This window comes from Podarcis erhardii, assembly GCF_964252035.2.
Source record: "Podarcis erhardii genome assembly, chromosome: 13".
Classification (NCBI taxonomy): domain Eukaryota; kingdom Metazoa; phylum Chordata; class Lepidosauria; order Squamata; family Lacertidae; genus Podarcis; species Podarcis erhardii.
The window spans coordinates 27918295-28159917 of record NC_138502.1 but is presented as its reverse complement, the minus strand read 5'-3'; the positions used below and the strand labels follow the sequence as shown (position 1 = coordinate 28159917).

The 241623-nt window shown below is 46.6% G+C and overlaps 3 protein-coding genes across 7 annotated transcripts; 1 reads left to right on the top strand and 2 right to left on the bottom strand.

Annotated features, from left to right (window-relative positions):
- The first annotated feature begins 2615 nt into the window (after positions 1–2615).
- GJD3 (gap junction protein delta 3) lies at positions 2616–8885 on the top strand. 2 transcript variants are annotated; one of them, XM_081838188.1, is made up of 2 exons: positions 2616–2750; positions 7704–8885. In XM_081838188.1, exon 2 carries the CDS (start codon positions 7709–7711, stop codon positions 8624–8626), a length of 918 nt encoding a protein of 305 aa, XP_081694314.1. In that variant the 5' UTR covers positions 2616–2750; positions 7704–7708; the 3' UTR covers positions 8627–8885. The 2 variants fall into 2 exon arrangements, with proteins under 2 accessions (XP_081694314.1, XP_081694315.1); XM_081838189.1 differs by having other exon boundaries at positions 2619–2750; positions 7707–8885.
- Positions 8886–19564: 10679 nt separating this feature from the next.
- On the bottom strand, positions 19565–206440 carry RARA (retinoic acid receptor alpha). Of its 3 annotated transcripts, XM_081838030.1 has the most exons (10): positions 206267–206440; positions 206023–206095; positions 129812–130302; positions 36057–36205; positions 33367–33508; positions 28340–28500; positions 26314–26490; positions 24608–24812; positions 21840–21998; positions 19565–20958 (listed from the first exon to the last, which is right to left on the bottom strand). In XM_081838030.1, the coding sequence occupies exons 3-10, from the start codon at positions 129987–129989 to the stop codon at positions 20744–20746; spliced, it is 1386 nt and encodes a 461-aa protein (XP_081694156.1). In that variant the 5' UTR covers positions 129990–130302; positions 206023–206095; positions 206267–206440; the 3' UTR covers positions 19565–20743. The 3 variants fall into 3 exon arrangements, with proteins under 3 accessions (XP_081694156.1, XP_081694155.1, XP_081694157.1); XM_081838029.1 differs by lacking the exons at positions 206023–206095; positions 206267–206440 and adding an exon at positions 177185–177434; XM_081838031.1 differs by lacking the exons at positions 129812–130302; positions 206023–206095; positions 206267–206440 and adding an exon at positions 74827–76353.
- A 12020-nt stretch (positions 206441–218460) lies between these two features.
- Positions 218461–236278, bottom strand: CDC6 (cell division cycle 6). Of its 2 annotated transcripts, none has more exons than XM_081837921.1 (12): positions 236154–236278; positions 233976–234161; positions 232711–232971; positions 231664–231863; positions 230560–230735; positions 229741–229847; positions 228536–228675; positions 227475–227575; positions 224456–224520; positions 223199–223416; positions 222084–222224; positions 218461–219590 (listed from the first exon to the last, which is right to left on the bottom strand). In XM_081837921.1, exons 2-12 carry the CDS (start codon positions 234151–234153, stop codon positions 219504–219506), a joined length of 1674 nt encoding a protein of 557 aa, XP_081694047.1. In that variant the 5' UTR covers positions 234154–234161; positions 236154–236278; the 3' UTR covers positions 218461–219503. The 2 variants fall into 2 exon arrangements, with proteins under 2 accessions (XP_081694047.1, XP_081694046.1); XM_081837920.1 differs by having other exon boundaries at positions 236116–236199.
- Between the last annotated feature and the right edge of the window lie 5345 nt (positions 236279–241623).

The following is a 241623-nucleotide window of genomic DNA, read 5'->3' as shown; positions in this document are numbered from 1 at the left end:
TAAGTGTAACATAAATAAAAGTGTTTTGTTCAAACTGCTGGAAATGTTAGGCCATAAAAAGTGGTGTTTTTTTACTGTCTGTGGTAGAGTTGCTCGTGAGCCAACAAATACTGGAAAAAGATATAAAATGGAAACGTTACTGTACAATTCGACTCTAGAGATGATAGTTCTCTAACTTTTAATAGGCATGCCAGATATTAGTGACAAATGCAAAAATCACAGGGTGTCTCAAGGAAAAGCAATGTATTTAGAAATAATTGAACACTTTTATTTTTGTAATACCAACAAACAAGTTGAATAGCCATGTGAACAAACTTGCTTTTATTTGATGTACTGTGATGGGCGGTTAAAATTAAACCAATCAATAGTTCTCCAAATTTTCCCTCTCTGTGTGGCTGGCTGAAACAGTAAAATGTATTTGAAGTGCACATTTCCTTACTCTTATCTGCAGTGATTTTATTATTAAGTATGGCATCTTCCTAGAGGTCCTAGAATAGAAAGAGAAAGAGGAGTGCTTTGAATAAGGTCTTCATTGGTGGGAAAGATCACAGTGCGGAGGAAATGGTGTGGGATACACAAAACCTGCCACTCCAGAACTATTATCTGTAGGTGAATTCCATGCTCCACTGTCAAGCAATAGCCTTGCCATTCGCATCTCCTTTAAGCAGTTGCTTCCCAAATGTCTGATAGACACGCTTCACATTTTTCACTCTCAAAAAATTAATCCTTTGAGGGGAACGTTAGATGTTGACTTACACTGAGTCAGGCCATTTGTTCCTCTTGTCTACACCTGTCTATCCATGACACTCCAGAACTTCACAACAATCTCGCCCAGTCCTTTCTGGAGGTTCTGGCAACTGAAGCTGGGATCTTGTAGATGCAAAAACAAATGCTCCGCCACTGAGCTGCACGTCTTTCATACCTCTCATGAAAGAGGTATCCTGTTTGCAGGACAGTCTTTCTGCCCCTCTCCTGCCCATGTATAAATTGCACATGTAAGCATGTCTCCTGAATAGAAGCAAGCTAGCTCAGAGCAGGGACACAGCAGGCAACTCTTGATGGTACAAAGCTCTACAGTCTGCGCTGGGACTGATTGATTGTACCCAACGCTACAAATCGGCACAGTTACTACCAGTGCTTTTTTTTTCCTACTCAAGGGTACGCAGTACCGGCGCCTTTTTTTTCCTAGAAAAAAAGTACAGTGGTACCTCGGGTTAAGAACTTAATTCGTTCTAGAGGTCTGTTCTTAACCTGAAATCATTCTTAACCTGAGGTACCACTTTAGCTAATGGGGCCTCCCGCTGCTGCCATGTGATTTCTGTTCTCAACCTGAGGTAAAGTTCTTAACCCGAGGTACTATTTCTGGGTTAGCGGAGTCTGTAACCTGAGGTACCACTGTATGGGTTACTACCCACCTTCTGTGGAAGCAAGTTGGAAGGAACAAGGGCACAGCAAGGAAGTATGCAGAGACACAGCAAGGAGCCTCGCTTCACATGCAAATATTAATGTACATTGTTCACAGCACGTAGTCCAGGAATAATGGGGCTGGAATATGTCTCCATTGGGAATAGGGGAAGGAAAAGCTCTTGCTCTTCTCTTGTGTGGGTGCCTTTGGGGAAAGAGGCAGGGCCTGCACTTTTACTGTAGATATACTTTGATTTCTCTTCAGCTTACGTGGATATTTCACCATTTTAAAGTGTATGGCTGCAGAGTGCTGATGCTTTCTGACAAGGCCAGTTGGTGTGGCCCCCTTGCCCTCTGCCCAGCGCCAAACATCAAAATGACATTCCAGGGCCCCGTATCAGTTAGACCAAAGTGTTTATTGGAAAGCAGTCAAGTGTCGAAAGAGCTGTCAGATTTTCCACTGGGGTGGGGATGGAGATGGGGGACTCTGCACAGACTCAGCCAACACTTTATACTCTCATGTGCTGTGCTATTTAAAGGCTGTTACTACCAAAAAAAAAAAAAAAAAAAAGCCTAGTGGATGAGTCTGTCTGAGCTCTGAAATCAACGTACAGAACTGGAAGTTGAGGATGTGCTCCGTGTGTTGTTGTTAATTTTATATACTGTCCTATACCCGCAGGTCTCATGATGGTTCGCAGCATAAAATCACAATACTGTACTGTATAGAAACACAAACTGGGTTGCCTCAGCTACTCTGGGCGCCTTCCAACAATTTATAAAACTACAGCAAAGCATCAAACATTAAAGGCTTCCCTATACAGGGCTGCCTTCAGATGTATTCTAAAACTCAGGTCGTCGTTTATTTCTTTGACTTCTGACAGGAGGGAGTTCCACAGGGTGGGTGCCACTGCCAAGAAGGTCCTCTGCCTGGTTCCCCATAGCTCTGACAGGGAACATTTTAGCTGTTCAGTTGAACTGTAAACTGGGATTATTATATTGATAAATTTGAAACCTTTTGTGGGTGTGTCACATGACTGCAGGCCTCCCCCTTGTCCCTTACGCCTGAACCACTGCCTTTGCCCCAGCTTCTCCTCAGAGAGCCAGTTGGGTTGGACATGCCTCTCCCCCCCCCCTCGAGCCCTGGGAGGGGGGTCCTGGCACAGAAGTAGGCAGGGCAGGCCTGTCGCTTTAAAAGCTTCCCAGCTGAGCCACAGGGGGAAGCCCTGCCTCTCCCTCCCTCTGTCCCTATGCCCCTCTCCTAGGCAGAGCTGAAGCCAGCCCAGTCCAGGGAGGAGAGCAGAGCGAGGGGATGCCAGCTAAGCTGCCTTAGAAGAGCAGGAGGAGAGGTAGGCACCATTACAGATGGCAGGAGGAGGTGCCTCTGGGCCTTGCAGGAGGAGTGGGGACCCAAATATGAGGGAGACGGCTGGCAGGAGGGACAACCTGTTGAAAATGCACCTACCTAAAAGTCAGGGGTGGATTTGCATGGTGTTTATTTTTTATTTTAATAGTCTTTATTGAAAAATAAAAAGTACATAATTACAGGTGCACAGAGTAAGTTAAGAAGGAGGAGAAGATGTATGTTAAATTATGCCTATGCTTGGAAGAAGAGTGGGGAGCTGCGATGGAGAGTCTGTAGGCAGTGCACTGCCTTGGGGCAAGGAGCATCTCTCCACCTGGACTGTGACCCTCCATGCGCTCACCTGGGCGCACAGGTGTTGAGGGCCGCCCTGTTACTAGGCCTGTGGCCCCTTCTGAATCTTTCTCCCTGACAGAGATTATCGGAGGCACAGATAAGGAAAGCAAAGGAGACCTGGGGGGAAGGGCCATAGCTCAGGGACGGAACACCTGCCTTGCAGGTAGAAGGTCCCAAGAAGTCCAGTCCCTGCATTTCCAGGAAGGGCTGCAAGAGAGTCCTGCCTGGAACCTTGGAGAGCAGCTGCTGGTCAGTGTGGGCAGAACTGAATCAGGTGGACTTGGCTGTAAGGCAGTTTGCTAGCTTCCAATCCCATTCTGCTGCCCACACAATGGATTTCAGGCAATTGTTTATTCCATGGCCTCAGGGGAGCTTCCCTTGCCCTGTTCTGCAGCCTCTGGCATTGGCGGGGTAGACAAATAAGGGACCAGGGAACTATCCAGAGGAAGGGAACATTTGGGGCTGGGGCTGGAGAGACTGGAACCCTCTGGGGATGTTAGCCTCTAGGAGACTGAGCGCTGCATGGGGAAAGGGGCTAGCTAAATAGGAAAATATGTGCTGTGCAAATGAGTAAGAATCAGTGTGTATAATGACCACCACCTTCATATAAGTTTACGCACTTCATTAAATGAGGTTTCTGATGGAAACCCCTAATAAACAAAAACAAAACCCCGTAGCTTTTCTGTTGTTGTTTTTTGCTGTATAATTTTTTATTACATTTTCCAACATTTTCACAATCTCATGGAATTATTACATTGTTTCATAAGTTGACTTCCCAACTCCACGGCGTTTTTACTCAGATCTTTTCTACTGCATTATATGTCTACCTATCACAAAAAAAGTTTCTGTTATTTTATAATTTTTTCTAACGCTGCTTTTATCTTGAACCCTGCCCGCGATTTCATTTGACTAAAGTATTTTTTTTCAAATAGTCCATAAGAGGCCTCCATTCTTTGCCTTTCTGTTTTTTTATTTTAATATAAAAAAACAGTAAATATTTAATTATTCCAGAATTTCTAATAAGAGTGTTTTTGCTTAAGAAGATAAGGCAGCTTGTGACTTTACATGAATGTGCAATGAATGCTTGGATCTAAATGTAGCTTAGCTGTATCATGATATATCCACTAGGCCTGCCAGCCAACGTAAGATTTTAAAGCTGCCATCCTATACACAGTCAGCTGACAGTGAGTCCTGCAGAACTAAGGGGGACTTCTTTCTGCATAAGCAGTCAACTGCTAGCTGACTAATCATTTGCCTTACAGGGCAAACTGACACTTGTCTCCTTAGTGAAAATAATAGTGTGGATTTGATGAAACGTACTTCCATGTACAGGTGTGATTGCAGCCTTAATGAATCGGTAGTTAAAGTCAGAATAAACTGCCCTTTTCTAGCCCCACAGAAGGGCATCCTTCATAGTATGCAATAATATGCAATTTAATGAACAAAAGAAGGAATGGTGTGTGCCTTTAATACAGCATACCTTCATCCGTTTAAGAATTTTGGATGTGGAACATCTCCTATTAGAGCAGGCATAGGTAAACTCGGCCCTCCAGATGTTTGGGGACTACAACTCCCATCATCCCTAGCTAACAGGACAGGTGGTCAGAGATGATGGGAATTGTAGTCTCAAAACATCTGGAGGGCCGAGTTTGCCTATGCCTGTATTAGAGTAACAAAGCAGAGCAACAGGCCTTTAAAATTTTAGTAGGGTGAGATGCTTAAGATCAAGGTTTAAATATACGGTATATATATATGTGCATATATGTGTGCTGACTGCCACCCTCTTTTTCTGGTCAGTGATTTTGATTGCAAGAAAGGAAACTCTAGTCGGTACCTGCCTGCCTGCCTGATTTCTCTCTCCCACCTCCCGGGTTCTTCCCCTTCCCGGTTTATGACCTAGTTTATCTTCGCAACAAGGATGCCAATGATAGCTCAGTCGCTAGAGCAGGGGTCAGCAACCTTTTTCAGCCGTGGGCTGGTCCATTGTCCCTCAGACCATGTGGGGGGCCAGACTATATTTTGAAAATAAAAATTAAAAAATGCATGAATTCCTATGCCCCACAAATAACCCAGAGATGCATTTTAAATAAAAGGACACATTCTACTCATGTAAAAACACGCTGATTGCCAGACCATCCACGGGGCGGATTGAGAAGGCAATTGGACCGCATCCGGCCCCTGGGCCTTAGGTTGCCGACCCCTGCGCTAGAACATCTTAATCTCAGGGTTGTGGGTTCAAGACCCAGCTTGGGCAAAATTGTCTTGCATCGGAGGGGTTGGATGAGATGATCCCTCCTCCCATGGCCCCTTCCAACTCTACAGTTCTATAGGCCAGACTCAGACACAGTGACTTGGTCCAAGGTCCCTCAGTGAGTTTCGTGGCTAAATAGGGATTTGAATATAGGTCTTGGAGCCATCTTAATAAAATGTTGGGATTATTTGTTGTTGTTGTAGTGGAGGATGTAAAATTGGCACTGGGAAAGGGAGCGGTTTGTGCAGCCTGCGCCACTAAGTATTCGTATCAGTGGTGGGTTTTAATCTGCAACAAGGATTTTTAATTGACTAGTACTGATTTTAAATTAGTAAAGTTGCAGCCTTGGTTCTGTAAAGTATTATGGGGTGTTGGGGGGGGAATCAAGAGAAGGAAGGTGGTAGGAATCTAGAATGCATTTCTTATTTCTATCAAGGAAGGGGAGAGAGATTTGCAAGAGAATGTTCACCTTCCCTCTCCCTTTAAAAACAAGACAACAGCTGACAATTCAACACATGGAGCTTTCTTGATCATTGCATCTCAGTGCTGGGGAAGAGCATAGATCTGTTGAGTTTCAGCTTGTCAAATAGCTATTAAAAAACCAGCAGTGCAACCAGAAAGTGGCAACTTTCTCTTCCCCTACACACACACACACACACACACTCACACTCACACTCGCTCGCTCACATACACACTTCCCCCATCCATGCAACTATGGCATTTCCCCTATTTCCAAAACAGATTAATTAATAAAATAGATGCTGTACTGTACTTAGTCCTGTATCAGCCGTTCCCAAACGGTGTGCCAAGATCACTGTTGCATCTCTGGTGTTTGTTTGTTAGGTGGCAGTGCATAATTTCCCTGCTGCACTACAACAGATCATGTGCTATGCAGAGACACACCAGAGTCACCTGCTTTCAGAGGAGGCTGCCTGTTTTATCTCTGAATGAGTTACTGTTCCTGGTATGTCTCATTCCAAACAGGTGGCATACTCACGCAGAGACACAATCTTCCAAGTGCGGTGCAATTTTTACATGATTTTAAAAGCAAGTCATCCCAGGTGCAAGAGTTTAGTTCTGAAGTTAAGGGTCCTTAAGTTATTAGGCATTTGACAAATATTGCAAGATAGTATATTCTTTTTCTTTAAGGCCTGTGTCTTTCTTCCCAATCCCCAGCGGAAAGGCCCTTCCCCGGCTGGTATACCAATCTGTCGCCCTAGAGGTCTGCGCACTCCAGCTGGCCTGGGCCAGTTTGAGCTGTCTGGTTTTATCTTCTCCCCTCTCCAGATAACTTGGCAACAGACATAAAACATCCACCAGCAACCCCCCAAGCTCTCTCGGTGTTGCCAAGGTCATACCCCTTTCACAGAATTAAAATAGCCTTGCTTTGATACATGGGGGCAGGGAGACCTCTCCAGTATAGATGCTCTGCACTTGCTGATTGAGGCTCAGTGCGCCATAGGAATAGAAGTCACCATGGGGACAGCCTTGTGCTGAGTCAAACCACTGCTCCATCTACCATGGTAATTGTTGGACTCGAACTCCCATCGGTCCCAGAGATCATGGCCAGCAGTCAGGGGTGATGGAAGCTGTAGTCTGCCAACACCCAGAGGACCACAGTTTTGGTCTGCACAGACTGGCAGCAGCTCTCCAGGATTTCAGACAGTGGTCCAGTCTGGATATGTTCGGGATTGTGCACGGGGCTTTATGCAAGCCAAACAGATGCTCTGGATAGCTCAGTCAGTTGCAGTGTGGTACTGATAACACCAAGGTTGCAGGTTTGATCCTCTATCTGAAACCCTGGAGACCTGTTTGCAGTCAGCGTCAACAGTCCTGAGCCAGATGGACCGATGATTTGGAGTTTTTTTAAAGAGAGGTTGAATGGCTATCTCTCAGGGATTCTTTAGTTGTTATTTCTGCATTGCAGAGGGTTTTACTAGATGATCAAAGCTTCCAATCATTGGCCTGTCTAGCTTAGTACTGTTTCGTTGACTGCAAACAGGTTTCAGACAGAGGGGACAGCCTTATATTATACAGAGATGTTGGGGGATGAACCTGCAACCTTTTGCATGCAAAGCAGATGTTCTACCACTGAGCTATGGACCAACCTTCCAGGTTCTTCCCCAACCTTGTTCTTTCCCTACCTTGTTCCAGCAGCTGCCCATTGTCAGCCAGGCTTCCCAATCTTCCCCCACTTAGTGGCTGGCCTTTAAAAGTGAATGCTTTCGTCCCCTCCCCAGGCTCATGGAGTAGCTACATGTGTCAACCCTTAGCAAGATCGCCAGTCCTGGGAAGGATCTCCAGTGAAGCTGACCTCTCGATTTATTTCCCTTCCTCCCCTCCCTGCTGCAGCAGCCATGGGTGAGTGGGGGTTCTTGAGCTCCCTTCTGGACGCGGTGCAGGAGCACTCTCCCATGGTGGGCCGCTTCTGGCTGGTGGTGATGCTCATCTTCCGCATCCTGATCCTGGCCACGGTGGGCAGCGACGTCTTCGACGACGAGCAGGAGGAGTTTGAGTGCAACACGCGGCAGGTTGGCTGCAAGCAGATCTGCTACGACTTGGCCTTCCCCATCTCCCACTACCGCTTCTGGGTCTTCCACATTGTGGTGCTCTCCGCCCCGGCGGTCCTCTTTGTCATCTACTCCATGCACCAGACCACGAAGATCAACCAGAAGGAGATGGAAACGGGAGAGGAGGAAGCCAGCCGGGCGGGGGGAAAGGCGCCCGCAAAATTCGGGCCTCAGCCCAGCCAGCGCAGCCAAAACATCAAGACCTTCTACATTGTCAACGTGGTGGTGAGGATCTTGGCTGAGATGGGATTCCTGGTCGGACAATGGATGTTGTACGGCTTCCAGGTGGGGTATCAGTACATCTGCAAGCATCACCTGTGCCCTCACCTCATCGACTGCTTTGTCTCTCGGCCAACCGAGAAGACCATCTTCATCCAGTTCTACTTCATGGTGGGGCTGGTTTCAGCCTTGCTCAGCTTGGTGGAGCTGGCCCACCTCTTGTTCAAGAACCGCTGCAGGAGGCGCCGCACGATTGCCCCACCCACCACTGCCTCTTACGAACAGCAGGACAACTGGTCCAATCAGAAGCAAGAGAAGAAATCGCAGCACTTCCTGGCCCCGGCAGAGGGAGGAGCCAATGGGATGCCTTCTCATGGTGTGATTCCCAGTCACTATGAGCCCAAGGCTCACTTCCACCATAAGAGTTCCACAAAGAGCAGCCGGTCCTCTCGCTCTTCTTCTGCCAGAGCTGACTTGACCGTGTGAGGCCAGGGAGCTCCCTCTCTCCTCTGCCTCGCTGATTGTTCCCTGGATGAGCTGGACTCCTCCAGCTGGAATAATCACACCCATGAACTGTGTTTGCAGCCTGGCCCAAATTAATAGCACAGACCTGATATCGGATCATCTGTTCTAGCTTGTAAAGGAGACCTGCTGCAATCCTTGGGGATTTGTGCTTTGCTTTCATGTATGTTTCGGGGAATTGGGGTGGTCTGGGCTGGCATCTTTCATTTATACAGTGGACGCTCGGGTTCATTTATACAGGGGACGCTCGAGGCACGTTCACAACCCACAGCGCCACGTCTGCGCATGCGTGGGCTGTGATTTGGAGCTTCTGTGCATGCGCAAAGCACGATCTAGTGTTTCTGTGCATGCGCGACCGCCAAAAACTGGAAGTAACCCATTCCGGTACTTCCAGGTTTCGGCGTGTCCATAACCCCAAAAAACACCACCTGAAGCATCTGTTACCCAAGGTATGACTGTAGTGTGTTCCAAAGGATGCATGGGCTTGAAACCCCTAAGAAATGAGTCAGGAAGCTACACGTATTGGAAGGAGTGGAAGTGGGGAGACAATGACTTTTCCGACAATGAACAAAACTCTTGTCCAGATGAGCAACTCCTGCTTGAATGGGCCAAAGATTTGGCAGCAAACCTGACTATACAGAAGTGTGATGTCAGATGCAATTGGGGGTGCTGTTGGGCTTGGACCGATTGTTGGCGGGGAGATTGCAATAAAAGGTGATTCCTTTTTCTTGTTAAGAAAACCATCGAGCCACTGTGTGTTCTGAAAGAGAGAAAAGAACTCGGTTTTAGTTGGCTGAAAACAATTAGATGAATGCCAGGTCCATTGATTTGGCTGGGATGCAGCTCTTGAGGCCAGGAGGGTCTGTAAATCTCTTTGTAGGAGGAATTGATCCGTTCAGGAGAATGTCCCTAGGGCATTCTGTTGAAGCAAGAGGTGGGATAGCTGGCATTTTTACAGTCGCTCACACAGGGTAGGGATGTTATGCCTTCCAGGAAAGAGGCAGTCATCAGGTGGTGGGTTCTTTGCTGTGCCAGAGTGAAAGGTGGGACAGTCATGTAAGAACCATACCTGCATAGATTGTGCTTCCGTCTTCCAGGAGCTTGCCAGTGTCTTTAGCATTAAATAACTTTCCATCCCATTTGGCCAGGCAGAATGAGCTATCCCAACAGAACCAGACATCAGAAAGACAGAAAAGTGTGGTCTAAAATTGGGGGTGGGGAACCTCAGGCCCTCCAAGTCTCTCTGCCTGGCCCTTGAGTTTCTTCCCAGGCCACACCTGCTCCCCAGCCACATCCCTCATTGGCCCTGATTCACACCCTCCTTGGGTGTGTGTTTTTTGCCTGGCTGGAACGTGTCCTTGATCTCTGTTAATGCCTCTTGCTTGCCTGGGCAGAGGTTAGAGAGGCATGGTGTACAAAAGCTTTTACCTTTACCTTTACCTAGCAGGCTTTCATATAAAGCATAGCTGTCAACGTTTCCCTTTTTTAAGGGAAATTCCCTTATTCTGAATAGGATTCCTCGCAAGAAAAGGGAAAAGTTGACAGCTATGACATAAACTGTTAACATTACCAGAAGTAAGTATGGCTCCCACCAGACAGGGAGGTGTCCCTGGAGCCAAAACCCTTGGGTGTGTTGCATCAAAACCCTCTCCCTGCCCGGAAATATTTTTATCCAGACTATTTTTAACATTTCCCATGGCAAATGTTCCTCCTCCTCCTCCTCCTCCTCCTCTCTTGGGACCATATTCCCCTGTCCAGTTGTTTTTGAAATAGAGAGAATTCCCCCTTATAACAGTAACTCCACCACTGGAGATTCAATATAGTTTCTTCTGTCTGAGACCCAAGCCTCAGCCTGTGCAGTCTCCAGGAACTTGGGATCGCTGAGCACCCCAGGAAGCCTCTCTGAAGCCTTTAAACTCTCAGGTGTATGAAGGCATCAAGCTTGTCTTAGAGCTTAGTTTGCTGCTGTCCTTTGGGCGAGCAATCCACTGCCTCTTTAAAAAACAAAAAAACTAAAAACCCCACGAAATGATGTGGATGAGTGAAGGAAGAGAGAAAATTTCAATTCACTTCGTATTTAGACCTGAATCTTGTGAACAAAAACATTTTTGTGGATTTTGCCATGCAGTTCTCTAGCCAAGTAAGCTGTGCAAAACTGCATATACTAGGGTAAAGTGTGCTTAAAAATGCATATAACTGTGAAAACAACACACACAACAACACTGTATTAGTGGGGATTACTTTGCAATAATGTGTATATTGTACACATTAGGAGAAGTTTGAATCTTCATGAGGACTTTAAAAAATGCAAACCTGTGAGGAAATGTAGAGAAGTGGACACAAAACTGGGAAAATAAAGAATCGGAGGGAAACCAGAATGATAAAGATCCATCAGTTCCTAGATGAGGATCGTGTAGAGGGGCCTAACCTTATCAGGATGCTTCTTGGAAATGCATTAATAAAACAAGCCCAGGGCAGCAAAAACTTGCATGACCAAAACTACAGTTAAAAATAAAACAAAGAAGTATTTAAAGCATTTTAAAACTGGAAGAAAAAAAAACACAGCTGAAAACGTTAAAATGCTCAAAACAAATGTAAGACCAGATGCAATCAAATGGCGTGTCCGCGTGGGCCCAACTGAAACAGAAATGTTTTCATCAGGTGTCGAAAAGGAGGCAGTGACAGCACCTGAGGAGAAAGCCCTATGGGGAGCCATGCTGCACTTGCTCAGAGGCTGCAGTGTCTTACGGCCTGCTCTTGGGATGTCTGAGTCCTTGCAAATATTAAGCCCTAGCTGACTGATGAGGGGAAAGAGCTGTCTGTTGCAGGATAGCTAGGTAAAAGTAAAGGACCCCGGGAAGGTTAATTCCAGTCAAAGGTGACTGTGGGATACAGCGCTCACTTTCAGACCAAGGGAGCCGGCGTTTGTCCACAGACAGCTTTCAGGGTTGTGTGGCCAGCATGACTAAACTGCTTCTGGCACAACAGAACACCGTGATGGAAAACAGAGCGCACAGAAACGCCGTTTACCTTCCCACCGCAATGGTACCTATTTATCTACTTGCACTGGTGTGCTTTCGAACTGCTAGGTTGGCAGGGACAGAGCAATGGGAGCTCACCACTATTGTGGGGATTTGAACCACCAACCTTCCAGTCGGCAGGCACAAGAAGCTCAGTGGTTTAGACCATAACACCACCCACGTACCTTTTTTAGTTGCAGGATAACTTCATATGGCACCTATCACTGTTAAGTGGATTGTTTCTACCCATTAACGGGATGCATTGCAAATGGTTGCAAAGTTGACATAGTCTCTTGGATATAAACCTTGGATCTTGTAGCTTGTTTCACTGTTTCGGCAGGCGAAAGGATGAGTTGGAGCGCTTGCAGACCAAGAGATTGGGTGGCTCTGAATCTCAAGCGGCAAAGGGAGCAGCTTAGTTTCTCTAGTAAGAAATCATTCCTCTTCTTTCTCTCTCTCCTTACACTTTGGGCTCTGCTCAGATGGGATCTGCCCAGGGGCTTGCAGTGGCGTCCACTCTAGTGTGGTGGGGGAGAGGCTGGTGGCCTGGGGCCAAGAATACTTGTTATCACCTGCTTCCTGCTGCGGATGGGATGGGACCCTGGCCACAGAGGTGGCTGGAAAAAAGAGGAGAGAAAGAAAAACAAAAACAGGGAGGGATGTGGAGCCTCTTCCCATTCTCCTTCCACCTCTCCCGATTAACCCCTTCTTTCTTGCCCTCGAGGCTTTGTGTAGACACAGGGGTCTATTGGCAAATTCAGAAGCTCAGGGTACCTTCGTGAAAGTCTTGCCACGGCCTCTCACTGCCACGTCCCTTCTCAAATTATACAATCCTATAAGATAATATGGTAATCTTATAATACAGTAATAATAATCAGGGATGTATTGCAGCTATCTGTATCCATGTGTGCCTTTCAGCTAGATCTATTTTCCATGCACATAGACGGGCAAATGATTTGGACTGCATCTTTTGTGGTTCATAGAATCGTGGAATTGTAGAGTTGGAAGGGACCCCAGGGTCATCTAGTCCAACCCCCTGCAATGCAAGAATCTCAACTAAAGCATCCATGATAGATGACCATTTGGTCTCTGCTTAAAAATCTCCAAGGAAGGAGAGTCCACCTCCTCCCAAAACAGTTCTTTCCACTGTCAGACAACTCTTACAATCAGACAGTTTCTCCTGATGTTTAGTCGCAATCTTGAGTAGTGTTTACCATGAAGTTCCATTGTACTTAACAGAACTTGCCCCCGTTTTTTTGGTGTGTTTTTTTAAAACAGAAACACTGTGTGTTTTCAGTTTTGCTAAATGCCTCGCGTGGGCCGCAGTGGCTAAAATGCTTCCCTTTTGCACTGATTGGGCAGTTCTAGGATGTGGAAGATAAGGACCTTTCTGTGGAAGGAGCAAGGCATCTTCGACCTCCCCACAACCCCAGACCACTAAACCACTGACTATACCTTCAAGGCACATTTGAAGCACATTCTTTCCCTCACAAATTCTGGGCATTGTAGTCCCCCCCCCCCCGTTACCATTCTCAGAAAACCCCTAACAGGGCCCATAATTCCTTAAGGCTGGAGGGGGGATGCATTTTGAATGTGCTTTAGTGGTATAGCATGCACACCCCCCAAGAGAAAATGTGATTTGCAGATGAAATTAGGGGTGATTTTGCAACCCGAGGTGTGATAAGTTTCTTTATGGATTTGTGTCAGACCAGTCTTCTTTCCTTTTCGGCCTACGTGCTCCCTCAGTGGTCTGTCCTAGGACCTGTCTTTTTACCTCTCAGTCCCATTTACTTAAACACATATCCCTGATTGCTCTGAACGTAAGACTATAAGAAGAGCTGTAAGTGTATGTTGAGGTTTCTTAATTGATGCTGCCATCATCCTTTGATCAGACCATGTCATCCCAGTTCCCTGCCTCGTTGTCCTGTCTTGTTTTTTACTTGCACTACCTTCTGGTATCTGTTTCTCAGTCTATTGCCTACTTCTCATCCTTCTTTCAGCCTCATTGCCTCTGAGCATCTTGTCCCTTCGACCCCAACTGACACTTTCCCCTTCCCTCATAGGAAATGTGGTGATTACCCCTCTTTTATTACCCTCATTGCAAATGCATGGTTTGCAGCTGGCCCTCTGCTGACACCTGGTGGCCAGAACTGAAAGTTTCTGCCTCAAAGAAAGCCTTTCCTACTACTTGGTAAGGGGTGATTGCATGCACACAAATGGCAGTGTATCTTAAATGCACTTCACGTGTCTGCTTCAAAAAACAACAACACACAACTAACTTCCAACGAGTAGTGTGTGAAAGACCAACAAGAAGGAAGCTTAGTGGCGCAAGTAGCATCTCCAAAAACGAATTGTGGTAGCAGAATGTCAAAAGACTCTGCACTTTCAACTGTGGGGAGGGCTGTAGTTTAGTGATAGAGCATCCGCTTTGCAGGCAGAAGATCCTGGGTTCGATCCCCAGGATCTCTAGGTAGGGCTGGGAATGCTGCCCCCCACCTCCCAAAAATTGGAAAGCTGCTGTCAGTCATGGTGGACAGGGTGGACAATCTAAGAGCTTGCTGTGCATTGCTAGACCAGTACAGACTGCCTGAAAATAAGTTTATAACACAATCATTTAGTCTTCCAGATGTTGTGGCCTGCAACTCCCAGCTAGTGTAGCTGATCCCGAGGAAGCCCTTGATTCAAATCTCATCCCAGTCACCACTTTTGTAGATTGCTTTGCACCTTTCAGGATGTTTATGAAAATCCAGGTCATAAGTTAATGTGTTTGTCCTTTAAAGTGCCCCTGAGCTCTTCTGCTCTTCTGCTGCCTTCTGGTGAGGCTGTGAAGGGCTTCTTGATCTCTTCTCCTTACTAATGGGATCAATCTGCTCAGCGTCCTTACAGCCAGATCCTATTAGCCAGGGTGAACAGTGTCAGCTCTGGTCCTCTATAACTTCATGAACCACCTCACCTTTTCCAAGGTGAACACAATCCTCATCCTGTCCCCTCTTTCTAGACAACCTCCACCCCACAGGCTTTTCATTCCTCTCCAGTGGTGAAGACCTCTGAAGTGGCAGAGTATCCTACTTTGCAAATCTGTTTGAAGAAGTCCTCTATTTCAAAGGGCAAAGAACTCTTAAGAAGGGAGAGCAGGCGCTGTACCAACTTGTACCTGGGCAGCAGACTGAGCTGGCGAACAGGCCACCTGGTTGCAGTCTTCCCGGTGATGGCAAGAGTTGTATCGGACTGCCTTTCCAAGGGTGAGGAAGCTGTAGCCTTCTGTATACCGTTGCCGCACGATAACCACCCTCATCCTCGATTGTGGTCTGTGCTGGCCAAGGCTGATGGAAGCTGGAGACCAGCAGCACCTAGCGGGGTGCCCAAACTTTTTTCAGAGAGGGCCAGGTTTGATGAAGTGAACATGTGTGAGGGCCGACCAAAGTTGTTGAGCTTTATTTGTTTAGCTTTTTTTACAATTTTACCCCAAAGTTGTTGAGCTTTCTTAGAATTGATGTTTACCTCAAAGTTGTTTAGCTTTTTTTTAGGATTTAATCCCTAATTCTTTTAGGATTTTACCCCAGGACATATACTGCCACAGGGGCCGGATTAAATCAACGGGCAGGCCGGATTAGGCCCCCGAAACAGACTTTGGACATGCCTGATCTAGTGCCACAGCTCTACCACCCCTGACTTATTTACAGTAATTATTACAAAAAATTACATCTGTACATAACAATACTCACAGATCCTTTAATGCAAATTTGTGTCCTCCTTTCTTGGCAATGCATAATCAGCTACGCTCCACCCTTACTCATCCCACTTTTCCTTTTTGCCTCATTCTAACTGGATTCGTCCCATCCAGCCCTTTTGCTTAGGCTCCTCTGTCTCGATCGGCCTCCCTCTTCCTCACCTGTCAAGCCACCTGTTGCTCTTAAAGGTCCACTTCGCCTTGAGCCATCACTGCTCTGCTCTTCCTTCTTTGCTCAATGCTCCACTTGGGGGCAGAATTCGCTTTAGGCAAATAGGTGCCACTGCAGAGGAAAGCTTCCATAGGATCACAGGGCAGCAGTCAGTCAGTTTGTAATGCAACAGTGAGGAGTTGTGTCAAGGAACACTAGTCAGGATGCTTTCGGGCTGTTATCTATTTTGGGATGGGATTCAATCACATACTGGCAGATTCAGGTTGTGTTGTGCACTTACTTACACATGATCTGGTGCTCTCCTGCAGCGAAATCTGCTTCTTCCCTTAACGAGATGCACTGGAAAGCAGCAATTCCTTGATGCATTGGCTAACCTCCCCGCAAAGTGATCTGCATGCTGGTTAACTAGCTGGCTAACCTCCTTGCAAGCTTTGTGCAAACAATTTGGGATGAATGCTTAATTAAAAACTCGGCTGGCAGTGAAGTGACCCAGTGTCTAGTATTTGGGGCTGGATGTGTGTAAAGCAGAGTGGGACATCAGCATTCTCAGGTGGACCTAATGCAATTCCCAGGGGGCTGGGACACAGAACTCAGGTTGTACTGGAGCAAAAATATTGATACCGTATTGGCCCGAATATAAGCTACAACTTTTAAAATTCAAGGGCAGGGGGAGAGGGAAAAAAGACAATACCCGAATATAAGCCACTCCCTTAAAATTCCACAGGCACTCACACCTGTCTGTCTGTTTCAGAAGCGATATCGTAAAATCCAATTTTTGAAAGGTGGCGAATTTAAGCCACACTTTAACTTTTACGGTCAGAATTTGGGGGGGGGATTGAGACTTAAATTCAAACCAATACGGTACTGGTCCTGCTCTTTAGCCTCTGCTGAAACCTGGTTTTTTAAACCATTTTCAAAGATGTGCAAGATCTAGCCTGCCCTCTCACCTGGAAGCTCTGCCCAAGCCATTGCTTTTTAAAATATCTGAGAGGAGTGGGAATGCCCTTGAGCATCATTTGCTCTAGGGCAAACATGCTTAGTTTCTATTTTTTAAAAGAGTTGCTTTTCAAATACTTGGCTCCTAGCATCTGAATTCCAGCTTCCTTGGATAGTCATGTGACACTAGTCCCAAAGCCATCATCCCGGAGTTCTCTTTTTTAAAGACCAATCTAGGCTGGCTGAAATGGCTGTGTAAGCTTTGGGGTATCACAGAACACTTCATCATCAGGCAGAATCTCTTTGGAACACAAGAACTGCCTTGCTCAGAAGAGGACAGTGTCATTTTACTCCACTGTTCTGCCTTTGTGGCTCTGGGAAGTTTGCAAGAATGACATAAGGGAGATTTGGGTCCCATTTGCTCCTGGCAATTTCAGAGGTATACTATCGCTAGATGTGGAGGCTCCATTCTTAACTATTGTAACCAGCTATCAATAAACAATAATCCTCTGAAAAAGCCAGCTAAGCTACTGGTGATGAATACATACTGTCAATCAGTTGTTGCATGGTACGCGGAATACCTATATTTTTGCCTTGCCATTCAATTTCACCGCATGGCGTTATTGGCTAACTTACTCCAGACTATTTATAATTTCGCAGCCTTCCAAATTAAAACTAGCTATTTTCCGCCCTTTCCCTAAGAGTTCCCAACGTTGAGCTGGCATTCTTCATTATGAAAAGCATAAAATTGGGCAGATTATTGTCCATGAGTGGGTTTTTCTCTCTCCCTGTGATCAAAGTAGCTATTGCACTCAATTTAGACCTTTTTGATGCACACGTGAGGTTGAAATTAATATACTCTTTGCCCCAACACTCATCACATTGCAATGATTTGTAATCAACTTCCAATACATTAGAAGCCGACAAGTCATTGGGGTGTTTGTGCATCACAGTGTAATCTGAGGATGTGCTTACTCAGAAGTCAAATCTCATGGAGCCCAATGGGACTTACTCCCGAGTTAGATCCTGCAATCTTCTGCTTACTATCTCCTGCTGCATGCAGTGTTGCACATGGGGGGGGGGATGTCAGGGTGTTTTTTCCATCAGCACCTTTCCCTCCGTAGACACAGATGGAAGGACTAGAGGCCTGTTATCTTGAGACTGCAAAGTCTACATAATAGTAACTTCTGTTTGTCAGGTAACATACAAGTTTTCTTTCTGGGGGGGGGAGGGCGGTTCTCGTGCGCCCTCAGCATTTGTTAGATGGGAGCAGTTGTCTACCTGGTGTCTAACAACAACCTGGAGAGGTCCAGCTTCCCTAGCATACTTTAGTTGTTGTTGTTGTTGTTGTCCTCTCTGTCTCTTTTGTCCTTTCCCGTCTTGCCAACAGCTTTCTTGAATTGAGCTGAACCGCACACAGCATTCCAGATGTGGCCGTACCAGGGCTGGAACAAGACTTTTGGTGGATGCAAAAATTGTGTTGTGGGCTCACATCAAGATGCATTTAGTCCAGTGTTCTGTTTTTACAGATTCTTCTGAAAGTTCGTAAGCAAGGCCTGAAGCTTTCCACACACACACACACAGTCAATTGTCCCTGGCAGCTATCATGGAGGTTCTACTGAACAACCATAATTAATTTGATGGCCTTGGCTAACCCCCCACTTTTTATTATAAAAAAGGCCATTTAAGCATTGGCTGAGCATTACTTAATTCACTTTCAGAAAACAGCTATCTGTTTAAATAAATAAATAAACAAAATAATTCGGTTTCTTTCTCATACACTTACCACTGCTCCCCCCCAACCAAATGCAGCAGTTGTGGGAGGATTTAAGCTCACAGGTATCTTTTTTTTATATGAAATAACAGCTTTATATACATATCTGAGAGGTGTGCAGCACATGTCCTTTGAACTGAGGAAAGAGCACTGGGGTGGGTGTGTTCTTGCTTCAACCTTCACCCCAATTTTGTTTATGTTTCTAGATTCAAAAGACACAAAAATCAATAATAATTTTGTGTGTGGGCCCTTCTCCGTTCCCCCACCCAAATCCCTCATCCTTACCCCAGTACATGGAGCCACTCACATTTTTCTTTCCTCTTAAGTGTGGTGGCGATTTGTGTTTTGAATCTATGGATAAATTGGGAGTTTTCCTTGCCATTTGTCTTAAACTTCTTGGCCAGGATCCAAAGCAGCTTGTAACTGGTTCTACAAACCCCAAAGGTCTGAGGGCTGCCATTCTGTACCCAGTGACCTGGGTTCAAGTCCAGCTCAACCCAGTAGGACTTAATTCTGAGCAGCAGGTCATCTGTTCTTTTAGATAGCTGTCCTATACACATCTACTCAGAAATAAGTGTGACTGAGCCCAATGGGGCTCGATTCCAGGTACATAGAGCAACAGCCTTACAGTACAATGCTGTGTCTACTCAAAGGTAAATCCCACTGAGTCCAATGGGAGCTAACCCTGGGCATAGCAAGGCAGAATTAGCACTGCTCTTCTTGAAAAGCGGCCCAACATCCACCCTGCCTTTACCCAGGTGTGATGGCAAGTGGTTTGTGATATGGCACAAGGGTAAAGAAGAGGGAAAAGGACCCGCACTTTTCACTGGGATTGTGTAAGGCTCTAGAATTGGCTCTTTAAAAGTCCTGACTGGCTTTTATCCCTCCTGCCCTTAAAAAAAGGGGGGCAGGCAAAAACTAGTCTTCCCGGAAAAGAACAAAGTGAAAGGAGCCCAAGGAACTGAGAGATATTTCCCCTCACAAAACGCTTTGTGACAATTCTTATAAAAGGGAGTCTTAAGATTTAAGGGGGGGTTGTTGTTGGGGTGGTTCTTTTTGGTTAGTGAAAACGTGAAACAGTGCACAATGCTGGGTTTGGGTTTTTTTGACACCCCTACATCAGAAAGCTGGAGGGCTTTTGCTCAAAAGAACTTCTATCACAGCATTCATAACCCAGTCTTGTTCTCCCTCCACAAATCTTTTCAGTGCCTTCTTGAAGACACGTTCTGTCCATCGAAAGAAGCCCATAGCCAAACAACACAAACCCAGCCAAAGTTAAGTACCTTTTATCTCACACTGATTTTAAAAGTGCTCAACTGTGGCTAGAGAATACGGGTTAGCATTTTAAAAGAAAATTGTGACCCATCCGGTAGAAGAATCTGTGTCCCACCACCCTGATCTTCTCCTTGCCACACCCTCCTCCTAGAAATCCTCCAAATTCCAAACTTTTACAAAGTCTTCTTTTAAAATGTATTTATATATATTTTATATATATTTATATATATAATATTTCTTCCAATCCTTCTCTCCCTCCTCCTTTCTATGTGTAGAAGAAAAACCCTGAAGAACTAATTTTACTTCTCTCTCTCTTTCTTTTTTAATTATTTGCTGGTGTCGGTTTTTTTTTTAGGCATGTGGGGGGTGGGGGTGGACAAGGAGTGGGGAAAGGCAGGGTAAAGAGAGAAAGGTTAACTTTGGGTGGTCAAGTCGAGGATGGAAACGGAGCAATAAAATAAAAAAACAGAAAACAAGAAAACATTACACCCTTTCCCCTGAAACATCTGAAATGCAAACTCAACCGGGAAGAAAAGAAAAAACACCACTTCATTTTCACTGCAACAAGAAGCAGGCAACTCCTTAGTGAAGGTGTATAATGTGTGCACGACAAGGGTGAGAGTGTGTGTGTCGAGGGGGGAGGGGATGCGTGCCACATAGGAGGTGAATTTTTCTGTAATCAGTTGGGTTTTCTTTTAATATATATATATATAGATATATATATGTATGTAAAGTCTCGCTCCTAGATTTTGAGCTTCTGTCCTTCAGATTGGCTCGTTGATCTTTATCCGCAGAGTCCAGATCTTCCTGGATCAGATGATCTGTGCCTCTCCAAGGGGGGGGGGGGATGTCCCGCAAAGGGGGGGGGGTCTTCATTGCAAAAGTGGAACCCTGTTTTGCTGGAACCGTTGAACGAAGAGTAGCGTGCTGGCATGGAACAGTACGTGTAAGCCCACCCCCCTCGGGCCCAACTGCAGCCCACGCAGTGCTGTGGAGGGGGAGGGAGGAGAGGCCACTTGCAGCGGCCTGCTGTCCCATGGCTCCCCCCACCTTGCCCCAACCCTGCTCCTCAGACGTTTTGTCCAGGCAGGCCCCAGGGAGCAAAAAGACCAAAGTGTGCAGCAGGCAGCCGGGAGGGTGGGCGTCAAGCAGCTTGTCCCGGTGGTCGCTGCGGTCACGGTGAATGCGTGGCAGGACTGCTTCTGTTGGAACTGGGGGAGAGGCTGGGGCTGCAGCTTCCCGGAGGGGGGGCGAGGCTTCCTATGCGCGACGGGGCTCCTGCCGAGGCCCCCAAAGTGTCCATGCCTTCCGAGTTCTCCAGCATCTCCTGGATCAGCGGCGGCATCGATCCAGGGATCTCCATCTTCAGCGTGATCACTCTTTCGGCACCTGCGGGGGGGGGGGAGCAAGGCAGACAGGCGACAATGCCAGAGGTAGGTGCCACGTCAGTAATAACTCACAAGGCGCCAGCGAAGTTAACTCTTTATTCAAAGGGCAGCTTAGCAGACTAGGCCCAGTGAGCACAGAAACTCTTCTCTGTAGGTCTTGCCCAAAGGAGGCAGTTGTGAGGACTGAAGGTCCCCGTCTTCCCACAGCTCTCTAAGACTCGTCCCTCCCCCAGGCCCTTCCCAAGCAATCTGAGATTCTGACGCCTTGCCTGTCTTTGCTCTCTGCTCTCTTCATACCTTTTCTGGTTCGGGAGGAGGGGAGGTGGGTACTTGCAGGAGGGGAAGACGCCCTGGCTTCTTCAGCAGCCTGCCTCCAGCCTGCTCTCTGCCACAGCCTCTTCCTGCTCACTAAACCCTGTTGCCTCTTCTGCTTCCAACATCTCCTCCTCCCAGTCTGACCCCTCTTCTCCCTCTGGCTACTCATAGTCACCCCACCACCAATCCCCTGGTTCTGAGCCTCCTTCCTCTGGAGATTCACCTTAGGGGTTCCCCACAGATGGTGCCTCCCCCCCACTCCTCTGCATCCAGCCAGTCCATGTCTGGGTGGGTGGGAGAACATAACTCACACCACCTCTTTGCTGAGCCTCCCCTCCTCGCCCTGCACTGGGCAGCTCAATAATGGGATGATCCTTGGCAACAAATCCAAGCTTTGCCCCCGGGTCACACACTCTTGTCAGGGAGCTGCAAGCAATCTCAAGCAGATGCTTTTGAATACCTGTCTGCTGCATTCACGCTTGGGAGTTTTTAGGCATTTTAGGCACGTTTCAAGTCTGAAAATGAAGAGAGAGACTCCCTGTGCAGAACCCGGAGCCCCGCCCTCACCCTTTGCGCTGATGCTTCTCAGGTCCGTGATCTTCATCAGCATCTTGGGGAACATGTGGGGCTTGCTAGGCCTCCTCTTCCTCACGTAGATTTTCAGGGCTTCCAGCAGTGGCTCCTGCAACTTGTCCACACGGTCCGGCTGCTCCAGGTCTTGCCGATCTGGGCAGAGGGAGGGGAGGGCAGGCATTTAGAAAAACAACAGGCAAAAAATACATCTGGCCAACACTCAGAATACAAAAAATAAGAGAAAAATGTGCCTAGTAAGAGCCATCGTCTATGAATCTAACGGGGAATTTGTGTTGTATTTATTGATGCATGCACCACAATACATGGATACACACCCACACCCATGGCCAAAATCACTTCTGAGACTATGAGAGGTATTATTCCCTCCCCCTCCCAATTGCTTTGCATTTTTAAAAGATGCACAACAGGCAGAAGTTACACAGCTGCAGTTTCTTCTTTCACACCTGTGGAAAAGAAGCACACACCCCATGATCACGAGACCATGTGTGAGCAGGTGGGAACCACTGCGTTCCAGACAAGCCTAGAAAATTTCTAGCGGATGGAATCATGCAAATACAGAATTCACACATGCTGCTGCTGCGTTTTGAGACCACGATTTTCCTTTGTTTTCAATGTCCTTCTCTTGTTCTAAGCCCCAGGCTCCACAAATGAATTTGCCTTAGGGTATGGGTTACATCTCACACTTGAGGGCCACAATGGGGTTTCCTACACTTCTAAAAAAACCCCACAACCACCCACAAAAAAACCACCACACATGTTGCTTGCTGCATGTGATGATCGCACCATAGGTCTGTTTTGCAAAAGGCGCATCTGCCAGCGAAAGTTGTGACTTTCCAGTGCCTGCACACAGCAAGATTGCCATGCTTAAAAGCTACAGATCGCAACTGCGCATGTGGTTTTCGCACTCTTCCCTACACAGTAAAAGTCAGTGCATGTGGGTTCCACGACAACATTGTCACCAATGTGGGGAACAAGCTTCCTCTAACCTTTCAGTCATTAGCATTGGTGTTTGAAAATATTCTGAACCTCATAGCGCATGAAGGCAACACCATCTCTCCTCCCCACTGCTGAACCTTGCAAAAAACTTCTCTCCTTCATCAAAAGCTTTCAAAAAAGTAAGTAAAAAGTTTCATGCCTGCCACCAGATGGTGCTGTTGGACAGGGATGTCCCCTATTGAAAAAGCCCTGGCAAAATATAAGACGTGCAAGGGTTTGCGATAATTCACAGATTGTAGTCAACAAAAATGTTTCTAAAGGAACAATATCGGGTGCAGAAAGGCTCAAGAACCATCTCACTGCAACAAGTGATCCTGTTATGGCCCTTTCCCCTCCTCTTGCTTCAGAGGAACCTTGGAAACAGTATTTTGGTGCAAAGGCACAGGGGGTCTCAATTCTCAGCATCTTCAGAAAGTAACAATGGTTCGGACCGACTGGGTTTCTAGAATTCTTTTTTGGGGGGGGGTGTTGCACCCAAATACTTTGCTCTAAAATAAATATAACATCACTCATAGACCCCCTGTGGAGGAGGGCAGGCTTACAACCATCCTTGTTCATGTGAATATAATTTTGCCTTGGGAGACTCAAAGCCCCGTGGCTGCGTCTCAAGTTTAAGAGTTTTAACATTCAGGAGCTGCAAATGGCAAATGATTTCCTGGTCTTTTAACCCTACTTCAGACTGCAATATGATGAGGGAGTTACATACTTGAGTGCTCTCTTGTCAAAATAAAATTCAACAAAAATCCCTGCACATGAATAAATAGCTTATCAGGGAGAAAACGAGACCAAACTCTTGACACGTTTGGTCTATGTACCAAGGAGTTACTTTGTTTTGCTTTAAAGGAAGATGGGAGATAAAGTCACAGAAATTTAGATGGAATGGTTCAGGGAAATGTTTGCTACAGGATTCCAATGGCCGTTATAAACTGGCTTTTTTATTAGGTCTTCCTTAAGCGATTCTCATTTCAAGCAAACAGTTTTGGACTGCTTCCATCACTACAAATATTCACTTCTGGGAACACTCGCCCAAGGGAAACAACAAAAACCAACTTAAGAAACCAACACTGGGGAACTGGACTTAACACTTCTGAGTGCAAGGAGAATCCTAAAATCTGAATTCTAGGAGAATCTGGCCTGTTCCCTCCCCAAGGCCCCATCGGCACTCAATGTTTAAAGCAACATCATGCCACTTTAAGGAAATGTAGTTTGTTAAGGCTGCTGAGACCATTATTTCCTCCGTAAAGCTACAAATCTCATGAGTGGTTTAACAATCCATGTGTCTTCTGAGGGAACTCTGGAGGGGCCCAGGTGAAGAAGCTGTGGTTTTGCAAAACTTTAGTTTTGTCTGATTATCAGGGCTTGAGGGACAATACACACACATACAGAGAGAGCCAGTGTGGTGTAGTGGTTAAGAGCGGTGGACTCGTAATCTGGTGAACCGGGTTCGCTTCCCCGTTCCTCCACATGCAGCTGCTGGGTGACCTTGGGCCAGTCACACTTCTCTGAAGTCTCTCAGCCCCACTCACCTCACAGAGTGTTTGTTGTGGGGGAGGAAGGGAAAGGAGAATGTTAGCCGCTTTGAGACTCCTGAAGGGGAGTGATAAAGCGGGATATCAAATCCATATTATTATTCTTCTTGTACATACACAGTGCAAGAGCTATGATTATGACTATATGCATCCACTGACCAAACCCTGAGAATGGAGGACATCAGTCCTGCTCTCAGTCCCAGTAATGGTGCTTACCCCCGCATATGAGGCAGATAGCGCTGAGGAGCCCTGTTTCGGCGTCATCCATCTCGAGTGGCAGCAGCTGGTTGGCGAAGGCGAAGACCAGGTCTGTGAGGGGCCCAAACCCTGCGTTGTGCATCTGAGTGCGGTTGAGCGTCAGGCCGTCCGAGAACGTCATGGTGTCCTGCTCTGGGGTGTAGCGCGTGCATATCCGTAGGATCTAGGAAGGAGCATGTGGGAGAGAGGCATACATCACACAAAGGCTCCCAATGCCTTCCACATTCCGCAATGCTATTACAGTGGTACCTCTGGTTACGTACTTAATTCGTTCCGGAGGTCCGTTCTTATCCTGAAGCACCACTTTAGTTAATGGGGCCTCCTGCTGCTGCCGCGCCGCCGGAGCATGATTTCTGTTCTCATCCTGAAGCAAAGTTCTTAACCTGAAGCACTATTTCTGGGTTAGTGAAGTCTGTAACCTGAAGCGTATGTAACCTGAAGCGTATGTAACCCGAGGTACCACTGTAATTGGTTACTATGAGGTGGTGGATACGGGTTCATTTGTGTGCTTTTTTTAAGAGTTGAGAAGCAGAGTATGGAGCAAGCTTGTTTTCTGCTGCTTCAGAGGGTAGGAGGAACCAAACCAATCAATTTAAACTACAGTGGTACCTTGGGTTACAGACGCTTCAGGTTACAGACTCCGCTAACCCGTAGTACCTTGGGTTAAGAACTTTGCTTCAGGATGAGAACAGAAATTGCGTGGCGGCAGCAGTGGAAGGCCCCATTAGCTAAAGTGGTACCTCAAGTTAAGAACAGTTTCAGGTTAAGATTGGACCTCCAGAACAAATTAAGTTCTTAACCCAAGGTACCACTGTACAATCATATCTCAGAAGTCAAATGGAATCTGTTCCAGAAGTTCGTTTGACTTTCAGAATGTTCAGAAACCAAAGTGTGGCTTCCGATTGGCTGCAGGAAACTCCTGCAGCCAATCAGAAGCCACGGAAGCCCCATCAAACGTTCAGGTTCCAAAGAATGTTCGCAAACCGGAACACTCACTTCCGGGTTTGTGGTGTTTGGGAGCCAAAACATCTGAGTACCAAGTTGTTCAGGATCCAATGTACGACTGTACAAGAAAGGAGGTTCTGGCTATACTTTAGGAAAAACCTTTTTGCTGGTGAGAGCTGTTCCAAGAGTGGAATGGATTGTGGACTCTCCTTACAGAGGGGTTTTAAAACAGTGGCTGGATAGCTTGCCTGCCAAGGATTCTTCAGCTGTGATTCCTACATTGCAGCAGTTGAACTAAATGACCCTTGAGAGTCCTTCCAACTCCACAATTCTCATGTACTCAGGCTCCTCTACCCCCTATAGCATAGATGCTTCGACTAGTCCAGGGTTTCCCTAACTTGGGTCTCTAGCTGTTTTTGGACTACAATTCCCATCATCCCTGACCACTGGTCCTGCTAAGCTAGGGGTGATGGGAGTTGTAGTCCAGCAACAGTTGAAGACCCAACTTTGGGAGACATTGCACTAATGCGTTGGGGATTCACTACTGGACCATGGAATGATCTAGGGTGGATAGCAATGGCAGCACGGCCAACATAATGATAAAAAGAAAAGGGTTCCCCAGTGCATGGTCTTTGGTTCTGCGGAGGCTGAAGATGTCTGCCCTATAGGTTCAAGGATTCCAATGACTAGCCCCTGTTGGAAGGAGGGGTGGGACTCACCAGGATGTCTAGACAGGCGGCTTTCAGGAGCGTGATCTGGTCAGCGATGGTGAGTGTGGTGAAGCCTGGCAACTGCTTGGCGAATTCGACTGTCTTGATGATACACTTTGTGGACAACTCACTGAACTTGTCCCACAGGTCGATGTCGAGAGAGACCCGCTGATCTGAACTGTTGTTCTGTGGAGCAGGGAGGAGAAGAGACCAGAAAGTCAGCATGAAAAGACGGAGAGGAAAAGAGGGAGAGCTGAATGCATTTGAGATGGGGACAAAAAGGGGGGGGTGGATTCCAGCCCACCCCCACCCCAATTGAATTGGAAGATTAAGAAGAAATAGATTCTCTGGCTACACTGTCTGGCCACCTTGCCTTCCCGTGAAGTACATGACTTGATCATGTTTTACATTTTTTTCCCTTTAAAAACCTTTTTATTTTAAGAAACAAGTAGTATTCCAATGTAACATATACAGAATAAACACCTCTAAACAGTGACAACAATGCATGAAAACATAAAATCCAGGCACAGGTGAGGAGAAGAATTTATTATATTTTTGTGTTTCTCTGTCATTTTGGGGACTATCTTTAAAAGTAACATCTTCCAACTACGGACAGCTGTTAAAAATGCGAACGAACATTTCATGAGTGCCACATCTGCACATATCGGGCTGGGACTTGTGTCTCGCCATCTTTCTGAACTGCTGGCCTAACTAAGCAGCTCCTCTTGAGAGACTCAGCTTTCACCTGAGCAGTCCTGGAAGCTGCCTTGCGTAGGCACTGTAACTAAAAGACGGGATGTATTTATAAAACAACACAAGCAGGTTCCTTGCCCTTGTGGCTGGATAGAGGAGCCTAAGTAATGTGGCAAGGGCCCAGGGGAAGCTCAGGAGCATGGAGAATGGGGCTGCATAGTCCAGCTAGCAGAAGGGCCATTGCAAATATCTCAGATTCCATCCCTGGTTAAAAGGACCACAAAGGAAGTGATATGGAAAGACCTTTTCTCTGCCTCAGATTCTGAAGAGCTGCTCCATGTGGAATGAATGGACAATTAGTCTGGACTCTGCTAAAGGCAGTTTCAGAGGGAAAGCAATGGAATAATAATAATAATAATAATAATAATAATAATAATAATAATAATAATAATTTATTATTTGTACCCCGCCCATCTGGCTGGGTTTCCCCAGCCACTCTGGGCGGCTTCCACAGGAACCAAAAATACACTAAAATATCACACATTAAAAACTTCCCTGAACAGGGCTGCCTTAAGATGTCTTCTGAATGTCAGGTAGTTGTTTATCGCTTTGACATTTGATGGGAGGGCGTTCCACAGGGAGGGCGCCACTACCGAGAAGGCCCTCTGCCTGGTTCCCTGTAGCTTTGCTTCTCGCAATGAGGCAGAACGATGGGGGTGGAGACGCTCCTTCAGGTATACTGGGCCGAGGCCGTTTAGGGCTTTAAAGGTCAACACCAGCACTTTGAATTGTGCTCAGAAACGTACTGGGAGCCAATGTAAGTCTTTCAAGACCGGTGTTATGTGGTCTTGGCGGCTGCCCCCAGTCACCAGTCTAGCTGCCGCATTCTGGATTAGTTGTAGTTTCCGGGTCACCTTCAAAGGTAGCCCCACATACAGCGCATTGCAGTAATCCAAGCGGGAGATAATTAGAGCATGCACCACTCTGGCGAGACAGTCCACGGGCAGGTAGGGTCTCAGCCTGCGTACCAGGTGGAGTTGGAAAAGCAAACCAGCAAGGACCAAGGTGCTCAACTAGCAAAACTGATCAAGGTTGCAGAGTTATGGCTTGTTTTGTTTTTGTAGAGGAATTTCAGGGAGTTGTCCAGCACAAGTAGAGCACAAGACACTTAATCTCAGGATCATGGGTTCAAGCGCCACACTGGGCGGTATCATAGCCCCAGCTGGGGTTCCCCACCCCACCCCAGCTGACTGCCTATGGTTCCCACCTTCCCGCCAACTGCACCAATCAACACTTCCAGCTCCCACTTCCCTCCCACTGCCTCTCTTGGGTTGCCACTCACCGTGGTGTACTTGCCCAGCTGGCAGAGGGCAGGGAAGGTCTCCTGGTGGGCTTTGCGCACTTTCTCTATGAGGTCCTCCACCTCAGGCGTGATGATGTAGCTCTCCGAACATTCCTGCTTGGGGGCGTCTTTCTTCTTCTTGTTCCTGTCGTTCCGGACGGCTGGAGAGGAAGGCAAGCAAAGAAGTGAGGATCGCAAAAGTGAGGACCGGCGCTTTCCGAGAGAGCCCTAAAGGGAGAACCAACCCACCCTTCCTCATCTTTGGCCATGGCCATTATTTGTGATTTGTTATATAACTATTATAACAACAACAACAACAACAACAACAACAACAACAACAACAACAACAACGATAAATGGAAAAAGAAAAAGAAATGCACTTAAATGGAACCCAAATGAGATGTCTGATACTGAGTCACACCACTGGTCCATCAAGCTCTGTTACTGTCAACACAACCTCAAGGATTTAAGGCAGGCAGGGGGTATTCCCAGCCCTACCTGCAGGTGCCAGGGATTGAATCAAAGAGCTGGAAGGGCCCCCCAACCCATGGCAATGCAGGAATCTCAACTAAAGCATCCAAGACAGATGGCCATTGAACCTGGGGCCTCCTACAAATGAAGCGTGCTCCCACCACCTCCGCAAGGAAGGCATCCAAGAAACAAAGCCACACAAATACAACAAAAATGCCTCCGCTGATTGTCGTCTCTCAGCATCCTTCTCTACTGGCTGTCCGCCCTGCCCCAGCTCCACGGACAGATCAGCCTTCCCAATCCAGGCCACTGTGTGTTACGCTGGAGAGTGAGCGTGCAAACTGAAAGCGGGCCTGCAGATCGAATAGCTCCTGAAGTCCCAAGAAAGTGATCACAACAGCGTTCGGAATTTGCCAGGTGCATTTGGCACTTGGCCATCGGCCACTTGCTGCGACCAAGTGAAGGTGCCTGAGGCCTCCACCATCTGGGGGTGCATGCCTGGGGATCCTTGGATCTTGACTGTTTTAACACACTAGCTGAACACATCCTGTAGAATTCTACCCATGATCTTTTATCTGCACAATCAGAATGGGATTTCAGGAACCAAAAAGCTGTATTGAAAAATACGACTTTCGAGCTGTCTGGACCACAAAAAGGCAACTAGACATTCCGTTTTGGTGACTGTAACCCTGGTTTAAAGAGGCATTCGGCACCTAGCTTATATAGCTGAGTTTCTAACACTGGTTTGCAACTAGGTGTTGCAGGAGAGGAGGGAGACACCTCCCCTACCTGCCCCTATAGTAAACTGGAGCCGTTCCCAATCCTACCTTAGTCAGTCCTGGAATGCAAACAGAATGTATTCATTCACCAAATCATTTACTTGGTGCCACAACATGCCACAAGACATCTTGTTCACTATGTGGCAGCTTTTCATGCCCCTGGGAAGCTAGGAAAACACAACCTGGCCTCATGACGGATGTGTGTGCATGCAATATGTGCAAAGGAGCATGTGTGTGGGCCCGCATACCCACATGCATGTGTGTCCTTTCCAGAGCTCAGTGACTGGCAGCCGAAGCAACAGAAACCACGCATTTATCCAGCTAAGTGTGGTTTTCTTTGCTCCCAGAAATATTTAACCATTATATTCTTACTTCCAATCTCAGTCTGTTTGTTTAGTTCAGCACTTCTATACCTTTTCCCCCTTGGTGCCAAAAAAAGCAGCACCTGAGATCACATTCAATCATCACAGTTTTTAAAAGTCATTTCCAAAAAAATCACAGAGATGCTTAGAAATAGTTATCAAAGAACAAAGTGAAAAGAGAGAGACGTGCTTAGTATAAAAATGAGCCTTCTTCATGATCAATGAAACTTTAACCAGCAGCTGAAATGTCAAGAAGCAAACAGTTTGAGGTGCCTGCTCTGGAGGCACATATTCCAGAGCTTGAGAATCACCACTGAGAAGGCCCTGCACATGTGTACACAAAAATCTATCAACCCAACAGAAAAGAAGAGTCCAAGTGAACATGAGATTGCAAGCATTTTTCTTCAGGGGGAGTGCAACCCCATCAAGGGAAAGGAGAACAGGCAACCCTCCAGACCTAAGCTAGCTGCCATCCTAACCTGTGTCTTGTTTGACCTGCTCCACTTTCAGCCATTAGTTCCTGAAATGTCTTCCTCCCCTACATTAGTGCTCCCTAAGACCTACCAGGGGCGTCGTCCTCATGAGGACCATCCACTCAGCAAACTAAGAGTGGAATTCTCTTCCACTGGAAACTCGCCAACGCCCAAATCTCTTAAGGAAGTGTTCACAACCTTCTCTGCACAAGCTGTTTATTGGCACATTGGGGGGCGGGGGAGAAAGCTAGCAAAGGGAGCGGAGCTCTAAACGTTTGTTATGTTGTGCCAAGGTATCTGAAATGGGTTGTTTCCTACATGTCTTCCCGTGAGCAGCTCTCTCTCTCTCTAACCTGCCAGGAACCCTAAACATGAGAAGGGGCTAGAAATTCAAGCAGACAAAAGAAAGTCAAACCAGAGCCTCTTAACTAATTTAATTAACCTACATAGAACAAAAAACTGTTCGCAAATTACAGAACTAAGACCCAGGGGCTGCTAAACAAGACGTGGCCACATGCATCAGATTTGTGGCGTTGCCTCTGCGTGGAAGGGATTTATCGAGGCAAGCACAAAGCTTTGTGTATGTGTTTTTTTTTTGGTCTCTCTTGTGGTATTATATCCTTGCAAAGTAGGATAATTCCTGGAGAAAGTCATGTGGGAATGCATGGTTGGTGTGTACCCTTTTGGGGTTTAATTTTTCCTTAAAAACATACACACACTTATATCTATATATTAATAAAATAAATACAAATCGTGAGGCGGTGGTAACGCCAGATGAGTCTTTCGCTCACAGTGGGCTGGTACATTTCACCGCCTTGCCTGAGGGAGGAGGTGGGGGCGGGAGGGAGGGGGATAATTCGGAAATCAGTCATGTCTGCTTGGCAAATTCAATAAAGCGCAGTCCAGACAAGCAGTTGGGGCGGGGGGGAAATACTGCATCCATCATCACATAGGGGCTTGGGGGGGGGGAGAAAAAGCAGCTGGCACAAGGAGAAGTGTGTGTGTGTGTGTGTTGTTGGCGCATCTTAAAAGCAGATTTGGGAAAGGTGCCCCCGCGTTCCTCATTTTCTGCGCCCGCTCCCTAACAAACATTTCAGTTTGGTTTGTACTTGAATTCCCTTCCTCCCTGGAAAAAAAGAGTGGCTCTACATCTCAGGAAGACATTGGTTCCTGCCCTGCCTTAGCTCTGTACCTGAATTCAACGAGAGTCGTCCTCCCGCTGGCTATTATTTGGTCAGCAAAGTCATCTTTCTCTCCCTTAGAACATCTTCAGGGCCGACAGATGGACTGTGGTCATTAAAAAGGGACTCCAGGATTATATATTGCTACTCAGCAAAAATGGGTGGAGAGCAAGGCCGGGACTAGGCCAGAATAATGCCTGCCCCACCCCACACCTTCCTGATTGCCCTATTTCTTCATTATCCTGTTTCTCACTTAAAAGGCAAAAGGGGTTGGGGAGGGCAGGACCGCCAATGTCCCAGATCAACCACCGATTCCCCACCCATCCAGCCCTCCCTTTCGACTGGATCAATCTGCTATTTCCCCACCCCAAGGGTTTATCAATCTCACCCTTGGAGTTGTCATGGCGAAGTGGGGTTCCCTCCGCCCCCGCCCCCATTACAGTCGGGAGCCATGACAACTAGGCACTGCAGACGCCAGGAGGGCCCTGTCTGCGTCATTTATCTCTGACATCATCAATCACCGGTTGCCGGGGAAACACCCTCAAAATTAGCACAAAGCAGAGGGGCGAGCTCCACGCACCATCTCTTTGGGGTGAAAGCTGGAAAAATCCCTCCATCTCAATGGCAGCTGTTTTGGGGGAGGCTGGAGGAGGGAGAGGGCAGTCATGGTGAGCTCCCCCCTCCAAGAACCAGCAAGAATGGGGAACCCTTCCCCTTTCCCCCCAAAACATGTGAAACTGGACGTAATGTCCTACATATCCACACAACTGCAACATCCTATATTTGCATTGGTCAATTTGATGATTGATTTATTTTTAAAATGCAAACACTGCATTATTATTATTTCCACAAGAGATGATGTGCGGGAGGAAAGATACGGCCGAGTGGGAAGTAGAGAGCGCATTGGCAGGGAAGCCATAACCATGCCTTGAAACCTCAGGGAAGGCCTAGCGATCATGCACGGCCCAGACATTCTGGGTTGCAGCCAACGTAAACCCTGCTCAGAACAGGCCCCTTAAAGTTAAGGGACATGACTAACTTGGAGTCACCAATTTCGATTGAGTCTCCTTTGAGTACAACTAGCACTGGGTACAACCCTCTCTTTGCTAAACCCTAGAAGTTTTCGCCAACACAACCATAAACTTTGAAACGTACCTCCGTAATCCTGAGGACTAGAAATCTGACTTTCAGAAATGAACATCTCTTGCCTCTCTCATCTCCCTTACCTTTTTCTTTTCTTTTTGCTCTTCCACTGCAAGTGAATATGCCAATGGCCCCAGTTACATTCTCTGTTCCATATCAGGTCTTCTCTTTCCTCTTCTTCCTCCAAAGTCTTTCCAGGACTACTTTAGCCCTCACCTTTCAAAGTCCGTATCACAGGGGACTCTCTGCGGCACTCTGTTTTGAATTATGATTTGAAAATGCTCTGCTGTTCTTAAGGGAGACACACCTTGTGGATTGGCCAACAAGGGCGGCCAACAGCCTTTGTGGAATCAGGATCATTGACTTTGCTCAACAGCCCCTGTGAGTTTCGAATGCGGAAAGGCATTCGGGGTGGGGGTGAGGACCTGTTACTTTAAGACAGTGGTGGGCAAACCTGGCCCTCCAGCTGTTTTTGGACTACAGCTCCCATCATCCCTAGCTAACAGGACCAGTGGTCAGGGATGATGGGAAGTGTAGTCTAAAAACAGCTGGCAGGCCAAGTTTGGCCACCACTGCTTTAAGAGGATGCATAACAGCTTCCCTTCTTCCCCCACTTACACTCCTTGGACATGCCAACTTCGAAGCACTTCTGCAGGCGGCAGTATTGACAGCGGTTCCGCGTCACTTTGTTGATGATGCAGTTCTTGTCGCGGTGACAGGTGTACACCATGTTCTTCTGGATGCTGCGGCGGAAAAAGCCCTGTAAGGGGGGGGGGAGAAGAGGGGGAAAGCAAGGCATGAGACCAAGGCAGACCCTTCCTTCCCTCACTTTCAGCCCCCCAACTGGAGTGGGCTCTGCCAATGTTGCTGCCGTGTGAGACCGGATGGGGTGTGTGGGTGTGGGTGTCCTTCGCCACCACCACCCTGCTTCTATGTCCTGTCTTTTTATATCATAAGCCTGAAGGAAGGGGCTGTGTTATTCTTATTGATTTGTAAGGACGTTCTGGGAGCAAGCTGTCCTGGCTTAAGAGCAGGGTATAAATCCTTTCGAGTGAGTAAATAAATAAACAATGCGCATGATTAAAAAAGTACTACAGCAGGGGTTGGAAACCTGCAGCCCTGCCCCCTCAGATGCTGCTGACTACAACTCCCATCGTCCTTGACCACTGGCTGGGGCTGATGGGACTTGCAGTCCCAACATCCTCTAGAGAGCCCCACAGGCTCTTCCTTTTCTGCTGTCAGAATGTTAAGAGCTGCCCAGGGCACTGTAGAGGGGTAGGAGAGCTGAAGATAAAGCCAATATATTTCACATCAGGCAACCAATATGCCCCTTTGGTTTCAGATAGCACATGGGTTGACAAGTCTAAAAAGCCCAGGACACATATTTTCACTTTCCTCTAGACTAGAAGCTAATGGTGGCTCATATACCAGAAGTAATGTATTCAGCATTGACTCTGGAAGTGTATACTTGATTCTGACCAAACTAAGCCTTCTGGTGTCTGTTTTATGCAACTACATCCACAGGGATGGGCCTTACCGAAAAAGGTTTTGCCTATGCTCGCACTACTGCTGCCCCTACATCAAAGAAATCCAGGAAGCCTGATTTACACTCTCAGAGTTAAGCAAATTGAATATATTTGATGTTACAATAAGTCGGGGCTTCAGAGAATGTAGGCCTTTAGTAATGACAGAAGAGTAAGAGGGAAGGGCAAACATTGCACATGAGGGCTAGAAACCCGAGACTCTCAGGATTACTGCCTCCTCTCTGAAACTACACTGGGGTTTAGAATATAAACAGCCCGATGTTGCACATTCTCAAGAGAACCAAATGTCAGCAGCTCTCTTAAGTGCTAAAAGGGCCAACCCTGCAACCAACTGGGACAGGCACGCAGTCAGAAGTTGAGGCCCATTGCTTTGGGGGTGGCCATGGCAGAGGCCTGGCTACTCAATGGCAGAGGGGAGCGAAGACAACATTGCCACGTCCCTCTAATGAGATTAGGAGACTCCTGGCGGGGAAGGAGAAAGGCCTTTCTTCCAGGCTACCAGAGGCACAAAGGGCCTCGTGTTAATGAGCCAGAGGGAAGGGAATTGCTGCTGGGGACTGAGCACATAGCACAGCGCCTGCCCGCTCAGGCTGATCTCTGCCAGTCCTACAGGGTCACACTGCCAAGCCCGGTGCAAGTGAGGGCATGTGTGTGTGTTCACAGGTAGAGCAACTGGAGCTCATCCTCTTAGCAGAAAGACAGAGGAATAAACAGGAATTTTGAAAAAGAAGAGTAAGCAATCCATCGTTAAAAGTAGAAGTCGACAAGTGTGTCTTTTTTTTTTTTTTTTGCTCTTCAAAATATGGCAACCCTACAGGCACAACGACGGAATTATCTATTTGCCGGGGGGGGGTTGGACTAGATGACCCCGGGGGATCCCTTCCAACACTACAATCCTATAACCTCAACTACATTGCTGGACTGTTGCTTGGTCTTACAACAATTTGCTTGTCTCAGTCTGCAAGAAGGAAAAACGCACACAGTGGAAATGGCCTTAACTATGGAATAAGGCAGAGGTTTTTAAACTGTGGTTGTCAACCTGGTGCCCAGAAATCTCCACTGCTGAAGACATGCCTCTTGATACTTCTGTATTATTTTCAGGACTCAGCTTGTTGTTGTTTTTTGTAATTTTAAGTTGTCTTGCACTATTTTTAATATTGTGCTTTAATATCAATGAGGCTTTTAAAATTGTAAGCCACCCTGGGACCTTAGGTTGAGGGGCGGGTAATAAATTCTAACAATAATAATATTAGCAATGACAACGATAGTGATAATAATTCCTCTTAGCATGGAAGAGTTGAGAGATTGGCTTCTAAGCTCTGCGTGAACACTGCTCTGTCCCCCAATACCCATGGGATAGGGGCAAAACCTAAACTTAGTGGCCTCAGATTATTATGGGACATGGCATCGCAGTACCGGCCCTAATAGCTGGGGAGCAGGTGGTAGCAACAGGGAAACAGGCTGTTTGTGTGACTTTCAATGGGGCCTAGCAACAAGGCCTGTGTGCGGGGGGAAACATGCCAGCCAGAAGGAGTGAAGGCGTGGTGTGCTTCACTTTTTATCGTCCCCACTACACTGCAGTACCTCTCTCAAGAGTTCCATGTTCATGGCTCCTCTTTTGTAATTGCCTGTGGTCTGTCTCGGCAGCTTAAAAAATGTACTGCAACTCGCACACCCAACCAATTGGCATCCCACCTCCACCCCCCATGTCTTTCCCCTGCAGAGTAGGTCTCCTCCTTTCCCAGCTGCCCTTTCCGTTCTCACCTTGCATCCTTCACAGGCGCTGACCCCATAGTGATAGCCAGAAGACTTATCCTGGCACACAAAGCAGGGCTTGTAGATTCGGGGCAGTGGGGGCGGTGAAGGGGGGCTGGGCACAATCTCTTCCGAGCTGGTACTCTGTGTTTCAATGGCTGCAGAAAAAAAGGGAAAGAGAAATCAGGTGAGCTTCTCAGGGCCTAAATACGCAAACAGAAGAGGCTGTATTTGGGGTGAGGGGTGGGGAGTCTGCCTGGAACCTACATGATGAAATCACCCGACCAATTCACTTTCATAATGCCTCTTATGGGCCTTGTGTTCATACATCACTTCTCTTCCCTATGTTTGAGGACTGAATGCTTGGCTGGAGCTGAATGTGTGAATCGTTTCAGCGGAAAAAACATTGCATGTAAGGTGATGTGAGGAGAAATGAAAGCTGTAACCGTGGTGTTTGATCTGTGACATGGTCCATTCACACATTTGATCCGTGATGGGAAATAGACGCAAGACAAGGAAGGAGCAAGGACATGTGCTCTTGAGACAATTGCGCACAAAAATAACTTACTTGGTTCTGCCTACTATTAACTGCCCTAAAGAAAAAGGGGGGGAAAAACCTTCCAAATTCTCTGCAGGGATACTAACACAGGATGTGAAGAAGATTACATTCTAAAACAATTGCTGTTTGGTCATCAATTCGTATCCTTTGCACTGAATTTGGGCTTTTGTCTTGACTGAACTTAGAAATCTGGGGTGGAGTGGGCCCCCCCGCAGATCATGCAACGGCTGCTAAATCCCAGTACAGTGGTACCTCGGGTTACATACGCTTCAGGTTACAGACGCTTCAGGTTACAGACTCCGCTAACCCAGAAATAGTGCTTCAGGTTAAGAACTTTGCTTCAGGATGAGAACAGAAATCGTGCTGTGGCGACACGGTGGCAGTGGGAGGCCCCATTAGCTAAAGTGATGCTTCAGGTTAAAAACAGTTTCATGTTAAGAACAGACCTCCGGAATGAATAAAGTTCTTAACCTGAGGTACCACTGTACAAATGTCAGCTGGCCTCCTGGGAAAACCATTCTGTGGTTTCAACAGCAGGATTGGAGCCTGAGCTGCCCCAGCGCTCTGTCCTGGAGGGATGCTGCTCAGCTGATTCTGCAACCGTAAAGCCTTCACGTAAGATACCCTCCCCGAGAAACACTGAGAAGTGGGAACAGGACAGCCCAGTAGGGAAGAGTAACCCCAAACAGGGATGCCCGAAGGCCTGGAAGCTTTGGAAGCCGCCTCCAGCATGCTCTCCGCAAGGGTGGGATGGCACCGCAGCGATATGCGATTTGACATTTTCAGGGCAGAGAAATAAGATGTGGGATTGAGCCAGAAACAGCCAATCCCAGGAGCTTTACATGCTTGGCACAGCAGCTCAACAGAACAGCGCGGGGTGGTGGGGAGGGGGAAAGGGAGGCAGTGCAGTAGTGACTTGACGCTGATGGAGTCCTGGATCTGGAAGGAAACGGGTTTGCTTTCGGGAAGGAGGACGATAAAACAATCAGGACACTTGTCTTAAAAACAACAACAACAAAACCTGCAATTTAATGCCAGAAACACACACACACACACACAGTTATTGTACAGACCAAAGTGCCTCTGTGCTTTCACAGAGTGCATACCTGCTTAACAACGGAGTTTAGCAAAATAACCAGGGTTCTAGGTTCTTTTGCTTCTAGGGCAAAAGGGGTGTGAATAGTTGTTGTGTGGTTGCTCCAAGTTAATTAACACTGACTACAAGAGCGCAATCTTGTGTCTGTGATATGAGGCAGGGAATCCCCTATAAAGTATGTCACACATCTCTGTGGGTGGGGAGATATAATGCAGTTGCGACAAACGAGACCTTCGGTGCTGGCTAGAAATGGTGCAGAAGTGTGACGGAAGGTAGAAAAGGGTTTTTAGAAGACATTTAAAATGCAATATATCCTATGGATGATCCCTAGAGGAAGAAAAGCCTGGGAATCTGGACTCCTAGCCACCGATGCAGAAGGAAGCAGGTCTAGGCTGGTTATAACAGGATGCAGCTAAAAGCCTGGATATTATTCCCATCTCAGAGAAGGAAGCAGGGGTCTGAGATGGGTTACAGCAAATGGGATGGGAAGCCAAGATTCTGAGGGGCCAACTTGCAGGATTAGTTAAGGAGGGAGCTCCCTCCTGCCAAAAAACAGCAGAACAAGGTGAGCTTAATTTTACTGAATCAAAAATCTGTTGGCATAAAAAGCACGCAAGCTCTAGAGTTATACAGATCCTTCAGCAGGCAAAATGAAAAAGGTGCCTAAAGGAAGCTGGGGACAGGAGGTGGTGAGACAGAGGTGCTGCTGGCCAGCAGGGAAGCTGATCTAAGGATGGGTATTTATCCTGTTCCGGATGGGATGATCCTCCTTCTCAAGAGTCTGGCACATGGTTTTGGGATTATCCTGTGCTCCTGGATGCTCAAGCGGTGGCTGTAGCCGGAAGTACTTTTGCACAGCTCGGGCAGGTGGGCCAGGCTGGTGTAGTGCATGGGTAGGCAAACTAAGGCCCAGGGGCCGGATCCGGCCCAATCGCCTTCTAAATCCGGCCCGTGGACGGTCCGGGAATCAGCGTGTTTTTACATGAGTAGAATGTGTCTTTTTATTTAAAATGCATCTCTGGGTTATTTGAGGAGCACAGGAATTCGTTCATATTTTTTTTCCAAATTATAGTCCGGCCCCCCACAAGGTCTGAGGGACAGTGGACCGGCCCCCTGCTGAAAAAGTTTGCTGACCCCTGGTAGTAGTTAGAGCAGTGGACCTGGGACTCAAATCTCTACTTAGTCATGAAGCTTCCTGAGTGACAGGACAGTCAGATTATCTCTCTCTCCCACCCCCCACCCCCCCCCGCCCTGCCTTCTCTCCCAGTCTAATGTAAACATGCCCTAAGTTTCTGGGAGTGAAGGTGGGATAAAAATGCCTCAATTAAAAAAACAACCCCAAAACAAACCAACATCACAGCCCTTCCTGAAAAAGACAGCCACTATCACTCATGCTTTGGTCACATCTAAGGTTAGACTAGTAAGCTCTACATGGAAGTATGTCTGGAAACTACAACTGGTGCCGAGTGCTTTTTCCTGGGGTCCACCACGTGGAAGCCATTGCTTTTCTATTTTTTGAACTACTCTGGCTCCAGTTTGTTTTAAATTCCAAAGCAACTTGCATCTATGGTATCAGAAGGACTTCTTGTTTCCAAAGGAGGTTGCTAGACCATTGAGATATTTGCCGGGGTTTTTGCTCCATGTCCTGCCATTGTACAAAGGACGATGAGCCTTCTCCATGGTGGCTCCTAGGCTGTGGAACCTCCTTCCCTTGGAAGGTCTGTTTACAGACTCTTCCCTCCACTCCTCCCAATGGATGTTGAAGGCCATCTTACCATCTGGAGTTTTACGAGGACAACTTGTGTTCATTGCGCGAGGCCCCTGATTTCATCCTGCTTCTGTTTCTCTAAGATGCTATCAGGACTTACTATTGTTTTTCCCCCCTCTCTCGATAAGTTTTGTTTGTTAATTGGTGTTTTATTGTTTTATTTTGCGCTTTTAACTTGCATGTGCAGCCTTGGGGCTGTCCTGGCTGGAAAGCAGCATAAAAACTAACTGTAATCCAGCGTAACATGACGGCAGGCCCCGAGATGCACCCCCATCCGATCTGTTCAACTTGTGTGCCACAAAATGGAGACACATGGAATCTTTTAAGGAAACTCTGACCTAGCAGAGAGGTGGACTCAAGAGGGAAACCTCCCTCCAAGCTTCTAGGCTCCAGTCCCATGAAATGCGCTGTGTGTGTGTGTGTGTGTGTGCGCGCGCGCGCGCACACACACAGACACACACACACACTGATCTCACCTCCACCCTGGCACAAACTTGTTCAAATGTTTTGGTTCCCACGACTCCTGGATTCAAGACAGCTCACCAGAGGGGGTGTGGTGGCATGTGCAAGACATGGGGTCAAGACCAGCCGTCCTTCTCCAGAGGGGAGAAGGGGCTATGATTTAGAGAAGAGCAGAGCAGAGGGAAGACTGGGAACCAAATGCTGGGTTCTTTTCTTTTCTTTTTTTGCCACAGTTGTCAAAAGGCAAGATGGGTCTGAGCAGCCTGTCAATAAAAACAGACGCGAAGCTGTGGCCGTGCAAATGCGCGGACCTGCATGGGCACAGTCGCAAAACAAGGGCAGCAATGAAAAGAAACACAGCCTGCACATGTGCGATGCGTTTTCCGCTCCCCCAGGCATGAAAAGGTTAAGGCGCTTGGCTGCACAACCACAGCCCCTTTCCTGTAGGATGTCTGCCGATGTTTTTCTTCAAGCCGGAGTCCGGAGTAAACCAGTCAGACAGGATATTAAAAGGCCTGGCCCTGCGCAGGGTGAGCAGGCCTTCAGATGGGAAAGGCCTCCAGGCCAGTCCCCCAAGGATGGGTTTGATTAGCTCCCCCCATTTTTAACCACTTTTTTTTTAAAAAAAAATAAAAAGCCCCATACACACACACACACACATACACACACACAAACCTTGCAGGGAATAGAGCCAGGATGTGGCCTGCCAAACAAAAGGGCTGGCGCATGCCAGGAGATTAGACATGAAAGGGGTTTCGTTTGAGTGGGGCCTCTGCGCAGGAAGAGGCTCACAGCTGGGGAATGCACCCTGAGGACTTTGCACCAACTCACGGCCCATGACGTCCTCACCCTGATGGCCCCAAATGCAAGGTCTCACAAGGCCGATTCCCCCTCCCATCCCTACCAAACATGAGCGTGCGCGCGCGCACACACACACACACACACACACACACACATCCTAGTGTGGCCCACAGCCAACCACAGGGGAGACACAGAGGCACATGGCTATATGAGCAACTAAGATGCTGGATTCTATTCCTAATTCTGAGAAAGGTTGAGAGCCCAGCAGGTTGGAGCCAGTGCTGAATTGGAAAAGGGAGAGGCTGTCTCTCCTGGAAGCCCTTTACAGCAGACGCTGGGGTTGCGAACGTGATCTGTGCGGGAAGCACGTTCGCAACCCACAGCGACGCGTCTGCGCAAACGTGGGTGCAATTCGGCGCTTCTGCGCATACGCAAAGCACGGTTTAACGCATCTGCGCATGTGCCGAAACCCGGAAGTAACCCGTTCCGGTACCTCCGGGTTCGGCGCGGTGTGCCACCTGAAACTGCGTAACCCGAAGCGTCTGTAACCTGAGGTATGACTGTATTCATAATCCCAGATACATAGGGGACAGGTTGTGGTTAAGCCAGTGATGAGAGAGGGGCACTCTACAGATGCTCAGAAACACCCTTTGTTATTTCATTTGTTCCACTGCTGAGCAGAAAACAGGTCTGAGACAAAGCCCTGACTCAAAATTGCTCATTTATCACAATTGTCATTATAGCTAGTGTAACCTGGACTCCTGGGTTGTTTCCTCAAATCTGCAAGGAGTCTGTTGGGTTGGGCTCATGAGTAAAACAAGGAACCAGGCAGGAAGCCAAGACAGGATTCTAACGAGGGCCAAGTAATACATTTAGCAGAATCAAATCATCAAGCTTTTCCTGGACTGTACAACTTCAGGAGGAAGTGTGTGAGAGTGTGTGGGGTATATGAGAACGCTTACTCCCTGCACACAGAAAGGCAGCGCATCAGGGAACAGGGCAAGCTGAAACATATTTATTTCCCCTTTCATGCTTATTTTATACATGTGAGGTTTCTAGTTTTGTTTGTTTTCTTTAGGATGCAATTACCTCATCTTCATTCTGAAGTGGTACCGTCCAGGAAAAGATATTTACCACATGAATATGCCTGAAGGTATAAATTAGCATTCAGTTGGAAGCAGGGGTTTGGGGCCTTTTTCTGACATTGGGCAAGGGAGCTGGTTTGTCACGAGGAGAGGGAGGGCTCTTTTCGGAGGCCAATGGAGTCTTAAGAAGAAGGGAAAAGCAGAACATTTTGGAGCAAAGGCGGCTATGCCATGTTTCTGGCTATGGAAAAATAGAGCCGAGTCTAGGAAGATACAGTGGAAGGGGAACATTTAAGCTCCGAGAGCCCTATTAATTTTCTCTCTCACACAAACACAAAATTCCGGCTACCCAGCTCCCTTATACCTGGAAAACAAACCAGGAAACCTGAAGGAAACACACAGTGACTGCATTCCGAGGTATTAACTGTCAGGACTTAAGATAGCTCAGTGTGGTGCTGATAATGCCAAGGTTGCAGGTTCGATCCCCCGTAAGGCACCTTCCTGCATTGCAGGGGGTTGGACTAGATGACCCAACTCTTATGATTCAAGGATGGCAACGGTTCAGATTTATTCCGTATAGCCCTATTCAGACATCAACCATTTCCGACCTTTAGCATTATTAGAGCTCTTTGTTCTGCTTAGAAAAGTCAGTGGTGGCGCCCTGCTTGCCTCCAATTTCCTGTTCGGCCATGACACCTACTGATGTCTCCCAGCACACGAAGCTTCTCCATTTAAACAAGTTTAAGCACGGCCTGCCCTCAGTGGTCTCTTATGCAGCTAATATGGACTCCAACTCCCAGGATGGCCAATGGTGGTGGTGGGGTTGTTAGGAGTTGGGAGTCCCAACGACATTTAGAGGTCCCCGTGCTGCTTTTTGCATCCTAGACCACTGGCCCTCAACTGGTGGGTTGAGACCCACAACTGGGCCTGGCCACAGCAGCAGCAGCAGCACCAGCACACACTATGACAAATTAAGAAGTGGGCTCCCAGATGTACACATGGAGTTAAAAGGTGCATCCAGGGTCTGGAAGGCTACTATCTGAAATCGCCAGGAATGTCCCCTACTTGAACATATATATATATACACATGTAATTTTAAAAGCTTTTGTTGTTGTTTAGTCGTCTTAGTCGTGTTCGACTCTCCGTGACCCCAAGAACCAGAACGAACAAATTTTATTATTTTGGTCACAGACCAGTTCCAGCCCACATACAATATCAAGGAAGTCATAAAACACGTTAGGGATACATTTGAATTTGCAATTAGGTATAACAGGGACAATACAGATATAGCAACAGTTTAAAAATATATAAATGAAAACTTAGTCACTAATGTATAACCTAAAATTATCATTTAAAACCTTAATCATTATGGTAGCACAGCTTGTTCCCTAAGTTTTATGGCAATCGCACAGAATTTGGCTACCCTTAATGTGATCTCAGGATCCTTGTCCTCTACCAGGGATTTTAGACATTGCCTTGGAAACAAGCTACACTTCTTCAAAGCAGGGGTCTGAATGAGGCCCTCTTTGCCTCTCCATCCCATCCTTGGGAGTCTCCCCAGGCCACCCCCTTTACTGTGCTGAAACATCTCCTTGACCTGTGATAATGCTGCCTCTGGCCTGACAGGAATGTAGCCTCCTGTACAAAGATAGAGGAGTCACATCTGTTGCCTTGAATAAGCTTCCCCACCCTTGCTTTATAACATCTGCAGTTCTGCCACACATCCTGCGCCGGTGCTACCAAGATAATCGTGAAACACTTTTAAACACTGCCAAGTTTTGTTTTTTCCTGCAGCTTTTTAAAAAAATGGGATAATATATATTTATTCAAAACAATAAAAAAAACCCTGCAAGCTGTCATGTCCCTTCTACAGGAATGCATGATTATTCGCCTCTGTATAAAAGACAGTATGGTATAGTGGTTAGTGTGTTGGACCAGAGCCTGGGAGAGTGGGGTTCACATCCCCACTCAGCCATGAGTGACAGTCAGTGACCTTGGCCCAGGCACTGCCTGTCAGCCTAACCTACCTCACAGGGTTGTTGTGGGGATTAAATGAGGAAGCCACCTTGGAGGAAAAGGTGGGAAATAAATGCAAATAAATAATATGCTTTTACCTCATCACTCTCCTGTTCTACAGAATGGTCCCAAGTCCCGCAAGAGTTTCATGGAAGAGACACTCTCATTCCTAGCAACTCCCTTTTGCTATGCAAGCTGACCATCATCTCACGGCCTACTATAAAGTTTCAGTTCATTTCAGGCTTTCGTAGAAAGTTTTGACGTCCTTCACTGTCAAGATATTTTGCCCCCAGTCACCCGGCTTGTCCTGAATCCCTTATTCGTCAAAATGGGGCAGTTGCCATAAGGGTTTGTGAGGGGGGTGGGACACCTCCTGCAAAGCAGGCCGAGGCACCAGAACAGGGAATGTACAGTTCACAATGGATTGTTCCCAGCCCCCCATCGCCTGGGGCAAAGACAAAAGGGAAAGCCAGTAGCTAGAACAACGAGATGACTGTTCCCCTTGCCAACAGGACGGCTGTCGGGTCACCCAATTATGCCCACGGAGGCGCAAATTAACTGCTCTCCGACATGCCCTTGCTGGGCCAGAGCCAAGGGTGCCCACCTCCCACCCAAAGGCAGCAAACAGAGGTCGTATTCTTTGGTGAAAACTGCAGGTGCGGAGGGGAGGTCAGGGCTTCTGGAATCTCTCTCAAAAGACGGGGAGCACTGCTGCCCCCCTTCCCCTGTCACAGCCCCCAGCAACCCCTCCCAATTTAGCCAGCAGAATATTTTCTTTTTGCGGGGGGGAAATGTTTGCAAGAAAACCTGTCACAATTCCCCAGGCCACGCTGCAAAAAAAGAGAGAGCTGTTACCATGTGTGCAGAGCCACTATTTTAGGGTCAGAAAGGTTTCCCCCATCTTTTCCAGCATACTGCAGTGGGCGGGGGCCGCGGGGCAAGTGGAAGCAATTTCTTGCAGGCCCTATTTATCTTGAACCCGCACAGCCCCACCCCTCTTTGTTCAGCCATATTTATTTAGCAGTACCTGCTCCCATTCTAGTCCCTGGCCCTTTTTTAGGTACGAGCTAATAAAAGAGTGCTTCTGTGCATGTATGAAATGCCCTCTCCTCACCTCTGAAGTCTGATCCCATCTCCTTAAAGAGTTAAAGGCCAGGACTTCCTTTTAGAGCAGCTCTGCTCTAAATTAAGCAGTGCCCACAACTCCCTTGGGAGAACACGGTCCAAAATGGCTTTTGAATTTTTTAAAAGCTTAGATATTCCGCACCACTGTAAAAACTTAGGCTGGGCTTCCAGAATGTGCCAACAGATAGAGACAATGCTCTCCCCACCCACCCCTCACAAAATAAACGTGCCTTAGAGGTGAGTTTGGGGGCAGGACAATGGGCTGACACGACCGCAAAAGGTACAGGACTCCTACTCCATTTTCACCTGGCCACCCTCCATTGGAAGCGTAAAAAGATCAGCTCCCCATCAGCTGTGGTTTCAAAAATCCAGCTGAACCAGCATTCAAAGGAGACAACACACAGGTTCCTGGATCCGTCCTGACTATATTATAGGTCTTCCGGGAAACAAAGAACTGCAGTTTAGCTGCAGCTGCTTTTCCCATTTCCTCAATGCAGAGTTTGTATTTGTAAGCCAGGCCAAGACACAAAACGTAGGGAAGGAGAAGCTGGGGCAGATGAAGAACAGCTAACTCAGAAAGTTTCTCCCGGAGCAGAACCCTGACTGCAACAGCCCGTGATAGATTTGTACCCTCCATGAATGTCTCTCGCTCTCTAATCCTCTCAGAAAAAGCCACTTTAAGCCAGTGGACACCACATCATTCTGCCAGTTAATTATGCACTGTGTAAAGGAGGACAACTCTGGAACGTAATGGAGGGACATTCCTCCCTCTCCCCAGACGGACGGACGGTGGGGACGTGATCTCCCCTGACTTGCCCCCTGGAAAACAGCCGGGACTAGACTGTGATGAGGGAGGTGGAGGTAATCAGCAGAGCTGCCTGGAGGCCAAGAGGAGGGGAAGCGAGGCATTAAAAAGGGCACTTGACAAAAGAGGCAAGCTACCAGCCGCACAAAGGCAGCCATTGTGGGGCCAGAGAGGGCCATGGCACTCGACAATGGACACGCCAGAGGAGGGGGGTGGGTCATGGCAGAGGAGTCAAGGGGAGTGCGGGGGGGGGGTGCGGATCTGGCAGGACCTATTATCTCCCTGGGCCAGAAAGGCCCGATAATGCAGGAACGACTAGTCTCACCCATACTCTGGTACAGATCTGAACCACATACGCATATGGCTTTGTAGCACACACCTCACAGAAAAAGAGAACAAACACACACCCCAATCTGCTCCAGCATATGCATATACGCAAAATAATATTACAACGCACTTTCACTACAGAAATATCCAGTAGAGTGGACACTCAGGTTGCGAACGTGATCCGTGCGGGATGCATGTTCGCAACCCGCAGCGGTGCATCTGCACACTCGCAGGTTGCAATTCGGTGCATCTGTGCATGTGCAAAGCGTGATTTAGTGCTTCTGTGCATGCGCGACCGCCGAAACCCAGAAATAACCCGTTCTGGTACTTCCGGGTTTTGGCGGTCCGCAACCCGAAAAAACGCAACCTCAAGCGTCTGTAACTCGAGGTATGACTGTACAATTCTTTTTGAAGAAAAGTTGCATTTGGTTTCATGTGCTATAGGAGAGTGGTAGGATTCTGCAAGATTTTTAACAGAATGAATCTGACGCAGTAATATTAATGATAACGATGATGATGATTTTATTATTTATATGCTACCCCATCTGACTGGGATGCCCCAGCCACTCTGGGCAGCTCCCAACAAAATACAGGGAAGAAGGCAGAGGGCCTTTTTGGTAGTGGTGCCCACTCTGTGGAACGCCCTCCCATCAGATGTCAAGTAGATGAGTAACTATATAACCTTTAGAAGATATCTAGAGGCAGTGGCGTAGCGTGGGTTGTCAGCACCCGGGGCAAGGCAAATAATTTGCGCCCCCTAACCCGTGGATTTGCGCCCCCTAACCCGCGGATTTGCCCTAACCCCAGATGTTGCGCCCGGTGCGGCCGGCCCCCCCTGCACCCCCCACGCTACGCCACTGTCTAGAGGCAGCCCTGTATAGGGAAGCTTTTGAAGGTTTAATGCACGCATCCCCAAACTCAGCCCTCCAGCTGTTTTAGGACTGCAACTCCCATCATCCCTAGCTAACAGGACCAGTGGTCAGGGATGATGGAAGTTGTAGTCCCAAAACAGCTGGAGGGCCGAGTTTGGGGATGCCTGGTTTAATGTTTTATTACGTTTTTATATATGTTGGAAGCCGCCTAGAGTGGCTGAGGCAACCCAGTAAGATGGGTGGGCTACAAACAAACAAACAAACAAACAATAATAATAATACCCAATAAAACATCAACCATTAAAAACTTCCCTGTACAGGGCTGCCTTCTAAAGGTCATATAGTTATTTACCAGTTTGACATCTGATGTGAGGGTGTTCCACAGGGCGGGTACCACTACCGAGAAGGCCCTCTACCTGGTTTAGTGATCTAGTCCACAAGGAGCACAGTACTTTCACATGGAAGAATCCAGAGAGCATACCAGAGCTGTTTTTTGCTATTCCACCCACTGTGCAAAGATTGTGTGGGAATGAGAGGCTTGGGCACACCTCCCATGTCGGAGCTCATGTTTCTTGATGGAGCAGAAAGTGCTCCCTTTCCAGAATTGACCTGGCATGCTGACTGCCCACATGCATATACCAAGGAGGGAAAAATTAGGCTCTGCTGTGGCCACCTCTGAGCTATCCCTTCCTTGCACTGGGATGGTGCCTGTGATGTACGGAGTGAAGCCCATCATTTTTACTTATGTCACATTCCAGCAAAACCTTCTCTAATGCATCCCTTGTTAAATATCAACAGGACTCCCACATGATAATTTCACAGTGGTTGTACTCTTAAATATTTTAATTCCCCACCTTTTTAGACAAAGCTAAAGACAGTTTATCACAAGAATGTACTAAGATATCTCCATTAAAACACCCCTCAGAAAATCTAATACCTGTGTGCTTTGTTCCAGGTCAGACTAGTTGTCTCTCTAACCCAGCGCTGTCTCTTTCCTCCTTCCTGATTCTTTCAGGGAGATGCCAGGGAATAAACCCAACACCTTCCATTTGCGAGGCATGGGTTTTGCCAATGGTGTTCAAAAGCCTGTTAATGTTCCCAACATATTCTATTGGTTGTAGGGTAATACTAGTTTTTTATCTGTTTTCAGAAAGAAACGTAATGTATCACGTTTGAGACTTAATTTTCTCTTCCACTCTCTAAATCCCCAATTACAAAATATTGGAAAAACAGTAAAATACTTCATTAGAATAGGGGCTGGCGAAACATTGGTCATTGTCAGATTATCCAATAATAAGTAAATATCTAAAACATTTGTTTAAGGGGAATTGGTCAGAACTGGAGCGTGTTTTGAATTTCAGGCTTTTCATGGTCCTTGGCTTAAATGGCGGCTTGTTTGTAATCTCACATGAAGACTAGAAGTAAGTGTATATAGTTGGACAAAAAAAAGGGCAGATGACTCCTCTATCACATGTGCACACTACAAACGTATCCAACATTCAGGATCATGTGCCTTATTGACACACACCTGCCTATTTCATATACACAATGTGGACATTATGTAATCTGTCTCATGGTACCGTATGCCATATCCTAACCCAATTTATATTTACAGCCTAATCCTAAGCATGATTTGGGGAAGGGCCATTACCAGCACTGTTGGGTGTAATTATTTTAATGCAGAAGGTGCCTAGTTCAGTCCCCAGCATAGGACTAGGAAAAATTCCCTGCCGAACCTCTGGTATGGATCAGTGGTCTGATTCAGTACAGTCATACCTCATGTTACGTTTACTTCATGTTACCTTTTTTCAGGTTGCGTCCCGCGGCGACCTGGAAGTACCGGAAAGGGTTACTTCTGGGTTTCGCTGCTTGTGCATGCCCAGTAGCTTCGCGCATGCGCACAAGTGCCAAATCGCACCGCGCACCTGTGCAGATACGGCGCTTCAGCTTTTCACGTTGCGAACGGGCCTCTGGAACAGATCCCATTCGCAACCAGAGGTACCACTGTATATGGCAGCTTCCTATGTTCTTCTGAGTATTTGGGAGTCGGCACTCCAGAGCTCATGGTACCTGATTTCCTACCATCTGTGCTTAGGACTGCAGCCTTAGCACCACCAGATAGGTAAGCATGTTACAGAAAAACACATATTCCACAAAAACATTAACAAAATAACATGCCTACTCTGTTACCAGCACTGTGGAATGTAATTTTTTGATAACTGTATGTTCTCTTGCATATAAAGTTTGTTTTATGGTGTGTTTCTCTGATCCATCTGCTGATACATTTTGGGGAAAACTGACTTGGAACGATGCACGACTATCCAATACATATGTGTGCACGCGCATGCATACTCCATAAATCTACAACCTGATGCCCTTTTAAAATGTAGTGTGGAAAGGGGGGGGTATTGCGTTGTCTTTGTTTTTATTTTTTGAATGTATTCTGTGTTTTATGTTGTGAACTGCCCCGACATCGATGGGCATAGGGTGGTAAACAAATTTAATAAATAATAATGCCCACATGGATAAATAAAAATATAGGACATAAAAAAAACCCTCTCTCCAGCTTGATACCCACAGACTAACACACACACATAGAGCTGACTCAAGTTGGCACAATCAAGCAAATTTCCTACACAAGGGTGCCCCCCCCCCCACAAGCAAATCCACAAAGCGCATCTTCTTTTACACACCCCAAATCTGGACACAGCGTTCCAGAGGGGCAGTGGTACAACTAGCTTGTAACAAAAATGGTGGCACCTTAAAAGACTGACACAAGTTTACGGAAGCTAGATATTTAAGTAGGGGAGCAATGGATGTCAAGTGGGGTCAATGGAGACTCAACCATCCCCTTTCCTCTAAGCAAATACAAACCATGAGCGCAAGCGCCATGTCCCTTTCCTTCTCAACCGCCAATACCCGCTCCCCCAATCAAAACCCAGCCTGTGCATCTTGATATTTACCTGCATGCCTTGCTATAACAGACTGAGCAAAGTGCGTAGATAGAAAACACAAATGCCTACACACTTGCCAGTCAAGACCCTCTCTTTTAAAGCAAAATCCTTCACACACAATGGGCTTGTGCACACTCCCTCTTCTCCCAGCTTTAGCGCTCAATTGGAGCAAACAGCAATTCGGGTTTTCCCCCTGGATTGGCGTTTGTTCCGATCTGTTGCTAAAGAGTGGGTCCTCCCTCGGAAAGCAGTGGGGGCGAGGGGAAAACTGCATGGATCCATGCTTAGAAAGTGTGGATCAAGCAGAAAACTACTCAGACACATACTTTCTCGGCCACGGCACAAGCAGAAGTGTGGAGGAACCCTAAATTCTGGGGACTCACAGGAAGAAACTGGCTGGTTCAGACAGATGCTGGTGGTGTAATGGTAATCGTGCCTCTTTGAGGCATATGATGTAGGGAGAACCTGAAGTGTCTTCTTCTGAGTCAGAAACTGCTGTTCACGTTATTTTTGCTATGGAAAAATCCTTGGTGTTTGCTGATGTTCACAAACATTTAAATTATATTCCTCTAATGTGGGGGCAAACAACTAAAGTTAATCCTGAGAGCCCTTATGTGTGCAGAAAGACTTGTATCGCAAGGCTGGAAGGATAAGCAACCCCCATCCATTACTGCCCTTTCTACAAATATATTGTAATCAATCTTGTTTGGATATCCATTTGGACATACCGACTGCCTATATTAATATACATGTTCAAATTAGGATTGATGGATTTTTCTTTACTGTTTATGTGAGCTAACGTTGCTTCTTTCTTTTTTCCTTCTGTTATACTTTCAATAAAGTTGCTGTTGTTTTTTGAAAAGTCACATCACAACAGCCCTCCAAGATTAAAACCAGCTCACCTGGATTCCTCCTTGTGCAATAAACAGAAGTGAACAAGAAAATGAGCCGAGATCTATGCAAGCTTCAACTTTGATGGTGGCACGTTGAAGAGAAGTCAAGGCAATAATATGAAGGCATTTCCTAACTCAATATGTGCCTCTCAGATCTGCTGAGAACATCCTCTGAATCAATATTTTCACAGCATATTCGGACAAAAAGGGCATACGGAAAGAGGTCCTCAATCGCCCCCACCCCTGCCCTACAACTCTGTAACCTGGTCACCCTATGGAGAAACACTGACTCCCAAACCCCTTTTAAGAACAACCAGAGTCTTGTAGCACCTTAAAGACCACCATTTGTATAATGTCATGGATTCAGGCACACCTCATATGATGAAAGCTTATGCCATTATATGTTTTGCAGCCCCCTAAAGTTCTTGGTTTGCTTTTGCTGCAAGATAAAATCGCAGTTGCCCCTCTGGAAACCTTTAAAATCTTTCCCTGCTTGAATCAGCTTTCGTTGGCCACAGGTAAACCTATGCGGCTGATTATTACTCTTTTAACAGCTTCGTTTTCAATGTGCTTTTATATGGGGTGTGGGGACACTAAAAAGCCTGACGAATAAAAGATGTCATAGATCCTTGTTGTCATGAAGCAAAATCCACCCGCTGAGAAAGAGCAATAATGCGATGAAGGGGAGACTTTAAGGGCACCTGCCCCAGGTACCATCTAGGCAGGGCTGCAAAACATGTAATATACCAAAAGCATTCTGTAATTGCCAAGAGTGTCGGACTAGGACTGGGGAGACCTGGGCTCATATGCCCACTTATCCATGAAGCTCATTGGGGAGAATTATGCATGGCACTTCTAAGGTCCATGAAGGAATCACAGAATTGCAGAGTTGGAAGGGACCATGAGGGTCATCTAGTCCAACCCCTTGCAATGCAGGAATCTTTTCGCCTGATGTGGGGCTCAAACCCACAACCCTGAGATTAAGGCGCCTCATGCTCTACCAACTGAGAAAGGCAGGATATAAATAGAATAAATAAAACGTATGAGTAAACTAGTGAACTGTATAATCCTTTCTTTTTCACCATGGGAATAAGCATGTGTCCTAGGTGGTAGACGAAAACCATGGCTTAACATCAAGCTGTTGGGAAAGATTTGCACATAACTATGGCTTGCTTGCTGTCAACAAGCCACAGTATGAAGCCATGGTTTGTTGTTAGTTTATGAACCTCGGCTTATGAACCCAGCACCCTTCCTTAGCTATGGTTTGTTTGGCCACCCCACCCCAGACGCTCATCAAACTGCAAAGGCAGGAGGCAAGAGAAGATGGAAAACAAATTAAACTTTGGGGAAGCAAGCCACCATTTGTTTGCACGTCCGGGTTCACCTGTGTTTTGTTAAACAAACCAAGACTTAAGTGTTATTGGCAAACCAGACCAGAGTGGCCCTGTCATATAGCTCCTTACTGGCCCTAGGTCAGCAGCCTTACCTAGTTCATTGCATTCCACCACTGGTATGGGGAAAGAAAGTACACTAACACTGGACAGCAAGGGCTGGCAAGTTTTTGTTCCTGCTCAAGAGCACTGGGCAAATCTATTCTTAAACAGTCCAGGTGCCATGACATGCAATGCACCTTTAAAGCACATGACTTCTCCCAAATAATCCTGGGAACTATAATTTGTTCAGGTTATTGTGAATTGTAGCTCTGTTAGGAGGAAACTTGAGCTCCCAGATTTCGGGAGTGGGGAGGGGGGAGAGAAGGGAAGCCAAGGTGTGTTTGATGTGCTTTAAAGTTGTGATGTGGACTTGCCCTAGAAACGACTAGTTACAGCACTGGTACCAAGCATCCCCAGGTGAAAATGGAAGGGAAGAAGAAGTGTTTTAACCCAGACGTACAGAACATGCTTTCCTTGCAAAAGACTGGGTTGGAAAAGTTGCTTGCCTGAAATCATCTGACTCGGTAGGTTCCTAAGTTTCTAAACGCATTTATTCTTCCAGGAGCTTAAATGAGAAATGCTGTATGTTAGGGAATAACAGAAATAGAGTTTCCCAGCTCTGCCTTTTGTTTTCTTGCATACCTGCTCTGAAGTCAGATGTCCACCCCTTGCTCCCAAGTCTCTACTTCCCTTGATTTCGGGAGGGCAAAGCTCAGGCCGAAACCAGGGAGGAGGTGACTCTCCCCCCCACCTCTCATACACTCTCCACAAAGGATCCCAGGAGGCCTCAAATAGGGCATTTTACCTTTGTGTTTATAGAGCACACCTTTGTTTGACAAAGTGAGTCAACAGGGATTCTTCCCCACAGTTGTTTGGCCACCACCTCACACTGAGGAATGAAATATAAAAATTGGTGGGAGATGGGAGGAGCTTTTTTAAAAAAAAGAAAAAAGAAAAAGTCAAGGCAATGAAGTGTTTTTACAGGGCAAAGCTCTCGCTTGTAGACTTAGCATATACTTGTTGGTTTTTAGGACTGTTTTCCCAAGGCGTTCAAAAGGGTTGCGACGCTTTCTTTCCTCAAAGGCTCGAGGCCTCCGCTCTGCCAGTGCTCCTCAAGTGTTGTATTTGCACACACTTCAACGTTTGGCAGAGGAAATTAGGAGCTCACGATACAATTGCGGCTGGGAGAAACAAATCTGCTTCTCCAAGGGCATGCCGAAAGTTTTCTGAAATGTCAGAGAAGAGGCTGTCAACCGATGACAAGGAATTACATTAGCTGATTAATAATGTGCCACTTTATAAATGAATCGATTAGATCCATTAATTAAGTGCAGTTGCATAGGACCAAAAAAAGCATGAATGGAGGTTCCTTTGTAAGATACTGGAGGGAGTGTGGGAGAGCTTGCGATTCAACAGAAGTGGCCACCCACTGTTACACAAGGGAGAGCTACCTTTAATATTTCTCCCTTCCCTATTACAGGCACACAGCAGACCCAAAACAGCATCCAAAGGGTGCCCTTTATTCACAGCCCCATTAAAGTTTGCTTTCATAGATCAAAAGTGCCCCCCTACCAATCAATCAACAGAAGCCTTTGTGGATTAATCTTTCAATTAGAGCCCTACTACAATACCCAGGATTCCTAATACCCAGGCTTCACACGTGTGAGGCGACAGGTTTTCCTATGACTGCTGGCGATTCAGCCACTGATTCCTTTTTAACATAAGGGATACTGTGAAAAGTTATGGGAGGTGGCTGCGGTTATTCAATAAAGATCTCTTCCTCTTCTCCTCTTAGTCATTGCTTCACATGGTCGAAGGCTCAGCCACGCCTCTCCTTAGCAACTGTTGGGTGGTAACCTGATGTTCCTAATGTTAACATGTGAAAATGACCCCCAAAGATAAACACAAACTATCCCAAAGATTCAAAATGCTAGGGAGAAATAGGCATATGAAGAGGAAAGATCTCTCCAAAGGGCAGGATATAAACCACACAAAACCAAGGGGGAAAATAATCCTCCCCTTGTCTGCTGGCTCTCCCCTGCAAATGCACCCCACATGCCAGCGATAGCTCTGAAATTAAGCAGTTAAGAAATGGATATCTGGGGGGGGGGGGGCATGTGCAAATAATGATTGATAAGACGCAGGAAAAATAAAGCACCTTCCCTTCTCACCCATCAATTCTCCCCTGCAAATGTTAACAAAGCAAATACAGTGGTACCTCGGGTTACAGACGCTTCAGGTTACAGACTCCGCTAACCCAGAAATAGTACCTCGGGTTAAGAACTTTACCTCAGGATGAGAACAGAAATCGCACGGCGGCAGCGGGAGGCCCCATTAGCTAAAGTGGTTCCTCAGGTTAAGAACAGTTTCAGGTTAAGAACAGACCTCCAGAACGAATTAAGTTCTTAATCCAAGGTACCACTGTACAAGCTTGGGAACACACCTGCAGAGAAATATAAAAGTAGCACAAGGCACCCTCTGAACAACCAAGCTTGCCATTTCAACACAACATACCTCCAGCTACCTCTCCTGTCAGGTAAGGGGGCTGGGAAAGATCCTTGTTGAAACCCTTAAGAGTTGACTCCAAAACTCACAGGCCTTTAGGGTTGAAAATACTAGTTTACATCCCAAAACAGTAGTTTTCCAGCTGTGTCCCAGAGAACACCGGGTTCTTCATTTGGAAGCTTCATCAGGGGGTTCTCCAAGGAGAAAACTGGACAAGAGAGAGTTTCACCCACCCCCTACTGAATGCTTTAACCTGCCCTTAGCACAGTCACCTGCCCAAATTACCAGGGGCAGGCCTCCACTGTCTATCAGGTACACAAACCATTTGGATGGGAGCTGTGCTCCCAGGATGGGGGTTGGGATGAGCCATTTTCAATGCTCAGCAAAGCCCAGCAGCATGTAGTAGTGGCTCGCTTTGAACACCCTCCCCCTCCTCCAGCCCTGTACACTGAATAAATCACAGCTCCCATTTGAGGAAGCGGATCCATTAAAGTGACGGAGAGAGAGGTGTCAATAATTTATCGCCTCTTTTATATAATTTAAGAACTTCCTTGGCAGAGAGCAAGCACCGGCAAAGTATGGATTTGACAAGATTCTGATGCGCAGTGGCATGTCGCTGGAGGTGGGGTGAGGAGGAGGAGGAAGGACCTTCCTTCCCTCCTTTTCTCAACACACACACATTTCAAAAAATAAAAAAATGGAACGAGCTTTTTGGTTATATACTTAAGTGTGGCTGCTGGCAGGTAGGAGAGGGGTGCTGGGACAGCCTCTCCTGCCAAACAGAGCAAAAACAAAGAGGTTTTGCGAAACGCCACTCATTTGCAGGCCAAGTATGGTGCGCTGCGGAATGTGGACAAGAGCTGCTTCCAGACGGGTGGCTCCTGGCGCTAATCAATCATTGCTCTCCCACCGCAAGCAAAACTTCAATCGACTTCCCACACTATAGGGGATATGGCACTTTTCCTAGATGTTCATCCTGCTATGTTGCATTCACAGTCGTGCACGTGACATAGCTGCTGGATCCAATGCAGTTGAACACCCATTTTTTGGGGGGGGGAGGAGGAAAGAATACATCTGAGCAAACCTTAAAAATAACAACAGTCATAATAAACATCAAGTATTCATTTAGCACCAACCACTTATCCATTTTAGCATGATTGCTCATGATTGCCCCCAAAGTTCCATGCAGGTGTTTGCCTGAAAAATGCAAGGGTTTCAGGGCCTACAGATATCCAATTTTTATTTGTGATTATTTGTGCTCATGATGGTATCAGGGTAGTTATACTCTATCCTGCTTTCAGTATCGTTTGTGCCTGCTAAAAGTTTTGGGGAAGTCATACCGCTTTGTTTCTAATCAGTACATGTCCTGTACCTTTCTATCAAAGGTACTTTTCATACCATAAATGTTCTTGAGGGCAGGGTCTCACTTTTGTTGACTGTAGCATTAAGGGTGCCCCCTCCAGATGGCAACTGTGCAATAACACAATGCAGAACAACCAATAAAGTGGAAAGGTGTGTGGACTGTCTTGTTTAAATCCACCACTAATGAATAATTATTGTGTAGCAGGAAACACCACCAATCTGGAGGGGCCATCAAAATTTGGGTGGGGGACACTGACATCAGTGGGAGTTCAGATTTGCACGTGTTTACAATGAAGAGCTGAAGGGGGTTTCGAAGCACAGTCCACTGATAACAGACTATTGGCCATAATAACTTAATATGTCTATTTCAACCTCATGTTGGCCACACTGTTTTATTTCTTCTGTAAGTAAGTTAAATGCATTTTTGTACATCGCCTTATGATGTTTACAGGAAGGGCTGTAGAGAAATAGTATCGATAAAGAAACCAACCAACCAGCAAAACAAACGCACTTGGGAAGCTTCTTGTGGTCAGGAACCCTGAGACGAAAAGGGTTCCCAATCCAATGCACATGGAAAAAGGGCAGTCTACTAATGCAACAAGTTAAATAAAATTGTGCATTATGTGGAAATCATTTGTCTTGGAGGATTCTCCACATTCTCTGCTTCAACCCACTGGACCTCCGCTCTTTCCTCCTAACAAATAATAAGCACGGAAAGAGAAAGCTCAGCTGCAAATCTGTTTCTGGTGCAGCTTCTAAGGGAACCTTCCCTTCCTTCTTCCAAGGAGAATGGCCACCTCACTCAGCAAGCAGCCTGGAATCCACATGGCTTTGCTTTCCTTCAGCCCTTTGCACAGGAAACCCGGTCAGACACACCCCAGACATCCCCACTGGAGGGAGGGGGCTCCTGCTGACCTGCACTCACTCACACTCTCTCTCTCTCTCTCTCTCTCTCTCTCTCTCTCTCTCTCTCTCTCACACACACACACACACACACACACACAACCCCACCTCTGAGCCAGCAGGATGCCTCTGAATAAATAGGAACCTTGTCCCTGCCGGAACTCCGCATCTCCCAGCTGGGTCAACAGATGTCTCTCTCGGCACAGAAGTCCCTGCACAGCCAGTCTCAACTTGCCGTCCCGCACTTAATCCATAACCTAGTGGCAGGCTTGGAGCCGAGCCAGAGAGAAAGCTAAACTGGCTTGCTTAGACCCGGTGCTTTACTTTAAATGATAGTCATTATTAATTAAGCACCTATAAATTAAGTGCTGTACAGAACAAGAAAGTCCTGCTTACGATCTCAAAGAACAACCCCCACCACAACCCCCAAAAAAGATAAAGAACAAATAGCAGGATACAGAAAGGAAGGGGGACAAGAAAGCGACCCACATTTTTAAAGGGGGGGGGGAGAAGAGAAATATCTCCAAGATATAGAAGGTATTGGGGCTGGAACTGAGACTAGTAAATGCTTCATTGGCGTTGGATCTTGACTGTGATAGAGCTGGCTGTGTAAGCACTCTGGCTATGTATGCTCTATGGCACCAACTTCTTCACTGTTACTGTTTTTAATATCTCAATTCAATTCCCAGTACTGGCAAAAGGTTCCTGGGCTCTGCTGGGATCCAAAGGGGAAGGCAGCTAGGGCAGCGAGTCTTGCAAGAAAGCCCCCACAAGTTTATTTACCTATTTAGAAGTATTTATCGGCCACTTTTCAGGGCAGATTATATTAAGAGTTTTGTCCTTTTGCCTCCCCCCCCCAAAAAAAATTTGATGAGCATTGCCATTCAAATAATTGTCTTGTGATCAATTACGTGGGGCAGGGCTTACCTGGGGCCCCCAGTATTTTGTTCAAGTCAGCACCCCTGCCATGAACCTCTGCTAATCATAGATTGATAAACACTTTCAGTTTCCAAAAGGAATCAAGGTCACCATCCCCCCCCCCATTTCCTCTCCCAACAATTGTGTACAGTGGCACCTTGGGTTACAGATTCCAGAAATAGTACCTCGGGTTAAGAACTTTGCTTCAGGATGAGAACAGAAATCGTGCGGTGCCAGTGGGAGGCCCCATTAGCTAAAGTGGCACCTCAGGTTAAGAGGACCTCCAGAACGAATTAAGTTCTTAACCTGAGGTAACACTGTACATGCTTACGAGGAGAATTTGTATCTTGCTATTCAACAGAAGTCCTCGCAATAGTTCGTAAAACCAAGAAACAACAAGAAGCAATGGATATATTAAAAGCCATCCATTTAAAAACAAAACACTGTGACTTCCATTCTGTGTTTAAAGAGCTGTGACTGAAACATGGCAGCAAAAGGTGGGACTTGGAAGACAGATGTGTGTGTCCCATTCCCCCTGGGAACGACACTAAAATTCCTTTCCAAAGAATGCAGAAGGGAGAAGAGAGTCAGGAAAGGAAAGCCAGAGGCAGATGACCCAAGCCCTTGTGTTTTGGATCAGTCTCTAGGAAGGCAGGGCTCCCGGGTCTCTCTCTCTCTCTCTCTCTCTCTCTCTCTCTCTCTCTCTCTCTCTCTCCTCCTTTCGGGCTCCTGTCAGCTACATCTCAGGGCGTGGCTGGGAGGCAACGACTATGTGCAGCTTCCTGAAGATAAGATCTCCGGCAGCAAAGGGCCCCTGCATGCTTTGAATTCCTGCGCTGGCTGGAAAGAGACAGAGTGCTCTCTTCGACAAACAGCAGCTAGCAGATAACACAAGCAGAGGAAAGGTCTATGGACTCCATGCCTTTATAAGCCACCCTTCACAGGATCAAGTACTGCCCTGGCTAGGGCTTGAGTCTTCAGCAGAAGGCTCAGCCCTGGAATTTATTTTCAGTGCTTGGTCTTCGAATTCTTGGGAGCAAGTGCCTCTGAGCAAGTACAGATGGCCCTTGCAGCTTTGGCAGGGATAACATCTAAGTCTATAGCTGGGCCTTCCAGCCAACCCACCCTCTCTTTTAATTTGCTTTTTTAAAAAATCATTTAGACACAAGACACGCAATGCCATAATACAAGAATCAAAACAAAACAACAGCATATGCACTCTTTTGAAAAATGAATGGATCTACCCTGTGGTAAAGGGTCATCACCAATGTCTCCACAACTCACCCCCAACACCAGTTGTATTTATAAAAAATAATAATTTGTCTTGTTTGTTTGTAATCTTGCTTAATGAGCATGCCTGAACTGCAACTCAAAATCCTCATTTTGAGCATTTTCATAGGGACATAAGAAGTTGGCTTATATAGAGTCAGACCACTGGTCTACCTTGGGTCAGTATATAGGCAACTCAGACCAGTTTCCAGGGTTGCAGACAGGAGTCTGTCCTATCTGGAGATGAAGGGGCTCAAACCTGGGGCCTTTCTCAATGCAAAGGCTGTGCTCCAACACGAAGCTGCAGCCATTTCTCCCAAAGGACAGGTCACCCCATTGCTCCATAAACCTGGAACGTGGGTTGGGATGGGAGAGTGAGAAAGTGATCTAAGGTGAGCGTGGAAGATGATTAAGCTAGTGCTCTAGAGCAGAGTTCTTCCATCTTGAGTCCCCAGCCAGATTAGCCAACAGATGGAGAAGACTGCTCTAGATCACTGCTTTTCAGTCGTGCTTTGGAGCACCTTGTCAACACCAACTTATCTGCCAAAGAGCTTGTGCGCACATGCAAGTTGTAGAGGATTATGGCGAGTGTTCTTGAGCCCATGCACTGGCCAGGCCTACTAAGCTTCACCACTGCCCTGTACAAATAGTGTATGTGCTAGACTGAGCACACCCAGTCTAGCAGGGAAAGATAGGCAGTGGTGGGCAAGCTTGTTGCCATTACTGAAAACCCCTGGTCTAGAGTCATAGCAGCTTTCAAGAACTTCCAGGACACAATTTAACCGTCTGCCCATGATATGGGGAGAGCTGTGCATGCCCCACACTAGAAAGGTGACACCCACACCATGCACTTAAAGCACTACGAAACCAGTGTAAACAGCCACGGGTTTCCTAAAAGAATTATGGGAGCTATTGTTTATTAAGGGGTCAGAAGACCCCTATTCCCCTCAAAGAAGTGTGAGGAGGGACTGTCTGTTGAACCATTCTAGAAATTGTAGCTCTGTGAGGGGAATGGGGGTCTCAGGACCCTTAACAAATGACAGCTCCCAGAATTTTTTCAAGGAAGGCATGACTGTTTACAATGGAATTTTTTTCTTTAAACGTATGGTGTGAATGTGGCCAAACCTTTGGCAGGTGTTCCATAACTATGGAACACCTTTCTGCTGCCAGGGTTTTTATTTTCCATTTGGGTGGACAGCCAAATTGGGAAGCCTTATTTTAAACGGACCTCATTTCATTTAATAGTGTTCTTAAAACAGAGGAATAGCACTACTTGATTATTTCAAGAAACAGTTATTTCATTGCACACACTGCTATTTTATAAGAAGCTCAGTCAGCGACATATGTCCTTTTCTTAAACCAATAAATTACACAAAAGATTCCCAAACAAACCAGAGATGCACCAATGTGGGATGGAATTTCCTCCCCTGTTTCATAAGCTCATTAGTAACAGCGAACAGATGCCACTTGCTAATGCAATATTAGGCAAGTTTGGCAGTTTCAAAACTGTTAAGCTTTGTTTACTAAATACAAGTAAAGCAGACATGCTAAATTAAGTATCTCAGTCTAGGGCATCAGAATCCCCCCCCCCCCCCCAGTTTTTCTGATGCAAACTGCCCCATGCAAATTATTCCAATTCAAAATATTCTGGCAAACATACTGTGCTAGAAACATGGGAGATCTAAAAATGAACACTTCCACCAAGAGAGGATATCAGTCTAATGGCTCAAATCCTAAACTTGGGAGTCAATTCTAACTGAACTAAGTTTTGCTTTCTTCTGCATAAGCATGGCTATAAGTGGGCTGAAAATGTAAAAAACAAAACAAAAAACAGAGCAACTTGTATGAACCTGAACAGGGGAGTGTGGATTGGGGAGACCAGCAGCGGAGGAAGCTGTGGGCGGTCCGTTTGGGCAGCGCAGAGCCTGTGCGCGCCCAACCCACTGCGTCTCCCCCAGGAGAGACGTGTGGCTCCGGTGCGCTGCAAGCCCCGCAGTGAGTGTCACCTAGCATTTTGTCACACCCCCCCTCAGTGGTGACACCCGGGGCAGCCTGCACTCACTGCACCGCACCCCCATTCCTCCGCCCCTGGGGGAGACAGTAAATGAGAGAGGGAGAGGAAGAAGAAGAAGAAGAAGAAGAGTTTGGATTTGATATCCCGCCTTTCACTCCCCTTCAGGAGTCTCAAAGTGGCTAACATTCTCCTTTCCCTTCCTCCCCCACAACAAACACTCTGTGAGGTGAGTGGGGCTGAGAGACTTCAGAGAAGTGTGACTGGCCCAAGGTCACCCAACAGCTGCATGTGGAGGAGGGTTCCACTATGCTACTGTATGACCAATGCAAAAGTGATTAACTCTCCACTCTCCCCAACACACGCACACTCACAAGATAGGATTTGGGGATACCTCTAGAACTGCTTACTCTCTAAGCTCTAAATCAGCTGCCCAACAGCTTCCAAACTGATGAAGCTTCATCACACCAGATTTCCCACCACAGACCTAAGGGGGGGTGGAGGGCAGACACCAGCAACCTTATTACATCCCATCAATTTGGTGAAGCGCCTCCTCACACTTCCCCACAGAGCCATCCAACATGCAAACAAGCTGCCTTTCTTTAATAGCCAGCCCACAGGTCCCAAAGAGAGAATTTGCTCCCTTACAAATAGCGCTTTTAATTTCCTCGTAATGAAACGGTGCGGGGACTTTTCGCCTGGTCACCAGCCACCTAAAAGCATTTGAAAAACGGAACAGTCCTCACTTTTGCATTTCAGTGCAGACAGCTGTCAAGGTGCTCACCCCAGAGAACAATCCGAAGCATATTGCACTGGGTGGTACACTGTCAACATGCAGAAATGAACCTGTGGATTGTGGACATTCAAAAATAGTGTGTGTGTGTGTGTGTGTGTGTGTGTGTGCGCGCGCACAAATACAGGCAATTGCTACATTTGCACATGGCAATAAGTCAAATGCTGTCCAATCACTCCCACTTTGCTTCTCCCCTTGTTAAGAGAGGCTAATTCACTTGGTAGAGCATGAAACTATTAATCTCAGGGCGGTGGGTTCCAGTCCCATGTTGGGCAAAAGAGTCCTGGGTTGCTGGGAGTTGGAATAGACAGATGGCCTTCGGGGTCCCTTCCAACTTCTGTTAATCTACGAATCTATTCTATGAGTGAGATGAAAAAGCCTTGGCTTCCCATTACATTCAAACTAGAGATTGCTGTTTGTTGCTCCTGAAGTTAAAAGTTTCTACGGCTAGATGAGGATGATAATGATAACATTATTTGTACCCCGCCTATCTAACTGGGTTACCCCCCCCCACCAGTCACTTTGGGCAGCTTCCAGCATATACAAAAACATAATAAAACAAACATTAATAACTTTCCTATACAGGGCTGCCTTCAGATGTCTTCCACAGAGAGGGTGCCACTACTGAGAAGGCCTTCTTCTGCCTGGTTCCCTGTAACTTCAATTCTCATAGTGAGGGAACCGCCAGAAGGTCCCCCTACATGTTCATACATAATTGTAGAGTAGCCTCTGCCCTCCAAAAAACCTAACACACATACAAGCGGCCACAACAGCTCTAGATTTCAATAGAGAGGATGGAACAACCATCCAGCTTTCACACTGGCATTTGACCAAGCAGCCATGGGTTTAAATTACATGGGGCAAGGTGGAACAGACTTAAACTGCGAAGTGAAAAATATATAAAAGTAATCCAGTGCTGGAGCAAAAGGAACGGTCAGGCGTGTTTCAGATGTAAGAAGTTCTCCAGATTTTGCAGGTAAGCTAGACAGACCCAGAAGGCCCTTCCCTTTGCAACCTGGCCGCGTTTTGCATACCAGCCTCCTACCAAAAGACTTCCTCTCAGAGCAACATGTGTGTTGTTTCTTTTCATCTTCACATGAACCTTGTGAGCTAGTGTTTACTTCCCGAAAGCCTAGTGGAGCCATGACCCAAAATTGGGGGGGGGGGGAGGAATTTGACTCTCAGCCTTTAGTTCTTACTGTGGTGATAAATCTGTGTCATCTGAATCATTTCAAGATGGCATCTGGGGTGAATATGTGTGGGGTGCCCACCCACAACATCCCCATGAACACTGGCTCTGCGTCAGACTTTCCTGCTTTGAGAGTGAAGATCCGAAAGGAGATTCGAAGTGCATTTTGCTTAGAATGTGCCCTTCAGATCTTTCCTCTCAATGCAGGGAAACTCTGAAACAGACACACACAGGCGTACTGAGGACCTTTAGCCCATGCGCACTCATGTAAATGCCTGAATAAGACCAGGATTTCAGTCAGAAGGTTTCTAGCCTAGCCTGACAGACTACTTTTCTACATGCGGGGAATCCTTTTCACAGAACGCTACTAGGGAATGGGAGCTCCCATACCTGCAGCCTGAAGTGGTACAACTCAAGGCCAAGCGTTACCTGTTTAATAGTTAGAACAAGGTTTTGTTTTGTTACACTCTAGTCAACTGTACCCTTCCAATCCTACCTGCCAGCACTGGTGACCACAGGATTTTTTTAAAAAAAAATCTGATTTTTTTGTGGCATGAGAAGTGAAGTAAAACACTGAAATGTAGGAGCAGGACACTTTATCACAGAAACATGAGAGTAATATGTTGTTTTAAATGGGCATTTTAAATTTGACTTCACTTAGCAATGGAAAGCTGAAAATCTGGGTTCAACTGCAGGGGACAACTGCCACCCCACACCTGGAGGGCACCCAAGTTTGCCCAGCCTTCTTGCCACCCCCACCTCCGCAGAAGCCCTCCTAACTTTGATTTAAAAACCCCATAATCTATCACACCCCTACTGGCCATTTCTCACAGACCCTCCCTTTGCAAGAAAAAAGCTAAAAGATCACCCACCCACCCACCCACTCCAAAGTCCTTAATTACTTCAAAGCTGCTGGGGAGAATTCCCTTTTGCTTCCCACACCAGTCCTCAAGTACGGTAGTTAAAACATTTGAGGGAGGTGGAAGGGGTTGGGAGCACTAACCGAAGCTCACGTTCTCACCCCCAAAACTTTCTGAAGTCTTCAAGTTATTAAAACAAACCACCTTGGCCACTGATCTAGTCAAACCGCAGGAGGATAAGAGCAAAAAATTAACTCCAGAGACAATGAGCTTTGTTCGTTATCAAAGTGAGGATTTGTTTTAGGTTACAGAAGATGGCCTTGAGGGATAGGATGCTGCTGGGAAGGACTTCCTGCTATTTACAAACTTTCTACTTTCAGCCCAACTGGGACCTTTCCACGTGGATTTGCCTGCAGAGGAATTCCTATCATGGCAGAGAATTCTGGGACAAGAGCACAAATTGCCAGAGCCAATATTCTTGGGAGCATTCTGGTGCAGTGAGATGCAGCCCAGCACTCTCCTGCAACTCTGGACTGCGATAAATGATTGTCAGTACAGTGGTACCCCGGGTTACAAACACTTCGGGTTACAGACTCCGCTAACCCGGAAGTAGTACCTTGGGTTAAGAACTTTGCCCCAGGATGAGAACAGAAATCGCGTGCTGGCAGCGTGGCGGTAGCGGGAGGCCCCATTAGCTGAAGTGGTACCTCAGGTTAAGAATTGTTTCAGGTTAAGAACGGACCTCTGGAACGAATTAAGTTCGTAACCAGAGGTACCACTGTATGGGAACTGCCAGACCATGTGAAAACCACTAGACGTGGAAGGGACTCTTGCCTTGCTTTTTACATAAGCAACAGGGGTAGCCTATGTGGTACTTTCCAGATATACTGGACTACAACTCTCATCATCCCTGACCACATGGCCAAGCTTTCTGGCAATCTGCCATGACTGGAGGACAGGCTATTCCTAGCACAAACCATTTCTGCAAATTATGTTATTTTTACCTGTCTTTGGTTGACTTGCAACCCTACTGTCCAGCTAAAGCTGCACCAGGGAGCCCCCTCTATTATTAGAGTTAAGAGTGAAGGCTATGGAAGGGCCTCCTTAGTCCTGTATGGTAATGTGATTTTGTCTGATAGTATAACTTTTGCAGTGGGTACCTTGCAAATCAGATGGATTCCTTTACTTGTATATGGTCTGATGCCGACTAAGATCAAGGCCCTGGATAAAAATGTCCATTCCACCTTATCCAAGGCCTTTTCTCAGCACCAGTGAAATGTAACACAGCTTTATTATTATTATTGCCATCTGTAAATAATAACGTTCAAAACCTTTTGCTATTGGCTAGTTTCCTCCCCCTTCAAAAAGGCTGATTGGTTTCTATGTCTATACTTAAGATATAATTCTACTGAGCAGTTTTAACATGGACACCAACATTTTATAAAATCAACAGTGGTGTAGTGGAGCAGGAATGAGGAGGAGCAACTCCAGCTGTTTTTTTCACATGAGGAGCAATGACATCATCTACTGGAGCAGTATTTGACAGTGCTGTAAGCTTGGGGAATTGGAGGACGGGTCTGGCCTTGCATATGATCCCACTGTTAGGTATGTGAGGCTCAGACAGTGAGTGTCCTGAGATCACCCAACTCTCCCGAGGCTGAATAATTGGACTCTCCTTAGGGGTGTAGCTATGGGAGCTGACATGATGAGCTCCTGCACTTCAAAACGTACCACAAAACCACTGTATGATATTGAGCAAGGATGTAAGTTGACATGACTCATCTGATTAAGGTTTTCCCCCAGAATTAAGAAAAACACAAACTCTACCATGTGTTCAATATCCTGTCCTTTGTAGTATATTCTGGGAAAACATCAGTTAATTGGCAGGCAAATATATTATAAATCTTTCTGCGTTATTCTGAAGTGACGCAAGATCTGGTGCCTTATTAATTTTCAAAATCTTAACAGCTTCAATTGCTTCTTGTTCAGAAACTGGAAGATCCAGTTCTTGTTTATCATCTTCTCATATTTCTGGCAATTCCATTTTACTCTTGAGTTCATCTATATCCTCAATAGAACAATTTACCTGCTGTAATAAATTATAATAACATTCTACAACTTGATGTAAAGTTTATTTGCCCAACTATATTTCTTCTTCTTTTATATCTGTGTTGGACAGCTATTTTTTTTAAATCTATAATAGTATCATGTTTTAATTTTTCTCAGAAATGCTCAACTTACATGGCGCCCTCTCAAATATGCTTTGGAAGTTTCCCACACTGATAAAAATCAATTAGCTGAGCTAGATTGGCTTTGAAAACAATTGCCACATGTTTAAACCTACAGTCAAAAGGCAACCATATCTGGTTTGGACAGAAGAATAAGCCAGGAATTGTGGTTTGTTCATCCCACTTCCATCAGGAAAGGAGTGGGAGCAATCACTACATTCACAGCAAACCATTAACTATGGTTTACTGTGACATGTGAACTGGGTCAGTCTTTGATCCCTGCATTGTAATAGCCACACATAGCTAGTAAGGTATTATCCTGCAGACATTTCTTTCTTTTTTTAAGGCTATTTATTTCCTTGGTAGTTGATCTTTAATTTTGTATTATTGTGGCTTATATTGTGCTGTTTCTAAAAAACAGGTGATAAAAAGAATTAAATAAATTATTCTTATAATATTTTTACTACCATTACAGTGGATCTTCCGGATACGGATTAAATTTTGCAACCCAAAAAGTCTGTAGGCAGAGACACTGCTTCTGCACACACATGCGGCGCGATTGAGCGATTCTGCGGATGCGTGCGCAGCAAAACCCGGAAGTATACACTTCTGCTGCATTCATAACCTGAAAGTTACATATCCAGAGCAGTACATAACTAGAGATCCACTGTATTATTATTATTATTAAGTCATTATGCATAATTCTGCTGAAAGGAACAGGGTTTACTCCTATTACAATTTCCATTTGCAGTTTTTATCTTAGTCCATCTCTCACAACAATCCTATGAAGTGGTTATTTAATGTGCCCATTTTTTATGGCTGAAGGAACTGAGGCTGAGATAATTATACCTTATGAGGAATGCAAATGAAACATTTTGCCAAAACTCCATAATCTTCCCCTGAAACTCCATAGCTGTTTGACTCTGCCCAATTCCACCACTGATGATATGTCATCGCTCTCCCTTTGTTTTCATAGCTCAGCTATGATTTCAGTTCAAGACTCCTGGTCATATTGTCACAGCTCACCCAGTAAGCGCTGGCTGGAGAATCAATTGCTTGTTAGACAGACAAACTAATTCCATTTAGTTTCAACCCCTCAGTAATCGCAAAAATTAACACCCTTTGGGAAAAGATGATTATCTGACTTCCTTTACAGACCAAGTTACTAGCAAGAGCGCAGCAAGTCTGTATCTGAGAAAGGATTTGAACCCGTATCTTCAGAATCTGAACTGTAGCTGTAGTCAATGTGTTTTATTTCACCACTGAAGACATGGGCTTACTCAAGAAGCACATAAATTATAGAACCTGAGATATGGGACCAGATTTAACACAACTAAATTCTAGTCCTCATGACTTTGGAAATAAGCTTGGAGATGTGCAGAAAAAATTCAGAACACGGGGCTGAAAGAATAATAGAATCAGAGCTGAAAGGGACCCTGTGAATCATCTAGTCCAACCCCTTGCAATGCAGGAATATGTAGCTGTCCCATACAGGGATCGAACCTGCAACCTTGGCGTTATCAGCACCACACTCTAACCAACTAAGCTATCCAAGAATTTATGCTTTGGTTACCTGTGCACTTCCTTGGCCCTATTACTGACATTACAACAACCCTATATCTCCATGCCTTCCAGCTCTATTGATGATTGGTTCATGCCTCAAAATTTCATCTCTGTAAACATAATGCATTATGCCAAATCTGCTTAAAGCACAAAGCTTATTTCAGTTGCGGAATTCTGGTCTCCTTGGACGATGGCCTCATCTGAACTCATCTGTACCTGTGAGGCTATGGTGTATGTGTTGGTGTGGTCTATAAAGTTATGTGGAACTGCATAAATAAATGTCTTTCCTATTCAAATGTTGGGGTGATGAACTGGTCTGGTAAAAACCCTGGAGTCTTAAGCTGCCTGTACGCAGGGGGAAATGGGTGCTGTCTCTTTAAAAATCTGGCATATTTTCTAGCCTTTGGTGGACGTGCTTTTAAACACAAGGTGCCCTCTTGCAAACAAAAAAAGGGGGGGGAGTGGAGAGAAAAGAAAAGGAAAACCAGGGCCAGCATGGAAAACAAGTCCGCAAGGCTTCCGAAGGAGCCTGCCGTCTCTTTTGGTGATGCAGAACGCCCTCTCCCATTTAAATCTACGCCAAAAGGATTTCCCTTGCGAGCCATACGGAATTGCCAGAGATTTCCCTTCTGCGCCACTCAAAGCTCCAGGAAAGCCAGCCTCAGCTATAAATAACCCCTTTGCAGACATCCCTGACTTCCGGTTCTGCAGCTCTCCCCTGCTGCCGATCCCATCCTTCACCCCCCCCCCCTCCAGAAGGCAGGAACCAGAAAAGAAAAAGGATGAAAGCCAAGCATGCAGATTTCCAAAAGGAAGCAGCCAGCTGGGTTTTGGAGGGAGGGCTGGGGATGAAGGAATCAACACAACACACCCCGTCAAGCCTGACATTCTACATGGGCACCCCTAGAACGTATTCGGAAACAAACACCTTATAATACCGGAGATTCTGAAAGCTGTTTTCGTTGTATGTGGTTTTTTCCCCCATTCCAAAACAAACAGCAGGCGGGGGTGCCAGGGCATGGAAACAGCAAAGCAAATTATCCCCAAGAGGGGGGAAGCCCTCCTGGTCCGCCAGGAGAAGGTAAGAAGGACATTACAAGCAGCGGAGAGAAGAGACTTAACAACCCAGGAAACAAACCAGAATCTGAAGAAATGTGGGGAGGATATAGAACTCCCCAACCAAGCGAAAGGTGGATGCACTGATGGGGGGGGGGTTCCCCAAGGTGTGTGTGGGGGGGAGAGCAGCTACTCACAAAGTAGCTCCTAAAAGCTTTAATGAGCCCCCATGCGGATTGAAGGCAAAATATTGCTCACAGGGAACACCCCAGGAAGCCACTGAGCTGCAGGATCCCAGTGGATGTCAGGTTTGCTTGAAATACAGGTAGACCAGGTTGTGTGATGGATGTGGCCAAGTCCCTTTGGAAAACAACAGGAGTTGGGTGGGTGGGGAGGGAGGGAGGGAGGGAGGGAGGGAGGGAGGGAGGGAGTGTGTCTTTTGAGAAAAGGTAGGGGGCGGGAGGGGAGAGAAAAGCCAGCTAGGAATTTCAGACATTGATGGTAAGCAGCAGCCGGATATTGGCCCTTAAATTCCTCTTTCCTGCCTCTCTTCCCTCCTCCATCACCCCCCCCACACACAGCTATTCTGTACATCTGCATTTTCTCTTGTCCTGTGCCCTCTGTGTTTAAAGGAAAGGGATACAGCAGTGTAGAGCTTTCGTGTGTGTGTGTGTGTGTGTGTGTGTGTGTGTGTGTGTGGAGATGCAACATTAGCCATGTATTTACTTTGTGTTGAATCATCACGGCAGAAATGTGACTATGTTTGAGCGTGTTGGATTCTGCATTTTATTGTGGCTGCCATTCTCTGCTTAGCTGCTTTGCAAGCTGCTCGAGGGTGTGGCTTTTCAGCTATATGTTCTTATCCAGACATATGTTCCTCTGTTTGCACATTCCTCATTGCGTGTGTGTATGTGTTTTCCTGCTCCTTGGGTTTCTTCGTGTGTGCGCTCGCTCCTGTTATTCTCTTGGTGTGCACGCATGCACATTTGCTCCAGTTTGCTCTCGGCTCCAGGCGAGCCTATCCACATCGAAGTTTTGAAAATGGTGGCTGAAATAAAAGGGACTTGGAAGTGCAGAACGGAGCCATGGAGGGCCTCTGTTTCTTCTATGGTGTGGCACCCACCTGGAATTGGAAGGATGGGCCTTTTCAAGCATGGAACTGCCCTTAAAGACAGGGCAACTACAGTGCAAGGGTTCTCAACACGAAACATGCGGACATAGGAGCAGAGAGAAGCCACTTCCTAGATTAAAACCCTATCTTCTCAACTTTGCAGTGGGGCAGGAAAGAGCACATGGACTGGTTAGTCTGATGGGCTTGGTTCATGGAGGAACCTGAGCTCCTGCTCCACCTTGACCAAAGGCTCACCTGTATCCTTCCATATGTTGCTGGACTATAACTCCCTTGAGCCCCAATTATTGGCCACACTGGCTGGAGTTGTTAGGGTTGGAGACCCACAATATCTGGAGGGCTTGTGCCCCAGAGAGGAGGCACTTCACTGTCTCTCAAGGCAGGCAGATGCCAAGAACAGATTCCTCGTCCCTGCGTTATAGTGAAGCTGATCCTTAGCTGTGCCCCAGTTCTTCATTTATAAAACAGGAACAGAGGAAGGTAAGACACACACACACACACACACACAAAAAGAAGTCTTATCTTACTCTGCACACTTGCCCTTATGTACTTTTTATTTTTCAATAAAGAAATACAAAATATGCATAAAACAGGAACAGAGGCTTTCCTACGTGATGAAAGGGGAGGATGGCTGCAAATGTTAGTTATTATCTGCATTTATACCCTGCCCTTCCACCAAGGTCTTCTGGGTGGCTCATGGGGGATTATTCCGTTTTATCCTCATATCAACCTTGTTATGAGTCTGTGTTATCTAACACACTCAAACACAATCACATCTCCGCCTCAGTGATTCAATACAAACACAGCTCATGGCGCAAACACACAAACAGAGATAAATAGGATAGCCTAGGAGGAAGAGGGACAGTGACCTGGGCCTGCAGCTGTGTAGAGATGTGAACCCTAACCTCCCAATCCCATAATTCTGTCCACAGGCCACTAAGTCACGCTGGAAGTGGGCTCCAAACCACGTCCTCTCGCTGGAAGGAGCAATTCCCTAACTACCATTTGTCCATGGCGACGGCGGCAGCAGCAGCAGCATAAAGACCATGCAAACTAAAAATACTGCACACAGTTAGCTACTAGAGTATTCATCCTTATCCAATATTCATCCAATATCTCAGGGCAGTTTAAACGAAGACCGCTCTCTACACCCCCACAGCACAACACAAAAAGACAATCTTCCCTGCGACAGCGCCCTATGCAGAAACTGGTAATTTCTTTGCTGCGTGCATCTACCCAGACATGGGCCACATCTGCAAGCCAGCAGCCCCCAGGAAAGTGCAGAGCTGCCCTGGGAGCTCTGCGTGTCTTTCACCAGAGTTGGCAAGAAGCTTTGTGATGTCGCTGCATGGAATATTACCGTGGGGAAGAGACCTGGCAATAAATGTTTTGAGCAGAGTCAATATTCATATGGCACACAACATACAGGCTAGGTACATAGAGACTTGCATTGGCTAACTGTGCTGAGGAGGGGCAATGGAAATCTTTGGATTTCGCTCAGGAGACTCCTTTCTTAGAGATATTAACTCAGCCGCCAACAGATCGAACCAGCGTAGTTCTTTCCTGTTTCCACTGGGCCTTGTAGGATTTGCTAACCACATTGTACCCATTCATAGAATCAAAGAATTGTAGAGTTGGAAGGGACTACGAGGGTCATCTACTCCAACCTCCTGCAACGCAGGAATCTTTTGCCCAACATAGGGCTCGAGCCCACAACTCTGAAATTAAGAGTCTCATTCTTGTTTTGCCTTGATCTGTGTTTGCAAAAACAGAAGTATAAATGCAAAACAATGTCACAGCATTCATGTGGGCGGTTCTCTCACTGTGAGAAGTGTAGTTGCAGGGAACCAGGCAGAGGGGCCTTCTCGGTAGTGGCACCCGCCCTGTGGAATGCCCTCCCATCAGAAGTCAAGGGAATATATAACCTACACAACTTTCTGAAGACATCCCTGTATCAGGAAGTTTTTATGTCTGGTGTTTGCTGTGTTTTTATTGGGTTGGAAGCTGCCCAAAGTAGCTGGAGGAACCCAGTGAGATGGGCAAGCTATAAATAATAAAATTATTATTATTATTTTACACCACAGTGTCCCACATCAGTTGCTGGGGATGTCCCTAGTTCAAATCTCACCTGAGCCCTGAACTCATGGATGGCAAGCGTCTATCTCTTAGTTTTAGGCCTTGCATCTGTAAAATGGGGATAATAATGTTGGCCTGCATTTCAGGGTTGCTGCGTATGAATTACTGGGAGCTGGTTGGAAAAGTCAGCAGAATCAAGCAGCCCATGTTCCCTTGGGACTGTTCCACCACAAGCAGAGGAGGTGCATACCTGAATGATCTCCATTAGAGGACAACCAGTGGAATCCCTCTTCCCTCCCATAGTAAAAGAGCATAGCACTGAGAATGTTAAGGCAGAAGCCTTCTCTCTCACACAAGTGGATTTTCTGTATGCAGAAAGACCCCCTTCTTCCCTGCCCCCCAAGGAAGCATTAAGAAACGGAACCTCCCCCCCTTTAGCATGATTTGGCACAGGCCAGTAAAACCTTTACCCTTCCTGCTGATTGCAATCACTGATCCCAAAAGAATGTACGTAAATGCCCAAAGCTCTTATTATTCATACCTGTTGTTTATGTGCACACCACACCACACTTTTGAGGAGGAGCAAATTCTCACCTCTGCCCAGTTTGCAAGAGAGGAAGGCAACTAGAGTAAGCCTGGCCCCCACCCTATTAATAATGCCCACCTAAGATCCTAGTCCTTTTTTGCTCTAACTCCTCTCCAGATAAGAGAGCAGAAGAGAAGTTAAAAGTGTGTTAAGGGTTAAATCAAAGTCACCATTTTTGCAAAAAGTGAGGGGAGTCATGAAAGTCATGGTGTTTTTGCGGGGTGGCTCTCTAGGAGAAAGTTTGAGAAGTTTGTCTTTTCAGACCCAGGCAGCCATCTCTGAAGTTTGGGTTTCAAACCGACAGGACAGTATATCTAAGTAGTATGCAGTTTGGGGTTAAAAATAATAATAATCACTGCAAATTTCACCCTCTGCACCGTTTCCCAGATGGGAGTGCACAATGATCCAGCCCCCTCCCCACAATCCTTTGCAACAGAAACAACAGTTTCAAAAGCAACCCTACCCTATCCTACACATAATTCTCTGGGAAATAACTAAAGGGAGAGAAATTGGAAGGGAGGAAGGGAACGCACATAACTCAAATCCAAATCACAGACAGATTAGAAACCCACACACTCCAGGAAGGGCCTGGGATAGCAATTAGGGAGAGGTTTAGGAAGAACAATAAGGTTTACTTGGACAAGAAAGGGATTTGGGGAGGGGGGAGAGGACACAGGGAATTGAGGATTTTTGCAGAGAATGAACTGTGGTTACAGTAAGGCTTGTCCATTCTGGGGGGGATGTGAAGATGCAACACGTTGTTTTTTAAGGCATCACTTTGCAAAAGGTCCTGAAGGATCCACACCCCAAATTCAGTCTATTTTCCATGCCACCATTCTCTCTCTCTCCTCCCCCCCTCTATTCGCTCACCCACCCACTCACTCACCCACAGAGAGAGGCCGTTCGCATATGTATATATAGAAAGATTAAAAAGGCTTGGTGTACTATTTAGTTAATTGGATTTTGTCAGAGACCTTATCAGGAGCTGGGAACTGAACACCCAGCTGGAGGGGTGGGGTGTGGAGGGGAGGGGAGGGAGGAGAAGGGGGGGGGGATTACTTGACACAGCAAACCACTGCTGTGTTTCCTTCCACTTCAGAAACCGGCTCAAATTTACAGAAACAAAAATCACAAAAACAAAAACACCCCTCCCCATCCAAATGCGATTCCCAACTGTTACCTAGAAACAGTGGCTTAACAACAGATAGAAGAAATTAAATAGGCCATGGGACTGTGTTATCCACCGCTGGGGAATATGGCGGGGGGGGGGGGAGAGAGAAGCAAGAGAGAGAGAGAGAGAGAGAGAGAGAGAGAGAGAGAGAGAAGGAAGCAAGCGAAAATGTTTATGTGGAGCAGAGACAGATTAGAAGTTTTTCCCTTGTTCCGAACACGGATGACAATATTTCCGATCTGGGTGATCGAGAGTTTCCCGAAAGTAAGGGAGGAGCCCCCAACAAACGCTTGGTGGGGTGAAACACACCAGCACTCTTTTTTTAAAAAAAAGAAAAGAAAAAAGAAAGAAAAAGTGGGGGGGGGGAGTCCCCTTGCCCAAACGCAAACCTCTCACTGTGTGTGTGGGAATTTTTCTTATGGGCAATGACGGCTTTCCTTTCCTTTGCACAGAACCGGCACGCACAATCAACCAGCCAACGTAGAATTAGCTATATTTATCAACACCCACAGATTAAGCGGAAACCCAAAGGCAAAAACCTGAAAGCATTCAAGGGAGTACGTGGAAGGGGAAGCCCCACATCTTAGAAGAACCTGGCTCCCTCAAAAAACACATATTAAAAAAAGATATCAACATGCAATGTAAAGCAGCAGCACAGCAGCACATACACATTAGAAGCAGCACACTGCAGTCCTAGCTTTTGATCCTAAAGCCCCCCCCATCCTCTATCACAACAGGGTGGGGGTTGACACAGTCCACAAACAAACCAAGGCTTTCAAATTTCAAAGGTGACACAGAGTCCATGTTACCCAGCTACCCACTACCACTCGCGGTATAGCTTCTGATCTTCTTAATAAGATCAAAAGCTGACCAACAGGGGGGAGAAGGGCAATGGACGGGGGGGGGGGGCGGTTTGTCACCCCAGGTGGTTCAGGCCCTGGAGAGATCTCGTAATAATACGTACAGTGGTTGGAACTGTTCCAATGCTGGTTTCGGACAGGGGTGCTGTAAGGGTTGTTGGGATTCCCGGGTCCTTTGTCCTGGATCAAGCACGCACGGTTCTGGTTGTAAAAATCCATCATGAAGAAGGGGTTAGGACTGCTGTTTAAACCAGCTACATCCACACTTTCGTACATCTTCTCCAGGCGGAAGAAGAGGGTAAGAGGGTTGGGGGCTGGTGGGGGAATGGGAAGGAGGGAAGCAAGAGGAAAAGTTTGGTTTACGAAAGACCAAAGAGCAAAATCCTACAGTGGTGATGATGATGAATCCAGAGGGATGAGGGGAGGTTTGTCTGGTTGTTTTCTGTTTTCTGATCTCTCTCTCTCCCTTTCTCTCTCTCTCAATCCCTAGTGGGGAGGTATTTAGGGAATCCAAAAGCGGCTGGGGAATCCGCCAAACAGGCTGAGTTGGCCACCAGTGTTTTTGCTTAAAGTTTTTTAAAAAAAACAAAACAAAACAAAACACACACGCATACACACTCACACCAAAAGAAAATATTCAAGTCTTCAATCTTCTATTCCAAGCATATCCCTTGGGAAACAAGCCAGCCAATCCAGTCTGAAATGCTTCTCCCGTTTCAAGACCGAAACATATTTATAAATCCAAAAAAACAGAAAATAAAAAATGGAATTCTTACTTTCAAAAAAAGACAACAATAAAATCCAAGCCTTTCCAAAAGCAGTATTCTTTGAAGAAGTCCGGTTCCCTGGTCTTAGAGAGCATTTTGGTCACAAATCCTCCTCCTGTTCAGTTCCATGGTTCTCTCTCTCTCCCCCCCCTCTCCTTCTCCAGAACTAACCAGAGGAAAGAGGAGAAAAGGAGGGGGGGTTATTCTTTTGCAGCAACTCCTTCCAGAAAAAGGGTAGAAAAAGTTACACACTCACGCGCTAAAAAAACAACCACCCAAGTAAAATAAAATAAAAATAAGTAAGACTTCCTGCTTAGGATTCAATAGCTTTTCCTGTCTGGCAAGAGGACTGAAGACAATGCACAGAAACTGTGCTCATGGGTTTTTTATATATACATACTGTATATTAAAATTCCACCTCTGTCCTCCCGCCCCCCCTCCACGGAAAGAGGGTGGAGGGGGAAGAAAAATAAGAAGAACTGAATTGTACAAATGTGTTGCCAGCTTCTCAATGCCTGGGGAGATGCCAGAGGCCTGGAACCCTCGAGTCTCCTTGGATGGAAGAAGATTTTTCTCCAGCTGCTTGCTCGGTCTGTTCTCTCCCCGGGAAAAAGAGAGAGAGAGAAAGAAAGAGAAAGAGAGAGAGGGGCGCCGTGTGCGTGTGCGCACGTCGCGTGGTGTGTGTGATGTACAGGACTGATAGATTAAAGGCAGCGCACAATCTTCCCTGACACGAAAAGTCGCCTCTCAGCTGGCTTAACTCTTTCCTTACCTGCCGCGGTCTGTTTCTTGCGCAGCCCCAGCCAACTGCGGAAAAGCGCAGGCTGGGGGAGGAGGGGGAGGGGAGGAGAGAAAAATGAATGAATGAAATCAAGGAAGGGGGGGTGGAGGAGGAGAAGGGGGAGGAGGAGGAGGAGGAGGGATGGAAGCGGGTGGGAAATGACAGGCATAGAAAAATGCCTCTCCGGCAGCTGTCTCCAGCTACAAAGGCGCGGCGGCCACGGCATCCTCCTCGTGTGCCTTCTCCATCCCTGGAGTGGAGGGCAAGCCGGAGGAGAGCCCCCTCTTTCCCGGTTGCTGTGGCTCGGCAGCGGCCAGGGCGGCCCCTTCTGCCTGCATCACCCCTCTGCGAAAGGGAGGTTTCTGCTGCTCCTCCAGCCGCCCCTCATTTGCGTAATGTTATGCAGCTGAACTCCGCCTGAACTCTCCTTGCAAAAAAGCTTCACCTCCAAATGACCCACTCGCAGGCCTTCTCCTTCCCAGTGACATCACGGGGGCGCTCCCCTCCTCCTCCTCCTCCTCCTCCTCCTGCCAAGGGCTGCCACCGGCATGCCGCCGCCGCCGCCACACCGCACAGCCAAAAGCCAGACCCACCAGCAACAACGCAGGCGGAGATGCCCGGTTTTCCAGGGGGCTGTGGAGAAGGGGCCAGCCCGGAGAGACAGGGGAAGAAAAGCCTGCTTGCATACCCATTAGAAAGGCAGGAAGAAATAAAAGGAATAAAAGACGTACACACACTGAAACACACACACCAGACCTGCCAAAGGCTGCGAGTTCAAATCCCACCTGGCCTCAGAGCACCTGCCAGTTAACTAGGCGCTGGAGAAACTAGGAGGTGCTGCGGAAATGTTGATGCTGAAAATGTTTTGAATCATGAAACAGGATAGAAAGCCGCCTTGGTGGCCACTCTGAGCCCTGCAAAGTGGGGAATGCAAAATAAGGGAGGACAATTGCCTTTAGGTAGGCCAGCTAGGGTTTGAAATGTAGGCAGCTTTTAAGTCACACGGGTCTCTTTGCCAGGCTGGTGTTTGAGGAGAAGGGGGGGGGCGAATACACTTGCAAAAAGGATTTATGTAATTGTTTTTATGTGCTCCAAACTATTTACATACAGTGACTCGCTAACAACCATTCTGTAACCTAGGCCAGAATGTTTATCCCCACAGTACAGAATAGTAGTCTGCTTTTGCCTAAGGACACCTAGTGGATTTAGAGTTGAGCAGAGATTAAAACGGGGGAATTTCCAGCTCACAGTGCATGCTTCTGACCACTATCAGTTCACCTGTTTCATTGGCACTGGCTTCTGATTTTAGAATGTGCAAGACTTCAAAAACGAGAACTCCCAGAATGAAAAGAAAGTGAAAGAGTGAAAAGGAATTTTTAAGTCTGCATGAGAGAGAGCAGGGTTGCAGAATGTGGCCTCTAGCATAGATTCTAACAGCCCCTATGGAAAATCACATTTCTCATTTAAAAGAAGTAGCAAGTTTCTACTCCTTGCAGCTTTGGAATTGTATAGACATGTTTTCGACTTTGCGGGCAGAGGACAGCAAAACGTTTGCTCTCCACAGAGCAAAATCACATTCAAGAACACATGCGAGCACATAAAACCTGCGACATTTCACTAATACATGCACATTCATGCGAATACCTATTCTCACACCAGCGAATGCTGCCATTACATATTTCCGTAAGTCCTCCTCTGCCTGCTGTATGCTATTCAATTATTTCTTAATAACTAGGTTTCTGACATTAGGCTGGGGAATTGATGAACCAACTTTTTTCCACTGAAACAAAACTAAAACTTGAAAGCTTCCTAGAAATGTTTAATCTCACAGATCTGCTTGTGCCCCAAATAGAACAGCTACAGCTCAGATGAACCGAGCAACCTTTGGGATCTTGATAGGCAGTTACCAAGAGGGGAAGCGGTTCACAGTAATCTGGTGTTTGGGCAACCAAGAAAGAATTTTCCCTACTGACAGCTTGGATCCGGTCGTGCGATTTTCAAAAGGGTGGTGTTCCAGAAAAGCGCAACTGTCCCCATAATGTTATCATCTGCTTGCTGCACACTTCCAAAAGGAGCAGCATGCAAAATGGCATCAGGCTATGTTCTAGAGGCGCCGTAGTGTTCGTACACATGCATTTATGTGCATGCACACTGAAGGCCTGAAAGTTTCCCTTCTCTGATCTGAGATGTTTCACTTCCAGGGCAGGCTTGCTCCCGCAAGGCCTTCCCTGGAGCCCACAGGGTCCGCTACCCCCTACCAAAACTGGCTTGGAAGAAGCATCCTTCTGCAGTCCATAGAAAAAGTGTGAGGTGTGTGCTTGGTTTCAGCAGCCGGGTGGGGGGGGGTAGGATGGTACCCATGCAAATATGCCCACTGGGGCAAAGAAGTTGATGACCCTTGCTCTAGGAACTGGGTGGGGGGTGTCAAAAATTCTCTAGGGTGTGTGAACTTAAATAAATACATTTGAGACAGTTCCAAAATCTTCCCCAAAGGGAAAGATGAAAACAGTGGCTTAGCCCAGGGACATAGGAAGCTGCATGATGCCAAGTCACATCACTGATGCATCTAGCTCACTATCACCATGGAATAGCTCAGTTGGTAGAGCATGAGAATTGTAATCTTAGGGCTGTGGGTTCGAGCCCCACGCTGGGCAAAATATTCTTGCATTGCAGGAGGGGTTGGACTAGATGACCCTTGTGGTACCTTCCAACTCTACAATTCCATGATTCCATTATCTACACCAGCAGGGGCTCTCCATGGCATTTTTCAGCTTTACCAGTGCTCCATCCCTGGGCCACAGCCTGCCCCTCTTTACAGGGGACAGACACAATAGCTAGCTAGACAGACAGACAGACAGACAGACAGACAAGACAGACGGCATATGAGAAGATTACAGCACAATTTAAAGCCACAGCTATACCCATTTTGCAATTCTACATGGGGTAGAATTGGGTACTGGTCAGGACCTGAGATTCTCCAATTTGATAAAGCAAGAGCACACCATTCGAGTCTTAAGTACATAGGCAACGCCTGGTAGCAGTCAGGAGACAAGACATCAGTCTCATCCTGCATGCTCCTTGCTCCCACCCACGACTAGCTTAAGGAATATAAATTATTCAAAGTAATAAATTAAAATAATAACGTGCTTAATACGAGCAATTTAGACAGGTTGTCTTAGAATTCAGATATTCACAGCCAAGTGTTTTTGCAGCCCTGTGTATGATTGGCATGGATTTTGAGAGAAGATTTGTCCACAGAACTAGGCACTGATCTAGTCTTCTCTAGAAAAAGAAGAATGCATTTCAAGTTTGCGTTCCAGGGTCACAGATGAATTGTACAAACAAGAGTGGTCTGAGCAGGAGGAGAAAGCCTTCTGGAGTTAAATTAGTGCAACACTTTTGCTCTGTATATATTACATTTTCTACCTGCCCAGTACTTTACTCCTCAGCTTCTACACAAATATTCACCTGTTCTGAAATGTCCCAAATACCTTGAAACACAAATTTCCTTTGCTTACTGCTTGCAAGGCAGGATCTTTCACAAATCAGGCACATAATTCAGATGACACAGGAAGAGGTGTGGAACGCTCAAGCAAACACAGAAAGCAAAACAGTCCCAGGTGCCTTGAGGAAGTGAGCCAAGCCCTGTGTTTTGGACAACTTTCCCCTCCCCATCAGGTTTTCTTAGCCAATATGATCCACAGAGCAACGCCTTTCCAATGGTAAATGTTATCATCAGGCCCTGAACAAAAGCTGGAACGACATCATCCTCCCAAAGAAAGTTTTCAGAGGTATATATATCTAGGCCACCAAACATCGCATATCCAATTATAGCCCAATGTTTGCAACACAGATTCCTGCATTGCCTTGCACATATTTAAAGATGTGTTCAGGAATTCATCTCCTTCACTCTAGATTTCCATGCACATGGAGGGAACAGAACAAGATCTACATTTATCTCTTTTTATTCTATTGTAGTTTTGTTTTTACAGAGTAATAGAACTGCAGATTTGAATGGGACCATGAGGATTATCTAATGCCAGTGGTTCCCAAACTTGGGTCTCCCAATGGTTGTTGAACTACAACTCCCATCAACCCTAGTTAGCAGGACCAGTGGTCAAGGATGATGGGAACTGTAGTTCAGAAACAGCTGGGGAGCCAAGTTTGGGAAACACTGATCATTTTAATTTTATTATATTTTACAGTTGGCCTTAATTGTTGTCAGCTGCCGTGGGTAAGCACCAGAAGGTCAGGGTATAAATTTCCATATAAATAAAAATATGCTAATTATATATCTTTTTAAAAAATGCTCGCAGACTCAGAGGGACAGAGGAAGCTGCCTTATACCAAGTCAGACTATTAGTCTATCTGGCTCACAATTGTCTGCACAGACTCCAGGATTCCAGACAGTTCTCTCCCGGCCTTACTTGGGAGATGCTGGGGACTGAATCTGGGGCCTTCTCAATGCAAAGTAGACACTCTCCCACTAAACAGTCCTTCCCCAAATCACATGACAGGGACTAAGTCACATGATGGTACCCTGAATGGTCTACCATTATGGTAGCCCATTCAGGTTCTCAGCATGTGACTTAGTCCCTGCCATTTGGTTCATGTATATATCTAAAACGTTCCACAAATGTTTGACTGTGTATCTCTATATGCAGGCCTTGATATGTGCCATGCTCAACAAGGCTCAGCCCTGTTTTAAATGCCAAGGTGAAACCCAGGCTCATAGGAGAATAGAATAGATGAAAACGCCACTCAGCGAACGCAGAGTACACCTTCTTCAACAATAACAAGAGAACGCCCACAAATCAGGGAAACAGGGGGTGGCTAAATTTGAGAATGGCTTTCAAGGATAGAAGCATACATTTCCCCTAGAAATTAAGCAGTGGGTTTATATAGGATGATGGGCAGCTGTTAAGCCATCCTGTCAAGAACTCAGGGATTCGCATCAAGAGGCATGCTGGATAGAAGAGGATCACACTTTCTTATCACTTTCAAATTCAAAAGAAACCCAAGTTGGATGTTTAAACAACAACAAAAACACAGCTAGAAAATAACAGCCATTCCTCATCACTGATAAGGAGACTCCCCAGGGCTTTCTGTCAAAAGCTACTTGATGCAATGTGGAAGCACTTATAAACAGCCCTACAAATGTGCGGCAAGCGCACCCACACACAAACACAACCCCCCCAAACTCTTTCTAATCAAACCTTCAAGGCTTGAGATCTCCCCCCCCCAACACATTCCCCTCCCCCCCAACCCCCAACCTTCTTTCAAGAGAGAAGTGCTTGCATGAGATATACAACCCGGGTTTGGTGGGGGGGGGTGTTTTGCTGCTGTTTATGGTAAGCACTGTTAAGAAAATGCCTGGGAAGAGGGCACTTTGGTGCTATTTTCCCTCTCTGACAGGACAATGCCATTCTGGTAAAACAGTAACAGGTAAATAAATAGGGAGCAATTCAAGCCTTTGAAAGCCCTGTCATCCCTTCTCAAAAAAGACCCTTAAAAAGGTGATAAGGTCAGGGATCAACCCCCACCCACTATAAAATACATTCAAAACCCTCTCCCCCCCCCCTTGCCCCCTGGATGTTTTGAAAGGGCTCCTTACCCACTTTTTTTTTTAGCACTGGAAACAGTGAAATAAGCCTGCATTTTGAGCCCCAAATGCATCTCTAGTCAAAGGAGTCTGAAGGGTTCCACTGGACCTTGGACTTCCAAATCAGCACATTAATTTCAGGTGAGGGACCAAGGCCGTGTTCACTGCAGGGGGGGGGGCGATGGTGGGATATTTCTGCTTAATAAATGCTTTAACAACAGCACCCCACCCCACAAGGTAAGGTGAAGGAACAGCAGGCATACAAGGTGTGTGGGGGGGGTATCCCCACCCCCTCACCAAAAGAACCTTCCCTTTTATATTTAAAATTACAGTGGGGGGGAAACATTCTAAAGAACAAAAAAAAAAAAAAGCAGAATTGGAGCTCACAATATCTGTTTAAATCCAGTACCGAAAAAATGAGAGAAAGAGAGTGGGGAAAGGGGGGAGGGACTAATAAGGTTGATTACATTAATCAAATTAATGATAATATACGCAATTCTACAATATGATTTAGAAATCTATTATACTAGTATATTAAAAAAGGTTCTTAGCTGTCATAAAAAAGTCATTAGTTTAAACTCTTAATGTAGACAATTAAAATACTTCAATTTGTTCATTTCCATCACAAATTCTATTGAGCCATGGAATAATTGGCTTTTACACACACACACACACACACATATGATTAACATGGGGTTCTGCTTCAAGTGGAATATGCACCTGCTCTCTTTAATCGTGCATCATGGGAACGCAGAGTAAGGCCCATCCTGGCTCGTAAACCTTCTCTAAAAATCAGAGGACAGGGAGAACTCTTACCCTTACAAGACTTAACTAAATGCAATCTCTCTCTCTCTCTCTCTCTCTCTCTCTCTCTCTCTCTGTGTGTGTGTGTGTGTATTCCTGTACTTACAGCATGTGTGAATGGTGCAACATCAAGAGCGTTGCCCTTAAATAACCTCAATGGAAATACCCCACCAGGAATGTGTAGATGCAGCCTAAGGTCAATAATGAGCTCAGCTGGTACAGCATATGACAATCTCGGGGTTGTGGGTTCGAGTCCCACATGGAGCAAAAGATTCCTACATTGGACTAGATGACCCTCGTGGTCCTTGCTAACTCTACAATTCTATGATTCTATACGGGCACCAAGAGTGCAGATTTTTAAAGGATAAATGAATAAAGCCTATCTAATATGTGCTCTTCTCTGGTCCTTCGAAATGTGTAGAGTCTGATGCGCAATTTGATGGGGACTGAAATCTTATTTTCAGAGATTGAGTTTTCAAACCTGCCTCCCACCCTGCCAGGAATTGGCGGTTTGCATGTGCATGTGTGCGCTCCATGCGCTTCAGAGAAAAAAGCTCAGTGGGGCCTGTTTAAATAATAATAGAAAGTCAGAGGCTCTGCTTAGCCAGCAGCTTTTCGAACAAAAGCCCCCAATACTTCCTGTAGGGAACATGACAAATGTCTGTTTTGACTCATTTAGTAAGAGACTACGATGAAAGAGAAAGGGGGGGAAAAGACAAAGAAAGAAAAAGAGCATAAGAAAGAGGGGGAAAGATCACAAGTCAGAGAGAGAGAGAGAGAGAGAGAGATTGAGATTAAATATGGGAGGAGAGCGAAGATACGCATGAGAAAAGGACAACACAGAGATATGTATGAGAAAGGGGGGGGGTACATAAATAAAAAAAGAGAAAGGAAGAGGAAGAGGAGAAGAGCCAAAACAACAGCAAAGTAGATGTGAGAAGAGGAGAAATAATAGAATATACCAAAATGAAGAGGGGTGTGTGTGTGTGTGTGCTGATTATATGAAAGGAGAAGGAACAATGAGAAAAGATGAGACAAGAGATAAATAGGAGAGAAAATAAATAAAACGAGCAATGCTGAGAAACCTACTAACTGCTGGCCCTGCTGTTAAAATGATGGGCAAAGTCCAGCCAAAGTTAAGCACTTTTAAGACCCCTTGTTTACAATGGAAGAGAACTATGCTCACGCTTAAATTTCTCCACTGAAATGAGTAGGAATTCAGGGTCTTAACTACGGCTTCCAACGCAGCCATCTTCCCAGGAAGGACGAATACCAAGTGCCTCGCTTGGAAGACCATTTCAGCTACCGGTTCCTCCACCCCCAGCCCAGTGCTTCCATCCAGCACCACCTCCAAGAGTCAGCAAGACAAAGACAGCTTGCATGCAAATTGCATCCTCCCCTATGTGTGAGACTGTGAAGACATATGAATTTGTGGCCCCCCCCCCACATGCATCCAGGGACGCACTGGTAGATGCATTAAGTAATCATAACACCAACCAGCAATGAGGAGAGGATGGAGAGTGGTGCTTGACTTGGCTTCAATCTTGGACCGTGTCTAGTCTTGGCTGCCCTCGTTTTAAACAGGCATGAGGACAAACGAGGAGGTACGGTACACACAAGCGAAAACACGTAGAGAGCATTCTCTTCTAATTACTATCCCTTCTGCAGTTGTCATCAGGACAGCTAATGCAGGAGTGCAACAAGGGGTGTACTTGGTTGCCTGAGCTGAGTAGCAATTGCCTCTGGTTAACTGAGGGGACAGGGGACAGGGAATACAGTGGTACCTTGGTTCTCAAACTTAATCCGTTCCAGAAGTCCATTCCAAAACCAAAGTGCTCCAGAACCAAGGTGTGCTTTCCCATAGAAAGTAATGCAAAACGAATTAATCCGTTCCAGACTTTTAAAAACAATCCCTAAAACAGCAATTTAACAAGAATTTTACTAACGAAACCATTAATCCATAAAATGAAAGCAATAATCAATGTACTGTACTATAAAATAAATAAGACAGTACTGTAGATGATTAAAATTATAATTTTTTCTTACCTGCACTGATGATAGTCATTGTTTGGATGGGGGGCTTTTATCCATTTCTGCAGTCACACAATCAATCAATCAGTAGCTGAACAAGGTTCCACACAGTCACAAAACCTAATTAATTAAAAAAGCCCCAAAAACAAAAGCACAAAACAAATAGCAAAAACAAAAGCGCCAAACTTAATCAGTTCTGGAAGTCCATTTGACTTCTGAAACGTTCAAAAGCCAAGGCACAGCTTCTGATTGGTGCAGGTGCCCCGGAAACAATAGCTGACAGCCTCATTGGATGTTCAGCTTCCAAAAAACGTTCGAAAACCACATCACTTACTTCTGGGTTTTCGGAGTTTGAGAACCAAGGCGTTTGAGAACCAAGGTACCACTGTACTGGGTTGGAACAAGAGCAAGTCAGTCACTGAAATCCATGGAACAAGAGTCATGACTGACCTAAGCCTTGGCGATTTCAATGGAAGTAGAACATGGCTAACTTGCTCTGAATCCAGTCTACTGTATTTAGGAAATGGGTTAATGACCTGGAGCAGGCATCCCCAAACTCAGCCCTCCAGATGTTTTGGGACTACAATTCCCATCATCCCACTGGTCCTGTTAGCTAGGGATGATGGAGGATGTAGACTTTCGCCCTGGGACCAAGGTCAGTTCCTCGAACAAAAGCTAGGACTCTGAACCATAGCATGAACCATACAAAAGGTACTAATCTATTAGCAAAGCAAGGGCAGAAAGCCTTTATACCTGACCTGTCCAATCCAGCGGTCTCATACCACCTGCCCAACTACGGGGTGGGGGGTGGGATGGGATTTTGAACAGTCTTATAAAAAAAATCATTCCTTCTGTGCATGAAGCTTGAGCATGCACAGTCACTGGAAGCTGAACTTGGCAGAGCCTTGCAAGTGTGAAATTAGCAAACAGGAAGTAGGCTAGGCTAGAAACACTCTCCCTGGCGTGTTAGCTTTCTACTTGCGGGGAGTTAATTATCATATGGCACTTTAGCCTTCGCCTGCAAGCCAAAGTGGTGCAGTTCCTCTACTGCATCACTCTGCTACACAGGTACAGCAGGTCACACTCAGGTTGGGGAAAGTGGCACAATGTGGTCGCATCAGCACCACAACATCTATATAACCCAGGTCAGCAAGGTGGTTGTGACACTGCTGCAGTTGTGTCTCCTAGACAAGACATGTCCCACAAATGGCTGGTTCCAACTCACTGCTCAAGAAGGCGGGTTGAGGGGGCTGGTTGAGTAGGAGACAGATGTCTTGGGTTTAGGACCTTGAAAAGCCCACCTTAATTGTAAGACACATAGGGTAGCCCTATGGACAAGCAACGTACCCTTAGCCTAACCTACTGCACAGGGTGAATACAAAAATAAGAATTATATACGGAAAGGGTTATAGAAATTATGAAAAATTATGATGATGGAGTTGGACAACTATTGCAAAAGTTTCCCAAATGAGAAGGGACAGCGGGACTGCTTCCACATAAGGGCTCACATTAATCTAAGGAAAGGTACTTCAAGGGCATTTTAGCACACGACAGTGAATGGCACCTTTGAGCCTCTCTCATGCTATTTGTGAGGATGTGTGAATATTTTTAATACCAAGTAGAAAAACGTGGGAGACAGGCATTTTCAGATTATGTGTATCTCTGAGCCAATGTGGGTATTAGTATCAACTCTATGGTTGCGGGAAATGCAAGAAGAAGAATAATTTCTTTTTTTTTTTGCAGGGTGGGGTGGGGACAAAATCCTAACTCTTGTGCTGTGTTCACCACGTGAGGAGTTCAAATGATACCAGAGTAGAAATATCGCTACACCTACACCGGTTGTGGTTGGATGATATGGTAACACAGTTGGTACTAGAGGACAAAACCAAGAAGCAGGACGAATGAGATACAGCAACGTCCCAGAGGCTCAGGAAGACTATGTTGCTCAGGCAAAGCTCAATGGAAACGGGAAGCCTTTCTGCCCAAGAAGATCCAGTGGCCAGCCTTGGTGTGCAGCAGGCCAGAGGGCTGCCTCTAAGAGTTCCATGATCCACCACATGGGGCAGTCACACACAGCTTCAACAGTTGCTGACCAGGAGCAGCAATCACGGCCACCACCATTTGCCCTCTTGCTATGGTAACATGGGGGAGAGGGCTCCATGCTACCTGAGAGAAAGGGAAGGTGGCCATCACTGCTCATTCACCTGGGGGCACCTGCCAGAGGATATCTTGCTATGGGTCTCCATCAAACTTGGAAGTCATATCTGCTCTGAGTCAAAAGAAAGGGTTGCATGCATTTATTTTAAAAAAAGCTTTCCAAAAACAGTCATTCACGGTTAGCAATAGGATGCAGAGATCACAAACTGAATTCTTGGTGCAGAATTCCTACTTGTTTATTTAAAGCAGAGAGCACAACACACATCCGTCAGGGCTTCACCATTCCCTCAAAAAACACCTTGTCTAATACATTCAAATAGCCTCAGACTCCTTTTTCTTTTTTAGATAAAAAACAAAAAAACTACTCTCTGGGGGGTCTCATAACACTAATCCCTCTAAAGGCATCTTTATAGGTCACATCATAGGGAGTGAAAAATAAACTGAGCCCTCTATTATTGAGGAAAACAATATAAGGATGAAAATGGGTGGGTGGGTGGCTAAGCATGAAGAGAGTACTGTGCTCTGGACCACTTTTTGATCTTGTCAATTTCAAAGCTGCCTCCTGAAGCTAATTTTTTAGAGGAGAACCAAAGTCTCCTACTCACAATGGATAAAACAAACCCATGCTTAGCCAACGCCAGGTGTGACAAAAGAATATTGTAATTGTTTTTACAGTCAGCTAATAAACGCCAGGAAACGGATAAGTTAAAATAAAAGGGCCTTCCGCACACTGACGTTTCAGCAGGGTACCAACACCAACTTCAGCCCTTAAGATCCGAGAGCAGAGATTATATTCTCTGTGCCCCAAGCCCACATCATGAGGGAGGATTAAGGAAATCAGGAGCAATTTAACAGCTTCCTATAGGGGAGGTAAGAGACTGTGGCCTCCAGCCATGCAGATAAGTCCACCATTAGTGCTCACCTGGTCTAGGCTATGGCTATACCTGAAATCCAGATACGGTTGTTGGGAGTCTGAAGTACACCACACAGAAGGTACTGTTCTGTTGACCAAGCAAGAGAGGAAGCTCTGTCTTCTAGTGTTTACATCAGACTCTGCAGATCCAGAAGCCTCAAATTACCTGTCTAGCACAGGTGTTGCACACCTCTGTATTCTCTTTGGTGCTTGACACAGAGTCCCCCATTAGGCCAGCATCAAGCTCTAGAATCCCTGACCCAGCCATTGGGGCATTTATGATCCACTGTGGGGGAAAGGGGGGGCAAGAGGAGACACTGCCACCCCTCATAGGTTGAGAGAGCACATGAGGGTGTGGCAGGGCCAGTGAGAAGGAGATAATACATGTAGGGATCTCAGCCAGATCTCAGTTCCGGCACCTCTTGGATGGGCGCCATTGCCATTCTAATAGTACAAGGGAGACATTCATGGTGGGTTCCTTCCAGCACCTCTTTTTCTAGAAAAAAAACAGCACTGCCTACAGGTGTGTGTCGTTATGTGCATACAGACCCTTCACACAGCTGCCGAAATGTGCAGACAGCAGGGCGCATGTCTGGTGCGCATGTCAGCAAGGGCTTGCCCCATCCTATTATGTGGTTTCAGTGTATGCAGAGGGTCATCTGATGCTTCCTAATGGAAGGCTTTATGCATGGTCACAGGTTACTGCTGGCAAGTCTTCCATGGAGATACAAGCATGGAAGGTAACCTCTTAAAGGGCTATTCCAGTCATCTGAATCCATCCGTAGAGAAAACACTCTCAGCAGCTAAGAGACTTTGATTGGGTTGGCTAAGCAGGATGGAAGAAGTCATGCAATGGGCATTGCTTTTAACTGGGTGTACTGGACCATTGGTGGTGCTGTTCAGGTCTGAGGCCTCTAACTAGGGCATTTACGTAATAGCAAAAGATGGGTGTATTTCTCAACAGATTGTGTTAACAGAAGTCTCAGGGTTGGGAGGCTCGCACCTTTCATTCCCCAGAAAGGTGGTGGTGTCTTTAAGTCAGAGAAGGTGCCCACTGTGCGTGCTCAGGGGCACTCTCGCCCTCCAGAGAACAATGAGGGTATAATAGGCACATTATGGAGGAATGGCTATTTCAAGACTTTTAAAGCACTGGGTCATGTGTATCTCTCCCGAGCATCTTACCCAAATACTATACCCATCCCTTCTGGGACTAAAAATTATTCTAACCAGCTCCCCGACCCCCTCCCCGACCCAAAATGAAATCAGAAAATTCATGAGTGCCTGGCTACTGGTTTGCAACTGGGGGAACTGGGGAATCCCTTCAGTTTCACTAATCTCCCATCAGCTAGATTACCACAAAACCCTGTAATGCTCAGCTAAGCCGAGCTGCAGGAGTTCAGTTCCCAGGATCTCAGCTGCCCTACATCTGCTCAGAACCCCCTTTTCATGTTGTCATTTAATCACTCTGGAATCCATATAAAGCGTCTGGAGGAATTTGTATGCTTCCTCCCCCCCAACCTATAAAGCTTGGGAACCTGAAGAGGGGAGGCAAGGGAGGGGATCTGTTCAGTCCCACCACTCTCCTCCTCTCCTTTCTGCAAAAAAACACAACACACACACACACACCCGCAAGCCTCCAACAACCCCCCCCCCACACACCAAAGATAAAAGTATTTCGAGCTTTCCATTTAAGATTTAAAACTAGGGCAAAGTCAAAATCCTGACCCCGGATGTGTGAAACGCAGGAGGGGAAGCTTCGCTCCAATTCGCTCTGGGCTTTTAGTCAACCAAGGTCGTTGCAGCAAAAAAAAATATATACAAAAAATAAAAAAGCATGAAAGGAGAGAATGGCTGGGTGGAGGCGGTTGGAGCTGGAGCAGCAGTGTGGGATGGGAGGAGGAAGAAGAGCATGAGAGAGAGAGAGAGAGAGAGAGAGAGAGAGAGAGAGAGAGGCGGGCAGGGAGATCTCTCTCTCTTTCATATAAGTGCCTAGCAATCATACAAGCTAAGCTCGTATTGCCAGTTCAGAGCCAAAGATCTCAATCTGTTGTCGGTGCTCTGTGTCCTAAAGCTCGCATGTTGGGAGGAAAGGCAGCGGCAACAGGAGCCAACAACAGATGGGCGAAATTTGTTTTCTAGAGATCAGCCGGCCAGGTGAGGGTTCCATGCTGAATGAAGGGCCTTTGAGTGGCAATCAAGGTGCCATCACCATGGCCTGCAAAGCTTGGGAGACGCTGAAATCGGCTCGTACACATGCATTCGTTGCTTGGTGGCTGTCAACATCAAGCAATGACCTGCACATGCATGTCTTCCGACACAGGTCTAATACGCACCAGAAATAAGTTTGTACAGAAAGAAGTTCCATACCATCTCCAAACAAAATGTTTTTCAGCCGGTTCCGTTCACACATTCAGCTGTTAGTCATCAAGCGTGTGAACCCAGCTTGGGAATCCGTCAACTTTTTTTTTTTTTAAAGATGCCAAATCTCTTTAGAATCAATGTCTCTCTGCCCCCCCTCACCCCAGTGCATCTCTAAGGTATGTGTTTGATTTAGATGCCTCCAATTTAAAATCCCTTTGGAGATGGCCTCTTTCCCTCCATCTCATGAAAATGTTTCCCCAAATTGCCTAAGAAACTCTCTCTTGAACAATACCATCTGTTGGGAGAGATGAGCGGTATAGAAAAAAATTCTCTGCTGCGTCTCACTTCCCCAAATGATGGTGGGCAAATTTCGGACTCTTGTGTCAAAACTCCATTTTTTACAGATCTGGAGAAAGCAATGGGCCTGGAAAAGGGTCAGGATACAACTCATTTGCACTCAATGTGCATGTTATCCATTAACCTTTGTGCCCACTGAGACTTACACAGTACAGTGGTACCTCAGGTTAAGAACTTAATTCGTTCTGGAGGTCCATTCTTAACCTGAAACTGTTCTTAACCTGAGGTACCACTTTAGCTTATGGGGCCTCCCGCTGTCGCCACGCAATTTCTGTTCTCATCCTGAAGCAAAGTTCTTAACCCGGGGTACTATTTCTGGCTTAGCGGAGTCTGTAACCTGAAGCGTCTGTAACCCAAGGTACCTCTGTATTCCTGATTGAATTGTATATATAGAACTTTAAGATGCAAAAACTGCTTTTCTGTCCATCCGTCCCTGCAGTTCTGGTGGGCTACAGATACCCTGCACTCCCTCTCAACCAGAGATTAGCCCACACTATCAGGACAGATACATACAAGCAGATGAACAAGCTGCACAACTCCTACCCAAGCGTTTACAAAGTACATTGGATCTCTTGAGTCATAGGTAGGATCACCATTCCCATTTTACACATGGAGGAACTGTTTCACTTGTGGCTGCACTAAGTTAATGCTCAGGGAGAATATCGAGCAGGCTCTACTTAAGAATGCAGAAATACCTAAAACCAAGGGCGGGTGGGAATTGCAATTGCTCCTTGGCTACTTCCACTGGGTTTGGACGTTTCTCCAGATTCAGGGAAGGGTTGCAGCTCAGTGCTAGAGCATCTTGTTTGCATGCATGCATGCATGAGGTCTAAGTTTCAATCCCTGGCATTTCCAAGTGAGACTAAGAACGACTCCTGCCTGAAACCCTGGATAACCACAGCCAGTCCATGTAGACAGTACTGAACCAGATGGATGCACCATCTGATTCTGTATAAAACACATATCTTCCTGTGTTTATAAGACACTCTGGTGTGTTTTTTAAATTGTTCTAAACATCGTACCACCAACACAAATGTCTCAATAAAGCCCTCAAAGGGCCTTGAGATGTCCGGTATTTCAGGACCTGAACCTCCATCCAGCCCAAAAGAGTGGTGTTGACACCAAGGATTCAAGACATTTTCCCCCAAGGAATATTCACACCGCTCCAAGGAGAGCAAAAGAAAACTCCAGTCGGCATTTATCACAATGAAAACAGCTAACTTCGCAAAACCAAAGGCTTCAGTCACCACAATTCACCCCCAATAAGAGGCTGTTCCAATGATTTCATACACCAAGAGGGAAAATAAAGGACAGCGATTCTCTTTGTGCAGATCTAATGTTCCTCATCTGGATAGATCCATCCTTGCTACACACCCTGCCTGGGATAAATATTTAACTAAAAGTAGGACCTGGTCAGCAAATCCATGGTGGTACCCCTTCAAGCAATGCATTGTGGGGGCTATTGTCATGTACAATTCATCTCCTCCTCTTTCTTTTCCCTATGCATTTTTTTTAGAAGAAAACCCAGAATGGTCTGATGAAATATTTTGGCTTTTGTTCCAGGGACTCTCCCCTCCTGCCGCTTCCGTCAGCCTCCCCTCTCTCCCTCCCCCTTATTCCACCCCACCCCACATACAAAAAAGAGAGAAACTCATTTATCCAATTCGGCAAGCCCCCTTTTTAAAAGGCGAACGAATTCCAAGCTGAGAATCGCTAGGTCGTCCTGTACCACCAGCCGCTGACAGAATGATAAAAAGCTATCCTTCTATTAATGGGTATTTCCCATCCGCTCAGCAACCCAGCTGGGGAAGACCAGCTATAATTAATCTTTAACTCTGCGTCAAAAGGGAGAAAAGCAGGTGAAGGGGGGGGGGTGGCAGAGGAGAAAAGGGTGGAAATCAAGAGCAGAGGGAAACCTACCACCGATTTGCACCCGCTCTAGGGGAAAGTTAAGGGGGGGAAATGCGGAATGTGGTTTTGCAATACTAAGGCAGAATGGCTGGGTATGTATGTGTTTTTTCCCTCCAGGTTTATTTTTTTTTTAAAGTCTATATACTTCAGTACCAATTCGCAAGCAAATTAGCTAATCAGAGGGTCTTTAAGAATAAGCCCCTATTTCAGATGGCAGAAATCCAAGTCTTAGGAACATACAACACAAAACTAAGGCCACTTTTGTGCAAGGACACACACAAAAGACAAATAAATGGCTTTTCTAACTTTCGGTGCCTACGCTGACATCGCATCACTGCAAGTGCAAATGTTAATTCTCTCGAGCTCTGAGAAGCGTCAACTTTTAAAGTGCCTGCAATGTTGTGCGTCATTTATCTCCCCCGCCCTGCTGCAAGACGAGCGTGGACACCATATTCTTCCATGGCAAAGGTTGCCATTGTCAATGGATGATGCTCACCTTTAAGCCCGCATTGCTTCACAGAACAAGGAAAACACGCTGCCACTGAATCATTTGGATTAAAACAGCCGCTTTCCAAGAAATGAATCACCCCACTTCAAAATGGCCATTCTCCTGAGTCATGAACCCCTCCAGCTATACTGGAATAGTTTACCTAGGGAGGCTCACTGGAGTCAGAACCTTGGAAGCTTTTTAAAAGGATCCGAGCTAAAAAGTATTTGTTGTCATTGTTACTTGGCTGACTGGCTTAAGATTTCATGGTTCGAGGCTGCAATTTGACAAGTTGAGAATATGTTTTTACTTACTGCTAATAAGGTTTGTTATTGCTAGCATTTTTATTATTATTATGTATGAGCTTAGTTGCCTTGGATTTTGAAAGGAGCAGGGTATATAGAATTTTTAAGAGCCAGCAAATCTTGCGGATTTCAAGATAATGATCCTCACCCCGGCTGTGTTACATGCAGGACTTGTAAACACAACCCCATTGCCACACATCCTAGGGGATGGTAGGTGAGACAGAAAGGGGAGCATCTGAGCATCTCCAACATTATGCAAACATTGTTTCACGTAAGAGGACTAAACGTTGTGTTTTTAAAAAATAAGAATAAATGTCATGTTTCTGAGACCACTGAGGTCTGCCACAGACAATCATGTTCATATAACTGGCTGCCAGGATACCCAAAGAGGGTTTGGTTGTGATGACCAGTTTGAGTCATGTGTGCAACCAAGAGTCTTCTGTTCCCTCCAAGAAAGTATAAAGGTAATTGTCAGGGGCCTGGAACCCTAAAAGCCCGATCTATGCCACTCCACAGAAATGGAGAAGGACCTGGGACAGCTGGGAGGAGCTCGAGAGTGGCAAAGGGTTGCACTGGTGAAGAATCACTACATCTGGAGAGCCACAAAAGATCTAAGAGCACATACAGAATGCCTGCAAAACTAGTCAAGCTCTGTTGGGTTTAGCCGAATAGCAACCTTAGAGTCCGCTACACTTTCACTCCTGCTTCTTCCTTCCATTGTTGGCTTGGGGAGATAGCGGCTGGCACCACTGCAGCTTCCAGGGGATTTTGCAAGTGCTGTAAGTGTGAAATGAGGAGAATGGAGGGTGTTGACAGCAAAAAAGAAATCAGGGGTGCGGACAGAAAGCGTTAATGGACTGTGCTGCAAATGACCCCCAAGGAAAAGGGGGGGGAGTGTTGATGGGGTGGGTGGGCACAAAAGGAGAGCAGACTGCTAGAAATGTTTTATTTGCCTTATTTTCTTCCTAGTCTTCTGTTTTGGAGGGAAAAGATGTAAGGAGCCAAACAAATGCCCAGGGTTACATGTGCTATGATTCTACCATTGCATGGAATTTGTATGCAAAAGCCAGCACACTGAGAATCTCAGCTTTCATTCCTGTGTTTTCTGTTTCTTGCTTTTCTTTTAAAAAGAAGCAGCTATATAGCCTTGGTGTAAATCAAGGGCCACCAGCCGTGATGAAAGCTATGGTGTACCTCCATGGATGGTGGCAGCATTGCTTCTGAATACCAGCAGCAGCTGAAAGCCAGAAGAGGAGCGTGCTCTTGTGCTTGGATCCTGCTTACGGCTTTCCCACAGGCACCTAAGCTGGCCACAGTGAGAACTGGATGCTGGGCTAGATGGGCCACTGGCCTGATCCAGCAGGCTCTTCTTATCTTCTTATGGTGTCCTCCAAATACAGGCTGGGTACTTGTAGTCCAAAACATCCAGTGGGTAGCAAATTGAGGGAGGCTGTACTAGTACTCAAAGGGAAGGGAGGAAGTGGTTCAGTATCGCCTGGAGAGAATCTCAGAAGCCAGAGGCAGGGTCTGAGCTGGAGTTCTGGTGGCTCAGAGTCCAGCTGGGAATGCTTCTAGCTGCCACCATAAAACCAATATGCAGAACACATACTAATCCTTTGAGGTGGCAAGCAGCAGCTGGCTAGCCTGCCCCACAATTTAAACCACTAGTAAACCCACATCTCTATGGTAATGGTGTGCATGTGCCTGTACACAGGTAATAGAACCACGAGACAAAGTTTATGTTCTCACCATCTTTCCCCACAGTCTGTTCCTGCAGAAGTGGAGCATGATGTTATGTGGTTCTTGAAAACCAGCTGCTGGGGTTCGTGAGTAGAAGAGTGCTGTTGTGCTGTGGGTTTCACAGAGGAATCCGGTTGATCGCTATGAGAACAGAATACTAGACTAGCTGGGCATTTATCTGATCCAGCAGGGCTGTTATATTCTCCCATCCCTCTCCCTCCTTTCTAGAATCAGACATCACTGTCAATAGGAGAACTTAAGATTCTGGGACCTCCACTTTCCCCCCCTTTTAAGCAGGGATGTAGCCAGAAATATCGGTTTTATAAACATCTGCTGGAATGTGGTCCTCTCCTTTCTCTTAGACCAGAGATGGCCAAACTTGGCCCTCCAGCTGTTTTGGGACTACAATTCCCACCATCCCTTACCGCTGGTCCTGTTAGCTGGGGGTGATGGGAGTTGTAGTCCAAAAACAGCTGGAGGGCCAAGTTTGGCCATCACTGTCTTAGACACATATATCCCGTAAGATGACACACTCCTAAGTATGAAGGAACGTTAAGGTTTTCCCTTTTTAGAAGAAAAGGATAAGTCTGAAGTCGTCAGCTGGATAGCTCAGAGCATGGTGCTGATAATGCCATGGTTGCAGGTTCAATCTCTGTGTGGGGCAGCTGCATATTTCTGCATTGCAGGGGGTTGGACTAGATGATCCTCAGGGTCCCTTCTAACTCTGCAATTCTATGATTGTCAAGTGTCAAACTCCCTGGTGTTTAACCCTTGTACCTTTAATGTGGGAAGGAGAAGATGGTCAGGGACTTTGCAATAAGCGCAACACCAAACCGGATTTTGTCAGCATACGGCCAGCTACAGCCTTGCACCTAACCACTAGTTCCAGCTCCTCCACCGGTTATTTGAACAAGAGTGTGTGAAGGGAATTCTAGGTACACTTCGGTTCTGCCAGGCTGCACCCAGAAGCCAGTGTGGCTCCTGAAATGCCTCCTTTGCTCCCCCTACAAGATGGTTCCACAAATGCTCCCCGTGCATCTCTCGCCCAATTCCATCCTTAATTAAGAGGCAAACATTTCCCCCCTACCCCCTTTTCATTTCTCTTTGCCCAGCAACAATCATGCAATGCATGGGAGGTCCTGAATAATGGACGCTCAGTTCACGGCACTCTCTAAGCCATGTAAGAGAGTGAGAGAGATGAATATTTTATCGGCCACGCTTGGCTGGACCCCTTCTGCTGTGGCAAGAAAACAGCCGTGGCAGGGAACAGAAGAGGGAGGCAGGCTGGCTGGCTTGGAGGGGGGAAGGTGGGGAAAGAACTACATGTAATCCAGTTGATGGAGGAAGGCATGGTGCCTACTCACTTAGCAGAAATGGGAAGGATTTGGGGCTTGACACACCCAGGGCCGGCTCTACCGTTAAGCGGGGCCAGATGTCTTGCCTCAAGAGGCGGATCTTAAGAATGCAAAACAAGCCCTATGGATTAGACCAAAAGATCCACTTAGTCCAGCATGCAACCAGGTTTGCCTGAGACGTTGACAAAAAGGCGATAGATTTGTCAGCTATTTAAAAAGCATTATATTTTTACTGCTGGAAATGGGGAAAGGTACCCTTTGATTTTCTGCCCTGCACCCAGAATGAGGTGAGATGCAGTTAGTGTGATAGAGCAAAGCATCAAGAAATCCTGAATTCAAACACCAGAACTAGAAGGTGATTAGAGCTGTGTGAACATTTCGGGGGGTGGGGGGTTATTCATTGCATGCCACCTTTCTGCCAAGGCATCCAGGATGGTTTAGAACTGTAAACTAACAAATAAATGGTATAAAATGTAGAGCAGCAGAGCTCTCTCTCAGGGTGACCAATGGTCTCCTGAAATTCTCCACTATTTATTTCTTGGCAGAGAAGTTGTTGAAGGAAACCATTCCCCTAAATTTATCCAAGGAGAGGATAAATACTCTAACAGCTTCTCAGGGGCAGGGCTCCCCATTAGGAGTACAGTGGTACCTTGGTTCTCGAACTTAATCCACACCCGGAGTCCGTTCGAGTCCTGAAACCGTTCGAAAACGAAGGCACGGCTTCCAACTGCTGCAGGAGCTGCACTCAATCGGAAGCCATGTTGGATGTTCAGCTTCCGAAAAACGCTCACAAACCGGAACATTTACTTCCAGGTTTGTGGCTTTTGGGAGCCGATTTGTTCGACAACTAAGCCGTTTGGGAACCAAGGTACCACTGTATTTGCAACGAGGCTTTCTTTCCCACCTAAGCCACACACAGACATTCATAGCAACTGGTGGCAGCAGTAACTGCGTTGAGAGCCTGGCCATCATTTTGCCGCCATTATTTTCCACTAAGGGGAAACGGAGGCTGCTGCAAAGAAGTGAGACCAGTCCACAGTTTAGTTGAGAGGCTTGAAAAGGCCTTTTCTCTCGTCTTCACCAACTTTACTTTCGAAGGGCCTAAGAAACTAATGCCAGGTCTTCAGCAGGTTCATCCAGCCAGTTGCCAGGGAGGCCTTTCAGTGGGTGGGGCTTTTGTTTTCGAAAAAAATAAAGGGAGAGAAATTAAAAACAATAAAAAGTGAGTAATAAGAAGAGAGGGGAGACTGTCAGCCCCTCCCTATGAAAGCTCAAGAACTATAAAGCAGCCAATGCTGTTGTTGCTTGCGGAGATGGAGACTGTACTACCAGGGCAATGGGAGCGGAGACTTGTGGGTGAGCCTTAGAAACTTGCCCACAGTACACAAGGCGTCAACCGCATCTGCCGCTATGGCCTCTGGCCCCGTCCACGACTCACATGTGGCCCCCTGAAAGTTGCTTAGAAAGGAATGCTGCCCTCTGGCTGAAAAAGTGTCCCTGGCCTAAACTGTGCAGCCCCTAGCCCACAAAAAAAGGCAGGGAATGACTGCAAAGGATGGGTAGGCCTCGATTTCTGGATATCCAGTGAACTGAGGAGCAGCGCAGGCCTCCCCAACAGCAAGGAAGGGGGACTGCATGCCTTCTTCCATAAAACGGGCAGCAAGTGCTTCTTGCATAGCCTTGGGATGGGCACTCTAGTTGCTAGGAACACACAGACCCTCTAAAGACAACAACACATCACCGTTCTCATTGAAATTTAAATATTTCAAATCAAGTTACGTTAGATAACCTCAAATCTAAGCCACGTTCTCCTGCATTTAGAGGGATTTATAGTGCCGTGCTTTAAAGTTCTGGGGAGGGTGGGGTTGAGAGGCAACCCCCTTCCCAAGATCCCTTGTCATATTTTTGCCCTTCGAAATCTCCCCACCTCCTCACATTCCAAGCCGCTGTTTTCCACCGACTCTACCGCAGCCTGATAAGCTCTTGACCTACTTTCCCATGCCAGAGCTGCGCCACGCTCTCCCTTCCTCCCCATTGGGTGGCTGTTGTGTCGACATTCCTCTAAGCCCCCCCCCCTCCCAAAACGAACCACCTTCTTCAGGCTGGTGGAAAAAGCAACTCTACCAAGATATCCAGAGTGATTTACGCTGGGGTGGGACTTCAAATCTCCGTCCACATCCCTGGCCACGCAACGTAGACCCTTGTCCAGGCTTTGCTAAGGCTCATCCCTTAAAAGTAACAAGTTGCAGCAATCTCTCTCAAATCCGGCCCGTCCGGTAACTTCTCAATTTTGGGAAGTGCAAAGCTGAGCTTCCAAGTCCCTTCCCTCAGCAATTGGAAACTCACAAAAGCGTGAGGAGGTCAAATTGTGAACTGGGCAGGGCGGGGCAAGATGGGAGCAGGCAGAAAAATCAGAGTGACTCAATATAGAATCACAGAATTCTAGGGTGGGAAGGGTATCCCCCTAAGGGTCATCTAGTCCAACCCCCTGCAACGAGGGAATTACAGCTAGTATGATTTAACATGTATATGCACGGTAAGAATTTAGAATGACCCACATGTCTCCTCTTTCCTCCCATCTCTTGCCTCTTTTAACGCAGATCAGGGATAGGGAACCGAGGACCAGATTTCCTTCTGGACAACTTGCCAGGGGCCATATGCCAATCAATACTGGGCCGGGCCAACAAATATTAATACCCTTGTACAGTAGGCTCGTTTCTGCACACATTCACACACCCCTCTCTACCAGGCATTGTGAGAGTTCAAGGAGACACTTCAGCCACACACAAAAACACTTGAGGATGATGCAACGTAAGGCGTGTGACTTGGGGAGAAGAACCCCAAAGGCCTGCAAGGCCACATTTGGCCCTTGCCCTGAGGTTTCCCCACCCCTGGCATAGGTTATAAGCTCTGTGGACGAAGCATGGATCACTTGTGGAATTCCTTAACACAAGATGACAGCTAGCTTACATGGCTTAGCCACCTCTCCCCCCCCCCCCCCCCGAGACTAGACAAATTCACGGAGAACAAGTATATAAATAGCTCTTAACTGCAATATAGGGCCTCCCTGTTCAGAGAAAGCATACGTCTGAATACCAGACAAGCAGGGGACGGCTGCTGCTTTCAAACCCCTCTTAGGAGCTTCCCCGAGGCAGCTAGCAGGCTGGTTTTCAGAAGAATGCTAGACCAAATGAACCTTTCGGTCAATTCTTATGTTCTTATTCCCCCCCAGTCCCAGGCACAGCATTAATGATGCTGAGTAACTTGATGGAGGAGTAGGAATAAGTTGCCCTGGGGGAGAGTCTTATGCTCCCTCTGATCTGTCTGTATTTACCCCTCCACCCCACATGGAGAGGGGGGGGGGGAGAGAGATTCAGGTTGCGGGCATTTAGGAAACTCACAAGCTGCCAACAGGCCAGTTTTTCTGGCTGTTGCCCAGGGGGAAGCGAGATAAAAATAGAGCCAGCTGCCAATGCCCTTCCCATCCACACATACATACTGCCGCCTGTCTGCTGCGCACGCAACCCCTCCCTGCTTTTCCACCGCCCCCGCACATTCCCATACAGCCCCCACAGCCTGTCCGGCACAAGGGATTCACTAATAACGCCCCCTGAATGCAGCTGACAGCTTGGATCACGTCAGATGTTCAACTGGCGACGCTTTAAGTGTCGCTGACCTGGAAGGGCGGATGGAACCAGAGAACTAACTCAATTCCAGGCCCAGAGGGTGGAGGGGGAGACGGGACGGCAAGGGGGTGAGCTAAGAGGACGGCGAGGGTAAAGAGTAGGGCTGCGAGGATTTGCTGGCCAAGTTTTTCTCCGCCATCTTCCTGCAAATTGAAAAGTTCCCCTGCCCAGCAGAGTCTATGGACCTAGATGGTCATGCCACCCACCCACCCACCCCCAGCCCAAACAGACAGAAGAGTCACGGTGACACCAGGGACCGTCTCACCAGCACGGTATCTTCCCCTGAAAGCCTCATACTTCCATCACATGCACCCGCCCTCACGTCTCCCATCTAAGCCCCAAATCCCCCAGATTAGAAAGGTGCGCACACACACAGACACACACACACACACAACCTTGACCCTGTGTCTGTCAGAGTATAACCTCAACTTTGCTCTCAAAGCCTTGTTCTCTCTGGGACAGTAACACTGCTACCCGTTCCTCACCAACTACTAAATTCATACCCACTGTCCCAACCCAAAAACCCCACAAGAGATGCATGGGGGCGAAGCCGACACAGTCGCGGCAATTATTTAATAAGCTGTTTTCTGTGTGTTTCGAGTGTCTTGTCTTCGTTAGGGGAATCTACAAGAGACGAACACATGCACAATAAATGTTTAGTAGCACCTTAGAGACCAATTACCATAAGTTTGTTCTTGGTATAAGCTTTCGTGTGCATGCACACTTCTTCTGTTATATTTCAGATATGTATTTTTTATATATTTTGACTGCGTCAGACCAACACAGCTACCTACCTGAATAAATGTTTGCTCATCTTATACCAACGTATACCCCCAACAATTTTTTTTTAATCAAATCATGAGCGGAATCAACAAACAAAGACTAAAAATGCTGCTTGTTCCTGTGTCATAGTACAATCATAAAAGGTAAAGGGAACCCTGACCATAAGGTCCAATCATCACCGACTCTGGGGTTGTGGTGCTCATCTCGCTTTATTGGCTGAGGGAGCCGGCGTACAGCTTCCGGGTCATGTGGCCAGCATGACTAAGCCGCTTCCGGCGAACCAGAGCAGCGCACGGAAATGCCGTTTACCTTCCCGCCAGAGCGGTACCTATTTATCTACTTGCACTTTGACGTGCTTTCGAACTGCTGGGAGCTCACCCTGTCGCGGGGATTCTGATTGGCAAGTCCTAGGCTCTGTGGTTTAACCCACAGAGCCACCCGCGTCCCAGTACAATCATAGGATAGTCCTAAAAAGTCTTTAAGGGTGAGAAATTTTTTATCCTGTGTGAGATTGGCTGCTGATAGGAAAGGGGTGGGCGTGACGCGTTCCCTGCAATTGTCTGACTTGGATCACCTGCTTGACTTGCCTGGAGACATCTAAAGTGTAAAGCAGTAAAGGTTTGCTCCTGGTTTCTATCTGTGGCACAAGCTGGTAGGAGTCTGATATCAGGGAGTGCAAGTCCTTGCATTTCCTTCTGATTAGCGTGTGTGTATGTGTGTGTCCCATGCACAAACTGTCTAACACACGCCACACAGAGATACTTCACACCCAAGCACATATCTAACCTACAAATGCATGTCTGTTTTACATCACTTTAATTGCCATGGCTTCTCCCAAAGACTCCTGGGAAATTATGGTTCATAACGTGGCATTGTTTTTGTTTAGTTTTTAAAAAACCTTAAACCCTAAGAACTGATCCCATACAAACTTATTTGCCTGCTGGTGACCTCTAGCTCCCTAGTTTCCAGGTTCCTCCGGGGAGAGGGAATGACTGCTAAACCAGTTTATAACTGTGATGTAGAAATGCCCTTAGAGGTCAGTCTGACACTTGGTTTTTTTCCATTGCACTGTCTACTCAAGTTTACATGTGCTGGGCAGCCACAATCAACTGAGGCTTCTCAATGTTTGTCAACACCCTTCTGCAAGGTATTCTGATGTAATGATCTGTACACACTAGTTACCAGTATGTGGATGTGTCTTCCATACAGGGATTTTATAACATGTGCAAGAGCCCACAGTAGTTGTGATAGACCTGGTGATTAAAGGCTTAATCGATTAAATAGCTTGCAATTATTTGATCAATTAATTACAGGTAAATGGTGAAGGCAGTATCTCTTGCAGCTGTTTAAGACTATCATCACAGTTTTTTCTGAACATAATACCACAAGCAAAAGTAGCTCATTCTTTAGATGAACTGTGTGAAACCCAGAAATGTCCATAATTTGCAAATAGGGATTTATCTTCATGTTTCCATTGTTTTTGTTTGAGAGACACAACAATCTTCATCAAGCATGATGCACATGGAATATATTGTTACTTTTTAAAAAAGAAGTTAAGAATCTGGGAATGTACAGAGGGCCATTCCTTCAAGGAATAGATGAAATGGTAGAGTCTGAACAGGGGAAACTGAAATCAAATTCCCACTCAGCCATTTAGCTCACTGGCTGGTCTTGGGGCCAAGCCAAACTCACGGGATTCTTACAATGATAAAATGGATAACACTCTAAGTATGATGCCTTAAGACTGAGAGAAGGGAGGCATTAAGTATGAAAATTTTTCTCTCATCACCCACCCCATTTACAAGGATTCATTCTACACATCATGAAGAAAGTAACTCCCACTGGCCAGGTTTGTACATAAATGTTACAATACTAAACCATGGCTTGGTATGAATGAGTGAACATGCAGGAGTAGATTGCAGCCACTTGATTTCTCTACCTATTGTTTTGCTGCTGCACTGTGCTGAGCTAATCCATGGTTTGGCTTAGTGTGTTGTCTGAACTTCAACCTATGGTTTAGCTCTCCCCACACAAAGCTGTAACTGAAGTCTGTCCTACAGTTTACAGTTATTGGTTCATTCGGAGAGAGAAAAACCGCAAACCTGGGTTTAGGCAACATCTAAGCCAAACCATGGCAGCTGGAGAGGCCTAAAGCAGTCCCGATCTCCTTTCCAGTACGTTAGTCCACACTTTTGCCTTTTCAAGCTAAGTCATGGTTTGGCTCAGCAAATGAGGGCAAGGAGTAAACTACTCACAAGTTCTATCCAACCTGATCTGTTCAAAGCATTTCTTCCGGGCTTAATTTGGAACAGGACACAGGTCCAGCATTTGTTTTCAATGTCAGAGCTCAACCCTTGAACGCAGCAAGAAAGAGTAGCTTAAAGGATCCGTGAGCAGGTCCAGAATGCATTTTCCCCGCCACAATATCTTATTTTGTCCACTTCTCCTCCTGCATTAGATTCCTTTCATTGGCTTTGGTTTCCCGATGGGATGCAGTTAAAGTAACTAGTTTTTGCCTCCTGACATCTGCACCTCTCCCTCCTTTCCACTGTTTAAACAAGAGTTTGAAAGCATACCTCTTCCCTGGAGACTGTGACCTCTACTCTTTCCTCCTCCTCCTCCTTTTCCCCTTCCCTATGTCTCCCTTCCCCCTCCATTACGGTCTTGTCTTTCTCAGACTGTATGCCTGCAGGCAGGGTTTGCTTTTTGCTCATTTAATTATTGTACAGCACCTAGTCTCTGAGGCACTTTATAAATAATAAATATTATTATCCACCGAGTCACTACAGAGGCACCTTCGCACAGCCCCTTTGCTCCTCCCATGGTGTAAACAGAGGAAGGCAATATGAAGTCGCAGTTAACCACAGTTTTGCACTATGTAAAGGTACCCCTGACCATTAGGTCCAGTCACGGACGACTCTGGGGTTGCGGCGCTCATCTCGCTCTATAGGCCGAGGGAGCTGCTGTTTGTCCGCAGACAGCTTCCAGGTCATGTGGCCAGCATGACTAAGCCGCTTCTGGTGAACCAGAGCAGCGCACGGAAACGCCGTTTACCTTCCCACCAGAGCGGTACCTATTTATCTACTTGCGCTTGACATGCTTTCGAACTGCTAGGTGAGCAGGAGCTGGGATTGAACAACAGGAGCTCACCCCGTTGCAGGGATTCGAACTGCCGACCTTCTGATTGGCAAGCCCTAGGCTCTGTGGTTTAGACCACAGCGCCACCTGCATCCCTTTTGCACTATGTAGGCACCAGGAAACTATTGCCAACGGCTTCCAAACAAGACGGAATCTGATGCGATCGTTTAAAATGGGCTCACAAATCCTGGCCTGTTTTGGAAGCCGTTGTTTGGATGGGATACCTAGTGGTGCAGCAATAAAACTGCTAGCACATTTCCTTCAAACTCTACAATTCTATGATTCTAACCAGTGTTTCCCAGTTTGCACATTAAGAGGAAGCTGTGGCTTTCCTGGTTGGCTTCCCTGCTTGGGCAAAGAGGCAGTGTGTGGGTGCACAGAGCTCATGTACATCCTGGCTTATTAAGCCAGGATTTGATAATGTGATCCAGGCCATTCCCACTCCCTGCATAACTTCTCCTCCTGTTACTGCTGGAAGCCATGCAGCAGCAATCGCTACTAGGATTTTCGGCACCCACGCCCAACTACAAATCCCAGGATCCTAGGGCAGCCACGCCAGTTAAAATAGAATAAAACAGATACAAATTTGTATTAGTATAGATATGCCCCAAAGGCATCGTGCTTCAGGGATTTTGCACGAGGGGCGGGACTTTCAGATCAGCAGGCAGTGGTATCCCTTTGAACTACAGCAGCCGTAGCAATGGGGAGGCCTCAAGGACACTTTGGGACTCCAGAACTCCCACCAGCCCCAGCCAGCGTGGCCAATGGTCAGAGATGATGGGGAGCTGTAGTCCGGAGCATCTGTAGGGTATCACACTGGCTACCTCTGACCTGCAGCATCTCTTTTTCTTGGAATGAAGGACCGCATCTCATAAGCAATTAAAAAATGAAATGAAAATTAAGCTCAACTGAACTTATCGCGGAACTGAAATAACGTGTTCCTCGCACGGAGTAAAGAAAATACAACAATAACTGCAAAGGGACGGGTAGCGGAAAAACTGATTACCAAATCCAAACGGTGCAATTGTCTTTAACGGAAAGCTCATTACAATACCAATAAAATGGGAATTAGTATTGCAGGAGAGAGTGGATGAAGGCAGCTTCCCCACCCAACCATTACCAGGTGACAGAAAGGTAGAGCCACTCCCAGGATCTCTTTGGAAACATAGTCCCAGCACAACTAGGGAATGGGGGGGGCAGAGGGAGGGGAAAGCCAAGGAAATTATAGGGCAGAGATCCAATTCCCATCACTCAGCCAAAAGGACAAAGAGAAGCAATTTCATCAGCCCTTCAGCCCCCTGCCTCCCTGAAATACATCTCTGAAATGAAGTTTGGGGGGTGGTGGTAAAAAAGCATAGGGAGAAGGGGAAATCAAGCTTGGTTTGAGACACTCAGGATGTAAGTGGCAGCCCTGGGCTGTGTAGTTTACTTCTACAACCCAAATAAATTGCGAAAAGCAAGGAGATTTGCATATATGCACAAATGCTTTGCAAAATTCATTCTGCGTCTCCTAGAGGTGGTGAGAACTAAGCTGTACCACTGGAAATCCTGTTCAACTAGATTTCAACAGGCATTGCCCCCCCTCCCACCCACAAAAAAACACCTTCTGATTTCCAGTTCCATATTTGCAACAATATGCTGGCACAGCAACTTGTGAGCAACCTCAGGACAGTTCAAGCCCCACCTATTTTTGTTCAGAAATGTTGAACGCAGCTAGCTGCACAGGCTTCACACTCTCTGTTCTCTTGTGATTCTCGGGCTGGTGGTCCCTTCTGCAATGAAAAGTCATATGAACTGGGCATGTGTGCGACTGCTCTCTCTTAGCTGGCTTCATTGCCTTCTTTCAGAGTGGATCTTTCCAATATACTGTGATTAGCTGTTCTCTCATAATTAGAGCTATGTGTATTATATAAGCCGGGTTTCCCAAACTTGGGTCTCCAGCTGGGACTACAACTCCCACCATCCCTAGCTAGCAGGACCAGTGGTCAGGGATGATGGGAACTGTAGTCCAAAACCAGCTGGAGACCCAAGTTTGGGAAACCCTGGACTATTACATTGCAGTAGCTCAGTGTTCAGTGCCGGGTGCGGAACTCACAGTGTATTTGAAACCTCAATTTTTAGGGGTTTCCCCTTCCCCAAAGCCAGATTCTAGCCTTCAAGATTCTGAGATCACAGTCTTGACAGCAAATAAGGAACAGCTAATGAAACCTACTTAGGAGTGTGGGTGGGGGAAAGACTGGGTTTCCCAGGGACAGGCTTTCAGTAACCTACGCAGCTCTCAGCCACTTGTCCATCACTAGCGGAACTAGAATGTCTTATACAAACGTGCAAAAGTTTATACCAGGCTTCCTCAACCTCGGCCCTCCAGATGTTTCGAGACTACAATTCCTATCATCCCTGACCACTGGTCCTGCTAGCTAGGGATCATGGGAGTTGTAGGCCAAAAACATCTGGAGGTCTGAGGTTGAGGAAGCCTGGTTTATACCGATCACAGAATCCAACCTCTCCTTGATGCGGAATAGGCATAACTTTACTGCATAGTGGTTGTTTGTTTGTTTTAAACATTAATTATACATGCCCCTCCTGCCAATGCCTGGTTTCACAATACAGAATTGTTTCCCCTCACTGCTCCCTCCCCCCTCCCCCCCCCATGCACCGGATAAATGGAAGTGGAGGGAGAGCTTTTCAAAACCACTTGCCAAGACAAGCAGAATCAAAAAAGCAGCTGCAGTCTCATCTGGCCACAGCTGGAGTGCTTGGGGGGAGGGAGGAGGGAAGCTCATGATTGAGCGACACAAAACCAAACAACACGGTCAAGTTCTCCAAAGCAGGGAGCTGCTTATCTCAAGTCCAACCATAAACACCCCCATTTGACCAAGGAGTGGGGAAGACTTTTCTAATAATGCTTACAATTGACTTGCTGCGTTTTTCTTAAATGCTCCACATATATTGTCTCGGTAGTCCTTACAATAACCCAGAAAGGTTGGCAGGTATTGTTACCTGTAATGTGGGGTAACAGGACTGGCAGAGTGGCTTGTCTAAAACTATCCTGCAAACAAGAGGAGGTTGAATCGACAGGCCAGCCAACTCATAGCACATGCTCCTAACCACCAATGCTACACAGTTATTAATTCTATAATAATTTCTTTCTCAACAGTAACTAATATTCCCATAATCCGCTCCCAGAATCACTAACTGAATAAAATTAAAATTTGTGAAAATTATCCCACAAATTTTGGACTTGCTTCAGGTTTTCCCTATCCACCTTCGTCAGATCACTCCTAAATTGTGGCAAAAAGACAGTGACTATGCTTTAAAGATGTAGTGGAAAAAATCTGAGGAATTCCAAATGAGCTAAATAATGATGAAGAATAAGGAAAATAATGAATAGGTTTAGAAAATGAAATGTTTAGAAATGACTCCATTTGGGCCTTACCTTTTAAAAATATAAAGATGGTCTGCAGAATATTTATGGTTCTTTTACTTCCTGAAATTTTCAGAAGTGGAAACAAGCCATTATGTTCACCCCTAATCTCCCCATTCTGGTGCAAAGGACACTGCATAGGCTAGGTTCTATTAATGTGGAGAAATAGGGGCTATTTTCACATGCATGACTTTAGAAATGAGATACCTATTACCCGGGAACAGCTTCTGCTGGACCTGAGAGGCCCGAGCATGGGCTGTTTGCACTTTTATTAGTGCTCAGGTCACTACATCTCTTACAAAACCTGTGATCCTGTTCCTTAATATGGGATATGGTAACGATTCAGTTGCAGGTTACAGAACTGCTAACCTACACCACAGGATCTACATTGGGCTTAAAATTTATTTGGGAAGGAGATACAGGTGAGAATGTAGGTGGTGGTGTTTGGAATGAGGTATGGTCTGATTGGCCGATAAAATCTGTCTTGGCCCATGCCAGGGAAACCACAGAAGCACAGCACCCACCAGTGCAAAACCACGAGTGACACCCAATATGCCTCCCACCTCTTGCTAAGACTGTGGTGCTAAGGGCAAGTACATCCACCTCTGGTGGGAGTGCCCAAAGGTACCTTGTGGCCCCTGCTTTTCAAAGTAATAGCTGCAATTACTAAGAAGCTGATTCAATTATCTCCTCTTTTTGCTCTCCTGTTTCTGGACACAGTATTAAGAGGGTTATACTGCAAGACCTAGGAATTTTTTTCATGCATGCTTGTCCATCACACCAAAACAGAAAACATTACAGGACTTGGACCTTATGTTTTAGTACAAGAACGTTTGGAATAATGCTATTTGGGGAAAAGGTTATACTTTACCTCCAAACTTTGAAAAGCACAAATACACCATTTCTTATTTTATTTTTTGCTGCTTTCTAATTTTATTTCGTACACAAATGAATATCACTTATAACATCGCCTGACACCGGCCGGAACTCTTTAGCTAACTTTTCTTCTGCTGCAAAATATGATCATTTGTCCCTATGGCTCATTGCCGTCCTTTGTTGTTCTCTTTTTCTTTGTGCAATACTGTTTATTTCATGTTAAAATAAATGAAGAAATAAATACATTTTAAAAGACACAAGAGATTAAAATCCATGTTCCCAACCTTCCTATCATTTGCATGTGCAGAGAGCGCTATGAGGGTCTTCTTGTTCATAAACAATTGAGGCTGTTAAAACAAGGTGTGAGTGTGAGGAGGGGAGGGGAAAATCCCTCTGCCCCCATTTTCAAAATTGTGTTACTCCACCAGAGCAGGATTTTATTGATCCATGTTTTTTTATTTTGATTTTTTTTTTAATGGAGGAAGCATCCAGCCTGTTCCAACCCCCCATCGAAGTTCAAGCATCCGTGAGGATTATTAAAAGGCCGTTATGTCAGCGTTGGTGCGGCAGGCACTCCATCCCAGGCTCCTATCGATAATTGAGGATCTTAATGAACGAATCTGGCGGAGAAGAGAGTTGCCGTCAGCATGGAGACAGCTGGGATCATTTGCTCACCCGTCACCACTGGTGACGATGCGGTGAAAGATTTATCCAGGCTGATTGGAATCTCTCACCCCCTCCCCCCTAACCCCCCCGCCACAAACCCTTCAGAAGGTATACAGCTGGGTTATAGCCACTGTCACCCACCCCAGCGTGGCCAAAGGATCTTGTTCACAAACCCAGCATTGAATATCCAGGACTCCCTAAGTGGCACATGAATATTGTATTGGCATGTGAGACTGTGCCTTGATGGAGGAACAGCTTTCAGAGTAATGAGTTTAAATAAATTAACTCCCCCACTATGTATCATTCTCCCCACCTCTAAAGAATGCCCTTTTCTGTCTCCTCATGGTTACTCTCTGAAAGAGTCCACAGCGCAAATTCCCAATGGATGGAATAAGAGCAGGGATGGGGAAACTGGGGCCCTCCAAATGTTGTCCACTCCAAATCCTTTCAGCCCCAGCCAGCATGGCCAATGATCAGGGATGATGGGAGTTGTAGTCCAGCAAATATCTAGAAAGCCACAATCCATGGGTTGGTGAAAATTTGACTTTCCAGGTTCCCAGGGATTGGACCAAACAACGCATTACTGAAATGCACTCGCTTGTTTGAAATATGGAAGTAGCAACTGTGCAAAGGCCCGGATTCAAACCAAGGACCGGTGAGAGGAGAAAATTAGTATCTCCTCCTTCACCCCTCTGCCTACAAGCACCCCTATTCTTGCAGCATTGGGTGAACTTGGCAAACAAAATACTGTATCCTGAATCCTGCACACATGTGTGTATGTGTGCACATACGCTCCCCCCCCCCAATTCAATACAGTGGTACCTCGGGTTACATATGCTTCAGGTTACAGACTATGCTAACCCAGAAATAGTGCTTCAGGTTAAGAACTTTGCTTCAGGATGAGAACAGAAATCGTGCTCCGGTGGCGCAGCAGCAGCAGGAGGCCCCATTAGCTAAAGTGGTGCTTCAGGTTAAGAACAGTTTCAGGTTAAGAACGGACCTCCAGAACGAATTAAGCACTTAACCCGAGGTACCACTGTACTGATGTCAGAACAACTAAGTCACACTATTTCCTAACTCACATCTCCTACAAATGCTCCAAATTTTACAAAATGTTCTTGGGGGGGGGGGGGACAGCAGTAACACGGAAGGAAGAGACTGGGAGATACTGAGAGATACGTGATAAAGTGGAAACCAAGAGGTAGGAGGTGTGTTTACACTTGCACCCCGTCTTGTAATGCAACATCTAAAATTCACTTTAGTTCCCCCACCCCCAAACCTTCACACCTCTCACACCCACGCAGACCCATGAGGCTGGCTAACTCACTTTTAGGGCTTGATGAAAAGTTCTGATTAAACATGAGATATGGGTCATGCTGTTTTCCAGACCTCCGACTCTGATCAACCAAGATAATCTCCCTATCCCCTCCGCCATTACTCTTTATTACTCTTTATAGAGAGCAAACAGCAAAACTCCTAGGCACCTAGAAAACTGAAGCTGGCGCCTAGAAACTTGAAATCTCTTTCTTCCCCACCCTCTCCCCGCCTTGATACTGTGCAACTGCTTCCCCCTCCCCCAGAACACCCCAATTCAATGCGCAGCCGTTATCCAAACGACAGCTACTTCATAGATTAGCTTTGCATAATTTATTCTGCCCCCAAGGTTCAGGTTTTCAGATGATTTAGAATTCCTTTCGACAAGGACTGAGATGAGAGAGGAGAAGAAAGGGGAGATGACTAGTGAGGAAGAGGGGGGAACCGGACTAGGCATGCATGTAGCAAATTAGCTAGCTATGGGAAGGAGGGGGGATCTTTTCCCCAAGGGATTTTGCTCAGGATTTGGGTCTGACCTATTCTCAGACACTTCCGCATAGGTTTGATTGGCTAGTGACCCCTGTGAGTTTTGCTCCCCCCCTCCATTTGTTTGCATTCAGTTGTCTGGGGGGAGATAGGAGGTTGCCCTCAAACATAAGCAGGCCAGTTGCATCAGGCCACCTATTCCACCATTCTGTTGCCCACAGTGGCCAGCCAGGTGCCTTAGGAAAGCCCAGAAAAAGCATGGTAAGCAACTTCCTTTGTTGCTTGTCCTAGGTAAAGGGACTCCTGACCATTAGGTCCAGTCGCGGCCGACTCTGGGGTTGGGGCGCTCATCTCACTTTATTGGCCGGGGGAGCCGGCGTACAGCTTCCGGGTCATGTGGCCAGCATGGCGAACCAGAGCAGAGCATGGAAACCGCCGGAGCAGTACCTATTTATCTACTTGCACTCTGATGTGCTTTCGAACTGCTAGGTTGGCAGAACCAGGGACCGAGCAACGGGAGCTCACCCCATCGCGGGGATTCGAACCGCCGACCTTCTGATCGGCAAGTCCTAGGCTCCATGGTTTAACCCACAGCGCCACCCACGTCCCTGTTGCTTGTCCTAGCACCTGGTATTTGAGAGGTGTAACTGCCTATGAGGTTCCTTCCAGGTATGATGCTCATTAGCCATTGAGAAGACAAGGGGAAAAGACCAGTGTTCAGCGGTAAAGCAGCCCTTCTCCATATAGAAGGCTCCAGGTTGAGTGTCCAGCATTTTCGTTCAAAAGACTTAAGTAACAGGTGATGTAGAAGACCTTTGCATGATATCCTGGAGAGGCACTACCAGTCAGAGTAGACATTATGGGACTGGATGAGCAAACAGTCCAACCTGGTATAAGACAGCTTCCTATCTCCGCATGAATTCATCTAATCCTTTTTCCCCCCACCCCAAAGGCCATCCATGCTAGCAGATCATCCCCAGACCTTCCATCATTGGATAACTAACTAACTAACTAACTAACGTAGGAACACTGTGTGAAGGAATCTACTGACAAATCAGCATCCCTGAGTGATCCAGTTCAGTATTATATTGAAGGAGGGGAGCAAATCTTTCTCCCTTGCCCACCAAACACAGCTTGGCTCACTTGCTTGGGTTAGCTGGAGGCCAGGCTAAATGAGATGGGGTCTGCCAAACATTATGGCGGCAGACCCATCTCATTTAAACGCATGTCTGCCCCGTCACGTAGGAAGAGGATACCCCGATTTAAAGAGAGAAAAGGGTGTGCTAACTCTGTGTCCATAACTTCCTGGCTCTCATTCTAGATGCTCTTCCTTCAGCCAGGCTCTAACATCAGAAGGGGGAGGAAGGTGCTGCAAGGAGGGCCATGTTCAGTGCCTCTTCTCTCTCTCTCTCTCTCTCTCTCTTGCTATATTAGGGTGTCCCACTGGTGTCTTAACACCAGCAGAAGATTGCTGCTATTGACGTAAAACCAAAGTTATGATTTCCATTGTGCACGATATGCATTTTAAGAGTTCATGCATGTTTATGATTGCCAATAAAATAAAATAAAAACAAGACTGTATATTGCAAATTTCTTTTTCTTCTTCTTCTTCTTCTTTTTTGCTTGTTTATAGTTTATACAAAGAGTGAGCAATTTATGCTGCACACCGAGTGCAGTTATGGTTAGTTACAGCAGTGGTGTCCTGTTGTTGTTGTTGTTGTTGTTGTCGTCCCTACGTACACACCCACACCCTACTGCTTTATACCTATAAGGGGCAGGCCCACATTTAAAGGGGCAGGCCTGCTGCCATCATTTCTCCTTTGCCCTGGAGCTATTTGCTCTGCAGGCACCTTTGTGCAGCAGCACATCTGCTCTCTGTTTGTGGCACACAGATACCAGCAGGGGGGCAAGGAGAAAGGAGATTTCTTTTTTTCTTTTCGCTGTGTGAGAGTGCTGGGATGGCAGAGGGGAGGGATCTTTTATCTTCCCCGTCTCCAAATGGCCAATTTACACTTGACAAGACAAGGGGGTTTGCATGAAGTAAAGAAATGGGCATAGCCAAGCAGTTGGGGAGGGACACGCACACAACACAGAACCACAGAACAACTCCAGGTCGTTGGCACATGCTCCTGAGTGTTTGGAGATGTGGGTTCCCCTTTCCATTGCCATATGCATACAGAAAATACAGTGGTACCTCGGGTTAAGAATTTAATTCATTCCGGAGGTCCGTTCTTAACCTGAAACTGTTCTTAACTTGAAACTGTTCTTAACCTGAGGTACCACTTTAGCTAATGGGGCCTCCTGCTGCCACTGCACTGCCGCCATGCGATTTCTCTTCTCATCCTGAAGCAAAGTTCTTAACCTGAGGTACTATTTCTGGGTTAGCGGAGTCTGTAACCTGAAGCGTCTGTAACCTGAAGCGTCTGTAACCCGAGGTACCACTGTACATGTGAGCTGCAAACCAGCCCTCATTCAGAAGGGGCAGCCATATAGCTAAGGAACTTAACAACCCTAGTCCCTCGCTCTCTTCCCCTTGGCAGCAATTGCCCCACTGACTCTTAATTTCACCCAATTTCACCCACGTCTCCACTACACTGGAGGGCACAGAATGCCCTGCCAGATCTTACTCACCCCAATTCCCACTCTCATTTGCTCTACCCCCACCACACCCCCAGTAAAGCCAGTCTGCCAAACCCCCCACCCCCATCCTCTGCCACACACACACACACACACACACACTTTGCAGACCCTTCGCAGCATGTTTGTGATTATCCCGGCCTCTCGTGATAAACGATGCTGTCAGGAATAAATTTAATCAGAAGCAGACAAGATTATTGTATTTATCACTTTTTACCGATCGGGCGGCTTCCAGGGGCCCAGAGGCAAGCAGACGCTGGAATGGGGGTGGGGGGGAGTGGTGCTAAGTGAGGGGGGAACACCATAGGTTGAACAAAAGACACCATTAATAACCACCAAAGTCCTGGGGCATCGTGGAGGGAGGGAGGGGAGCAGTGAAGGCAAAAGAGCACCGCATTTTTATTTACTTATTTATTTGGGGTGGTGGTGGTGTGAGCGTGTGCTATTTTGTCCATCTCTGTCATTTGTGCAGAGCGTGGAGTTTTTATCAAAGAGTTTTATCATCCCAGCGTTACTCGCTCTGGGCTAAATTTATTTTACACATTGATTTAAAGGCATAATTAAGGTCTTGGGGGTCTCCCCCTCCTTCACACACACAAGGCTCGGTGGCATTATTTCTTCTTTCCCCCTAACCGCCCCCCCTCAAGACACCCCGCCAAACTAGTCTTTCAATTTAAATAAGGAAAGCAACAATGGGAAGGGAGAAAACAGTCTGTGTGGATTTTCCTCCTCCATCTCAATTGCCAGCACAGGGCAAAAAAAGGAGAAAAGATGGGGAGGGGATTTTATTAAGAAATATTTTTTACCACCTTTTAGGGTTAGCAACCCCCCCCCCTCAAAGACATCTTCCAACATATAAATCCCCAGTAGAAAATTAATAACAACATTTACAAACACAACACCGTAAGAAAACAATGGGGGGAGGGGACAGAAAGCAACAACATTCAGCCCACTGAAAATAAGAAAAGCAGACAAATAATTATACACTACAACAATGTAATTTAAATCCTCATTTAAGAGAAAGCAGTAAGGTAAGTAAATAATGGGTCTTTAGAGTCACGTTAAAGGCCTGCGGTAATGGGGCTTTGTGTATTTCAACTGGAATAGAGTTCCACAGGTGTGAGGCTACTGCCTATATCTTATGAAATTTAGCGATATTATTTTTAAACAGAAACTGTAATACTTCCTCAGAACTTTGAGGGGATGATGCAGGCAATAAACTGAGCTCCGAATTCAAAACATGCACCGTCATTTGTATGCATCAGTATCACTTATTAGAAGCCTTTAAATTGTGCAAAATACTTCAATAAATCTTTTTTTGCTCATCTCACAGCAGTCGTGTAATGCATCTGATTCATGCCACAATAGCTAAGCCAGCCTTTAAGGTGCCAGAAACTTCTTGCTTTTCCTGTTAGAAATTCTGGGACGATTCCCATTTTACAGGTACGGAAAACTGTGGCCAGGCCTCACCCACAGGAGTAACTAGCCAGTTCAATTTTAACCCTCTGTTTCCCACAATCAAATCTCTGCAGCACACTGAGAGACTTTTCACACGTTATGGTTTCTATATGGACAGCTAGCATTTGTTTTAAGCATATATCTATGTTTGTGAAGTATGAAGAGAGGAAAGGGGTGTTTGTGGGGTGAAGTATTCAGCAGCTTTGTATAGTTCAGGGGTCGGCAACCTAAGGCCCGGGGGCCGGATGCGGCCCAATCGCCTTCTCAATTCAGCCTGCGGACGGTCCGGGAATTAGCATGTTTATACATAAGTAGAATGTGTGCTTTTATTTAAAATGCATCTCTGGGTTATTTGTGGGGCATAGGAATTCATTCATTATTATTTTTTCAAAATATAGTCCAGCCCACCACATGGTCCGGCCCATGACTGAAAAGGGTTGCTGACTCCTGGTATAGTTATATGAAAACATGCATATTCCTGAAAGACAACATGGCAGGGTGAGGCTTGCTGTTAAATGTGCGCTGTGCACTCTGCACAGTATTTGCCATAATGTGTGAAATGGCCCTGAGCATTCAGGGCTTGCCCGCTTCCAGTCCATCCTCAAAGTGGTAGCAACATGAAAAACATGGGTGAAAGACCCATGTCAGCTGTCAAGCAAGCAATCGTGACCCAGACCCCACCAAGTGAAGAACCCCACCAGAAAAACATGTCAGACTAGGCTGGAGGAGACCAGGCACAAATCCCCAGTCAAGAAGATCATGAGGTGACCTTGGGCTAGTCTCTCTCAGTTTACCTCACAGCTTAACGTACTCTAATTCCCCAAACCTCTCTAAATCTCACAGGGATGTTGTGAGGATACGAGGAACAGGGGACAAGAACTACCTATGCCACCTTTCTGAGCTCCTTGGAGGAAGGATGAGATTAAAAAACAACACCACATTACAGTTCTTTAGAGAGAAAAAGAACCTGACCAGACCATTTTAATAACTTTGATTTAAATGCCTCTCTATGCAAAGGTCTCGTGGTAGAAAGCTACAGGGCCAAACAACCAGACCCCCGGGCTCCTTTAAGTGGCATTTCCCTACATATTTGATGATGGCACACATATATTCTGCTGCATAGCACGCACCAACAAAAGCTGAGGTAATATGCAGACAATATAAGGTTGTTTTTTTAGCATGGGGGGGGGCTGGCCCAGAACATGTGAAGCAACAATAAAGTGCCTTTTCTATGCTCACCCCTCCTGTCTGGGAATAGAGGGTGGCAGAACCTCCCTCAAAAATAACCCCATTTCTGGACTGTGGCATTGCAGACTGCAGGTAAGCAGGTAAGCAGGCTTGCATGGTTGAATGTTCCTAAATACAAACACAAACAAAGCAAAACCTTGTGCATAGGAAACTATGGTGTCAGGAAAAGGGTTCTAGCTCACTTTTATAGGCACAGGGAATGGTTTTGTATGGAGAACATCCTACTGAACAATTAATTAACACAATTAATTAATTGTGACAATGGAGGTCTGAGTCAAAAGAGCGCCCACGGGCGTCACACTGCCTCTGAGGTCTTCCTCTGGCACCCATGAAAATTTGGAGTCTACCCCACACCTTGTTGTGGCAGGTGTGTGTGAAGATGGTTATCTTTTTCTCCCTTGAAAACACCCAAAAGGAAAGCAGAGTGATATGTTTGGCACCAGCTTGGCTGCAGGAGTTGCAGGAAGGAGGAGCACAAACGATTCCACTCTTGATTTGTGCAGGGTTTGCTCCTTAGCCTTTTCTTCTCCCAAAGATGTTTACTCCCGAAGCCTTTCTTACAAATGAGTATAGCCACATGGCAGCGGAGGTTTAGGGTGAAAGTTTTCCTTCTCCCAGATGGGCTCCCTCCCCAGGAGGATGAGCCCCATCTGCCCCTCACTTCCCTCTACAGCATGTACAGAAACTGCCTTTTTGACCATTGGACCCACTATTGGTCTTGTCTGCTCAATCCACCAGAACCTATCTTTGCATGAAGGGGCAAGTCCCAATTCACCAAGGGTTGGAGAACCATCGTCTACTACCCTCACCTGGTCATTGTTGCATGGTGATATCTTCTAGGGGTCACAGATGGGAACTGAGTGTAGGGTGGGGACCAGAAGGAGCACAATGTGTCCCCTGCCAGGGGTAATACCCGTCCCCTAATACCCGATACACTCCAGAAAGGTTGGCAACACCTGTTCTAAAGCAACTGAGAAACCACCTTTCTTTTCCTTTACATGCAATCTATTCCACTGACATACGCTCGTAGATAGCATGTCATGTCCCACATACTGCTTGTACGTATTAAAATGCTGTGGAATGATGGGCCTCTTATATAAGCTTTTTCTAAAAATAAATAAAATAAAATAAAAAGCCCACATATTGCTTATACCTCTTCTGGGTTCTGCTAATTCCCAAAGACTTTCAGTCCAAAACTGGGTTGGATTGCTAGATGCCAGATTTCTATATTGCTTCTCCACCCACCCCTCCCATCTTCTTTAATTCTTCTGTTGTGTGTTTCTCTGGCGTCTCTCTTTTGTTTTTGCTGGACCTTCATCACGGTCCCAACCCTGGACCTTATTTCCACTCATTTAATAAGGAAATGAAGGGAGGCCCAATCACCTTCCTATGAAAAATGGCTTTTTGCTTGCCTGAATTTGGGGACAGGGTTCAAATTTACGTTTGAAGCAATTTGAGCATGGGCAGAGGGCCTCCCTCCCACCCACTGCATAGCCATGGGAAAGGGTGCAAGGCTTTCAAAACAGACAGGAGGTGCAGCGCTCCTTCTTAGAATTAATCCAGTGTCTCCATACTGCGTGGAAGTTTTTCTTTGCCCTCATGGAGGGGGGGGTAGAAAGGGAGGAGGACCCAGCGGAAAAATGTATCAAGTAACAGAATGCAAGGAGGGCCCCCACTGGTGAAGTGTTGGGGTGGGGGTGGAGAGGGAGAGAACCAATGCATAGCTCTGGGTCATGAAGGAGACTTTAATATGGGCGGCGGCGGCAGGGGGGTGGGGTGGCGGGTGGAAGAAAGGGGTGCTTTGGTGAAAACAGGATCGGGCTAATCACAATGCTGCGGAGGAGGAAGAAATCACTCTGAGGAATTTTTGTGAGGTGGGAGAGGAGACATCATAAAGCCCATGTGCTTTTAATCAGCTCTATGGTTCAAGCCATGACCCCAGAAGTTTGCATCAAAGGCCAAATTTGGTAGAAGCAGAGGGAGTGTATGTAAGGGAATTTGGGGGCGGGGGAGGGGAAGAGAGGGGGGCCTGGGGAACTAGACGTGGCAATTTATGAGAGCAGAGGGGGTGCATTTCTGTGCACACACGTGCTGCATCAGGACCTAAAGCATTTAGAACAAGAGAGGATTCCCTTCTGTTGTTGTTGTTTTTTAAGAGAAAGAGATACTACCAGGTCCAGATTCCGGCAGAGGCCTATAGGCACAAGCTCTGGGATCCTACTATCCCTTCTCAAAGGCACCAGCCTCTAGTCTCCATCCTCTTCCACCCCAAAACCCTATAAGTGCTGGGCACTTTCTGTGTTGAGGTCCAAGAAAGCTGGACTTTCAGATTAGGGCGAGCGTGTGTGGAACCATTTATTCCACACACACTCGCCCTAATCTGAAAGTCCAGCTTTCCTGGACCTCAACACAGAAAGTGCCCAGCACTGTCCTATCTGAAGAAGTGTGCATGCACACGAAAGCTCATACCAATAACTAACTTAGTTAGTCTCTAAGGTGCTACTGGAAGGATTTTATTTATTTATTTATTTTTACTATTTTGTTTTGACTATGACAGACCAACACGGCTGCCTACTTGTAACCTGCACTAACCATCAGACTCCTCCCAGTACCCTGGCCTTCCTAGGACAGAACCTAGGAAATCAAACAGAAGTCCTGGGATAGAAAGGGGCCTCATCCCCTTCCCCTAAAAACCAATGCCCTATAACATTAAACCTATTGATGATGAAAATTACACAAAACCAAGTCTGCAAAATAGGGTGGAAAGCTCCCGCTTCACTTACCCAACCACATTTCGCCCTTGTGCTTGTTGTGAGGTTGCCAACTGCTGTGCCCCAGCCGGAGTCCGGCAAGGACTTCCTCCTCTGCTTACCAGAAGTGATAAACCTCTTCCTCCATGCCCCACTGTCTCACAACTTGCTAGCTGCCAGTGACCACACCCAGCTAAACCAGACTTTTCCCTCCCCCCCCCCCCCGCAACCACCACCCCTACCTGCTATTGTGCCTTATTCGCTGTTAATTAAAACAAGGCCTACTTCACTACATCCGTATTAACTGGATCCAGCCGGGCTGTTAATGTGGCAGAGGCATAAACACTGCAATTATCAAATAAAGGCAGTTTGGAACGGGCAAAGGGGGGGGGGGTGCAAGGCCTGCATCAGGTGTTGCACTGAAATTACATATACTTTCCCCTACTATCTTCCACCCCACCAAAAAAACCCCCACCTTCTTCCATGGCAAGCCATAAACACAAGTTAGGAAAAGCTACTTCCAATGTGACACAGAATGCAGCAGCTCCCTTAGATGGAAGGGAGTTTACACAATTTTTGTGTGTAAAATTGTGTGTGTGCGTGCGCGCACGCGCACGCACACACACACACACAAAGACTGTGCAGACTGTTTTGTAAAACAGGCCGATTCCAGATTCCAAGAGTGATTTGGGGGTGGGGGGACATTAACAGGATGGGAAGAGATGTAAACAAACGAAATACTTTATTGCGGCATGAGCAGTGTTTGGATTTGCATCCCTCACCATTAGGCAGGAGAGGCCTATATGCGCCTGATAAAGGGTGGGGGTAGGTCTCACCTTAAGGGACGCGGGTGGCGCTGTGGGTTAAACCACAGAGCCTAGGACTTGCCGATCAGAAGGTCGGCGGTTCAAATCCCCATGACGGGGTGAGCTCCCGTTGCTCAGTCTCTGCTCCTGCCCACCTAGCAGTTCAAAAGCACATCAAAGTGCAAGTAGATAAATAGGTACTGCTCCGGCGGGAAGGTAAATGGCGTTTCTGTGCACTGCTCTGGTTCGCCAGAAGCGGCTTAGTCATGCTGGCCACATGACCCGGAAGCTGTACGCCGGCTCCCTCGGCCAATAAAGCAGGATGAGCGCTGCAACCCCAGAGTTGATCACGACTGGACCTAATGGACAGGGGTCCCTTTACCTAGGTCTCACTAGGATTTCCTGCTTACTATTAGGAAGCAGGGCAGCTACCTCAAGCAACAGATGCTGGGGTTTTTTTGCGGGGGTGGGGGGGAGCAGTGGCAGATGTCCCCTTCAACCCTTCCCCCAGCTATTTCCCTGGAAGATGCTGCCCAGTCCCCAGTGCTCATGAAAGGTCCAGATTGGCAGCTTCTGCGCATGGGTTGGGAGCAGGAGGGCACATCTTGCCCTTCACCCTCAGGTGGAAAAATATTTTGGGTTGGCCCTGCTCTGGTGCCCAACTATTGGGGAAAGGGCCTAAATGAGGAAAGGGACATTTTTTGAACTGACATTCTACTGCACCCGATCCTATCCTGCTTTCTAAACTGTTACTTCATCCATTTAAAGGTGGGCATCGGCATCCAAAAGAGGTTCTGGTAGGAAGCCCTGGTTTCTATTGAGGTTTGAACTGACAGCACCTCATGACTCCACCAGTGAGTCTGTGGAAGAAGACATGAGAGGACCAAAATGACCGGACAGAAAGCTCAGATATTAACCATTCCCCTCAGAGATTAGAGGGAAGTGGTATAGAAATTTAGGGCTCCTCAAAACTGAAATGCACACCTGTTGGAGGAAGGAAAGAAGGAAAGGGAAGAGAAGAAGAAGAAGAAGAAGAAGAAGAAGAAGAAGAAGAAGAAGAAGAAGAAGAAGAAGAAGAGAAGCAGCTATAAAGACCACCTGCAACCCATTTTTTAATGTCAAGGCTCTGAAACAACAACAACAACAGTTTGATTATTCATACCCTGTCCATCTGACTAGGTTGCCTCAGCCATTCTGGATGGCTTCCAGCATATACAAAAACATCATAAAGCATTAAACACTAAAAGCTTCCCTATACAGGACTGCCTTCAGTTGTCTTCTAAATGTTGTATAGTTACTTAACTCAACATTTTATGAGAAGGTGTTCCACAGGGTAGGTGCCACTACCGAGAAGGCCCTCTGCCTCGTTCCCTGTAACCTCACTACAGTGGTACCACCGGTTGTGGACGGAATCCATTCCGGAGGTCCGGTTGGATCCCGAGGTTTCCGCATCCTGAGGACCGCTTCTGCGCATGCACGCGCAGTGAAACCCGGTCAAATACTTCCGGGTTTGCCGCTTTCGCATCCTGAAGTTTACGTAACCAGAGGGTTACATAACTGGAGGTACTACTGTACTTGCAATGAGGGAACTGCCAGAAGGCCCTTAGAGCTGGATCTCAGTGTCTGGGCTGAATGATGGGGATGGAGATGGAAAGCAAAGCCTCTGAGCATGTGCAAAGTGTCTTCATGTCACCTAGTTAAACCAGTCATTGCTATTTCAAGGGCAGAAGATGTTAATTTGTGCAACCTCTCGGTTTTGAAACTGCACATGCGAAAACACCCCCAAGTACATCGTGGGCCCCAGAAGAAGTGGGCACCATGCCAGCGCAACTTGGAGCCTTGAGGCAAAAGGAACCAGTCTTGTCAGCTCTGGGAAAGCTGAGGTGGGTGAACTTTGCCCCACTGAGCAAATGCTAAGAATGTGCTAGACAGAGCAGGCAAGTAGGTGGAGAGAAGGGCAGGGAGCCAGGATTCAGAGAGAATTCCCTGACCTGAGATTCCAGGCTGGGAGGAGGGGAGTCTAATGGCATTTGCGGGGTGAAAGGGAGCAGCTAGGAAGCATGTGAATCGTGGCCTTCTGCAGCACACTGGACCTAATTTAAGAACTGTTTCCCCAAAGTTATGCACTGAATTCCTGAGGCTATTTAGTGCTTACAGGCTAATGCTGCTTCAACAGTCCTCCAGAATCTGAGCCCTTGCCTGTTGCATATTGTACTTGAGAACCAGCACTACATGAATTCTATGCAATGTGTTCTAATGAGAATATGCAGATTGAGGTACTATCCCTTTGTAAAAAAATCCCTCTCAAAACCAACCACAGCCAGGATACATCAAAGTTCAGTGCCAAGCCCTAGAACATACAGAAGCTCATGTTCTCAAGGCGTCCTGCTGCACACAGGACGGAATAACCCCTGGGAATCAGCAGGAGTCCCAGTCCCAGGCAGTCCAACTTAGGGGTGCCCACATCAGCCAATATATTTCACACCCACCCACTCTGGGCCTCCTCATTCATTGAACATGGCTCTCCCTGGGATGCAGTCCTAGAAGCTTCTTTGGTAGGTCTGCAGCTTCTACTATAAAGTCCAAACTAAGGTGGGCTAGAGGGAAGCAGACGGCCAAGAGAACTGAGAAGGGACTAGCTTCCATATCTCATACCAGAGCAAACGGGTTTAAGTATCATCTGTTACCAAGAAAGGGCTCTTTCCGCTTCTCCTGTGCCTAGAAAGCAGGGTCAGGGCAGCCTTCCGCTTGCCCCGTGCTTTCTAGCCATCCACCAGAGCGGTTTTGCCTTTGCCCTGCCACCCTCCCTCTCTGGAAAACCCATTCCTTCTTGCTAAATCAGAGCAAACATCAACCTGGAGAAAACATGATTGACATTTGATCCAATTCAGTGGTAAACACTGGGTTTCCCTGAGGGAAAGAGGCAGGGCAAGCAGACGTGTGGATGAGGTTAGAAGAACGTAGCATTTCCCACAGAATGAACAGAAACCCAAATTCTAGATTCAGTCAACAGAGATATAAGTGCTGGCTGCATTTCCTCAAGAAGAGAATGCACATAACACATGAGGTTTTGAAAACCCACATTTATCCACACTTGACAGTCACACTTTACGTTTTCAAGTGCATGCTTAAATATCGTAGGGATGCACTTAAAAAACGGAATGTGAATTCACTTCTTAATTGACCATGCCAGAGGTCTTTATAGGTAGCAATCTGGAAAGCAGAGAACGACCTGCATTTAGCGGGGGGGGGGGGCGGGCATTGTTTTTGGATAAAGCACTTTAACCAATTTTGAGATTTGGCCTTCTCGGTCCGTGTGCTTGCTGTTCCGTTAACTAAATCAATCTGGGTCTACAGTTTGCTTTAATGTATATGGTTTGACATGGATGTTGTCCTGACGATTATTTTGCTTTTCGTTTCAACGTTTTAAACTCTATTACTGTCATCAAGGCCATTTTGTCAGTGCTTTTGTTTATTTTTCAATTGCACTTGTGCTTGAAACGAAACACTTAAACGAAAGCTGAGTTTTTAAACATACACAAAAACACAAACACGCTAATTTTCTTGGTCCCATACCTCGCCGAGCAGACCTGAAATCTTACTCCATCCACAAACTGGACAGACTAAAATTCAACATCAAAAACAGAAAAAGCACCCATGGATGAGGAGAAGTGAAACCTAGGAGTCCCAGCTCCTTATCCTACTCGCCTTCTCAACTCTACACGCAAATTGCTGAAACAGAACCAAAGGATCTTGACCCTCAAACAGAGGGCAAGAGAGGTGAGTGATCAACACAGGCTCTCACTTGAACTATGCAGCCCCCACCAAACAGCCCCCTCCCAAACTGCGCCTCCTTGGCCTCAGCATATGTCAAGAGGTTTGTTTATTCCTTTTAAACCTTTGTTTCCTGTTATTCAAGTTATTTATAAAAAGGGCTCTCTTGCCTGGAAAGTGGAGAGGGGAGGAGATAGAGAAAAATAAGAGGGAATGAAAGAGAAATGTTAAAAAGGAGGTGGGGGGAGGAGGAGGAGGAGGAGGAGGAGGAGGAGGAGGGGAAATGGATTCTATTCAAGCTATTCTTCCAAGGTTATCCAAAATACAGGCTCCGCCATGCTTCCCATCCTGTAGAACAGGGAGATATGCCATTTGGGCCTCTCACCCCACAGGGCATAGCAAAACACAATGCCAACACCAACCCAACAACAACAGGAAGGGGGGAGAAAATAAACGACCAGCAAGCGATACAGCTTCTTCATAGAACTGTAGCGTTGGAAGGGATCCAGAGGGTCATCTAGTCCCACCCCCTGCAATGCAGGAATCTCAACACGAGGTTCCCCATCCAATTTGAAACCATACAGGACCCTGCTTAGCTTTGCGAATGTGTTGGCAGTTTTAGTGCTGCACCACTTGCTGCCATGGACGCAGATAATAAAGGACCCCCCAAAATCCGTAAGCAAGACATATGCCAAAACACACTTCCCTTCCTAGCTCTAAAATGAAGCGGGCCTGTGCTCCTCTGGGAAATGCAGATTTCCAGGGGCAAAAGCTGTTGGCTGGTACTATTCAGCATAGAGATGCTGATGTGCCCCTATAATAAGCATGATTAACACTGGATGTCTCCTTTTATTCTTCCTGGTGGGGTTCACAAGGAATATGTAGCCTCCCCCCCCCCCAATGTCCCCAAGCGCACCCTTTTATCTTTTCCTCCGACAAACATGAATGACCCACTGGGGAAGAGTAAAAGCACAGAGCTTTGGGGTGAAAACTGTGTTAGGGGCAAAACCTACCCAACCCCCCTACTGGGGATGCCACAAAGGGGTATGCACAAGATGGGTGGGTTTGCATGCAGAAGACATGCAGAGTTTTCTTATACGTGCCCAGGATTACTGCAATATATAAGCCTCAGTCTCCAAAGCAGACAGTACGCTCCGAACACACGCCAACACCACAACTGAATTCTTACCATTTATATATAGTAATTTAAATGTTCAAAACACGTCAACTGCATTAGTTAGTCAGTAAATCCTTGCAGCAACCTTATATAGGAAGGGAAGCGTCATCCCCATATTGCAGGCAGAATATTGGCTGGCCTTAGAGTCAGCAAACAAGGAGGCTAATTTCTACAAGGATGCTAAAATACCCTTGCAATATGTCTTGTCTAGCCATATGGGATAAGCTGCACAGACACCAAGTTGTTCCTGAGAGGTCCTCCTCCAGGTACCTCTGCTGTCTCAATTGAGGTGGAGAGCAGTGGGGGAAGAGGGATTTTGCAGTTGCGGTGGGACCCCTTATTGAACTGTCCCCCTAGGAATGTTCAGCTGGCTTCTAGTCTTTAATGTCTTTAAGGCAGCAGGTTGCAGCAACTGCAGTTGCTTGCAGTTGCTTGCAAAAGTTACAATCTGTAGCACCCCTGGCTAGGGCTGGGGAAGACTCCTGCCAATGTAAACAAAGCTCAAGCTAGATACAGGAAAGACCATTTCACTCCCCCCTGCTGTCAACCTCTGATGAATCTCTTATTTTGCTGACACTGTTTTACTGTTGATGGACGGTATATTGATTGTTGTTCTATTGTGTCTTAGAAGATATATTATAAACTGCCCTGGAAATTTATAATTTAATAGCAGTATTTAAAGTGCTTTAAATAAATACATACTTAAAATATTGATTAAAATAGTAGTATTTAAAAATAAGGACAACTGGCTTGCAGTGCTTGAAAGAAACAAGCGAAGTTTGCTCTGAGATTGTAGGATCCTTGGCTTGCAACAGTTCTGCATTGGGTACATCTTTTAAGATTCCTTCGGAGCCTGCAATCAACATTTTTACAAGAACACCAAACGTGCTCACAGTACATCCTGGCTCCCCTCCAGAGGAAATCAACCATACAAAGCTTGCCTTGAACTTTATACTGCTTAGAAAGTTGTGGTTGGTTTTTTTAAAAGCCTAGTGTCTGCAAAAACATGAAGTTTCACTCCTAATGACGACAGCTTTTTCTTTTTAAAAATAGATGTTTCTAGTCCCTAGGACTGCAAAGACAAGCTTGGAAAGGTGTAGGTGATGCCTGGTAACACTTTTTTTTTGGGGGGGGGGGACGGCTGAGCAAGATTTCCATGCATCAGGAATTTGAAATTCAATATCCCACATACCATAGTTCCTTGCTCCATCCCATAATGAGTAGCAGAGAGTATTTAAAGTAAGCAAATAAAAAAAACTTATAAAGTTTACAGGTTTCAAGATTCTGCTTTCCTTCCTGCAAAATCTGCAGCATTTCGTAGCTAAGGTTATTCACAACCTCCCTGTATATACTCTGTATATACTGAAAAATGGATTGTTGGGGACACAAACACCAGCCTCTCCTATAAACCTGCAGTGGCACTGGGCACGGAATCTTTCTCCATCTGTAAACTGGAACCACCACTTGTCTCCTCCCATTCACAGGTTTGCTATGAGGATGAACAAGAAACAACGTAAAGCCTCATGCTGTGTAATTTTTTTTTGTTTGTTTGTTTACTAATGCTAAAAATGAGTTTTGGAGCAACAAATGTACAAGGAAATGGGTCCAAGGACTTGGAAGGATCACAGAAAATTTCAGAGAACCTTGTGGAGCACTAAACCCCACCCCTCCAAAATGCAAACAAAAATGGCTTCAGTTATTGGCTAAATATCACACTTTTCTTCTTCAAAAATGGATTAGAAGCATTTTCTTCATCCAAGATGCTAAGAGTAGTGATTCCCCAATCAAAGGAATTCTAGGGAACCACTGCATTGTTTGAACCACACAACGTTTGTATGGAAGGGGATACAAGAGTCAAGAGCAGAGCTCAGGAGCTGCCTCAAAGCATACAAAGACTGGGGGGGGGGGGGCTCCTTCATTGCCTCTTGATTTGCGGGCAAAGCAGCAGCTCATTCAACTCCTGTTTTTTTAAAATTTCCTGCCTAGTTGCAAAACGATGTTCCTTGCCCTCCGGCTCTACAGCTTCTCCCAAGTTGCATCAGCAGTTATATTGAGAGAGATGCAGCATGTGCCAAAATCTGGGGGGCTGGAAGGGGTGGGTGGGGAGGTTCAGTGGTTGCACCATCATACTAAAGGGAAGAGATGTTTTGTTAGTAGTTTTCAACCCACATGCTGTGCTCAAGGATACCTCAAAGCTCAGTAATTCACAAGTCTTCATGGCAGGACCCCAAAGAAATCTATTACCTCCTATTTGGATTGGAGGGAGGGAGAGGGAGGTACTAGTCTACTGGGCGTTCGGCCATGTTAAGAAAAACAGGTGTAGAGCTCAGGGGCACACAATATATATAATTCCCATGACACTTGCATGAGATCTAAGTTTCTAGTTCTGATGGTTATAGGGACAAGTTGGGAGGTGGGGGGGATGAGACAAGGGAAAACAGCAATCAGACAGAAGGAAGCAATTACGCAGAGAGCAGAAATATTTTCACAGCTCCAATGTTTTTGTAAGGCTGACTTGAGTTTTCCGTGTTCAAGGATAGCGATTTGAGGATTAAGCTGTCAGCCTTGAATTGGGCGCAAGAGCACAGAACCTGGTAGGCAACCCAACATTAAATGAAAAGCTAAATTTTAAAGGGATCTTTTTTTTATTTTTTAAAAAAATAGATTGAAAAAGACACCATTTGTTAATATTATAGAATGGTAAACGAATCAAGTTCAAGACTTCACTCTCGACCTCATTTCCATCTCCATCTCCCTCCACACTTTTGCTCAGATCACCCCAACTCCTCCTTCCGCAGCAGAGTACTGTGTCTAACACACAGCAAGCAAGATGGTGCAGTCAATTGCGAGGACATAGAAAGCAAGCACGTTTCACCTGGTTGTCCCGGGGTGGAGTTGACAACACTATCACCCCACAAAGCCAATCTAGGAGAGCTCAAGCCTGCTCTGCACCCTTTTTCTGAGGTGTATTCCATAATTTTACTGCACAGGTGAGAGGCGTGGTATTGAGAGGAGCAGCCAACGTCTCCCAAGAAATTCAGCGTTAAGTTTTAAGGGCTTCAGAAGATAGGAGACAGAAACAATTCCACTTGAAATTTAAGGCACTGGAGACAGGATGAATGCATCCCCGAGCAATATTTCCAGGAGTCAGGAAAGAGGGCTTCCAAGTCTGCATGTCTTTTATTCTCTCCATGACGCTCAACAGTATGAATTCTGCAACCAGAAAGTGAATATTGGGGGGGGGGGGGGAGTTTCTTACCAAGCACAATATTTACTGATCTCAGAACTGAGTTTGCCTTGGTATGGATCTTGGGATTATCTTTGTGCAGCAGTTTGAATTTGTTGTTGTTTTTAAAAGAAAAACCATATAAAAGGTAGCAGGTTTTCGGGATTCCATATGTAGCCCAGGAGCAAGCAGTATCTAAGAGTGGAGAACAACAACAACAAATTCAAATTTGGCTTTCTTTCACCTGTTAACTTACGTACAGGGGGAAACCATCTTGAAAGCGTCTAATTGTCGTGCAACAGTTGACGACGGGTCCTTTTGGACAAGCATCCCGTGCAAGTCATGTGACCCACAAGAGACCATGGCATCCCAAAATGTAGGTTTTAGGACACCACAATCTTACACATTTTGGAGCGCCTCCAGTTGATGGGTATGTGCCACAGAATCCCCTGGGTGGGTTACGCAGACCACCCCCGGGGTCCACGGACCACTAATTGGGAACCACTGTCTTATAGCACTGGTTTAGGCGGAGGAACCCAAGGTCAAATCCTCTCTCAGCTACGAAGCTCACTTGGTGAGTCATTGACTCTCAGTCTAACCTACCTGGAAGGGCTGTTGTCAGTTCACAACATCGGTTCACATTCCTTGTAGGAAAGGTGGGGTGCAAAATGTAATAAATAGATATGTAATCATGGGAGTGTCAAGATGTTTAGCAGGGCTGCCTGCCCAAATATTCATATGCATATAATACATCAATTATTGTATCTCGGTGCTGAAACTTGGATAGAAGCCCAAAGAACCTTGTTTTCAAAACTTAATGGAGTATCAAACACGCTTCACAGTCAAAATAAAAAATTCCTGAACGTGTTGGAAGAGCCTGGGCGTGTGTCAAGTCACATGATTGTGGATTTTATGGACAAGTTGGCAAAGTTTGCTGTTATTTAATTTCCGAATGTTGAAACAGCTCAACTGTTATAATCTCAAATTTTAGGTAAACATTAAAGCCGGGGGGGGGGGGGGAGATTAGAACTCCAGAATGTTAAGCGTTCTCTTTTCAAAAGCTAGAAAGTGCGCCAAGCTTCAAAAATTTAGCGTTATGTTTTCATGCCAAATTTAGTAGAGGCCTGGCAGCATCAAGACACAACTTCACGGAGTCTCTGGATGAAGGGGAAGAACGCTACAACCAACCAAAAGAAATGGCCAAGAAGAGACCATTCTACGAAGAGTAAAAATAAGTGTTTAAGATAAGACACGGCATGCACTCTGTTTTGTAACCTGCACTATAGACTTCTGGCCTTCCAAATATAGAGAACTACAACTTCCATCAAACCTGGCCAACATTGCCAATGATCAGGGATGATGGGAGTTGTAGTCCGCAACATTTGGAGGGCAGCACACCGACTACCCTTGCGAAGACCGACATTCCGGTAAGTTGAATACTGGAATTGACCTTGCCTCTCTCCTAACATGCCAAGTGGGCTATCCACTTCCTTTTTAAAAAGTTTTAAAGAAACACACATTTCTTCAGCTACAGATCTACTCTTGGTTGTCTTCCTCATGCTGTACTTACCCCGGAATAATGAACAATTTTTTAAAAAGTAGTAAAAGTGCTTAGGAGGCCAGAGAGTGTGAAGTTTCACTGGTTTATATCAGTCAGACTATTTGCCCATCTAAGCTAGTATTGCCTACTCTGAAAGGCAGCTCTTCTCACATCACCCTGACACCTGTCAATCTTGCCTGGAGATGCTGGCGAATGGAACCTGGGACCTTCTGCATGCACAGACCATGTGTGTGCATGTTGGTGATGCAAGCGTGGCATAAGTTTACTTCACCACCCCCATCCCAAAATTAAAGCTGTCCCTCCTAGAAAACTCACAGAGCCAGCTTTTCCCAACCCCCCCCCACCAAACTAAGGGAAAGAAAGGTGCATTCTGTGAAATGCAGCGTGGCAGCTTTCAAAACTGGCCCCTGCTGCTCTAAACCTGTTGCCTTTGCGCCAAGTGAATCCATCTCTCTCATTGCACATATTGCGCCCATCAGCCCCTGACTCTTGACCGTAGGGTACTTACTGGCTGGTGATGGTGTGCTGTACCCGCTGACCGGCAGCTGGTGTTGCATCCCTGGCAGAGCTCCTGGAGGTGAAAGGCCCCCGATCATGTGTGGAAAGAAGAATGCATAGTGTGGGACTGGGTAGCTGTTGAGATGCCCGCTCCCCGGCGTGGAGCAGGAGCTGCTGTTGCTCGCCATGGCTGGTACACTCCGCAGGCCTGATCCTTGGGCAGAGGGATTCACATAGGGGCTGAGTAGGGAGCAATCGCCATCGAAGCCTTATTCATCCAGGACCGCCAACGACTCAGTTCGGCGTCAATGCAGCCTCCCCTTTCCAAGGGGCCAGGCAGGGGCACGCAGCACGTTCCGTCCGCGGGTTGACTGCTCAGGTGAGAGGGAGCAAGCGCTGAGGATTCAAAGGTGATCTCCTGCAGTTCCCTCTTGAGTCAGGCCCTCCAAAGCGGGCATGTAGGGGAAGGCAAACAGGTCCACTCCCAAGTCAGAGGCAGAGCTGTAACCAAAGAAGGGTGAAAAGTGAGCAAGGCACAGGCATTGCATGTATGTTCGTGTTTATTACATTTATAAACTACCTTTTCTTCCACAAGAACCTTGTGAGGTAGGCTAGGCTGAGAGATGGTGACTGGCCCAAGGTCAGCTTCATGGCTGTGTGGGGATCTGAACCCTGCTCTCCCAGGCCCTAGTCCAACATTCTAACCATTGCGCCACACTGGCAGGAACCTCTGGTAATTATGAAGAAATGGTCCCCCAGAACCCTCCCCTTCCCCCCTTTTTTTGCACCAGCTAGGGATCACCTTCTTGTTTTCTTTCAAAGATAAATGCAAGGCAACCCAATTCTAAGTATCTTGAATTGCATTTCCCTGTAGATCAGATTCTGGAGCCCTCTAGATATCTGCTGGACCAAAGCCCCCATCACCCGACCTAACCACTGGCAACGCTGGTTGGGACTGATGGGAGTTGCAGTTCATTATGATTTGTAAGGTATCCAATCCAAAGACCCATCTTGGAGAGCATCCTGACCCCACAGTGGCCCATCAGCCCCCAAGCAGGGCATGAGTGCTGTAGCCCTCCCAACTGTCTTCCCCAATACTGGAGGCAGTACACGGCCTTCATGATTAGCTGCTGTTAAGATACTACATTGGTTCAGATGTTGTCTAGCAAACGTACAGTGGTGCCTCGCAAGACGAAAAGAATCCGTTCCGCGATTCTCTTCGTCTAGCGGTTTTTCGTCTTGCGAAGCAAGCCCATTGACAGCTTAGCGGATTAGTGCTATTAGCGGCTTTTAGCGATCAGCTGTTAAGCGGCTTATCAGCGGAACAGCTGATAAGCGGCTTAGGAAAGGGGGGGAGCGGAAAAAAACTGTGGGAACTCGCAAGATTTTTTCGTCTTGCGAAGCAACCCCATAGAGAAATTCGTTTAGCAAACCGCCTCCAAAACGGAAAACCCTTTCGTCTAGCGGGTTTTCCGTCTTGCGAGGCGTTCGTCTTGCGGGGCACCACTGTAGTTAATCCGTGCATTTTAATTAAGACAACACATGTGAATTTGTTTATAAAAACTTTAAGGATAGATAGATGATAGATAGATAGATAGATAGATAGATAGAGATAGATAGATAGATAGATGATAGATAGATAGATATAGATAGATGATAGATAGATAGATGATAGATGATAGATAGATAGATAGATAGATAGATAGATAGATAATAGATAGATAGATAGACAGACAGACAGATAGATAGATGATAAATGATAGATAGATAGATAGATAGATAGATAGATAGATAGATGATAGAATGGACTTGAGGCACGAACCATAACAGAGCCTCTTCAAACTCTATGATTCTATAAAATAGACCCTATGTTACCTTACTTGTAGAAATATTTGGGGTCACACACACACACACACACACACACACACACACACGACTGTCAGTGTGGACAATATTGAGCAATTGACTGGTGCGACTCAGTAAAAGATAGCTTCTGATGTTCCTATACACACACTCCTTATGCCGCTAAGTGCAAAATAAATAAAATTTAAGGGGCCCGAGTGTTTAATCTAACTTTAGCCCCACTGCTATGTTTGTTGATACATCAGATTTGCCTTTTTGGTACCTCTCTGCACTGCCATGCTTTTCCTCTGTCTTGATCCAGAATAATGACCACACACTCTCCCTCAATACATGTGCTGCTGTTGACTTTACATGGCAGCAGCCTACCCTCACTGGATTCCATAGGACTGAGAAAGATAAGTTAGGCAACATGCTGTAAACTGGCACTGAGAGGAGAGCTTTCAGTGAGCAAACGTCACCATGCCCTCCTATACTCTGCCCAGGCAGGAACTTCCCCTCCAACAACGTCTGCAGAAGCAAGGCCACCTCACAGACACACCAGGAGAAAGAAGACCCCTTTCATTCTGTCATCCCATCCAAGGGGGGGACAGGTGGAATGGGGAGGGGGTGCAGATGAGCAACAGGACCACAGCTCTGGCCAAATCTGAGAGGGAAATCCAGAAGAGGGCAGAGATCTTGGCACCCTGGTCTCGGGCACCACACAGAGACGACTCTCTTCCTGCACCCCAAAGCTTGGGTGCCGTTCCTCCTTGGTCTCTGCCGCCCAGCCAGGCCCGGCTACCACCACCACCCAATCTCCACCCCTCCCCTCCGTGGGTAATTACCACAGGAGACCATTTATTGCTCTCCCTTGACAGGAGGTGACAGGTGGCCCAGCCCCTCCAGACAAATGAGTTGGAGGTCGGGAGGTTTGGCTACCTGCTGCCCTTGCCGAACCATAAATCACCGGGAAAGGGGGGGGGGAGAGAGAATGGAGTGCAGACCACTAAGGGAAATGCTGATTAATGAAAAACAAAATAAAAGGTCTCCTACCTTCCCCCCTCCCCAAGGAAGCAGATGGAGGAAGCCGATTCCTATGGAAGACTTTGAATAGAAGGGGGGGGTCCTCTCTGCCCTAGACGTACTCTATCATGCTGCTGCACACTTAATATTTTGTTATGTATATACACACCCCATCGGGGCAGGACCACAACATTCTGGTGCCAGAGGCAGAAAATATGAAATGGCAAAGCACCATGCACCAGGAAAGCAATCAATTCCTTGGTTTAGTTAAAGCTTTTCAATCAAGACCTATCATGTCAATGGGCATTTGCAGTTGCCATGTTTGTTGCAATGGGCCTTCCGACAGCGCCCGTCGTTTCCAGTGGGCATACTTGCCATTCATTTTTAGCATGGCCCGCTGGGAAGTTCTCCTTCTCGGGTCCCACTGAAACGAACAGGAGATCTTGCATGGCCCCCGTTAATGTCAACAGTGCTTATGAAGGAGAAGTTCCCAACAGACTGTGGCCCCATGGATCTGGGGCTTGCCCTGTTCCCAACTCTGCTGTACCAAAAGAGCTCTGATAGAGGCAGCCACTGCTAGAGGCAGACTCCCTGGAAAAGACCCTGATGTTGGGAAAGATGGAGGGCACAAGGAGAAGGGGACAACAGAGGACGAGATGGTTGGACAGTGTTCTCGAAGCTACCAGCATGAGTTTGACCAAACTGTGAGAGGCAGTGGATGACAGGAGTGCCTGGCGTGCTCTGGTCCAGGGGGTCACGAAGAGTCAGACACGACTAAATGACTAAACAACAACAGAGGCAGCCACACCTCACACCGTCTGCACGGTCCCAAGTACAACCCCAACACAAATTTGCCCACTAAGGACATTTATTAATCCAGCTAGAATTTCCCTCTGGAGTGCGTACTTTAAATATTTTGAATAATTGTTATGTACATAATTGGCAGACAGAGAATCGCAAGGCTGACGTTTTAATTCTGTTTCTCTCCTAATCTTGCCTTTTCTGTGACTTTTAATGCTAGCTCTCTGTTAACTCTATTTACATGTATGTTTTGGTTTTTGAAGATTGATATTTGGGGATAAATGAAGATACACACAGGCAGGTGAAGGGCAGAGGATGGAGAGACTTGCGTGAGCGGAGGCCCCCGGGGCTTCCTCAGGGAGTGGGGCTGAGGGAAGAGGGGAAAGCTCCCAGGTGAGAGATGGGAGGGTTCACTCTTCGGTGTGTGGAATAAGGGTTAAGATATACAGTAAGTGTTTGCTGTTTGCAAATGTTTTTCAGAAGCCGAATGTCTGACGCAGCTTCCAATTGAGTGCAGGAAGCTCCTGCAGCCAATCGAAAGCTGCGCCTTGGTTTTCAAACAGTTTCGGGAGTCAAACGGACTCCCGGAATGAATTAAGTTTGAGATCCGAGGTACCACTGTATATACACAGTCTCTCTGTCTTCCTCTCTTTGCTTCCTTTCTTATTTTTAATTTTATTGGTTTGTTTCTTCTCTCTCTTTAGTTCAGCTTTAACTGTATCTTATGTTGAAAAATCCCAATTAAAAATTAACTAAACAAAAAACAAAATTCCCCCACCAAGGGACATTCCAGTCTGGGTTTTTTATTTGAGTGTCTTTTGCAACATGTCACTGACACAGCAAGAGTGCATTACAGGTGGATTAAGACTGGGTTCCACTTTCTTAATTCTTCCACGATGCTTTCTTAGTATTACTACATTATTGCCGTCTGGAGGGGCGTTTTTGCGTTACAGCGCAATAAAAGTGGGAGGGAAAAAAGAAACCGAAACACCTGTGGTATAAAAAGTTACAAGGCTCCAGCAGGAAATTACAGGACATGCACTGATTGAAAATGAAGTATTGCACCGGTCCCAAAACATGCGCAGGCACGGACCGTATTGAAAATGAGATGTAAGTGTCCCAATGCCATCATAAGCTATGGGTTTACACCTCTGCTCCCTCTATTCGCCAACCCCACCTACCTATCTACCCCTTTGCCAACCCCTCCTCCTTTTACACTTGACTCTCTTTACACTTCACCCACCCCCTTCACTTATTCCCACAGCCCCTCCGAAGTGCTTCCCCTTCTGGTGAGCAGCTTGCTTGGGTAGTCTACCCCCCTCCCCGCTTGTTTGTTTGCTTGCTTGCTCACCTGCCTGCCAATCTGTTGTTGCGCTGGAGATGGTGTGGCCCCCTATTGGCAGCCACACAAACAGCAGCATGACAACAGCCTTACACTTTTATGTCTATAAAAGGAAGGGAGAAATTAAACATTTTGCAGAAGAGCTGGTGGGGAAAAAAATCAGAATCATTCATTAGGTGAATGAAGACGTTCCAAGGGGTGTGTAGGATTGTACTCCCAGTTAAAGGGGGATGGGGTTGGATCACACATTGGAAATGACAAGAACTGTTTCCATAAGAGTAACTCTCCCCTTTCCCAGCGCGTCAAAGGTTTACATTTTGGCCTGGGGCAGGAGGGCTGCTACAAGACAGGCTTTCCCTCCCTTTGGCCAAGCAGGAGAGTTGGCTGCGGTGTGTCTTTCACCTGGCACTAGAAAGCGGATTGCAGGCCAATCTGGAAGAAAGGAGACACCCCAACAGGGCCCAAGTAATTGCAAAGACGCTTTGTTGGGGCACAATGCCATAGACACAACCACTGGGGGAGGGGGCATATTCCCCTCTTCCCTAATCATGAATTGTCCTAAGATATTTTTACCATTCCTCTCAAAATACTGCATGCATGCATACACCACTCCCAAACTGCTGCTCCTGGGACACACTATGAAGTTGTTGATATTGGCACGAGGCCTATGAGAAGCTGGAAATGCACAGCCCCATTCCACATGCTGGTAGCAGCTTAATTAAAAAACCTTTCCATGTGCCAGCTCAAATGGCATGGACAACCAGCCTGCGGCCTCTGCCCAAGCAGTAAGCCTGACATTGCTACTCCATCATCGCTGCTCCCTTTGGCTTCCATGTGGTTGCAGGTCAGAGACAGGCAGCCATTAGCTCTCGAGGAGCTGCTGCGACTGCAGCTCCCAGCCAGCATGGCACCATAGGCAGGGGTGGTGAGAGCTGGAGCCCAATAGCTGCTGGAGGGCCACAGGTTCTCTGCCATTGTTGCACAGTGTGGCCATACCTCTGGCTGCCTGGGTGGTCAGAACTGCCACAAATAATGCTTTAATGCATGCCAGTTCGTGTGGCATGTGTCTATAGATGTTCTGGATAAATAAATATCCACACCTCACAATTCTTGAGCGAGGACGAAGACATTGTCCTAGGACCCTGGCAAAGGCACAGGTCCCCAAATAAATGCCCCCATTTCTCACCAATGCCAGGAAGGTTTACGTTACCATCAACACTGCCTTGTGGGTGGTAATCGTTTTACATATATTTAAGTCGTTGCACAGAGAAAAGAAATGCCATAGGGCATCCGCAGCAGCTCAACGGGATACCTTCATCTGCCCCAGCTGCAACAAAACATGTTTCTCCAGCATCGGTTTCTACAGCCACAGCAGGCATTGCAACCTTCCAATAGTTTGACCTCAGCCCCAAAGGTGCACTCCTCTGTTGTCCCCAAGACAGATGCCAAAGATTGTCTACATCCCACTTCCCCAACCTCTCTCTTCCTCCCCCCTGCATCATGTGTATATGTGCCTGCCATCCCAGAATAATACTGCGTTCATCTGATGAAGCAGACTCTGGTCCACAGAAGCTTATGCCATAATAAATTTGTCTTCAACGTTCCACAAAACTCTGCAGTTTTTGCTGCAACAGACTAAAATGGGGAAACATTAAATCATATTTGCACCCCTCTGGAACGCCCAACGTTTTCACAGTTGCAACCAACTACGAGTGGTGGCTTGGTGTTAAGGCAATGTACCCACAATGCATACAGGTGCCCTTGTCTACAGATTAGGGCAGGAATGCAGCAGAGGCTAACAACATTTTCTATGTTCCTCCGAAGAGGAGGAAAAACCTGCTTCCTGCCCTCTGCCCACAACCTAGATGCCAGCTGTTGGGCTCATTTTTCAGAGGTGCCAGGAGCTACTGGGTGCCTTGATTTTCACACTCCTGAGGAGTGGAGTTCTTCATTTTTACACACACTTACACCCACACCCACCCCTCTCAACCCAGGAACTCCAGATAATGCAGTTGGAATCATTTTGGCAAATGCAGTGACTCTCGTTTTTGTTTCACACTGGTGTGCAAAATATTGAAGTTGTTCTCTCCCTCCCTCCCCAAAGCACAAGACTTTGCAGAATGTCACAAAAGAGTCTATAGAGACCTCAGAGCCATCACAGGGAAGGAATGAGTCCATGAGGTTGGGATCTGCATTACATGGCATTCTACCATGCTTTGGCTCAGACTTTTAAATTAATACGCACCTGCGAGGAGCAAGAAATGTCTCCTCCGCACAAGCTGGTGAGGAAAGCTTTGGTGAACTGGTCTGAGATGAGAGTGGGTTGCCTTTTTATCTGGCTATTCATATGCCACAAATGATGAATGGCATGGGTATGCAGGGGCAGACAGACAGGCGTAGTATTACCTTCAAGACAGCAGCCACTATTTGAAGACTCACATCCTTCTGATTCTAAGAATTTTACAGAAAACTGCCCACGGGTTTCCTCTGCTCTCATAAGAAATAGCAACTTGCCCATCACCAAGTGAAAGGGGACGGAATCACAGAACCAGACATTCACCCATGCTCCATTGCTGTGTGTGTGGTTTCCAGGTGAGTCATACCTACGTAGTCTTTGGAAACTTCCCTTACAGACATACTACTATGGTTTTAGAGGTGGGAGAGGGGAGTCATATGTAAAGTTTGAAGGCTTTATCAGGTACCTGTTGGCACCCTCCACAAAAAAAATATATGGCAGAAAGCAGCTTTGTGGCCAGGAAGCTCAGGCCCTCAGTAGGGCAGAGCGGCTGACTCATTTGCTATTGCCTAAATTGTGGTCAGAATCACCTTCTCTCATACCTTGTATGTTTCTAGGGCTGTTCACACCCCAAGTTTTATCAGTCTTTCCTAGTGGGAATGATTGCTCCTGTGGTCCAAGTGTGTGTCCTTTTTTTTGTCAAGTTCCAAATATGCAGAATCATAGAATTGTAGAGTTGGGAGGGGACCCCCCCCCCGCAAACAAGGGCCACCTAGTTCAACCCCCTGAAATGTAGGAATCTCAATGAAAGCACCCATGACAGAAGGCCCATCCAACCCCTGCTTGTAAAAACAAGCAGGTTTCCAAAGGGTCAGAAATCAGAGAGAAATTAGAACTTAGAAACGCCGGCCTTGAATTCGGGTGGAACCAACATTTTGGTGAAAAATTACGGATGCAGCCCAGTGGGGACGAGCAATTTGACACCATTATTTTAGGGGGTTCCTCCACCTGCTTTTATCCTCCAGACAGCAAATCTACAGGGAGCTGACAGATCTGCATGTGGAAAATCTGGTGCTTTCGCAAGTATTGCTTGGGGAAAAAATACACACACACCCTTACTGGCAATAGCTTGACTGCTTAATGCCTAGGTCTATCTGTGGAAGTCTTTTGCCACCCTGGTAATGGATGAGAGACTAGAATGGGAGCAGAGCTGCAGCCAAGCATGAAGGATGCAATAATTCACTTGTGGGGTTTGTGTATGCCCAAAGAGGAAAGAAGAAAAGAAAGAAGAAAAGGGAAGGGGCGGGGAGGAGAAATCAGTGTTTTTGTTCCCAGGTGCTGGCCTAGCAAGCGGAATTAAAACACAAATACAAAATGGTTGGTATTTACTTCCCAGTCTGGCAAATATTGGTTTCATATTGCACTCATCTCTGTTCCAAAATGTTTAATAGTGACTTCAAGAACCAGCAATTTAAAAAACCTTTTTTCCTCAAGGGGAGACCAATGGGGGAACCTGTGGATCCCAATAACTAGATTTCTACCGTACAAAGACTCAAAGCAGCACATCTGAAATTATTAGTTACTTTCAGGCTGCATGGATACCAAAGGACTCCTTCTCCATTATGCAATACCCATCAACTGGGGGGCAGCACCCTCAAATATTGGGGGGGGGGCAAAGACCCCTTGGCCCCAAGGAGTTGGCACCTATGAAAGAGTATAAACCTCAAGTAAATAAGAGTGCAACTGGTCTGGCTGCCAGGCCCACAGTCAGATTCTATGCCTGACAAGGGACAGTGGCACTTCCAAGGAGCAGGAAAGCAGACAATATGTGACTGGAGAGGCCTGCAAGGTGGGAGGAGGTTTTAAGAGGGACAATGGTGGCGACAGTGAGTTTATATTAATCACCATGCAGAGAACTAAAAGATCAGAGATTGTAGCTCAAGCGAGGACTGACTTCCAAGAGTGTGTGTTTATGATTTAGCTGCAAGGCTTTTAAAAAGCTAAGAGGCGGATAATTTTTTTGTTTTTGTTTTTAAATCTGGCCTAAAAATATTGGGAGCATTCGTAGTAACTAGGGTAAAAGCTAGACCATGTGCTCAGGAAGTTAGAGGTTCACTTCAGAACTGCATGGGTAAATTCTAAGACACCCGCCCCCCTCACTGGGACATCAGAACATACCCTAGGCCTGTGAGCCCTGAAAGCAGCTGCCGGACAAACAAGCTGCCACCCTCACCCACCCTGGCACACCCCAAACACGACAGCAACCAAGGACTTCCTGTCAGGCCTGCAACCAGAGCGTGCCCACCCGCAACTTCCCCGTTGCTGATTTCGATTCCCAGCGTTGCCCAGTTTCACTTCTCCTCATAACCCGGCAGGGAGGTTGGTTCCAAGGATGACATCCACCGGATTTTGTGCTTATCAGAGGCTGATAAGATGGCCTATGGGAGGACAGAATTAACCAGCCCAGGTGAAGATAGGGTCTGGGGCTGCAGAGCAAAAATATAACCTTGAGGCTCATCAATCTCAACCTGAAGCCACTTGGCTCGCTTTTTGGTACTTAAGCAGCACAGGCGCCAAGCCCCAGAACTTTTTTGGCCAATGCCAGCAATCAGAACCCTGGATGAACTGCAATGATTACGAGAGCACATCTGAGATGCAGAGAATCCGTTTCCCTCACAATATCAGCTCCTCGCTTTGTGCCACCACCACCAACAGCAGCTGCTTCCTCCTCTCTTTCTTTTGCAGGACTCTGGGGGCCTCATGCATCTGGGATTCAAGTCACATCTGCACCACAAATCTAGAGCACGGTTACACCTTTCTGACAGTCACAGAAAATCCTGGGCAGAGGCGGGCAGGGGGTTGCTGGGCGCCACACTGTGGAGGGCGGCACTTAACGTGGGGCCTGCAGTGCACCCAAGCCATGCGTCTCTTCTGGGAATGACACAGTGGCTCGGGCACCTGCAGGCTCTGCACTGCCAGAAACAGCAGCATGGGGCTTGTATCTGTCCGCCACTTCTCCCTCTGCCGCCCTACAGGTGAGGGAGGTGGCAGTGAGGCTCCATGCAGCGTGCCCTGCCCAATGGGTGGCTTACCCCGCCCTACTGGGTAGCCTGGGCGCAGGCGCCACCCTGGGCACCCAAATGGCCAGCTACGACGCTAATCCTGGGAACCATTGCTTATGGTGGGTGCTGACCACACAAAGCTACAGCTCCCAGCACCCTTAACAAACTACAGTTTGTTCTGCAGGGCTGCACCCTTAACAAACTACAGGATTCTGCAGGGCTGTTATAACAGTGCATTTTTATGCCTGACAAGCGTGAGCCCTGGGGTCTTTCCCTTTAGCGACCACCATGGTCCCTTCTCGGCAGTGGCGCCCTTCCTGTGGAACACCCTCCCATCAGATGTCAAGGAGATAAAGAACGACACAACGTTTAGAAGATACCTGATGGCAGCTCTGTACAGGAATGTTTTTACTGTTTGATGTTTATTATGTTCTATATGCAGTGCTTTTTTTCTTTAAAAAATGTTTAAGGGTACTTTCATTTTCCTACTCATATTGAAATATTGCCCCTCAACGAGGCCAAACTTAGATTCACAAAATGTTTAGGGGTATGCGTACACCTGCGTTCTCCCAGAAAAAAAGCAGTGTCTATATGTGTTGGAAGCCACCCAGAGTGGCTGGGGAAACCCAAGCAAATGAGTAGGGTATAAATAATAACGTTGTTGTTGTTGTTGATAACCTCAATCCACTTCAGCAAACTAAGATCAAGGGTTAGTCTTCAACCTCTGGTAAACGGTGGGGCGGAAGAGATATTACTTTCTCACACCTTGAAAACCTGACTAAGGTTGATTTCCAACCAACATGCCTTTTGAATCTGCATCCAGCTGCTGTGGTAAGGCACTTTGCACTCTCCCAAAAGCACTCTCACCACTTCCTCTGTTTTACACTGGATAAATGGGTTCTGACGCTAATGCCTGTGAGCCTGGGACCCATGTAAGTTGGAGCTGAAGAGGCCATTTGGCAAGTGAGTATTCAGTTGGCAAAAGATAAGGCAGGCCTAACACCGCAATAATTATTATAAACTTGTTGCTATGACAGTGCCATCCTCTTTGCCGACATACCCGCCCCCCCTTTTCCTGGCCGCTCACTTCCCCGTTAAGTGTGAACTGGGGACAAGGCAGGAAGTATGATGAAAATCTGATGTGTGGTCGCAGTTTTGCGGTTTTCCTTCTTGCTCTTGGGGTTGGGCTCACACGCGACCGTCGCCAGTGTGTGGGGAGAGGAGAAGAGGAAGGACCCAAGAACCCCAAGAATGAAACACAACCGTGGCTCACACACACCCCCCCCCCAAAATGTGAAAGAAGTAAAAGATGCACGGCCACAATGCCACGAGTTTATGAGTAGAAGGACACCAACGCCCAAACGCAAAAACGAGCCAGTAGATCAGGAAAATGAGTTGACACTATTGCATGTGCCCCACAGTTCTGTGGCATTTTGAGCGGCAACCTTTGAGTCATAGTCATGTTCCTGAAAGGGGGGGGGGAGGGTGACCGAGAGAGAGAGAGAGAATAGGGCATGAATCACTCTGGATTTTCTGCCCACCCCCACCCAGCGAGGCCTCTGCACATGGCACTCGCAACTGGCTCACAGGCGGGTAAAAGGATAAGAAGGGGAACCTGGCTTTGCTGGGTACCTCAAGAGGGCTGAGGAAGTTGGTGTCTGCCTGGAAGACAGACAGACAGACAGACAGACAGACACACAGGTGAGAAAGCTCGCTTGATTCAGTTTCCCCAGTGGGGTAAAAAAGTGAAGTCTGAAAGCCTCCCCTACTCTCGCTCCATTCAGCAGGCATACCAACCAGATCCCTTATTAAAAATGTTAAGCTAGGCATGAAGTAAGCCAGGATGGTTGTGCCCACAGAAGGAAGTGTGTGGTTGTGTGCCTCTGTCTGTACAAGTGCTGTGTGTCTAAACTTGACGTTTGGGGGGGGAGAGAAAAATTAATTAATTAATCAAAAGATCCCACATAAGATGATGGAATGCTTTAGGATACCTGTGTGAACCGTAACACGCAAGCATAAAATAAGTTATTTGAAAGGTTAACTTTCAATCTCTAGTTATCATTGCCAGGACTTTATGCATTCGCTTTTTGTATCGTTCACAACCCTTCCACCCCACAGCAAAAAACAAACAAAAACCAATGTGTAAATACTGGTACACCTATAATTCAGGCTCACCACTTCATACAACCGATGAAGTGGACAGCAGATAAGAGTTGAAGGCTTACGCGTGCCGTAAGTGTACTGATCTTTAAGATGCCACAAAACTATCTCCCCTCCCTCTTTCAAAACTGCACTACAGAACTACTTTTCTGTTTTGCTCACCACACAGGGCTCGGTCTTGCTTTTCTTTAGGCCAGACAGACAGAGCTATAGGAGGAATCAGTTTGTCCACTTTGACTTCCATATTCCTTCATTACTTTTGCATTCCCCACAACCAATTCTCCCGTCCCCCCGGAAAAGGTCACATGGGTTCACCTTCAGCAACTGAGGTACCTTACTATTCTTCCCCCCCCCTTCAGTCATGCCAGAATTTGATGCAGATAAACAACCATAGGCCCTGCGCAAGGAAGACACACCCCTGCAGATTTTAGGCATTCGTAGATACCAAAGCTACTAATTTATTATTCAAGTTTTACAGGGAAGTGTTAGATGTTAAAACTCAGCCTCCAGGCACAAGAATCCAGCCCACGGATCTGGAGAGAAAAGGAGCAGGAACTGCCCTGTTCGAAAACGATTGTTTAGGTGACTCTGTAAAGCGCCATGTATGACTATGATTCTGCAAAGATAAGCAGCACTCCATAAGGAGAAACCAGGGTGCCTGCTCCCTCTGTCTTCTCCTTGCCCCACTGTGAGAAGGATATACAAGGAACCAGGTGGGAGCCACAACTAAAAGGCAATGTTGCAGTGAGGATGTATGGACTGGTAAAAGCACAAGGTAGAAAATGAATGGAGGCAGGTGCTCTGCTTTGTCATCCTCAAATTCCCTAGGAAATTATCTTACTTTCCCAAACGTGTGATAAATAATTTGGCTTCTTCTTGTTGCAGTTTTCTTGTTCTTGTTATTTTTAAGTATTGGGTTTTGCTTTGGGTTTTTTTATACTGCTAAGGAAGCTTTATATTGTTCATAACTATTTAATTTTTTAAACATTTTAAATTAACTACATAATTAATTATTGCTGGTTAACTGCTTTACAGAATAAGCTGCACTGGGGACAAAGGAGTGGGAAAGGGAGATATAAATACTTTGAAGCAAGTGATTAAGATGTTTGCGGGAACCACCGAAATTTTCAAAATATGTATTTAAGGTTATAAACAAAGAGTGTGTGTGTGTGTGTGTGTGTGTGTGTGTGCAGTGCTTTTTTTCTGGGGAGACGCAGGGGTATGCATACTCCTAAACATTTTGTGAATCTAAGTTTGGCCTCATTGAGGGGCAATATTTCAATATGAGTAGGAAAATGAGAGTATCCCTAAATATTTTTTTTTAGAAAAAAAGCAGTGTGTGTGTATGTATAACAGTCATAGTATTTGCAAGTGACATACAACAGGGAAAATGTACCCACTTTCACTGCAGCTAAGGACTTTTGCTTGCTGAAATGTTGTAAGACTATAAAAATGTTTTGACAAAATAATAATAAAAGTTAAAATGTTACAACTCAAGTCTTACATGTTTACTCACAGAAATCCCGCTCAGTTCAGTAAGACTGAGTAAACTTGCTTTAGGAGTTGCAGCCATGGTTGATTGGTTAGAAAGACATAAATCTGTGTTTGAATAAAACAGCGTTGAAGGAAAAGACGCCCAGTTTTATTTTACAAAGGATGCCCACCACTTACAACAGGTCCCATCCAAGAAGAGAAACTCTGTCCCGGGTGCGAGATAAAGGCCTCTTTCCCAAGATGCCACCTGCATTTGCAGTTTTAATATTAAAAGCAAGCAAACCTTGCTGCAAAATGCCCTGCCCAGTTGAAGGTGCTTTTGCATACATTTCAAAATATATTTAAAAACCAAACAGAAATTATGTACATGTTCCCCTGCATGATTCAGACCCTTCTTGGGTATTGTTTGAAATTATGCAACTTATAGAAAAGCCCGCAACTCACACCATAGCTGTTACATTTCTAGGAAACTCAGGAGAGAGAGAGAAGAGGGTTGGGTGCCAACATGCCACAGAAGCGGAGGCAACCCTGCTGCTCCCCACCCCTACCCTGGGGTCTTAATGTTCAGAATAAATTGCATATCTATTTCTTCCTTCTCTCCGCCCCCCCCCCGCCCCCAAGGATACAAGCAAGCAGGCACAGGCAGGCACACACACACACACACACACACACACACACACACACACACTCCCTCTCCCCAACAACAGGCCTTTCAACGACAAAATGAAATTCCACCTGTTGGAGCAGCTCAGCCTAAGCAGCTAAAATTACCGCTAAGAATGCGCCACTCCGGTTACCCTAGAGGAGGCCCAGACGCCCCATCCTGCCCAAGCGACAGATGGCGGGGCCCCACCCATCCTTCCATGCCTTTGGGAGGAGGGGGGAAGAAAAAGACTATGGCTATTTGGACGGGTGGGGGTCATAACTGCGTATACAGTGGTACCTCTAGTAATGAACTTAATTCGTTCCGGAGGTCTGTTCTTAACCTGAAACTGTTCTTAACTAGAGGCGTGCTTTCGCTAATGGGGCCTCTTGCTGCCGCTGCGCCGCTGGCACACGATTTCCGTTCTCATCCTGGGGCAAAGTTCTCAACTCGAGGTAACTCTTCCAGGTTAGTGGAGTTTGTAACCTGAGGCGTTTGTAACTCGAGGTACCGCTGTATCTAAAATACAACAACCGAGCAGTACTTAATTCGTTCTGGAGGTCCGTTCTTAACCTGAAACTGTTCTTAACCTGAAGCACCACTTTAGCTAATGGGGCCTCCTGCTGCCGCCATGCTGCTGCTGAGCGATTTCTGTTCTCATCCTGAAGCAAAGTTCTTAAACCGAGGTACTATTTCTGGGTTAGTGGAGTCTGTAACCTCGAGGTCCCACTGTATAAGGGAATTTTGGCTAGTGAGGAGAAAGAAGCTTTCACTGGGGGGCGCGTTCTGCTGTGCTTTCTTGCTCTCTCCTACTGCAGCCTGACACACTCCCCCCCCAAAAAGAACCCCATAAAAAGCAAGGTTTATGGCATATTGTGCAGCTTCCGCAAGGGACAAGCCCTGTGTTAAGAGACTCAGCATACACTTCTGCACTCCAAGCCTGAACCAGTTTCAAACTGGCTTGGCTTTCCCAAGGGAGCCCTGGAGACTGTAATGTTGGAAGTGTGCCAGGAGTTAAAGAGATCTTGGGCAGTCCCCTCTCCCTTTTAACGGAGCAGCCGTTCCCTTCTCAGAATGATGCCATGGAAGCTAAACCAGTTTATATCTGTTGTGTAGACATGCCCAAGAATGCTTGTATATATTTTGCGAGCCTCACCAGATATCGAGGAGCAGGGAACCCAGTCAGAAATGCACAGGGATTGGGGTGGGGGAAAGGAGAGAGATTAACACATTCAATATATAGCACTTTGCTAACCTGATGCCCTCTGAATGTCACTGGGCTACATACAACACTGGAGGTCCAACTGCATCTGGAGGGCACCAGGTTGACAAAGGCTGATGTGGTTCAACAAATAAAAAGCAAGGGTGGACAACTTTTGGGTTTTCAGGGGCAGTTCAATTTTTTAGGAACTATAGTCTGGGTACCAGAACTCTATATGGCCACAAAAACTGACCCTCTTGCAAATAGTTGTTGTTTAGTCGTTTAGTCGTGTCCGACTCTTCGTGACCCCATGGACCAGAGCACGCCAGGCACTTCTGTCTTCCACTGCCTCCCGCAGTTTGGTCAAACTCATGCTGGTAGCTTTGAAGACACTATCCAACCATCTTGTCCTCTGTCATCCCCTTCTCCTTGTGCCCTCCATCTTTGCCAACATCAGGGTCTTTTCCAGGGAGTCTTCTCTTCTCATGAGGTGGCCAAAGTACTGGAGCCTCAGCTTCACGATCTATCCTTCTAGTGAGCACTCAGGGCTGATTTCCTTAAGAATGGAGAGGTTTGATCTTCTTGCAGTCCATGGGACTCTCAAGTGTCTCCTCCAGCACCAGAATTCTTGCAAATAGTCCATAACAAAAGCTGGTCCTGTCTCATAACAAGGGTTCCTCAGGAATGGAGAATGTCTTCTTTAGGCATTCTTTCCATATAAGTAACACACAAGATAGATGTGTGCAGACAGAGTAAATAAAACGGGTGACCTAGCTTTTTTAAAGCTACACTCTTGATGTAGACTTGCAAATAATTCTGCACGAGTATACTATAACACCTGAACACACGCACACCTATTTTAGTCCTCTGCGACTTTAAAAAGCAGCAACATTTTAAAATTGACACAATTGGGATGGTTCTTACACAGCAGCAGGGACCCCAGCGAGTGGCTATTTACAACCCTGGACAAAACACATTTTAAATAGCAAAGCAGCTGACCCAGATAGCGTCCAGATGAAGTACTGACACTACAGTCAAGAAAAGCCAAATCTGGCCATAGCCATAAATTATGCAAAGCAATGTTGCATATGTTTTCGCATTTTGCATAATTTATCCTGCTTCTCATAGTCAGGAGAAGGGCGGGAGGAGACGAAAGAGCTACACCCCACCCCCATTGAACACTGGAAATCCTGTTCAGCCCCCTCCCCCTTAAGGTAAATCACCAGGCACTGGCCACAAGCCTCTGAGCTGGTCTTCACTGGGCTAGAAATTCCAGGTGTGCGCAGCACAACTGTTGAAGGAAAAGACGCACTTTGCAACAAGAGGCCAAGCTGAATTGTGCAACAGGCAGGGCTGGCCTCCACCCCTAATCCAGCAGCGGGGCAGAGCCTAGGCCTCAAACCACAGAAACCTCTGTCCAAGCCTGGCTATCAGGTCCCTTGCCGACTCATACATCCTTCCTCCAAAACACACAGCCTGTGTGCAATCGCCCAACCAGCTGGCTGGCTTTGTTAATGTGTTGGGAGGAGAGGGGGGTTTGCCCTCCACCCAAATACCCCCTTCTAAAGAGCTTCCTTTCGGCAATTTTTTTTTCTTTCTCTTGAAGACTGTGCAAATGAGACAGGCAAGAACTTAGGCCACACAGGCGTGCAATCGCACGGGTAGAGAAAGGGACTGTGCAGGAAAACCGTAGAGGTGAACTTCTTTGAAGCACTAACCCAATCCCCTCCTCCCTTTTGCTTGGCCTGCCATACCAAGGGGGTTAATGAAGCCGTCCACTCACTGATCCCCCTGCCACATCCACTCTGCTTGCCCCCTTTGATATTGGGAGGAAGTGCCCCCCCTTTCTCCATCCCCACTAAGCCACCTCCAACGGTGGGAGGCGGATTAACCCATTTTCTTTAATAACCACATTTGTCACCATAAAAGTGATTACAGTTTGCTGCCCGTGTGGGTGCGCAGTGGCCGGTTGGGAGGGGGGGCAGGGGAACGAGGAGAACAGGGAGGGGGGAAACAGCGGAGGAACGGACAGGTAATTACTCCTTCCCTCTCTGGGGATAGCAGTGCTGCCTACATCTTGTTAATGCGGACACTTTATTCACTCAGTTCTCATTTACTTCAAGATCACACCCAGAGAAAACACTCTGAAGCCAAGGGCTGTAGCTAGGGGAATAGAAAGGTGCAGCAGGATCAATGCGACTCTACATATACAAGATTGGAGACTCGAACACGGACACACACACTGACCCCAAATTGACAAATTTTCTAAGAGCAACTCAGTTCTGAGATCATTTGAGAATTATAACACAAGCCCAAAGACCACAGGGCTACTCAGAACACGCTTAGCTTTATGTACTGTTTTAAAATGTGCATGCTTCTAGCCCTTGTTGCTACAGAGAAAGGCCTGCCAAAAAAAAAAAAAAAAAAAGGCAGTTTTTGCTCAAGACACAAAAGTTACAAGGAAGAGAACAGATGGAAGGGTTAACTGCTTCACTCAAACAAGGTTTCTGATGACCCTCCACCCCCAAATCCTGGACCAGCCTCCTGCAGTTTCTTAGAGGGATGTTTCACAGTTTACTATAGAAAAGTGCATATTTAGGGTCGCCATACGTGCAGAATTTCCCGGACATAGTCGGAATACAGCAGTTGGAAGCAGTGTCCAGGTGGAAATCGCTGAAATGTCTAGGAGAATCCGGCCATCTGGCAACCCATGTGAGAAGTCTAGATTTTCCTTGAAAATAGCAGCTTCTTCTTTCTTTTTAGATTTTTTTTTTTTAAACTCAACAACTTTTGTGTCTGGATTTTCACTATATGAAATATGGCAACCCCACTGTCAGTGTACTTCGGAGAGGAATTAAGTCTTGGACTTTTGACTGTGGAGTCACAAATTCAGATAACCTTAGATGCAAAGCTTACTAGGCTAGTCACAGTTCTAAACAGACTCCATCCCTCCATCTATAAAATTGGGGGGGGGGGGGGAGGAAGATTCCTATAGCATGTCTTCAAGTGAGACCCAATGAGTCACTGAAAGTTTGCCGCTGGCCCCCAAACCTACCAAACAATGAAATCTTAAGGGGTTTGGTTTTTTTGAAGAAAAAAAACATTCAAGGACAATGGGTGTGAAAGACATTTCAACATAGTACTACTAGTAGTTGTTGTTTTTTAAGACACTGCATTTAAAAACTAGAAGTGGGGAGAGTTGCATTGGGTAACAGGAGCTTCCTATGCAACCCCCGAGTCCTTCACGACTGGACTTAACTGTCAGGGGTCCTTTACCTTTTTATGGAGGTAAATGTGTGTGATCACGACTTGGTGTTGGAGAGAAGGGAAACACCCTGAAATGTATGGTTTTTGCTCCAACATCCGCTCAAAAAAACACCCGGAGCTATTCAGAGGGTCCGGGCTGCCAAGTCCCTTCCCCTGCTCACTGCCCCCCCCGCCCCACTTAAAAACCCAATTCCCCTTCTTATAGCTGGGAAAGAGAACCCAGGCGTCCTGGCGCCCGGCCACCTCTTTAAATCAGAGCCGCTGACACTTCCCCCGCCAGTTCTTCCTCGGTTGTGGGGGCGGCGGCGGCGGAGAGAAAGCAAAAGGGTAGGAATATCATATACATTTTTCTGGCTCGCTCGGCGTGGGAGGGAGCGGGAAGAAACCCCCCCCCCCCTCCGTAGTAACGGGCTGGGGAGGAAGAAGCCAGAAGGCTCGAGGAGAGAGGAGAGAGGAGCGCAATCTGCCTGGGAGCCGACCAGCGACATGGCAACAGCAGCAGCTTCCCGGTTATAAATAGAGACGCCGAGCGGCGGGCGGCGGGCAGCGGGAGCTAGGTCCGTAAATACCAGCGCTCGGGGCCACCTGGGAAGGCGGCGGCCGGCGCGCCGCTCCGAATCCGTGCCCTTTCCCCGGGCGGGAAGGCTCGGCGCGCAAGGCAGCGCCGCCCGGCTCCGCACCCGCCAACCCACTCGCGCCGCCGCGCGCAACTGCGCCCGCCCGCCCGCCCGCGCGGAGAGGGCGGCAGACAAATGCCATCCTCCGATGATAAGCAAAGACGCCGCGCCTTCGAAACGCTCTCCCCTGCCCAACTCTCAGACAGAGGGGAGTTGCATGAAATGCGCGCGAGAGAAAAAGCACTAATTTCTTCAGCCAGCTCCTTCCGGGCTTTGTGTTACTAACTTTCTTTTTTCTATAGCTATGGTTTCGTTGGTGTTTTCATCGACCTATTGCACTGTCACGGTTTAAATGGTGTTTTTATCGATCTATTGCATTGTTGTGGTTTAATTGGTGCTTTTCTTCTTTGCATATGTATATACATATGTAAAAATGTGTGTTTGTAGTATGTAGCCTTCAGGAATAAAGGCAATTCATAAATACTTCTAATGTCTATTCTCTGCCACAGATTCACTGGAAAATGTACACCGGTAACTTGAGAAGGGGGTCAGGAGAAACCAGTGGGGGCAGGGAAAAACCCAATTCTCCCAGGCTCACTGCACCTCTTCTTCCTGATAGTAGTAATATTCAGCAGAGTTCCGACTCACAGGAAAGTTTTGCACAAGCCATTGACTGCCAACCCCATGTCCCTCCTGTTCCTCATCCTTCCACTATAAAAAGGGGGAAGAAGGGGCAGTCTGAGAAAGGCCAAAATTTGGCCCCACCAAATGATCTTCTCAATTAAGGATCTTCTCAGTTTTGCGTTCCCTCTACTTGACACCCTATGCGGGGGAACCACCCACACCATCCTAAATCCAGAGCTGTTGGGTGCTTGCAGCCCCATTCCAACCCTGTATAAAAATGGAATGTTTCGTGTGTGTCAGCAACCCAAAGCAGAATGAGGCTATAGGAAAGTTGCAGGTGGGGTTGCAGAGGAATAATCAAAATGGGAAGTTTCTGGGCATGACCATTTTGATTATCATGGTGATGTGGGGGAAGGGGGCTTGGCCAGTGATCAGGGGTGATGGGAGCCAAGGTCCAACAACACCTGGTGGTTTAACATGTGGAACTTGCGTGGGAAAGTTGCCCAAGGGCAACTCTTTGTTCCTCCTCTGCTACTGCTGGGCATGCTATGTGCCAAGGCAGCCTAAAGTCTGCGCCACAGAAGCTGAATTTTGCAGCCGATGTACAAAATTCTCAACTGATGGAGAAATTAGCATGTGTTCCCCTATTTTGCATAATGCATTCTTGCTTCCACTAACCACGGGGGACCTGCACAAAACTATGCGACATGCAAACTCCGCCCCCTGACCACTGGGAAACCCCACTCTCCCCATCAAACTTCCTAGCATTCTTAGGTATTCTCCCCCTACACTTTCAAGCAGTGTTAGAAACTCAGATATATAAGCTAGGTGCCAGATGGATCCTTGAATCAGGGTTACTGTCGCCAGAACAGAATGCCTAGTTATCATTTGGGGGCCAGACGGCTTGAAAGTCGTATTTTTCAATACAACTTTTTGGTTCCTGAAATTCATTCCAATGGTGCAGATAAAATATAATGGGATAGAATTCTACAGGATGTGTTGTTGGTGTATGAAAACAGGCTCCTCAGGCATGTACCTCCAGATAGTCGAGACTTCAGGGGCCATTGTGGCACCTGGGCACAACGCGCCTGGCAAATTTCAAGTATACTTGGGCACCCTTAAAGGCTGGAAACATGCTTTTGCCATAACCAAAGGCTCTCTTCAGCTGTTGTGTCCTGTGAAAAGAATCAGTTTTCTCCACACACACAAAATGAGTATTTTCCAGGAATGGCAGCAGGTTGAATATTGTAACTCATGCACCCCCAATGTAAGGCATCTACTGTGCTGCAGTGCTCAGTTCCAGCTTGGCGCATCCTTACCCACAACCCCCTGCCTGATTCCTTCAAAGGCTAACCTTGCTTGTTCAACACCTCCTCTTGTTGTGCTATTTGGATCGGCCAGAGGAAAGCAAAGCCTGGAGACATAGAGACATCGCTTGTTGCCAGTGGCAGGACAAAAACATTTAAGGAGAAGAGAAGAAAAAGAAGAAGAAGAAACAGCTGGGTGAAGAAACCCCCCACCCCCACCCTTCAGCCCTAACTATCATTAGGTTTAAAGACTTTATCTCAGAGCAAATCTCTCTCTCCCCACCACTACCAGATTGAGAGATTAACAAAGCGCTGCTTGCAACAAAGTAGATGAGGTTAGGAGGCAAGGGCATGTTGGAAACGTTTGCTCTGAAGTTATGCCTAGAGAAGGCACCCAGTAAAGAATTGGGGGCGTGGAGGAGGTTTTCAGGAAGGATTAAATACACCCCTTCCCAGTCCCATCCCTGACACCAGCCCCAGTATTGCTTCACTGGTACTGTGGAAAGACCAACACTCTCTCTTTCTCTCTGATCACAGCAGAACTGAGCAGACAAGACATCCCTGTGCAAAGGACAGAGAACAGCTAACCTGAGGAAGTCTCCTTACTGATGACATATGGTACAAACTGGCCTTAATTATGGCAGGGGTGAAGGGAGGGTACCCCTCCCCCTTTCCAGAATGCATTTGGAAATTAGCTATGATTAATTACAGCAAACTGTTGTCCCTCTGAGCTCGCTAACACTCACTGGAAATACCTTCAGCTTCCAGAAACATGAAAAATGTAAATAGTACCAGCCTTCAAGAGGGAAATCCCCAATACAGAGCGCTGCTTAAACGTCTGCCTAGGTGGAGCTGTGAATGCCATCTTTTGACTCCCCCTCTTTTGAAAGCAGTCAGATATTTTAAAACAATATTAAGAGTCAAGACACGAAGCATTTTTTTTAAAGAGAACACAAATAAAATCCTTTTAAGATTACCACAACTTTCTGCAGGAAACTTAAGAAAGCAAAATCATGTATCTAGCAATAAATAATCCCACCCAACCTGGTGGCTTCCAGATGTTCACACACACACACCACGGCATCACAAAAATGTACCAAAGTGGTTTACAACTCCCACCAACCCCAGAATAGCGGTGCTGGCTGGGGGTCCACAGGGAGTTTTGCATTCCAAACAACCCTTATTGTTGCCTCAAATGCCAATTCATTTTTCTACAGAAATCCCTTTCCCCAAAGGTTCACACACCCTACACCATCGGCACCCGGGCTTGAAGGTGGGGTGGTTCTTTTTGTAGGTTAAAGCAATAAGTACAGTTGAGCGTCGTTTGTTTATCTTATCGTCTCGGTCTGGCAAGTAAGGGTTGGGGCTATTTCTGTTATCCTAGTTACTTCCTATCCGATTAGGTGTCGCTCAGCTCACTTGCACACAAGCCGCCAGGAACTATACAATCTGTTGTGTTTCCTCCCTCTGTTCACACATGCACAACCCTGCACACAGACAAGAGCTCTTTGCTTGTGACAAAACGTGACCCAGGCAGTGTGTCCTAACGCTGATGGGAGCCGACATGTGATCTTAGAAAGAGGGGTTAGACGTGATGGCCTTTGGATTCTCTGCCATCCCTTCAGGTTGCTACCAAGGTGCAAGTCAGGTATGACTCGTGCAACATTCCACATTGGCTCAGGCCTCCCCCAGGTGCGTGAGGAGCCGAGTTTTACTCCTTCCCATTTAAAGGTCACAATGGCCAAGTGATGGGAGGGAAAGGGGGGGCAGGGGGAAAGAGAGCTGCTCAGCTCCATATCCATGTCAAGCTGTATTACAAGAGTGAACCTACATCCCCCTAGGTAAGAAGGAACAGCAAGGAGGGCACCTGTCTGGACTCCTGTATGCTCCTTCTCCTGTCATGCTTGGGGGCAAAGATCTGTCCAACCAGCTTGCCATGCTCACATGCTGGCACGCAACCGTTGCCCACAGGAGTAGCACAAGGCTTTAAAAGAGGATTAGGCAAGTTTGCAAAGGAGAAGGCTACTAGCCATGATGGCTAGATTCTACATTCATTGTTGGAGGGAAGGATGCTCTGAACCCCAGTTGCTGGGAAACACAAGTGGGGAGAAAGTTGTAGTGCTCGGGTCCTGCATGCTGGCTCACCATAGGCATCTGGTTTGCAGTGTTAGAAATTCAAAATAATATAAGCTAGGCACCAAATGGCTCCTTCAACAAAAGTTACAGTTGCCAAAACAATGTCTAGTTGCCATTTTCGGGCAAGGCAGCTCTAAAGTCTTATTTCTCAAATGATGGACTGACTGTGATGATGATGATAATGATGAATTAAATTTCTATACTGCCCCATAGCCACAAGTCTCAGGGCAGTTCACAGGATAATTACAGTCATACCTCGGGTTGCGAACGTGATCCATGCGGGAGGCACGTTCGCAACCTGCAGCGTTCACGACCTGCAGTGCTGCGTCTGCGCACGCACGTGACACAATTTGGCACTTCTGTGGAAGCGTGAGCACCGAAACCCAGAAGTAACCTGCTCCAGTACTTCCAGGTTCAGTGCGGTCTATAAGCCAAAAACGCGCAACCCGCAGTGCTCGCAATCCGGGATATGACTGTATATTCACAGGACGATATCAGTTAAACATCTGGCTAGTTGAGCTAGGTTAAGAACATTGAGAACTTAAAGAAGAAAAGTCCCTTGATCCAGGGACAGTCCACATATATATTGGCCCGTGTGCCTACCTCTTTTTCTTAATGGTGACATGGACCATTCATAATGTGGGGATATTCTTCACAGCTGTGAGCAGGGCAGTGGGCTGGGGTAAGTGAAGACAAGCTACAACAATTAACTATAACGTTCTTCATTGTTCCTGCTCCGGCTGCACAGAAAAAGCATTTTGGTTCCTGAAATTCATTCTGATTTTGCTGATGAAATATAACAAATAGGAATCTACAGGGTGGGGTATTAAGTGTGTGAAAACAGTCCAGATCCAATGATCCCCAGGCATGCAGCTCCAGATTGTGCAGATGTCAGGCACTATCCTGGTGTCCAGGCATCTTCACTTAGTCGCAAGTGGTCGAGAGCTAGGTGCAAAATGCACCTGGCGCCTGGCTAATTTCAAACACTGCTGATCCGCCACTGTGAGAAGAAGATGCTAGGTTAGATGAGCCATTGGCCTGATCCAGCATGATCTTGTTATGTTCTCAAGATACCAAGTGATCTATCATCCCCAGGGAAATAAGATGTTCCTTGTCTAAGTGCCAGTCATATCCAAAACATTATCTCCAGAATGCCCTGGGCCAAAGGACACTTCCTTCAACAGGCATCAACAGTGACAGGATCCGTCAATGGTTTGCATGAGATCCTCCTCACCAAAGCAGGACCTAGTCAAGAAATTGTGCTTCTGGTCATGAGAATCCACTGTTCAGTTCCACACCACCCTTGAGCCGAAATCCCTTTTGTTTTGCTGGGTTGTGACACTTGTGTGGCAATGTAGCAACTCATATGCAAGGAAGTCCCAAGAAACCATCATTTTAGAATAACAGGAAATCGGTCCAAAGGCCCTCTTGCAAAGCCATGACTTCTTTGGAGGGGAGGAGGAAAAGTGTGTGTGAAGTCACAGAATGAGGACAAATGGCCTCTTAACACCCTTTAGCCATCGGGCCAATTACAGTGGTACCTCTGGTTACGTACTTAATTCATTCCAGAGGTCCGTTCTTAACCTGAAACTGTTCTTAACCTGAAGCACCACTTTAACTAACGGGGCCTCCCGCTGCTGCCGCGCAATTTCTGTTCTCATCCTGAAGCAAAGTTCTTAACCCGAGGTACTATTTCTGGGTTAGCAGAGTCTGTAACCTGAAGCAGATGTTACCTGAAGCGTATGTAACCCAAGGTACCACTGTATAATAATTTTGGGCCAAGAGTGGTAAGTAGGTAGAACCCTTTTACCTACAGATGACTACTTATGGGAGAAGGGGATATTAGAGAGGGAATACTTTAAAAGGTAAACACCAACCCAAAATTTATGTATCATGGTATACTTTCCCAACATTCCGGTCCTACTTTTACCCATGATATAACAAAAGAAAAAAGATGGGAGGGGTGGCCTTTTGTTTTAGATCCTGTGAGGGGAAACTTTGGTCTTCTAGATCAGTGTTTCCCAACCTTGGGTCTCTAGCTGTTTTTTTGAACTACAACTCCCATCATCCCTACCTAGCAAGACCAGTGGCCAGGGATGATGGGAATTGTAGTCCAAAACAGCTAGAGAATCAAGATTGGGAAACACTGTTCTAGATGTTGCTGAATTGCAACTTCCACCAGCCCCAGCAAGCATGGCCAATGGCCAAGGATTATGGGAACTGTAGTTCATTAACGTCTAGAGAGCCAAAAATTACCCACACCTGTTTTAGATGAACAGATGGGGTCACTCACACTCAGAGCAGAGCTACTGAAATTAGTGGGCATGATTAACATAGTTCTACTGTTTTTGATGGGTCTATACTCTGAGTATAACTTTTTTTGTAACTGCTCCCCCAGAAATTGCTTAACTCTTGTATTTTTGCTGCTTCTTTCGTTTATAATGTTATTTTTAAATAGGGAAAGAAAAAAAGAAGAAAGAAAGTCACTCTGAGCTATGCCAAATCAGGGTACAAATCTAAAAGTAAAAAAATGTAATGTGCCATTAAGAGCATGAAGAAAAGACAACGACACATCTACCCGGGACACACACAGTGAAATAATGGCTACAATTAGACTGATAAGAATCCACCCAGGTCAGACTTTTGCGCCTACAACAGCAGTTAATGAAGTGCCACGGAAATCCATAAGCAGCAAAGAGCCCCAGCAACAACTATCCTCACAGAGTCCCACATCATTCAATAGTTACAAACATTTTGTCACTGAAAGGCTTCTGGCGATCGTGGTTAGTTGTAGCAGCCACTAAAGTTACTCTCTCATTCTCCCACAAAAACACATTTCTTAACAGTGAGAAAATATTTCAAATTCCTAGAAATCAGCAACAAACCTCTAGGTAGTGGCTGTGCACAGAGAAGCAGGAAGAGATTCTGAGAGGCCCCAAATTCACCACCACCACCACATTATTATCAACATTTTGTATCCCACCTTCCCTCGCAGCGGTTCTCAACATCCCCAGATGTTGTTGGACTACAACTCCCATCATCCCTAGCTAGCAAGGCCAGAGCTCAAGGATGATGGGAGTTGTAGTCCAACATCTGGGGACCCACAGGTTGAGAACCACTGCTCCGAGGAGCTTAAGACAGTGGACAAGGTTCTCCATCTCTTCATTTCATCCTCTCAATACCCCTGAAATGTAGCTTAAACTGAGAGACAGTGACTGGCCCAAGGTCTTGTGTGACGTTTTCCAGCCCTGTATGTTTCTGATCCTTAAAAAAAAAATATGGTAGTGACCATCACAGCATCTAGTAGCAAAGAGTTCCACAGGTACATGGTACTTTTTTGTGTGTGTACTCACATAAGAAATAGCTCCAGGAAATCCTAACCCAATTAAATATGGCATTTTCGAAGTACAGTGCTACCTCAGGTTAAGTACTTAATTCGTTCTGGAGGTCTGTTCTTAACCTGAAACTGTTCTTAACCTGAAGCACCACTTTAGCTAATGGGGCCTCCTGCTGCAGCTGCACCACCGGAGCACGATTTCTGTTCTCATCCTGAAGCAAAGTTCTTAACCCGAGGTACTATTTCTGGGTTAGCGGAGTCTGTAACCTGAAGTGTATGTAACCTGAAGCGTATGTAACCCGAGGTACCACTGTAACATATACCTTTCATGTTCACCAGCCAGCCATGAGGGCAAAGCATGATACTCAGAAATGTCCCCACTACTTGTCTCACAAATATCTGATTTAATCTCTTTCTCACTCACTCACTCACTCACTCACTCTGTCTCACACACACACCAACCCCAGTAACACAATTTTCCCAGGGAAACCCAAGTTCCCTTTTTAAAAGAAAGAAAGAATTGGGTGACGAGAATAAGCCGTCAGCCTTGACGCAACATTTCCTGATGTCACCCACATGGTGGTTTCATTCCACCTAAAGAGGAACAGCTATAGGAAGGCAGGCTGGGCCAGGCCAGGAGAGCAACAGAGAGAGAACAGAAACTTTAACATCACTGCCTTCTCACCCAATTTACCAACCGCAGCAATAGGCAGCTTCTCAACAAGAGGAGGTGAATACCTAACAAGAAAAGGGAAGTTGGCTGCCAACCTGCAAGTTCAAAGTTTGGGTACTAGTGTATGTGGCCCCAAACAGCTCAGGACCAGGTTACTTGAGAGATCACCACCTTCTTCTTCTTCTTCTTCTTCTTCTTCTTTGGCAATCACTTGTAGCTGAGTAAGATTGTCTTCCATAAACACAACTTTAACAGTGGGTCTGAATGTGACTGTGGAGGCCAATTCTGGATCCACACATTCTTCCACAGTGGGGACATAGGTTTCTGGGTGGGAGTTGATCACGGTAAGGGTTTGCCAAGTGTGCCTTCCTCTTAGCACGTTTGTCCCTTGTGTCCTGAGTTCGAGCATCTCCAAAACCCATGACACCTTTGGTAAAGGCTGTTCTCCAACTGGAGCACTCGCAGGCCAATGTTTCCCAGTTGTCAGTGTTTATACTACATTTTTTAAGATTGGCCTTGAGAGAGTCTTTCAACCTCTTTTGTTGACCACCAGCATTACGCTTTCCATTTTTAAGTTCAGAATAGAGTAGTTGCTTTGGAAGACGATAATCCGCAGAACATGACCAGTCTAACGAAGTTGATGTTAAAGAATCATTGCTTCAACACTGGTGATCTTTGCTTCTTCCAGTACACTGGCATTAGTTCGCCTGTCTTCCCAAGTGATGTGCAAAAATTTTCAGAGACAGCGTTGATGGAATTTTTCGAGGAGTTGGAGATGGTGTTTATAAGTGGTCCATGTTTCACAATCATACAGTAAGATCACCCTATCCCTTACATACCCTGTCAACCACTGAATTCTAGAGAGTTTCTCCTTCAAGTCCCAGAAATATCAGACGTAGGGTGGCTTTCACTATGGCTGTCCTTGTTCTGTGGAACAGCATCCCTATTGAGATAAGAGAGGCACCCAAGTATCTGTACTTTCTGGAAACAATTGGAGGCAAAAAAAATTTTTTTGCTCCAGCAAGCTTCTCCTGCTGTGTAAAAAGCTCTTTGCCTTAGGTGTTCATTTTGTATAACTTTTAAATGCATTTTCATATGGTTTTTAGACCTGCTTTAAGACATATGGACAAAGTGACTCGTAATAAATTATTACTAAAATATAGGAATATCGGGATTGAGTGTGAGGGCTTATTAGTGACCTGATCTCACTCACTGAGTCCAGCTTCTGCCAAACGGGATTCAATTCTCATTGATGTCACTCTCGCTAATCATTAAACCGCTATCACCTCAGTCCTTACTAAAGACCCGGGCCTACTCCAAGAAACTAGTGGAGGTACTAAAACCAAACGTATACTGAAGGCTGGGGACCCTCAGAAGTTAATGTGAAACAGAAAAATGTAAATGCAAATAAGTCTCGTGTGTTTAAAAGTTAATTATCTCAATAAAGCACACATTTTAATATAGTTGTTAAAAGTACCCGAGTGCTCGAAAATCTACCCAGTGTCTTTGCTTTCATTGGCTAGAATACAGGAAGGCGTGTTTGTGTCTTATGGCACATTTGCTGCACAAATGACCGTAAGAAAAAGAGTCTCCAGTTTTCTTACATTAGAAAAGTAATAAAAAGCTGAAAATGCAAAGAGGCCACCTGGAATAACCATGTGAAATACATGCGCATGCAGATTCCAACAGCTACTTGCACACACACACACCCCAGCCTCACTTTGTTACATTGGCTATGACTTTATTTCCACCAGCTCCTAGTACAGTGGTACCTCGGGTTACAAATGCTTTGGGTTACAAACGCTTCAAGTTACAGACTCCACTAACCTGGAAGTAGTACCTCAGGTTAAGAACTTTACCTCAGGATGAGAACAGAAATCGTGCTCTGGCGGCGCAGTGACAGTGGGAGGCCCCATTAGCTAAAGTGGTACCTCAGGTTAAGAACAGTTTCAGGTTAAGAATGGAACTCTGGAACGAATTAAGTTCTTAACCAGAGGTACCACTTTACCAGATGACATTCCTTGAACACTGTTTCTTAAATGCAGACTAGCTCCTTCCTTGGGCAGAGTCCCGCGACTTTTCAACATTGTGTACAGGGGGTAGGCTGCATTTGAAACTTAGATACAGAAGCTTGGTGCCGAATGGCTGCTTAAACCAAGGTTATAATTTCCAAAATGGAATGTCTAAGTTGCCATTTTTGAGCACGAAGGCTCAGAAGCCTTGTTTTTCAAACGATAGACCAGCTGTGATTGATTCTCAGTTTAAACATCTGTATGGTTCAGATGGTGACCTTGAGCTGGGTTAAGAGCTTTGAGAACAAAGAAGAAAAGTCCACATATAAACTGACCTATTCTGACCTCTTTTTCTTAATGGTGACTGCTCCTGCTGAGGCTGTACAGCAAAAGCATTTTGGTTCCAGTAATTCATTCTGATTGTGCAGGTAAAATATAACTGGCAGAATTCTACAGGATAGGGCATTAGTGTGTGAAAACAGTCCAGATCCTATGATTCCCAGGCATGCACCTCCAGATGGCAGAGTTGTCAGGCGCCATTCTGGCACCCAGGCATCTTCACTTGGTCACAAGTAGTTGAAAGCCTGGTGCAAAATGCGCCTGGCTAATTTCAAACACTGATGGTAGGGCATACTCAGTGCTGTGCATCCTCTGTGTTAGGCTAAGATTTTACAGACCGCAATTCCAAATTGTTCCAAGAAAAGCTAAAATCTGTGGCATATGAGAACATGTACATTTGCTCTGATTACACACGTTTTTCTTTCAATTTTCGATTTCACAAAACATAGGAAAACAGCAATTAAAACAGATTGGAACAAATACAAATTTAAGGTTGATACATTCCAATTTTGTAGAGAAAATAAATTATATCTGAATAAACAAAATCTTTTGTCTAAAGCTGCAGGCATTTTAGACACGCTGTTTAAGCGGCTTTCAGTCATCTAAAAAGAAAAAACTCAGCTTGAATGCTGGATTTATGACAAGCAGATAACTTCACCCGAATACATGATTAAGTAAACATATCTCTTTATTCTGAAGACTTCACTCTGATTTTTCCTAATCACGGGGAGGGGAAGTATACTATGCAAGATGCTTAAAACACAAAACCTGGCAATCTTATATGTCAAAAAGTATATATTTGCAACCGTAACAGCAAGGAACTTGCTTTCTTTTTTAAACAAATGAAATCTAAGATTCTCAGGAAATTGAGTTTGTGTCAAATGCTACATTCCATGCTATTGCTGTGTTTCACGGAATCTCTCTCTCCCCCCCCCCACCCTCCATTCATCTATTTGCTTAAGCTATTCCACTTACTCTAGAGGAGAAAGGTAGGTTGCAGCTCCACCCTCTGATCAATGGAAAGCTTCTGAGGTTTCGCCAGGCATTGCTCCCAAATCAAAGCCCATCTCTGCAGTCAACACTGTTTGAAAGCAGGGGTAGGGAGGACCTAGTGCTCCCATGTTGTTGGACTACAACTCCCATCATCCATTGCCACTGGTCACACAGGATGGGCAGATGGGAGGACCACATCCCAGCAGTGTGGTCCTTCCTGCTCATTAAAATGGAGGCCTATATCAGGCATAGGCAAACTCGGCCCTCCAGATGTTTTGGGACTACAACTCTCATCATCCCTAGCTAACAGGACCAGTGGTCAGGGATGATGGGAACTGTAATCTCAAAACATCTGGAGGGCCAAGTTTGCCTATGCCTGGCCTATACAGTCGTACCTTGGAAGTTGAACGGAATCTGTTCCGGAAGTCTGTTCTACTTCCAAAACGTTTGAAAACCAAAGTGCAGGAAGCTCCTGCAGCCAATCAGAAGCCACAGAAGCCCCGTCGGACATTTGGCTTCCCAAAGAAAACCGGAACAGTCACTTCTGGGTTTCGATCGTTTGGGAGCCAAAACGTTCGAGAACTAGGCTGTTCGACTTCCGAGGTGCGACTGTACATTGATACAAGACTGCAGTTTTTAGAGGTGCAAATTTAAGAGGCCTGGTCCATGAAGAAGTTAATGTTTTGACAAGCCGTTAGGGTAGGAACAGAGTTCTTCCATCTCTCTCTCTCTCTCTCTCTCCCCTCAACTCTACCTCACATAGAACTGCTTCCCCATCAGGTCAAGCCACCACCCTGCCTGAGTTCCCTCTCCAACCGATTCCTAGAGAGAGATCAATAGAGCTGCATACACAGTCATACAGGTGTCAGCCACAGCCCTAGCTGTGAAAGTCCCAGGGGGAAAAGACAGGGTGGGAACTGGGAAGTAAATTACACTTGTGTATCAGTCTCCAGGCAAAATTCCTATGCCAGGGAACAGGCAGGGGTGCCAGTTTCCTGAGAATCCAATAAACTGGAGGTGGGGTGGAGGAGAAGAGAGTCCTTCGCAAACAGCAGCAAACCTGCACACAAACTCTCTCATGCATATTTTCCCTTCTCATTGTCTTTTCTTTTTATTTAAAAAAAAAGGCAGGGGAGGAGAAAAGCAGATAGAATATGCAAGCTAATCTGGCTACTTTCCTAGATCAAGAGACACCAACATGATTTGGTCCACTCACGAGCTTTTTCCTTTCCTTTAACACGGAATATATTTGAAAATGAAATTTAAAATACAGGCGGGGGGGGGGAGGAAAGCATGTGCATAACAACACAACAAGATTTCTAATCAAGAAATCACTGAGTACTCAGTGATTGTTAAAAATTTAATCAGAACTTATTAGGCAGTTCACACACCAATGAATTATCATTTTTGAGGAGCAGAGCAAGAGTTTTACTCCTCCTCCATTTCTGTTGTTTGTTTTACAGAAAGCAATACAATGTATTTTAGCCGGAGTTTCTCAAGGACAAATATCTCACTCCTCCACTTGTCTAGGAACGGGAGAATACCCTTGTGTTGACTTCCTGTGATGCTGATACGGGGATTTCCCAGAGTTCCCCTTTGCTCTGTATTTTCAGATGGGGGTTCCCAAACATTCTCCTCCACTGTCCACATGAACATTCCTGAGTCTCTTGGAGGACTATGTTACATTCCCCACCACCACCTGTTGTAGCAATTGTAATGCTCTGTGCTAGGCACAGCATGAGTTCCAATTGCTTTTTTATTGCTTCTTATACAGAAAGCTTGCAACTTGGGGGTGGGGATTACCGGTAAGTTGCAGGGATTTCACCTGAAACCAAAGTCATGTATTGTCAAAACGCATTGGGTGCAACGGCAGGTGAGATTGCCGATGTCTTTTTTTCCTAGACGTCCACCCCCTTTTCACCTTTTTAAAATAAAAAATATATAAAATTACCAAGCACCTAGAGCTGAATATGCACAAGTATGTTGCTGAATTACCATTTGAATTTGATAGGATTCAAAATTCTGTGTTTTTCACATGGGGACTACCCAAATGAAATTCACAGACCATAGCTGGGAACCCCCTAAACTGTTCTAGAAGTCATCTTTCCCCCTAGAACTGGGCAGCCCACTCTTGAGAAGAGGGGTGGAGAATACCCTACTCCAGACTCTCATAACCTGGTGCCCCCCCTACATCCCTTGCCTTCCCACCCTCCCTGGACATTGACCATGCTGGCAGGGGGCTGGTGGGAGTTGTGGTCTGGAGGGCACTAGGTTGGGGAAAGCTGTCCTACTCAAACAACAAGGAAACCTGTCTAAGTCCGGAAACAAACGGCTTTTAAGAACTGTGGGATCTGGCCCTCTTAAACACAACCCTACTCATTTGGTCATTTTCAACGAACAGCGGCCTCAATAAGATCATTAGCCCATCCTAAGCCTAGCCAGCCATCGCCAGCAGCACCAGAGGTCAGAAAATCTAGTCAACTGCCAGGAAACTTTGTTAAATGGTCCACCTGCCTGGTTCTCACTTGGCAAGGGGACTGGCCTGAACAGAAGCATTATTAATTACCATATTTTTCCATGTATAAGACGCCCCCATGTATAAGATGCCCCCTATTTTAAACCTTTTTTTTTTTTTTGGTAAAAAAAAACCTAGTCTTATACACGGAAAAATATGGTAATTAAATTTGTTAGTTGCTTTATCTTGCCCAGGGCAACCCAAAGCAACTCACTCCAACTGAGCCAGGGCCTGTGCCACTGGTAATGGCCACCTCAGTCACTGCGTGGAGAGGTGGGATATAAATCTATTAAATAAATATGCTAGCCACGGAAGTTTTGCAATGGCACCAGAGTGCTCAGGGCACAATGCAACATGACCAGGCTCACACTACTGCCAGTCTTGCAGAAGGCTAAAATGCATCCCCCAAGGTCTCTTGCGATGCTCTCTTGGCTTGCAATTTCTTCCACTCCACTATTAGATGTAGGGGCTTTTTAGACCATGTTGTCCAAACACCCCACCCCAAGCTGGAGATGGCGCTGTTGGCAGGGTGAATCCAGGCTGGGTCTGGTTTTCAGGACATCTCCACTAGTTCGCAGTGGTGTGCTTGAAAGTCTAATTAAGGGGCAAGGGCATACTTAAAATCAACTTGGCCATGGGCAGAGGCGACTAAAAGTCAGTACGGGCTTTTTTCCTGGTAAGTGGCACATGCTGAAACAATGGCACAAAACCACTTTCACTTAAGACAGCCAAACAAAGCATTAACGGTCTCCCTGTCTTGGATCGTCCAAGGAGAGGATTGACCAGAGCTATTAACAGTTAACACTTCCTACACCACCACAGTCACACAGCATCCTTTCCCAACTCCCTGTTGCCATCAGGCCTGGAAGTGCCAGGCAGGTACCCAGCCAAGGGCTGGAAAAGGCCTCCGCTAAAGAGACCATGACGTCAGGACTCCGCTATTCTTAGCTCGCCCCTTGTGCAAAGAGTCGCAGACGCTGACCTTCAGTCCCAGTTCCCAGTGCCAGCCATTTTCCTTGCCTGCCTACATTTCCAGGGACTTGGAACGACACTTTCCCCAGACTGATGGAAGAGCTGGGTGGGCTCTGCACAACTAACACAGGGAAGAGAACCCAGGAATTCTACTGCCCCTAACCCCACTGAGTCAAGCCAGGGGCTTTCATCCCCTTTCCAGCCAAATTCACAGTGGCTAGGTGCCTTTTATCGGGAACAGTGTTTAAGAAGGCAAAAAAACCCAACAGCAAAAGCTTTCCCCACAAATCCATTCTCGCTCTCGCTGTCTCATGGTTTCAAGGCAGACCACAAAACCACAAGGTGGGGGATCGCCCATTGCCGCCTCAACTGACCCACTGAGAACTCAACAAGTTGTGCTGGATGCGTTGCACAGCTGGGTAGTTGACAACGAAGGAGATTGTGCAAAGCACCAACCTGCTTACATGCAGCAGGGAGTGCCAAGTTGTCCTGGCCCTTCTCTTCCGCTGAGGCCCAAGGCCCATGTGCACACACACACTCAAGGGCACCCAACAAGCGTTCCTTTTCGTTGTTGTCACTGTAACCCTATCAACAGACAGCCGCAAAGGCAATAGCTGTTTTGAGTGTGTTTGCGCGTGTCTTTCGGTGTGGGTTTTTTTTATTTTAAAAAAGGGAAGTAACCAATTGCTTTCCCTGTTGTCGTGGCTATTGTAGTTCAAAAGCAATCACCAAAGTCCCCAGTTCTGCAAAAGAAGTGAGCTTAGGGATGAAGAAACTGCAAACCTCCAGATGTTTGTAAGGCTCTGACTCAGGGGTGATGGGAGTTGAAGCAAAACAACATGGGGGGGGGGAACACTCCCCATCCCTGATGTAGTGGAAGCAAGTGAGGCATTAGGCTTCTTATTTTTAAAATCCCAGAGACAGGGGAAATGAGTAAAAGCAGAATACAACTGATCTGAAAGCACATAGAACTTTGGACTCCATTCACAGCTGCAGAGGTCTAATGCCACGAAATGGGAAGGCAGGGACCTGCCTGGGTCTCTGAAGGGGCTTGGACCAATCTGGTTATTCCCTCCCCCGCCCCCTTACCGCCATAGCTCAGTTGGTAGAGCATGAGACTCAAAGGTTCCTGCATTGTAGGGGGTTGGACTAGATGACCCTTGGGTCCCTTCCAACTCTACAATTCTATGAACGTTTCCAGCTACCCCACCCTTTGCCCTTGGAAGCCGTATAAGAAGCTGCTGCTGCAGGAGAGGGAACTGTGAACAACATCAAATTGGTTTTTTTATTTTAAAAAGGGGAAGTAACCAATTGCTTTCCCTGTTGTCGTGGCTATTGTAGTTCAAAAGCAATCACCAAAGTCCCCAGTTCTGCAAAAGAAGTGAGCTTAGGGATGAAGAAACTGCAAACCTCCAGATGTTTGTAAGGCTCTGACTCAGGGGTGATGGGAGTTGAAGCAAAACAACATGGGGGGGGGGAACACTCCCCATCCCTGATGTAGTGGAAGCAAGTGAGGCATTAGGCTTCTTATTTTTAAAATCCCAGAGACAGGGGAAATGAGTAAAAGCAGAATACAACTGATCTGAAAGCACATAGAACTTTGGACTCCATTCACAGCTGCAGAGGTCTAATGCCACGAAATGGGAAGGCAGGGACCTGCCTGGGTCTCTGAAGGGGCTTGGACCAATCTGGTTATTCCCTCTCCCGCCCCCTTACCGCCATAGCTCAGTTGGTAGAGCATGAGACTCAAAGGTTCCTGCATTGTAGGGGGTTGGACTAGATGACCCTTGGGTCCCTTCCAACTCTACAATTCTATGAACGTTTCCAGCTACCCCACCCTTTGCCCTTGGAAGCCGTATAAGAAGCTGCTGCTGCAGGAGAGGGAACTGTGAACAACATCAAAGGAGGGGTTTTTCTAGGACCAAGGTGAAACTGTAAAACTCCCCTGTTGTGTTTGCTATCGGATGCTAGATGCTGTTTATGTTATCTTGCTATATTTATAATTCTGAAATGTTGTTTTTTGGTATGCTATTATATTTGTTATTGCATTATTTTGCTGTTATTGTGAAACTGTTTTTGCAGCACTTGGGTTTCGAAATGCATTCCCGTTTCCTTTGCCTTAAGCCGCTTTGAGCATATTTGTATGCTGCTGGAAAAGCAGCATACAAATAAAAGGAATGAATTTCCTGCTCCTCCGAGTTTAAAAGCAGGGATGGGAAGCCTCTGGCACTGCAGGTGTTGTTGGCTCCCAATCTCCCATTGGCCCCAGCCAGCATTAAAAGCCAAAAAGGTTTTCACTGGTGCTCCTTTGCAAGTGGCCCAAACTCTGAGCATTCTTTTTTGGGGGGTGGGGAGTAAGTCTCTAGTCCACATGAAAAGAAAGTTATGGGGCAAAATGTGCAGGTACCTTCAAAATGAAGTGAGAGTGAGAGTAAGCGTGGCGTGTTCACCTTGTATATATTTCCTGGTATGCAGGAATGTTCCCTGTTGTTGTTATTGACAGAAACAGCATCAGGATGTCTCTGTGTGTGGTCCAAAAAGGTTGGCAACCCTTGATCTAAGCAAACAGAAGAATGGGCAACTCAGATGAAAGGTAAGCTCAGCAGGGACCAACCCATGCTCCACAGAACAGAGGAGACAGCAAGAGAATCGGCTTCTAGGAGCAGCACAGAGACCTCATTCCAACAAATCCCACAGGATGGATTGAAAAATGCACAAAAGTATTCCTGGAGCTGCAGGATCTAGAAGCCCTAGGGTAGTGATGGCCAAACTTGGCCCTCCAGCTGTTTTGGGACTACAGCTCCCATCATCCCTAGCTAACAGGACCAGTGGTCAGGGATGGAGGGAATTATAGTCCCAAAACAGCTGGAGGGCCAAGTTTGGCCATCACTACCCTAGGGGGTCACCTCTGCTAAATACTCTTTCTTGGGCTTCGAGCAAGTCATTGCACTCTTTCCACCCTCAGTCTGTAAAATGGGAACAGCTACGATCTCCCACAGGCAGGTTTCAAAGAACATAAAAGGGCTTTGAAAAATGCTATTTTTATATTTTTAAGAAATCTGCATTTAGAACTTGGTTGACACATGCTTGGGATTGTTTTGAAACAGGCTAAGTTAGAACAAGAAAATGGAAACTGTGTCAAGGAGAGATGCCGTTCCATTGTACCTTTCACAAACAAACAAAAATGATGGGAGCTCAATGCTGCTCTTATGCAACTGAGCCCCCGTTAAAGACACTTGTGTGATGTACTGTCTTAATATTTTTAACACAAAAGGGCATGCTGAAAGAAACGTCCTATGAATTAAGGCTTCTTCTTCCTTTTTAGTTCAAACGATGATGAAAATTGCTTGAATCAAAAATTACGACCTTATTGGACCGAGGGGCTGCTTTGACCATCATGCTTTGACCATACTCTAATCCCGCCTTCCCAACCTGTCGCTCTTTCTACGTTTTGGACCAGCATGGCCAGAGGGCACCAGGCTGGGGAAGGTTGTTCTAATCTGTCACCTTGCCCTGTTGGGATGGATCCTTCAGGCAACTCAAATTTGGTCCACGTAAACAAAACTGGGGTCGCTTTTAATATGTGCATACATATATTTATTTATTTTTGCACACCCACAGGGGGTTTCTCCGCTTGGGTGAGTGATGCATCATGTGACCCAGCAGCTTGCAGAACTCAGCTGGCAACCACAATGAGCTCAGCCACAGATTTCAGGGCTTCAAGAAATTGCGGAAGTTGCCACACAGCAGCTGGCTCACAAGTTCAATGCGAATGGGAAGGAGACAGTATGTGGCCTGTCCCCCCGAGTAGAGACCCACATAATTATGTGAACAGCGTTTCAGTGGGTCCTCATTATTCAGGACTGGCTGAAGGGTGGGGATTGCTATGAATGGTTGGATAAATTCCTCAGGTGCCAGGTGTGGTTTTGCACCTGGAAGGGTCCAACTGCGACAACGTGTAGCTCTGTTCTGTGGGTGGCAGGTTGGCAAATGGCTGGGCCCTCCAGCTTTCTTAAGCAGAAGAGCTTTAGTTATTGCATTTTTATCCCACCTTTTTCTCCCAGAGAGTACAACAACACTGTGAGGTAGATTAGGAGGCTGTGGCTGGCCCAAAGTTACCCAGTGAGCTTCATGACCAAGTGGGGATTTGAACCCTGGTCTCTCAGGTCCAAGTCTGACACTCTAACCACTACACCACACTAGCTTCCTACAGTAGCTCTGCTATGGGGCAGCTATATAAATTAAGTAAGTAAATAAATATGGAGACAGCAAAATGCCACTTAGAGAAGGATCTGAAATATTTTCCTCACAGCTTGAACTTGTTTTATTCTGGATTGTTTAATTTGATGTTTTAATGCGTTGTAAACCGCTTTGAATTTCTTTAAAATGTAAAGCGGCATAGAAATGAAATGAATAATAAACAACATGGGGGGGGGGAGAGACAGGGCCCAGACATTCTGTTGTGGCAACAGCAACCTAGGTTTAAGGTGCCCTTTGGAGAATAGCTTCTATGAGTTTCTAACACTGCACCAAGCCCTTAAAGGAGCAGATGTCATGATGTGTTTCAGTTCAAAGATGTCTTCATTTGATTGATGCTCTTTTCCATAGAAGGAGTAGGAGGAAAAGGAGGAGGAGGAGGAGAAGTAGTGGTGGCAGCCGCACCAGCCTCAGTCTGCCCTCACCCAGTTCCCTGGGTCAGCTTACTTCTGCTTGTCTGCTTCCTTCTCCTCAATCTCCGTGTTGTCCTTGCAGAACTCTGCAGGGAAGAGTATGGGGACAAAACTAGAGTTCTCTGGCTCTGCTGGACATTGGCTCTGGCTCCCCCTACTGTTGGCCTCCGGGCATTCTGCCCCAATGGGCACCAACCACCACTGGCTTCCTCATGAAGGAATACTGTGTCATGATCCCCTCCACTTGCAGAATGAAGAACAACAGCCTAGGTGGCCATGTTGCCCACTCTTCACATGGTAAGGCCTTTGGTGTAAATGTGGTCCAAGTCCAAGTCCATTTCAAAGTTAAATAGCCTGAAGAAGCGAGAGCAGAAGGGGGCCTTGAAGTTACCCAGTCAGCAACCAGTGAGTAGACCGAATCAGCTCATCACGGGCTTCCCTGCTGTGGTGAGATGTGCTGCATCTGTATTTAAATTGTGGTACTTATCTCTACATTATTTGATTTAGATTCACAGCCTAGATTTACTAGACTGCAAACTGAAGGGCAGGAACCACCTTAGTGCTGATTTTTGATTAACAGGTAAGGTATATTGACACAAACAAACAAATTTGCACCCACATTAGCACATGCAAACTCCAGGCAAATCCGTGTCCTCTTTTTTGTGTGTGTATGACACATTTCCTCTTTGTTGAGGCAGCGTTAAGTGGCCACCCTCCTAGACACGGGTTTCCTGTCTCAACGAGAACCAAGCCACAGACATTGTTTTGAGTGTGCCGCTCAGACGGGCAAAGCCCCCCTCTGCCATTTTTTTTATATTTTTATGGCACCTTTCGCTGTATCAGATTTCAGGGTGTTGTACAAAACATAAAAAATAAGCAATACAATAAAACACATTCACCAAAGCAGAAGCAGCCAATCAAACCTTTTTTTAAAAAAAAAACAGACTAGTACCAAGCTGACTGAAAATATTAAAATCCCTGTGTAAATAAAAAGGGATGTCTAAAAGATAGCCATGCTAGGCAAATCTCATTAAGAAAAGTGCATTCCACAGGTGTGGGTATTTCTGCCCCCCCCCCCCCCGCAAAAGCCCTCATTGTTCTTTGTTGCTTCTTACCTCAAATTTGAGATGGGCTTCAGCAAATAATCTTATGAAACTGGCAGGTTGGCATGGGAGTAAAGTGCCTCCTAAACCAGGAACAGGGAAGATGTTGCTGGACTCCAATTCTCATCAGCCCCAGCCAGCAGGGCCAACGGTCAAGATATGACAGGAGCTGCAGTCCAACAACATATGGACGCCACCAGGTTCTGCACCCCTGTTCTAGAACCTCCCAAAGCTAAAGAAGAATTATTTCCCCTTACACTACACCCAAGCAGATGGACGCGCCCAGAGGAACCTCACCCCAATCCCTATTTAAAGGCAGGGAAGCCCAACGTTCCTCTCACGGGTCCTACCTCATAGCTCTTTTCCTTGCCTCACTGTTTACACTGCCTGCTCATTCATGGGGTATCCCCTTTCAGATCTGCATATGGGAGGGAACAGAGTAGCAAAGGTCCTAAGAGACAGGGCTGTCTCTGGAACAAACTACAAACAGAGAGGAACTTAGGGGTTCAGTCCCATTGCCTCTGTATAGGAATTCTGGCCGACAGACAGCACCACCAGAAAGAGTCAGATTTCTGAATGCAAAACAGCATCTCCCGGGACACATGGAGGACTGCACTGGCAGGCAGAGATGAGCAGGTGTTATTTTGTTTTGTTTCTATTGATTTATTATTACATTTATATGCCACCTTTTCTCTAAGGAGCTCAAGGTGTTGTGTATACAACAGCCCTGTGATTTAAGTTCAGCTGAGAGGCAGTGGCTGGCCCAAAGTCACCCAGGGGCCAAATAGGGATTTGAACCCTGGTCTCCCAGGTCCTAGTCAGACGCTCTAACCACTACACAACACTGCCTTTCAATTCTTAAATTCAGCAATAGCCACATCATGATATTACACACACACACAGTGGGATGTGGCAGGAGGGAACATCTGTTGAAGCGGGATCAAATAATAACCCAGTAGTACTTAATACAATGTCACGAAGACCTCTCACATGACAAAAACAAACCCGCACATATGAAGGCATTAACACGGGAATCTGTAGACACTTGCCCATGCAACCCATCATTCTCATTATTACCATTGTTTATTAAATGAAGACCCTGACCTTCCTTCCAAAGGAGCCCAGGGAAGCAACCACACAGCCATCAAAACATATAAAACAAAAACCATTCCAATCCAGATGCAGACTGGGAAAGATCTCTACTTAAAAGCCTCGTTGGGAGAGGAAGGGTTTTAGAAGATGCCGAAAAGACAACAGAGATGGCACTCATCTAATATTGAACAGGAGCGAATTCCCAAGGGAAGGTGCCACAACGCTGAAGGCCTGATTCCTATATTGTGCGGAACAGACCTCCTGATAAGATGGCACCTGCAAGGAGGCCCTTCACCTGCAGAGAACAGCGATCACAAAATACGACCAGGCTATAGGTGGACTTAGAATAAGACATGGAAAATCAAAGACACAGCTCTCCACACCATGACAACACCCGCCCTGGGGGAAACCACCTCGTCTCAGCCTAACCTGCCTTGTGACAAAGATAAGAGTATCACCTTGAGCTTCATGGAGGAAGGGCAGGGTTTAAACACCCACACACCAAAAATAATTCCAACAAATACAAACTTCATGGAGAAATAGCAGACATCTACGGCTGGTTTTAAATCCCACTCCAACTAGCTCATATTGTAAGATCTGCTCACACCCCCCTTAAGCTGGCATGGTTGGAAAGCACAAGGAACATATTTGCATATGTGGTGGGGATGTAAATTTGTACACAAGTTCTGGAAGTAGGATGTAACGGAGATTAGTATTATTGTCGACAAGCAGGTCACCTTGGACACTAAGTTGTGCCTCTTACCCATTTTTGACAGTGCCAGTGCTGACTTTACTTCTCAATAATTAATTCTGTACCTGTTGTTTGCCGCTTGCCTAGTGATCTCTCAAGGGTGCGAGGACACATCTTGTTAGTCTATGGATCTATGGTTTCAAAAAAGTCATGTTCATTGCCATTTCTGAAAAAATCCTGACGAATAAAACATGTGCCAGCAGGGGAGATGGCAGACCCCTCCGACTTTGCTTTTGCTTGGGGGCCCATTTGTGATTTATATAACCAATCTCACTGAATTTGAGTTTATTTGGCAACATTCGTTATTATTTGGTATGTTTGGTACAAATGTGAACCTTGTATTTCACCATGGAATATATTTTACGCCACTTATTCTTTTTCAAGCTTTGTACAATTATTATTAAATTATGATATTGTAATTTTATTCTCCCTGCTTTTATGACTTCATTATTACCTTTAGCTTGGTGTTTTTGTCTGTTTGATTAAACAAAAATTAGAAAAAGAGGGTGGGGGATAGAGATGCTGCACCCAGGAAGCTGGTGGCACATAAACAACCCCGAAAGTTGGGAAGCATAGCTCTGTGAAGGGTAAACTATAGTTCCCAGGATTCTTTGCAGGGATGCAGTGTACAGTGGAACCTCGGGTTACAACACCTCAGGTTACAAACACTTCAGGTTACAGACTCCGCTAACCCGGAAGTAGTACCTTGGGTTAAGAACTTTTACCTCAGGATGAGAACAGAAATTGTGCGCTGGCAGCACAGCGGCAGCAGGAGGCCCCATTAGCTAAAGTGGTACCTCAGGTTAAGAACGGTTTCAGATTAAGAATGGACCTCCGGAACTAATTAAGTTCGTAACCAGAGGTACTACTGTACTTTAAATGTTTGGTGTATATGCAGCCCTATATGATCTTCTGGCATTGGGTCTTCTGGAAAGAAGTTGTGGACCTCTCTTCCCAATAATATCCTTTACACACAATCAAACTTGTCAGACGAGCAATAGGAAGTGTTTCTTCATACAGCGTATAATTAATTAGCTGATGGATTTTATTGCCACAACATGCGAAGGCCACAAACTAACACGCCTTTTAGAAAAAGGAGGATTAGACAAAATCATGGAAGACAGTGGCTTCTATTTTTCAAGAGGACATTCCCAATTTGGTTTGTGTTTCTGCGCAGCCTGGGCAGGCTTGTATTTTCACACTCCTATGCCTCCCGTGGAAGCTGAAAATGGAACATCCAACTTTAGGAGCACTATTTCTCAGATCAAAAGGCATCAGGAACAAACAGGAATGGCCATCTCAGTCTTGCCCTCCTCGTGAGCTCCCTCGAGGAGTATCTGGCTATTAGCCACACCATAGGAAGCAAGAGTGCTTGACTCACTAGACGGGCCTTTGATACCAGTCCACAAGGCTGTTTTGATGGCCTCATGTTCTTTGTTTGCCTTTATGGTATGAACCAAGTGCATAGATGGCATAAATTGAGAGCATTTAACTCAAATGATCCCGCAAGGTCACACAGCACAACACACAAGGAGCTGGTTTCTTTTGCAATCTCAGAAGGGATTATGAGGAAGTAAGCCCCACTGATTCGAAAGGCACTTGCTTCCCCACTGGGGTCTCGCATATTCAAGACAGCTAAATGCAGGCCCTTCCTTAGGAGCCAAATATGACTCTGAAGGTTTTCGTGCAATGTGCACTACTGTATACAGCTCCATTGGTACGCGTTTTATTTCGAACACCCCTTCGGCCATTTTCATTTAAAGAACGAAACACAAAAAAGCAAAATGTATTGCTGTCTGGAGAAGAGATCCCTGAAACCTGGAAGATTACTGCTTTAATCGCTTCTACACACATGGGATAAAAAAATACAGCACATATCGTTTCAAACTCTTCTGGGTCCTATTGAACTATCTGAAAAGTAATCGAAAAGAAGGCTTTTTTTTAAAGAGAAGAACGGGATGGGGGAGGAATAGAACTAGCAGAACAGCTCTCTATAATGTACAGTGGTACCTCGGGTTAAGTACTTAATTCATTCTGAAGGTCTGTTCTTAACCTGAAACTGTTCTTAACCTGAAGCACCACTTTAGCTAATGGGGCTTCTTGCTTCCGCCGCACCGCCAGAGCACGATTTCTGTTCTTATCCTGAAGCAAATTCTTAACCCAAGGTAATATTTCTGGGTTAGCGGAGTCTGTAACCTGAAGCGTATGTAACCCGAGGTACCACTGTAGTTTGTAGAATGTAGTGTAAAGCTACATTAGGAGGGACCTAAAGATGCAGTTTGAGTGCCACTTAGCATATGGAAAGGAATGCCATCAAGGGGGCGGAACTCGCACCCAGAGCTCGCGTGGAAAAACCTCACGGGCACAAACAATAGGATTTGGGTGTTGGCAGCAGACAATGGGAAGCCCTGAATTCCCAACATGCACCTCAGAATGGGCAAAAAAAAAACCATTCACACATCAACCCTGAAGCTGGCCCAGTGATTCCCAACCCAATGAATGTCAATACGAGGGAGAGGTTAAAACTGGCATAGGCAAACTCCAGCCCTCCAGATGTTTGGGACTACAATTCCCATCATCACTGACCACTGGTCCTGTTAGCCAGGGATGATGAGAATTGTAGTCCCAAACATCTGGAGGGCCGGAGTTTGCCTATGTCTGGGTTAAAAACAAAAAAAGGGAAGAAAGGAAAAGGGAGAAAATCCTCTCCAAACTCATCTCCCACCTTGGACAGAGCAAGCTGGCATGCCTGATAGAAGTATTGGTTCTTCAACCACTGGATCTGTCCCCTCTGCTCCCACCCCCCCCCAAAAGAAACCCCCCCCACCTAAGGATTCTTCAGAAAGTGGTTAAGAATGCAACGTGCCTTTGGTTCAGATCTCCGGACAGAATTTGGTAGGCAAGCTCCCGTTCTTCCTGCGTCCCATCTGCCACATAGGTACAAAACTGACTTTACAGGGCTGCTGCGAGGAGGATCACAGAGATAATGGCTTTGAAGCACTTTGAACGCTCCAAAGCACTGCCTACGTCCTAAGCTTTATCATTATTAAGATACGCAACGAAAGAAAGAAAAAACAATGAAGAGTGCGCAGGGCTGAAAGGGAAAAGCAGCACGATTAGAACTTGGACTTCTCAAGGGACCAGGATGTGTTATATAGTTGACAACCAAGTTGAGCAAAGTTCCAAGGCTGGCAGAGAAGAAAAAAAAAAATTTTTTTTAAAGGCACAGGCATGTCCACACACTATGCATGCTTTTCTTTTTCCTCCCGACTTTGAAGTCCTGCCAGCTGATAATTCATCTCAATGGATGGCTGCTCCCCTTCTTAAGGGTTTACCTTTTCCCCGATGACAGCTAAGCACCCAACCAGAGTCTGGTTTCTTTCATTTCTTTAAAACAGAAAAGCAGCCAACTGGTACCAGCCTCAGGCTCCCACCCTACCGCTGAGCACCTCAAGAAAACAAAGCACCACCCAGGCACCAAGGAAGCTATTCTTCACACCCTTTGCAAAAGCCACCTTGCGCGCTCTTTGTAGACCTGCACAATGCCACCCATCGGGCACTAGATGCACACAAAAATTACTCCCCAACTGTCCACCAAGTCCCAAAGCAGCAGCAGCAGCAGCAGCAGCAACACCACCGCAAGACTGGATCTCCCAAGCTATGGAGACTTGGGCACAAAAATGCAAGAGCCACGGCTCCAATTTCACACCCACAAGACTGCTCAGACTTTGCAAAAACACAGACCGAGTTGGAAACGTCCTCTTGAAAGCTAAGCCACGGTCTTGTTTTTCCACCCACGGGTCGACCAACCGCTGGCAGCTTGGCAAGGCGGATGCCGCTAGCTCTGCCGTCTTTTATTTGGACACCGAGATTCCCTGCAAAGGACAGGGACTGCCATCGTGCCGAGGGAGGTGGCACGACCCAAGGCATTCCTTTCGACAGTTATCTTGAAATAAAGAAAAGGGGGCGGCAGCGAAACTGAAGTGGTGGTTGGGTTTGCTGCCACCCCCACCCCTGCCACCCACTAATAATATAAAGCGAACTGCAAAGCTGACTTCTGAAGGCACCAGAAGAGCCAACCACACCCACACGTGGCACACAGCACATATCAGCCTTTTCTTCCAAGCTCCAGAAAGAGAGAAAGATCCACACGGCTCACAGATTTTCTTAAAAAATGAATGTGCAGCAACCCGTCCAAAGACTTCTTCCCCCCTCTAAAAAAAGAAAAAAATAAGCCTTAAATGGGAGATGCTGCAAAAGCACTTAGTGATGAGAAAGTCAGGAAGAACCATCAGCCTAAACCCCGGGATGCCTCTTTGACCAGAGCATGGGGTGTGTGTCCCCCCCCCCACATTTACACATACGTTTCTTCCAGAAAGTAAGTCAAAGTAGGAGAGACGGAAATAGAAAATGGGGTGGGGGGTAGGGGTGCGTTTCCAGAAGAACGTGAGGCTTTATAGGATCAGAGGGAAACCTCTTCCCTTCCACCCTTGTCGCAGGCGGTGGCGTGGGGGGGGGGGAGCGGACAGCCCCAGTGACAGCTGGCCAGAGCTACTGGAAGCAACAGTTGGTTTTATTAAGCAGCCTCATGGAGAGAAGGATGGGGGTGTGCGGAACTGGAATTGAAGAATTCACACACACACCCCTCAAAACGGCACCCCGAAATATCAGGCCCGCAGCTTTGCTCACCAAACTAAGACAGCAATTCCGGACTTAGCAACTTGCGCCAGGAGGGTGCCCCTTAAAGATTACTTTGGGGAGCGCATCCGATTTCAGCGCAACGGCTGCAGTTTAGAGGGGTGACGCGAGGATGAGAGATGTCATTGGCGAGGGAGGGGGTGCCAGGGGACGGGGAATGAGAGAAAACGGGCGATCCTCTCCGAATCAAAACACAACTTTGGGAAAGGAGGAGGAGGGAGGAGGAGGAGGAAAGCGGCTGGGGTTTTGCAGTGTAATCCTAGACTTCGATCGGAATCTAGCAGGAATCAAACAAGCCCAAAAAGAAAGAAAGAAAGAAGAGACACGGACAGACTCCCTGCCCCCTCTCGCAACTTAACGCGCATAAAAGAAAACGCAAGCTAGCCTCCTTTTTACGCCCACCGTCTCCCAAACACACCCCGAGCAAAGTTTGCCAAAGAAAGGGAGGCGGGTATTCACGCTGGATCTCTTACCTGGAAGCAGGTCTCCTTTTTTTTCTCCCCTCGGTCGTCTTCTCGGCTTCTAGGACGCGTACGAAACTCTCCACCGACCCCCCCCCCCCTTTTGCGCGCGATAGACTCAGAAGCGAAGCCTTCCTTCCCGCGAAGACCAGGAAAGACAGGCAACCCTGCGCGTCCAGCTTTGCAAAGTCGCACCGAACTGCTTGCTCGAGCTGCTTGCTAGCCCTGCTCGTGCGGGGACTGGGACGGAGCAGCGGGGGGAGGAGGAAGGGGAGGAGGCAATGGAACGTTGTGCTGGCCAGGGCGCGCGCCCCAGCGCTCAGCAGCCATTAAAGCCAGTCATGTGCTTGGGTGAAACTTTACACTGGAGCGCGGGGCTGAGGGATGGGGCGGGGATGGGAGGGGGATAGGAGACCGAGGGGGGAGGAGACCGAGGGGGCCCGGGCCACGCCTATTTCCATTTTCCCATCCAATGGCGCTGCTGCGGGAGACGGGAGGGAGGAGAATGCGGGGGGGCGGGGTAGGGTGGAAGAGCTGCCCTTGGCGGTTCAGGAGAAGTAACCCTTTGAAGTGTCTCCGGCTTTGTTGGGAGACGGGGAGGGAGAGGGGAGCGGAACTTTCAGCCGAGACTGGCGGCGCTTACTCGGAAGCAACACTCGCGGGCTTCCGCGGAACTGGCTTCCGAAGGCTGCAATGCATGCCCACAGCTGGGGCGCACGGTGCAAGCCTTGCCCGCGTCTGTTCAGGAGTCAGCCCCGCAGCGGGGCTAATTCATGTAACGTGGGTGGGTGGGGATTTGCAGAATCGCTGCCCTGATTCGCGAGGAGATATGGATATGATCTCTCGAGGATCGCCGCAGCGCAGCCCTGTGCACTGCGCCTTTAACTCCCAGAGAAAGAGCGCAGAAGGAAGGAGTTTGCAACTTCTGGAAAGGGAGCGCAACATTTCTAAAGAGCGGAGTGCCAGGGAAGGTGATGGGCAGCTGTTAAGAGGCTGAGCTGTGAGCCAGATAACTGCCCCATTCACATCTCCCGCCTCTGTCCCAGCCTTTCTGTCCCAACATGGGGTGTGGGGTGGGAATTACAACAGCCCTGGCTTACTTTGCAGGATGAATGAGACAGTTTTTGGAAGATAAACGTGCTGTTATTATCACCAGCATGGAGACTGGTATGAGACACCCTCTGACCTGGGCTGTCTCCCTTAACCGAAGCTGTGATTGAACGATGGGGCGGCAAGAGTGATGGATCTGAATGTGGAAGGACTACGAACGAGTCCAGTCTCTGCTGTGGACTCCCTGTGTAGACTGGAGGAAATCCCTCTTTCAGCATCCATTTCCCCTCCCTGTAAAACAAGGAGCAACTTTTCCACCCAGGGATGTTTTGAATAATTAAATAAACGTTGCTCTATTGAATGGGTAGGCAAACTAAGGCCCGGGGGCCGGATCCAGCCCAATCGCCTTCTAAATCCAGCCCACGGATGGTCCGGGAATCAGCGTGTTTTTACATGAGTGGAATGTGTCCTTTTATTTAAAATGCATCTCTGGGTTATGTGTGGGGCTTGCCTGGTGTTTTTACATGAGTAGAATGTACGCTTTTATTTAAAATGCATCTCTGGGTTATTTGTGGGGCATAGGAATTTGTTCTCCCCCCCCAAAAAAAAATAGTCCGGCCCCCCACAAGGTCTGAGGGACAGTGAACCGGCCCCCTGCTGAAAAAGTTTGCTGACCCCTGCTCTATTGCATTAAACAAGCTATAAAAGTGAGAAATAGCCACCATGGTATATGCCCTCTGGCAAAGGTGGCTAACCTGTGCCCTCCCAGATGTTGCTAGACTCCAAACTCCCACCAGCTCCAGCCATCCTTAGTGTCTGGAGGTGCCGCAGGTAAGTCGCCTGTGTGGCACTGGTAATGAGGAAGCGCACATGCTCTCTGCACTTTTTGTGCTGCTTCTGCATGTTCTGATACTGACAACACAATCCTATACATGTCTACATGAAAAGGAAGCCCCAAGGAGCTCAACTGGTCTTATTCCATGAGGATAGGATTGCAGCCTGAGGGTGGCTTTTCTTTAAAAATGAAAAATGTAAGGTTCCACAGCAGAGCCTTGCTTTGGATTAGGCTGCAAAGGTAACCACAGAGTCAGAAGGGACTCCAAAGGTCATCTAGTCCAACCCAGGAATTTTTTGTCCAACATGGGACTTAAACCCACAACCCTGAGATCAAAGAGTATCAGGCTCTACCAACTGAGCTATATGCAATCCTGGAAAGTGAGGTACCTGTGAATGGCATGTGTATGAGCTGTTTGGGGAGAAGCACAGATAATGCATTTGTAGAAGAAGAAGAAAATCAAATTGCCTAAGAAAAAAGTGGTTAGGGTGTTGGACTGGGGCCTGGGAGACCAGGGTTCAAATCCCCCACTCAGCCATGAAGCTTTCTGGGTAACCTTGGGGCAGTCACAATCTCTCAGCCCAACCTACCTCGAAGGATAAAAAGGAGTGACTGTGTATGCCACCTTGCATTCTTTTGGAGGAAAGGTGGAGCATAATAATAATAATAATAATAATAATAATAATAATAATATAAAAGCATGGGAAAAAATCAAATCCAGCAGTAAAAATAACCAAAACATTACTCCAACAAAGTGCACACAAACTTTAAATAAAAGATCCAACTATATTGGTTATTTTGTCGAAGGTAGTAACTGAAGGGAAGGCTGAACTTTGAAATGAGTTTCTGTTAAAGGAACAATGAATCTAAAAGCCCAGCTCTACTAAAGCCATATGTCTGCAGAACAGGTACCTGTTCTCTATCCCCGGTTCACTGGGAAACAGCTGTAGGCTCGCAATCGTGCAGGAACATCAAAATGAATTCAATTAAGTCCAGTTGAGGTCATGGTGCCCAGGCTTAAAATCCACGTGGCGTCTTTTTCTAAGAGAACTCCAACCGTTTATTTTAAGCATTCATTTCCCTGCAGCCCAAGAAGTTAAGGCTCTTACACTAGAGATGGCAGACTTCAGTCTTAGGTGGTCCACATGCTTTGTTTTTTAAAAAATAAAATCCCCAAGACTGGTTTTTAATTTACAAAGCAAGAGTGCATACTCAGAATCTCTTCACACTTTAAGACATAATTAATTTGTGTTAACACGATCCTGAATTATGCACACATTTAAGAAAAAGTGTCTTGCAGACGAAAATCCACTCAGCCCAGCGTAGTGGGGTTGTTTTTTTTACAGAATCCCAAACAACCAGCAAGTCCCAAGGTATCTACCAGAAACTTGTGATGCCCATCTCTGCTTACCCAAAATTCCTAACCTGTATGTCAAGGGATGCTGCTGTGCCGTGAGGGAGCTGCCAGTATGCCACAAGTTGATTAATCAATTAATTGCAAGTTTCTGTGAACTGAAACATACATCCCAGAGTTGTGGGTTCCAGTCCCATGTTGGACAAAAGATTCCTGCATTGGACCAAATGGCCCTCGTAGTCCCTTCCAACTCTACATTTCTATGATTCCATGATACACAGAGGATGTTGCTTGCTGCATCCGCATCATTTATTGCTCTAGTGTTGACTCCATCCAATCAGCTTCCACTTGAGAGCAAGAAATTCTGCCACATCTCTCTGCACTATATTGATCAGTTCAGTCATTTGCAATGAGTAGACGGAGCCAAACCCCTGAGCTCACAGAACGCTGCCCAATGGACATCTGTATCAAGTCATTGATATGGCCAAAGAAGGGGTCCTCACCACTCCTCTAAAAAGGAAATTTTATCAGATATAGGAGAGAACTGTACCTAGCTCTCAAAGTTGTGGAAATGCTTACATTATTGAGATTGCCAGGTCACCTGATGCTCAGACTCTCATGGGACAGAGCCTGGGAGCAAAGGAGTTGTGTGTCACAGAACAGAGGCTTATGGGGACAGAGGATGATCAGCGCTGGATTTCGGGCGGTTCCGATCAGCCCCCGAGGGAGCCTGAGGATCCCTACCGCTGGGGTAGTGTCTAGCTTTGCCCAATGACCCAGTGTTGGGCCTGATAAACACGGGAGCAGAATGAACAGCAGAATCTCTTGAACCAGGCAGAAAATAAGACTTGCTCTCAAAGGTAGTCTCTCTTTTCCCCCTCCACCACAATGTTCCAGGAATGAGCACTGACGCAACTAAGCTCAAAATTATATCCTCATTTAAAAAAAAGTTTAGATACCAACCTTTTGGGGCCTAAAGGTAACCTAATTAGGATCCCGCAAAATGGGAATAATCCCATGATCAGAACCAAAAGCAATGTTTTTCCTTTTTTTAAAAAAAAAAAACAACACAACTGTATGTATGGGAAATCAATTTTGTTGGGTCTTTAGCTCTGAAGCTATCCCAAAGCCAAGACTTAGCTTGTACTAAGGGGTGGGTCTGGCTGTCCTTGCCAGAAGCAGAAGAAAACTGTCTGCATAAGGAGCAACTCCCCCTCCCAATCAAAACTCCAGTTACACATACACACACACACACACACACACACACACACTATGGCAAAGGCTGCATTTTCCTTTGCCAAGCTCCTTGCTGTCTATTTATATTAATTGCCAGAAAGGGACCGGAAATGGATCTGAGGGGGAGGAGAAGCAGGAGGGGGAAGTCTCTCCCCCCCCCCTTCAGTCCAGGCTTGATTTATGGCCTGGAGTCCCAGGCGGGAGTTTCTGGGCGTCAAGATGGGGAGGGTGGGGGGGAGAGAGAGAGAGGAAACAGAGATGAGATGGTCTGAAATGGACATCTTGCATCTTGATGAGGAACAGCAATGCTTTTCCAAGATTGGGGAGGGGAGGGTTTTGCTAGATCCATTTGGCTCCTGTGGCCAGCAAACCGGAGTGGGTCTGCCTGCATTACAGGGATGGGGTCTGGGAGCTCGGATTCCTAGGTTTAATTTCCCCCTGCTCCCCCTCCCCAGTTCTGGGAAGGAATTCAGGTCTAGCGTAATGGTTTTTCGGAGTACACAACAGGAGTCGCTAGGGAGGCACAGATCTTTGCCAGGAAAGGCGCAAGACCCTTGCCAAGGTGTGTCTTGATCCAACTAGGAGGCAGCGACAACCCATATATCCCTATGTGTTCAAGGCAAGACAGATGGGGTGGGGGGGCTAGGCCCTCCAACCTCTGTGCTACGTGTTAGTACTGGGTAGCTAATGGGGGAACCCCTCTATTCCCCTTTCTAACACTTGTTTACTCTACAAAGACCCTTCAGAGAAAACTGTGGGTTCATGTAACCCCACTCTTTCCTCATCCCCTTGGGTGAGCACACAGCTGTGCCCTCCTTTACCTCTCGTGCCCCACGAAGGCAGAAACAAGAAGAAGGATACGCAACCGCCATGATTCTTGCAGTTGGCTGCTTTTCCTTCCTCTGGTTGCAGCTAGTACACTATCTGAATTGCCTTTCCACATACTTTGCTCTAGGTTTCCATGCTGCTGTTTGCAGCTGGCCAAATTCAGCTCAAGGGGTGGCATGCAAGTGCCTTGGACAGTATTCGTTGACCAGCAAAGTTCACCATGGCAAATTGTGACAACTCTGGACACTAGAAAGGCTTGAGCAGCACATGGCTAAGAAGCAGGACTTACTTGTCCACTTGGCCCTCTGACACTGACTCAGTGTGAGTTCCTCAAAATCTGTTCCTCCTTCGTGATATTGATCAGAGTATATTTAAAATGAGCAGTGGGAAGGGAAGGCATGGTGGGTTGTTTGCTAAGGAATGGTCACGTGTTAAAACCCAAAGGCAACCTTTTTTTTAAAAAAAAAACCTCTTGCCCATCCTCTTGCTATTAAAGATACAGCATTCATATATTCTGAATATTATTTTTGCAATCTAGGATGAGCACTGGAGTTCAGATCTCCAGTTCTAAAGGGACCAGGCGCTTATCAGACCAACACGTGCTTTCTCTCAAACCATGCAAAGTGTGCTTTCACATGACCTAACTCACCATGCTTGCAGAACCTGAAATTATTACTGTAAAGAAGCAGTGGTATAAGAGGGGAAAAACTTTTTGTGTGTGGCGGTGCAGGGTGGGGGGAACACACAGACAAGGAAACGTGGTATGTAGCCACACGGGTCTCAAAATGTCTGATTCCCCTTTGAGAGTAAACGCGTCTCTATAAGCATGAGATCAGGACTGCAGTTCCACTTTTCTGCAGGTGAAATTCTGAAGTGTGCACACCCTAGAACAGATTTCAGATTTGGCACAAAACTCTCCAAACCCGGAAATCGCAGCAAACAGGTTCAAATGGCTTCAGCGGCAACTGCAATAGCCATGCTCTTAAATTATGGCTCTCTCATTGCTCAGAGGCAGATGCACCAGCTTATCTAACAGAGGGGCATGGGCCATTTTAATCTAGCCTTTTAAATGTACTTTAATCATCCTCTTAGCAACTCTCCAAATCCTTCTAGGATCGTATCCAGTATTAAGACTGTAGAGTACAATTTCTGAATCTACTCCTTCCTGAAGGCATAGTGTCCCTATTGTTAATTTAACCTCCCTGGTGCGTACTTACTGCACCCAATACTGATCTGCCCCCCTTCAGCTTCTTCTCTCTTGCTTGGTTTCGCGATCCGTTTCTCGCCCCACAAGCAACTGGATCCCAGCAGAATGGGCCACTCTTCCCTCAGCCAATTAAAAGACCCTGCTAACCCACCCCACCCCACCCCACCCCTACAAGCTGGGTTGTCAGTCTTGATGGAGCCCAGCCTTCAAGTTCCTTCCCCAACGAAGCCAGGGGAGAGTGGCAGATTTATCTTTTCCTACAAAGCAAGGGGCCTCCGGGACCCTTTGAAGCCAGCAGAGGGGCCCAGGCAGAGGGCAGCTGGCTGGAAAGCAGAGCCTGCTGGAACACCCCCACCCCACCCCACCCCACACTGACGCCGTCCCCCACCACCGCACGCCCTCCCCATCCAGATTGCAAAGAATTCCTGCCTTCAGAAAGCCCTTGTTTTATATTCAAGTAACTACCACCCCGACCCCCTGCCGAAAACAATAAGAATGAAAAATATTTTTTTGAAGAACAACCACCGTAAGAACGGCTTGTCTTCTTCATGCACCCACAAGAGGGAACAGAGCTGTCTTGGAGCAGAAGAGGACTCTTGGCTCACCATCAGCCTCTGGAAAGGCGAATGCTGATGCCCATCAGCACCATGCCTTTTAACACACTATGCTGTCTTCTGCTGCAAAAGCACTTCCATCCTGGCTCTCACTCCTCCTAAGCCTTCATACCGAAGCTCTCACTTAGCATGTCCCTTGCCTCTTCCACCCTGTAATTGCTCTCCTACTCCCAATTAGTGTGGTCAAGAAGCAAGGTAAGAGGGTTGACCTGCTGTTGCGCATGTTTACGGCAGTTCTGCAAATAAGGCCACGGACTTTACTAGCCCAATATGGACTTTACTAGCAAATAAGTCCATAAACTTTACTGGCCCAGCCCACAAACCTTACCAGCCAGTCTGCCTACCAAGCAATTTGCCTGGAAGAAGAATGGAACCAAATCTCTTCCACTCTAGAAAAGATTCCCTGCCCGGTGCTTTTGCACTAGGCATTTACTCTGGAATATTCACTCTTCATTTACTCACACTTTTTACAACCTGTACCAGTCAATTTAAAAAAGAATGGAATGGTAGCCTGACATCTGCGGATGTAAATAAACTGAGCGCTACTCTCCATTTTTTTGTTTTTGCTTTAAACCTTTTCTCACATGTGCAGTGACATTTTGTGTGATTGAGCCTATAGCCACTTCAGGAAACGGTTAAGTACTTTTTAAGTAGTGTTTTAAATCTCTCTTAATTTGCACTAAAATGCTTTTTCACCTACATTAAAGATATCTTAAGGTGTTTTTGCAATAGAACACTTGAATTAATAGCATTTTAGTGCAAATTTTAAAGCGGATAGCCTGATAAACTAACATGATTGCATTGCTACTTGCTCCCCACAAACAGGTATCTCATACTTGGTAGTTTGGATGGAACATAGTGGCAAGTTTTCACACAAATATACCATGTTCCCCCTAGGTATGGAAGCGCATTTGCAATTCCACATGTAAGTACAGAGGAACGACTTGGTAGCACTAAAAGTAACCAGTCCTGAGTATCATCCCTATATGAACACCTTACTTGGCAATAGGTGATCAGGCAAGCGGCTATTTACAAGGCTTAATTGTGGATTTTTGTGCATCCCAACTCTGTTACTGATCGCAAACAGAGAGTCAAAATGAGTTAGCTATTCCGAACTGATTAACATTTCCATAACAATATGATCTTAGGTATGTGACAGACTTAGCTTCCATTTTGTGACGGATGCCAGTGGAAAGAGTAAAGGAATGCAGAGCACTGTCTTCTCCCTTTGTAGTGAAAATTGGTACAGAGTTCTGTTTCCTTCTAAGAGCCCAGAAGCCTTACTTACCAGGAAAGAGTGCTTTAGTACATCTTAAGAGACTGAAACAAATATACAGAAAAGACCCCATTGCCTCAGAGACTGCACCCTCCATATTTTTGCACTGGGTTCCCAAGATGAGAAACAGCTGGGGGGGAGGGGAAATGGGGCTTATTCCCAGGAAGCAGGGAAAGAGATCCCAAATGAACAAGCAGAGACAGACAGATACACTATATCCCCTTCTGCAATGCAAGCCGCCTCTCTCCAGGCCCATCCATCCATCAACACCATGTGCTCAGCATCTAGGAATGGTCCAAATGTTTGCCAGATGTGTGTGCTGCTGCCCCTTCCCAACCCTGCCAGCAATAATCCCAGGGCAAGCACATCCCTGTGATCTAGGAGATATTGGACAGAGGCAAAGGTGAAGGGTTTAAATTAGGGTGTGTTTTGTTTTTTTAAAGGTCTTTCCTCAGAAAACATCATTTGTAATACAAAGGGTTGCACACAGCAACCAGTTTTCTCCGACTGGACCGAGATAACTCTCACCAAACTATATGTTACTTGCTTGGGGATCACTGTAAGCAGACAGTTAATAGATCCCAATCAGAGTCTGTCTCATTATCTCTCACTCACACACAATTCTTCCACTAGCAGCAGAAAAAAATCCCAAATCCTGGGCAGGGAAAAGAGAGGGTTGTTGGGGCCCAAGCCTCTCTGAAAGCCATTCCCTCCTGCTTGAAGGCCCTTTCTCCTAACCTCAACCATGTAGGCTATGAATACTTAACTGCACTCTCCACATGCTCAGAGGCCCTTCTTTCCCCTTACAATTATTCCTCATACCCTGGGGGTAACCCCCGGACACTCACAAAAGTTCCCCGACTCTGCTCCCTCTCAAATTAAGGGCTGGGATCACATGGCTGACACAATTAGCCCAGAATATAGTAGTGATCCCCCCTTAGAGAGCTGAAATTATCTGATTGGCCGCAGCAGCTCATCCTCTTCTAGCTTCCTGATGGGAACTTGAGACCAACCCAAAGCTAGCAGGGGAGGCTCCTTGGAGGGGGGTACAGGACTGCATCAGCCCCGAACGTTATCTGTCAAGTCTCCTGCAGCCAGCCAGCCAGGGAACACAGCCTGCCGACTTCCGCCAGCAACTGGCAACTCCTGGTTCCATCTGGAGTCCAAACACAATTCATCCAGCTGGAATAGATTTGCAGGGACAAGGAGTGAACACAAAAGTGTGGGGGGGGGGAGGGCGGGCCTCAGTAGTCCTCCCCGCCCACCCGCTGCCCCTTTCGCAGCATGGGGGCCCGTGGCCCAGCTGGGAGCAATATGGGGAGGGATACCGACCTGCTCCTGCTACCGTCCTGCGAAGTCATGAGTGACGGCTCTAAAAGCAGCCACCCATCAGACTTGGCGGCAGCAGGAGAAGTTGGTAGTTTGAAAGCACTCGCATCCTTCTAAACGCTCTCTGTTCCTATCCTATGGGCCTGCCCTGATCCCCCACACCCCAAATCTGGGTACAGTGGTACCTCGGGATACATACACTTCAGATTACATACGCTTCAGGTTACAGACTCCGCTAACCCATAAATAATACCTCGGGTTAAGAACTTTACCTCAGAATGAGAACAGAAATCGCGCGGCGGAAGCGGGAGGCCCCATTAGCTAAAGTGGTACCTCAGGTTAAGAACAGTTTCAGGTTAAGAACGGACCTCCGGAACGAATTAAGTACGTAACCAGAGGTACCACTGTATATCGCAATATCGCAGGAAGGAAAGCACACATTGCTTTAGCACACATACAAGTTCCACCGCAGCCCCAGGAACCGACTCCTCACTGGAGAATGGCAAGGGTTGGGAGCCAGATTCTGCTTTGTTGAAGGGGGTTACTCGGGGTCCCCATCCCCCACCGCCGCTCCTGCAGCAGCAGCACAAGCCCAGCCGTGTGGAAAACGCTTGCTGTCAGAAGAAATCTGGGCCAAGCCGGTGACATCGCCACGTGCAGCTTATGTAAGGGGAGGGCAGGGGAGGACAGGATGGAGAGGAAGAGGCTGGCACAGGCGCGCAGAAACGAGGGGACACTCTTGGAAACTGCGAGGTGGTTTGTTGGGCGACGGGGGGGGGGGGAGAGATGCGAGGATTCCTCCCCCACGAGGCAGATGGGCCAGAGCTCTTCACGCCACCCAAAACAACCCCCGCCACGTTCTGCGTTCACACGGAACACAATGAGGCTGGGCGCAGGTTGGCGTGACGCAGATGCCATCGCGGCGGCTGGAGTTGGGAGCCCGGGTCCAGATAAGGGATTTGTGGAGGCTGTAGGGAGATCAGAGAAAGAGAGACCGACCGAGATGAGCCACAGTTAGAGGGTAGAAAGGAAAGCATTGCTGTGTCTGGCCTAGCAACCCAGAAGGACAGTGGGCCACAGCGAGGGCCGTTCCAAGGGAAATAGGGTACCATAGCTTGCTGTTTATAAACTACTGTGAAACAGAGGCAGCACCATGTTTCTCTGTCCAGGTGGGTAGCCACCATTAGAGGGGGACAGAGGACCATGATCACCGTGGGGGTCTACCAACCAGTTGTAGAGGGGAAGGGAGAGGCACAACTTCAGTGTTGCCTAGCAACAGCTAGAGGGCTCTCCCGACAGATAGCGTTGTCTGAAGCCCCAGAAGTGGGCAAGGAGTCACAGTTCTGCATGATGTAGCCCAGAGGTACTCGGATTTGGGGGCAACTGTGCCACAAATCAAACCCAGAATATGGAATATTGGCAGTCCAGTGTACAATACAGCACATTGGCAGCTTCTCTGTGGTTGCGCTTGATTCTTGCCCACTTAATCGAGGACCAAACAGCCCAGAAGAGGCAGGCTGAAGTTCAGGCTCGTAGGCTCCTCAATCCTTGCCAGAGGCAACAGTGTGCCTTGCAAACATCACAAGACAGGAGCAGAACAGCAGGACTCTTAGCCCTGACTTTGGTCTAGTACAATAGCCAAACGTTCTCGTTTCCCAGCGCTTTCCCACACAAAGTACTCCTTGCTATTTGACATGTGCTGCTCACTGAGGACGCTTTCTAATGATCCTTTGAATCAATCGGTCCTACAATTGAGCTGTTTGAAGTCTCTTAAGATCTTTTCCATAACATATATTCAATTCACTGTGATGATACCATTCCAAACACTCATGGCCTTCCCCCAAAGAATTTTGGGAGTTGCAGTTCGCCAAGGGTGCTGAGCGGGGGGGGGGGGGTTGCAGCTGGAACTCACTGGAACTCAGTTCCTGCACCTCTCAGGTGGGCACCATTGCCATCCTAAGAGAACAAGGGAGGCATTCTCAGGGAACTCTGGAAATTTTAGCTCTGGGAGGGGAGAATAGGGACATCCTAACAACTCTCAACACCCTTAATGAACTACAGGTCCCATAATTCTTTGGGACCGTTTAGAGTGGTCTCATAGCGCTTTTAATATATAGTGTGAATGTGGCCTGTCTGTCTCTACCACCGTGGTTTGGATATTGGTCCAGATATCCATCAATTTCACCACAGGGACACACACATGACACCCCAATTGCCCAAGCACCGCTCCCCCACTTAGGCTTGTGCCTCATAGACCAAACCAGCCAGCCCCCATTTCTCTCTTGATCCATACACAAATTTGTGGGGCAAGGCAGGGTGTCTTTTCTCCATAGCCTCCTCCCCCTCCCATCTGCAACCCCAGCCCCCAACATATTCCCCCTCCAGGGAACAGTTGTTTATGAGCTTCTGGTGAGGGAATTGATTAACGGTTCCCGTGGGAAGGGGGGAGTGGGGTGGGAGGGCTTTGCCGGCGGCGGGAGTGAATCAATTTGCGCCATCGATTTTTCACGCACTGCGGCAGAAACGGGAGCCGAGGGGATGGCGGGAAGATGAATTCCCCTGCGGTCAGCCAGCTTGCACCAGGCTTGGCCACAAAGAGAACCCCCTACACAACACACACTCTTCCACCATATACACACTAGGGCTGTGCATGTATCAGATATTCTGGGTCCCTCCCCACCGCCGCTACAATTTGGAGGGCTTTGGTGGGCTATGCTGATGGGAGAGGGTCTGTATGAAATACTAATGGGGAAATTTTAAAGGGGGGTGGGGGGGAAGGACTGGGTAAATTAAAACTAAATGCTAACGTTGCTGGAGCTCTGAGGAGAATGGGGTAGACACAGTAATAACCGCAAGGCAAGGTTGTAGAGTGTTATCATCAACTAGAACGGGATCTAAAGTTCAGAAGAGGAGGCTAGGGCTGGGGGCAGGGTCTAGGTACCTAGGCCCACCTAGGCCCATTTCATTAATTAATTTTAAATTTACAGCCTGCTATCTCCCAAGAGCATGGGTTTTGGAGCGAGCGAGCCTGGCTGAAAAGAGACTTGGAGGAATTTCCTAGGCCCCTTCAGGCCCTGTCTAGACATAGGAAGGTGGCAGGAGTATTGGAGGGGTCTGAACTTGAATGTTGTTGTTGTTGTTGTTGTTGTTGTTGTTGTTGTTGTTGTTGCAATCAGTGTTGGGAATTATTGGGGGGTGAAGAAATTCCTAATTTGCAACAAATACATGGATCGATCAGCCTTGGACAACATGGAAGAAGATTAGTTGGGTGAACCAAACAGAGAATTGAGGACAGAGGCAGATGGAGCGAGGGAAAGTGGACATGAGGCAGTGTGCTGTAATAATAACGGGTAAGTCAGATGGAACTGAGAATCTGCATTAAAGACAAACAAACCTCCAAACCCCACCCTCCTCTGCTATGGATCCTCAGGATCGCCTTGCACACAGACCGCTACTTCCGAGCCACTTTCCCACTTTTCTTTAAAATAGAAAATAACAATCCACCTCAAGGGGCACAACAGCTGCAAGGAAAAGCAAGACAGGAGAACAAGATTGAAGAGCACTCCACAATAACAAACAAAGACATGCTTTCCGAATACAGCAAGCTCTGGGGGTACAGCAATTGCGCAGAACAGGCCGAGGGGCTGGCTGAAAGCAAAGTACTGTAGTGAAGACAGCATGGTAGGAAGGCATAGGGACTGGGGTGGGGTGGGAGCCAAGTGCAGCTCTCTAGGCTTCTTTACCTGGGCCACATTCCTCACCAGCCCTGCTTTGCAAACCCCTTGAGAGTTTTGTTTCTTTTGATTCTGATAATACTTCTCACTTGCAGGGATGGAGGATAGAGAGGGGTGTGTGAATGAATTAACATTGGTTGCGCCACCTGTTTTTGCTTCTGGCACTGGGCATGTGGCCCCTGAAAAGTTACCTTGGAATCAATGCGGCTCTGGTATTCTCCACACCTGCAATACAGTCTGGAAATGCGAACAAAGTGAAAGAAAGCCGCACAGGGTCAGAAGCTTGGCTGCAGTAGTAGTAACTCAGAGGATGGCACTAATTCATGGCTCCATTTTGTACTGTATGTTTGTATTCATGGCTCCATAAGCTGCCCTGGTTATTATTTATTTATTTAAAATATTTACACCTCACCTTTCCACTAGTTCTCCCCAAAAGGCAGTTCAAAATAAACAACAGCTAACCCAAATACATATTTGAAAGAAAAAAAAAGAACAATTGAAGTCGAACGCAAGTCTAGCAGCAGAGTAAAAAAAAAAAAAGCAGTATGTCAAATTTTACATTTATTTATTTATTATCCGATTCATACCCCTACCTTTCCTCCAATTAGCCCAAGGTGGCATATATGGTTCTTCCCTTCCTCATCTTATCCACACAACAACCCTGTGAGGTAGGGTTGGGCTGAGAAAAAGTGCCTGGCCCAAGGTCACCCAGTGAGCTTCATGGCTAAGGGAGGATTTGAACCCTGGTCTTCCAGGTCGTAGTCCAGCATTCTTAACCACTACATACCAGAATGGCTTTAGAATGTTGTGTTATTTTATTGTTGTTAGCCGCCCTGAGCCCGGCTTCGGCTGGGGAGGGCGCGGGATATAAATAAAAAATTATTATTTATTATTATTATTATCAAAGGCTTGAGGGAATAAAACAGATTTGATCTGGCACCTGAAAGAGAAAAGAATAAGCCGCAAGCAAATGTCTCTTGAGAAGGTGTTCCACAATCTACATCAGGGCCTCTAATGACCAGCAGGCAGACAGATCCAAGATAGAAGATGGTCCTTCAGATACCCTTGTCCTACTCCGTTTTGGATTACGATTTTCCAGTTTGCACCCGTAACCATGCTGGTTGCTCAGTTAGGGTAATTACGTAGTGGCAAAATATATTCAGTCTATCTAACCACCCCAAGTTTGACCACCAGATGCTGAACCAGCTGATGTTTCTGAATCCATGTACAAAACCTTGTGGTAATGTGACCTGGCCCTTTCCAATGTGTGCAATTGTAGCAAGAGTCCCCCTCTACTCCCAAGTTGTGTTGTTTTTAGGATGGCTTGATGTGAGTTGGAACTATCAGGTTATGACAACACCAGAAAACCTGTCCTTTTGGGTCAACATTGCATTTGGAAACAAGTGGAACGAGAAAAACCGTTGGTTCGCGTAATCCAGTGGCGTCTACTTTTTGCAGTGGTCTCAGCGAAAGGGGATTTTGAGAAATCCCTGCTACCCGAGATCCTTGTTTGACGAGAGATGCCAGGGGCTAAAACCTGGATTCTTGTGCATTGAAACTATGAGCTCTGCCACTAAGTTTCCCCACCCACCCCTTAAACCAGGAAGTGAGATGGGAAAATGTTCTTTAATCTCCCCCCTCCACCAGAGAATGCTACAGTTTGCTTCCCTTTCTCCCAGCACTGTTAAACTGCTTTGATTCTGAAGCAATCGTTTCCCTGTCTTGGCATTGCATTTTCGGGTTTGACTCCCTTTGCCAGCCCTGGGTACCCCTGCCTACTCAGTGTAAAGCTGTTATTCCAAAGAAAAAGGCTGCTATCTATGGAATCTATAGATTTATCTACCTACCCGTAAGGTAGAGTGGTGGCTGTTGCCCAATTGTACGGAAGCAGGTAGAGAGGCCAGCAGTAGGCCGGAGCCACAGCCAACTCATTCCAGTTCTTTTCCCCATCCCATTCCTTCCTGCTCAGTTTCACAGGGGGCAACCCTGATGCTTAAAAGCTGCCAAGCAGTGCCACCATCTGGACTAGATGTGAGCAAGAACGTCTGGAAGGAAGAGGGCATCTGGGGCGGACCGAGGGTGGTGAGGAAGGGCCCCCTTCGCCCTAACTAGTGGCCACTGTCAACACACCTCAGGAACATTGTCTCACTAAGGATGTCTTGGAGGAAAGGAAGTGTGTGTTCGGTGCCCCCCACTCCAGTCCACTGTCTCTCTCTCTCCCCCCCCCACCTCTATTTTCACCCCACAAGAGGCACTGCGCTGCCCGGGGACTCCCCAGGGCAGAGCCAGTCTCCATAGCAACGAGATGGAGGATTGGAGGATGTGCCAAGCAGCTGGCACACACGCCATGTTCCCTGAAGAGGCCAGAATCCTGATCTGAACCTGGCGCGCATTTCCCTCCCTCCGTGGCAGCCTCTTATGCTGCCGAGCACGTACCACACACACACACTAGGGACCGTAGACTATAAATAGCCACTGGGGGGGTGTTATCTGCTTAGTCGTGGAGGGTGTGGAGGGAACGCGTTCAGCTCATCTGGGGAGGGAAGAAGCAGCCAGGACTCCTCCTGGGTTCTCCCGGCAGCTCTGGGAGAGAAGCGGAATAATGGGTTACAGCGAGGCATGCAGGAGCTGGGATTTGGGAGTGCTCTGGAGTAGGTGGAATCGGTAAGAGCAAAGGACCCTGGGAGCAAAGTCACCTTTGGGACCTTTGGAAATACCTGTCCAGGGGGACAGAGCGGAGGATTCTGGGGGCATTACTTCTGCTTCCCCCGAGAACATGGAGTTGTAGAAACAGATCTGGAAAACTGGAACTTCATGATCCTGGGGGAATCTAAATGGAGGGGGCTTTTCCCGAATCCCCTGGAAAGCAAATGTGATCTATTGGGCTAGAGCAAGGGCTGGCTTTTTTGGGGGGGGGGTTGGAGCAAGTGACTCAAGGCAAACTATTCTGAAAACCCAGGAAATTTGGGGGACTTCTGATGGGTAGAAGAGAAAGCCTCACATTCCTGGAAAGAGGGGCTATACCGGATTGTCATGTTTGAAAAAAGGGCTCCCCCCCTCCCCCGCCTGGACAGCCATTAGTTAATCCTTGGCTAGGAAATCTCCCCAGTGCCCCCGCTCCAATCAGGCTCCAAGCCACAACCTTTGCTCATTGCCAAGTTGGCGAAAGGTCAGCGAGACATCAGCTGTTTGCCAGTGGGAAGGGGCGGGGTGGCCCTGGTACATGAAGCAAGGGGAGCCAGGCCTGGGTTTCAGTCCACTGTGACCTGAGGAATCCATGGAACCCCAAACAACACTCTCGAGATGCATAGCAATGGTACCCCAGATCAGATACCAGCTCAGGGGGCTTGAGGGAAAAGCTGAGGGGGTGAGGAAGTATGCTCTTTAAGAATTGGACATCGCACTGCATGTTGGTTGGTAGGTGCTGGATGTGTCCAGCACACTCTGCGCTCTCACCCACGTCCACACCCAGGGTGTCTACCCCAAAACAAGAAGAAGCAGGGTGTCTACCCCAAAACAAGAAGAAGTGTGTATGCACACGGAAAAAAAAATGCACACGAAAAAAAATAAAACCAAGAAGAAGTGTGCATGCACACGAAAGCTCATACCAAGAACTGACTTAGTTGGTCTTTAAGGTGCTACTGGAAGGAATTTTTTTTGCTTTGACTATGGCAGACCAACACGGCTACCTATCTGTAACTGGAACTATGGAAGGCACCACATTGAGCCGCATGAAATGGAAGTCCATCAACCTCACCACAGTGTATCTGAAGAAGTGTGCATGCACACGAAAGCTCATACCAAGAACTGACTTAGTTGGTCTTTAAGGTGCTACTAGAAGGAATTTTTTTTGTTTTGACTATGGCAGACCAACACGGCTACCTATCTGTACCCCAAAACAGTTCTCTCTTATACTGAGTAATGGCGACACCCAGTGGCAACTCTGCTTTATCACAACATCAACCCACTTTCTCCCACACCTTCAGATATTGCTGTCTCTCAGTACAGCCCTTTCATTTTTATGTTCTTTTATTACTAGGTTTAATGTGCCGGGCCTAAATCCCGCTATCAAGTTCAATTCCCTAAAATCAGCAAGTCAAGTCTAGCTCCCCCAAATATCCAAGTGGTTGGTGTTCCAATTCAACAGAAGAACACTCTATATATGCTCGGAGACAACTCTTTTGCGTATTTCTAGCTTAATAGAGACAGCCTCAGTTGACAAGGCTCACAATTTTGAAGCCCAACATATGGATAGACTTACTTCCCCAGTCAGTTCACTAGAAAGGCCCGGGAATAATTAAGCCATGATTTGATTATTCTTCTAGCTACACAAGCAAACAGAGGTAGTAGACAACTATATTCCTCTGGGTCTTGGAGGGGAAATAAATAACCTGTGTATTTATGCACAACAAAAGAAGACACCTCGGAAATCATCTCTAGCAGTCAGTAGGATGAACCAATGCAAAATGTTTTGTGAAATTTCCCAAATAACACCACTGAAATGAATGAAGCACGTGTGCATGTGTGTATGCAGGGGGAACCAGGAGTTGACTTTGGTGTGAAAAGACTGAGCACTCTACTCCGTCCCGATATTCAGAACAAGTCCATGGGCTCAGAATGTGTTGTTTCTAAATGGATTTATTCTCCAACAAGCACTAGTTGGTGGATCTTGGTGCTCTAGTAAAAAAATAGTAGATCCTACAAGCCTGAAGTTTTCCCACCTCTGGGTGACGGCAAATTAAATGATATAAATGATACTGATGAGCAAGAGAAAGCCTGTTACTTGCAAAGCCTCAGAAGCAAATTGCTGTATTTCTTTGCAACTACAGTTCCCAGGATGCTTTGAGGGAAGCCATGAACTTTAAATGTATGGCATGGAGGTGACCTGAATGCAGGAGAGGAGAGGGGCTTTCCACGGCAGCCTCTTTGTTCCTCAACTCTCTGCTTATTGCCCGACCCTCCTTCCTACACCAGCTGCCCAGCACCCATTCCACCTGAGAGGGGATGCTTCTCTTGCAAACCACTGGAACTCCCCGCTGCAGGAAGCAGTGGTGCCTGGGCTCAGAAACAGCGCAGGGCCTCGCCTTGCAAGTATCCAAACCCAATTTCCTCTCCTTCGAACTTCCAGCACCTAAAGGTAGACTCTATAGCATTCTATAACCAAGTAGTCAGGGAAAGCCTCCCCCCTTTAAGATCGGTCTGCACACAAAACATACATTTCCTTTCGTACCATGCCTCCCACCCCGCCCGTTCCCCACTCTCTCTGTCAATTTCTGGCCTTAAAAGCCAACATAGTATTTTCTCAGCTGTCAGATCTGATTAGCTCACACAGACATTCAATTGGTCGGCTGAAACCACAGGGACACAGAAGCGGGCAGCTGAGCAGGATGGGGGGGTGGGGGAGAGGACAGGATAACTGGCATCTCATCCCTCCCCTCCCCACTTCGCATTCTTTCTTTCTATCACAAGAAGACGCAAAGCTTTGACCTTCCAAGGAAGGGAGTTTGGCACCCAAGAGGACACCCTCTACGCAGCCTCCACTTAGCACTAGTGGCGAGAGGAGGATTGCCCCACATCAAGGGAGGAGGGGGTGGGGGTGGAAAAAGCCAAGACTTTGCAAGCCCTTTCCCCTCCAAGACACTCTCAGGCACAGAAAAGAGGGGAAAGTGGGTCATGGAAGGGGGAAAGGAGAGCTGCAAAAATAAAAAAGGGCCACCACCCAGCTCCCATTAGCTCAGCCCCACTTCCCTCCCTGCTTTGGACCACTCTTTGAGATCTGATCATCAGCCGTGGCTTCTGCTGTTTGGGGATGTTGGGGCAGAAGGCAGGGAGACAGGCAGGCCAGAGAGCCAGAGCCAATAACAACACAGAGCCTGAGCTAATGAGAACAAGACACAAACAGTTCTACTTTTCGTCCCCATCCTCATCTTCCTGCCTGTTGAGTTCCACAGCAACGAAACCGAGACTAAGGAGCAGGGAAGCTGGCAGCCAGGACCACCTTTTGGACTCGCTGGAAGTATGAAGATAGGTGGGCTGGAGGAATCAAGCATGAGGTGGGTGGGGCAGGACCCCCTTTGCCTCAATGGATCAGCCCCCACTGCAGCCGTACACACCCCTCTGTTGCTACAGCATCGCCTAGCAAGTTTCATGCCCGAATAAGCCACGGAAGAGCAAGGACTGCAGCTGGGATTTTTCTCGCTGCCTCAGACAGAATCATAGCTGTCAACCTTCCCCTTTTTTTGCAGAAAATTCCCTTATTCCAGCGCCATTTCCTGCTGCTTCCTGCTGCTATCCCGGATTGTTAGATATCCTGTAGACTGTCCCCGGGACAGGTGAGGCTGCTGATCCCTTATTTTCAAATCTGAAAGTTGACAGCTATGGACAGAACGCCTTTTCAACAGAGCCTGGTCAGGCACGCTCAAGCTGAGGGTTACAGCCAGAACCAAGATTCAGTTCTGAAACATGTGAAATCGTGAGCACACATCTTCAGAGTGTGGCCCCAACAGGAACCCCAGCTTATTCCACTCAGGGCACATCATGCTGAGGCCACTGAAGCACAGCTGGAGGTTACTGGAGAAGGGTTTCAAGACAGAAGACTCTCTTTCACAATCAACTTTGTCTTACTTTCTGGCGGAAACTATTGCTAATGCTTTATTGACTTGCTTTTCTCAGCGACGGGCAGCGCAACAGAAAAAGATTCATTTGGTTTTGAAAACCAGCAGCAGCAGAAAGCTCCATTAAGAGTTTCAACTATAGAGTTCAGATGTTCTGGACTACAACTCCCATCCCTCTCAGGCTGCTGTGATCCATAGTCCAAAAGAAAGCCTGGAGGGGACCAAGGTGGACAATGCTTTCTGGGGAATATGCTTGTGAAACCGCACAGCCCACACTCCATGCAACGCAACCAAATAGTAATACACACACATACCGATTGTGAGCTGGCATGCAGCCATCCTTCAGTCTTCCTGATGCCGAAGGGAGGAACATCCCTGGGGCTCCTGCAGAGTCCAGAGCCCTCAGAGGTGTCTTCCTCTTCAGAGCTGGGAAGACTGAAAGATGGACGCCTACTCTGCCAACTCAGAAACTAGCACCTTGTGTTTAACAGCGGTGGACCCCAGTGATGCTTGGGAGCAGCAATGTGGGAGAGACCATCTCTGCTGGTGAACCAGGTGCAGGGGGGATGAGGGTGGCCCACAAGCCTTCAGTATGCCGGCTCTGTCCTATGGAAACAGGAATACAGTGGTAGCTCAGGTTAAGAACTTAATTCGTTCTGGAGGTCTGTTCTAAGCTGAAACTGTTCTTAACCTGAGGTACCACTTTAGCTAATCGGGCCTCCTGCTGCTGCTGCACGATTTCTGTTCTCATCCTGAAGCAAAGTTCTTAACCTGAGGTGCTATTTCTGGGTTAGTGGAGTCTGTAACCTGAGGTACCACTGTATACAGAAGAGCTAAGAGTCTGGGGAACTTGCTGACATGGCGCCTGGTACCTGTGTACTTCGTATTGGCAGCGCTGAGGGTTTTCACTTTTGGTCAGCTTTCAGCACTGGTGGGTGGCACAGAGGCAGAAATGGGCAGATTGCCCTTGTACAACAGTAGCTAGTTGCTGCACACAGTCACATACTCCCCAAGATACATTTTGGGTGTTCCAGCACATGTTCCAGCTAGGCAAAAGCACTCAGGAAAGGTGGGAAAGAGGGCTAGCAAGAGGGGAGTTCTGGGGAGAGTCCCATGGGGCCCCCAGACATATGACAGGACATGTCAGGGGAAGCGGTGGGTAGATTTTAATTCACTTAGGGCAGAATAAACACACACACACTGAGGGTAACCCTGGCTGCATTCTGCGCCCAATGGCAGCACAAGGCCAACGTACAACTGGCCAACTGCCTCAGGCCCCATAAGCTAAAGTGGTGCTTCAGGTTAAGAACAGTTTCAGGTTAAGAACGGACCTCTGGAACGAATTAAGTACTGAACCCGAGGTACCACTGTGACATAAAACATGCACAAAAAGCCCGGCGAGTCAGGCCAAAGGCCTCTCTAGTCCAGCGTTCTGTTCTCACAGTGGCCTACTAGATGCCTATGGGAGGCTCTCACGCAGAACCTAACTGCAACTACGCTTTCCTAGCAATTGGCATTCAGAGATATGCTGCCTCTGAAAGTGGAGATAGGACCAAGCCATCATCGCTAGTAGCCAATGAGAGCCTTGTCTTCCAGGAACTCGTTCCAATCCCCTTTTAAACCCATCCAATTTACATCGTCCCGTAGGAGCGAATGCCATGGTTTTAAGTTTGCACAGTGGGGAAAAAGAAGTACTTTCTCTTTGTCTTTTCTGAGTCTTCCAACAGGTGGTTACGGATGCATAAAAGTTGAATTCTTTGAATTCTTCATCAGCCAATTAGTTCAACACTCATGCGATGTTCCAGAGTATTTTTCATTCTCATGTATATTATATCTATTTGAAAAAAGATTGGTTAATGAAGAAATTACATATATTGAGTGTTGAACTAATTGGCCGATGAAGAATTCAACGAAACAGTAGTTGTTATCCGGAAACACTGTGCAACAGAGCTCAGAGTTGGACATCAGAACTGGACATTTGCTGATTATACAAAGCTTCACAGCTTGTTCTCTGCTGGGTAAAGTCTGGCACCGTGATTCATTTAAGGACTTTCAGAGACTTCAGTTTGTTAAGTTTTGATGTTTTGAATTATTCCATAAAGTTTTTCATATTGTAATTGTTTCTGGCCATCGTGTTGCTTTTGATATTGCTGACTCATATTGTGCAACACAGGGGTTTGTTTAAATTACAGCTCAAGGCAGCCCCATTCAGAATCTCCCAACGGTCAGGGATGATGGGAGTTGTAGTCCACAACATGTGGACGGCCACAGGTCCGCTGCCTCTATGATAACATCTGCTCTTCTAGGCTCCCCATTCTCAGCCATCCCTATCGCTTATGTTTTCTCTATATTCCACTGACAAAAGCAGCCGGGCCTCTTTGCTTTCCCCCATCTTCATGACCCAGATTTGCCGCTAGCAGCTTGTGGCTTCGCAGGATGATGATGACAACATGGAGGAGGAGGAGGAGTAAGAGAGGAAGCTTCTGCCGCTGTCAGCAGAGGGATAAATAAATGCACAGGAGCACCCTCCCAGCCCACTGGGGCAGGACACAGACACCATTTCACTGCCAAGGGAGAATTCTACGTAGCACGAAAAGCTTGCAAACACACACAGACTTAATTTTTGCCCATTAATAGCCATTTACACGAGCCACTGGACCTTGTGTTGTTGTTGTCGTCATCATCATTATTTACCTGCCTTTCACTCTAAAGTCCAAAGGAAAGTTACAACAATTTAAACACAATATTCAAAACAGTGTAAAGCAACTTTACAATCACATAAATAAGGTGGGCTCCAAAAATACACACTTCGAGGGTCAAAAAGCCAGGGTAAAAGAAGTGCATCTTCAGCACATGCCAAAAGCTGCACAGTGAAGGTGCCAGACACACTTATGCGGAGAGGAAGTCCCACAATTTAAGAGGCTGCCACAGAGAATGCCATAGATTTCACAGGCCGCTTGGCAACACCTATCCACAAAACAACAGTTTGGAGCTGGCTGTAGCTAGTCCACTTTGCAAAGGTGGAGGGACTGGGGGGACGCACAGTTAAGGCCCTCCATGCGCACATGCGGCTCTTAGAATTCCTGCTCCATGATTGCAGTCATGCAATTGTTGTCTATCACATGACGGTATATGTTTTGACTCCACAGAGTGGGAAGTGACAGAGACAGAATATTTGTGTTACTGTGTTCCGTGAAGTGGGACTATTGTCCTTTGTTCTTTTTCTCTTTGCTGTCTGATGAGAGAGAGAGAGGGAGCCATGTTGCAGTGCTCTGTGTGTGTTTATATGTAAATAAAGTAGATTAGCCAAAATGCTGAGTTGCTGAGGTATGTCACACAAGCTGTGAAGACTGCGGATCCCTAAGTGTGCCGATGTCTGTTGGCATCGGTCGCTGTGATGTTCGGGCTGAAGAAAGCTTTTGAAGCTCCCGAATGATCAACCAGGAGGGAGAGAACATGCCAGTTGGGCATGTGTCTCTACCAGGGTCCTACTCAAGTGTAGGATGAGCTCCTGACAGCGGCAACCACCACAATACAGATATGCTGGGAAGTGGACTTGCTGTTTGTGTAAGCTGATGAAGAGTGATTTGGCAGAGTGAAGAAACAGGGTCAAAAGAGGCCACCACTCGCAGTTCTGGCTTTCTGTAGAGTCCCTTCACAAACACACAGACAACTGTGATTAGTCAAGCATCAAATACTTAAAAAAACCCCACGACCTATATCCTTCCTCCTTTCCAGGGAACTCAAGACGGCTGGCAAGTCATAGCACCAAAAACAATATTTCAAATGTGAAGCAATTTACAAGTGACACCCAGTTATATTAAAAATCAAAATCATCCACACTAATAATTCAAACACAACCAAGCACACACACACACACAAAATAAAAATTGAAAGGTCTTTTCCAGCAAACATGTCTTTACCAGCCACCTAAAACCACATAGTGACGAAGCCCGACACACCTTGCTTGGCAAGGCAAAGCTATGAGAAATCCAGTGATTTTTCATGTAGAAGTGAATCAGTGCACTTCCAGGTTGCTACTACTTTGGGGGTCGGATTCCAGCAAATTCAGTTTGAGCAATTAAAGCTGATTTGGCATCCTTGCACAACAAGCCCACTCTCACTCCCCCGCAAAGAAATCCCCAACCCTCCTTTTTCTGCAATATGTCAAGTGATGGGAAAACTGCACTGGAAAGTGTGAGATAACAATTGCTTAACCACCCCGGAGGTTCAATAAATAGCCAATGCTGTCTAGCCTTCCCACAAACTTTATGCAAATGAACCGGGTTGACTGCTCGATAAACAGATTGCCTAGAAGTGACCTATGTTTAAAGAGTGGAAGTTGGAGGAGCTGCGATTCGTAGGTTCTCCCCACCTCTCTAAGCAGCCATTACCATCTCCCCCATCCCCACAACCAAGACACCAAATACGATAGAAGCAGGGGGTAAGAAGAAGATGGAGGCTTTCGATCATAATAATTTAGGGAAAAGACACATACCAGATGCTCTGATCAGAACCACAAGCTCATGTCACTATTCCAGGTTTATCTACACGTCAGAGTCAGAGCATCATAACATAGACTTCAGCAGACATTGCAAAAGATTATGGAAAGAGAAGATAGGTGAAGCCAAGAGCCAACCCTCAACATCCCCGTTCAACCAACACCCCCCACCCCAAACAGCTGAAGTTTTTCAGTAATGTATTCTCAGCTACTGACTTTCTTCCTTCCCCCCAAAAAACTATCTGCCCTTAACATCTAGGCTTCAGAGCCATGATGTTCCTGAACATGGAATCTCCATTTAGCTGCTATAGCAAATAGCCACTGATACAATTTTGAATTATCCTTTAGAAAGGGTATCTTAAGCAGGGGCTTTCACCATCTCTCATGGTAGTTGCTGATAAGAATATAAGTTACAGAAAGAAAAACTTCACTTTAGCAATCCTGGGGGAGAAACACCAGCTTCATTGGGTGACCTTGAATTCTTGAATTATGAGGGAGAGAAAATTGATCCATTTACTATAATTTGCATATGCTTACCCAGTAACACTGCTTTCTGTATAGCTCACAAACCTAGAAATATAAAATACTATGGAAATACATAGTAAAATAACCATATCATAAAATTGCTCGCAGAATTTAAAATAAATAAATAAATTCAGACGAGAGAATAAAACCAGAAGGTCCAAGAAAATTCAACACAGCACATAAACAGTGGTTCAAAACAGTAAAATCATAGTTGATTGTGTTTGATTAAGTAAGACCTAGGGGAATAAAGGGGGGGGGGAGTCTGGCACCAGAATGATCATAAGGAAGGCACCAGGTATGCCTCTGTGGGGAGGAGCCAACATTCTGTGTTTTGATATTTTATATAACAGCAAACTACAAAATATTACAATCATGGACTTTGGTTTATAGTAGCTGTTATAAACCGCAAATGTCAGATGACATTTCCTAGAGAACGCAAGATCTGAATTGAAGAAGGATTCACATTACTACATTTTTGTGGTATTTTCAAAGCCAGGGAAGAGGTGTCACCACGGAAAAGGCCCTTTCTCCCTTGCAGCCACCCATCTCACTTTACTTGCTGAAGGCACCCAGCGCAAGGCCTCTCCCTCTTTCTTTCTTTCTTTCTTTCTTTCTTTCTTTCTTTCTCTCTTTCTTTCTTTCTTTCATTCTTCTCTCTCCCTCATATTCCACTTTGTTCTCCCTTTATATTATTTGCTGTTGCCTCTCCCTAACCCCAGAACTCCAAAAGTCCCAAATTATTTAGCCATTCCTATAGCAGCCTGGTTCCTTCTAGATGTATTAGAATACAATTTCCATCAACCCCAACCAGCACTACCAGAGAGTAACCCCTATGGTGTTCTTTTATTTTGCTGAAAGCCGCCCAGTGTGTCTGGGGCAACCCAGATGGGTGGAATTAACAATAACAACAATAACAATAATTCTCTATAAGCTTTATTGACTCCTGGGGATTGTTTTGATTTTTCTTTCCTGCTAGGAAGACGGAAGACCCTAGTACAAATTTGTGAGTTTGTCTCGGAAACATCACAAATAAGAGGGCGTAAGTTTTGGGGAGGTTGTATGTGGGGGGCAGAGTATGAAGCCAGGATGTGTGGGTGGAAATTGGAGTACACTGAGCACAAACCAGGCCATTGTATAAGTCAGCACTTCTTGCAGACGTTGTGCGTCTCGCCTCCCCATCTCACGAGGCTGAGTCATCTACACAAATCACTTTTATTGTGCAATGTGCTTAAGCACCTCTATCTTGAGTTGCCTTGCAAAATCCCTACAAAGACTGGGGCATAACTAATCGGGCATTTCGCAGATGAGGTAACTGGAGCCAAGCCATTTTGCTGCCTGAGGCAAAGGTAAAGGTGGCAGCAGCACTCCCCCCCCTACATATCTATATACAGTTGCCAACTCAACTAGCAGCTGACTCTTCTAACACTGGAGCACCCCTAAGGGATGCAGGCTAGCTTAGCAGGGTGCGGCACAGCAGCGCTTTCCTACAATCCCTCAATGCTGCTCTCTGCCCCCACCACGTCTGCCACCTGAGCCAGCTATCTCATTCTGTCTAATGGCAGGGCTGGCCCTGACTGAGGCCAGCAAAGGGGACCTGCCCAATGGCATCAGCAATCTATGATGAGAAACGGATTTGAACCCACACATCCGTTCAACACAGCCAAGAAAAATACACAGGCACCCATCTGTACTACACATTTAAAGCAGTGTGATACAATTTTAAGCAGCCATGGATCTTCTCCTGCCCCCCCACCCCACCCCCCAAAAAAGAATATTGGAAACTGTAGTTTGTTAAGCTATCTGAAAGATGAAAGGAGACTGTTATTCCCCTGACAGAACAACAGTTTCCAAAGTGGTTTTAATAGCCAATCCCTCTTCCCAGGGAACTCTGGGAATTGTAGCTCCGTGAGGGGAATACGGGTCTCGTAACCACTCTCAGCTCCCTTAAGGTTCTCTGGGAGAAGATCCACAACTGTTTAAAGTGGTATGATACTGTTTTAAAACATATAGGGCAAATGGGGCCCGAGGGAGGCCTAAGCTGCTAAGGAGTTGATCATGGGAGCTTGATCAACAGCTGCTAACTTGCCGTGTGGGACACTGACCTCAAGCTCCCCATTTGAAATGGGGCAACTAATCTGTCACCCTACAGACATGGTTGAACTGCAACTCCCATCAACCCTGGCCATGCTAGCTAGGGTTCATGGGAGCTGTAGTTCAGAACACCTAGAGGACTACATGCTAGCCACTCGTATGATTATTTTTTTTTAATGTACATTTTTTCCAGTGTTAGAAACTTGAGATATGAAAGCTTGGAGCTAAATGGCACCTTAAACCTGGGTTATGGGAGCAACAATGGAATGTCTAGGAGCGCTTTTTTATAGCAAGAATACAAAGCTGAAAATGAATGAACCAAAACAACAACAAACCTACGGTTACGTGAAACATACTCAATAAATACACAAGATGTAACCGGTTGTACTTTTGAATAAATAAGGTATACTATTCATTGTATCAAATTGTAGATTTCAACAGAAACCTCATAAAGTTCAACGAAAAAAGCAGAAGACCCAGTGGATCAGTTCATTTTCTAGTCAGTTCATGCATAAGGTCCATACATGTAAAAGTGTCTATTCCACCTGTCTGTTAATAAGGTCCACTATCCTGTAATATTACAGGATAGTGGATCCTACTGCATAGTAGTGGTTGCAATATTACATATGAGCCTGTTCTACTGATGAAGCCTAGGATGGCAAAAAAAGGCTAATCCTTGTCTTAGACTCTGCGATGAAGCCTAGGATGGCAAAAAAAAGGAAATCCTTGTCTTAGACTCTGCGAAAGGATTCTGTGGAACTGTAATAACCCTTCATGTGGATTATTGGACTCTTTTAACAGACAGGTGGAATAGATACTTTTACATGTATGGACCTCATGCATGAACTGACTAGAGAATGAACTGATCCACTGGGTCTTCTGCTTTTTTCGTTGAACTTTATGAGACTTCCGTTGAAATCTACAATTTGATACAATGAATAGTATACCTTATTTATTCAAAAGTACAGCCAGTTACATTATTGAAAATGAATGAACTGCAGCTAAAATATGTTCATTTTTCACACGGTCTAGTCCTTCCCCTGCCCACCCCCCTAATATTCTTAAGAGGGTCTCTTCTCCAGTCTTCAGAGAGTAGCTGGAAGTGGGGAGGCAGAAAAAGGTCCTCCTTTCCTTCCATTCTACAGTTTTAATCTGAAATTTTAGGCGCAGTACTGCGCCCAAAGCTCAGAAACTGCTTGCGCTAATGAAATTCCACGTCGCAAAACAATGGGAGTTTCGAACACTGATCTTGCTATACCTCTCAAGTGTGCGCATGATGTTTCTACCCCCAGTCTGTTAAGAGACCATGAGCTACCTCAAGACACCATGAATGGACGAGCGGCATTTGAACCCAGTTCTAAGGTCAACTCTCCACCATAACGCCACCAGCCTGGACACTTGTTTTTCTCAGCACCAACTGTAGGACAAACTATAGGTGCTAAGCAAAGTTCTCAACACCAAACACACCTGTGTTCCCAAGAGGGGAATCCCCAAAAACATTATCCCAACTAAACAGAGGATGATCTGGATTCCCTGCTGAAAGGGGATTCCATGGCTGAATTTAAAGGGGAGCACTTTGCGCGCTGAGGGAGGAGGAGGAGGAGGAAGAGAGGGAATTGATGCGAAAGTGGAACAGTCACAGATTCAGCTACTCACCTCCCGCGCACAACTTTTAAGTGGGAAGAGATCTCTGCATGACCAGCATCTGCGGACTGGGGAGCTGTGGAAGCTAATATCAGACAAGAGGAAAAAAGGGGGAGAAGCAAGGTTTAAAACATATTTTTTTAAAATGGCAAAGCATTTTCTTTGTACCTTTAATGCAGCGAGGGATATATTTTTTTAGCGGGGAGGGTTGGCATGTGAGGGGAGCGAGGGACAGAGAGCTGAGCTTTCTTTTTACCTTGTCCAGGTCCAGGGGGGCTGCCGAGGGAGGGAGCCGGGTCTCCTCAGGTCCTGGGGGAAGCCCTCCTTTGGGGGCGGGCAGGATTCCCCCTCTGTCTCGCTCAGCGCATGGACTGTCTGCACACGCTGCAAGGCGAAGTCCGCTCCCACTGGGTCCTAACACCCTCCTTCCCCCTCGCCCAGGCCCCTCGGCGCTCCCCACAGCTGCGGCGACGACCAGGCGGCCAAACGACGCCGCGCCGGGTTTGTTTGGAAACTTCCAATTCGGCGCCAAAGGTCGCTCGGGAAGAGACGCGGCGGGGCAGGGCGAGGGCGAGTCCAAAGTTCGCTGCCACAAGCCGGAGTCGGAAATCGATAGGAGGAGGTGCTGCTGCTGCTGCTGCTGCTGCAACCGATTTTGCAGGCTGGCAAGCGGAGCAAGCAGCGTTTCCTCTGGGCGGGATCCACTTCGGAAGGGCCGCCGCCGCTGCTCCGCGCATTATTCGCCCCTCGGAGCGAATCCGAAGGCTTACTTGCTTATTCACTTGCGTGTGGACGCCGCCTTTCCTCCAGGGGGCTCGAGGCGGCGGACATAGTTCTTCTGCTCGCCATTTTACCCGCACAACCACCCCCGTGAAATAAGTTAGGCTGAGAGTTGAGTGGCTGCCCCCAAGGTCGCCCAGGGAGCTTCATTGGCTGAGTGGGGATTTGAACCCAGGTCTCACAGGTGGAGTAACTGAGGAGGGGGCGGAGCTCACACAAATTCGAAGCAAATTACCATTTCAGCATTTATTGGTTGTCTCCAATGGTTTAAAAACGTTTTTAAAATGACGTTCATATTGGCATGATGGTTTATAATTAAAAAAAAACCCAACAACAACAATAATATATTTGTACCCTGCCCATCTGACTGGGTCGTCCTAGCCACTCTGGGCAGCTTCCAGCATATATAAAAACAGAATTAAACATTAAAAGCTGCTCTAAACAGGGCTGCCTTCAGGTGTCTTCTAAAGGTTGTATAGTTCTCTTTGACATCTGGTGGGAGGGTGCTCTATAGGGTGGGCGCCACCACCGAGAAGGCCCTCTGCCTGGTTTCCAGTAGTAGTAGTAGTAGTAGTAGTAGTAGTAAATTTAATTTAGCACTGTTAGTGGAAAGCTATTGCAAATGGGGCCCTGCCCCACCATTCTAGTCCAATATGGCACATAGGGCCCTGCTCCACCGGCCTCAGCCAGACTTCGCCTGCCTACCTTCTGATTTTTCAGGGGTTGGTTCTGCCTGCCAGCTTCCTCCCAGTTTTGCTCTCGTAAAACTCAGCAGGGAGGAGAATGGAGGCAGAAGAATACTTAGTGGGCTCCCCTTGGCTCTGGCTCCATGCCCTTGGCCCTACAAGTCCCAATGGGCGCCAGCCCTCCACTGCCGGATACCCATTTAAAACATATGGATTAGTCAATGTGAGATTTAACTGAAATTTGATAAATTTGCATACAAGGAAGAACAGCAGTTTTGAAGAAAACACACACTTTCTTCGCCCTGAGGTGCATGCAGGAGTCACTGGGGCCATCATCTTAAGCCATGTACATACTTTTATCTCCAAAGCACATTCTCCTCCTCAAAAGAATTCGGGGCACTGTTGTTTGTTAGGGGTTGCTGGGATTTCTAACTGGCCCCATCCTGCAGAGCAGAGCAGCATTGTACCACCTGAAGCAATCATGACTTTTTCCCCCAGGTGCTGAGATTTGTTCGGAGACTCCTTGTCACAGGAGCATCAGTAATCACACACTTCAAACGAGGAGTTTACTCTTTTATTGGGGGGGGGGAACCTCATTCTCTGGAGGGTTGGTTGAGTGTCAGGCCTAATAAGCAGAGCAGCTCATTCCTAGTGGTCTTCCTCCGTAAAAATCAATTGCCGAACCTGCCAGTCCCCACCTCCTCACCAGGGCTTTTCCCAAGCAATTGGAGAATGGACCTGCGTACAGCCAACCTCTCCTTCACCCTCTTCTGGTTCTGGGAGACAAGGGTAAAGGGGAGCTTGTCGCAGCAGGAGAGAGACACCCTTGATTTTTCACCAACCTGACTCTTGGCCTCCCTCACCCCACTCTTCTGCCACAAACTCTCCCCTCTCACTAACCCCCGGTCACCTCCTCAGCTTCCGACACTTCCTCCTCTTCTCCCTCTGACAGCCCCATCGTTGTCCCACCACAGCTCCCCGGGCTCTCAGCCTTCTTCCCTTGGTGGCTCCCCAACTGGCTCCTCCCACAATTCCTCTGTGTCCAGGCAGTCCATGACACAGACCTACAGTTCCCAGAATTCCCTGGGAAGAGGTACTGAGTGTGAATCACCACAACATCTACAGTGGTACCTCGGGTTACAGATGCTTAAGGTTACAGACGTTTCAGGTTACAGAAATAGTATCTCGGGTTAAGAACTTTGCTTCAGGATGAGAGCAGAAATTGCGTGGTGGCGGTAGGCCCCATTAGCTAAAGTGGTACCTCAGGTTAAGGACACTTTCAGGTTAAGAACGGACCTCCAGAACAAATTAAGTTCTTAACCCGAGCTACCACTGTATAAACATTATTTGTGAACGCCGAAATCAAGAGCAGAAGCAGTTAAGTGCAGTGGTGCCCGGTGCCGTCCACTGGGACTGGAAGACAGGTAGCCCGGGCAATAGGTGGAGCCCAAGCTAACAGCAGGCAGAACAAACTCATTCTAGTTTCGCCCCTGCTGAATTCTACACTGAAACAGAGGAGGAGGAGGAAGCCGACATTTAGGATCACCCCCTTGGACTGGTCTGAATCCTGTCCCACCTTGTGCTGCCTAGGGAGGGCAGTTTGTCCCCTTTTCTAGCACCCCTGTTCACCGGGGGTGGGGAAATTGGGGGGCCACGTTGAAGGAGAATCACAATTCAGCTTTTTCTAAGCAAGCGGGAAGGGCTGTGTTGGAGAACACCTGTTTTGCATGCAGAAGGGCTCAGGTTCAATCTCCAGGTACGGCGGGAATGTCCCTTGCCTGAAACCCCAGCCTTCTGCTGCCTGTTTGTGTAGGTAATATTAAGCTAGCTGGATCAAAGGTCTGACACGGTATAAGGCAACTTCCTACATCTCTAAGTTCAAACTAGAAAGCAATTGTTTTAAGTGCTTCTTTACCAGAGTTCACTGCAGCCCTATTAACTTCGTATTTCGTGAGCTGGTAGCTTGAGCTACGGCGGCTGGTTCTGCACACATCTGCATTTTAACTTAGCACATAAGTTGAACCTGGAACTGGTTCACACGTGCATGTGTATCATTCAGTTACAGTTAACAATATACTGAGGTTTACACAGGTCCGTGTCCAATTTGTCTTTTCGTAATATACTCTTTTTTTAAACTCCTGCAATATTGGTCAGCTTTACCGTCCTATTTCACATGGAGTGGGGGCCTAAGAAAGAGCACAAGTTGCCTAAGGCTAACTGGTGTTTTATGCTGTTGTCAGTTTTATTGCATTTTAAAGTAGCTTTTGTTCTACTTTTTTCTGTGTTTACATGAGACAGTTGGGAGGGGCGTGTGACGGTTTTTAGGGCTGCAAAGCAGCAAAGAAATAATGTTACAAACAAAGGGAGTTTATCAGCGTATCTGAAGAAGTGTGCATGCACACGAAAGCTCATGCCAGTAACAAACTTAGTTGGTCTCTAAGGTGCTACTGGAAGGAATTTTTTATTATTATTTTGTTTTGTTTATGATAGAGAGATTTAAGTAAGGGGGGGCTGTTTGGGAAAAAACCCAAACTCCTGGTTGCTTAGTCACTACACAAAACCCCAGCAACTTGGACTACTTGCCCCTTAATTAATACTGGTCTGGGCCCAGTATACCTGAAGGAGCATCTCCACCCATCTCCATCGTTCAGCCCCAAGGGCCTTCTCTCACTACGAGAAGTGAAGTTACAGGGAACCAGGCAGAGGGCCTTCTTGGTAGTGGCGTCCGTCCTGTGGAACGCCCTCCCATCACATGTCAAGGAAATAAAAAACTACCTGAGGTTTAGAAGACATCTGAAGGCAGCCCTGTTTAGGGAAGTTTTTTAACTGATGTTTTAATGTATTTTTAATCTTTTGTTGGAAGCAGCCCAGAGTGGCTGGGGAAACCCAGCCAGATGGGCAGGGTATAAATAATAATAATAATTATTATTATTATTATTATTAACAACACCCTTTGGGTGAGAAATGCTGCATTCACTGCAATATGGAAGTTCCCTCTGGGACGGCTCCTTTCGCCCATTCGGTTCCCCACTTGTTGCTGCAGACGTCAAGCAACAAAGGTGCACATGGGAAAATACTCTTTTGTCTACCCTGTTCTGCAAAACGGATGAAGCGTGAGATGATGGTTGTCTATTAAAGCTCCAGCTGCAGAACTTTTTGCATTTTACGCCTTGTCCTTTCCGGCATCTTCAGTGCAACATCTTTCCATTGTATCTTGTTCTTTGCACAGCTCCACCTATTTTATTAGATTAGCCCTCTAGGACTGTTGCAAATTCCAGAGTTGCTCAGCGCATTCTTCATCGGGCAAAACAGGGGCTTAATTATGAATCACTTTATGCAGGGCTCCATTGATGATTGAGAATCCTGGGGCTTTCCCTCCCAAGTTTCATTCTACATATGATCTCACAGCAGTGGCTTTCCTACTGTATTCCGGTGAAACCTGAGAGTTCCTCTGAAACTCCTCAACGAGAAAAATCGGTTACTTTAGGAACATAGGAATCTCTCTTGTTCTAAATCAGTCCATTTAGCTTAGTACTGACAACACAAACTGGTAGCAAGTCTCCAGGGTCTTTTGCTGTTGTTGTTTCAGTCAAGAGACCCTCGGAGCCCTACCTGGAGATACCAGGAATCAAACCTGGGACTCTCTGCATGCAAAGTTGATGTTCTACGGTTGAGCTACAAGCCTTCCCCAACTCATCTCTGGCTCCAGTTCAGTCATAGATGTGGGGCTTGCTCTAGAGGCAGTTGCTTGCTTCATCTGAGACAATGAGGAGACCAAAGGAGCCTGGCCTATGCTTCATCCGAGTTGATGCTGTCTGTCCTCTGCATGCATCCAGAATCTTTGCAATATGCAGATTCCTCTGCAGCAGGTGCAGGAAGCTTGAAGCTAGATCCATGCAAACCTGGTTTTTTCCCCTCTGGATAGATTCCCCCAGGGAATTAGAATAGCTGGTACAGCTTATGGCGAACCAACCCAGGATATATTCTCATGAAGGACAATGCAACAATTCTCCAAATTTTTGTTAAAGAGGCAGTTGAAATTATTAGGAAGGCTGGGCACTTTCCCGATTAAGATCTAGGATTCAGAGAAATATTACAGGGTGAGACAGGAAGGCAGAGGTTTACATCAGTGAAATGATGCAAATATTGGTGCAGTGGTTGGAGCGCAGGACTAGGACCTGGGTAACCAGAGCTCAAATCAGCACTCACAGGGCGAGCTTGGGACCAGTCACCATCTCTCAGCCTAACCTACCTCACAGGGTTGTTGTAAGGATAAAATGGGGGGGGGGGGGAGACCATGATTGCCACCTTGAGTTCTGGAGGAAAGGAAGGCTATTTGTGTAGAAATAAATGAATAATGGAAGTGGGTGGGTTGTGTGGGGGGGACTATCTCCCACTACCAAAACGCATGTGACAATTTACTGAAATGTATTGGTAGCAAGTTCAGAAATTTAATTTTGGAATTTACTGTCACAGGATATAATTCTATGTCTATGTATATACAGTGGTACCTCAGGTTACATACGCTTCAGGTTACAGACTCCACTAACCCAGAAATAGTGCTTCAGGATAAGAACAGAAATTGTGCTCCGGCAGCGCGGCGGCAGCAGGAGGCCCCATTAGCTAAAGTGGTGCTTCAGGTTAAGAACAGTTTCAGGTTAAGAACGGACCTCCAGAACTAATTAAGTACTTAACCCAAGGTACCACTGTACACAGGGAATATCCCTTCAACTAGTTTGGTACAGTGGGTTGATATGAAAATATTCCAGTTGTGGAAGAGTCCTCTCTATCCGTTTCTCTTCCTTTCCTCCATTCTTTCTTCTTCCTTTCATCTCTCTCCCAGCCCAAATTGGGAGTGCAAGCTCCATGAAGCGGGACCGTTTCCATTTCCCCCTTTCGTTTATTGTGCAAAGCACCGCATGCAACCATGTTGGCAGCGTTATAGAAAAGAATACCAAGACGAGAAAAGTTCCTTCAGGGTCAGAACTTCCCATCAGCGTACCTCTGGTCAAGCCGTCGGGGGGCCTCGTGTATCACGCTCCGATCTCCGCATGATTGCGCTGAAGGTCCAGCGTGGATCCAGTTCAGGGACTGAAGGTCTTGCAGCAATTGGACACAGATGCAAGAAAAACAACCACCAAGAGCCCCATGCAACCACACCCTCGGCACTTCTTGTTAAAGGAAGGATTCAGCCCGTTCTCCCCCTCTGGGCTTTTAGTAATCAGATTCAGCTCCTTTTTTTTTTAATGTCTGGCAGATGGAAGGATTATTTTTTCTAAAAAAGGTTGTTGTTTTTTTCGCGTTTGAACTCTGACTTGAAATGAGGTGAGAGAGTTTAAGTTTGATATCTCTGGGGGGGGAAGATCACATTGCTCCTCTCCCTTAACGCACCCCCCCCCAGAGGTATTCCCTTACGTTGGCTCAGAATTAACTTCTGGGATGAAATTCAACATGCAGGATTTCAGCTGGCAAGTTTTAATTAGCAGCAACAACAATAATAATAATAAAGGAGAGAGTGGTGGGCCCCCAATTTGTGCAGAAGCCACCTTCTGAATCCCAGGAGTGTGAGGAGAGCTCTGGGCACCGCAGTGAGAGAAAGGCTAGGTGACAGAGCAACCTGGACCTTGGCAGGAGGCGGAAGGATGGGTGCAGCTGACATCATCCCATCCAGTTTCTACCGCTTTTCTTTGCCTGCCCACCTTAGCTCTTCTCCTGCCTGTAACAGCTGGAATTAAAGCATCCCTAAATCCTCTGCCCTCTCCCACCAGGGCACATAGTGATAAAAGAAAAAGAGACAGCAGTCAAGGGACGTTCTGTGTCAGACTAGGAGTGCAATACAGTGGTACCTCAGGTTACATACGCTTCAGGTTACAGACTCCGCTAACCCAGAAATAGTGCTTCAGGTTAAGAACTTTGCTTCAGGATGAGAACAGAAATCGTGCTGCGGTGACACGGCAGCAGCAGGAGGCCCCATTAGCTAAAGTGGTGCTTCAGTTTAAGAACAGTTTCAGGTTAAGTACGGACCTCCGGAACGAATTAAGTACTTAACCTGAGGTACTACTGTAATCTGGAGACAAATAAAATGCATAGGACCAGCAGCTCTTAAAATAGGCACACATTACTCTGCAACTATCTCATGAGAAGAGAAGACTCCCTGGAAAAGACGCTGATGTTGGGAAAGATTGAGGGCACAAGAAGAAGGGGACGACAGAAGACGAGATGGTTGGACAGTGTTCTCGAAGCTGCGAACATGAGTCTGACCAAACTGTGGGAGGCAGTGGAAGACAGAAGTGCCTGGCGTGCTCTGGTCCATGGGGTCACGAAGAGTCGGACACAACTAAATAACAACTCCGCAACCCCTGCTCCCATCAGGCACAGTGACCAATACACCATACTCACTTGCCCAAACTCTCATCCCAGGTTGCCTCAAATGATACCTCCGGTGCCACACCCAGGGGAGAAACGAGGCTGATCAGTCTCTCACCCTATAATAATTTATTATTTGTACCCCGCCCACCTGGCTGGGTTTCCCCAGCCACTCTGGGCGGCTTCCAACAAAGATAAAAAATACCCTAGATTCCCTTTCCTGCTCCAGTCTCTTACCCTGGAGCCATTTCTCTCACCCTCTTATAAACAGGTGGCTTACAAATCCCAGAATAAAAACAGCTCACACCTTTTGCCAGCAGCAGAGTGTAAGACTCTATAGTGCAGGGGTAACCAATATGCTGCCCTCCAGATGTTCCTGAACTCCAATTCCCATCAGCCCCTGACCAACATGGGAGTTGCAGTCCCAACTACAACAGGAAGGCACCAAGTTGGCCATCACAGATACACAGATGATATAAAGCAAGCTTTAAGATACAGAACACCCCCCCCCACAAAAAACAACAGTGGATTCAAAATTACAGGCAACCCCCTCCATTTACGTGATTGCACACACATGCATCACGCCAAACACAGAAGTGACCCGAAAACATCATGGAACAGGGCGGAACTAGGTGTTTGCAGGCTTTTCCAATGGTGTTTCGAATATACACAATTTTACTGACGTGCATGGTACCTCGGAATGTAATTCTCACTTAAGTGGGAAAGTTGCCTGTACAAAATTTGTAAGTGTGGGCAGCTGGAGGAAGGGGGAAAGGTATTCACTAAGTGCTAAAAAGACCACAAATGTAATGCCTAGCATGTCTCTCTTTGGGGACTGTGCACCAGACTTGTAAAACCTTGGCTCCACAAGCTGTTTTGACCTACAACTCCCATCAGTCTAGCTAGTCTAGCCAATGGCCTGGGCTGAAGGGAGTTGCAGTGCAATATTGGGAAGGCACCAGGTTGGGGAAGGCTGTCTGACCATAACCAGGGTGCCACCACTGAGGAGGACCTTTCCTCGGGAGACCTCACATGGTGCAGATGGAAGGGCCACTGATTTCAGGGTCTGAGTATATACAAGAGGGAAGTGATTCTTCAGGTAACCTGTTTTCAAGCTCTTTAGTACACTGGAGACCGAGACCAACACTTTGAACCAGGAGTGGAAGCCAACGCAGATGCTAATGGCCTAATATGATCAAATCACCCAGAGCCCATTAAACAGTATTGCTATTCTGGACAAACAGCAGCTTTCAAAGGCAGCCTGACAAGTAGCACATTGCAGTCAAGTGACCACAGTATGGATCACCCAAGCAGGGCTGTATCCAGCAGGTACAATTCATCAGCGACTCCAATATATCCCGTAATGGTGAACACCTAAAGCACTGATTAGCTGCCCTTTAACCTCCTTGTCCTACTCACAGGAAGGGTAATAAATGATAAGGCAGCATCTCTCCCTTCTTCCAAATCTCCACGCATGCGTTTTGAGTAGGCTGAAGAATTTCATGTAAATTATTGAGTTGGGAGCAAATAATTGGGCGATGGGCATTTATTCTGGATTAAGGCAGAGCAGGAGGGCTTGACCTCGCATGAACGACGCAGCGCACACCAGCAGCAGCTGTAAACCAAGGTAGGAGGAATTCAGAGCAACCTCATTTCTGTCCGCTACCTTCCGACAAGGGGGACACGGAGTCGCTCCAAACTTTACACTTACGGCCAGAGACATGTCTGAGCCCCGGATTTCTTTTTCGCTGCTTCATTACCGGGGAAGACGGGCCTGAGAAGACCAACGGCCCGCTCATTAGAAACTGCTGATGAGGCTGTTCTTGAGGCTGTGTGGGAACCGGCTGAGAGATCAAAGCAAGCTGATGTGATTCAGAACCCAATTAAGGGCTTTGGATGCGGGGAGTGGGGGGGGGGGGAGAGGAGAGGGAGAGAGAGAGAGAGAGAGAGAGAGATGAAGATCCCACTTGCTACCTTGTTCCCAGAAAACAAGCAGAAAGTGGACAGAAGCAAAACCACCCCATCCAGGGTTTGTGGGGAAGACCTGCTTAGGTTTCCACTGCAATTAATTTTCCAGGGAGATTTCTGTCTCTTGATGTGGGCAGACACGCTGCAACAGAGTTGGGAGTTTCAATGTTTTCCATGAAAGCTTAATCATGCAAATGCCTTGAGAGTAAAGAGCCAAACACAAAAAAGTTAAGATTCTTCTCTAAGTGACATTTTCCTTTCCCCATATTTATTTGCCTAGTTAATTGATACAGCTGCTCCATAGCAGAAGTACTTAGGAAGCCCTGTGGTATAGTGGTGAGTGTCAGACTAGGACCTGGGAGATCAGGGTTCAAACCCCCACTGAAGTCATGAAGCTCACTGGGTGACCTTGGGCCAGTCACTGCCTCTTAGCTTAACCTACCTCAAAGGGTCATTGTAGGATTAACTGAGGAGGGTATGTGTGTGTGAACCATGCACACTTTGGAGAAAAAGGTGGGATATAAATGCAGTGAATAAGCTCCCCTGCTTTAAAATGCTGAAGAGATTAGCTAGATGGAGATGTCAGTCGCCAGCCTGGCAACCAGAGGTGGTCACAGTTGGACCCGCACCAGTTGCAAAATGAGCCTGGCTAATTTCAAACACTAAAGGTAAAAGTAAAGGGACCCCTGACCATTAGGTCCAGTCGTGGCCAACTCTGGGGTTGCGGCGCTCATCTCGCTTTATTGGCCGAGGGAGCCGGCGTACAGCTTCCGGGTCATGTGGCCAGCGTGACTAAGCCGCTTCTGGCGAACCAAAGCAGCACATGGAAACAGCGTTTACCTTCCCGCTGGAGCGGTACCTATTTATCTACTTGCACTTTGACATGCTTTCAAACTGCTAGGTTGGAAGGAGCAGGGACCGAGCAACGGGAGCTCACCCCATCACATGGGTTCAAACCGCCTACCTTCTGATCGGCAAGTCCTAGGCTCTGTGGTTTAACCCACAGCGCCACCCGCGTCCCTTATTACTTCAAACACTGGCCACGTGTTAAATTATCTTGCAGAAAAACACTCCCCCCTGCCCCATAGCAAAAAACATTTGAACATGTCCTCAGAAGTCACTAGAAAATTAAGTCTCTCCCAGAAAGTGGGCCTTCACTGTACCTATATGCTCCTCTCCCCTAGCTAACACTCCCTGCTAACGTTTATTCAAGTCTGTGGGGTCACCTCTCATCTATCTTTTCCCTATCCACTCCCAACCCCATAGACTGAAAACATGAATTCCAGATGGAGAAAACATCACGTTGTTTATCTGCCGACTCTCCCCACCCCGCTTTCTTTTCACTCAAAATACATACAGCCCTGGGGTGGAGAATAGATGCCCATGCTGTACGAAGCGCTGTCTCGCTTTCAAGGTCCTGGTAGCTAGCAAAATATGATTTAAAATGCAGCTGCCCATCTGCTCTCAATCCTTCCCAAAGCCTGCTTTCTATTAGCCGTGAATGCTCTAGGCCTTTAACTCTTTTAAAGCTGGCTTGCCGTGTTGCACAGTCTTCCTTTACTAACAATGTTAGGAGCCCAAAGTCTCGGTGTGGTTCTCTAGGCCCTATGGAGGACAGCACAGCTATTAAAACTGGAGGGGGAAGACAATTGGGAATCTCGCAGGTTAGCAATACTGAACTTTGGTGGCGATGGGCCTGAGCAGTTTATTCCAGAGGGTATTGCAAAGGGTTAACCACCTAAGGGTTAGACTAGGAGACAGAGCCACAAAATCCCACTCGCCCCCCCCCCTTTATTACTGGGCTGGTTTCTCTTAACACTGTCACGGATTTTTAACACCCGATGCCATTGTGGTTTACAGGAGCCAGCCATCAGGGCTGCAGATGGGTCAAGTCAACCCACTCTGCTGTGTTTGAACAAGCAAGTTGCCAAAGCCACTCTGACTTGCCAAAAAAATACAAAAAATGCGTGTAGTACGTCTCCCGGTTTTTCTGCCACTCAGCTGTAAGCAAAGTTCCACAAACTAGGGTACTGGGCAGCATGGAAACTTAGGGGACAATACGGATAAGATTTAAGGTCCTTGGCAGTTCAACCATACTTGGGCTAACTAGAATATTTGCAATGGGGTGAATGCTCCTAATATTTTGTCACACACAAAAGTCAGACAGAACCAACTGCAACAGATGCTGAATGCAAGCACAAATCTGGAAGAAGACAAGGGCAGCATACGGAATGCGTAAAAGCACTACTTGCAAGTACATTGTGACGTGACATTCAAGGCAACACATGACAAGAGCCTAGTGAGCACTAAACCACAATCCGCAGGGCTTGTTGCATTTCTAGATGAATGCCAATGTATAATTACCACCCCCAAACGTGCACCCCTGTGTATAGGAAATCTTGAGCAGTTGCTGCTTGAAGATACTTGAAACATGATTACAGCCCTGCTCTAACGGACAAGAGATTCACACTGGGTGCTCCCTCACTTACAGAGCCGCCACTGGGGAAAGCAATGCACCACACGACATGAAGGATGCAACTTAGGAATCCTATGCAAGGGAATCTGCGCCACCTCGTTGCCTTAAAGGAACCAACACACAAAGTTGTGAATCTGAGCCCCAACTAAACAAAACACACACGCCACACATCAAAACCATAATCAGGACTGTTTTAATCTATAAAACTTTAAAAAGCAATGGGAATATACTCCATCTGTTTTTTAAAAAAACAAACATCTGGCTGTAAATACGCATTTCAGTACATCTCAAATACTATAAACTCACGGGGTGGGGTGGGAAAGAGACGTTCTGAAATTTCCCTCACCAGGGCTGCAAGCCACTCAAAGAGGGAGGGGCAGCATTTCATGTTAACTATAAGAATTCTGAGTTCCACACAAAGGCATCAAACTAAGCAGCCGACAGTTCGCAGAAGTGGCTCAGAAACGAAACAGACCAGCTCTTTGCCCCAGGCCGCAACCAGTTCCAGCTCTAAGGCTGCATCCACAGTTCATAAACGTTAAGATGCTTGGAGACTTCAGGTTAGTGTGCCTCTCTTTCGCTCGCTAAGCCGCACTGCAGCTCCTGAGATGCTAAGCCTCAGCATGACTGACATCTGCTTCGCGGAAACAGCCTTGACTTCAAAGGAGCCTGCGAGAGAAGCTGCTGCCTCCTTATTTCCTCCTGTGACGTTAATGGTTTTTGTTTCTGGCAAATGGGCTCTCTTGCTGACAGCCTTCATCCTCTTTCATCTTGGGTGCTTAAGACAGGCAGACGCCCCAGGAGTGACACAAGCAGCCCCAGTATGTGTGCAGGTGGAGGGCGGGCAGGGGGGGAGAGATGTTAACACCGCTGGCGTGTGTTTCTCCCTCCGGGATTCATAAAAAGAAAACGGGAAGCGTAGGAAAGGGGACATACCTAGGCGAAGGGTGGAAGTCCAGCTCCTAAAATTAACTGAGTCAGCTCCATTCCACCCATTGCTTAGGAAACCTTGCAGTTTAAAAAACACCCACTGGAAAAATAGACAGGGCATCTTTATAACACTGATGCTGCTGGGGCCAGGGGTGGGGTGGGGGGAGGAGTAGGGATAATCATAATCGTCCACCCACTGATATGCCTCATGAAATGTTTCCGGCAAGAAGTTACGGTCCATTAGTTAGGAACATTCTGTGCAAGAAAGGAGGTGAGAGCAAGAACTCTTAAATCCCCTCGGCCAAGATGCTTCCAACCAAAACTCCATCCTTGAGGGCATGTTCCACGTCTTTCTCTTCTATCTTCAGGAAGACCTGGGAAGAAAAGGATTTGTCAGGCTGGAAACTGGTAGTCAGCATCCATCGTTGCAAAAAAGCACGGTCTCTACAGGAGGCCACTCCAAGGACGCTGGAAATCACTAGGCCTCCGTAATGGGAAGATGAGGAGAGAGAATGCAGGCACATCTGCTATACACAATGCCATCCAAACAGCTCCGCTTCCACCCAGTGCCCAAATCCCGCATTGCAACGGCAGCTAAATCGTATGGTGACTCTTGCAGAACTTCACAACCTGTCATGGGATTCTCCCATTGCCAATTCCCAAGGTCGTAGAATCAAAGGATTTGAAGGGAGACCTGAGGGACCATCTAGTCCAACCCCTGCAAGGCAAGAATCTCAACACAGTCTGCCATCTAATCTGAAAGCATACTAGGCCCTGCATAGCTTTGCAAATGTGCTAGCAGTTTCATTGCTGCGCCACTAGGTGGAAAGTGGAACATTTGTGGGCAGAGGGAGGAGGCCCAAAACCATCAGGTACAATGGGTGTCTTGTATCTTTATACTTCCTTCATCCAGCACTTGCTTTCTTCCTCAAGCTGCAGAACAAACCAATTTTGGCCATCAAACAAAATTCAGCCATCACGGCTTCTTCTCTTGACAGCTCCTCGCTCCACAGAAGGATTCCCATTGTTTGCATAGATAAAATGCCATCCTGCTGCAGGCATTCCCCACCTTTTCGAAACTTACTTAGCTCAGGGCTAAGGTTTTGGGGGGACAGGATAGCAGGGGGACCTCCATTATCTCTGTGCAGCAGAGCTAATGGCGCCATGGCGGCCCAAAAGTGCCCTGTGGTGCTCCTGAGTCTTTTCACAGCTGCACTGGTGGTGGCAGATCTTACACAGGCAGATCAACTGATGTCAGGGACTGGTTGGACGCAGAGGAGTGGTGGAAGGAACCCATCTGGGGAACCCCCAAGGGAAGAGAACTTAGAGCCCGGGGAGTGATGGTGGGACAATGCTGAGTGGTCAGAGGGAAGAGGAGGTTTCAGAAGGTGAAGAGGTAACAGGTCTTAGTGAGCTGAGAGAGTTGGTGGCAGAGAGCAGTCCAGAATCAGAGGCAGAAGCTGAAGCTAGAGAGGAAGGAGGCCAAGAGGCAGAGGTGGGTCAGGCTTGTGAAGAGGCATGGGTGTCTCTCTCACTTGCTGCAACAAGCTCCCCTCCCCATTGGCCTTCCAGAACAAGGAGAGGCATGAAGTGGGGAGTCTCTGATTGCTTGGAAAAAACTCTGAAGAAGAGGAGACACTGCTGGCTGTGGGGAAGCAGGGACCTTTAGTCTTGGCATCTGCTTCATGGGGGCAGTTGTTGTGATCATTAGGCCTGAAACTCCTGTGCAGATCCTGTCTTGCTAATAAGGTTATCTCCAGCTTACTCAGTGCAAATTTCTGTTGGCTCACTCCTGTCAACTGACCTGGCAAGGAACCTCTGGGTTTTGCACTTCTGCTCCCCTTTGGGCACACCTATGTGCAAGAATGCTGACATTTAATTCTCCATTATTTCTACACTTCTCCCTCCTATGGAAGGGTGCAGCCTCTTTCATCAGACTGACAGGAGGGGCTGTGCACTGTGGCTCTCCCACAGAGCTAAAACAAAGGAGAACAAGAAAGATGCGGCAGTTTTCCCACCAACACAGCTAAGGCAGGCCGAGGAGGGAGACAGATGCATTTAAGGAAGCCAGCAGTGAATTTTAAGGCATCATAGCAGCCTGGCACCCAGAGTTTTCCATAGGAGGCTGGGACCATGAACCGCTGGGGCAAATAATCACTGCTCAGTGTTATTTCTTCCACTATACTGGAGTGGTGGAATCAACATGTTTCCAGTGACTTCGCTGAGGACCAATGAAATAAGGAAACGCTGCACACTGAGTCATTAGGGAGAGAGTATATTCTTAATCTAAATCTGTGTTTCCCAAACTTGGGTCTCCAGCTGTTTTTGGACTACAGTTCCTATCATCCTTGACCACTAGTCCTGATAGCTAGGGATGATGGGAATTGTAGTCCAAAAACAAGCTGGAGACCCAGGTTTGGGAAACACTGATCTAAATAAATGTAAAACCACTTTAAAAGGCAGGGGGCTAATTCCAATGCCATGCATTTCCACGGCAAAGCACACACCCCTTTCTCAAAGGTTTATTTGCTGAGGGACACAAAAATTTTCAGATCTTGGCACACAATTTAGTTCTGATGTTTACTAGCAAACTGCTCCATCAAATATATTCAGCAGCCCCATATGGAGTGGTACTATTGGGATCATCTACCATAGTACAGTCCTTTCTGAGTGGTGGCGGCTCTCTCCTTGCATTGAGATTCTTTTAGTTAGAGGTGATGAGATTACACATGGGTCCTTCAGCATGCAGAACACATGTCCCACCACCAGATTATGGCCCCTTCTAAGAGGTGAAGGGGACCTTGGATACTGCCCTCGCCACCCCTGCTGGAGTCCAGGCCATAGCAAAAGTAGGTCTGCAGGAGTACCTTAGTCAGACGCACTTCTTTAGTCTTCTTCAAGCCCACAATGCCTCTGGATTCCAGGAGAGCCGAAAGCGACAGGCATTCTGACTGGCCAACAGCTCCTACTTTCTGCTTGCGGCAAACCTTGCTGTAGGCCTCATGCAGCTAGGAGGAAATGCCATTGAAAAAACACAGTGTTTTTGAGTAGAGGAAACAGAAAAGTGTGCATAATGTAACTTGCTCTCTATGGCTTCTTCCAAGTGCCCCGGGCTAGCTAGATCCCTCTTTGTGACTTCTAACTGAATAATAGGTCTCCTGTTTATATCCTGCACAGCCCAGCCAAAGTTGCTGGCAAAGCAACACACAAGTGCTGCTCCACACCTCTGGCATATGAGCACTGCTACTACAACCTATACTTCCACACCAAGTGCGGGGGGGCAGACCACAGAGCTGGAAGGGACCCCCGAGGACCATCTAGTCCAATCCCCTGAAATGCAGGAATATGCAGCTGTCCCGTACAAGTATCAAATCTGCAACCATGGTGTTACCAGCACCATGCTCTAACCGAGTGAGCTATCCAGACTAACTTGATGGTGGAGAGACACAAATCCCTTCCACCCCACAGTAGTTTAGGATGGGTAGAATAATACTCAAAGACAAGACAGAGGCTTTTAGGGTGCAATGCATGTAGCCTATGAGGCACCCAAAAACTACTAAAAGACATTCCAAGCCATCATCTTCCACTCCGTTCATACATAAAACTTACTTCTGTAAGCAAACAGTTCTCATTAACTCCCATGGCCTTAAAAAACAAACAAACAAAAAACAAGGACGGGAGACGTAAGAGGAGAGGAAGAGAGAGGCAGATGGAGCCAATTCCCTTGAAGGTTTTTTTGGGGACTCTAGTTCTTTGTGTACTGCACGTCCCGCATAAACAGCCAAACATTTTTAAGTGGGTCCATGGTAGGACTCAGAGAAACTACTTGTGCACTTCTTCCTTTGTGCTCCCCAAGGACTCTGGTTTTAAGAGACGAACTCTTATGCTGCAAAGCAAAGCCCCTTGCCAAGTAAGAGTGACATAATACACTAGCAGTGGCAATTTGAAGAGGTTGGGGGGCAGAGAGAATCTGCACACTCACCTTTCCCAGCGTCACCTCTTTGGTTTTCTGTTGCCTGGTTAAGAGCAGCAAAGAACAGACCAAGATTTTCTGCTGCAAGGGAAAGGTATTGGCATTGTCACGGCCTGCACCTGAGGCCAAACGGTCACCGTACACATCAGAGATCACCCGGGATACGTGGGCCAGTCCCACCCGCTGGGGTACTGCTGAGTCTGTGGCTGGCTTAGAAGAGGATTTGCCTGAGGACGGGAGAAGTCAGAAAGACGACAGTGAGCAGCTGAATGAAGAGTAAGGCAGTGCAGGTAGAGCTCAATAGGAGGGTCCTGGCATGGGTTGTATCTTCAAGAAGCAAAGCTTCATTCCCATATGATTATTGCACAGTGGTACCTCGGGTTACATACGCTTCAGGTTACAGACTCCACTAACCCAGAAATATTACCTCGGGTTAAGAACTTTGCTTCAGGATGAGAACAGAAATCGTGCTCCAGCGGCGCAGCACCAGAAGGCGCCATTAGCTAAAGTGGTGCTTCAGGTTAAGAACAGTTTCAGGTTAAGAATGGACCTCCGTAACGAACTAAGTATTTAACCCGAGGTACCACTGTAATGTATACACTCTTCTTGTGTTTATATGCTGCCTTTGGGCCAAAGAGCTCAAAGTGACATAGCTAGAGTTCCCAGGCAGTCTCATACTCAGGAAATGACCAGTCCCAGACCAACTTGCCTAACACAGACTTAAAACGGTGTCTCTGCTCTCCATCCTGCTCATTCCGAAGCAGAAGTAACAGATGTTCACACCATTTATACATTACAGCAAATGAGAAAAAGATGAGGCAAGGTGGACCCAAAGCAATTGCAACACTAGACATTCAGAGTACAACGTCCCTAAGCTGCTCACATTTTCAGTTCATTTGGGGAGATGCTTTGAAAACCGAAATCGCTTGTTTTCCCGCTCCCTGGACGTAGTAGTAGCTTCACACCTGCATTTGCACTGCTCAAGTTACACTTAAAGCCAGTGCAGGAAAGACAAGGAGCAGGTGTTCGCCTCCCTCTGCAGGGCTGACTGCTGGAAGGGAGAACATTTTTCCCGTACCAGCCAGCTGCACATTCCTCTCTGTCTCCCTTCACCGCTGCCCCCCACATCCCTCAGCAAGGCCTGAACAAGTCCCTGGGAAGAAACGCTACCAACTAGGGTCAGGAAAGCATTTAATGAAACATGACAGCACTGCACAGCAGCCTAGGACCTGCTCAGGGGGAAGAGTGGGGAGGAAAGCTACTTACAGGCAGGCAGCAGTTTAAGCACAGTTTGACTCTTCACATCTGACTCCACAATTTCAATGGCCCTCCTAAGGACAAGAGTAACATTTCAGACAAAGGCGTTAGTTCCCTGCTAATGCTTTTTATCAATCCCCAACACAGGGCTACTCCAGATTTTCTCATTAGGTTGTCCACTGAAAGACCAGTTCCATTGGGCTATCCATCCTTCAATTCTCATCTAGTCCCCTTGAATCGATGGATGGAAGACAGGGCAGCACTCGCAACATAGGAACAGACTGCTTATAGACACGTTTGTTTGGACAAATATATTGATATTTGGAACGAGATTATACAGAATATAGTTGGCTCAATATTTAATATATATGAAAAAGCACTTTTTCCACTTTATTTTGTACGATTAAAAAAAACCACCACTTTTAAATATTATTAATAATAGTAATAGTAATGATAGCCATAGTGATCATCATCTCCCATCTGGCAGCAGATATTCCAGCAAGCTGCAACAGTGGGAGACATGGAAAGCAGGGCCCATTCCAGGAGCAGCTTAACCTGTGGTCCTCCAGAGGTTGCTGAACACTATACCACCCATCATCCCTGACCACTGGCCAGGCTGGCGAGGGTTTCTGGGAGTTGGAGTTCCATGACAGGTGGAGCATATGCCAAGCCAACCTCCCCTGGCCCATTCCAGCAGCTCCGTTAGGCTCCTCCCATTTCCATTCTGGCGGCTCATTTGTAAGAAACTAGCATTTTAAGGACTGGCGCTTGAGTTTCCTTATTTTGTCCCGCTTCCCCATCCCTTTACAGCTATGGAGGTAGGGAGCAAATGGTCTGATTAAGCTTATCTTCCAAAAGCAGTTGCCCAAAAAGATTGAGAGAGAGAAGAAGAGACTGTGCCTGGATGTAACCGGTTATGGCTCCTGACCCATCAACAAAAATCAACAGTCCAGAAAGACTGTGTTTCTAGGCTTTTGTCTGTTGTCATAACAAGGTACCTAACCAGCCCGTAATTTTATCATACCATGTGGCTGTTCTGTCTTTCTCACCCCAGTCCTGCTCTCAAAGCAGTGTTGAAAAGTCACAAGAGGGAAAACTATGCAAGCAACCCCCCCACCCCCACACATGGGAGACCTGGAGTGGCACATGCGTGGCCCATTAATGGGAGCTCATTACAATCTTGCCTCTTAATGAGACTAACGCTCTATTTCTTGTAGTGGAAGCGATGCTGGAGGCAGTTCTCAACCCAAAGCCCCAGTGCCAACCACTGTCTAATTTGGGCACCCCACGGCTAAATCTCTGTTTAAGTTGACAAATACTCAAATCAGACTTAGCTTAGCTAAACAAAACTTAATAAAACTTAGCCAAAACTAAAGATGTTTGGACATATACCCTAACTAGGGTTGCCATATTCCCAACATTTTTTTTTAAGGTCAAAGTTGCTGAACTTTTTTGTTTATTTTTTTTTTTTAAGTGTACCCGCTTTGCCATACGTCAAAGGGAAGGGGGGCAAATTAAACTCTTCTAGTTTTCATTTATTTTAGGGAAAGAGAATATATTTAATGCTCCCATTAAATTTAATGGGCTCTTAACATTGGCTAAATGCTCCCCTGGAATCTGTTGTTTGATAGGTTTTGTATCAACTTTAATCAATTCATGTATTTCTCCTACTAGTTTTCAGTATTTTACATAATTATTCAGGGGCAAATTTTAATGCGTGGAAGGATAATCTGCCTCTTACAAGATTGCAAAGGTGGGAATCTAACAGGCCTAGCTGGAGGGTGTTGGGAGAAGAGCATAATAAACAACAACAACTTATACCTTGCCCATCTGACTGGGTTGCCCCAGCCACTCTGGGTGGCTTCCAACGGAATATAAAAAACGTAACGAAACATCAGACATTAAAAACTTCCCGATACAGGGCTACCTTCAGATGTCTTCAGAAAGGTGTATAATTGTTTATCTCCTTGACATCTGATAGGAGGGCATTCCACAGGGAGGGTGCCACTACCGAAAAGACCCTCGGAGCTGGACCTCAGTGACCAGGCAGAACGATGGGGGTGGAGACACTTCCTCAGGTATACAGGACCAAGGCCGTTTAGGGCTTTAAAGGTCAGCAGCAGCACTTTGAATTGTGCTCGAAAATGTACTGGGAGTCATGTACTTCTTTTAGGACTGGTGTTATATGGTCCTGGCAGCCGCTCCTAGTCGCTGGTCTGCCAGCGCATATTGGATTAGTTGTCGTTATCAACAAATGGAAAGAAAGGGGAGCACCATAAAGTGAAACACACACACAGGCAGCCGGACATCATATATGTTGGGCCCAAGAAAGACGGCCGCTGTTTCCTCCCAAACGGGCTGATGAGCCAACCTCTGAGGTCTGGCAGAGAGGATCCTACCACAGTCTCGTTTCCTTTTTCCAAACCTATGAGCAGCTAAACCCTATTCCACACACATGCAAGAAAGATCTGTGCCAACATCCCTGAAAAGTAACAGCCATGCCCTTCCTTCTGCCAAGGGGTCACGTCTATCATCAGCCTGTGCTGAAGTACATGTTTTTATCACCCCCCCCCAAAAAAAATGTTGAGTCAAACAGAGGAAGAGGCAGCCACCAAGCAAATGCCTGGGCAAGGTCAAGGAAGGCAGGAAGCAACTCCCGTAAAGCCAACTTGCAAAGGAAAAGGAAGTGCTTCTAAGCACCATAAAGATGTCTGCTTGAGAACTGTTAATGAGAGCCTTTTGCAATCCAAATGTAATTAACCAATCTATAATCGCAGCAGGGAGGACCAATTTCTCTCACCCTTCATAGGTAATGGGCTGTGAACGGTTCCAGACATTAACACAGTCAGGAACAGGAAGCACCCTCCCCTCTCGCTACAAAGGCATGAGGGCTCTCCCCCCCCCCCCCCGTTCGCTCTCTCCCTCCACCTCCCAGGCAGGGGGACCAAACAGCATAATGAAGCTTTAAATCACATCCCACATGCGCTGTAATTAGCTCGGGTTTTTAAGAGTGCTATATATTCTTCACCTGCAGATGTCCAGAGCTTTGCGCGCATCCCCAGAGACAGCAGAGACTTTCCGAGCACAGAACTGGATGGCGGCGTGGTCCAGCACCTGCTCCCCTGACACCTAAGGGACAGGGAGAAGAAAACAGGAGCTGCAAGAGAAATCTTGGAAGCTCTGCTGTGCTACATTTTCTTAGATTCAGTAAAAAAAAAAATACCAAAAGGGTTTTGGGGGCATGTGTTAAGGCAGCTCCTTTGTAACAGCCCAATAACTCTTTGTTTTGTCCAACTTACAGTCTTTAATCCCCCCCCCCGACTTCCGACCTTATTTGTTGCCACCAGGAAGTGGCATAGAGACATGGAGAGCAAAGGGCTTAGCAAGCAAGAAGACAGGCTAGGACTGATTTATCAGTAAATACAATGTCAGCATGCTGCTGCCAAGAGGGCTGCGTGGAGCTCCTGGATGTGCATGTATTGCACCAAAACTGAGGGAATTTAATTGACTGGCGATCTGCTACCAGGCCACGTTCAAGGTCATCATCCATCAGTTGGTTTCAGATGTCTTGTAAATACATTGTCCCTTTTTGCCCAAGCTTTCCCTGATCCACAGGTTTGGACCCTCTTATTACTCAATTGCCATTTTTATCTTTAAAAACAAAACACCACTGTTTCACTCTTTTATACGCTGTAACTCTGTTTATGGCATAGCAGCATCTCATTTCCCCCCAAATTACTAGCATTCTGTGCCTTCCTTCACTTTACATAGTAGCCACTGCTCCTCGATCTTGCAAGAGGGAGAAAGTGGGCTGGTTCTCAAATGCAGGGAACCTGGAAAGCGCCCCTAGTGCTAAGGCACAGGAGAGGTATATATTTTGCATGTTAAGATAATAACAAATTTAGCAGGGTTCCAAAGCAGAAGTGATTGTGCCTTCTGCAAGTCATTTAGGTGTATTTTGTATTTTTCTGTTGCAAACCGTCCTGGGATCTTTGGATGAAAAGCAGAATACAAATTTTACAACAACAACAACAGCAACAACAACAACAACAGGACAGGAATTTTGGAACTCAACTTCTGAGATCTTACCTGCTTAAGGCGTTCCTGGAGGATGGAGGCAAGCTGGTCTTTGTTGTACGGGGGGAAGTTTAGGAGCTGTGGCCTGCACTTGGGACGGGCTTGCAGGCGGGGCAGGATGCGATCTGTGAGGTCCAGAGCATTGGCTATCCCTACCAATGAGAAGATATACTTAGAGGCCTTGGAGACATCCAATTTCTATCCTTCTATACCTTTCTATCCTTCTTACCCCATAGCTTCCCACTCACATAGCTTGCCTCTTAAAATAGGAGACCACACAACAAAACCAAGAATTCACATACAGCTTGAAGTGTTCACCTAGAATGCTGACCTTGCACCTGCTGTCTGAAATACAGCTCCACATACCTTCCCTCTGCATTTGAGGAACCACACGGACTCACAAAATAAGTTCACGAAAAGACCTTATATTCCATCAACGCCTAGCCAATGAATATGACAGAAAAGTGTAGACCTCATATAGAAGCTTAAGAATTAGGAACTTTCTTGTGGCATGCTGTGATAAACTTGCATGTTCCATTAAGCCACCTGGAGCTCCTGGGTTTCAGGCAATCGCTCAGCCATTGGTCTGTATCCCATAGGCTGGTGAGTGGAAGGCTGGTGGGTGGGTGGTCCTGCATCTTGTACAGAGAACTCGCCCAGGTGGCTTTCCCGTCTCCCTTTGGATGTTCTATTTCTGTCAAAGGATGCACTGAACCAATTTACGAATAACTCATTCCTCCACCAAAGGGCGTGAGGTGGGCAGTGGCATACAATCCTACTGGAGCAAGTGCCTGATCTGGTTTGGGGAGGCCTTCAGGCCAAATGTCCTCAGCAGGTCCACACGCTCCTCACTGCCTCCTGTTGTTCCTCCTCCCTCTGCCTTCACTGGCCTTGTTGCCTTCACCATGCCATATTCATGTAGCAAAGATGGGCCGAGTCTGCATAAAATCCTTGCCTCCAACTAGTGGGTTCAGACAGGTGACTAGGATGGTGGTGGCTTCCTCCTGCTTTCCAGACACTTGTGTCTTCTGGGCCACAGAGAGAGGACAGGCGTACAAGCGGTGAATGGGAAGGACAGCAGCAGGAGCGAGGGTACTGTGGCTGGCAGTGTTGTGGGTGCTTGAAGATTTCCAATTGTGCCACCCACCCCACAATGCCAGTCCTGAAGTCATGCTCTCCTCTCCCCTGAAACATAGGATTGGGCATCATTAACTCACCAATGAGAACGAGCCGGGAGTTGGGGAGGGAAGGCCACTCAAACATCGTGTACAGCACATCCTGCCCTTTGCTGTCCAGCTGATCCATCTCATCTAACACAACCAAACTGTGAAGATGAAAGACATGAGCACGTGAACACCACCCCAGCAATGTGCTGCGGTAAGAACATCTTTTCTGCCACACTGTCGCAGCATCCAAACACTCATCAAATGCAGGTAGCCCCATGGCATCCTTGGCACAGGACTGAAACTGCACCTCTCCTGCCAGATACCCTATGCTATTTAGGCAGGGTAGAATAAAATATTTCAAATTATAATCACTAGCTTCTTTTTAAAAAAGAAAAAGTAGTAAATGTTTCTAGCCCTGCAGAAGACTGAATTGATCTCTTAAATTCTTAGGTCCAGAATTAAATTTACCATTATCCAAAAGACTAAGTGTCCCCGCCCCGCAGTCTGTTATCAAAATAGGGGCTTTTAGATTGACACTGCTAAACTCTCTCTGACAGCAAGGTTTACAGCTCAGCCACATATACTGCACCAAGTGCACAGCAAAGAGAAAGTGCCCAGTATAATAGGTTTTAGATATTATAGCTGTTGAAGTACTAGAATGACCTTTCACACTAAACCCATATTTCTCAAAACTTCATTAACAGGCTTTTATGAAAGATTTATAGTACAAAATGTGTCTTGCCACTCAAAACACAACAGTGATGTGAGGATGCCTGTCCAAAAGAGGTTATGGCTATCCTATGACAGACCTGCTCAAAACTGGCTAGTTTTAAGGATGCCCCCCTCCTAGCACAAAGGCCTTGTACTTACACCATGGGTGCACTTTCTGATGTCAACCGTTTCACCAGCCTTCTGATCACGTCACCCCTGGCTGCTTTGTCTGCTCCAGCCTGGCCCAATTGTCCAGCCATTGCTGGGAACACAGCCTGGGAGCTTCTCAGGGCCATGCAGTTTAGGACTATGATCTGACACCCAGCAAGCTCCGTCTGCCAGGGAGACAAAGGAGTGTTTTAGAGCAGATCAAACTTTGCAATAGAGTACAAGTAGTGCAACAAAAAGACAGCAATTCCACAGACCATCACTGAGCAGAAGTACCTGCAAGGAAACTGTGGAAGACAGGAAATTACAGGAGGCCACTTTCTTGTGCCTGGGGGACCAATAATCCAGCACGAGGGATGGTCAAATATACTCTCTTAGGCAAAACTGCTAAGCTGCCCCCATCAGGCACAAATTATAAGCATACCGCCCTGGAAAGGCAGGTCCTTGAAATCCATGGAATAGCCATGTGTTCACATATATCTTGTAGGGGCAACATATTTTCAATTCAGGCAGCACACCAAAGCATGGTCTGTGTCAACCATAGCTTAAAACTCATATCAGTTTGAGCATCCAAATGTTCAGCTAAGCTACGGTTTAGGGTTGTTTGTCTGATTTCATTTCCCCACTTCTTCAGCACTTCCTCAGTTCACTCCTACTTTTGGAAACAAAGCAGTGGTTGTCCCTATGGTTTGTCAATTCAGATACCACACCAAACTTTAGTTAGCACAAAACCAAGGTTCCTATACCCATCTTAAACCAGGGATATGATTTGCTGGCCAAATACAAACCACAGTAAAGCTTCCTTAACCTTGTTTTGGAATATTAAAAGTGTAAGATATACAGCACAGGCAAAAAGTATTTTATGGGCATTGGAGAGTGATTGCAGGAAAAGGTTCTCACTGGGCTCTGAATTCACATAGTTCTCCCACACCTACTGGCATATGGGAGAATTCTGAAAGAAGAGTAGACCCAAAGCTGTATCATATAATGTTAAATGCCATTTGTCAGAGCTGGGCAATGCTTCTTCCTGCATTATGTTTCATAGCAAAAGTCTGAAAGAGGACCAGCGTCCAAATTCAAATCCAGCAGTTTTACCTTTAAGTCCATCAGGGCCCTGTTGAGGCAGGCAGTTTTCCCAGTGCCTGGAGCTCCAGAGATATAAAGGCTTCCTGGGATCTCTCTAAAGACATGTTCTCTCAGGAATCTATGCAGAACACCTGTCTCTTTCTCCCTTGCATGCAGCTGGTCCGGAACGGCCGTGTGCAGGAGACTCTTTGCCTGCTGGTAACAGGTGCCTGTATAAACAAAATGAAGACAGGTTTAGAACAAATAAAACACCTCAATATACCTAACAAAAACTATACAAATACCAATTGTACAACTCTCTTCTAAGAGACACAACAGTAGAAAAAAAAAAAACTGGGTTTAGGAAGAGGCCTATTACAATAAATGAAAAATTACTTTTACTGTCTCTTTTTAAAAGTTCCTTTTATCGAGCTGTTCAATCGTTGCAGCTTGCTGCAGTTGAAAGCAGATTGCTAGACTAAATAGACCCTTGCCTATTCAAATGAGTCTTGTACTGCTCTGTTTTATACTACTGATGTATTGCCTTGCTTTTTTGAAAACTGCCTGTAGTTGTTACGATTGTCGACATAAGAATCAAATAAGAATGTTCAAGAAGGGACGCCATTCTAACATTAACGTTGCTAATAAAACTTACTTGCAATATTCTGACCAGCAATAAATGACTAAAGATGAAAGGCAATATGTCAAGCCCCTCTGTGATCACAGCTAAACCACAAATTTCAATGGTTTTTATTCCTTGGCTTCCCTCAAAGCATCCTAGGAACTGTAATTTTATGAGGTTGCTGAGAATGGTGAGAAATATTCCAACCCCTTCCATGGAACCACAGCGGGTCTTGCCTGCGGGTAATGTAACAATTGAAAAAGTCTGAAAACCATTTTGAATTTATGACACAGCCATGCCTTAAGTTTTCTCATTTTGTGGGAATAACAGTGAACTAGCCTTGGATTCTGAGGTCTTAAGAGACTGAATTCTTTATAAACCCATTTTTAAAAATCCAAGCAACCGCAGAAGATGTAGTACCCAGTTCTTCCACCATACACAATGCTATTACATACCTTCTTGCTTAAAGAGACGAGTACACACCAGTTCTTTCCTTGGGTGGCGATGCTGCGGTGAAGCGTTAGGGGTTTCTTGACCACCACGAAAGGGAGAGGGAACCAAATTGCTGCCCTTAGTTGGAGATCTGGGGGTTGAACGCTCGCTGAAGAGTAAAGCCCGGCCCTTGGCAGAAGTGGGTGGAAAGCTATTTTCTTTTTTACCCTGCTTACTCGGGGAGCAAGGCAGCAACTGGGTGACATTGCAGAGATTGTCATCTCCTGTGGGAAACAAAGACACACCATGCCAAGTTTAGAAGAAAGCAGCAGCAGAAGAAAATGAATGTGAAATACAGACAAGAACCCAGATGTAAAAGACAAGTTTGTCTGCCCTCTATTTTACCAGAGTTCATGTCTGCCATGCAACATGATGTCTTTAAGATGCCTTTTGTTATTTCATTTAAAGTTTCAGAGCTCTTATTATCATAGGCATCATTTAGGAAAAGCACAAGCACAGGGCCTGTCAAATGCCCCCTTATTCAGAGAAGTGTTGCTGCGCTCTGCCTGCTCCTTCCCTCTGGACCCTTTGCAATGTACACTTACTGCATCAACCCTACTTGTTCCGACTTGCTACTGCAAAAACTCCAAATGCTGGGTTTAGAATACAAATAACCACTTCAATCTTTGCAGATACGCCTGTCTGTAGGAATACTATTGAGCAGAGCAATTATTTCAAGCACAGACTCTTCAGCAGTACACAAACAGGCCTGCCCATGAATTACTTTTTATCTTTCGAGCTAGCCTTCATGGGAAACAGACCAGATGCTTTGCAAGAAAAAAAATAGTCCCAATTCCACTCACTAACTCCAGGTAGGACCCGTCCAAAACCCTGCAACCACTACCAGTCAGCGTTGACAATACTGAGGTACATGGCCTGAAGCTGTATAAGGCAGCTTTTCCTGTGTTCTTAACTCTGGTGTTCAATCTGAGAAAATCTTGGCATCACTTAGCATTCATTAATCCCATGAAGTCCCATTTAATAATAATAATAATAATAATAATAATAATTTATTTTATTTATACCCCGCCCTCCCTGGCCAGGGCCAGGCTCAGGGTGACTAACACCAAATATAAATTACAGTAAAACGTAATAGGGAAACAACAACAGTTAATTAAAATACAGCTTAAAATACAGCTGGTTTAGTGCCAAGCGGAATGGCTGAGCAGGCTTTCTATATAAGAATGTGTTAGGATATTTTGGTTTGATGAAGAGAAAGGCAACTCACCAAGCCGTTTACGTGGGCTGAGAGGCAAGACCTGCTTCTGGGGTGAAACTGACAGTGGACTTGTGTCCAGTTTTGAAGCCTCCTCATTCTCTATAGGTTTGTGACATCTCCTAATCGATTTCCGCTTTGGGAATTTGATGGTGCTCTGGCTTTCAGACTGAGATCTGGTACAAGGCATGATGGACACTGGAGCCCAAAGAGAGCAAAAGAAAGACATTTAAGTTAAGTGTGCATGTGTGCGCACACACACACTTTTAAATTTCACAAATAGTCTCTAACAGTTACAATTATCCTGTCCCCCAGCGATGCCTTTCCTCCCGCTAGGTGAACAACAAAATAAAGACCTGATTGGAACAGAGTATTTTCCCCTCCTTATTCACCAAAAACAGCTTAAGTCTTACATTTGGGCTTAAGGGGCTAGGCTCCCATACAGGTCTATGAACCCACACCTCTCTTTTTAGCAAGTTATTCACTATCCCCAGACGCCCTTGCCCCTAATGATTAATCATGCTCACCTCAGCACAAGCTCTTTATTTCCCATCCTTTGTTCACAACATGCCCCTCTCACCCATTCCTATACCTTGAAGGTAAGCTCAAGGTTAAACATTGACGACTGTCAAGGTGATAAACCTACCCACCACCTAACATAAAAATTGTTGGCTGAAATAGTTCCAAACCCAAATTCCTGCTGGATCCTTGCTCTCTGTTCCAGGAGCAGAGGCGTACTGCGTTAAACATACTCACCCCAACCTGCCTCGTTTTACTCATTTTGTGGCAACACTGTTGTTCTCTTTTCTTTTTATAGTGATAATTAAAAACAACAACCCTAAGACTGATTTTGCTTTATCTGTTTTAAGTACTGTAGCCTATGTTTTTAAATTATTAATTATAAATTATTAATACTGCTACCTAAGTAATTTGAATCTGTACTATTGTTTTTTTTTTAATATGTGTGAGCCACCTATTGCTCTATGCCCCCAAATGGTGGTCTATTAATAATTTTGGAAATATTATTAGTGCCCCTAATGGATTCCCTAAAAATAAAAATCCACAATGGATTAGACCAAAGATCCATCTAGCCTGGAACTCTGCTTCCAGTGACAGCCAGGTAGAAGCTTCTGGACATCATGCAAGCAATATATAATGCCACTCTTTGTTTGTTTCTGTCTTCTGGCATACAAAGATGTTGAACATGGAAGTTCTGTCTGACAGAACAAAAACACAAAAGCTAGCAACACAGAACTTTATCTAATTTAGTAGAACTTTCTTATTGCTTTCCAACTTAACTCTGACACCCCTCCCCCAAAGGCTACCAAGCAGTTTTACAGGCTTCCAATAAATGCTGAGGCTCCCATTACGAAATGCCTACTGTGGGAGAGCTCCACAATGGGGTGAGGGCAGCTACCAAACGGATAGGCTTATACACCTCACATTTGTTCTAACTGTTTTAAACAACCAGTTCTGGAACAAAGTTAGAAGGTGGCAAATAAGAAAAGCCCTTAGTATTCATTCCTTAAAAGGGCCTGGCAGTAAATTCTGATGCCAGAGTTGCCTGTTTTTCTCTACACTCTCCTGCCTTCCTTTCAGAATTAGGAAGGCCGGGGGAGGGGGGAGGTTTCCACTTGCTGATGAAATGAAATGCAATTTCAAACCCCCACCCAGCCATTAAAAAAAACCAAGTCTTCAGTAACTTTCGGCCAGTCTCCAAGAGCCACACTGAAGGACGAGGTTGCCCATGAGATATGTGATCAGATCTCCCGACTTTTTATTGCGGCCGGGGGGCGGGAGCGGAGAGGAAGCAGAGGGCTTTTGAGTTTGAATGGGAGTGGATTCAGGGGAGATGTTTTAATATCCCCACTCGCGCTTTACCGCTCTAAATGACTCTTCCCCAAAGTGAGCCAGGTGGGTCTCACGCCCCTCAGAAGCACATTTGAGCGGATCCTGCTCCTTGGCGAGCGTGTCCTTAGGGCCAAAGCGCCCAAAAAGCCTTTGCAGCGAGACGTCTCACAGACGAACCCCCCTTTTTTCCTGCCCTTTCCCTTTTAACAATATCCTAAATTCATTGATAACAGCAGCAATAACCGCTTCGCCTCCCCTCAGCCCCCCACGAAGCCCCTCTCTGCTCCAAGCGCCTCCTTACAGCCAGAGCCTCTTCCGCGCGCCAACATGCGCACCTACCGTCAACCCGAACCTGCGGAGCCAAAGGGGCGCGAAGCTTCTTCTCGCAACCAACCCGCTTGACTAAATGAAGCGACTCCGCCTGCCCGCGCGTGGCCAACCGGCCCCGGTCCGCCCATTGGTTCCCCGGAGCGCGCGCGCCGGACTCGCCCAGCCAATCGCCGCTCTCCGCGCCAAACCTGAAACCTTCCGTCTGCTCAACTACATCCCCCCGCAACCGCCCTGCGCGTTCCAGCCAATCGCCTTCTTTCCCGCATCGCTCGGGCTCCTCCTATAAGGACCTGATGTTGTTTCCCCCCCCCCCCTCCTCCTGCCGAGGGGCGAAGCAGCGCGCAGGGGACCCAACTTCCGGTTTGATTTTGGAACGTTGATCTCGCGCTCTGGGCGGGGCTTCCAAAGCGGCTTCTTCTGATAAAGCCTTTTATCTCCCCCGCCCTCAAAGCTCTTCCCCCCATCAGTGGACTACAATCCCCAGAAAGCATTGCTGCAAAATCGAAGCGCGATATTGGGAGGAACACGCTGGGATATGTAGTCCGGAAATGCGTGAGCGGCGTTTTTTGCAGGCTGGGAATGCAGACGAACACTTCCGAGGCTTTCCGTGGCTGCGGCTTTCTTGAATTCCACGGCTTATGGAAGAGCAAAGCAAGTAATACTTTTAAAGATAGACTACTAAGCCCTCTTCTGTGGTCGGTGAGGCACATGAAACGTTTTCTCCAAATGAGGGATAGGAATACATTTCTGTGCGCTGCATAGCACTGACTAGAATACAGTACACTAAAGGTGGAGCACCAGTTGCTTTGCATTTCAATTGCAATAGCATAATTGAGGGCCACCTAAGAAACGGAGCAGAAGGAATTAAGACAGGCACGTCACCCTGGTTCCATCTCCTTACTGAGCTGCTTCGAATTCCTTCTCTCCTCACAGTAGCCCTTTAAGACCAATTGAACAGTCAGGAAAGCAGCTTGGTGAACGAGCCCTAAACAATCTTGCACAGCAGCTTCAATCTGGACTTACTCCTTTCCTCTTAAATAGCTTTTATAGAAAGAAAGGGTGCAGGCCAGGTCTTGCAGAGGCACACCTGGGATCCCTTGTGCCATTAGCAAGGAGTTGTATCTGCAACCCACCCCACAAAAATACCACTATAGCCACATTAGAACTTACTACATTTTATGTGACCCAAGTACACAAAGCTTCCAGAGTGAGGTCGAGAAGGGTGAAAAGTTTGCACAACTTTGGGCCACGGTGTGAGGATGGAAGCGTCTCCCGTGTTTGATCTCCGTCACGATAGAGCCATTGTGTTGCCACACACGTATACATAATAAATTCCAGAGTCTGATAGATCATTTTTACGCCCTCAGCATGGCCGGTTTCACCAACTCCTAGGTACGCTTTTGAGGCCTTGGGGTATTTCTGTTCAGATTCTCACATTTCAAGCGGGTGTGTGTGTTTGTGTGTGTGTGAGGGGAGGGGGGAGAAAGAATGGAACTAGAATGAGGTGTACTGTGTAAGAAATACGTGTGTTTTTGTTATTTATATCTGCCTTTCCTCCAGGGAGCTCAAGGTGGTGTATAAGGTTTTCATCCCTCTCTATTTTATCCTCACAGCAACCCTGTGAGGTAGGATAGCCTGAGAGACTAGGTCACTGAGTGGGAATCAGAACCCTGGGCCTGTGGGAGAAAAGGGCTAGGTGGCAGTGAATGGGAAGCAAATATGTTTGTTTCCCTTCCTTTGCTTCTTTCAGGGCACCCATATCTAACATAGTGCTTGGAAATTCTGAAGGGTTTTGGTCAGATATTTGTGAAACTTCAAGTAGCCTTGAGTCCACACAACAGAGAAAGATATCAATATAAAAAAATAAAGCTTCATTGTGCTTACCCATGCTCTACACGTTCAATTAGCAATATGCATCTTGAAGGCAGAGAACAAATTATGCAAACCACTGTTTGTATTTGATTAATTTATTAGATCATGGACACAGACTCAATTCTGCATCAGCAGACTCAGTTACAATTTTAGTAAAGACAGCACCACTTACTGTGGGTCAGGTACAGTGTCTTGCAAAGTATTGAAATAGTAAAAGAGAAGGAGGCACTATCAAACATAGTAGGTTGGGAGCAAGAGTAAAATCCCTCCACCCTCTCTTCAACCAGCCTCTCAAGAGGCTTCACCAGATACTACCTTCATGTGTTAAACCCTCATCTCTACGGAAATGACGAGGACTAGTCATTTCCCCATTAAAAACAAAGATAGGATTACAGTATGATGAATGATATGGATTTAGGAGGGAGAGGAGCTGACCTTGAAAACAAACATGCTCTGCAGAGTGGGCAGGATACTGTGCTGTACTGGAAGTCTCAGGGTATGTATTGTAGCACAGTTACTCACTAACCCTTCTCACAAGCCCTCTACCAGCAGTTTTGTGAAACAGGGGCATACAGCTGCTGCTGCTGCTGCTAACTCAAATCTTAAACTACTGCCCTCTGCAAATAAGCCTTAGAGGAAACTGGCAGGAATTGCTCTTTGGAGCTCCCATTAGGAAATAAATTCAGGAAGAGGGATGCTTAGTATAAAAACTGATCACGTACTCCATTCATACGGGAATACCGAAACCATCTGTGCTTATTGTGATAGCTCACAGTTCATGGAATTTAAGACTCTCTCAAAGCATTCTGACCATTTTAACGGCAAAAAACAAACAAACACCAAACCGAAGGTTTTAAAAAACACCAAGGGTTTCTCCAAATGCCACATCAAGAACACAGTTGCTTATCTTGTAATGGGATAAGCAAATTGTGTAAGATTGTTATAACCCCCACAGAGAAAGATGCCTCACATGATTCTGCTCACAGCAAACGACTCAAGAATCCTGAGATTCTTCACTTGCAGGCATTCTAGATGAAGCTTTTCAAAACCTTTACAAAAGCAAAGCAAAGGTGATGGGGCAAACGAAAGGAGAGTTTTATCTTAAAGGCAAAGGGTAGACTTGAAACAAAGTAACAGTGCAAGAGACCAAAATTCTAGTTCTTGAAACCACAAGAAGTGGCTCTCAGTAGTGTTTCTTCACTTAACAGTAATGATACTGTTAAACCAAAGCTTAACATAGGATACAGAGTGCATATAAGCTTGCAAGAGACGAAAGATTGACCAATATCCCACACACACAAACCCCCAATGGGAGCCACCTCAGGATAAGGCACAGTGAGTGAAACTCTGAAAACTTGCTATTCAACAATGGGCGTGTTGCACCCTCCACAACAGCCTCTGCCCTGGCACACTCATGCAGTTTCACACTTCAGTTACAATGGAAGACTAGTGAGAGAAGGGCTGGGTGCACACACAAGAACTGAGCCAAGATAACTCAAATCCTATACCAAGAAATGTGGAATTCTACAACCTATTATACAAATTTAGCTAATTTGCATGATTCTGTTTCTGCCCCATTTTCTATTTCTAATGCTGCCAGTCATGCGCTAGTGTCAATGAACCACACAGAACAATGAAGGCTTCTCTTTCCCTTGACCGCCAGTAAGCTTATCCAGCTGTTCCACTGGTTAATACTCCACTAGGCACTGCCCACACGTTTTCAAGCACCTCTTGTTGGCTACAAAGGACTAGAACCATTTTTTACTCCCCCAAAATGGTCCAGGTCCATTCTCAGAAAACAGAGTTCTGCACCAGGACATGTGAGCATCTCCTGTACTTCCATGGAATAATGGCACACACAGTACTACTGATTCAGAGCTGTAGGCAGCCAGTCCTCTGAATTTGCATCTCTCCAATATCGTGCAGTTATTCTTGGCAGCATGTGCGTCTTTCACAGCTTCACAACATAGAGGCTCCTGCATGTCTGCATTGTGTTGCTATGTTCTATCAACCAGCATCCAAATCTGTAAGGCAACCGTTTCAGGAAACCAGGCAGATGAGGCCCAAAAGCTGCAACCGGCATTACACTCTTTAAGATTGGTCTTGTCCATATTTTCCATATTAAGCCATAGTTAAAATTACGGTTTAAAATGATGGCCTAGTGTTATGTCTGAACCTACCCCGCAAGCGGTAAGCCAGGAACAAACCTTGATTACCAATTATTGGTGGTTTGCAGTAAAGTAAATCAAGGTTGTGGGTTTCGACATAATGGTAAGCCATAGCAACACCAGGAGTGCAGGAGCAAACCACCCGCAACTTCAGCAGTGCCTAGTAGCACACTGCATGTTCACATTAAACCACAGTTTATTTTAACTATGGTTTAATATGATGTGCAAATCAGGCCACTATGCATTTTCTTGCAGCTAATCCTGGGGAAAAAAACACTTATCAATAGGGACAGCTGTGGAAATGAAATCAAAACTGGTATCTTGATCACCATTCCTGAATCTTTGTTCAGAGGAGGAAATATTTGGAACAATAAAAACTTATCCTGGACTGTTCTTCAAGATGTATACAGAAAGACACATGCTTCAGTCCTCTTTCTGAAAACAAAAACAAACAAACAAAAAACCCATGCCAGAAGATGACCAGGCTGAGCATGGTTTTTAACATACATAAACTTTTTCTAGAAGGAATTGTATTCAAATATGAGATTCCTTCATCTGCAGCCTGAAATGGTACAGCCCAGGGGAAAGAAACTTCATTGCTTGATTTTGCTAAAAACAAAACTAACTGCTAAGGGTCTCCAGGCATAAAGTATGTCTGCCACCTTCAGCAAAACTCAAATACCTTTTGGCAGAGTCAATGATTTGGGAGAGCAAATTTGAGGTTTTCATCTTGGTAGTGGGTGATGCGAGTTTCACATTTGTGGTTTTTAAAATGCTATATAAACCTGGTCTGAGGTTTTAGGACAGGATGAAATAGGAAAATGTCTCTCTGTGTGCCAGTTTCCCCTTGTACAAACACACCTGGTCAATAAGGAAATGCAAAGCCAACCCAACCCGTCCCGCCCCCCCCCCCAGGCAATAAAAACAGATCTAACATGGGAAAAAAGGAAGGAGGAAGAAAGCAGTGCTTTGGCCCAGAACGTGCAAGTATAACACAGGTGCCTCATTTAAGAAGTTTTAATTCCACTGCCATTTTGAACTTAGGAACCCCCTTCACAGTTGCTTCACAAAGGGTTTATCTACGGGAAGCTAACATTATAGGGAACATAATCTTTAATAAAAATTAAACACACACATCAAAAATGCACAGTGCATTTAACTTCTCTTCCCAGCAAGCTATGCTGGGTAAGACTTAATTTTCCTCCAGAAGAAAAAAGGAATTCCTCCAACCAAGCATTAGCCCTCAACATGAGGGACTGCCTGGTCATTAACATAAAAGTGGATGAATTTCCATCATCGTTTAAAAAAAAAAAAAAAAAAAAAAAAAAAAAAAAAAGATTAAGTAGAAGGTGAGGGAGCTTTTGTAGTGTATGGCCAGCAAGCCTACCTTGATCCTATATTACAAACTTTTTACAACATACAAAATATATCAATATTTA

Coding starts and splice junctions, on each gene's coding strand:
- GJD3 (XM_081838188.1), top strand. CDS start 7,709: ATGGGTGAGTGGGGGTTCTTGAGCTCCCTTCTGGACGCGGTGCAGGAG.
- RARA (XM_081838030.1), bottom strand. CDS start 129,989: ATGGCGAGCAACAGCAGCTCCTGCTCCACGCCGGGGAGCGGGCATCTC. Junction 28,501..33,366: donor AGTTGGCATGTCCAAGGAGT/GTAAGTGGGGGA, acceptor CTTCCTCTCCAG/CCGTCCGGAACGACAGGAAC. Junction 21,999..24,607: donor TATCTGCCTCATATGCGGGG/GTAAGCACCATT, acceptor CCCTCTGCCCAG/ATCGGCAAGACCTGGAGCAG.
- CDC6 (XM_081837920.1), bottom strand. CDS start 236,143: ATGTTGGCGCGCGGAAGAGGCTCTGGCT. Junction 227,576..228,535: donor TCCAGGAACGCCTTAAGCAG/GTAAGATCTCAG, acceptor CCTGTCCCTTAG/GTGTCAGGGGAGCAGGTGCT. Junction 223,417..224,455: donor GCTTAAACTGCTGCCTGCCT/GTAAGTAGCTTT, acceptor TCCCGTCCTCAG/GCAAATCCTCTTCTAAGCCA.